The sequence below is a fragment of the Dasypus novemcinctus genome, chromosome 15 (genome assembly GCF_030445035.2).
Source record: "Dasypus novemcinctus isolate mDasNov1 chromosome 15, mDasNov1.1.hap2, whole genome shotgun sequence".
Lineage (NCBI taxonomy): Eukaryota > Metazoa > Chordata > Mammalia > Cingulata > Dasypodidae > Dasypus > Dasypus novemcinctus.
In genome coordinates, this window is record NC_080687.1 from 62,261,659 (window position 1) to 62,550,016 (window position 288,358).

Here is a 288,358-nt window from a genome sequence, read left to right on the forward strand (position 1 = left end):
ACCCCTGATGTGGAGAGAGGTTCCTTGTCAATTGTGCCACTTAATTTCCTGGTTTCTGCTGTGCTTCGTGACTCTCCCCTTGTCTCTCTTTTGATTCGTCATCATCTTGCTATTTGACTTACTTGCACAGGCACTGGCTCACTATGCAGGCACTTGCATGGTCACTGGCTCACCACGTGGGCACTTGTGCTCACCACGTGGGCACTCGCATTGGCACTGGCTCATTGTGTGGGCTCGCTTTCTCTCCTTCTTTTCTCACCAGGAGGCCCCAGGGATCGAACCCAGGTCCTCCCATATGGTAGGCGGAAGTTCTATCACTTAAGCCACATCTGCTTCCTTCCCTCTTAATCTTTATTTTCTGAAGTTCTAATTTTCCATTTATTAATTCAATAAATTCATTCAGTATTTATTAAGTACCTAGTAAGTGTCAAGTACTGTGCTAGCTCCTGGAGGAAAATATAAGATGAAACAAATGATCTCTTCGTTCAAGATACCTTCTTTATGGTGAAAGAGACAATTACCCAAAAATTATAAGGAATGTGATAAGAGCTATCATAGTAAATGTATAAAAACAAGAGTGAAAAACAAAGGTCACTAACTCTCTGGAGAAGTAAGAAATATCTTCAGAGAAATATCTTCACTTTTGAATTGGATCTTGAAGAGGGCACGAGTTCAAGTAGTGAACGGAGAAAATTCATGTTGTGGGGCAGTAGGAAGAGAGGGCAATCCAGGGAGAGTGAGAAGCTTGTGAAACCCCATGAGGTCAAGAGCAGGTGACAAGTTTGAGAATAGAGAGTCATCCTAATTTGAGTAGAGTAAGGCAGAGGGGAGTGGCAGAGATAAGACTAGAAAGATTGGTGTTTTGTGCTTTAGAAAATGTATCATTTTATTTTCATTTATTTTTAACTCATTTTTATTTTATTTTTTAAATTTCTCTCCCCTTCCATCCCCCCAGTTGTCTGTTCTCTGTGTCAATTTGCTGCGTGTTCTTCTTTGTCCGCTTCTGTTGTCAGCGGCACGGGAATCTGTGTTTTCTTTTTATTGCATCATCTTGTTGTGTCAGCTCTCCATGTGTGCGGCGCCATTCCTGGGCAGGCTGCACTTTCTTTTACGCGGGGCAGCTCTCCTTACGGGGTGCACTCCTTGCGCGTGGGGCTCCCCTACACGGGGACACCCCTGCACGGCAGGGCACTCCTTGTGCGCATCAGCACCGTGCATGGGCCAGCTCCACATGGGTCAAGGAGGCCTGGGGTTTGAAATGCGGACCTCCCATGTGGTAAACGGACGCCCCAGCCACTGGGCCAAGTCTACTTCCTGAAAATGTATCATTTTAGAGATTTAAAAAAAGTAAGTGAAAGTTTATCAAAACAAATTTTTGTGCAGCAAAGGACATTATTAAGAAAGTGAAAAGAAAACCTACAGAAATGGGAGAAAATATTTGTATATCTGAAAGTATTAATATCCAGACTATATAACGAACCATTAAAACTCATTAACACAAAGATAAACAGCCCAATGAAGAAATGGGCAAATGAATTAGAATAGATATTTCTCCAAAGAGAATATATGTAAATGGCCAGTAAGCACATGAAAAGATGCCCAACATTATTAGCCTCTAGGAAAATGCAAATCAAAACCACAATGACGCACTACTTCACACCCACTAAAATGGCTACTATTAAAGAAACAGAAAATAGTTAATGCTAGTAAGCATGTGGAGAAATAGGAACCCTCCTGCCTTGTTGGTGGGAATGTGCAGCTGCTGTGGAAAACGATTTGGTGGTTTCTCAGAAAGTTAAATATAGAATTACCATAAGGTCTGGCAAATCCCACTTTTAGGCATATACCCAAAAGAACTGAAGGCAGGGCTTTGGACAGATATGTGTACCTCAATGTATATAACAGCATTATTCACATTAGTGCAATGGTGGAAGCAACCTACGTGTTCATCAACATATGTATGCATAAACAAAATGAGGTATGCATATACGTTGGAATATTATTCAGCCATAAAAAGGAATGAAGCTCTCTAAAATGCTCCAACACGGATGAACCCTGAAGACATCATGTTGACTGAAATAAGCTCCTTTGTCCTGAGCACTGTGCTCTGGTATGGAAGATAGTAGAGCACATGACCCATGTGGTTCTTGACACCATGGAGCTTGTGTTCTACACACCAGCTGCTTTGATTTTTCTAATTTCTTTGGCTAGGGTCAAGTTAAGAAAGTTCTACTGAGTGCCTTATATTTGAAGAGTGAAGCCACGAAGCAGGATCAAAAGACAAATTCCTGTGAACCAAAGAAGTGATCCTTTCCAGTGGAACATGACTATATTCTTTATGATTCACTCCTGCATTTAGGTGAGAGCAGCTTTGCTTGACGATCAAAATAAATTGGGTCTGAGGTCCAGAAAATCAGTAGATGCCAGCTTGCATTTCTCTCTCTCTCCACCACCTGCCCCCCTCTCATTGATCTCTTTTACAATTCTCTCTACTGTTCTTCCTTCATATCAGGCTGTATGCAGCCACCTGTGCTGCGGCATGTTGAGATGTGCTGGTCCTTGTACACTTGGGGGAAAATGGTGGGTGGAGGGGACTGAGGAAATGGGTGGAGGATTAGCGGGTCTCATTTAGAGATTTTTTTAAGCAGGAAAGAAAACAAGCCAGGGGATACAGAATGGGAGAGAGAGCAAGAGCAAGCTTGGGAGCAAGGAAACAAGTTTCAGTGGCTGCAGCAAAACTTCAAGTCATATACCACCATGTAAGTTCCTTATAATTTCTCATGTGGTATAAACTCTTTAACTAGGATTTGATTGGAATTTACAACTTCTAATTAATGTTGACACCATTAATTAAGATCAGGGTATTAGAGGGGCACTTTAAAAAATGTGTTCACTTTTGGATATCACAGGTAGAGGTGTCCAGTACTACTCAGGAGAATTTCTAGCAGGTTGTTGGATATGCTTTTCATGAGCATATTCTTTCCTTGGATTCTTTTTGGGGATGAGTGGGGCTTGGAGTGGAGGGCTTAGGTTCAGAAGTTGATTTATTGCCCCACCATTTAGTAAATAGCATAGACTTGCATATTCTCTGTAATATCTACCAAACATTTTTCAGTTATATCTTGTCCTTTTATCTTTTTTCTAATTTCAAGTGATCAAATATGTAATTGAGTTCTTCTTTGGGTGTATGCAATTATGTAATGCTGTGTAGGTGATACAATGGTGATAAGAAACTAATAACTTACTATCTAGATCCTGCATGTAGTAAGTCAACTGTATAAATAACTATAAAACAAGTTATAAAACATGATATATTATATACTATAACACTTTTATTGGACAGTTAAGTTTCAAACAACCCCATATAATCTCAGTGGTTTAAAAGAAGTAAAGTTTACTTTCACTCATAGAAGGCTGCTGTGTGTCTGGGAGAATCTCCAGGGCAGCTCTCCCATGTGTGTTGGCTCAGCAGTCTGGGCTGCTGTGATCATAAGACACCTCCATATGGACATGTTTTCACAATGACCTCGGGATGGGAAGAATGGACTAGAGTGGACTAGGGTATCATCTACTGGTAATTAAATGTTTCTCCTTAGGGGAGGGGATATAGCTCAAGTGTTTGAGCACCTGAGTCCCCTGTACCAGGTCATGGGTTCAACCCCCAGTACCTCCTAAAAAAAAATCATTAAAAAAAATTTCTACTCAGGCATGACCCAAGCCACTTCTCACTTTTCACTGCCAAAGCAAATCTCACAACAGTGCCTAACTTCAAGGGGACAGGGAAGAACTTTCTTCCCATGTGCCATGATGCCAAGAGGACCAGATACTGATAAAGAGTAATAATACTTATCAATGTAAACTAAGATAAACATCACAGAAACCTTAAGAAGAAAAGGCTTGGAGGGCTCTAGAGAAGGAAGCAGTCACACTTAAGCTGTCATGTAATTAAACATCACTCTCCCATTTCTCTTTCAATAGCGAAAGGTTGCGCTTTGCTGCTTCACTTACTCACGCCCATACGAATTGGTCAATTGAACTCCAAATTCACTCCTGGGTCCCACGATGGCAGATTTGGTAGAACTCACAATATTTTTGTTCTTTCCCCATCTCTTTGTTATTTTCTTTCTTTTTTCAGAGCCATAGTTATGAGGCCTAGGGAGATGGAATCTGTGTAGGAGAGTTCCTGATAAGGTTCTGGACGGTTTCAGTCTTGTTTCAAGAACTTTCATTGCTTCTTTTTTTCCTTTTCTTTCCTTTCAGGTACGGGGGCCAGAGATTGAACCAGAGACCTCGAATGTGCGAAGCCGGCGCTCAGCCACCGAGGCTCCCCTGAGTTGGTTCTTTTGTTTTTAGGAGACACTGGGAACTGGACCCCGGGCCTCCCACGCAGGAAGCAGGTGCTTGCTTCTTGAAGACATGGGTCTATTTTACACAAATATTTGGTGGAGTGTCTAAGCCAAATTACTTAACCTAAGCCAATTAATTATGTCTCCCTCTGGAAACTTAGATGCTTATGTATGAGCCATGAGGAAGGGGTGGTAGTGGTAGGGGAGGGAACCCAGAAATTCAGTTCAGGAATAAATGGCAGTTGACCATATTGATCTTAAATAAATAGGAGAAATTGGTCCCAGGGATTTTTTGAAAGTGTGACAACCAACCAAAAACCATTCAGAAACCCCAGGTTTTCGTTATTCCTCTACCTGGAGAAAGGAGCTTTCATTGCCTTTCCCATTTAAATTGCATTTTCTTTTAATCCAATTAATTTTAATTCAGTAAAAGTGAAAAAAAAAAAAGAGAATGGCTGAGAGTCGTATTTATTAAAATGGGAAAAAGAATTCATCTCTACCTTTCTGTTTTAAGATTAGAATGATCAAATTATTCCTAACATGTTTTATGAGTTCCTTGGAAATAAGCATTTCTCTCTAAAATGCTGAGAATGTCTATGGCACCTCTGAAATGGGTGCTGAGAAATTTAAAGTCAGATTTGTGGACAACCTTTAGAAAATTATGGTATGTATTTTGGGTATTGATATTGTCCCTAACTTCATTTTATTTTTCCTATTCTTTCCCCCCTCCCATTTCTTTCGTATTTTATATTTTCTTATAATGTACGAGTATTCGTTAACAGTTTCAAATACTTTTTGGGAACAGCAAGGGTACTTATCGTAATTAAAGTATGTCCATATTTTACGAAGTTGGTTCTACTAAGGACTGGGAATATTCACGTTTGTCATACAGTGTATTTTAAAGCGAAAGTTGGGATTAAAAACACTTTATCATACTATTCTTTTAAAAACACGAGTAGTTTTTGAGATTATTAAGAGAGGATTTAGAATTTAGCATGCAGGCAATATAGGGGTTGAAGTGGAGCAAGTATTATTAATAATAATAATACTCTAAAAATTCCAGCGCCCACGGGGAACGGCCCGTTCTACAGGGGGCGGCAGAGACGCCCAGGAGAGCGCAGAGAGCTCGGCGAGCCGGGATAGGCCGAGCTGGTCGGGGCAGTGCCCGCGCCGGGCGCAGGGGAGCTGCCCGGGCGCGGGGTGCAGGGGCGGGCGGGGGCTGCAGGAAGAGGGATTTCAGATACGCTTTGGTAGGCGTCGCTCGCCGCCGCCAGACGGGAGGCGGGGTAGAAGCCCGAGCAGAGCCGCCGCCGGGAAGGAAGGAAGGAGCGAGGGAGGGACGGGAACAGTAGGAGGAGGGGCGGCGAGCGGGGCCGCCGCGGCAGGAGGAGGCGCGGCCCCGGGAGGCCACGCTTGTTTTTGTTATTTTTCATCGGAATAGTTTCCGCAGGCCTTTTCTGAGGACTGACCGCGCCGCAGCCCGGCCGCCCCGACCTTCCAGGTGGCAGCCGGTCACTCCGGTAGGAGTCAGCTCCGCCCCAAATCGCCCCCACCTCCCGCCCACACCCCTTTCCCCGCCCAGCCTCCCAGTGAGCGCCCGCGGCGAGAGCGGCGGCCGCGGCGGATCTGCGGCGCGCGGGAGGCGGCGAGCGCCCGCGGCGGGAGGCGGAGGCGCGGGGCCTTCGACGTCGTTCTCCGGCTGACGGGACGCGCGGCGAAGGAAGGGGGAAGTCGGGTCCCGAGGCACGAGCCACCAAAAGGAGGATGCCTGTTTAACCCGCGCTCTCCCCGGAGTAAGGCTGCCCGGCGCCAGCCTTCGTGCCCGCCGTTCCAGCCTCCCAACCCCGCGCCCCGGGAAGTGCCGCATGGGGCAGGATCGCTGAGGCGCGGAGTTCGGGGTCGGGTCGCGCCGAGGCGGGCACGGGAGCCGGTGCGGGAGTTGGCACAGTTTCGGGACCGCCTTCAGTGTGGAGTAGGGGGCGCGGCGCGCCTGGCCCGCCGCCTCGGTTCCCTCTCCTCAGCGCGAGTTATGGAAACCCCTAGCTGCATTCAGGATGAGCCGTTCCCGCACCCCCTGGAGCCCGAGGCGGGCCCGGGGAAGCCCGGCGAGAAGCGGTTCCGCCTTTGGTACGTGGGAGGATCGTGCCTGGACCGCAGGACCACGCTGCCCATGCTGCCCTGGCTCATGGCGGAGATCCGCCGGCGCAGCCAGAAGCCCGAGGCTGGAGGCTGCGGGGCACCGCCGGCCCGCGAGGTGCTGCTGGTGCTGAGCGCGCCCTTTCTGCGTTGCGTCCCCGCGCTTGGCGCTGGGGGCACCGGGGGCACCAGCCCCGCGGCGGCGCAGCCCAACCCCGCCGTGTTCATCTTCGAGCACAAGGCGCAGCACATCTCGCGCTTCATCCACAACAGCCACGACCTCACCTATTTTGCCTACCTGATCAAGGCGCAGCCCGATGACCCCGAGTCTCAGATGGCCTGCCATGTTTTCCGCGCCACAGACCCCAACCAGGCAAGAGCCCCGCTCGCAGGCGCGGATGAGGGCGCGGGGCGGGACTGGCACACGGAGGGGTAGCGGGACCGAAGGGGCTGGGAGCCCACTTTTCTGGTGGACTGTGGTCAGGCTGCTGGCGCGCGCTCTCCACGTGGCGCGGTCCAAGCGCCTCATTCCCACGCCTCCGACAAGGGGTTGGAAAGGGGCATTCGCGGCCTGAGCCGGGGCAGGAATGGATGAGGAGGCGAGAGAGGGAGGGTGCGAGGGAGGGTGGAGCGAGGTCCCACGACACAGAAGGAGCTGGTGCGCGGGAGGACGACGCTGGGAGAGGCGTGCGTTTGGAGAGGACCGCCACATCTGGGTGTGACCCTAGATGGCCTTCACTGTGTGTGTGTGTGTGCGCGTGTGAGCGGCAGGTTAGGGTAGGTTGCTAGAGGCCCTGCTCTTGGTCTCGGTGTAGTCTTGCACCTTAACTGATTTTTGGCCAGTAGCGTGATGGTTATTTGAGTGTCTGGGAGGCGATTTCCGAGCGGAGATTAGGGAAAAGTGGAAAAGTTACTAGACATTGTCAGATTGTCTGCTAAAAAGGGTCTGCGTTTAAATGCTGAGTTGAAAGAAGACTTTTTCTTTTGGTTTTCTTTCTCTCACTTTTGTCCCAAGTTTTTTTTTTTTTTAAACACATTAACAAATTCCGGTGTAGAAAGAATCAATACATAGTTGGGTCATATAAAATTCAACGTATGGAAGAGGTATGTCTATGAAGAGTTCAATATTTTGCTTTTTAATAGTATTTTTCCATAATTTATTAAATCGACGTGTTCTGTTACCACAGTCCACTTTTACCAGCTTAATAAAGGTCCTTAACTAAAAGGCTAAAGGAATCTAAACAAAATCTTACTGCAGTGATTATTACAGGATTTTTTGTTTTATGTATAAAGAGATTTTTTTTTTAACCATAGCAAAAGCTGCTAACATGTTGTTTAAGAAATAATTATTTTATGATTGCAAAGTACTTTGCAGGAATACTGTTGTCTATAAATAAATAAAGTCTCAGATTGCACTGGTGATTCTTTTGGTAGCTGGGAAATTAGTAATAGTCATGTGAGAAAAACCTTCTGCAAGTAAAGCCTTAATTTTTTTCCTTAATTCCTAATTCTAATATCGCTGTTTGAAAGACTTCCTGTTTGTGCAACAGCTTTTCACAAAAGGTCTGTAGCTGAATTGAATAAAATAAATGTTCTCTATCTTAGAATTAAACACTTTGTGAAGTGGTTTAATATCCTAACACTCATAACTCCTGGTGTGAGAAGAGGAACTCTAATTTATGTGACCCTGTTACATTTATGGTGAAAAACTTTAATACAAATTATCTGTAGATACTTACTGTAATCAAAATGAACTTCATTTTATACTTAATTGTTCAAAACTTTTTTTTGCTTTCATATATGTGCAGCATGTTCTTGATTAGTTTCTGAAAATTATTGCAATTTTTATTATGTTAAAATTTCTAGTTTTCTTAGGAGGGAAAATTCTGTTTTCCCAGACCTTTAAGAACAGTTTTATGATTCTTGATGGTTTATGTTAAAGTTATTTATTTCAGATTCGATACACGACATAGCATTACTAATTTCTTTGATAATATAAAATTTGTGGGACATTGAATTCTCAACAGTGTCTGCAGAGTGCCATCCTGACTCATTGGTAGAAGTCAGTTCAACACATCCCCTTTTGTTTTGTGTTTCAAACACCTCCATTAAGTGTTTAGGTGTCAGAGGCTGAATGCACTATTTTAATAATGTGTTTAGGCACATTTCCCCCTTTTAGTCCTGTGGGAGCAGGGGATGCCCCATGACTTTCTGATAAAGAAAGGAAGAAAGATACAGCTTTCCTGCTTATCTGCATTTCCCAGTTGACTCCTTGACCTAAAGATGCGTAATTCCTATTTGCTCAGAACCTATAAAATCCCTAGCGGAAGATCATTAATTTGAGTTCTACATTTGAAGTGGCAAATTATTTACTTGGGTTTAATAAAGTCATTGTAGCAAGAATCTTCTAAGCTTTCAAGATAGCCTGGGGCACTAGGTTTGCAAACGTTCCCAAATAAACTTGCCTCTAGTTTGTCTCCATGCCTCTCCCTTTTCTGAATTGGGCCTATGTGTAGGATGTTCATATAGTTTATTGTTTAATTCGGGACTTTTTTTATTATTGAAAGGGGCACCACTAGTACTTTCACACATTACACATATAAACCTATAAATATAAGCATTACAAATATAAACCTGGACCATTCAGGACGAACTGGGACCTACGGTCACTAAATGGCAAAGTCTGTGTTCCTGCTGAGCCACGGAGTTGGAGGATTGTGGTTTCTGTATATAAAATGATAATGTTTTGCAGAGTATCTATTCACTTACCTTTTTAGGAGTGGATCTAAATATGACCTCAAGGATGGGAGCACACTGCTAAAAGTTTGGGTCTGTTGTGGGGGTATCTCCTTAGTGATGTGCTGTCTCACTCCACATCTTCCTGGCAGGTCAGAGTCAACTTAAGCACTTGTATCCAGAGAAGCTTTTAGCTGGAATGACATAATACAGAACTGTTTCTCCCAGTTGCAAAGATAAGTCGAGGCCAGGAGCTAACAAACCAGTTCCAAGTCAAATATGTGCCAACAGCGATTGGAACCCACTTATTTAAGCCTGTGTATTTTTGCATAGGACGAATGACAGGCCTAGCATACTTCAGACAGATTTGGATATTTGAACTAGGAAAAGCCTACATCTACCTCTGCATGCTCTTTTAGAACCACTGGCATTATTTGTGTTGTGGCTGCATAGCAGTATCTCACTTTCCTTATCAAAAAACAGGAGTTGTTTGGAGTTTCTCAGCCTTCTTAGAGATGAAAGATGTTAATTATCATTTGACATGAGACTCTTAACCGTGTGATTATTGTTCATAATTATAGAACAAGTGATCATTTAAAAAACAAAAAGATGATTGTTATAACATACTTTTCATTCATGTTTCTTATATATATTTCCTGAAGTGTGCACAAATGTACTTTAAAAGAGATTTTACAAATTGTATTTTTTAAAAATTAAAAAATGGGTTTGACACCACTTCCTTCCAGCTCTCTTTTCTGAATCTGTTCTTTATTGTTCTTCTTAACACATCAATTATGTTTTTAGCTTTTTTCAGATGACTACTTTTCAACCTAATTTTTGTCACTATATTTCAAAAAGGTACTTTCTCTGTTCTGTTTCCTAATAATTGATGGTGTGGGACTTTGGGAATAGACTAGTTGGAAAACCAGAGAAATAGAAATCTGTGTTTATATTTCTCTGTACTTTTGGAGTAATTTGTACTGTATTGGACAGGTGAATAACTCGTCTTGTCTTGCTATAGTCATTTCTTTTTATCCCTCCCCTTCTCTCTCTCTTAGGCAGGGTTTAATCTGACCTTGCTCCATGGTAGAAACTAGACTGCAATCTGGGTAGCCAGGATATTTGGGGGAAAGGTGAAAATGTTTGCCCAGAATCTCCTAGCTGTGAGGGAGTTTTATGATAAAGTTTGAGGCTGTATCAGGGCTTGTCTGTCAACACCAGTAGTTCTCAAACTTGATTGTGCATCAGACTCAGCTGGAGGCCTTGTTAAAACAGGTTGCTGTACCCCACCCTCAGAGTTTCTGATTCTGTAGAACCTTTCTAACAGGTTCCCAGTACAATCACTGCCCTAAATTACCTTGTTCATTTAATTTGTTAGATGAGCGCTTCTGTTTCCTTGGTTATTTTTGTATTCATTTCAGACCTGAAAGTTCAAGGTGAGTGTGAGGAGAGATAGTATTTGTCTGGGTTTTTTAAAAAGTTCTTTTATCTTCTAGCTTAATGATTTTACATACCTTTTAACTAGAAAAAGACTTTTTATTCTGCCAGGCAGCATAAAGCCATCCATATGTTAAATAAAAATTTTATGTTTTAGCCAAAAGTTTTAAGTTCTGCAGAAAGAATGAACAATTCACCTTTAGGAAATATCTCCTAATGTTAAATTATGATAGTTTTTGCAAGAATTAAAGCTTTATTTGTTTATACCCTCAGAAGTAAGTTTTCAGTAAGGCATACCCTAGCCAAATGTTGTTTTCTAAATCACCCATAAATTACATTAGTTGTCATTTTCCCACGCATCAGCATATTCTTAACAATTTGTAAAAGAAGAGCATTCATAAGAATATAATTTATACTGTTAACTACAATCTTCATCTACCACCAAAATCACTGTTATACCATTCCCTAGATTGTTCTCTAGCTTCCTTTCAGTTGGCATTTATGTCCATAGACTCCCCCTTTCACCACAATCACATTTGTGAATACAGGGTCCACTGTATTGTCTGAATGAATTTTCTTAAAAAGCCAACATTTTCTTCAAAAGCAGCCACATCTGCTCCCCGCATCAAAGGTCCTGGGTTCAACTCATGCAGCCTCCTGAAAAAACAAAAAACAAAAGCAAACAACAAGCAAAACAAACAAAAAAACCCCCACTGTGGCTCAGTGGTTGAGCACCAGCTTCCCATATATGAGGTCCTGGGTTCAATCTCCAGCCTTGGGTACCTCCAAAAAAAAAAAAGTGAACGTATTTATTGTATTCTATCTGGGTGACACTACTTTCTCAGTGCTTTTCCTAGATTATCACATTTTACCTTTCACAATAACCTTGTAGCATAGGTACCCATATTTTCCCCTTTTACACATGAGAAAACTGAGGTCTGAGGTATAAAAAGGATAAATGATTTTCTCAAGGTTCCAAGGCTTGTAATGATAGAATCAGTTTTCCAGTCCAGGTAGATGGGTTCTAAAGCCTATTCTCTTATCTGCTTCTCTAGAATGCAGTTTTTGAAAAATTCATTTTCGATTGTCAGCATTATAAAGTTTTATGCCATCACCTCTTTTTGCACTCTTACATTAAAAATCCCCACTTTAAATATGCTTATTAAATTTATGAATATAATTAATGCTGCATTCAAGCTTGAATATAGTTATGCTGGTATATACTTTTCTTTTTATGGAAAATAAAAAGTATATAATTTATTAGACTGGTGAAATGGAACTCTGGTTTATGTTTTATTTAGTGTCCTCAGAAATAGCAGTGAAATTAGCATGTGAGCTACTTGTAACCGTTATAACCACTTTTACTTAAGAATAAAAATAATATATGTATTTAAGAACAAGTACACCCATGAAGTTGAATATATTTCATTGAATTTAAAGTAATTTATTAAGCTATGTTTGTTAGAATATGTAAACTATGTTATATATATTGTAAGATGTAGAACTATAAAGTATAAAAATAATGCATTTTACCTTTGTTATAAAACAAATACAGTAAAGCAAGAAACTAGTATTGGCACCAAGTTGTGCTATCTTTAGTTTGAAGAAGAAAGAACATAGATAGACATAATATGTGAATTCTAAATTTAGGTAAAGGCCCAATGATCTGCTTGGTGCTGTACAGTTTTGCAGAAATTCAAGTAAAGTAGTTAGAAAACAAAACAAAACACACAAACATATAGTAGCAGAGGTATTCTGAAGAAACTACTAGCAGTTGGTGCCATATGCATGTCGTTTTGGAAAATAACATCTTTCATGATGCTCCATTTAAACTGTTAATATAAATGATTCTGGTTTTATAGTTGTGTTTGTGGTTATTTTGTAAATTTATTTTGACTTTAGAGATGTTTAAAAGTTAGAGCTATAAGCATAAGGCATTTATACCTAGATTTTTGTGAACATATTTAAATAAAGTTATTATATTAACATTGGGAGAAATTTTTAAATTTACCTTTAAGAGTGTTCTGAACAAGACACAAATTTGGAAACCTCTGGATTTAAACTTTCACATATTATCTAATATGTCTCTGATATCTGTGATCCTATGACAAAAAGGGACAAAATATAAGATGAAAATTTTGGTGGGCTTAATTTCAGGTTATCTTGACACAATTTTGTGTATTCCCACTAAGAGGGTATGGGTGTCATCATTACTATTTTTTAAGTTTTTGAGTTCTTCCAAGTTTCATTTCTTAGAAGCGATTGGGCTTCGAAAGAGGATCTCCAAGTAATGTGATCTTCCTCCTAAAAATAGAAGGCTGAATGTGCCGCTTCCATTCTTTTATTTTGTGGATCTTTTAAATTATTTGAATAGCCTTCATTTTATGAGTTTTGTGAATTTTCATGTGAATTTCCAAAATTTTCAAAGGTAGAGCCATGGAATCTTGCTCTATCAGTATTATATAATTTGTGAGTAGTTTATTATCAATTTCAGATTCTAGGTCAAATAGTGCTTTTTTTTTTTTTTTTAAGGTCTATTTTATTTATTTCTCTCCCCTTCCCACCCATTGTTAACTCTCTGTGTCCATTCGCTGTGTGTTCTTCTGTGTCTGCTTGCATTCTTGTCACGTGGCACCAGAAAACTGTCGCCTTTTTTGTTGTTGTGTCATCTTGCTGCGTCAGCTCTCCGTGTGTGCAGTGCCACTCCTGGGCAGACTGCACTTTTTTCACATGGGGTGGCTCTCCTTGTGGGGCACGCTCCTTCCACGTGGGGCACCCCTTCGAGGGGGACACCCCTGCATGGCAGGGCACTCTTTGTGCTCAGGCAGCACTGCGCGTGGGCCAGCTCACCATACAGGTCAGAAGGCCCTGGGTATAAAACCCTGGACCCTCCATATGGTAGGTGGACGCTCTTTATCAGTTGAGCCAAATCTGCTTCCCCATAGTGCTTCTTGCTGAGCAAATCAAGTAGTCCTTTGAATCTCACAATTGTATCTACATACACATTTTCATAATGTATTATATAATATAGCAGAGGCCTTTCACAAATCAATAAGCAAATCTGTTGCCAGGCACTAGTTGGCTCTAGCCTTTTCAACCCACCTCTTGCCTTGCTTTTAGCCATTTAATTCCCATTGGCAGGGTAGCCTGAGAGAATTTCTTGAATCTACCTGAAATTAAACTAATAGCCTTCCTTCATGCTTTTCTAAATATTTCTTTTTTTTTTTTAAAGATTTCTTTATTTTTATTTTATTTCTCTCCCCTTCCCTCCCCCCTCCACCCCAGTTGTCTGTTCTCTGTGTCTATTTGCTGCGTGTTCTTCTTTGTCTGCTTCTGTTGTTGTCAGCGGCACGGGAATCTGTGTTTCTTTTTGTTGCGTCATCTTGTTGTGTCAGCTCTCCGTGTGTGCTGTGCCATTCCTGGGCAGGCTGAAATTTCTTTTGCGCTGGGCAAAAGGGGTGCACTCCTTGTACGTGGGGCTCCCCTTTGCGGGGGACACCCCTGCGTGGCATGGCATTCCTTGAGCACATCAGCGCTGCGCGTGGGCCAGCTCCACACGGGTCAAGGAGGCCTGGGGTTTGAACCACGGACCTCCCATGTGGTAGACGGATGCCCTAACCACCGGGCCAAGTCCGCTTCCCTCTAAATATTTCTTGCTCCTTGATTTTCACTAGCATGTTCTTTATATCTGTTGAAATACCCTCATTACTCTGTGTTAGATCATCCTCAGTCCTGCTGCTCACTTTCAACTCTACCCAGTGCTAATTGCCTAATGTTTAAAATGCTGTGTGTTTGTCTTTCTGATGGAATTTCTTTCCAGTTATGGAAGCTAGTTTTTTGAGAGAACATCTAGTTTCTGGTCCTTGCCTCTTCCTGTTGGCTACTTCCAAGGCTGTTAACCATTTATATACGAACTTTACTTTGCTTTTTGTATGGGGTCTTGCAAAGGCTTGTTGGCATAAACACAGCTTAGGGGTGGGATGGGTTGTGGGCATGACCCGTCTATATCCATTCTTAATTCTTTTATCTAATATAAGGCAGATTCAAATAGAGAGATCTTTGTCTAGTTTCTGAAAGCAATAGTAATACTGTACGAAAGCTGGTGGTGTTATATTCTGTTTCTGGAGAGTCTTTTATGTTTTATTGTCGTTTCTCCCCCCCCCCCCTTTCCCATCCCTCATTGTCCTAAACTTTTCCAGTGGTCACAGTCTCATTAAAATATTAATGGTGTTTGGTAAATTTGCTCATTATGTGTTCAAGTAAAGTGTGCTAGTTACAGCAATAAGAACTATTAACTGATAGCTAATATGCCAGTAGGGATCTAGAAATTAATTGGAATTAGACCTTTTTTCCTACTGGAAATTGGGTTGAAGTTTATATTTGAAATTGTATGGTTCATTTTAATAAATGAAGAATGAATATGACAACCTATTTTAATTAATAGATGTAGGAGTTCTTTGGAATAAAGAGTATATAAAAATAGTCTGTAATTTATCAAATATTCTCACCTAAACCCACCGTAGAGTTCCCAGAGTTTATTGTCTCTTTTGCTTATCAACTATAGTTACCCAGCACTTGGCTTTACACTTAGGAATTAGATAGTAAATGTCTGTAATTATATTATTTAACATAATAATAATTGATATGTATTAATAGTAGTAGCTAAGTGCTTTTTATTTATTTTCTAGACCAGTGGTGTCAAATTTTAGCTTGCATCACCTGGAAGGTTCATTCTAATAGATTGTTGAGTCACTTTCCCAGAATTTTCTGATTCAGTAGGTCTGGGTTCTGGGATCTGGAGTCTGAGAATTTGCCAAGTTTCCAGGTGATCTATGCTGCTGGCTCTGGGACCACACTTTGATAACTGCTGCTCTAGACCATGGGTTGGCAAACTACAGCCTCTATTTTATTTGAACACAGCCCCATTCATTTGTTTTATGTATGGTCTATGGCTGCTTTCATGGCAAACTTGAGTAGTTGCTACAGAGACTGTAGGTCCACAAGCCTAAAATATTTACTATCTAGACCTTCACAGGAAAAGTTGCTATTTAAAAAGATGGAAATTATACAAAGCATTTTTCTCTCATAAGAGAATAATTCTGGTCAAAAACAGGCAGGAAAATTGAAAAAAATCCTTAAAATGTGGAGATTAAACATCACACTCTTGAATAAGCTATGGGTGAAAGAAGAAATTGTAAGAGAAATCAGTAAATATCTTGAGATGAATTAAAACAAAAACACAACATATCAAAACCTATGGGGGGAAGCAGATGTGGCTCAAGCAATTGGGCTCCCATCTACCATATAGGAGGTTCATTGTTTGATTCCCTGGGCCTCTTGGTGAAGGCAAGCTGGCCCACGTGGAGAGCAGGCCCACACAGAGTGCTGGCCGATGTGGAGAGCTGGCACAGAAAATGACGCAACAAAAAGAGGCAGAGAGGACAGGCAATAAGAGATGCAGCAGACCAGGGAGCTGAGGTGGCACAAGAGATTGAGCACCTCTCTCCCACTCCAGAAGTTCCCAGGATTGGTTCCTGGTGCCACCTAAAGAGAAAACAAGCAGACAAAGAAGAACACACAACCAATTGGGACAGAGAGCAGACAGCGAGCACAAAAACAAGGGAGGGGGGAGAAATAAATAAATAATATATCTTTAAAAAAACAAATAAACCTATGGGATTCAGTGAAGGCAGTGCTGAGAGGAAAAATTATAGCCCTCAATATTTACATTAAAAAATATGAAAGCTAAAATCAAATGATCTAACTTCATGCCTGTAAGAACTAGAAAAAGAATAGCTAGCTCTTAAAAAATCAAGCAGAAGGAACAAAACAACAAAGATCAAAGCAGAATTAAATGAAATTGAGAACAACAACAACAAAAAAACCAATAGCATTAACAAAGCCAGAAGTTGGTTCTTCAAGAAGATCAACAAAATTGACAAACCCTTGGCTAAACTGACAAAAAAAGAGAAAAGATGCAAATAATAAAAAATCAGAAATGAAAGCAGGGACATTACTGACCACACAGAAATAGAAGAGATCATAAGAGTGCACCATGGGGAATTGGACTTGGCCCAATGGATCAGGCACCTGCCTACCACATGGGAGGTCCATGGTTCAAACTCTGGGCCTCCTTGACCCATGTGGAGCTGGCCTATGTGCAGTGCTGATGCGCCCAAGGAGTGCCGTGCCATGCAGGATTGTCCCCTGCATAGGGGAGCCCCAAGTGAAGGAGTGCGCCCCATAAGGAGAGCTGTCCAGTGTGAAGTAAAGTGTAGCCTGCCCAGGAATGGTGCTGCACACACAGAGAGCCAACACAGCAAGATGACGCAACAAAAAGAAACACAGATTCCTGATGCCACTGACAAGGATAGAAGCGGTCACAGAAGAACACACAGCAAATGGACACAAAGAGCAGACAATTGTGGGGGGGGGAGGGGAGAGAAATAAATAAAAAATAAATCTTTAAAACAAAGAGTGTACCATGAACAACTGTATGCTAACTGCCTAGACCATGTAGATGAAATGCACAAATTCCTAGGAGCATGTGAACAGCCTACACTGACCCTAGAGAAAATGGAAGACCTCAACAAACCAATCACAAGTAAAGAGATTGAAACAGTCGTCAAAATCTCCCCCAAATGAAAAGCCCTGGACCAAAGGGCTTCACAGGTGAATTCTACCAAGCCTTTAAGGAAGATTTAATAACAGTCTTACTCATACTTTTCAAAAAAATTGAGCAGAAGGGTACACTATCAGACTCATTGAATGAAGCCAACATTACCCTAATACCAAAGCTAGATAAAGATAAATTATGGAAAAAGAAAATTAAAGGGGATCAAATGTGACAAGTGGTTGAGCTCCTACTTCCCACATGGAAAGTCTTGGGTTTGGTTTCCCGTGCCCCCGGAAGAAGACAAATAGACAATGAACAGACATTGAGCAGAAACAATGAGCAGACAACAAGCAAAAAACAATGAGCAGATAATGAGCAAAAACAACAACAAGCAAGACAATGAGCAAAAACAAGCAAGCAAGGAGTGAATATGGCTGAAGAAGTTGAGTGCCTGCCTCCCACATGGGAGTTCCCAGGTTTGTTTCCCAGGACCTCCTACAAAGAAAAAGACCCTAGACAACAAGCTGATAACAAGCAGATAATGAGCAAAAGCAATGAGCAGAGGAGGGAACCATCTCGGGGGAGGAAAAAAAGAAAATTACAGACCATTCCTCAATGAATACAGATGCAAAAATCCTCAAAAAAAAAGCCACTTGCCAATCAAATCCAACAACACATTAAAATAATTATTCATCATGATCAAATAGGTTTTATCCCAGGCATGCAGGCATGCAAGGGTGGTTCAACAAGGACAGTCAATCAGTGTAATACTGATTGATAACTCAAAGAAGAAAAATCGCATGGTCATCTTGATTGACACAGGAAAAACATTTGACAAAATACAGCATCCTTTCCTGATAAAAATACTCCAAAAGAGAGAAATTGAAGGAAATTTTCTTAACATAATAAAGGGCATATATGAAAATCCCACAGCTAACATTGCACTCAATGGTGAAAGACTGAATGCTTTCCTGTTGAGATTGAGAACAAGACAAGGATTCCCACTGTCACCACTGTTGTTCAATATAGTGCTAGAGGTTCTAGCTAGAGCAAAAGAAATAAAAGGCATCCAAATTGGAAAGGAAGAAATAATACTTTCGCTATTCACAGATGATGTGATCTTATTCTTAGAAAGTCCTGAAAAATCTACAGCAAAGCTACTAGAGCTAATAACCAAGTTCAGCAGTGTGTCGGGATACAAGATTTATATGCAGAAATCATTAGTGTTCCCCCGATGTGGGACATGACTTCCAGGGATGAGCCTCCCTGGCATCAAGGAGTTACTACTAAGCGCCACCTAGCAATGCAGCTGGAAAAAGACCTTGCCCAAATAGAGGAAAAGGTAAGGAAAAATGAGTTTATATGACTAAGAGACTTCAAAGTGAGTCAGGAGGTCATTCCAGAGGTTACGCTTATGCATGTCTCAGCAGAATCTCATTGACTGCCAAATTAGACACTATTCCAAAAAGCAGTACTCCTGAGAGCTCTAGAGACACCCAGTCATGATGGTCAGGGTAGATAGCTCATGAGTTTGGTGCCTTGCCAGTGGGCCTGACTTTGGGGTTTGTGCTCCCCAGTGTGACAGAATTGAACTCAGTTGTGGTTTTACTACACATGACTCTTTGGTCCCTTCTATTTGAACCTATAGTAGGTGCTGGAGTTGGTAGGTATATGTCCAAGAGACTTGAATCTTTGGCTGTGCATGTGCCACCTGGGCCGTGATCCTCAGTGGAGTTGCAACACCTACTCTCCAGTTCATTGGACTCACTCAGGAAAACTAACAAGGAGGTAATGATCAACAACCACCATACCAAGGAACCAAGAGAGCCTACAACTTAACTGCAAGCAAGAGAGTCCCATCCATCAGCCATACGGGACTGAAGCCCCCTCTCAATTAAAAGTGGAGTGGGCATCACCATCACAGAATCCTCAGGGTTGGGGAATGAAGTATGGACTAGAGTGGACTTACTGGTATTCTACTATAGACTTACTGTGATTCTAGCAATGGAAGAAATTATATCATTGATATGGAGGCAGTGGCCACTGAAAGTTCTGAGTTCAGGGAGAGGGACAATAGGTGTAATAGGGGGGCATTTTCAGAACTTGGGAATTGTCCTGAATGACATTTCAATGGTAGATATAAGCCATTATATATCTTGCCATAACCTACAGAATTATGTGAGAGGTAGTATAAACTACAATGTAAACTATAATCCATGCTGTGTGGCAGTGCTCCAAAATGTGTTCCTTAATTGCAGTGAATATACCACACTAATGAAGGATGTTGTTAATGGGGCAAATGTGGGCAGTGTGGGGAGTGGGGTATATGGGAATCCCCTATATTTTTTATGTAACATGTAATCTAAATTTCCTTTAAAAAATTAATGTTTCTGTTCACCAGCAGTAAGCAATCTGAGAAGCAAGTCAGGAAAAATTCCACTTAGAATAGCTACTAAAAAAATGAAATATTTAGGAATAAACTTAAAAGACTTAAAGGGCCTTTATTCGGAAAACTACAATGCATTGCTAAAAGAAATCAAAGCAGACCTTAATAAATGGAAGAACACTCTGTGTTCATGGATTAGAAGACTAAATATTGCTAAGATATCAAATCTACCCAAATCGATACACAGATTCCTGATAAAAATTCCAACAACCAGTTATCTAATTTATTTGAGAATAAATTTAAGAAATAGAAAAACCATTTATCTAATTTATTTGAAAGTGTAAGCGGCCCCGAATAGCCAGAAACATCGTAAAAAGGAAGAAAGAAGTTGGAAGACTCTCACTCTCTAGCTATGGTGGTAAAAACAGCATGGTACAGGTGTAAAGATAGACATATAGAACAGTGGAACCAAATTGATTTTTTAGAAACAGACCCTCAGTGGTATCAGTCGATCGATTTTTGTCAAGGCTGTCAAGCCCATCCTGCTGGGTCAGAACAGTCTATTCAAAAAATGGTGCTGGGAGACCTGGATATCCATGTCCAAAAGAAATAAAGAGGACCTGTGTCTCACACCTTATGTAAAAATTAACTCAAAATGGACCAGAGACCTACACATAAAAGATATAACCTTAAAACTTCTAAAAGAAAGTGTAGATATACACTTCAAGACCTGGTGGTAGGTGGTGGTTTCTTAAACCTTACATCCAAAACACGAGCAATGAAAGAAATCATGGGTAATTGGACTCCCTCAAACTTAAACACTTGCACTTCAAAGAACTTTGTCAAGATTGTGAAAAGGCATCCTACTCCATGGGAGAAAATATGGAAACCACATATCCAGTAAGGGTTTGATTTACATGTTATATAAAGAGACCATACAACTAAGTAAAAGGGAAAGCTATCCAATTAAATGGGCAAAAGACTTAAATAGATGTTTTTCCAAAGAGGAAATACAAATGGTAAAAAAACACATGAACAAATGTTCAATTTCACTAGCCATTAGGAAATGCAAATCAAAACTACAATGAGATATCATCTTATACTTTGTGAAAAGGCCATTATTAAACCATGCACACACACACAGAAAACTTCCAAGAGTTAAAAGAAAGTGGAGAAATAGGAAAACTACTTCACTGTTGGTGGGAATGTAGAATGGTGCAGCCTCTGTGGAAGACAGTTTGGTGGTTCTGAGAAAGCTAAATATAGAACTGCTGTGTGATCCAGCAATCCTTCTACTAGGAATATATCCAGAAGAACTGAAAACAGAGACGTGAACAGACATTTGTACACCATTGTTCATAGCAGCTTTATTCACAATTTGCCACAAGATGGAAACAAGCCAAGTGTCCATCAACCGATGAATGGAAAAACAAAATGTGGTATATAAATATGATATAATACTGTTCTGAAGAAATCAATTTGGGACACATATGACAACATGGATGGACTTTGAAGACATCATGCTGAGTGAAATAAGCCAGACACAAAAGAACAAGAACTATATGATCTCAGTAATATGAACTAAATACAAAGAATAAACACATTGAGTTAAAATCTAGAGCAGTGGTCCTTAAAGAGGAATCCATGGACCCCCAAGGGGTCCATGGAAAGATTTCTGTGGGTCCGTGAGTTTGAATTGAAATTCAAAACAACATTATTCTTGTGGGGACATGTTGGTACATGTTGGTGCAGGTATGATATATTTATTAAATAATATACAGGATAGCGTGGTCTTAGGGGTCTGTGGTTTTCATCTGACTGGCAGAGGGGTCTGTGGAACAAGAAAGGTTAAGAATCCCTGACCTAGCATATAGGTTATTAGGAGTTAGGATGAGGACTGAGAAGGGGTATTGATGCTTAATGCATGTAGAGTTTTTCATTGGCTTGATTGTGAAAGTATGGAAATGGGTAGAATTGATGGTGACACACTGTAGTTAATATAACTAACACTGCTGATTTATAAATATGATTGTGGGCAAGTGGACTTGGCCCAATGGATAGCGCGTCCGCCTACCGCATGGGAGGTCCGCGGTTCAAACCCCGGGCCTCCTTGACCCGTGTGGAGCTGACCCACGTGCAGTGCTGATGTGCGCAAGGAGTGCCGTGCCACGCAGGGGTGTCCCCCATGTAGGGGAGTCCCACATTCAAGGAGTGCACCCCGTAAGGAGAGCCGCCAGTGCAAAAGAAAGTGCGGCCTGCCCAAGAATGGTGCTGCACACACGAAGAGCTGACACAACAAGATGACGCAACAAAAAGAAACACAGATTCCCGTGCCGCTGATAAGGATAGAAGTGGTCACAGAACACACAGCGAATGGACACAGAGAGCGGACAACTGGGGGCGAGGGGGCAGAAAAGGGGAGAAAAAAAAAAACTTAAAAAAAATGTGATTGTGGCTGAAAGGGATCGTCTGTGGATGTAATGTTAATTGAAAGAAAGAGGAAAATCTAGGGACTGAATAACATAGTGAACCCAGTGGTGGATGAGGATTGTGGTTAATGTACACATACAAGAATTTCTATGAACTAAAACAAATGTACATCACTATTACAATGTGTAAGAATATGGTGATGCATGGAAAAATATAATCAATATAATTTATGGACTATAGTTAACACGAATATTGTAATAATCTTACATCAATGTCTAGGAAAGTACTACTAGGGAAGCAGATGTGGCTGAACTGATGGAGCATCCACCTACCATATAGGAGGTCTGGGGTTCAAACCCAGGGCCTCCTGGCCAGTGTGATGAACTGGCCTATGCACAATGCTGCCGCGTGCAAGGAGGGCCCTGCCATGCAGGAGTGTCCCCCCACATAGGGGAGCCCCACACGCAAGGAGTGTGCCCCGCAAGGAGAGCCACCGGGTGCGAAAAAAGCACAGCCCGCCCGGGAGTGGTGCCGCACATGCAGAGAGCTGAAGCAGCAAGATGACGCAACAAAGAGACACAGATTCCCATTGCCACCGAGAATGCAAGCAGACACAGAACACACAGCGAATGGACACGAGAGCAGACAACTGGGGGGGGAGGGGGAAGGGGAGAGAAATAAATAAAAATCAATCTTTAAAAAAAAAAGGAAAAAGGAAGAGGGTACTACTATATCAATGTAAGGGATAATGGGAATTTTCCTTTTGTGCTAAGGAAAACACCCAGAAATTTACTGAGGTGATGACTGCACAATTCTGTGATGAAAGTGAGAGTCACTGAGTGTACACTTTGGATGGATTGTATAAGGCGTGGGACTGTATAATGCAGTGAACTATGTGGTGAATGATGGACCTGGTTAATAGTGCAAATACGAGTGTTCACTCGTGAACTATAACAAATGTACACTACTAATACATGGTATTCATAATAGGGGATGTATGGAAAAAATATAGCAGATGTAAACTGGCATATTTGATGGTGTTTTTTCATAATTTGTAATAAATGTTCCACAACAATGCAAGGTGTTGTTGGAGAGGTGATGTTTGGAAATTTTTCACATTATGCCTGATTGTTTTGTACGCTCACAATTTGTCTAATAAATAATTATATATATATATATTTTAAAGTTTGCTGATCCCTGCTGTACATAATCCTGTTAGAATAGGTATTTTTTAGCCCCACTTTATAGATGAGAAAACTAAGGCTCAAGTTAGGTAACTTTCCTAAGAACACAAGCTAGTAAGCGGCAGATTTGGGATTCCAAACCCCTTGCACTTTCTAAAACCACTTTGTAAATTTTAATTTATGACTTCTCAATTTATTGTTAGCTCTTTTTTCCAGTATTTAAATGCTTATTTGACATCTGCACTTGAAAGTATAGTTGGTGATCCTAGTAACCTAGATGTTATATTTGAGTCCTACTTTTCATGTACTTCCCAATTACAGTGTTTAGGGGAGTTATGTTGATTCCGCTTCCAAAACTTATTTTTAATCTATCCAGGTCTCTCTATCACCATTGCCACCCCGGGGTCACCGTCATATTTTGGCTGGATTGCTGCCCTGCCTCTCATCCTGCTCTTCTCTTGTCCTCCCATAATCCATTTTCCACAGAGCATTAGGAGTGGGTCTTTGTGATCAGGTTACCTTGGTAAAATAATATCCAAATTTCTTAGCTTATGATCCTATATGATATGACCTCTCTTTGTCTCTATAGTCTTAGTAGTCTTAGATTACACTGGTCTTGTGTATTCTCTACATTTCAACCATAGGAAGCTTCTTTTTATGAGTAGGAAAAGAGTCATGTATAGGTCGCATTTTTTACTTCTTCCCAGCCCTTTGTTTTCCCTTTGGCATGTACACATCTAAAATTATTATTATTTTTTATGGATTTGGGAGTTCTGTATCTACTCTAAAATGTAAGCTCCATAGGAGAGAGATCTTGTCTGTTTATGGATACATCCCCAGGACCTGGTTCTATACTAGAGGTTCATGCCAACAAATTGGAATGAAGTCAAATAAGAATTTGGTCCCTGCCCTCAAGGAATCTAAATCTATGGGTAAAGTGTAAAGTCTGTGGGCAAGGATGTACATATGTTCCCATATTTCTTATCATGATCTTCTGTTTGCACAATACTATTTTTTGTTATGGATGTTGATAATTTTAGACATGCTACGCTGCTTATAATATTAAATGGGATTTAAAGCAGGCATATTTTTATAAATAAGTACTGTATTTTTTGAGAGGATTTCACAGACTGTTTTGGAGATGGGCATTTTAATTTTTCCCCTTTGTAACTCAGGCATTTTACTGAAGCCGCCAAGCCCAGCATTGGAGTCTCTGTGGCATCTTTTTGAATGATGTGAATCAAACATTGGGGGATTTGGAAAATGATCAGCAAGTGTGGTGTTATGAATATATCCTTGTGATAATTGGGTTATTTTTCAGTTAAATGGTATTACTATTTAGGTTTCTCAATGGAATCATGATCTCATTTGGAAGGCTGTTTAGTTGCATGGTGCTTGGGTATGGCTTCTGTAACTTTCACTCCCCAAATCTGAAATGGACCATTTTCTTAGGCTCTGACTTTTAAGCCTCATCCTCACAAATAGGTAGGACAGTCCCAAGAGGTGTCTCAAATTCTTTTAATATCAAAATGGAAGATGACTGAATGGGGAGGCACTCACCTAGGTGAGGCTGGGAATGGGGAATGCAAAACAGCTGTAACCAGTGTCCACACTGGGGTGTTGACAAAACGATACAGGATTTGTGTTCCTGGTTTCTGTATTTAATTAAAGCAGTTTGCCCTTGACATGGGAATAATCACTGTCCTTATGTTCATTTTACCTAATATTTATTATAAAAGTGGTTGATAGGTTGATTATAGTTTTCAGTGGCCATTGAGGCATGAACTAAGTTCATGTGAGACTGTACTCATTCTCTGTAATATCACCATGGATGGGGTTTCTCCTTAAAAGAAAAAAAACACGTAGGGAACGATGATTTTATTTTTCTAGGAAAATTAAAAGTGCCACAGTCATATAATTTATAAATATAGGCTTCTGCATTCATCCACATCTTCACCCCCTAAAAAGGCATTTGCTCTTTAGGCAGCTCGTAGTCTTCCTAAGAGCACTACCATCTCCAAGTTTTCTTCAATTTGGTCCTTGCGTGGGGTAGGAGACTTGCTTTCCAGTAACGGGTCCTAAACAGCCTTTGCTTTTGTTCCGTCCATGAAGCAGTCTTGTGTTTTACATGTGAATTTGTCTGCCAAGTCATCGTCCTTTATTTGTGATTGAAACAATCTTTGTAAACCTGCTGTCCATTAGTAAGCTTGCCTAAAGATGCTCCTGTCAGCGGTGATGCATTGTTCAAAAGGGCAAATTTAGCTGCTTATTAATGCAAACGGCAATTACATGAATAGTTACATACCACGTTTGCCTATTTACTAAGGTTTTTTTTTCTTGCCCCTGGAATGGAGGATAAACTCACAAGTGACTCTGTAGAGCAAGGGTTCTTAACATGGGGTTTGAACTTGAATTGAAATTTTTTAAAGACATTATTCTTATGGGACGTGTTAGTGCTATATTTATTAAATAACACAGAGTTTATCGTGGACTTAGTAAGGGTCTGTGGTTTTCACCTGACTGGCAAAGGGGTCGTGAAACAAAAAAGATTAAGAACCCCTGCAGTAGAGGGACAAGCTGTAATGTACATATTGACTATGAGAGTTGAAATTTGTTAGCATGGATTTGAGTCATAATACATTTCCCTATTTACTTAGGAACCAGTTATACCACGTGTGTGCTGCAATTGTATTAATAAATATTTTCTCTGGAAATCCTGTTTGTTATAATTCTTCTTCTGAAAGTAGAATTAATTCTGGACATTGGTAGTGGGAACTGACATATGTAACCCCTATAATTGTTTCTTAGCTACTTATATTTTTCAGATGATTTTTTTTAAAGATTTATTTATTTCTCTCCCCTTTCCCCACCCCCCTCCCCCATTGTCTGCTTACTGTGTCCATTCGCTGTATATTCTTCTGTGTCCACTTGCATTCTTGTCAGCAGCACTGGGAATCTGTGTCTTTTTGTTGCATCATCTTACTGTGTCAGCTCTCCAAGTGTGTGGCGCCACTTCTGGGCATGCTGCGCTTTTTTGTGTGGGGCAGCTCTCCTTGTGGGGCGCACGCCTTGCATGTGGGATACCCCTGCACAGGGGGCATCCCTGCGTGGCATGGCACTCCTTGCACGCAGCAGCATTGCGCATGGGCCAGCTCACCACACAGGCCAGGAGGCCTTGGGTTCCGAACCCTGGACCTCCTATGTGGTAGGCGGATGCTCTATCAGTTGAGCCACATCCACTTCCCAAGATGGTTTATTTTTAATAGACATGCTGCTACCATGTGTCCCTAAAACTCAGGGTGGCGACTTTGTCTTGACTGGTTTGTTAAAAAATTGTTGATTTATAAAAGTGTTTGTTAAATTTCCTCAGTACCTGATACTGCAGAGGTCTTTGTGTATGTTTTCAGTCTTAGTTCCTTCTGCCAGTGAACTTAAAGTGTAATGCAGATAGCATAAATACAGGGAAATCCAATCCTTACTGATAGCATTCTCTGTTTTGAACACATTTCCACATTTCCATATGCTATGTCTCTAAAGAAGGGACCGATTCCTGCTTGAATTTTCATTTGCTGTTAGTGGCCTGGCACAGGGGAAAAGACTGCTAATTATTGATTATGCAAGTGTGACCATGTCTCTTTGGAACAGAGATAATAGACCTTTAGCTAGAGAAGCCAGAGTAGGCACAGGAGATACAAGCTCTGGACTCAATCCCTCCCTTGTTTTGCATGTGAACAAGAGCAATTGGTTCACCTCTCCTGAGCTCCTTATTTATTTATTTCCTCAACCATCCAATCATTTGTGCAGCACTTTAGCAAATTGATGCTTGCCATGTGCCTGGTGCTGTAGTCAACACTGATGTGGAGTGGTATAGAAAACAAACACTTTTCCTGCTCCATGAACCATATGGTTTTGTGGAGGAGTGACACCAATCAAAGTCAGAAACCACCTAGTATAATACCTGAATGCATGGGCTGTGGAGTCTGACCACTAGGACACAAAGTTCCTTTGTAATGGAAATAAGCTCTGTAGCCCTGCCTAAGTTCCCATACCTTTCTGTATCTTCATCTGTAAAATGGGGATGAAAAAATATACTGACTTCATAAATTCTTAAAAAAGATTTTATTTATTTATTTATTTATCCATCCCCCCCCCCTCCATTGTCTGCTTTTTGTGTTCATTTGCTGTGTGTTCTTTTGTGTCTGCTTGTATTCTCATTAGGTGGCTTTGGGAACTGATCCTGGGACCTTCTGGAGTGGGAGAGAGGCGATCATTCTCTTGAGCCACCTCCGCTCCCTGATCTACTGTGTCTCTCTCTTTTTTTTTAAAGATTTATTTTTTATTTATTTCTCTCCCCTTCCTTGCCCGCCCACCCTCCCCCCCAGTTGTCTGCTCTCTGTATCCATTCACAGTGTGTTCTGTGTCTGCTTGGATTCTTGTCAGTGACACCCAGAATCTCTGTCTCTTTTTGTTGTGTCACCTTGCTACGTCAGCTTTCTTTGTGTGCAGCACCATTCCTGGGCAGGCTGTGCTGTTTTCACACTGGGCGGCTCTCCTTACGGGGCGCACTCCTTGTGTGTGGGGCTCCCTTACGCGGGGGACACCCCTGTGTGGCACAGCACTCCTTGTGCACATCAGCTCTGCATGTGGACCAGCTCATCACATGGGTTGGAATGCCCTGGGTTTGAACCTTGGACCTCCCATCTGGTAGGCGAATGTCCTATCCATTGGGCCAAATCAGCTTCCTAATGCTGTGTCTCTTATTATCTCTTCTCTGTGTCTTTTTTTTGTGTGTCATCTTACTGTGCCAGCTCTCTGTATGGGCCAGTACTCCTGCGTGGGACAGCACTCCACAAAGGCCAGCATTCCGTGTGGGTCCGTTTGCCACACGGGCCAGCTTGCCTTCACCAGGAGGCCCTGGGTATTGAACCCTGGACCTCCTATATGGTAGATGGGAGCCCAATTGGTTGAACCACATCCACTTTCCTGACTTCATAAAATTGATATGAGGATTAAGTGAATTAATTCATATAAAGGACTTCGAATGGTACATTATATATGTTAGGTATAAATCCACAAATATATAATTTCAAATGCTAAGGAAAAGAATGTAGTGTTGTGAGAGAATAAAAAGGGGAAACTTACCCTACATTCATTTGTAAGTTACATAGATTCCCCAGTTCTCTATTCCTAATAGGATCTTAAGTTTTTATTCAGTTCTCTCTCCCACTACCACTCAGTCCATGTGCTATAGGAAAGCCAGCCCCTGTCCAGCTCCAAGGTAAGAATTACCATTGAGGAGTTCAAGAACCCAGGCCCAAGCCAGTTTATAAGTTTGTACCTGGAGATCCTATGGTCAGTGTCAGTGTGTCTCACTTCGTGCCAATGAAAGATGAGGGGAAATTTGCTGGGGGATTCTGGGGAAGTTTTCTCTTTGCGAAGCCTGGAACTGCTATCGGTATTTCATTTCCAGAGAGAAGATGAAACTAACACACTAAGGAGGGTACTGTTGTAAGAACTGGATAAACCAAGCCTGAACTCTAATGAAACAAGCTTATTACTATTCTACCTGTCACCTTTTTCAGTTTATGTGGGTTGATTTGCTTTTGTCTGCTACTTATAGCTAAAAGCAAAAGATGACTGGGGCAGGCCTCTTGTGGAGATGACAATTAAGAATGAATTGCAGGGAAGCGGACCTGGCCCAGTGGATAGTGCATCCGCCTACCACATGGGACGTCCGCGGTTCAAACCCCGGGCCTCCTTGACCCGTGTGGAGCTGGCCCAGGCGCAGTACTGATGCGCGCAAGGAGTGCTCTGCCACGCAGGGGTGTCCCCTACATAGGGGAGCCCCAAGTGCAAGGAGTGCGCCCCATAAGGAGAGCTGCCCAGCGTAAGAGAAAGTACAGCCTGCCCAAGAATGGCGCTGCGCACATGGAGAGCTGACACGACAAGATGACGCAACAAAAAGAAACACAGATTTCCGGTGGTGCTGATAAGGATGGAAGTAGTCACAGAAGAACACAGCAAATGGACACAGAGAGCAGACAATGGGGGGGGGGAGGGGAGAGGAAAAGAATGAATTGCAAGTTTGCTGTTTCATTATAAATGGGTAGATTTGGTATCTTATACAGATAGGAGGAAGGCTGGTTAGAGGTGTGGGATTTTAGGCTTAAAACCTTTTGTAAAATGCTGGATGTTAGCAGTGATTCACACTTTTTCTTTTTTGACCTAATATATCTCAGAGGCAAAATATCTTCCCATCAGTGATCGTGATTTCTAAAGCATTGGCAACCATTTTCAGCAAAATTGAGACCAATGAACTCAGAATTGCAGTGGGGAGGATTAGAAGGGTGACAACCCAATTCTAAATAACCTCATGGGGGAATTTATAAAAAGTATACATGCCTATTGGATTCTTGGGTCCCTCCCCATATATACCGAATCAGAATATGGTGGGACCTGGGGATCTCTTAAAGTCAGATAATTGAGATACAGTTAGTGTGGAACTTGAAAGAAGCTTTGATTTTGGGACCCATTGGAATAGGGGATCCACACTCCCTAAGGTTGTAACAAAAAACCAAGGTCTAAGGTTTTTGTTACAACTTCAGGAGCTAGCACCTTTTTCCTAATGACTCTGTTTCCAAAGATCAAGAGGGCATGGATAGCCCATTACATGAATTGGTAATAGAGATATGAAAAATATCACCATTGGATATTTCTACTCTAATACCTGTAAGATGCAAGGTTCTGAGTGAACATGTATTTGATGCCTTAGAACATTTTTGTCAAGCTATTCAGTATACTGATATTGGCTGGTTGTTCCTAAATATCCTGGATAAAGTAGAGAAAGAAAATGATGAGCTCAGGGCTTTACATTCTCAGTTCAGGTGCTATAGAAATGACATGAAAATTTCCTATGTGTGGCATAAAAGAAACTCATCTCCTGTAGTCACAGAGTTGAGATTTATGAAAACCAAGTGCAGTCTCATCATGCAGTATCTGAATTAACACAAAATGGATTCCCAACCCTGCAGGGTACTGTTAAAGGGAGGAAATTGATTGACTGAGAAAGAATGGGGTTTTGAAAGTTGGAATGAGGACATAGGGGCAGATCACAACGAAGCTTGGGACACAGAACTCCTAAATTCTTCTGACTCTTCTTTGCCAGATAAACCTGTAATGGCCTCCTGTGAGGAAACAGCCCTTTTACTTTCTGAGGAAGTTTAACCCTGCTTTGCAAATATCATTTATAACCATGTGACCAGTTGCAGAAATGAGGACTATAATTGTTATGAGTATTTCTTATTTTGTTATAAATTTGTGTGTGGGGACCAACTATCCTTGTTTTCATTCTCTTCTTATCCTTTATAACATAAGTTGTATTAACTTTACACATAGTATTTAAGTTTAGGATGTCAAAGTTAAGAGTGACTATCATGCAAGGACTTGTACTCTCTTCTGGGAAAAGGGTTAGTGCATTTTCAGTTGTGCACATGACAGTTGTACATCATGATAGGCAGAAGTATAACTATATTGTCTTTACTGGGAGATTAAGTATGGTTTAAGGAGATGTGTATGGGTGCTAGTTTGACAAAGGGTGGGTTGTGATGATTAATTTCATATGTGACTTAGCTAGGTTATGATGCCCAGTTTTTTTGTCAAACACTGACCTAGATGTTTCTGTGGAGGTATTCATAGATGGGATTAGCATCTGTAATTGGTTGACTTTAAGTGAAGGAGATTACAGTGTGGATATCATTCATTCAGTTAGAGGTCTTAGAAGGGAGAACTGGGTTTTAAGAAGCAGAAGGAATTCTGCCTCAGCTACACCTTCTAATCCTTCCTGGCCTCCCCTGCAGACTTGGACTAAAGATTTCATTATCACTCTTCCCAGAATTTCCAGCCTCTTTCCTGCCATACAGAATTCAGACTTGCCAGCCCCCACAATTGTACAAGCCAGTTTCCATCCATCCATCCATCTACCTGTCCATCCATCCTTCCAACCATCCATCCATTTGTTTATCCATCTGTTGGTTCTATTTCTGTGGAGAACACTGACTAATACAGATACTTAGGAAGCAGGCAAGAGCCATAAGAAAAACCATGCACGGTCTTGTTAAAATTCCATATTGACATCATTAGTCTACTGCTTCCTGGTCAAATTGTTACGGCATGTTTTCTTTCTAACGTGATAAAAATTTCAAAACACTGCCTCTGACTGCAGGCATATTGACACTATTAAAAGTGTATTAATAGGGAAATGGATGTGGCTCAACCAATTGGGATCCCATCTACCATATAGGAGGTCCAGGGTTCCAGGCCCAGGGCCTCCTGGTGAGGGCAAGCTGGCCCATGCGGCGAGCTGGCCCACACAGAGTGCTGGCCCAGTCAGGAATTTGGCCCCGTGCAGGAGTGCTGCCCTGCATGGGAATGTCTCCCCATGCAGGAAAGCCTCCCAGCGCTGGAAAACCACCCTGCACGGGAAAGCTGCCCCACGCAGGAGTGCTGGCCAACACGAAGAGCTGGCATGGCAAAATGATACAACAAGAGACACAGAGGAGAGAAAATAAGAAGACATAGCAGAGTAGGGGAGCTAAGGTGGCTCAAGAGAGTAATTGCCTCTCTCTCACTCCAGAAGGTCCCAGGATCGGTTCCTGGAGCTGCCTAATGAAATACAAGCAGACATAGAAGAACACACAATAAAAGGACACAGAGAGCAGACAACAGGAGTACAGTGGCGCGGGGGAACTTTAAAAAAAGTGTATTAATAGGAAAGTGGATGTGGCTCTGCAGGTCCCAGATTTGGTTCCCGGTGACTCCTATAGTTTGCACCTGCAAACTGGTGCGTTGGGCAGGCGTGGCAAGCTGGCACAATATGATGCAACATGAGACAGGAGGAAAACATAATGAGAGACACAACAAAGCAGGGAGGAGAGGTGGCTCAAGTGATTGAGTACCTCTTTCCCACAGGGGATGTCCCATGTTTGGTTCCTGGTGCCTCCTAAAGAGCAGACACAGAGAGCAGACAATGAGAGCAAAAAAATGAGGGGGAGAGGGTGGATAAATAAATAAATTATAAATCTTTTTTAAAAAGTTTATTAATAGTTAACAAATGCTTGGGTGTTTGATGGTTATTAGAGTATTTGTCACTTAAACAGCACTTAATCACTTTAAAGTATCAATAACTAGGCAATTCCATGGGGAATTAGGTGTAGCTAAGTTTCTGATCATAAGGTTATGTTCTATTGTCTTCATGGACATCATTACCCATGCTTTGCTGAAACTAGATAATAGATAACATTTGTTTTCAGACGAGCAATCTTGGAGAAGACATGATTCAAGGTTGCATGTTGAATAATAATTAGAAGTACTGATATAAACAGTGGTGAGGTGAGATGATCAGTAATGGGTGAGCCAAGGAGGGTACCAGTGCAGCATTTCCAAATAATGAGATACTCTGCAGGAAGAAATTGTTCTAATTAATGTAATTAAGCTTTATTTATGGTCATTTGGGGCTGCATTGACAGCCAGGCAATTTGACCAAGGATACTTTTGGCATCCTTTATGCTTTGTTCTTCAAAGTGACAGAACCATTTGCTGTTTTTCATTATTTAGATTTATTTATTCATGTGTAGCTGGCGAATGTGCAGTGCTGATGTGCGCAAGGAGTGCCATGCCACGCAGGGGTGTCCCCTACCTAGGGGAGCCCCACACGCAAGGAATGAGCCCCACGCCCAAGGAGTGAGCCCCACGCCCAAGGAATGCACCCCGTAAGGAGAGCTGCCCAGCACGAAAGAAAGTGCAGCCTGCCCAGGAATGGTGCTGCACACACAGAGAGCTGACACAACAAGATGATGCAACAAAAAGAAACACAGATTCCCGGTGCCGCTGATAAGGATAGAAGCGGTCACATAAAAACACACAGTGAATGGACACAGAGAGCAGACAGCTAGGGAGGAAGGGGAGAGAAATAAGTAAAAAAATAAATCTTTAAAAAAAAAGAGTTAATCTGAAAAACACAAAAGTTTTATAATAATGGTATTGTAGGAGTTTAGAAGATAATTTCCCATATCTGACTTGGTAAGGAAGGTCTAAGAACGACAGTGAGAGACATGAGAATCTTAACAGTTGTCAGAGTTTTTTTAATCTTCCTTATCACCAACCGTTGTCATCAGCACTGCCATGGCCATTAGCAAATACTAATTGAGGCTAATCAAATATAAGGCTAGTGAATTAGGAATAGGGAATAAGAGGTTTCAATGATTTCTACAGAAACAGATAAGCAGAGATTGTAGAATAAGTTCATGTTAATTGTGGGGGGAACACTGTTGAGAGAATACACAATTGTTATAGTCCATTGTCCCTGATGGTCTCAAGGAATGTGGAATGTGGAAGTTTCAGGGCCTGGTTTGAGAGTTTAGAGAAAAATGATAATTAACATTTAAGCTTTTTGTAGGTTTTCTTTCCTTAATGAAATTCTACTCTGTTAATCCGAGACTTTTCTGTAGTGGGAAATGAAGACCTCAGTGATGAGGAAATTTTAATGGCAGTGCTTTTTCTGCCATTATTAAATTACTAGACAGAATGTGTGGCATTTATGGGTTTAATCAAGTTTAAAAAATTTAAAAATGGCTTCATTGTGACTTCCTAGTTGCTTAGAAATGCTTTGACAGAACATCTTGGTAGGGCTGGAAAGTTTATAGCACCTAGTAATTTTTTGAAGCTGTAGCATTAAAGAAATTTATAGCTCAATTACATGTGGAAATGGGAGCTGTAGAGCAAATGATAATTGAAATCCACAGATAGTCCTTCACTTGGAGTCCTTTCTGCAATGTTATAAGGAACGAATAAACACAATCGTCTTTAAACCTTTTTTCTTTTAAGCCATTACTTGCATTTCTTTGGAGACATTAGCCCAGAATGCATTTGTAGATAGCTAAAAGGTAAAAAAAAAACAACTTAATTTGAGTTCTTGCTTGCTTTGCTGCATGCCTTCCCTGATACAGACATGCTCATTGGCCCCCAAACGTACCACAGAATTTTCAGATGCGTTATTTTGTAAACTAGTGGCTTAAATGATCATCTTATTGAAGAAGAAGATGAAAAATCATGCTGACCATTCATAGAAAGGCATTATGAATACGTGTAGCTTAATCTCTAATAATGCTAGTGTCTAGTCTTTAGGACTGTGTTCACGGATAGGGTAATTTGGCTCAGCCATTTGCTTCAGTCCTTGTTTCGCTCTTTTCTTAGGCCCAGCCCAGTTACTCATTAGAGAATACGCCCTGCCCCTTCCCACCCCCCATAGTTTCCAGCAGATGAACTTCTTCTCACAGTTCCTTTTGCACACTTGGCCTTTCACATGTCTCACTGTCGAGGCCGGTCTTTCTGTTGGGAATACTCTCTGGTCCACCATTCTGGGATTGTGGACTTCTCATCTTTCAAAACTCCATTCAGAAACCACTTCTTTGCCTATAAATTCTCCTTTGGTATCACCCCACCCTGGGTTAAAGATCTCTTCTTTCTCTGTGCTTCAGTACATCTTATTTATAGCTTTACTGCAGCAGTTGCCTTGTTTTCTTATTGCTGATTTGCAAGCCTCTCTCAACCACTAGTTTGTAAATTAGTGAAAGTGGGTATAGTGCCATTTTTATATCCTTTGCACCTATCAAAATGACTTTTATGTATTAGGCATTCATTATATGTTTCGTTGAAATAATATATTATTCAGCAAAATATCTATTATATTTTTGTTGTACTTTGAGCATTTGCTTTCTGATTAGGACTGTGCTATGTATCCAGAGACATGAGAAGTGTAACATTTGACCTGGGCCTTAAGAGATCTACTGTCCTGTTGGAGGAGACATGCAGTAAAAATCTAAATAATGAATATCAGCAAATGGTTCTGCCAGTTTTGGGAACAAGAATACAGAGAAAGCATATAGGTCGTCAATAGAGAACTGGAAAAAAGATGGGTCATATTCCTGTAGATGAGGAGAGATAAAGGGAGGTGGATTAAAGAGAATATATGTGTTTTGGAGGAGAAGCAAGCTGAACAGTGCCAGAGTACAGAGACTAAATGAGGTTGGGAATAACAGCAAATTACTTAATCTGCCTCTTTTCTTCTCCTATAAAGTAGTGATAATATTAGTACCTATTTCACAGAATTATGAAAAAGAAATGATAAAATTCATGTAAAGCATTTAGCTCAATGCCAGGAACAAAGGAAGTGTCCAAATGAGAAATTTATTATTGCTTTTGATATGGTTATTAGAGTTGTTATCTTTAAATTATAGGGACCAGGTATAAAACTCCACATTTACGAGGGCACCATGGAAAGAGAAGCCAGACAGGTCATCAGAAACACAGTTGGATAAAAGCTAAAATGATAGGTCAGGAATCAGATTAGCCAAGAGGAAATTGGGAATGAAAAAGTGTCAGGTCAGTGTTTTGGGGAGGGGATAAGCCAGGCATTCTGAGAAACAGTTGTGAGCCAAATACAAAGAACTACTAAAGAGAAGACGACCTTGAAGCTAAGGCAATTCCTGCCTTAGGCTGGAAAGAAAATGATCTACTTTCTGCTGAGATTGGAGCCAAGCCCAGAGTGTGTGTCCAGCCCAGTGCCAGCTGGTGGGAACAGGTGTGCCAAATGAGTGAGCTGGTAATTAGGTTAACTTGTTGAAAACTGGTAGTTACCAGAGGGGCAGATCTTAACAAGAGATCGAGTAGCCGTGGAGGTAAGTAGGGAGATTGTTAAGGCAGAAGAATGGCCGAAAGGATTATGGGAAACTGGAGCCCAGTTTAAATTTACAAAGGTTTTCTCTTTCTGATCAGATGTCCTACGTCTGAAGGGCAAGGTTTTTGCCTGTCAGGGATGGCGTTAGTATCATAGGTCTTTCACATGGCCTTCCTTGAAATATTAGACAACTTCTCTGTCCAGTATTTCAGCTTTAGTAGACTTTAAATATTACTATCTTTAAACAAGAGATTAATAAAAAGAATTCCTTGTTTGTTTCGCTTGTGGAAATGTGCAGGATCTTTGGCATGCAGTATGACCAAAAGATTTTTCTCCTTAAGCTCTATATGTTCAATATCGCTGCCTTAGAGTACTGTTCTCAGACTTGCTTGTTCATAAAAACCACTTGAGGTGTTCGTTAGAAAACATAAATTTCTGGACCCCACCCCAGGTCCTGAAAAAGAATGTCTAGGGAAAACACCTAGGGCATCATTTGTTTAAGTATCCCAGGCATTTCTTATGATTGGGCAACTTTATCAAATATTGCCCCAGGGCGATTGAAGGACTTTAAAATTCTGCTGTAGGTCAAAGGTTCTAGGGCTTAATTTCTAAGTTATGGTTTGATTGTAGTCTGGTTCATACTTTATATCATTCAGAAGAAACATTTACTACATTCTTCTTTTTAGACCAGTTTAACCCAGGGGTTCTCAAACAGGATGTTTTCCTCCGAGGGGACATTTGGCAATGTCTGGAGACATTTTTGGTTGTCACAACTTGGAGGATTGGATGCTACTGACATCTACTGGGTAGTGGCCAGGAATACTGCTGGACATTCTACAATGCATAGTACATTCCCCCACAACAAAGACTTATCTACCCCAAAAAATCAGGAATGCTGAGGTTGAGAGCCTGGTTAATCTTAAGATCAATGTGTGTCTCTCTCTGTATCCATCTCTCCAACCACCCATCCATCCATCCATGTATCCTTAAAGAGGTATAATACATGTCACATGTGACTACCTTCTGTGTCAAGACAGAGAACATTCCAGTACCGAGAATGCATTTTTGTGCCCTTTTCCAGTAGATTCCTGTCCCCCTTCCAGAAATCATTATCCTGATTTCTACCGCCATGCATGAGTCTTGTCTAATCTTGAACTTTATATGAATAGAATTATACAGTATGCACTGTTTTGTATCTCGCTCCTTTTACTCAGTGTTATGTCTGGGAGATATATTCCTGTTGCTTTTAGTAGGACTTTGTTTTTCTATATTGCTATGGTAGGTATACCACAGTTTAGCTGTCCATTTTACTACTGGTGGACTTACAGTTTTGTTTCCAGTTTTTGGCTATTATGAATAAAACTATGGATATTTTTGTATATATCTTTTGCTAGTCATAACTAATTATTTCTCTTGTGTATATTCCTAGGAGTAAAATTATTGGGTTTATAGAATTGTGTTTATTTGGCTTTACTACATTCTGCTCATCAAATATCCAGACTACTTGGTCCACTTTACATTCCTTCCAACAAAGTGTGTGACAGTTCTTGTAGCTTTACAATCTCCACAGTATCTGGTATTGTCAGCTTTTACATGTTAGCCATTCTTGTGGGAGTGTAGTTGTATCTCATGAAGATCTGAATTTGCATTCCCAGATGACTAATAATGTGCTCAGCAACTGTTCAGGTACTTTATCAGTCACTTGAATATTCTCTTTTGCAAAGAGCAAGTTCAGGTCTTCTGCCTATTAATAATAATTGGGTTGTCTTTTTATTATTGATTTTAGGCGTTCCTTCTATATTCTGTATATGAGTCCTTTTCAGATACATATATATGTATATATATAGATATCTATGTAATATATAGTGAATATATTCTTCCAGTCTATGCCTTGTCTTTATTTCATTTATTAGAGAATTGTCGGTTTCCAGAAAAATCATGCAGAAAATAGAGTTCCCAAGTAACCCCTCACATAGGGACTTTTCCCTATTATTAACACTTTGCCTTAGTGTAGTACCTTTGTTAACAGTTGATTAAACAATATCATTATAATTATACTTTTAACTATAGGCCATTGTTTACATTAGGGTTCTCAGTTTGTATTGTACAATCTATGACTTTAAAAAAATACTCTAGTAGCATATATATACCATAAAATTTCCCCTTTTACTCACATTTATATATATAACTCATTTGTGTTAATTATATTCACAATATTGTGCTACCATCACCACCATTCATTACTAAACCTTTCCTATCACCTGAATGGGCAACCATCCCTATCATCCCACAACTTTTTTCATCAGCACCAACAGAAATTCTGTACCAGTAAAGCCTTCACTCCCTCTATTAGGCAGGGTTCTCTAGGGAAACAGAACTGACAAGAGATCTGTAAATAGTAGAGATTTTATACAATTCTCTAATTCTCTCACACATCAGTGGGGATGCACAAGTCCAAATTCCTCAGAGCAGGCTACAAATCAGAGTCTCTGATGAAGGTCCTTGATGAGTTCTTAGAAGACACTGGCTGTCTGATGTAGAGTTGGGAATTCTCTTACTCAATGCTGAAATCTCTTCCCCTTTTAAGGCCTTCAACTGATTGAATGGGATGTCACTCATTGCAGACAGCAGTCTTCTTAGTTGATTATAGATGTAATCAACTCACTGATGATTAAAGTCCATGAAATGTCCTTGCATTACAGTTACACCATTACCTGGGTCAGTTGACACATTACCATAACCATCACACTCCCCCCTTCCTTAGTCTTCCCCAGCCCCTGATAACCTCTATTTACTTTCTGACTCTATGAATTTGCTTGTTCTAGTTATTTCATATTACTGAGATCAATAACTATTTGTCCTTTTGTGTTTGGCTCATTTCACTCAACATGATGTCTTTAGGGTTGATCCATGTTGTTGCATGTATCAAGACTTCATTCCTGGTGGCGGACTTGGCCCAGTGGTTAGGGCGTCCGTCTACCACATGGGAGGTCTGCAGTTCAAACCCTGGGCCTCCTTGACCCGTGTAGAGCTGGCCCATGCGCAGTACTGATGTGCACAAGGAGTGCCGTGCCACGCAGGGGTATCCCCTGCGTAGGGGAGCCCCACGTGCAAGGAGTGCGTCCCATAGGGAGAGCCGCCCAGCACTAAAGAAGGTGCAGCCTGCCCAGGAATGGTACGGCACACACGGAGAGGTGACACAACAAGATGACGCATCAAAAAGAAACACAGATTCCCGAACTGCTGACAACAACAGAAGCAGACAAAGAAGATGCAGTAAATAGACACAGAGAACAGACAACCAGGGTGGGGGGGAAGGGGAGAGAAATAAATAAATAAATAAATCTTTAAAAAAAAAAAGACTTCATTCCTTTTTACAGTTGAATAATATTCCATTGTATGTATATATGACATCTTGCTTATCCATTCATTGGTTGGTGGACATTTGGCTACCTTCCATCTTTTGGTATTTGTGAATAATGCATTTTGGTGTTTCATTTGAGTGCTGGTATGAATACTGGTGTGCAAATATACGTTCAAGTGCTTGCTTTCAGTTCTTTTGGGTATATACCAAGAAGTGGGATTGCCAAGTCATACAGTAAATCTGGAACCACCAGTTTTTCAAAGTGGCTGCACTATTTACATTCCCATGAACAATGAACAAGGTTTCCTGTTTTTCCACATCTTCTCCAACACTTGTTATTTTCTGTTTTTAAAAAAGTAGCCATTATAGTGGGTATGAAATAATGGTATCTCATTATTGGTTTTGATTTGCATTTCCCTATTGGCTAATGATGCTGAACAAATTTTCATGTGCTTTTTGGTCATTTATTTATTTTTAGAGAAATGTCTATTCAAGTCTTTTGCCCATTTTTAAATTGTGTTTTTTGTCTTTATGTGCTTGAGGTGTGGAATTTTTAAAAAATATATTCTGGATATATTTGGATATGTGGTTTCCAAGTATTTTATCCCACTCTATGGTTTTTTTTAATGTTCATAATGAAGTCCTTTGATGCACAAATGTTTTTAGTTTTCACAAAGTCCCATTTATCTATTTTTTCTTTTATTGCTCATGCTTTTGGTTTAAGGTCTAAGAAACCATTGCCTAATGCAAGGCTCTGAAGATACTTCCCTGAATTTTCTTCTAGGAATTTTATTGTAGTCTTGGCTCTTATATTTAGGTCTTTAATCCATTTTGAGTCATTTTGTATATGGTATGAGGTAGGGGTCCCCCTTCATTTTTTTTTGCATATGAATGTTCATTTTTCCCAGCTCCATTTGTTGAAGAGACTGTTCTTTCCCCATTGAGTGGACTTGACAGCCTTGCCAAAAATCCATTGGTCATAGAGGTGAGGGTTTTCTGCACTCTTAATTCAATTCCATTTGTTTATCTGATTGTACTTGTGCCAGTACATGCTGTTTTGAATACTGTAGCTTTGTAATAAGTTTAAGATTGGGAAGTGTGAGTCCTTCAGCTCGATTCTTCTTTTTCAAGATGGCTGACTATTTGGGACCCCTTTCCTTTTCCTTTAATTTTGATTGATTAGCTCTTCCATTTCTGCAGAGAGGAGTGTGGAATTTTGACTGAGTTTGTGTTGAACCTGTAAATCACTTTGGATAAAGTTGACTATTAACGCTATTTAATCTTCTAATCCATGGATACAGAATGTTGTTCCATTTATTTAGGTCTTCTTTAATTTCTTTTACCAATGCTTTGTAGTTTGCTGAATATAAGTTCTTTATATCCTTGGTTAGATTCATTTCTAGATATTTGATTCTTTTAGTTGCTATTATAAAAGGAATTTTTTTTTCTTGATTTCTTTTTCCAATTGTTTATTATTAGTGTACAGAAAACCTGCTGATTTTTAGGTGTTGATCTTGGGCCCTGCCACTTTGCTGAATACAGTTCCTAGCTCTAAGAACTTTGTTGTGGCTTTTTCAGGATTTTCTGTATATATGATCATGTCATCTGCACATAGAGACAGTTTTATTTCTTCCTTTCCATTTTGAATGCCTTTTATTTCTTTTTCTTGCTGAATTGCTCTGGCTGAAACTTCCAGTACAGTATTGAAAAACAGTGGTGACAGTGAGCATCCTTTTCTTGTTCCTTACCTTAGGGGAAAAGCTTTCAGTCTTTCACCATTGGGTATGATGTTAGCTGTGGTTTTTTCATATATGCCCCTTATCATGTTGAGGAAGTTTCCTTCTATTCCAAGTTTTCTAATTGGTTTTATTCAGAAGCGGTACTGGATTTTATCAAATGCTGTTTCTGTAGCTGTGGTTTGTCTTTTCTTTCACTTTTATCTTTTAAGAAACAGAAGTTCTTAATTTTAGTGAAATTTACTTTATTACTCTTGTGTTATAGTTAGTATTTTAGTGTTCTTTTATGAAATCATTGCCTATCGCAAATACCTAAGATCTTTTGATTTAGTCTCCATGTTAGCTCTGCCATTTGTAGTCACAAAAATTTTAAACAGTTGTGCCCCTTTTTTTGTTTTGTTTTGTTTAATGCAGTTGATATAAATTGGATAGTATAAAAATGTGACAGCAGGCCAATTATATCTACATACAGCAATCTACATATAAAATATCTTTCCTCTTCCATTCCGTCTTCTTCTCCCTTTCCCTATTTTATATAATCTGTTTTAGATGAGAACCTCTTTTACTTGGTCAGTTAGGATAGGTAGTTTTAACTACCTTAATACATTGGCTAAAGCAGGGTAACAGAAATGATATATTTCTTTAACATTCTAAGTCAAACAATTTGCTAGTTTTTTTGAGGTAAGGTCCAGACCTGTGCATATTGGGTGAGTAATAAGTGGGGAGTCTGTTCTGTTTCTTTTTTTCCCCCTTTAATCACACCCATAACACATTCTCAAAAGTTTAGGTACCTTTAAAGTAAGTGACAGTGTAAAGACTTGTGAATTGGTCTGAGTGTAAAGTCATTGTAAACATTTATTTTACGTTTCCCACTTTCATTTGTGGTTGTTTCTTTACAGCATTTTTTTGGTTTTTGTAGTGACTTGCCTTTATTTAGTCTTTCCAGAGAATTCAGCTTATCCTCTAAGATACAAGTTTGTTTCATTTAGAACTCATATTTTGTCAGCTTATATTATATTTAATTGCATTAATGTAATTACAGTAGATGTATAGTGAGTATACAGGCCTTGGGACAAAGTGTTTACATGTTCAGTTTTGCATTTTTCCTAGAGAGTGCTTAATTTTCTAATTTTGAAATAACAGGGATTAGAGAGAGGAATCTGACGCCTATAAAAGTTATATTTGAAAAGACTTCCAATGTAGTTATGAGAAGTGCTTTACAGATCATATTTCGAATGGAAAAATATGTATATATGTTTAGATTTAAATCGTTATAAACATGGAAAAAAGAACTGGGGACTTGCAGATTCTTGTTCAGTTTTGGCTTGCTTGTATCTAGAGTCATCCTTGTACTAACATGCCAAATTCCACCCCATTAATTCTCTTGAAAAGCAGTCTACTAATTTGAATCTGTCAATTTGAAGCTGCCTATTAAAGTAGCTCCTATTTGTTTTCTTTGGAAACTGAATAAATATAGCAAGATAGGAACTGCATTTAATTTTGGAAATGAGAGCATATTTTAGTTAAAAACTCTATTTTTATACACTATAGGAGAAGCCTTGTAAGAATATTAAATAGAACAGCTATGTTAAAATTTATATCCATCTTTTTTTTTTCAAATCCTGGAAAAAACTCTATTAAAAAATATGAATAGATATTTTGAGCTACATTTTAGAATGATTGACTGTATACACTTAAAAAATAATCACAATGGATATTTATTATAGGACACATTGTTAGAAATGTGTTTCACAAAATGTTGCTTTTATTTTAATTTTTACTTTATTGTTGGACATTTCAGACACTGATATACATATATAATTTTTCGTGTTCAATTATCATATAAGAATAATTTTTAAGTAGAAAATGTTTTTCCTCCCAGTGGAAGTATATGTACTTCTTTACTTAATTATTACTGTTTTAAGAAAATTGAGTAACTGGGTTTAAATAGATCTGAGTAGAACTCAATTATTTGGAAGTGTTTGGAGAGGAAAATATGAATTGGTGAAAAAATCCAAATTTGAGTTTAATTGTGTAATTTATCTAATTGAAGATAAAGTTTATAATATATGAAATGTATTGCTTGTTAGATATCCTTATGGAATTTGGATTTGGATAGTCAAGAATAACTTTCAGCCAGCTTAATTCTTGCTTCTTAGAGCTTACGGAGATTTGAAAACCCAAAACATTCTTCTTAAAAATCTTATTTACATTATACATAAAGCAAAATAATACTGGATTTAATTATTTCAGAAGGTTATTGAATGGGACTTGCGCCAGGTACATTGGTGATACAGAGAATAAAACTCACTCAAATTGATGAGGTTTTAAATGCGTTTAAAAAAAATTTTCCTGAAATTTTGATTGTAATTTTGCCAGGAAAGACTGAAATCTGCTAATGTCAATATTATCCTAAATGCCATTCTTTGAACTTGTTAAGCCTTTATTTGTTGAGCCAATACCCTATAGAAAGGCATAGTGGCTGCCTTCTTCTTTTCTATTATTTCTCTGTTGATGATCTTTATTATAATCTAATGCCAGGAATTCCATCTTTTCTTCTAGTAGTATATTTCATTTATTGTAATAAAAACATTCCTGAAAAGTTGTATCAACTTTTATTTTTACCTGTTCATTTATTTTATAATCTCAAAGATTTTTCAAGCCCTTTAGTGTTAAGCCATTTAATAGCATCTGTAGCAGTCTGATATTATTGATGAATTCCGAAAAAAAATATTGGATTACGTTTTAAACTGATCTTTTCCTCTGGGTGTATTAGATGGTATTGGATTCAGAGGTTTGCTTGGTTAAGTAATCATGTGAACCTCTTGTGCCAGTAGGGCATTGAGTTCCCACCCTTTGGTGGGTGGGGACTCACAGATAAAAGACATGGCAAAGGACAGAGTTGGGGATTCTTAATGTTTGAGTTTTGATGTTGGCGTTTGATGCTGAAGCTGAAGCCCCAGGAAGAGAGGAACCCTGAACCCAGAGAGAAGCAAGCCTCAGGGAAGGGAGGAACCCAGGAAGCCTGAACCCTCACAGACGTCGGCAGCCATCTTGCTCCAACACGTGAAAACAGACTTTGTTCAGGGAAGTAGCTAATGCTTTACAGCCTGGTATCTGTAAGCTCCTACCCCAAATAAATGCCCTTTATAAAAACCAACCAATTTCTGGTATTTTGCATCAGCACCCCTTTGGCTCATTAATATAGCATCTTTGACAATTATTATTATTATTTTTTAAAGATTTAGTTATTTTATTTATTTTCCCCCTTCCCCTCCTCCTGCCCTGCTGTTATTGCTATTTGTGTTGTGTTGTCTTCTCATTTTTTCTCCTCTAGGATTCACCAGGATTTGATGATCCTGGAGACCTGATAGGGAGAGAGGTTCCCTGTCAATTATGCCATTTCAGTTCCTGGTTTTCTGCTGTGCTTCACCTTGACTCTCCCCCGTGTCTCTCTTTTGTTGTGTAACTGGTTCACCACGCAGGCACTCGTGTGGGCACTGGCTCACCACGTGGGCATGCTTTATCCTCTTCTTTTTCACCAGGAGGACCCAGGGATTGAACCCAGGTCCTCCCATTTGGTAGGCAGAAGATCTCTCACTTGAGCCACATCTGCTTCCGTATTTAAGTTTTAAAACACACACACACACACACACACACACACATATGTTACCTGGCTTTTTTTCCAGGAAATTAAAAATGTTAAGGATCAGATTGGTAATTTTGCCCTCTTCTTTCAAGTGTATAACATTGTTTTCAATGCCTTGATTTGCTTTAAGTGCCTAAGCAGCTTCCCTGTTTTCTTTAAATAGACTTTTTTTCCTTCATCCTTTATTAAGTCCAATTACATTTTGCCTGGTTGTACTTGTAATTATGAACACTTTTGTGTTTTTAATCTTTATTTCACATCTAATGTTGAGGTGTGAGCTATTGTCAAACTTAGGGATGTTTAGCAAGTTCACAGATTATTATACATTATTCCTCTATTCTTGCCACCCCCCCCCCCAAATATAGTATATCTTATTTTATTAGTTCCCTGAAGAACTGTAGTATGTGTAATTTTTAAAAACAAGTTTGAATTTCAGTGGGTATCAAGAGGTCTTGATTCAGAACTTGACTCTACCACTAGTTATATGGCTTTGGGAAAATCACTTAACTTGTTTGAGCTTCAGTTTTCTCATCTGTGTAATGGAACTGACAGCAGCCCTGTACTAGAGAAAACTAAAGTGCCCTACAGAATACCTGGCACATAAAAGGTGCTCTGTAAAATAACTATTATTATGTACACATTTGCACTGTAGTCAACTGCTGTATTTAAGAATCAGTAGTTTTTTCTACTATTAATACTTACCTAGGACAGTGTATTTGTGCAGATTAGTTCCTACTTGTAAAATAAATGAATTAAAAAATATATGATAGGATTTAGCCAAGAAACTCATATTATAGACTGTTTTGACATTTGGCCCAGCAAACTAAGTAATAACTAGTGTTTTAAACTATTGAATTTGAATTTGTTTTGTATTTTTGGATAGCATCTATAAATTAATTTGTAAATATAAAATGTAGTTTTAAACAAGTAAATTCCTCTTGGCCTATATTTTAATTAGTTATGTATTGCTTTCCTCTTGATTACTTCCATTATTACACCAGTTACTTGAGTTTTGAAGTTTGGCTGTTCTGTTTAGTTGCTTATATTTGTTATATACATGTTCTTTTTTATCCTGCCAGGTAAACACACGATTTGTTACGGGTCTTTTAAAACCAGCATTTAATGGTCCACATGGTGTTTTCCTCTGGGAATACTCAGTAAATGCTATTGTCTGCCTAGAAACTGGAAATCAGATTAGCTTTTGTCCCCTATAGAAGAACTATATTGGAGATTATGACCCAAGACCTAATTAATTAAGTCTTGCCTTATGTATTCAGAAACTATGAATGTATCTTTATATGAGCATCTTTTTATAAAACTATGAGCACATCTTTAAAAAACTTACCTCATTTGCTGAAAAAGCTGAATTAAAACTTCGGTTAAAAGATGGAGAAAATAAGGGGAGCGGGTGTAATTCACTCGCTGAGCACCTGCTTCCCACGTACAAGGTGTGGGTTCAATCCCTGGTACCTAACCCCTGCAAAAAAGATGGAGGAGGGAAATGGACTTTGGCCCAGTGGTTAGGGCGTCTGTCTACCACGTGGGAGGTCCGCGGTTCAAGCCCCGGGCCTCCTTGACCCGTGTGGAGCTGGCCCATGCGCAGTGCTGATGCACGCAAGGAGTGCCCTGCCACACAGGGGTGTCCCCCGCGTAGGGGAGCCCCACGCGCAAGGAGTGCACCCATAAGGAGAGCCGCCCAGCACGAAGGAGGGAGCAGCCTGCCGAGGAATGGCGCCGCCCACACTCCCGGTGTGGCTGACGACAACAGAAGCGGACAAAGAAACAAGACGCAGCAAAAAGACACAGAAAAACAGACAACCGGGGGAGGGAAGGGGAATTAAATAAAAATAAAAATAAATCTTTAAAAAAAAAAAGATGGAGGAAATATAATTGGAAACCATTATTAACTGTAACAGTGAAAGCAATTATCTGAGTAAGTGGTTAATAGCAATATAGATTTCATAGTTTTCTAAGGACTTTTCAGTTACTTTTTATGATTAATTTTAACTCACATTCCATTGCATAACCGTTCCATAAAAGATACTACAAATTTCCACAAGAAATTTTCACCAGAGCAACTGGTGGAGGTTGTACTCTATTGTGTCTTTAGAGAGACTTTAGTTCCTCATATATGAGTGAAGTGGAGAAGGGAAGCAGTCTGGATAACAGGAGATAGCATTTTAGCTGTGGTTATCTAGAAATGTTAAATGTCAAATATCTAGAAATGTCAGTTTCCAGGCTGGTTTGGAGCCTGTTGTTGTGATGAGGAAACCTGAGGAGGAAGCCAAGGGAGACAGCCTGGAGTTCTTAGGCCTCTCACTCAGCAGCTTCTACCAAAGCAATTGGTTTTATTTGATTTATATACTGGAGTTCTATGAAAGGTATCCTTTGAAACAAAGAATTCTCTGAGACGAGCAACTAGCTGGTTTAGAAACTACTGGCTTCAGAGAATGTTGAAGGGTTTTGTTTAATATAAACTGAGCAGTTGGAAATTATAGTGGAGAGGCATTAGTGTTGGCAGAGATTAATTTCCCCTCCAAACACTACATAAAAACGGGAAGAGTGCTGTGTGATTATTAGAATGCTAACCATATGCTGCTTGCTGGGATTATGCTGTCCTTTATGCATTGTATTTGCTGAATTTATACCATGTTTCTTTCTGAAAAGGGCACAGGTAGCTTCTAGTAAAGGCTCTTAATAAAATAAAAATGGAAGATCAGAACCAAGAAAAGGAGAAGGAAACTAATATGTTATCTATAAGTGTTATCATTTTTGTTCAATGTCAGGCTTGACTTCTAAGCGTCACTGCTACAGAGCATAAAGATAGATTTGATAAAGTTACCAGAAAGCAGAGAACACCAGTTCCTCAGAGGAAACAATGTTTCTTTTTAAAAAATCAATTTTATTATTCATAAAACATACACTCCATCCAAAGTGTATATTACTAGAAGGAAAGCTAAAAAGTGTAACTTGGGACTGTATAGCATAGCGAAACCTCATGTGAGATGTGAGTATGGGTAATATTGCGTATATAATACTGTTTTTCTTTGAAACAGAACAAACATAAATGGTACTATCAAGTACAAATACAACCAAAACAAACTATGGACAGTAATGTATAGTAATATATTAATAATCTTCCATTGAGGGTAAAACAAAGTGAAAGTAACTAGACAAAAGGCAATACATGCCTGACTCCTATATAAAATATAAATACAAATAAATTAGACTGAAATAGAATAGCAGCCGTGTATGGCAGGGGAGTGATAAAGAGATTGGTGGGAGGTAAAAGGGGTAGAATTTTTTGTTTATCTTTTTGTGGTTTATTTTTATTTTTATTATTGTTATTATTGTTATTATTGGAGTAATGAAAATGCAGTAGTATTGATTGATGTGATGAATGCACAACTCTATGGGTATAGCATATATCATTGATTGTACACTTTGGAAACAGTGTTTCTTGACACTAAATTCTAAATGAAATTTCTCATTTGGGACTTGAGGTGATATTGAATGGCAACAATTTTATGATGGATTCCCAAAGCACTTTTAATACGGCTCTTTCTGTATAACCTCCAATAAAAGCTAAGGGCACAATATTATTTTGTGAGGCAATGATAAGGAATTTTAGATATAGCAGAACCACAAATGTTTGGTCTCCATGTGCTCGATGTCAGATTAGTCCTAACTTTTATGTCTAGAAAGAGGCAGGCAGAGCGTGAGGTTGGTTCTTCAGAAGGCCAATGTCAGCAGAGCTGAGGTGGGCGGGGCAGAGGCTTTAGCTGGACCTGAGCTTGATGAGAATGAGGTTGGGCCTGTGGTATGTTTTTCAGTTAAAAATGGAATATTACAGTTGGGCAGTTATGAAGTCTAAACTCTTTTTTATGTGTTTATGAAAAGTGGTGTAAAAGTTACAAAGTATAAGCCTGGCTGGGATCCAAGATATCCCTAGTGCATGTGGTTACAGAAGTTATTTGTGTTAGTCAGTGGACAGTGTGCCCGGCAAACTTAAAAATAGTTGGGTTGTAGGAATAGGTAGAAATTTACTTATTAGAAGGAGACCACTAACAGTGAAGGTTTGGAAGGACTAAGGTGTTTTATTGGCTCTATATACCTACTTTCAATTTTCCTCAAGTTTTTGTTAATTTGCATTACAGGTCGCACCTTATGGGAGAACCAGTGTCACTGTATACTTGTGAGCACTAGTCGTGCTCATTAACATTTTCTTCTTAATATAATGCCAAAAAGGGACTCCTATTGTTATTTTATTTTCTAGATGAGGAAACTGAAGGCCATGATGACACAGATAGTGACATCAGATTGTAAGCTCCCGGAGGGCAGGGTCTATACCTTTTTTAACCCAAACATTTTATGTCAAAAAATTTCAGGCCTGGAAAGTCTGGAAAATTGTACTATGCACATTGTATTCACTTAACATAGATTCACCAATTGTTAACATTTTAGGACACTTGCATTATCTCATTGCTTAAATGTTGAAAGTAAGTTATAGACATAATATTTCAGCAGGGCTGTTACAAAAATAAGGACACATTCTTTAATCACATAACAGCAGTATTGTTATCATCACTAAGACATTTTAACATTGATGTAGTAAAACTATCTCATATACAGTTCATATTCAGAATTTTCCAGGTGTCCCAGAAATGCCCTTTGGAGCAGTTTGTATTCCCTCAACTCAAGATTTGATCATAGAACATGCCTTACGTTTGGTTGTCATGCCTCTTTGCTCTCCCTTAATCTAAAAAAGCACCCCCCCCCCCGCCTTTTCTTTCATAATATTGAAATTTTTGACAAGGTTAGGCCATTTTTTTTAAAAAAGAATACCCATAATTTGTTTTTTTTGAGTGTATTCTCTGTTAGATTCAGGTTAAACATTTTAGTATGAATGTTACATCCCCGTGGTAGTGTTTTCCACTCCTTCACACCAAGAGGCACGTAAGTCATTTGTTCTGTTTTTAGAGATACTGCTTTTAATAACTTGGTTGCGCTTGGATCTGCCAGATCTTTCCATGTAGAGGTATCTTTCTCCCCTGTTAATGGGATGGTATTTTGAGACCACGTGACTGCCTTCTGCAGGGACTGTGCTTTAATCATTGTTGGATTCCTGCTGCCTGGTAGGGCCTGGCATGGAGTCAATGCAGAGTAAACGTTTTCTGAGTGGCTGACTCAGGGAGATGGAATACAAGTCTCTTTCTTTCCAGTCAGATGCAATACTAAATTGCATTTATTTCCCACTTTTTAAAAAGCACTTTATGCTCTATAGTGGCTGAATTGTTGAAGTGCTAAAATGTAAGCCATAAGGCATGTGAAATGAGTAAGCTTTTTGCAAAAGTAACAAAATATATTGGTAATGAGAAAATAAATTAATATAAACAAATAACAGTTTTCCCCAGTGGATCTCAAACACTTGGCCAGGTCCTGTTTTGTTAGCAATAAAGACTAGTATCTCTCCCTCCCCCAACTTAAAAATGAAACCAGTCTTTGAAAAATAGTAGAGATGTGAAGTTTTAAACAAGGCACTTCTTTTATCGACTCTTGAAATGTGAAAATAACATTTGTAGCATAGCTTGTGAAATTCTCATCTTTTTGTTTGTGAATACGCACCCATATACACACAAAGGTAAGCATTATACATATGTATTCACACATCTGAACTGCATATAATTATACATTATATGATTATAATTGTATCATTATTATATTAGTATTACATAATACTGATACACAACTTAATATAATAAATAATTTATAGTTTTAACATTACACACTCCTTTAAGACAAGGTGGTTGTGATGTAGTGGTGTCCTGGCATTTTGGTGATTCCAAATAAACCAACTTTGCCAAATTTCATGTTGTTTTTTTGAATATGTAAACAGTGTAAATTGAATATTATGTTAGTTAGGGATCAGTGCAGGAAACAGATACCATTCCGGTTTTTTCAAGTAGAACAGATTTACTGTAGAGAATTACAAAATTGTTGGAGGGGCTAGGATTATTAGATGTTTGCATTTGTTGTCTCACCACCAAGGTTGTGATCACAAGTTCTCATACCACTGGTGACACTGGAACCACCTCTGCAGCTACTGTACAGCTGCCCCCTACCCTGATGCTGGTGGGAAGACAGAGGGCTGCACAGACACTTGCATCTGCAGGAGCTTGCTCCTAAGCTGACCTCTGTTGAAAGAAGAATGGCTTCTATTTCTTCTGTGCTTTCCAGATATTGTGCTAACTACTCTGAAGTGCATCTGGAACCCTGGCTGCAAAGGAGTCTGGGAAAAGTAGTGTTTATGTCCTTCAACCTCTATGATACAGTAGGGAAACATAACTGCAGGTGGAAAGGGATGCTAAGTGAAGTGTATAATATGTAGTACAAATGTCCTCTAGGTGCAAAAATCTGAATAGCATTATGCCCAGTAACAAGTTCTCTGGGAGCAAAGCTATGCTAAAACAAGCGTGATCATGTTCAAGCAAACAAATAAGAGCTTCTCATCATTTATGAAGCAAGGAGACTTGGAAGAGACCTGGTGTATTAGTCAGGATTCTCCAGGGAAACAGAACCAACAGGATATATTTATTTTGTATGTAAATATCATGGGATTTATTATAAAATTGGCTTGCATAACCATGAGGATTGGCAAGTCCAAATTCTTTTGGCAGAGGCAGCAGTTTGAGAACGCCAGTGAAGGTGAATGCTGAAATCATCAGTTCTTCCTTTAAGATTGTTAACTGATTGGATGAGATATCTCTCGTTGCTGAAGGCGGTTTCCTTTGTTCATTGTTGATGTAGTCAACCATAGATGCAATCAGCTGACTAATGACTTAAATCCATGAAATAGCCTCACAGTAGCATCAGGCCAGTGTTTCCTTGACCAAACAACTGGACACTATTAACTATCCACGTTGACACATCAACTTAACCATCATACCTGGTAAGTAGGTGAAGGGAGGACGTGCTTAGATAGTGGCTATAATTGAGAGGAGGAGTGCAGAGTTCTGCGTCCTGGGTGGGTGGTGGGGAGGGTCTAGGTGGAGTTGGGAGGTGGAAGGAGCATGTATCTCTACGCCTCCAGAGGAGAGGAGCCCAGGTGGAAGGACAGGTCCTTTGAAAAGGAAAGGGTAGTGCTGGCCAAGTAGAGACTGAGCCCCTGGGATTGCCCAGGCACTTCCGTGTGTCGTGTGCATGTGTGTGCGCATATATATACCCTACAGAAAGTTACTGGCAGTCAGTTAGGAGGCAAAAGGACTGCATGTAAGAAGCAATTTAAAAACATTGACATGAAAATGGAATTTTAAACCTAGAAGGAACTTTAGAAATAATTTATCCTAATTTCCTCTCCTCACAAATGAAGAACCAGTCACAGAGGTGATGATTTTCCCTTATTAGAGGCCTGGGTCAGAGGACATTTGAGAATAGAGAATCTTTCAGAGCCTAACCAACTGGCCTTGATATTACAAACGACCGCGTACTTTGACACTAATTATAATTAGTGTATTATAGTGTGTTTCTACAAAAATAATAGTTACAATATACTGATCCAATAATAAAAATGCAAACAAAACAAGTTTGTTTCTGAATTTTTGAAAAACTGTATTGTCCAAAGGTGATTTTACAAGTACAGCCACAGTACTACTAAATTGAGCGCCCTCTAGTGGTCCACATTTTCCTAAAATAAAACCTAGAGTCTGTAATTTCACTACTTTTTTTCTTTTAAAGATTTATTTATTTATCTGCGCCTCCCGCCCCTTGTCTCCTTTCTGTGTCCATTCGCTGTGTGTTCTGTGTCTGCCTGTCTTCTCTTTAGGCAGTACCGGGAACCGATCCTGGGACCTACTGGAGGGAGAGAGGCACTCAGTCTCTTAGGCCACTTCAGCTTCCTGGTCTGCTGTGTGTCTTATTGTATCTCCTCTGTGTCTCTTTTTGTTGCATCACCTTGCTGCTCCAGCTTTCTGCATAGGTCAGCACTCTGTGCAGGCCAGCTAGTCTTCACCAGGAGGCCCTGGGTTTCAAACCTTGGACCTCCTATATGGTAGATGGGAGCCCAGTTCCTTGAGCTACATTTGCTTCCCCTTTACTACTTCTAAGTTGCACATTTTCTTCCCATATTTAAATATCTTAGAAATCAGGATGTGTCTTACAGTTTTTGGCATCTTGGATTTGATTAAGGAGAATAATTACATGAAGGAAAGGCTACTGAAGTGGTGCCCAAAGCAGTTGTCACATAGAATTACCCAAAAGAAATTTTTTAAAAGAAAGATTTTGAGGCCTATTCAATCAGGAATCAGAGAACTAAATTATGAATGTGATGATAAAATAGCAGCAATATTTCATAACTTTCTGTTCCCATTTTCTGGGAAATCGTGCTTAATTCCATTTAGGCTTGTAAAGATTTCTATCATTAATCAACAGGGTATGTTATATGTTGGTAAATTGTAAGTTTATTAATTGACTTTGTTTTGCTTTCATAACAATAAAATATAACAAACTTGATGAAATGAATTTTATCCCCAACAAATGTTTCTCAGAGTGAGTGACTATTATGAGATTGCTGGTTTTAGTGCTCAAGTACCTTACATTTAGAGAGAGTTTTGCAGTTTACAAAGCACTTTTGCTTACATCATGTCATCGGATACTTATGTCTTATGAGGAAAATACAATAGCCATTATCCTTCTGGTACAAATGAGGAAATATGTTCATATTCAGTTCTCTACGTAGTCAGGTACGTCATGTAGGCAAGGGAGTGCTATTCTGCAATTCTTTTTGAGATGAAATTTGCGTGATACAAAACTGTTTTAAAGTGAACAGTTTAGTGACATTTTACATTCACTATCTTGTGCAATCACCACTCTATCTAAACTCCAAACATTTCCATCATTCCAAAATAAAACCCTATGCCCATTAGCAGTCATTCCCATTCCTACCCCCCCAGCCCCTGGCAACCACAAATCTGTTTTCTGTTTCTATGGATTTACTTATTCTGGATGTTTCATACAAATGATATATGGCCTTTTGTATCTGACTTCTTTTACTTTGTATGTTTTTGAGGTTCATCCACATTGTAGCATGTATCAGTACCTCATTCCTTTTTATGGCTGAATAACCTTCCATTTTATGGATTGACCATGTTCTACACATTTTAAGATATTATTTAAATAGCTGCTGCTTGAGCATTTTCAAGAGCACTGCCATGCATTGTCCTGTATGCTGTATGGAACACAGAGATGGACAGGTACGTCTAGTTCATAGATTAGATCAAATTCTACAAAGATGTAATACTGAGATGACAGTTTATGGGGGTGATATAATCTCTGATGCCTGCATAATATTCTTAGAAGATACCAGTTTTAATCTAGGGTGAGGTGAAAGTATGGGCTTTGGGGTTCAGATAGGTCTGGGCCAACACTGAGCTCCTCCTTTGGGTGTGTGTGAACTTAGGCAAGTGACTATTTTTTAAATGTTATTTGGAAAATAGAGATTGTATCTACTCACAAAGATGTTTGGATTAAATGAAATAATGTGCACATAATGACACTAGAAAACTGCCTGGCTCATGGTAACCAATCAGTAAACGGTAGCCATTATTATCGTTTCCTTTCAACTCTGAAAAAAAGTAGTAGAGATTATGAAAACCCATAGCCATAATTAATTTATACTGTAATGTGTCAGTATACTTTCAACACAAAAGTGGAGATGTAGATTTATAAACAAATATTCAGACTGCAGTGGTAAATGATCCCTGCATAGCCAAAAGTAGGTTATCCTTTCTTTCTTCTCCCAGAGTTGCTTTATAAGTCTTAAGGTGAATTACAGAAAAACTGGAGAATGTCCCATAATTTTTAAAAATCCAGGATTCCAGGTCTTATGAGGGTGTTTCATAAAATAAATGGAGCATCAACAAAATTGAATTCTTATTTACAATATGAAATCATTAAACTTTTTAAAAAAAAAATTTATTTCTCTCTCCTTCCCCGTGCCCTCCCCGTGTCTGCTGTGTCCATTTGCTATGTGGTCCTCTGGGTTCGCTTGGATTCTTGTCAGTGGCACCTGGAATCTATGTCTCTTTTTGTTGTGTCATCTTGCTACATCAGCTCTCTGTGTGGCGGCGCCATTCCTGGGCAGGCTACACTTTCTTTCGCGCTGGGCGGCTCTCCTTACGGGGCGCACTCCTTGCGCGTGGGGCTCCCCTACGCGGGGGACACCCCTGCGTGGCAGGGCACTCCTTGCGTGCATCAGCACTGCACATGGGCCAGCTCCACACGGGTCAAGGAGGCCCGGTATTTGAACCGGGGATCTCCCATGTGGTAGATGGATGCTCTTACTGCTGGGCCAAATCCGCTTCCTGAAATCATTAAACTTTTGACCCCATTCCTCTTTTTCCAGTATCTGCAGGTTATTATCCTCTTATCTATGTTGATAATCACAGTATTTAATTTTATACAAAATTGTATCATTTGATTTATGTATCTGTGTTGTTCTACCTATCACCCAACAGCTAAACCTATTTTCCAGTATCAGTGGTTACTTTGCTATCACTCTAGCTGCTGTTTTTTAAAATTGCTTTTTAAAAAAATTTATCTGCTTAAAAATGGCTTTAAGAGAACTATGAAGGTTACCCATTTGCCCTTCCTTTATGTCCTTTAATTCCCTCTTCCTGCATTTCAAAGTGGTTGGTAGTCGGAAATGCTCAGCGAGGGCAGTGGATATGAGAAAACTAAGTGGAATATGGGCCAGATCTTCAACCTCATTTTCCCTGCCTCTGCCAGTTGCTGATGGCGATGGGACTGGGAGTGGTGGCAAATACAGAGCAGTGTGGTCCTCAGCTTGGGGAGGAGTGGGGAATATGTTGTCTCTTCATGATGAAAGGAAAGCAATTTTGGGGGGAAAAAAGCCTCCTCGGTGATTCTGACTAAGGCTTCTTTTTCCTCTTGGGATTGACCACTGACATAGGGAAATGGGAGGGTAGTTCGAGACCTCAGTCTGCTGCTTCAGCTGTAGCCTGGGCTTTGGAGTAGCCTGGGCTTTGGAACCTTGGCTGGCAGGCAGTGTTGGCTGTTTCCTTTTTTACTGATAGGGAAACCCAGCTAGGTGCCCTGTACTCTAGGTAAGTCGCAGTGAGGACTTAGATTCTGATAGTTTATCTGCTCTTACCCACACTTAGCAGTGTGTTTTGACTTCTATATATTTTTAATTTAATGTTACATTTTGTACTTTGGGATGATTATAACCAAAATACTGTGACATTTTATAAATTCAGATGGAAAGCTCAAATACTGTTTCAAAACCAGGTTTCTGGCAAATCCAGCTACCTTTGTGTCTAGAGTTCTTTTTTCAATGCACTGTTAGTAAACTTTAGAAACTCTGCCACAAAGCTTGCCTCTTAATTTCTTGATGTCAGAGGGGAGTGGGGTGGGAGCAGCTCTGCAGTTGTCAGTGATGTTCCCTAGTTACTGTTTACGTTCACTTTTGCATCTGCCCACACCCAACAAGGCTCCTATACAGGGAAGTAACAAATTACTTCCCTAAGCCCAGGGGAACTGTGATAAACTTCGGGATGTAAACAGAACAGTGATACATGTACAGTGTATGTGCACTGGTGCTTTTCATCAGGCTAAGTGGTGATACTATTTTTAGCATGAACTAGCATGCAGAGAAGAGTTCTCAGTGGGGGCAGTACTGGAGTCTGAATTATTTTCTGTGTTTTTTTTTTCCTGTCATTTGTCACCCTCTTTTCTTCAGATTCCTTCCCCTTTCCTTAAATCTGTTACAGTTCAATTTAAATGTCAGTTTTAGATTACATTCCAGAACCTAATTTAAGTGATTTTGATTTGTCTTCTATTTTGGGATATCCATAGCTTTGCTTTTATTTTATTATCATTGGTCCTTAGGATTTAATAATAATATGAGTAATAACTCCAAAGACTAGCATTTATTGATCACTGATTACGTGGGAAGACTATACTTAGATTATATTTAGTTATAAGATGATCCTGTGTGTAGTTTTTGCTACTAGTCCTATTTCACAGATGAAGAAAATGAGGTTTTGAGAGGCTAAATTTAAAAGAGCATTTATTTGTCAAGAACGAATGAAATACTACTTTTTCCTCTTTGTGACCTGACTTTGTTTTGAGGTTGCACTGTATGACTGAGGAAGTACAATAAATGTATTTACATAGTTTATATTATGATGTTCACAAATTGCCCAAGTATTTTTTGAAACTATTTCCAAAAATGGAAATTGTGATTAATCCTTATTAATTAAGCATTATTTAGCTCAGTTTACTTCAACACACTGATTGAACATAAACATTGAGTATGGATACACCATATGGTTAGATACAAAGTTGTGTAAGAGAGTCTAGTTTGTCATCTTCTGGATGAGACAGACATGTACAATTAAACTGTAATACAGATCAGATTGTGATGGCTGTCATAACCCGGAAAAAATGGGAGCAGAGAGAATAAGATTACTTTTTACTGGTGAAATTCAGGAAGACTGTATAGTTGTCATTCTGATTCTGGATTTAACCACTCCCGTTATAGCTTGCAATTTAAAAATAGTTCAAATTGTCATGACTACATAATTTTCCAATAAAGTAAGTGTAGAATATCATCTACACAAGTGGCACATAGATCTTTCTAGGTTATGGGATATAAGAAATCATTTTTAAACTTCTTAAAGATACTAAAAATACAATGCTTGTAAGGAACCCATAACGGGCGGGAGGGGAGGGGAGAATCTTTTTTAATCTTTTCTATTTTGAAAACGTAATTTCTCAATTTTATATATGTAAGTATGTATATTTATTTTAGGAGGTATCAGGGTTTGAACCCAGGACTTCATGTGTGGGAAGTAGGTGCTCAACCACTGAGCTACATTTACTTACCAATGAGAGTTTTTTTCATTTGTTCTGTTTTGTTTTAGGAGGTACAGGGGATTGAACCCTGGACCTCATACATGGGAAGCAGGTGCTCAACTACTTGAGCTACATCTGCCCCCCCCCCTCAATTTTATTTTTGAAATTGATTAGATTGCATTTTTGGGTAGTAGACACATAAGAATTATGATAATTTATAATAATTTATAGTAATTTGTGGTTTCTTCTGGCCTGAATTTGATGCCTACTCATGAAAATAGGAACACCCTAAAAATAGAGAGAGCTGCTATGCATTTTGAATATTGTAGAGACAAAGCTATTATTTAATATATACGAAAGGCATGAATCATATCTTCTTTTTTTATTATCTTCTGCCACTGCATGTAGTGCCTGCCTGATGCAACGTAAATGTTCAATGAATGCTTGTGAATTAATATTAAAATGTGGTGACACAAACATAGGACGCTTGATAATGGGTTTGCGCTTCTATTTTTGTTCCTTTGCTCTCAGTTCTTACCTTTTTAGTACAGTCTTCACATCCTTCACATTACAGGCAGTGTGTTATTCTAAAATTTAATGATGACAGTAACTCCACAATTCAAAACCTTTCTCTAGTTTCTCATTGCTTGAAGGATGAAGTCTCATTTTGTGCATGGCTTCCTGCCTACTTCACCACATGACCTGGGCCAGCCTCGGACTTAGCAAAGCCTCGGACTTAGCTTCATACTTTTCAGGTGACCTGTCCCCACTTTGAAGAGTCAGCCATTTCATTTGTGTATCCTCCACCCCTAATTGAAATACCATTCTCTTTGTTCTCTTTGTTTATACAGTTATAGCACCTAACACTTTATTGCAACTGTTTATTCAATTGTGTATCTCTTTAAAATTATTTGGAGATAGGGATTTCTTCCTTGATATGTTTATATTATTCATCTTTTTATCACCCAGGTCTGACATGGAGTAGATCAAAAAAGGATTGTCTAATGAATGCATGTATATCATCATCAGAGTTGCGCATAATTACTAGCTCAATACATATACAAGAATCCTTTAACAAAAGATACAGGTTACCATCAGAAGTTAATTTTAATATTTAGTATACTCTTCACAAATAGCTTTAAATGTATACAAACAAGTTTGCTTTCCTTAAGAAGTACTCTACCTGAGATGACTTCTACTTGTAATTAATAAAAATGACTGTCTTATTTTCTATTACAAATTACCACAAACATAGTGCCTTAAAACAACACGTTTATTATCTTACAGATCTGGAATTCAGAAGTCCAAAATTAGTCTTATGGGGCTAAAGTCACAATGTCAGAAGGTTGCCTTCCTTCTGGAGGCTCTAAGGGAGGACCCATTCCTTGCCTTTTCCAGCTTCTGGGGTTGCTCCAGTTGCTCCCCTTGTGGTTCCTTTCCCACAGTGGCATCACTTGGACCCCTGTTTCCTTTAAAAGGGCTCTTTGTGATTGATTGCATTGGACCCACCCACATGGCCCTTATCTCAACATCCTTATCTTAATCACATCTGCAAAATTCCTTTTGTCATGTAAAGTAACATTCACAGGTTTTGGGGCTTAGGATGTGGATATCTGGGGGGAGGGGGGCGTTATTCTATCTGCCACACATTATTAAATCTTATAAAAACTTATTTTTTTCCCCTAAAACAGTGAGCAAAGCAAAAATAGTTATTAATAGAAAGAAGCATAAATTGATGGATGTGTTTTAAGCAAATAGAAGTGAAATAATTATCTGGTTATACCAAGATCTGGAAATAACAGTTTGAAGTTTCTGTTAAATACCATCCATACCAGACAATCTTATTATTTTATGTAATTAATATAATTATACAAAATAATTATATTATTATTATTATTTTTTTGAGCAACATGATTTGTATAAGAGAAATAACACAAGGTTAAAAGATCTAGTATATTAGGTTTATGGAGTTGTAAGTAGCATGGAGACAGTATATTTAGGCTGATGAGAAAGTATTAAAATATGGTATGGTGAAAAGTAAAAACTTTGAATTTTATTACAATACTTAGTCTTAAATGAACAGAAACCAGCAAAAATGCTGCAAGAACTTTACATATAAATTTACATATAAAATTTTGTTTGAAGATTAGGTGTTGTGAAGATTTTGCTTAAAAATAGTCTCCATCAAGAAGCTAAAATTACCTTTGGAATGAAAAGGCAGTTCTTGGGACTCTCCCTCTGGCAAACATATATAGATATAACTTTCAAAGAGAAGCATCAATAGTTTTGTTGCTTGAGCTCCTCTTCAGCTATAGCAGCTTGGCTCTTTGCTCTCAAAATATGTAGTTCACTTAATAACATATAACAGCATGCTGCACATTTTGTACTAAAAAAGTGTAGCTCTCCACTTAAATTACCTTCACCAATAACTACTTTTTCATACACCCATTTTTATCACACAGATAAATAACTGTAGGAAACGATTTCTATATTTTCTGTACTGTCATTCTAAGGGACATGGGCTGCTTATCTTCAGAACATGAAGTTGCTATTAAACTGCTGCAAAGAATAAATGAAGAGACATGCCGTATTTCTAGATGAAAGGTCCTAATATTGTAGGAAATTTTCCATAATGTTTTGCTATTTATAACATGAATTTTCAGTGCTTTGTGGTCTTGCGTATTCTTTCCTTTTGATCTACCATTGATACAGAATTCAATAAATTTGTGTTGATTATACTTCTAAAACTTCAGGTGCTTTGAAGGGCATTGGATTTGCCCCTCTTTGCATATCTGGAATGAGACTCTTTTTAAGAAACTAGATTTTTGTTAAGGTGGTATTTCAGAAGTGCCTAATATTCAAAGGCATAAAATGTTTACAAAGAAAATTGACTATAAGCATTATTCATAAGAATAATTTGTTACTGTATTTAAACTTTTTATTGTAGTAACATATGTGTAACTTATAATTTCCCATTTTAACCATTTTCAAGTATATAATTCATTAGTATTAATTACACTGTGGATATATTTTTAACATGGTCATACTGGCAGAGATACCATTAAATGGCCATTTAAGCCATTTTTAAGTGTATCGTTCAGTAATATCAAGTACATTCACAATGATGTGCTACCATTACCACCATCCATTACCAAAACTTTTCCATTACCTCAAACAGAAACTCTGTATCCATTAAATAATAGCTATTTCCCCCTCCCTTCAGTTCCTGGTAAACTCTAACCTACTTACTGTATCTATGAATTTGTTTATTCTAGATATTTCACATAAGTGAAATCATACATTTTTCCTTTTGTGTCTGACTTATTTCACATAGCATAATGTTTTAAGTTCATCCAAGCTATAGCATGTATTAGAACTTCACTCCTTTTTGGCTGAATAATATTCCACAGTATATACACATACTACATTTTGCTTATCAGTTCATCCGTTGACAGGCATTTGGGTTATTTCCATGTTTTGGCTATTGTGAATAATGTTGCTATAAACATTGGTGAACAAGTATATCTTTTGAGTCTCTGTTTTCTCTTCTTTTAGGAATGTATTTAGGGGTGGGATTACTGGGTGAAATGGTAGTTCAATCTTTAACATTTTGAGTAATTGCCTACCTTTTCCAGATTTTACGCTCCCACCAGCCAAGCACAGGGATTTGAATTTCTCTACCTCCCCACCAACACTTCCTTTCCCTTTTTTTTTCCAATAGCCATCCTAATAGCTGTGAAGTGTTATCTCACTGTGGTTTTGATTTGCATTTCCCTAATGACTAATAATGATGAGTATCTTTTCATGTGCTCTTATTAGCATTATCATTTATAAGGTTCTAGTAGTTATTAGGAAAATCTAATTAGTAGAATCTGTACTACTTCAAGAGGGAAGCTTGACTGAGAATTCAAAAGATGCAACTTTTACCTTGAAAGATCAATTCACCATCATTTTAATGATTGGATATACCAGAGTGATGAAAAGTACATGGCACAACAGTAGATTGTAATGTGAAGGCAGAATCTGCAGAATTCCTTTGTTTGCCCTATTTGTTTTGCTTTTTTGAGTTATCTTGCACGCTAGGAACATTTTCCTTAAATTGTAATAATTGCAAATATATTTTCAATAAATTTCTTTAGAAAGGATTTTAAAAATAGGTTTATTAATAATTTCAACCACAATTCTACTATTTTAGGCAACCTTTTAATAGCAATCCAAAAGAGTTAATGTGTCTTTAGGTAGTTCACAGCGAGTAGCAATAACTTTTCAATGGGGAGAACAGGTCAATTGGAAGAATTAGTTAGCTATTCTCTGATAATTTATCTTTTGGAGAATTGATTACCTTTTAAACATAGCAGCTACTTTTTAGTGTATCAAATCTAAAAAGTTAAATATTGGTGTTTTGGGGGGGGAGCTAGAAATAATGCCACATTCTTTATTGTCTATATGAGAATATCACTTCAGGGGATTTATACCAAGGGAAATAATTTACCTACTAGCTGGACCCAGGTAATATCTGTACTATAGTCAGGATTTTGAAAACTGTTTTGATATAATTTCAGTTTACAGAAACATAGAACAGTACAAAAACTCTCATACTCCTCTGGTCAGATTTCCTATTTGTTAACGTTTTTGTCAAATTTACCTTCTAATTCTATCTCTCTCTACACTTCTACATATTATTGTAACTTTTTTGAACTATTTGAGTGTAAGTTGCAGAATTCATGCCCAACTATACCCTTAATATTTTTATGTGTTCTGCCTAAAAACAAGGATACTACTGTGTGTGTGTGTGTGTGTGTATGTATGTGTATATATATAGATATATCTCACAATTCAAGTGGTTAGTAGGAAATCAGGAAATTAATATTGATCCATTATTGCCATCTAATCCATAGATCCTATTTGAATTTCACCAGTGATCACTAGTAGCCTTTATAAGTCCAGGATATGCATCCAATCTGTTTGTTATGTCTCTCTAGTCTCTTTCAAACAGAAGTAGTTCATTAGTCTTTTCTTCTCTTTCAAGACCTTACATTTTTCAAGAGCATGAGGTACTTTTTGAAGAGGTCAGGTATTTTGTTGAATGCCCCTTAATTTGGGGCTTACTGATATTTCTTCATGATAAGATTCAGGTTACATATTTTTGGGCAGAACATCACAGAAATATGTTCTTCTTAGCTCATTATACCTGGAAGCACAAGATGTTGATTTGTCCCAGAAATGATGATGCTAACTTTTATCTATTGGTGAAGATGGTGTCTGCTAGGTTTCTCCACTGTAAAGGGCTTGTCAATAATAATAATTACATATAATATGTAAATATCCTGTTTCTCATCAAATTTTTACCCACTAGCATCCCGCTAGATAATTCTTGTCTAAATTCATTATTACTGTTATGGTTGAGAAATGGTAACTTTCTAATACCAACATTCCTTCTTTTTTTTAAATGATCTTTTTTTAAAGATACATAGATCACATGAAATATTATATTAAAAAATGTAAGAGGTTTCCATATATCCCACTCCCCACATCCCCACACTTCTCCCACATTGACAACTTCTTTCATTAGTGTGGTACATTCATTGCATTTGATGAGTTCATTTTGGGGCACTGCTACACAGCATGGAATATAGTTTATGTTGTAGTTTACACTCTCTCCCAGTCTATTCAGTGGGTTATGGCAGGGAATATAATGTCCCACATCTGTCCCTTCAGTATCATTGAGGACAACTCCAAGTCCTGAAAATGCCCTCATATCACACCTCTTTTTCCCTCTCCCTGCCCTCAGCAACTCCCATATAGCCATTGTCTCCACATCAATGATATAATTTCTTCTATTGCTAGAGTCACAATAATTCTATAGTAGAATACCAGTAAGTCCACTCTAATCCATATTTTATTCCTCCATCCTGAGGATCCTGGGATGGTGATGTCCCCTTCATCTCTAAATCAAGAAGGGGCTTAGATTCCACATGGCTGATGGATGGAATTCTCTTGCTTGCAGCTGTAGGTTCTCTTGGTTCGCCGGTGTGGTGGTTGACCATCCTCACCTCCCTGTTAGCTGACCTGGGTAAGTCCAACGAACCAGAAAGTAGGTGTTGCAACTTTGCTGAGGCTCAGGGCCCAGCTGGCACATAGGCAGTGCAGAGATTCAAGTCTCCTGAGCATACACCAACCCCAGCCAACATTCCTTCTTCATGCATTAATTGGCATTCTGTATAATGTAATGATCTTTTTTTATTTATTTACTTATTCATTTATCCATTTATGTATGTCAGTGTGCAATCATCAATTCCTGTTTTGGTCCATGGGCTATTATAATCTGTTACTGCCTTTATTATTTTTGAAGGTCAAATTGTCCCAGATTTGGCCAGTGGAAGCTTCTTTACACTGAATCCTCTGTCTTTTTGACATCCTCACATCGTTCTTATAGCAATTCCTTATTTTCTGGCATAGAAACATATTTTAGACACATTTTATCCTGTCCTGCCACAGCCTGGGAATCTAGGCATTTCTCCAAGGAGGCCCAGATTCTTCCATTGCAGAATGGTATTTGGAAACTAAAATCTGAGCACACTCTGTACTCACTGTTGCTGGAGTGTCCTAGGATCTAGGATCTGTCTGCAGACAGACTTATGGCAAATGTATGTTTGTACATAAACATTAATCTACATCTGTTTCTCTTCCTATATATTTCTCTTACTTTTATCTTAAAAACCATGAGCTTTTAATATGTTAAACTTATCTATTTGTACTAGAAACTACACATCACATCAGACTTCCAATTCCAGTCCAACAACACAGTTTATTCTGGACTCCTCATTTTAATTTGTTACTCCCTGTTCCATCAGTAAGAACCCTGGCTTACATCATCCTAACGCATTTACTCATTTGCTAAACCTTCCGGTAGGTAACAAATCTCCTGATCAAGCAGGCTGCCTTCTTAGCCTCTACCATGTGGTCCTTGATCACTTACAGTGTCTCCTTGGTCTCAGCCAGACCAGCCAAACTATAGTCCCAGCTCCACCAGACATGCTAGTTATTCCAGCCAAATAGAGGGTCATCCTGGCAACTTCATTTAGATGTACAAATGCATGTAGAATGATTAATTATAACTATTTTCTCTGGCATGTTCAAACTGTATTGTGATAGATTATTTAATCTCACATTTTAAAAGTAAGCAAGAACAACAACAGGACGTCCTTGTGATTGAGATTATTACTTGTCTTAGCATTTAATGTCATGTAAAGCTTATAAAGGTCAAATTAGAAACGTATGGAGTTAATTTTTAATAGAAATCTTCTTTTGAGTTATTGTGAAGGAATCTCATTATCTTCCTTTTCAAAAATGTTCTGAATATGTCATTGATATCAGTGTATTTTTTTTAATTGATATAATACTGTATTTTTAAAAAAATATTTTTTTATTCCCCCCACCGCCCATCGTTGTCTGCTCTCTGTTTCCATTCGCTGTGCATTCTTCTGTGTCTGCTTGTCTTCTCTTTAGGCAGCACTGGGAACTGATCCTGGAACCTTCCAGAGTGGGAGCGAGGTGCTCAATCTCTTGCACCACGTAAGTTCCCTGGTCTGCTGTGCCTGTTACTGTTTCTCCTCTGTGTCTCTTTTTGTTGTGTCATCTTGCTGTGCCAGCTCTCTACTCGGGCCAGCTTGCTGTGCTGGCCAGCACTCTGCATGGGCCAGCTCTGTGTGTGGGCTAACACTCTTGTGTGGGCCAGCTTGCCTTCACCAGGAGGTCCTGGGAATTAAACCTTGGAACTCCCATATGGTAGATGGGAGCCCAATCACTTGAGCCATATCTGTTTCCCAATAATATATGTTTTAATTGAAAATTTTCTCCCTACCTTCTCAAAATTGGCAAATATACCTAGAAATAAATGAAAACAGCATTTTTTTAGATGTGTGGAATTCTCTAAAATTTTTATTTAAAAATAAAAAATATGCAGCTCATATTCTTTGTTAGGTTGAGTCTACGCTGTTAAAATTGTTAAGTATCTTACATATGAAATATTTTTTAGTTTTTTGTTTGAAGCTTATCAATTTGCTATTAATCTCTTTTATCTTATAACATTAGTTAAGTATGTTAGGAAAGATCTGTTTCTCCTGCAGATCATTTATTTAATGGATGAAAGAACACTCATTGCCTTTTCTCTTATACTCATATACCTCAACATTTGTGGTAGGGAAAAGTCGCTGAATCTTAATTCCCTGGAGGAGGACAACGGATTGTTTTAAGGTCATGATGTATGCTGTCTGTGTGCTGATACTTCGGGTAGAAATCCTAGGGTAGGAGGGGGAAAGATTGTGCAAAGAATTCATAAGCCGCTTAAAAACCTCTGCTTTCTCACATACTTAGAGAGTACCACTTAATAAGATAGTCTGGTTCAGGTTACGTTTTGGAAAAGGGGACAGGAGTAGCTTCCTGTGCTTTTCACAGTGTGTGAATAAGGCTAAGGAATGTCACTGGCACCTGAGAAGATCTAGTGAATCGCTGGCAGTACGCAGGTACTCAGTATTTATTGAATGGCTTGGATGGTGAGTGAGAATTGAGGCAATAAGTGTAAGGAGGCTCTTTTATGCTTAATTTGTTCATTTTCTTTTGTTCTCTTATGAGCAGCTGCAATGCAAAGAACTTTTGAATGAACTATTGTAATAAAGGCATGATTTTTAGCTAAAGCCGACACCACTTCTTGCTAGGTATATGTCCTTTGCAGGAGGTTTAAATCCTCAATCTTATTTTATTCATCTGTAAAATGAAGATGCTGGTATGATTATGAGAGGTAGAAAGTATATCAGGTCCCCCAAAATATTAATTTCCCTCTTCTGCTTCTTTTCTTGTAAATAGTTAATTTGTTTAATTATTAACTATACATTCTGAATTGCTTGCTTTGTGCCATTTTCATTTTTATCCAAAAGAGGTTAGAGTTTCCCGTTTCTCCCCAGCCCAAATTTACTTCCCTTAGAGTGCAAGCAGAATGCTGGTGACATCACCTACTTTATGGTCCCAACACTCCTCTCAGCCCCACCGTGATGTTTCATCCCCTGGGCAGTTGGTGATGATTCGCACTGTGTCTGCTGAGGGCTTTAGAGGGTTTTAGAACCTGCCACCTCAGAATGTGTGGTGTTAGTCAAGTTTCAGTGACGGTCCACCTCGGGCCCTGGGGCACAGAATGTCATCTGGTCAGTTAGTGCACTTACCCCTTGACCACACGCTTGCGCCAAGGGTGGTGAGTCCAGATGGAGCTCTTCTTGGATATCTCACACTTGAGCCGGTCCTCTTCAGTCACAGAGTTGGACAGGTGCTTCTGCAGCCAAGAGGGAATGTTGCCAAACCATGGGGAGCTGTGAGACAGAGGAGAGTCCCTGGTTGTTTGTGAAACCACTCCACACTGGCCCTTTCTGGTTATACAAGGAAAATGAATTCTCTTTATTTGCTTAAGCTGGTTTGTGTTGGGTTTCTGTCACTTTTCATCAGAGTCCAGACTTTGCTAGGTATCCTTCTTCTCTTTCCCGTTACAGTTGGCTAAGTGTTATTCATTCTTCCAGGCTTAGTTTAAGCAACCGCATTTCTTCTAAAGAATCCATTCTTAACCCTTAGACTGAGATGCCTCTCTCTTTTCTTAGTTCTTCTCAGTACTTCTATCTTAGTACTTAACACATTATGTTGAATTATTGTGCATAAATCTATATCTTCTGCTAGGAGATATTTTCTTCTCCTAGGTCTGAATCCTCAGTACAAGCCCACATTCAGTAGAAGCTCAATAAATGTTTATTTCATTGACTAACAAGGCAAGGGTTTGCCTACTTCTGAAGTACATGCAAATAAAGTGTTCCTTAATAAAGGTTTTTGGTGACAAGTATGCAACATAAAATCCCTTTTATTTATTTTTAGCATTACAGGAGTTGCCTAATTCTGGTCATTAGACTGATGAAGGATCATTTTAGAAAATTTCACAAACAAAGGAAAAAAGTTTCCTATAATCCTACCACTCTTATGCTTAATAGACTTAAGACTTCGGTTTCCTCAGAGTTCTCAAGAATGAAAAGGTGCATGGAAACAAAGCTACAACTCAGATTGCTCATAATAATAGTTTGTATATTTATTACTAGTTTCTTCAAATAACTAGAAAATATGTTACAAATTTTTAGATGATATTCTGGTAATTGATTATTTGAAGTTATTTAGTAAAGCTGTTGTCAAGTCTGTTGGCAGCTTTGTCTCCCTATTATTCTCTCAGGGACACCTCTAGAAATAGCTTAGCCTAAGCTTGCCACATTTGTTCATTTGCCAGGTCCCCTTCCCGGGAACAGGGTTTGAATCCAGCTCATTTTAAACTACATGGATCTGGTTCACCTTGTCTTTGGGAATCTGCAATGATTTTCTTGGTTACAGTGGAGGGACTGTGTGTGCAGCAGTGTGGGAAGGCAAGTGTGAGCACGCACACTTGGTGACAGAGGCACCGTGACCAGTCATATTAAAGGAAGGGGAGGGTGGAGACAGAGTGAGGTACTGTGTATGCCAAAGGAGCCCTAATTGCACCTGCAAAAGGCTTAGGGAGCAAGTGTTTATATCTAGAGAAATCAAATGGGGAGTAAAAGAATGGGAGATTCAAAACAGAAACAGCCATCTGCATGTATGATAAACATTTGGTAAGTTGTGATTTCTCCATCTGTTCTCTGATTAGCCTGGTGTAAAGCAACAACACTTGAAAAGAGAAGCCCTTGTAATGTCCTCTTTCCCAATTATGTCATTTTCTCATTCTGCTTTACAAAAACAAGCAGTGACCCTTTGATTATGTTTGGAAAGAAGATGGAGGCTGTTAAGAAAGAAAAGAGATTTTGGAGTCCATGCTTTGATGGGTGAGGGGGCAATGTGAACAGTTTTGAAATATGGCCTATTAATTTAGAATTCACATAAATGCCACTTGTTTCATTTTCAAGAAATGAGACATTGCTCACTAAACTTTATTTCTCAGAATATGAAATTGCCAACCTTTAAAAAGTGTGTTTCACAGTGAGAAAGGATTGTCTTCTAAATTAAAGCATGCAATTTTTATCATCTCTCTATCCAGGAGTGATTACATGGTAAAAGTATGGTGATATATAGCTTCAGATATTGTTAGAATATATGTTTTTAAAGATTATTTTATTTATTTATGTTTCCCCACCTCTAAGTTGTTTGCACTTGCTGTGTCTGTTTGTCTTCCTTATTTTTTAAGGAGGCACTGGGAACTGAACCCGAACCTCCCATATGGAAGGGAGGTGTCTGATTGCTTAATTAGGTGCCTAATCGCCTAATCCGTTCCCTGCTTTGTTGTGCCTCTCATTATGTTTTTCTTCTTGTGCCTCTTATTGTGTCATGTCTGCTCACTGTCTTCTTTAGGAGGCACTGGGAACCCAACCAGGAACCTCCCATGTGGTAGGCGGACGCCCAATTGTTTGAGCACATCCGCTTCCCTAGAGAAAATGTAGTAGAAAAATAAATTTTCCTTCTTAACCCTTCTCTGGAGATTTAGAGCGAAGTTTCTTTATTTTGCTTCTTTTATTCTAGAAGGATATTTTTTGGAATACTTATTAATAGAGTATAGAATTAATCTAAAAACCTACTCATTCTGTTCAAGTTCTTCAGGACTACTATGCTCTGAAAGTAGAATGAATTCTCAGACAGATTTTCTATCTCTTTGTCCTAAAGGTTTTTTTTTTGTTGTTGTTGATTAGTAATGGGTAATTTGAGATTTTTTCAATTTTTGTATTTTTCCTCCTAAAACATATAACTTGCCGTAGTTACATGTCTGTTCTTCCATTTTCCCTCCCTCGCTTCCCTTTCCTTCCTTCCTTTTCTTTCTTTTCTCCCTCTTCTCTTCCTCCCTTCCTCTTTTTTAGTAGTTTTACATACATAATTTTAGAACTATTTTGGGACCATTTAAATTAAATGCCTTTTATTTCACCAAGAATTTGTTTTTTGAGGAAAAATTATATAGATGGTTTTATCTGACAAAAAACCTAATGCCCTGACATGAAAGTCCTGGTGGACAGCAGCCCATCTGTCAAGCCCTGAAGCCTTAGATGTGGAAAATCAGATGGGAAGGTCTGGAAAGCTCTGGGTCAAACTTGTATCCCTTTGTTTTAAGGCCACTCCAGAAGTTTTACTCATATTAGGACTTCAGATTTACTAGTTGAACTGTGGAACTGGGCTCTTCCTTGAGATTAGATCAAACTGAGGTCTATTTTCAGGGATGGGGATTATGATTAAGTTTGCTTTGCCTTCTCTATACTCTTGGTTTCTATATTTACTTACTTTTATAGTCATTCATAAACATTTAACTTTCTTTGCTGTTTTCTGAAAGGGAAAATGATCAAGCATAAGGATGTTACAGATATGAAATATTAATGATAAAGAACTTGTAGACATCAAATGTAAAAATGGCAAAAATATTATTTTTGATCGTGCTACTTTACTTATCCATGAATCCTTTTTGTGATGCAGTGTTCCTGAATATCTCTGCACTTGTCTTCTGTTTGAGCACTCCTCCTTATAATTTTCTATAGAGATGGGCATGGGATAACAATTTAGTACTTAAGCAGTCATCATTAAAACTGGAGGATTTCTATTTGAAAGTCTTTCTTAATTTTGTTTTAAAGTTAGAAGAAAATCGCAGTAGTAGCAAATATATTTGGATGTTGTTTTTAAATCACTTTCATATGAATCATCTCATTTGAATGTTACAACGTTCTGTTACATAGTCAGTAGAAATGTCTTTATCTCAACTTTACTGATGTGAAAGTAAGCTTTCGTCCAATAGTTAAGTTTCTTGCTGAAGATCACTGTCTTAGTCAGCCAAAGGGGTGCTGATGCAAACTACCAGAAATCTGTTGGCTTTTATAAAGGGCATTTATTTGGGGTAGGAGCTTACAGTTACCAGGCCAGAAAGCATAAGTTACTTCCCTCATCAAGGTCTGTTTCCCTGTGTTGGAGCAAGATGGCTGCCAGTGTCTGTGAGGGTTCAGGCTTCCTGGGTTCCTCTGGGCTCAGCTCCTTTGTTTTCTCCATGAGGTCAACTGTAGACTATGAGCCTCTCTAGATTTTGTCTCTCTCCACAAGGGCAGCTGTAGACTATCAGGTGAACAACTCTGTCTCTCACCCTGGGGTTTCTGCTGCGTTGAAGGAGCTGTATCTATTCCTCTGTGTTCTTTTGGTTCAGGTCCTCTCTTCCTGGGGCTTGCTTCTCTTTCCTCTGTGAGCTTACTTCCTGGGGCTCCAGCTTAAGACTTTAGCATCAAACTCCAACATCAAAACTCCAACATCAAAACCCCTCAATTCTGTCCTTTGCCATGCCTTTTATCTTTGAGTCCCCATGCACCAAGGGGTGGGGACTCAATGTCCTAATGACATGGCCCAATCAAACCCTAATCATAACTTAATCATGCCCAGCTACAGACCAGATTACAAACATAATCCAATATCTATATTTGGAATTCTTAACCATATCAAACTGTTAGATTCATCAAGATGCAGAACTGAGATTTGAACACAGGATTCTTGGCTTTATAATTTTTTCCAATAAATGATGTCCCCTCTACAATAGAGACTGTTAATTTTACAAAAGGATTTTGAACTGTACAATAAATTTCAACATAGGCTTTTTTAGGACCAGTTTCCATAGACATTGATAATTTGACTTGATTTACCAATGTTTGATTAAAAGGAAGCTGTAAGCATGTTTATGTTGAAGCTGTAGAAGACATTATTGCTTGAATCATCACTTTTCTGCCCCACTCAAGGGGCTTGTAGTGAAGATGTGTTCACTTTGCAATGTAACATCTTCCCACTAAGTCAGGCTTTTGAGATTGTTGCCTAATCAAAGTGTCAAACAAGAGAGAATGGCGAAAGTTGGTGATACTGGGTGGTAGAGTTCTTGTGTGGTAGCGTAATTTCCTTGTATATTTAGGATTTCATTGTTCTTCTTTAAAAGGGATGTCCCTAAAATCTGTCCCTTGACCACTTGACACATTCAATTATTGATACCTTTAAAAAGCTTTTGAATTTTTATTTGAGAATTCTTCCCATCTATTTGATAATATCTCTTAGGGTTGCTGGTAAGAAACTTGACTTTCTCAGGTTTTTTTGTTTTTTTTTAATGTGATATCTTCTCTAGAGGCCATCGTTTCCAGTAACCAAATAGTTCCCTTTCAGAATATGTTAAGAAAATAATTAATATATTTTGTTACTCAAAATACTCTTAGATTTCTTTTAATTAAAACTTGTAACTATGAATATCACATATGTTTAGTAGAGTCTTCTTGAAAAGTCAGATGACGTCTCAGTTTTGGGAGATGAATTTTTAAATCATCAGACAGATAATTTATACAAAAGTAGTACTTAGGAATATGTATTAAAATTTGGTTGTCCCCAAACTTTTTATTTGCTTTATTTTTGCATTATTATAGCTGATATGTTTTGCATGATATACTCTTGATTAAAATGAAAAACAGATTTGGAAAATGAACATTGGCTATTAAACAGAGTAGGGAATATTAAATATTATTATGTTTTATGCAGTTTTTTTGTAGAGATAACTCTAAATTCTAGGGCATGGTAAAGTAGAACTGATTCTTTATTAGTCATATGGTGAGAAATTCAACAAAACAGGAACTTTGTAGCTTAACCTTAGAAGGGGGGTCTTTTTTTCAGAATCTATAGTAAAAGTGTCCCTTGTTTTCTAAATATATTTTATCCAAACTCAGAGTTGGTTAAGGATACTTGTATTTCAACCTGTGTGACGGTATTGGGAAATAATAAACCTATGAAAAGATACACAAGTTCATGTATTATATCTCTGCTCTAATGAATAAATGTTATGTGTATATTTATATTGTTTTCCTCTGTGTTTATGAATGCATTTAACAATAAGCCTATATCTAAGCATGTGTCCATACACATGCAGACATAAAATGCTGTTTGAGCAAATTGCTATTGATATTTTTTAATATTCATGAAATATGAGTAGAGGCCTATGTCTGTTACAGGCTTCAATCTTTTCTCTAGCATGTGATGTGAGAATATAAAACATAATATTGAGGGGAGCAGATGTGACTCAAGCAGTTGAGCAACAGGTTCCCACATGGGAGATCCCGGGTTCAGTTTCTGGTACCTCCTAAAAACAAAAAAAACGAGCAAACAAATGAAAAAAACAACTCAAGGAAGGCATTGTGGCTCAGTGGTTGACCAATGTGTCTCAGTGATTGAGCGCTGGCTTCCCACACACGAGGTCCTGGGTTCAATTCCTGACCCCATACCTCAAAAACAAACAAGCAAACAAACAAGCAACAACAACAAAACCCAAAACACTCCACAAAAAACATAATGTCATTTTTAAAATTTCTCATTGACACTTCCAAAACAAAGACGTTGCTTATACAAAACTGGGATTGCTATCACTTGTGGCTCTGTGTAATGGTAATACAAGTATTGGGTATGAGAGGGTTTTGATAACTGGCTCATTCAACAGTGGCGGTTTCCACAATTAATTTATTTTTATCTCCAGGATTTTAAGCAGTGAGGCTGCTCTCGTAGTTAATGCTCTGAAAGTTGACCCTGTTCCACTAAAGACCGAAGCTGTATGGTTGAAAATATGGGAGCCACCGAAAATGCATTATAAAGGACCCTGCCAGTGTTAATGGCCAGCTTCTGGCCAAGAAGGCAAAGACTTCTGCAGTGTTGGCCCAGATGCAGCTGTGCTTCCATTTCAAAATAGACAGGATGAGCTAATCCAGGGAACTGTTTTGCCAAAATCCATTTTAGAAGAATGTTGTTCTTCATTGTCTGTTATTTTAATTTTAATTTTTGTTGGATTCAGTCACCTTGCTCTATACATAGAGTGATTTAACTTACAGGGGAAAATATTACTTTTGTTTATAAGAGCAAAAGAAAACTATTATACGTTAATTCCTGACTTGTTTGTTTTTCTAGAAAAATCTAGTATATTTTAGATCAGCAAACACCATACTTGTTTTCCAATACTTATGGTTATCTATATGATTTAAAAATTGAGAGTGGAGGTAGAAGTGTGCTGGAGGAGTATGCAAAAAATATGAAATTTTCCAAGGTAAATTTTCAATTTTCTTTCTTTAAAAGCCTGATTTGGTAGTTTACACCAGATCTTAGCATAGAATGGTAAAAATGCAGACATATGTTTAAGACATGTCTCATGAAATGAAACGTTTATACTGTAATATGTGAACTTTTCTTGCTTTACTCCATTGCCTCCCTCTCTAAAAAACAGCTCCCCAAACCAACCAACCAACCGACCAACCAACCAACCAGCCAACCATCAACCCTACAGTACTGAAGCAGTCTGTGAGTGCCGGCTGCATTTCATATCCCCTGTAAGTTTCAATACCTGTAGAGAATACCAGGTATTAAATACATCTTGGCTTTATTTTTCTGGTTTATAGTCTTACATTTTATTTATTTCTGTCCTTCTTCATGTTGAAAGAGCTGTTTTTGGGAAGTTTTTTCCTAAGTACATCAGAAACCAATGAATAGTTCACAAAGTTAATTACCAGGCATTAATGAAAAAAGTAATTTGGAAATATTTTTGTTCTTCCAAGCCACACATAATGAAAGAGAATAGAATTGAATGTTTTAAAGATTTTTCCTTCAATACTGCATAAAGCACTTGTGTATATGCTGTGATGGAGGCAAAGATGAGTAAGATCAGTGGTCCCAGTATTTACAGGATCTAATAAGTCTAGTGAAGTAGAGAGATATTTGTGAATAATTTGAGAGAGTGATTGTAGGACATCAGTCTCCTTGTAGGATTGTAGAATGTTTCCAGTGACATATAGATACAGAAGGAACCACTCTGAAGCTTGAAGCTGGGGCTTTGGTAGTGGTGGGACTGATGAGCTGCTCTAAAAGTTCTTTTTTTAATCACATGTATTAAAAGTGAGTGTTCCACAGATACTCACTCTTTCTTCTTTTGTTAAGGATTTTGGTTTGGGGTATTTTCCTTTTCATTTATTGGTGAGAAAATCAATAGCCTTTTGTGGTTGTTAACAGACATTGGGTTGTACAATATGCTTTCCCAAACCTATGTGTGTGTTTGCCCCATCAAGTAAGAAGTTGATCCGGTGGCTGAATAGTTCCTAGAATCTTAGATCCATTTTACCAGGTAAATAAATTTCAATTTGAGGTGAATAAGAACAAGCATTATTGGTTTATATGTGTTTACCCTACTATGTCTAGAATCAAAGGGTTAGCTTGAACCAATCATAGTAGAAAGGGAACCCCTCCCATTTATTAGCTGAAAGCACATTTCCTGTGAAATCACTCAGTAATGTGAATCACTAATCACTGTTAGTTTGGAAAGAATGAGGAAACTTGATACATGACATAAGCATTATCTAAAATGATGAACAAAAAAGTTACCCCTAAATTCAATATTATTAAAAGCTTTCACATTTATAAAGTGGTTTTCTTGGAGCAATTCCCCACCCATAATTTTTTTGAAGTTACTTTATTTTAAGAGAAAATAAAATTTATGATATTAAAATAAAGCAAGAACTTCAAAAGAAACTGTAATTGGAAGGCCTTAAAATCGACACTAAACAGAAAAAGAAGATGTGAAGTTAATGTATAATGGTAGTTTTTATTTATAATCTCATTCAGAAGTCTTCCTCCTCCACCCTACATACTTAGTAGAGGAATTAAAATTCCTGGAATTGATTGATTTCCTTACTTGCTTTGGTTTGTTCTCCCTCCAGCTTACTTTGTTATTCAATTTCTTTCTTCCCTCCTACTGAGTTGTCGTCGTCCCCCCCCCCCCCCCCGTTTTAAAGTAAAACTTTATCTTAAAAAAAAATTACAACTTTGGTAGTAAGGTAGTAAGCTTTAACAAACCACTTCTTGTTTGAATAGGCCTCCCTGTATTTTTACTGAGTATGTTATTATTATGCCACTTTCTTTTGGAAAGTAATTTACTGAGGTAGTTTTCTGAAAATTACAAATTAGCTTTAAACAAAGAAGGAAGGGAAGTGGATGTGGCTCAAGTGATAGAGCTTCTGCCTACCATATGGGAAGACCTGGATTTGATCCCTGGGACCCCCTGGTGAAAAAGAAGAGAAAGCGTGCCTGTATGGTGAGCCAGTGCCCACACAAGTGAGTCACGCAACAAGATGATGGCACATCAAAAGAGATGAAGGGGAGAGTCAAGGTGAAGCGCCGCAGAGAGCAGGAACTGAGATGGCGCAATTGACAGGGAACCTCTCTCCACATCAGAGGTCCCCAGGATTGAATCCTGGTGAATCCTAGAGGAGAGAAAATGCGAAGACAACACAGACAGCAAAAACAGCAGGGCAGGAGGAGGGGAAGGGGGAAAAATCTTAAAAAAACAAAAACAAAGAAGGAAAACATAAATATATAGATACCTATATCTATGTAAATTAAAATTAATGTAGATATATTACAATAAAACTGTAGCAACTTTCTGTTGACTTAGACAAATGCCAGCATTCTATTTAGACCCAGTTTGTGACTACTTTGTGCTAATATTTACAGTTTCCAATTTATAGTGCTGTTGCTTTTTGAAGCTTTTTGCCTCCGAGATTAACTCTAGTAAATGTCATTGCAATATATGTTTTCTGTATTCATTGAGTCATTCAGCCTAACTAGTAGAGAATGTAGCTTTAAAATTGGCCTGATTTTTTGAAATTAATTTGATAAAACCTATAAGGAAAATTGATGGTGAGACATTCAAAAAAAAAAAAAAAAAGGAAAGATAAAGAATTCAATAAAAAATCCAAACATAGCTGAATACTTGATTGAATTCCCTAGTTTATTTTGCTTTTGTAGAGAGATAGCCTGACTATTTTATTTCATTTAGGAATGTATTGAAAAAGTTTTTTCTTTCTTTCTCAGACCCCATTTTTAGTAGGATAAAGTAAATTCCTCCCCCAGAGAAGATCCTTTTCATGGTCTTTGTGGCACAGTTTGAATGGTAATCTAATAAGCATGTAACAGAAATCAAGCAATTTTTAAAAAGGTGGATTTAAACATTGTAGAGGATTGAATTTCTTGAAGGAGTTTTAAAATGTAAGATTTTTATATCTCCATTTTTTTAGTATGAAGATTCCTAAATTAATTAAATTTCACTTGTTTGATTAATGAATCTTTGCCTGACACCAAAGCTGTGGGCTTAGCAAAGACTTTTAAGGTGGATATAAGTGAAGTAGTACCTGGGAATTATGTATTTACAGCTTCTCGGTTATGAGAAAGGATACCGATTTCATTTTGCAGCTGTCATAGAGGCAGTGGCTTCTCAAGTTCAAACCTGAATTACTTTGACTTTTTCTTCAAAGCCAGTTTCTTAATGCTGTATTTTATTGGTTAGCACATCAAAAAACTCCATGAGGTCAGGGGCCAGATGGACTCATCACCTAGGCTCATTATTTTAGAATGTGAATCAACAATGCTGACCCTTTGGAATCAGGTCTGTTTTTATTACAATAGGTGGCAAAAATATTTAATACACTAAACCAGCATTTGAGGGCACAATCTTTGTACACCATGTACCTATTTGGGTCAGGCACAGAAATGGCTTTGGAGAATGTGTGATGAAATGGAAGCACAACAAACAAGTGATTGATTCATTCCAGTGCTAGCGATTAAGCTGTCACATAATTAGCTTTGGAGCAAACACATATCTTTTATAGATTTAGAATATGGCTGTCTTTTTAAAAGAAAATCATAACTTTTTAATGATTTCTTTTTTTAATATTAAGGAAATGAGGCAAGTATTTTTTTAAACCTAAAATTGTTTTATTGAAAGCATGATGTTCTGTTGGATCAGTTGTAATATACTGATTCATATCGTGTTTTTTTTTTTTTCCTTTGAAGACTATACACACAACCAATAGAGGACCACTGGCGCTCCTTTGAAGGGTAATTGTCCTTAGCAAAAACAATTATTCTAGAGTTCTTGTTATAGAACATTTTGTAACAGGAAAGCATGTATAAATATACTCCAAAGGAAAATTTAGCAACAGAGTTTCGAATCCAACAAGAAATTACTGAAGATTCTCTGTACCAGGTGCCCAGGGGATTCAGAGATGAGTGTGACTCAACTCCTACCCGCAGGACTTCTATGAACTTAATTAGGGAGACTGGAAATGGAACCAGAGAGACTGAAGCCACGGACAGCCATGTCTCCAAGGACGGAGAATCGTATTTGGATGAGATGGTTCGAGAAAGGCTTTGTCAAGACAGAAGAAAGTGTTTTGTTTGTTGTATAGTCACTCTTGTGAGTCATCTGTACCCGCATGAGATCTGCAGCATTAGCACCAATGACCAGTGCTGGGTGGAGCCACCCATTTGTCCCCCCAGTTTATCACTTTTCTGAAAGAAACTTGGAACGCAAACGTGGCAGAAGCTGTGGAGATTTTACTAGAGTTTCATTGTGGGTATGGGAGCAGGGTTTCCGTTGATCATCCACGCTTTAAAGGAAGAGAGAGGTTCCTATTTGCTGAATGTCTGAATATCCAAGTTTGAAGTCTTGATAACCAGGTGAAAATCAGCTTCCCACTTTTAATAACTGCATTGTCTTTCGTATTCCTTTAAGGCCAGTTTTCTAAAGGCCTCATTTGACACTCATATATCCAATATTTCTTCTTTACAGTGTGCTCACTCTTTTCCTCTGAACAATTTCCTGCTTTAATGTTTTCTTGGAGTGTTTTAGAATGAGGAATCTGCATACCCCAATATATTAGGTGTAACGTGCTAAATTATGGTTGTGCTGAATTTACAAGGACTTCATTGTGCATAACTGCATGCAGTTATTGAAAATCTGTTACTTCTGATTATGTTCTAGGAAATTTTTAAAAAGATGGGATTATGACTCCTGCTTGTCTTCTTGAAAATAGAAGTATCTGTATTTCATGTTGCATTAAGCTCTTCTAAATTTCTTGCTTATTTACCTCACCCAAACCTAACTTGAGACCCTTGTAGTTTAGAACTACAGAAGGAAGGCTATGCATGTAGATTTTGTAGATGATCCACTAATGTATTATGGCACCCGGAATTCAGATCCTTTAAAGACTAAAAATTATGATGACCCTAGACTTGTGATTTACATGTGGTAAATTAACCCATATGCTTGACTACTTCCACTACCCTCTGAATCACAAAGGCCATGCAGTTAGAGGGCTGGTACAGCTGCTGAGGGGTGGCAGTCTTCCTTCATTGATTGGCTCTTGTCTGGGGCTAAGGTCTCTTGGGTAAGAGTTGTCTCTTTTCTGTTCCTACTTCCACTGTTCTGCTCAGCGCTCACCCCAACCCCTTCTGGAAGCTTTTAGCAACTAACTTCTAACTGGGGACTTTCCCATATCCAGGTTCTCCTGCCTTTTCTGCCAAAGTGTGTTACTTACCATTCTTCAACTACATTCTTCCCTTTCCTCTTTGTGTTTGTTTATGCTGTGTTCTTTCCCCCATTTCTGCCCAGTGAAATCATGCTCCTCCTTCAAAGTCTAGTTGAAATGCCACTTCCTGGCTCTCTGTGATCCTTCCAGAAACTGTAATCTCTACTAGTCACATAATGTTCTTTTAGTGCTTATTTTTTGGTATTCTACTGGGGTTATTTGTGCATGTGTCTTGTCTTATCACCCCTAACAAGAGACAACCTATCTAATCATTTGTTTTTGTATTCTGCATAGCATTCTGTAAAAGGATTTTTTGATTTAATGAAATTTGTTAGTCTCCAATCTACCACCATATGTGAGGCACAATGACAGAAATGTATGATAACCCCTTCAGTCTCACCCCTTAGGGAAATATCAGTTGTTATAAACCCTTTCCCTACTTTGTGCTTCTCAATCATTTTTATTGTAGTTTAAAAAGTAAACATTGGAATATTTAAAAGAATATTTCCCCCATTTTAATATTATTTTTCAAAAGCTTTTCCCTTATAACTTTGTGACATGACCAGCTAGAACTAAGAGACAGTTACCTTCTTTTGGTCTATATTTTCTTTTCTTTTTTTTTTTTTTTAAGATTTATTTATTTCTCTCCCCTTCCCCCCTCCTCCCCCATTGTCTGCTCTCTGTGTTCATTCACTGTGTGTTCTTCTGTGTCTGCTTTGCATTCTTGTCAGCAGCACTGGGAATCTGTATTTCTTTTTGTTGTGTCATCTTGCTGTGTCAGCTCTCCGTGTGTGCGGCACCACTCCTGGGCAGGCTACGCTTTTTTCGTGTGGGGCAGCTCTCCTTGCGGGGGCGCGCTCCTTGTGTATGGGGCTTCTCTATGCAGGGGACACCCCTGTGCAGCCGAGCACTCCTTGCACACATCAGCACTGTGCATGGACCAGTTCTACACGGGTCAGGAGGCCCTGGGTTTGAACCCTGGGCCTCCTATATGGTAGGTGGACGCCCTATCAGTTGAGCCAAATCTGCTTCCCTTGGTTGTATTTTCTTAAAGCTTAGACTACTAAGACTGAAAAGTTGGCAAAATCTGTTTGGAGTGCCTCTCTTTGGAGTATGAGATGGGTGGGCAACTAGGGCCTCAGCTAAAACTGATTCCCATTTTTATCTGCCTGTTAAACTATAACAAAAGATAGGAAATAAGAGTCATAAATAATAGCACTGCGTGGTTTCAGAACAGGATGTTGCGTCTAGCACAGGGGACTGGAAAAGGATCAGCCACATGCCTGGCTTTGGGGCCAGGCCTAAAATATGTGGTGAACAGGGCAGGTAGAGATGGAGCAGAGGAAGAGGGCATGTCCACTGAAGGATATGGTCTCCTTCAGGGGTTCAATTTGTTTTTGTTTTCCCAGATAGGTAACAATTGATATGTGGGAACTTATTTTAGCTGCTGGCATTTCTTCTTATTCCAGTAATTCATGTGTTAGCAATCCCTATTTTGAAAAATTCCTCAGATGACTGCCTGGCTTTCTCGCCTAGTCGTTCCAGTTCTGCTGACTGACAGATAAGATCAGACAGACCGAAGTTCAAATCTTGCCAATTGCTTGTTAAGTGATCTAAAACAAGTCACTTTATCTCTTTTACACCTGTCAGTATGATACTGATACTAATAACACATAGCTGTTATTAAAATTAAATGTGAAGTGAGTATATATGAAATATAATAAATTCCTGGGAAATGTTGGTTATTTTATTTTTTATTATTACTTTTATCATCATCATTATTAAAGACACTAAAAATTTAACATTTCTGCTGGAATCATAAAACGTAGACCCGGCAATGACTGACTTAAACATCTGGTGGGATGCATTTGTTAGAATTAAAGTGAATCTGATTTCTAGGCTTTAAAAAAAAATTCAGCTGATGTTTGAATGCTTGCATTTTACTGCTGTCATTACTACACCCTAGAGAAGGAATACTGAAAATGTTTACAGTCTATTGGGAAGTCAGAGTTTTAAGAAAAATCTTAAAAACTTCCTGTGTGTGTGTAAAACCTGTGATTATAATTAGATACATGCATTTTAAGGCAGCAATACAAGGAATAGGGTGTGGGAAGCTTGCATAAACTTCAACAGCTATTTTCTCCGGCACTGGAATGGGAGAAGGGCAGAACTGTGAAGAGGCCAGATGATTGCTTAAGACCACCTCTTAGATTGCAACAGCCCTTGACCAGCCAAGTGAGCTTCAGCAAAACTTTCTTTAGAAATTATCTGAGGGAATTGTAAAATTAGTTACATAGTAAAGGGACTCCTTAAGTAAAGGTCATAGTCAAACTTGAATTACTGTAAAAGTACCTTGAATTGTATAGTATCTATTTGTGTGAGAGTGTGTGTGCACATGTCTGTATATGTGTTTGGGGGGGGGGAGGAAGAGGGGAGGAGGTGGGGGGCGGAGAGAGAGGGAGAGAGGGGTAGAGGGAGGGGAGGAGGTGGGGAGCAATGGGGAGAGGGAGAGAGGAAATAGTTTAAGGAAACAAATTCACAGATCAGTGACCCCTACCCTTCTGGAGCTGTGACACAAAGTGACCCCACATGTAAGTTCTAGATTTATGGAAAAGTTGTAAAAATAGCAGAGAAGGACCACATATCCCACACAGTTTCCCCTTTTGGTAACATCTTACTTTACTGTGATATATTTTTACAACTCATGAACCAGTGATTACCTTTTATCCATACAAATGCTACATCTTAGTGTGTAAGATAATGAAGTAATGCTACAGTGTTTACTTCAAAGAGTAGTTATTTTAATTTCTGGATCAAGGTTTTTATACTGCTTGTTTAACTTTCTGAAGTGTTTGCTTTCTATAAGCAGTGTGCTTTCTTGTTTTAGTTATAAATTAAAATATATTACACAATTTCTAGTGAGTCATATAGCCAAATCCCTTGACCCTTAAATTTCATGGTCGTTAAACATGTCTTTAAAATGGTTAAGGAGAATCTTTCATGTTTATGTGGACTGTTATTTCCTTTATTTCGTGATAGAATACTTCAAGTTGTTTCCAGAAATAATATGATTTAACAGCTAGTATTATTTTTTGTTCAGATGATTTAGTAAAAATCCATAAAATATCAGGAGTTGATAAAAAATCGTTTTATTCAAAGAAACTTAAAAAAATACAACCAAGCCTTTATATGCCTGATACAAATAAATTATGTGACTTTTATCAGAATAATTGCAAAGGAGAAGCCAGTTAATATAAGAATGCACTTGAAAAGCCAAAAGCCCTAACCAAATTCAAGCAACTGATTCAACTTTATTATTAATGTGATGCATACATTACCACTATTTGCTAGAACCACATTTGTGGTCTCTTATTTTATATTTATGTATTCACAAGCACAGTTTAAAGCATTAAAGTAAACAATGAGAAGATTAGAAGTACTCTAAAATGGCATTCCTATGTAAAAATTACTTGATAAACTTGTTTTTGCAGGTAACTGATCACTTGTAATGGAAATTTCATTAATTCAATACCTTTCCTAGTGTCACCCATTCTCAGCAGGACCACAGTTAACAGCTTACCAGCCCCAGCGCTGGCGAATGTCTACAATTGGGTGTCTTGTGCCACTCCAAATTTGGCATGTCCAAAACCCATTCATTTTATTTCAAGTCTTGAGCATTTCTTCTGAAATCTCCACATCAATCTATAGTAATGATTCAGTGACCTGTCCTCAAAGCTCAAACTTTACCTTTGATTTTCTAGCTTTCTTTGTATTTTATATTCAGACAATCTTCACACTTTTGACTTCATGGCCATTCATGGCTGTTATATGCATTTCTTCCTTCTTCCCCATCCTTGTCCAGTGACGGATCACCGTCTGGAGTATTGACATGGCATCCTAATTGGTCTATCTGCTTTAATTTTCTCTTCCCCTAACACACACAGAGACACACACAGATAACACACACGTGCATGAACACACATACATTCACATGCTACATTATATGTTCCCACACACATCATACCTGTCACACAGACCTAAATGGCACCGATGCAGGTGCCCACACCCTCCCCAACACCCCCCATCCTACACTCCCCCCGTGACCCTCCACCCTCCACCACACACACAACACATACGACATGTACTGCACCCATGGTCCCACACAAGACACACTTCTGCACGCCCCTCATATTCCCCACTCGTCCCCCATTCCTTATAACCTCACACACCACACACTACACACACATACTGCATACAGTTGCTCACTCTTCAGCTGACCCAGCTCATGCTGAGATTAATATTCTTAAAACCCTCCCTCCCTCCTCCCTCCCTCCTCCTCCTCCCTCCCTTCCCCTCCCTCCTCCCTCCCCCTTTTCTCCCTGTGCTCCCAACTGCTGGCTTAAGCTCTGTGTCACATTTTTGGAATAGGGTTGTGAACAGGACTGATATGGGCCTTTTCCGTTGACTAACTAGATAAGAAGACTCAAATTGTGCTGTGAATTTTATACAGAAAAGTGTAAGCTATTTTTTTTATTGATACATATTAATGAAGCATATACTCCATCCAAAGTATACAATCAATGGTATTTGGTATAATCACATAGATTAATATTCCTAAAGTGCTTGCATTCTTTCAGCTTACTAAAAGCTTACAGTGGATGGCTTCTCATGCTTACAGGATGTGGTCTGAATTTCTCAGTCTGACTTTGTAGACAACTCACCTTTCAACTCACTTTGTTGAGAACTGCTATGGTCTGCTTGCCCCTGGATTTCAGTGTGTAGAAGAGATTTATGTGCCCTTTCCCTAGGTTGGCACGCAATTAAAAAAATATTCTAGAGGGAGCTGGGCTAGTCTTTGTTGAATAAAGTCAGCTTTTTTTTTTTTTGAGAACAAATAAGCCTTTTATTTAAAGAACAAAACATTTGACTTAACTAATGAAGGCTTGAGTATAATTGTGCAGTCATTCGTTTAGATCTTCAATACTTGGTGATTTTGAGTTGGTGATGAAAAGACTATTTTTAAGTGAAGGGCAAAAGGGTATTGAGAAACAAGCATAATACTGAAGTATTCACAGGTGATTTCTAAAATTTTGACGTTGTAATGGATACCCATGTTTTCTCTAGCCTCCATGTCTATAGCTGCAAACAGAACAAACTAATAGCATTTGTTTCTTGCAGAATTTATATTTCTAACCTTATTACAAAACAGGATTTGAAGCTCATGTTTTTCCTACTCACTCCTGAAGAACTTCTAAGCAGAACTGAAAATGCCTTTTCTCCTCTAGTAGGGGGTGTGTCTTATTTCCGGCTCGATATTTTCCTTGCTAGTGACTGAAGGTAGAATGCCACTATTCTTCAGGTTTGTGTGAATGGTGGAGTAGGCTTAAGCAAGCAGAGAACTCAGGTAAATAAGCTTGAGGGAGGCTTTAAGAAGTCATGACCATACTGTTGTTTATAACTGTTGCAAAACAGTCACTCATGGAGGAATGTGCTTCAGGGGGACATTTAACACATGGCATGGCTCGTTCAGTTTATATGAGGCTCATATAAATTGAAGTAAAAGTGCAGTTTGATTACTCCATATTTTATTTCATTCTCATTTTTTAAATTAAAATGGGAGACATGTTAGACTTTGTTAAAGTCACGCATATTTTTTAAATACTTTAAATTTGATCATGAACTCAAACCTTTCTTAGATGTGCAAGATGATAAATTAGAATGTAGATCTTTTTGTCTGTAATTTTTTTTTTTTTGCTGTGAAGATTTTTTTTTTATGATAGAGATAAATCCACTTTAACGGTGGATATGCTCCCCCCTTATTTTTGTTCATCCCTCAGTCTTGAGGGATTTAGGACATTGTCCGCTCTGACTGCTTCGGGCTGAGAAGGGATGTAGATATTATAGGGAAGAGGAATAGGATTATTTTGCTTGCAGTTGAAGCCACTCCTTCCTTTTGGGATGGGACTGGTCTACCCTCATCGCCTTGTTAGCTGTCCAGAGCAGGCCTGAAGAACTGGAGAGTGGGAGTGGCCTGCGTCCCTGCTGGCTCTCAGGGCTCACCGGCATGGGAAACATCTGGAGGCTTTATGGCTCCGAGAAATAAACTTAACAAGTAAATTGAAAATGATAGGTTCAAGTCAAATAAGTAGAAGAATCATGATTAGGGGATTTATAAATGAGTATAACTGTGCTATATTGGGGAAATGGTTTTTCTATAATTTTCCCAGATAGAGCTGGCTATAGGGATGTTGGTTTCGTGTATCATCTCTTTTTCTGGCCTCATTCAGAACTTGGTTGGAATTGTTCAAGCTAGAATCCTCCCTCTGTTCCGTTGAAAACTGAGAATGAACTCAAACAAATGAACATGGTCATAATGGATACGATGTGGGACCGAAAGTCTTCTAAAGAAATTACTAGTGAGTTTACTTAGTCTCTGTCCACCAGTGTGACTCAGACATCATAGGGGCATGTGAAGTTCAATAAATAATGTTTTTTTGTTCTAAGCATAGTCTCTTGTGGAACTCCTACTGGCATCTCATGTGACCCCAAAATGAGGAACTCTATTCTAAGAAAACTCAAATGGAAAGGTTATGTTTACATTTAAATACAAGCCTTTCTATCTGGAACCAATTACTTTTACCCCCAGCTAAAAATACCACCATTTTTTAGATCCTGTAGGATCTGTAGATCCAATCTAACCATTGGAGCTCACAAACATGAGCCTCTGTAGAGTACAGGCCTCAGGGACTCTGAATCAATCTTCATTCACTGATGAGAAGATGAGTCATGTAACTAAAATTCTAACAGGGTAATAAAAAGTGTTTATACTATTTTCCCTAGTGGCAGAAGGAGCTCCGTCCTTTTAAAACTAACAGTCTAGTCTTTTGTTCTTAAAATACTATACCTACTCATGTGATCAAAGAAATAATACAGACACTGACAGAGATGGAATAAAGAATGTTTGAGGCTTGAAAAATGGGATTTTTGATCTATTTTCTGCATAATGAATATTAACATTTGATCAATTTTAGGTATTTAGTAAGATTTCTTGTCCTCAATAAGGAGTTTGTTTGTTTTGCTGGCAAACTGTCCTTGAGCTGAGATCAACTTGTTCATTTACGAATGGAAATGTTGTGCATGGTCCTTGTAATCATCCAAATTAGTCAGCCACACCACCTCTCCCAATACTGGAGCTCCCTTTCCTGGGCACAGGGGCATGCCAGTTCTATCTATGGATATTGTTTACCTTCCCTAAGTATGACAGCATCTGTATCCTTGACATCATTGTCTATGAAAAATACAATGGACTCTATTTAGAGTCAATTACTTTTTTTTTTTACGTTTATTTATTTTTATTTTATTTTATTTTTTTATTGATTTTGTAAAAATATTACATTAAAAAAAAATATGAGGTCCCATTCAACCCCACCACCCCCATCCTACCACTCCCCCCCCAGAAACACTCTCTCCCATCATCATGACACATCCATTGCATTTGGTAAGTACATCTCTGGGCATCTCTGCACCTCATGGTCACTGGTCCACGTCATGGCCCATACTCTCCCACATTCCATCCAGTGGGCCCTGGGAGGATTTACAATGTCCGGTGATTGCCCCTGCAGTACCATCCAGGGCAACTCTAAGTCCCAAAGGGTCCTCCACATCTCATCTCTTCCTGCCATTCCCCATACCCATCAGCCACCATGTCCACTTTTCCCACTCCAATGCCACCTTTTCTCTGTGGACCTTGGATTGGTTGTGTCCGTTGCACCTCTATGTCAAGAGGAGGCTCAGATTCCACATGGATACTGGATGCAATCCTCCTGCTTTCAGTTGTAGGCACTCTAGGCTCCATGGTGTGGTGGTTGTCCTTCTTCAACTCCATCTTAGCTGAGTGAGGTGAGTCCAATAAATCAGATTGTAGGAGCTGAAGTCTGTTGAGGCTCAGGGCCTGGCTATCATATTGTCAGTCCAGAGATTCAAATCCTCTAAATATATCTTAAACCCCAACACCAACTACAATTCCAGTAAAGTAGCATGAAAGTCTTATGAAAAGAGATCCTATCTGAGTCCAGTTTCATCACGCAGAAACACCAGCTCCAAAGAAGGGCCATCTGACATGGCAGTGAACCCCATCTGCCATGACCATAGAGCCCGTGGGTCTCTTTAGCCCGCAAAGGAACCAATACCTGGGCTTGTATCTACTTTATCTGTCTCTTAGACTCTGCTCAGTTGTGCATAAGGGCAATCCTTCTGACAGCCTCCAGACTCTTTTTTAGAGACTTGTAGCCATATAAACTCATTTCTCCTTTCCATTTCCCCCTTACATTAGGTCAAACAGCATTTTAAAGTCATGTTATTATATGTAGGCAGGGATATTCTGCTGATCCGCATTGAACCTTCAGTTCAAGGTCATTTTCCAGTTGCATCATCAGTTGGTAGTTGATAGTGATCCCTCAGTGCCAGGGAGGCTCATCCTGGGGTGTCATGTCCCATGCTGGGGGGAAGGCATTGCATTTACATGCTGAGTTTGGCTTCGAGACTGGCCACATTTGAGTAACATGAAGGCTGTCAGGAGGAAATTCCCAGTCAATTACTTTTATCCCCAGCTAGTACCACAGGTTTTGGCTGGTCATCCTTTCTGGGTAGTCACCCCTGTTACCTTCTCTGACCCTCCTATGTGCTCACATAGCACCTCACACTAACCCCATTGTACTTGGCACATTGTATTGTAATTGACTGCTTTCCTGTCTGTGTCCTCTACTCCAGATTGCAAGTTCAGTGATGGCAGGGGACCATGCCCGTCAGTTCATCATTCTGTCACCTAGCACAGTGCCTCTAGTAGGGCACAGAATAAATATTTGTTGAGGGAATGAAACTTTGTAAATACGTCTCTTATTCATGAGTTCTAATGTCACGTAAAAAAGTGGAATATGAAGACGAACTTCTCTGTAGCAAGAAGTAGTTGGAAATTGGGTTTGGTAATAGATTGGGAATTAATCCTAAAATGATTTCATTAGCCTATAATGACTATTGCTGTAAACTTTCTAATGTGAACTTTCCAAATTGGTGACCTGGCAGGCCTAATGACTATATTCCTCTTTTGAGATTACTGAATCAAATGAGAGTTTACTTTGCCACTTGGGTTAATACAAGGGATGACAGTAAAAGGTCTTTTATGTCACATGTTTATATAGAAGCCATAAAAAGGTTGCTTACCTAACCCATACTTGATTTTGAAAACCAGCTGTGTGTGAAGTGGTAAACTGTATTATTATCTAGATATATGTTTCATGTGAAGGGAAGCAAGATCAGGGTGAATTGAGAGGTTATAAACCAAATTTCCACAAACTCGAAAAATTCAGATCTTTTTATTTACTTTTTGTAATTTATGAACTTTTCTTTTTCTCCCATAAAGGCCACTCGATTTCTACTATATTCCCAGCCCTGTCTGTTATTTTTAGTAGACTAGTGCCTGCTCAGTAAGTGAATCTTGGCAAACTCATTGATTAATCCTCAGGTTTAGGGAAATATATAGGATTACCTAAACGTGGTATTGCAAATGAAGGTAACGCTTTTTTATTTCTAAGGAACTTAAAAGACTGTAAGCAACCTGTGGTTGCTTGACTCGATAAGTAGAGGCTATTTCTTTAGCTTTATTCAAAAATTTCAGTATTTATTCTTTTGAAACACTTTGGTTAAATGGTCCTTGCCACTGAAGCAGTTTGGGAAAAGTCTTTTATTTTTTCCCCCCAAATATTTGTGGGTTTGAGAGGAACCCTAAAGGCTGAATGGTAATATTAACTAAGCTTTAGGTAAGTCTTCCTGTTCAGTGCTAACTGGCAACTAGTTCCATTTCATTATATTACATTGTGAGGGCTATTGTCTATTCTACTCCATTCTTTTTCTGCATTAGAATTTGAATTATTACTATATTTCCCATTTGCTTGCATTTTAGGCTTAGTAAAGCAAAGAAACAGTCACAGAGAAGAGTGTCATTCACTGTAAAATATATAGTACTATGTTAAGATATTCTTGGCTTCTTTATCTCTGTGGCCTGATACAGCCTTTGCCACTTGGATTCCTGGTGTATTAATTAGCCAAAGGGGTGCTGATGCAAAATACCAGAAATTGGTTGGTTTTTAAAAAGGGTATTTATTTGGGGTAGGAGCTTACAGATACCAGGCCATAAGCATAAATTACTTCCCTCACCAAGTCTGTTTTCATGTGTTGGAGCAAAACTGCTGCCGAAGTCTGCCAGGGTTCAGGTTTCCAGGGTTCCTCTCTTCCTGGCTGGCTTCTCCTTTCTTTGTGTGCCTACTTCCTGGGGCTCCAGCTTAAGTCTTCAGCATCCATCTCCAACATCAAAACTCCAACATCAAAAACCCTTAACTCTGTCCTTTGCCATGCCTTTTATCTGTGAGTTCCCACACACCAAAGAATGGGAACTCAATTTCCTACTGGCACAAGAGGTTTACCTGATTACTTAATCAAGTAAACCTATGAATCCAATATAATTTAATATGCCCAGAGGAAAAGTTCAGTTTACAAACATAATGCAATATTTCTTTTTGGAATTCATCAATAATATCAAACTGCTATACCTGGTCTGTATAAAGTGTCTAGCATTTGAGATTGGTTGAAATATTTTGTAATATATCTATATATGATTTCCCCCACCCCTCCCAATATTTCCAAGGTAGTTATTTTAAATTTTAATTTCCATATGGTGTCTCTCTCTAAAAAATAAAGGCAGGCTTTTAAGTTTTTGTTAACCAATTATACATCACATCACTTTGTGGTGTTATTCTGTGCAGGAGTGCATGACCCATCTTCTTAAGCAAATATAGCATGTGCAGAGTTTATTTATAGTTTTGACCTCTAGTCTACATTGGCTACTACTTTATTTGGACCATAGTTCATTAGGGTAATGTGCTGTAATATTTAAGGGTCAGCTGAGGAGAAGGAGACAGAAAGAAACATTGCCTTATTATTTGCATATACTCAGATGTATCCACACTTGGACTACTGTTTGCTTTGTGGTGGTTGTAGTTTAGGCAGACCATATTGGAGCATAGACTGAAGTGCACGAACTTTCATGTGAACAGGTGGGACAGGCATAATATATAAAAACTGAAATGGCACATGATAGAAATACATTAAATATTACTGATTGGGGTTACAATTTATTGAATGGTTATTATCAGTATCTATTGTCCTAAGAGCTTTTGATTCATTAGCTCATTCAAACCTCAACACAATATTCTGAGAAGGCTAATTCCTTTGAGTTGTTATCTCATTTGTAAATCAGCATAAGATAAATGAGCATGAATTTGGTGAACAAATTAAAAAATCCCAAAGCTAGGGAAAACCTTTATAATTTCTGTGAAGTGGGTGAGAACACTTAAAAGGAGTTTTGTATTCACATTCATTTCCTCCACAGGTGATATAGCAGGGCAAGTCTAAATTGATACTATTAATAGTATCTAATCCTAATATTAGATGGAATTTTTATAGCTATCTAGAAAAGTGTTTGCTAAATTTATTAAATTAAGTTACATAAACGTCTTAAGAGCTGTGCTTTCAGAGAATGTTCATTACCTCCTAGAAGGTATTTGTAGGCAACAGAGTATTAATTCATTAAGGAAATAAGTGTTCTTTAAAATTATATTTGCTTTTTTTCACCAAGAACCAGTCTGAATCAAACTGTGTACTTCAAACTGAAATGAACTAAATTAATTAGCCAAATACTTTAAATTATCTAACAACACGAGTACTTTGAAGGAAAACAAAACACCAAAAAGATCTAACGAGTCTTTTAAAATAAATCCACACTGAAAAGGAATTAAACGTTTGCTAAGACTACTGAGGGGAACAACAAGAGAGTCATGAACCCAGTCATTATTTCCATATTATTAGACTGAGGCACGTGATGGCTTTCCTGGGCAGAAATGAGAACAGGATGTTCAAAAGGAAGTACAAATTGAAAACTGGAAAAATTGTGCATGCTTATTGTAGAAAATGTAAAAACTAATTTTAAATAAGAGTTCATAACAGGCCATTACTGTGACATGACCACTGTTAAGAACATAATATATACATTTATATCCTTAAAAATATATACATATATATGATTGTATGCACATATATTGAATGTAACTTTCAATACATTTTCTTGAGCATAAGACTGATAATTGATCAATAGTCCCTTCTGGAAAACTTGATGTTTTAATATACTTAGATGTATAGTTTGTGGAGTTTATGCTCAGATGATTAAGAGCTGAAATTTCCATCTGGTACTTTCCACTTTCAGTAATCATGTCAGCCTCTTCCTTCTTATATACAGTTTATTACCCTTATAGATTGGAAAGGAAAAAGTAAAACTATCTCTATTCTCAGAAGACATGATCTTGTATGTAGTAAATCCAAAGGAATCAACTAAAAAATTATTAGAACTAATAAACAAGTTCAGTAAGTTTTCAGGATAAAAGACCAACATATGAAAATCAATTATATTTCTAGACATTAGCAATAAACAAGTCCAAAACGATATTCAGGAAACAATTCCATTTATAGTAGCATTGGAAAAAATTAGATACTTAGGAATAAATTTAGCCAAGAAGTGTAAGACTTGTACACTGAAAATCACAAAACATTATTGAAAGACATTAAAAATGTAAATGACTGGAAGGACATCCTGTGTTCATGAACCTGAAGAATTTATATCATTAAAATGGCGGTATTCCTTAAATTGATCTGCAGAGTCATCATAATCTCTATCGAAATCCATGCTGACTTTTGAAAAGGCAAGGGACACAGAATAATCAAAACAATCTTGAAAAACTCAAACAAATTTGGAGGACTCACTCTTCCCCATTCCAGAATTTACTCTGATGTGACAACAATCAAGACAGTGTAGTACTCACAAAAGGATAGATTTGTAGGTCAGTGGAATAGAATTGAGAGTCCAGAAATAAATCTTAATATTTATGGTCAGCTGATTGTTTGAGTAGGGTGCTAAGGCAGTTTAATGGGGAAAGAATTGTTTTTTTCAACAAATGACGTTGGGACAACTGGATATCCAGTTGTAAAAGAATGAATTTGGGCCCCTACTTCACACCATATACAAAAATTAACTCAAAATGTATGAAAGATCTAAATGTGAGAGCTAAATTGATAAAATTCTTAGAAGAAAGCCTAAGAGTAAATTTTTATGACCTTGGATTGGGCTCTGGGTTTTGGATATGACCCCAAAAGCGCAAGAGACAGAAGAGATGATTGATATGCTGGACTCCATCAAAATGAAAAGTTTTGCTTTCATCATCAAGTAAGTGAAAAGACAACACACAAAATGAGAAAATATTTGCAAATTATATACCTGAAGGGACTTATAACAGATTATATAAAGAATTCTTATAATTCAGTAATAAAGAAAAATAATCCAGTTTGAAAACAGGCCAAGTATTTGAATGGATATTTTTCAAAGAAGACATGCAAATAATAAATAACACTTAAGAGGTGCTCAGCATCACTAGTCACTAGGGAAATGCAAATCAAAACCATAATGTGATGGCACTTCACATCTACCAGAAGAGATCTAATCAAAAGCACAGAGGATAACAAGTAGTGGTAAGGATGTGGAGAAATTAGAACCCTTTTACATGGCAGGTGGGATTGTAGAATGGTGCAGCCACTTTGGAAAGCAGTTTAGCAATTCCTAAAAATGTTACATAGAGTTACCAAAGGACCCAGCAGTTCCACGCCTAGATTTCTATCCAAGAGAAAGAAAACATGTCCACACAAAAACTTGCATGTGATTGTTCATAGCAGCATTATTCATAAAAGCCAAAAAGTGGAAACCACTCAAATGTACATCACCTGATGAACAGAATGTGCTATGTCTATACAGTGGAATATTATTTGATAATAAAAAAATGAAATACTGATACACCCTACAAAGTGGATGAACCTTGAAAACATTATGGTAAGTGAAAGAAGCCAGTCACAAAAGACCACAATTTATTGGATTCCATTTATATAAAATATCCAGAATAGTCAAATCTATAGACAGAAGTTAGATTAGTGGTTGCCAGGACTGGAGGAAGTGGGAAAGGGAAGGAGATAGAGGTGTGACTGTTTAAAGGTACAAAGTTGCCTTTTGGGAAGATGAAAATGTTCTAAAATTGAGTAATGGTAGTGGTTGTACAACTCTGTAAATATACTAAAAATCAAGCAAATTGTCCATTTTATTTTATTTTATTTTTTAAGATTTATTTTTATTTATTTAATGTCCCACCCCTCCCCTGGTTGTCTGTTCTTGGTGTCTATTTGCTGCGTCTTGTTTCTTTGTCCGCTTCTGTTGTCGTCAGCGGCACGGGAAGTGTGGGCGGCGCCATTCCTGGGCAGGCTGCTCTTTCTTTTCATGCTGGGCGGCTTTCCTCACGGGCACACTCCTTGCCCCACGCGGGGGACACCCTTGCGTGGCACGGCACTCCTTGCGCGCATCAGCACTGCGCATGGCCAGCTCCACACGAGTCAAGGAGGCCCGGGGTTTGAACCACGGACCTCCCATATGGTAGACGGACGCCCTAACCACTGGGCCAAAGTCCGTTTCCCAAATTGTCCATTTTAAATGGGTGGACTTTATGGTAGCTAAATTATATATTCATAAAATTGTTAAAAATACAGTGGCTTGTTTTCTGAGATTTCCTAGCTTGTTCCTCTTTTTACCTTTTATCTGGATCTTCTTTTTTCTCTATTTTTCTGTCCTGCTTATTTGATTCCATGCCTAACAGTTTCTGGTCAGTGTGAGTTTCTGTGTTAGAACATCAGTTTCCACAATTTTCTGGAGGTTAGCCCTTTAGAGTTTGTCATGGGTCCCTCTCACCCACATGTTTTTGTAGCAGACAATTTGCCTTCCAGTTTCAACTGCTGATCTCAGATTGGCTGAGCAGGCTGTCCACTGAGTACCGTTAGCTGTTTGGGGACTCTCCTGTCCTCAGACCCTGCTTGTTTGCACTGTTGCTTTTTTCCTCAGAGTTGCTGAGCCTGAGTGGGTCTTACAGGTATATGTGGTTTGTCCCAAACCATTTATATTTTGGGATTGGAGGGGATACTTTCTTTTATTGTCTGTTTAAAAAATATAACCTACTTTTAAATTTTAGAATGTAGGCCCAACATTTTCTGTGTCATTATCATCCTTCAACTATATCATTTTCATGACTTACGTACCACTGTTTTAGTTTCCTAGGCTGCTCAAAGCAAATCCCATGAAATGGTTGGTTTTAACAGTGGGAATTAATTAGCTAACAAGCGTACAGATTTGAGGATGAGAAAGATGTCCAAATCAAGGTATCATCAAGGCAGCGCTTTCTTCCTGAAGACCATTTGCTAGTGATCCATGACTTCTTTTCAACATGGCAAGCTTGTGGCTCTCCCTTCTCTACTGGGTTTTGTGGATTTCAGCTTCTTGCTTCTATGGCTTTCTCTCTCTTTGTCTGAATTTCATTCTCTTGTAAAGGACTCTAGTAATAGGATTAAGACCCATCCTGGGCCATGCCTTAATTGAAATAACCTTATCAAAAGGTCCTACTTACAATAGGTTTACACCCAAAGGGATGGATTGGCTTTAAGAACATGATTTTCTGGGGTACGTAGAATTCCAAACCACCACAACCATATTTCATTTAACCCATTCCTTCCTTCAGGGTTTTCCATCAATAAATATTTCTCCTTAACCCACAACAGGCAAATTTGTTAGGATTGTTATTCAAACATGCACACTATATACAAGCCTGCCTGCAGCAGGATTACACTTTCTTGCTCCCAGGAAGTTTGTCCAACAGTTTTTGGTTTTTATATCAGTTATTCTGTTTATCTTTTCTTTATTTATTTCTCCCTGCCTACTTGTTGTTTGCACTTGCTGTGTCTGTTCATCTTCCTTGTTTCCTTAGGAGGCACTGGGAACTAAACAGAGACCTCCAATGTGGGAGGGAGGCACATAATTGCTTAAGCCACCTCAGCTCCCTGCTTTGTTGTGTCTCTCATTATGTTTTCCTCATGTCTCTTGTTGCATCTACTCACTACACCCGCCAATTTTCTGTCATCTTTAGGATGCACTGGGAACCATACCAAGGACCTCCCATGTGGTAGGCGGGAGCCCAGTTGCTTGAGCCACATACACTTTTCAGTTGTTCTGTTTTTTTTTTGTGAAGATTTGGGACAACCTAAAACTATGTTTCCTGTACTGCTGCCATCTTCCTAAAATCCAGAAATTTGTGGAAGAGACTTGGAAGGAATTGTCTCAGGAGATTGGAGGATATCTTCCTGGAGACTTGTATGTCCTTTAGGCTGTGGTTTATTAATCTTTCTAAATCCAGCATCTAGCACAAGTCCTGGCATTAGCAAACACTGACATCAACGTTTGTTAATTGAATAGATGCACAGAGAAATGAATGAATGCTTGAAGCAAAGTGAGCTAGAACTCACTGGCCAGGGTTGACAGCCAAGGCATGGATAGTAGTTATCCCTCCTTACATATGCAGATTAGAAACACGTCTGAAGCTTTGGTCAGCATTCTGCCTTACATGCTTCGGTTGATCAAGAACTTCCAAAATGATACATAATTATCATGTTGGGTTTCAGGTTTCACTGGGATATTGATGATCTCGATGGCTGGAATTCTTCATACACTTGAGCAAGGGTGATAGATCCTATTGCCCGTCTGCTTTTAGACTAGTGTTCCAGATGTCCAGGGCCCTGAAGTCCATCTTCCTACCTTAAGCAACCCTAAGCTCTGCTTGTATGTATTAGCTGATCACATACATGAGATAGCGAATTGTCATGCAGGGCCTTTCCAGTCTGACATGGGGGGAACACTTTCTGGAGCTCTTTGTCTAATAAATAACTACTGCTTATTCTATTCTCCCATAAATCTTAAAAAACAGTTAGTAAATAGGACTCTCACACACACAAAAATTGAATTCTCCAAAAATGCTGTAGGCTGAAACGGCTTCTGGGTTGTCTCAGGGTAGCCATTGTGATGTGCTAAATCTTTCCCTCTTTATCCTCTTGTCCTTGTCAACACTTATTTTACAGTTTTCCCAAGGTAAAAATGGAGGCCAAAGGCATAAAATGTGCTGTGTGTTGAAAACAGCGTATCACTGTGTGCTTAAACCAGGGCCTACAATGCCTTCACTCAAGTAAGTCCAGTTACGAGGGAAATTGGAATTCCTTTGCCATTTTTCAAATCCAGGTGATGCCCAGTCATCTTGGCAATAAGTACGGAGTGTAAATAATACAACTGTAAGGAACACAGTGTTCCTTCTCTGAGTGGCTGTGAAGATATTTAGTGTTACATGTCCGAGTTGGACTCCTGGATGGGTTTCTCAGGGTCTCTTGAGATAAGTGTATCAAATCACTTGCTACAAAGCAAAGAAACATGAAGGCATATTGCCCTCACAGTTGGCTTCTTCAGATACTGCAGCTGTTTGCAAGGCCTGAGTGAACTAATTCAATTATAGGCGAGAAATCTCTCCTGTCAGTGTTAGTGCTTGTCATGAACATTCTTTTAAAAATAATGTTAGTTTTGGGGGAGGAAAGGGAGAGATGTGCCAGAGATGTGCTACATTTAATTTCAATTAAAAAAAAAAAAAAAAGACCAAAATGAAAAATAAAATATCTACAGTTTTGGAAGATAAATGAAGAATTGTAGTTTTGGTGTGTCATACTGTTACATTTATTAAAATTTCCTTTCATTTGTTGTGCTCTTTGGAACAATGCCTTATTTCAAATACAGTATTTAATGTAATTCTTTAAACAAAAGAGTTTTTGGCTTAAAGCTTTTCTGTGTTATCCCTTACAATCTGTTTTTGTAATAATAAAAGAAGAGAATGGTAAAGTTTATACAATATAAAAGTGTAAAAAGTAAAAAAACCAAAAGTAACTTCCCTTTCAGTTCTCCTTCCCTTCTAGGAACTGTATACTGATGCAGACTCTTCTAGACTTTTCAAAATATACGCATCTATGATTCATTGGAGATGCATAGATTGGACCTTTTTGTAAAAGTGGTATAATATTTGTAGTGTCCTGCCATTTGATTTTTTCACTTAGTATGTCATGGTCTTCTCTCCGTATAGATGATAATTTAATGAGCTGAATTCTCTCTTATTGTCTATGTAAGGATATTAGATACGTGATGTGTCATATGTAAGAAAGATGTCAGGAGGTACAGCAACCCTCCCCAGACAGTTTGCCTCTCTCAGCCCCTACCCTCAATGGCTATGTAAGTACGTAGGAGTCATTCGAGAGCTGTCAAATCAGTTGCACGGCTGCTGGTGACATGGAGGAGCGGCAGCAGCTGGGGGACAAGTGCGGCCACCCCCATTTCTGAGCATGGGAGGAGGGGCAGCATATGGACATATTCTATCATTTTTTTCCAAATGTTAACTACACAATTTCTCTTTAGGTATTTCCTGTTCAAATAGTAAAGATTTTAGTGAAATATTTTTTAATGATTTAGAAAAAATGTAGAGTAGAAAAATATCAGTAGTCTCTCATTACTCAAATATAATTAATGTTGACATTTTGTTATGCTTCTTTTTTCCTGCTTTCTATTAAAAGTATCATGAAAATGGCAGTCTGTTGTCCTCCTCCCAAACACTAATACTCTTATTCTAATCCTGAGAATAACATCAGACAAATCCCAATTGAAAGAGATTCTATAAAATGCCTGTTCAGTTTTCAAAACTGGTAAGGTCATCAAAAACAAGGAAAGGGCGGCCCAGTGGTTAGGGCATCCGTCTACACCTGGGAGGTCCACAGTTCAAATCCCAGGCCTCCTTGACCCGTGTGGAGCTGGCCCATGCGCAGTGCTGATGCGCGCAAGGAGTGCCCTGCCACGCAGGGGTGTCCCCCACATAGGGGAGCCCCACGCGCAAGGAGTGCACCCGTAAGGAGAGCCACCCAGCACTAAAGAAAGTGCAGCCTGCCCAGGAATGGCGCCGACCACACAGGGAGCTGACACAACAAGATGACGCAACAAGAAGAAACACGGATTCCCGTGCCGCTGACAACAACAGGAGCGGACAAAGAAGAACACAATGGACACAGAGAACAGCAATTGGACACAGCAAATGGACACAGAGAACAGACAACCTGGGTGGGGGGGGGAAGGGGGGAGGGGAGAGAAATAAATAAATAAATAAATCTTTAAAAAAAAAAACAAAAAACAAGGAAAGTCTGAGAAACTGCCACTGTCAAGAGGTTCCGAAGGAGACATGGTGATGAAATGTTATATGGTATCCTGGAGGGGTCCTGGAATAGAAAAGGGGTATTAGGCGCAAATTAAGGTATGGACTTTAGTTAATAATAACGTAGGGAATGTATATCAGTGATTTTGGCGGTAGATGAGGATTGTGGTTAATAACATAAATACAAGAATGTTTTTCTACTACAAGGTGTTAAGAATATAGTGATACACGGGAAAATATAACTAACTTACAGACCATAGTTAACAGCAATATTGCCATATTTTCATAGAAATAGCAAAGATGGAACTATATTAATGTTAAAGGTAAAAAAATAATACGGGGTTTGGTTTTGTGAGCTATGAATATGATTAAGCATTTTTTCTCTTCATTTTCTTCATTAACAAGGAGACCTTGATTATATCATTTAACAAATGTGTGTTCATCTGTGTATCTTTCTGAAAACTAGAGAAACAATTGAGTTGGTTTTAGGGATTAGATGAAATAAAAAGTGCCTGGACAGAACTTTTTAGGAGTAATGTTTCCATAACTTGTTGAGCTGCCTGTTACCGTTTTATTTTTTGAATTTGAAATAAAATTTGAATTAAAAAAATAATGTATCAATATTGTTACATTTGTTGTGACTAATGTTCCATGCTAGTGTAAGATGTTAACAATAGGAGAAACAGGGCTTGGTTTATATGGAATTGCTCTATATTGTCTTTGTAACTTTTCTGTAAATCTGAAACTATTCTAAAATTAAAAGTTTATTTAAAAAGTTGTAATAATACTACATGTATCATTTTATATTCTTTTTCTTCTTTTGTCATCTTTTTAAAAAATTTGTGGTTACATGCTAGTGTCAGACTGAGTATACGCTATAGTTCATATAACTATTTCTTTCTGAACATGTATACCATGCATGTTGATAATACTATCAATAGTAATAATGTTCTGATGAACAACTGTGTAATTTATTATTATCATTAATTAAAAAATAATGTAGTAATTTACTCATGTGTTTCTGTATTTATGATTAGTTTTTTGGGAATAGACTCCTAAAAGTGTAAATACTGGATCAAGTTATATGAAAATTGTGAGCATTTTGCCAAGTTGTTTTACCAAAATCCTATTCTAAATTACAGTATTGCCGCTTGTAGATAGGGTGCTTGGTTTCACTGAACCCTCTCCAATGTTACTATTTTATAATATTTTCTAAACTCAGCATCTTCTTAATTTATATATATATTTTTAATTTAAACATCTTTATATTACTACTTCTCCTAAGAATTATCTTTGTCCTATTTGAGTCTGTTTTTGTTGTCAGTTTGCTTGAGTTTTTAAAAAAATAATCAACAAAGCCTTTTATAGTATACAAAAAAATAAATGGGAAATTGGAGTTAATAAGCATTCTTTTATACTGGTATGTAGCGTTCAATCAGAATGAGAGAAATATGATTATTATGATGAAACTAATGTAATTGGAGTTTGTTTCAAGAAAATACAGAAGTAATAGAGATTAACAAATCCTTTCTTTGACATGAATATGTGTCAGTTATTATTTTTTAAAAGATTTATTTTTTATTTATTTCTCTCTTCTTCCCCCCCATTGTCTGCTCTCTGTGTCCATTTGCCATGTGTTCTTCTGCGTCTGCTTATATTATCCGACGGCTCTCGGAACTGCTTCTCTTTTTTGTTGTGTCATCTTGCTGCATCAGCTCTCCGTGTATACAGCGCCACTCCTGGGTGGGCTGTGCTTTTTTCACGCGGGGCAGTTCTCCTTGTGGGGCGCACTCCTTGCACACGGGGCTTCCCTATGCAGGGGTGCCCTGTCATGGCATGGCACTCCTTGCGTGCTGCAGCACTGTGCATGGGCCAGCTTACCACATGGGTCAGGAGACCCTGGGGATCGAACCCTGGATAGACACTCTACCAGTTGAGCCACATCCGCTTCCCAGTGTGTAAAGCAGTCTGTGAATTTTGGAAATGTTGGAGTTGTTTAATAAAAGTATTTATACTTCCTGTTTTTGTTCTAAAAGATATTTATCAGGTCAAAAACAGTAAGTTTTGTAATCGTAAGGAAATGTACACACTAAAATAATGCTCATTTAAAGTGTATTTAGAATGCAAGAGTTAAAGAAATATGAATAATATTTATTTAAGAACTCTGAGTAATAGAGCTTATAATAGATATTTTGTTGAGTAATGATAAAAAATTAGCTTTTAGCAAATAATTTTATTCTAGCTATGAAATTAGAACCCAAAATTGTCTTAATTCCCTTACCAGCCAAACCAAAAACAGAAACAAAAACAAAACACACACACAGAAAAACAAAAAAATCCACAAACTTTTCTTGTGAAAATAAAATGAACAAGGATGAGAAGTTGAGGATCAGGTGGAACATGAGGAATTCAAAATGCATTTACCCTGGTATCTGGCCATATACAGGAATAGGTCGTCACACCTGGGTGATAAGCAATTCGGTCCCCTGATTTGGTTACTTTTTGGCTTGCATGCCTGGAATAGTCCTTGAGAGAGGGTCACTGGAACACAGGGGCTGAGTGTTCTTTCCCCTTGACTGCAAATGCCAGACATACTGTGACACTGGCCTGGGAAGCCAATTAACCTGGGCCTGCTGTCCAGCCTGCTTCACAGCTTCCTCTGGTTTTGGCAGGGGACAGATGTTCAGATGCCTTTTTTACTTCTCTGGAGCTCCATTTCCCCCTTTAGTGCTTAGGCAGTTACGTGTTTTTAGATCTAAAGCATCTCCTGTACCTCTCACTTGTACCTTCTTTGTAAGTTTTACCCTTTATTCTGTGCTAGCTTGATTAAAGTGCACATATAGAATAATTTATTAGAAATATTTTCATCACAGGTTGTGTTACATTTTCTTTTGTTCACTAAGAGTAGACGAGCACATGGAAAATGGTATTTAAAATAAAAGTTTTTTTTTTGTCTTCTCTTTTTTTTTTATTGATTTTGTAAAAATATTACATTAAAAAAATATGAGGTCCCATTCAATCCTACCACCCCCACCCCACCACTCCCCCCCCAGCAACCCTCACTCCCATCATCATGACTCATCCATTGCACCTGGTAAATACATCTCTGGGCACCTCTGCACCCCATGGTCAGTCGTCTACATCATAGCCCATACTCTTCCACATTCCATCCAGTGGGCCCTGGGAGGATTTACAATGTCCGGTGATTGCCCCTGAAGCACCATCCAGGGCAACTCTAAGTCCCAAGGCGCCTCCACCTCTCATCTCTTCCTGCCATTCCCCATACCCATATGCCAAATAAAATATATAAAGTGAGATGGCGGGCCAGTGATCTTTTAAATGGAGATGTGATAAAAATGTTCAAGTATTTTATTCTTTTCTTAGAAGCTGTTACCTAAGAATGGAAGTATTTATTATATTACCATCATTATTATATGAATGGTTCTTGTTTTGAAAGAATGGCAAGATGTTCTGTTCAGTCTTTTCAATTTTTCAGCCAAAGCTTTCAAGGTCAGGAAAGAGCAAAGGTATGTATCTTGGGAGTCTGGGGATGAGGCCCTACAGCCTGCTACCAATGCTAAATTACTTTGATGCCTTGCTGTATATTAGGAATTAATCGGGAAGCTGATTTGGCTTAACTGATAGAGTGTCTGCCTACCATATGGGAGGTCTAGGGCTCAAACCCAGGGCCTCCTGACCCGTGTGATGAGCTGGCCCACGCGCAGTGCTGATGCATGCAAGGTGTGCCCTACCAAGCAGTGGTGTCCCCCGTGTAGGGGAGCCCCACACGCAAGGAGTGCTCTCTGTAGGAAGAGCCACCCCATGCAAAAAAAGCGTAACCTGCCCAGGAGTGGTGCCACACACATGGAGAGCTGATACAGCAAGATGACGCAACAAAAAAAGAAACACAGATTCCCTGTACCACTAATAAGAATGCAAGCAGACACAGAAGAACTCACAGTGAATGGACACAGAGAGCAGACAATGGGGCGGGAGGGGAGAGGAGAGAAATTAAAAAAAAAAAAACCTAAAAAAAAAAAAAGATTTAATGTACATTTTAGTCTAGTGTATAATACATCTTGTGTATCTTAATATAAAAGTGTTTTAAATTACTTAATAAAATTACTTAAACCCCTCCCCTCTAATCAATAAGTAAGAATGATTATACTGGAATGTGTGTCATTTTATCCTTGGTTTTAGGACATCCCTTGGCAGAAAGTTAGATATCTTTTAGAGTACACATAGCTTAATTAATTAATTAAGTAATTAATTAATTATTTTTTGGAAAGATTTATTTATTTATTTAATTCCCCGTTCCGCCCCCCCTCCCCCCCCCCGTTGTCTGTTCTCTGTGTCTATTTGCTGCATCTTGTTTCTTTGTCCGCTTCTGTTGTTGTCAGCTGCATGGGAAGTGTGGGCGGCGCCATTCCTGGGCAGGCTGCACTTTCTTTTGCGCTGGGCGGCTCTCCTTACGGGGTACACTCCTTGCGCGTTGGGCTCCCTTACGCGGGGGACACCCCTGCATGGCAGGGCACTCCTTGCGCGCATCAGCACTGCGCATGGGCCAGCTCCACACGGGTCAAGGAGGACCGGAGTTTGAACCACGGACCTCCCATGTGGTAGACGGATGCCCTAACCACTGGGCCAAGTCCGTTTCCCAACATATAGCTTAATTTAAATAGTTTCCTAGTAGAAGGAGGAGAAATAGATCAAGAGCCATGTATTAGGAGATGTTAAGCAGAACTTTTATTTGAAGTGGTCATTTGAGCAATGGTTTGGTAATTCCTCACTCATTAATGTTCACTTTTTTTCATGATTCTTTTCATTTATTGAAGTATATCACTTGTACATAAATATATATGATCAGTAAGTATATAGTAATAGTTGTGAACTTATAAAACAAATGTGTATAACCTCACACAAGGCTCTCAGACTTCACCCTACCAACAATACCTTGCATTATTATGAAACAGTTTTAACCAATGATTAAAGAGTATCCTCAAAATATTACTATTAAGCAAAGTATTTTACATTTGATATATTTTCCCCCAACCCTATTATTATTATCATTCATATGTGAACATACATAAACAATAAGTGTCTAGTAAAAGTTGTGAACTAACAAAGCAAACATGCATCAACCCACCACCAATATCTTGCATTGTTGTGTGACACTTGTTACAAATTATGAAACATATCATCAAAGTCTTGCTACTAAGTATAGTCCTTATCTTATACTTGGTATATTTCCCCCCCCAACCTACTCTATATTTTTTTAAATATATTTTTATGATGGAAGTTGTAAACTTATAAAACAATCATGCACATGTGCAGAATTCCCATACAACATCCCTCCATCAACACACCACACCGTGGTGGAACATTTGTTACCAATGATGAGATAATATTATCATATTATTACCAGGTCCATAGTGTACATTTGGCAAACTTTTTCCATACTTCCCTATTATCAGTACAGTATATCTTTAACATAGTTGCATGATTATTACAGTATTGCTGTTAACCACAGTCCATAGGTCACTCCAGTCATATTTTTCTCATACTTCTTCACATTCCCACCATCTGCAATAGTGCAATAGTACATCTGCTTTAGCTCACAAAGGACACTCTTGCATCTGGACCACAGGCTTGCCAAAAATCACTTGACCCTGATGTGAGGGTCTGTTTCTGAACCATCAATTTGGTTCCATTGGTCTATGTGTCTGTCATTATGCCAGTACCATGCTGTTTTTACCACTGTAACTAAGTAATATGATTTAAAGTCCAGAAATGAGAGTCTTCCAATTTTGTTTTTCCTTTTTAAGATGTTTCTGGCTATTCGAGACCTCTAACCCTTCCAAATAAATTTGGTAATTGTTTTTTCCATTTATTTAAAAAATGCTGGTGGAGTTTTTATTGTGATTGCATTGAATCTGTTTATCAATTTGAATAGAATTTACATCTTAATAATATTTAGTCTTCCAATATGTGAGCATGGAATATTCTTTCAGTTATTTAGGTTGTCTTTGATTTTTTTTAACAGTGAGATGTAGTTTTCTAAATACAAGTGCTTTACATCATTGGCTAAGTTTATTCCTAAATATTTGCGTTTTATCTGTTACATTTTATGTTCACTATTCTTTTGACACTTTTAGTTACTTTTACTGATATAATCTTCATTTCTAGACTCTCTTCTAAACCTTTCTCTCCTGTCTTTTCTTTTTAGGCTGTAGCACACCCTTTAGTATATCCTGCAAAGCTGGTCTTTTGGTTACATACTCTTAGTTTCTGTTTATCTGTGAATATTCTAAACTCAGCCTTGTTTTTGAAAGACAACATTGCCAGATATAAGATTCTTGGTTGGAAGGTTTTCTCTTGCAATATCTTAAATATATCATACCACTGTCTTCTTTCCTCCATGGATTCTAATATGAAATTGGTACTTAATCTTATAGGGTATCCCTTATAGGTTATGCATTCCTTTTCTCTTGCTGCTCTCAGAATTCTCTTTGTCTTTGGCATTTGACATTCTGATTAGTATGTGTCTCAGAGTTGGTCTATTCAGATTTATTCAGATAGGAGTACGTTGTGCTTCTTGGACATGTCCTCTAATAGGGTTGGGAGATTTTCTATCATTATTTCTTCAAATATTCCTTCTTCCCCTTTTCCCTTCTCTTGTCCTTCTGGGACACCCATGATGCATATGTCTGCATGTCTCTTGCTGTTGTTCAGTTCCCAGAGACCTTGTTAAATTTTTTCTGTTGTTTTCTCCATCTGCTCTTCTGTATGTTCACTTTCAGAGGCCATTTCTTCAAGCTCACCATGCATCCTCAAATCTGCTATTATATGATTCCAGTGTTTTTAAAATTTCATTTATTCCACCTTTCTTTCCTTCTATTTAGCCATCTCATTGAATTTATGTCATCTGGAGGCTTAACTTGTTCCTTTAACTGAGCCATATCTTCCTGTTTCTTGGTGTGGATTGTAATTTTTTGTTGGTGTCTTGGCATCTGGCTTACTAGATATATTAATATTTATTCTGGGTGCAGTTTCTCTGTTTAGGGCTTTCTTGCCCTTTCCCCCTTGCTGCTTGTATAGTAGGAGCCAAGGGTATAGCTGGTGCTATAAGCTGTGGAGGCTCAAGCTGCCCTTATTTCCCCAGGGACTGATGAAGCGTCTTCCAGCTTCCTCCTTTGCCAGGGATAGGGACAGAGCCACATCTGTGGGTAATAATCCAAGCCATGTAGGCCTATTACTGTAGTTGCTCAGAGAGACTGATGAAGCTTCAAGCCCTTTTTGCCCCTGCCTAGGGCAAGTCCAAAATGACTGCAGTTGCCCCAGTACGGTTCTGACTTGTCAGTCTGTGCCTGCCTAATATACCTGCAGTTACCTGGAGAGGATAGTGCAGGGCCTGCCAGCTTCTTCTCTGCTAGATGTGGGACTGAGGCCTGGCGAGGGCTGTAGGCCTATCTGGGTGAAAGAAACCAGTCCCTACCGTCACTGTGGTTTTACAGTCAGCTCGCCAGGTCCCCCCAGCTTTCTCCCTGCTGGAGGTGGTGGGGCTGGGGTTATGCTAAAGCTGCAATCTGTTCTGGATGGAAAGAGGCCAGGCCCTACCAACACTGTGATTTTCAGTCTGTCCCATTTCCCGTCGTTCCAGGGCAGAGTTAAAATGGCGTTACCAGCCTTTTTCTGACTTGGACAGTTTTATATTTTAGCTGTTCTTAGGATTATACTTTAGCCTGCTGAATTTACTAATCAGTAGCTTAAGTTGGTGCCCAATCATATATTCCTCCCCTGTTTTGGGGGAAATGGCGCTTCCATTTCCAGCCACGGAATAGCTCCCTATTTGGCTTGTCCTGCCAGTGGAGGATGGGCACTGGCCTCCGGGGCATGGAGTGCTTTACTTACGAATCTTCTGTGCAGTTGGGCTATCTCCTCCTTCCATTCCTTCAAGGATGTTACAGGATGATATTCTGATCTCCTGGAGCCCCCAAACAGGTGCTTCAGCTAGCTCTGCATGATTACTAACTGCCCTGTAGCAGGAGCTGACTCAAGGAGCATCTTACTCTGCCACTGTCTTCCTGGTTGTTCCCAATGTTCACTTCTTATGAATTCAAACATACATTCATTAATTTGACAAATGTTCCTAGTATCCAAGACCGAAATAAGTCTTGGTCATGTGAAGTTTACATTGTAGTTCTTCCTATAATTTTTTATTTGATTGACACATTTAAAAACATGTTAACTTGGTGTTTTTATACTCAAGTAGCTAAAAAAGAAATCCAAATAAAAAACATCTTCGTTATCTGAAAAATAAACCTGCTGTATTTTGTGGTAGAGAAAATGTCTATTAATCTGTATACCCTGCTAATCATTTCTAGAAAGAGACTATCTCAGTGTCAGAGTATTGAATTCTTTATTTTATATATTTCTTGATAGAAAATAATTGATTGTGCCTCTATAAAGTACTTTGTTCTTACTGATTGTAGTTTACTTTCAGCTATTGAAAAACTGCCTAATGTCAAGATCATTTAGTATTATGTAATACTTGCTGAAAATAGTTATAGCGGTAGTCCTTGACTGCTTGGCTTATAAACAGCTCATGCATGCATATGACAGCAGGTGTCCTCACTCTGTTTGCTCTCACCATCATGGGAGTCTTTCTGGGAAGGAAGCTTGGGTTTGTGAAGCTATTCTGACTTTAGAGAAAGAAAGGCAGGAATTTAAGAACTGAGAAGGGGATCTGTTCCTAGAAACAATCTCTCAAGCACATTTGAAGGTACAGCTGGGACAGGGTGAGATGGTGTATGTGACTTTCCCCTTGAAATAATTTTCCTTCTCTTCACACTGAATTTTAAAAGGGTTTTAAGAATTATAGGATGTTAGAGATGGTTGAAAGAGCAAGAGATTGTCTAGTTCTTGTCCAACAATAATGTTATAATATAAAGGACACTGAAGCCTGCATGAAGTGACTTGCCCAAGGTCACATGGTTAATTAGTGGCAGCTTATTTCTGTGTCTAGATTTAGAGCCTAGTCCTAAATTTTTCATTCTAGACCTTATTCTTTTTATAGGATGCTCTGTGCCTGTAAGATATAATGGAACATGAAGCTGGAGAGGTAGTTTGAGACCAAATCATGCAAGGCCTTAATGCTATGCGAAGGAAACTGGACTTACTGTGTGTGATGGAGAACTTTGGTGGATTTTAAGAATAGGTATGTCATCAGATTAGCATTTAGAAAAAACGCTTTGATTGTAATGTGGAACAATGGAGTGTGTCAGGGAGTGAATGGGTGAAAGAATATTATTATGAAACCGCTGAAGTAGACCATGCAAAATATGATGAGACTGAATATAAATATTGGGAGTTGAGAGAAATGGGGCTGGTTAGAGCAATATTAAGAACAGAAAGACAGGTTTTAATGATTGCTTGGATATTGGTGGGAGGGGATGAAAGGAGATTGAGAAAATTATGAATATTAATTATTTAGGGTACCTATCAAAGCATCCCATAAATTAAAGGTTTAAACCAACAGCAGTTATGTTTTTAATTAATTAATTAATTTTTTATTTATTTTTATTTATTTCTCTCCCCTTCCCCCCCCCGATTGTCTGTTCTCTGTGTCTTTTTGCTGTGTCTTCTTTGTCCGCTTCTGTTGTTGTCAGCGGCACGGGAATCTGTGTGTCTTTTTGTTGTGGTCATCTGTTGTGTCAGCTCTCTGTGTGGGCGGCACCATTCTTAGGCAGGCTGCACTTTCTGTCATGCTGGGCGGCTCTCCTTATGGGGCGTACTCCTTGCGCGTGGGGCTTCCCTACGTGGGGGACACCCCTGCATGGCACGGCACTCCTTACACGCATCAGCACTGCTAATGGGCCAGCTCCACACGGGTCAAGGAGGCCCGGGCTTTGAACCATGGACCTCCCATGTGGTAGACAGATGCCCTAACCACTGGGCCAAGTCCACTTCCCTAGAGCAGTTATTTATTTGCTCAGTATTCTGCAATTTGGGCATGACTTGGTGAAGGGAGCTTATCTCTGCTCTGAGTGGCATCTGCTGGAGCTGGAATTTTCAAGACAGCATCTTCATTAGTGGTTCCTTAGCTCAGTTTGCTGTGTCAGGACAAAGCTGGCTGGAGATCTCTCTTCAGGTAGTCTCTTACATGGTTAGCTTTAGCCTCTTCATAGCATAGTGGTTACATGAAAGTCTGAATTCTTACACGGTGGCTGGCTTTCCCCAGATTGCAAAAGTAGAAGCTGAAGGCCTTCATAATGCCTGGGTCCAGAAGTCCCAGAGCATTACTGCATTCTATTGGTCAGAGCAGTCAAAGGGCCAATGCAGTTTCAAGAGGAGAAAGTAGCCCCCATCAAAGAAGTTGTGGATATATTCAATCAATTATTACCTTCCATCTACAGGCAAAGTACACTTACTACTCCCAAGATGCTCATTAGGCTCATCCAATTACAGCATCATGCTCAGATACAAAGTACAGAATTTTACCCATTAAATCATGCCTAGTTACAGATAAAGTATGATGGGGATGAACTTAAAAGACAAATTATCTGCCCCCCCCCCCAATATAAAATGGGAAAATAGAAGATAAACACTAACACAGTGGACACCTCTGTTAAGAATGTGTGCGCAGGAGTGGGGTTGGAGTCATAAAATAGTTACTGGTCCAAAGCAGTTCTGAAATCCAGCCAATTCTCCCTGTTCAAGGTGTAGGGAATGCACCTTGATTAGGTCCAGTTCACACTGGGAATGGTTTTCTGTGGTTATTGGCTTCTGCCTCAGTGTCATCCTTCCCTCTCAATAAGAAATGGCTAGTGTTTGTAGCTGAGTAGCCTTTTCAGTCTGCTTTCTGCCCATAGGAATTTGAGGGCCCAGAGGCTTCTTTTGAGTTTGGAATTTCTCATTTCATTTTAGTCCAAGCTGGTATAGCTAACAGAATTTTTGAGGACTTCCTCTTTATTAATTGCAGTCAACTCTATTTGGCTAAAGCTACAACCAAAATATCTTTGAGAATTTCTTCTTTGTACTTTAGTCTGAATGTCAGGTTGCTGTAGAATATAACCCTTAACATTCTTAGAAGCCCCCTATCTAGTTGAAAGATTCTAGGATACAGTGTCTTAGATCTTTGAGGCCTTAAAATGAACTATTACTTGATATTTACCCTGAGGTTATTTTTTACTAGCAGAACTCTAGATTTGATCTTTGTTCTGAAACTACCTTTTTTTCTTTTCTTTATTTATTTCCTCTCCCACCCTGTTTGCGCTCACTGTCTGTTTACAGCCTTGACTCTGCTGTCATCATGGCAGCCACACCCACCTTGTCTTTGGTGGTTAAGTGCTGCCATTGGTTTCTGTCCATCCATTATCTTATCATTTGTACTGTGTTAATGATCCAAGGATAAATGACAGCAGTCCCTACCTCCCTGGTCCTTTCTGCTTATGCATCTTGTCTTGATCATGCACATGTAGCCCCAGGAATTCCCCTATTTACATGGATACAATGTCCCCTCTTCCTTAGGAAACACTTTCCTCAAGGTCTTGGGCAGTGCACTGTATGTCGTACAGCCAGCACTGCCTTGCCCTAGGCAGTCAGCACTTGACAGCTTTCCTACAGATTTGGTAGTAGAGCTCTGTGAGCTACTTCTATATACAGGCAAGTTCTGGGAAGGGGTGCCTGAGATGAGTGACCTGGTTCAGTCTTTCAGGTCACCACTAGACAGTTTGGGCTAGACACAGATGTCCCCACTACGTGAGCAAGGATTTCTCTGCTCCCTCTTGAACTAGACTCAGTGACCTCCACTGGGAGCCCAGGCCACTCCATACCGAGGGGCCAACCAGGGCACCAGGAGATCCAAAAATTTTAAGTTGCCTTTTTCTTGATTGATTGTTCACCCTGTGACTGTTTTCTGGAGCTTTGAGAAAGATGCTTTTGCCAGTTTTTACTGGTTGTTAAAAGCGTCTGTTGGTGGAATGAATCCCTGAAGCTTCTCACTCTGCCATCTTGGTCAGATTACCCGAATCTGTTCTTTACTTTTGCTGAGAGAGATTGCAGATGAGTAGCAGCTTTACTTTTCTACCCATAAAGTCTTGGTTTCTTTATATTTCCTCTAATTTCTGCTTGAAAATGGAAATATTTCTTCTTAGTTTATCTTGCTTCTCCCATACTTTATCATATGCAGCTGATTAAAGCCAATTGTGCTTTCAACATTCTGCTTGGAAATCTCCTTAGCCTGATGCACTTGTTGCCTTCTTTCTTTTGTGCATATTACTGTAAACAGTGGTTTCACTAATTGTTTTGCCGTGTGTACCTTGCATCCCCTTTTGTCCACACTTCAATAGCAATTTCCTCACTGCTCTTCCAGCTTCCACTAGGGTTTCTCTAGTTCCTTCAGGCCTCTACCTGCTGCCCACTCCTCAAGTCAATGTCCCATGTTTTAGGTTTTCATTATGCCAGTAGCACACTTCTAGATGCTGACTTGTGCATTATTTATTGCATAATAAATAATGCCCTAAAGCCCTAAATAATGCCCTAAAGCCCTAAACTTAGTGGCTTAAAATGACAACAGCATTTATTTACTCACTACCCTGCAATTTGCACATAGCTTGGTGAGAACAGCCTATTTCTTCTCTATATGACATCTGCTGGGACTGAAATGTCCACCGGGGCTTCTCATTCACATGTGTGGAGCCTTGCCTGGAATGAATGAAACACCTGGGTGCTGACTATGCATCTCTTTATCTTAACATGTCCTATTCACATGGCTAGCTTAGGCTCACAGAATGATGTTCTTGGAAGCAGACTTGGCCCACTGGATAGGGCTCCGTCTACCACATGGGAGGTCCGCAGTTCAAACCCCGGGGCCTCCTTGACCCATGTGGAGCTGGCCCATGTGCAGTGCTGATGCGCGCAAGGAGTGTCCTGCCACGCAGGAGTGTCCCCCGCGTAGGGGAGCCCCACGCGCAAGGAGTGTGCCCTGTAAGGAGAGCCGCCCAGTGCAAAAGAAAGTTCAGCCTGCCCAGGAATGGCACCACACACACAGAGAGCTGACACAAGATGATGCAACAAAAGAAACACAGGTTCCCGTGCCACTGACAACAACAGAAGAGGACAAAGAACACGCAGCAAATGGACACAGAGAACAGACAAATGGGGAGAGGGTGTAGGCAAGGGGAGAGAAATAAATAAAATAAATCTTTAAAAAAAAAAAAAGAGTGATGTTCTTGTGGTAGTCTGACTTCTCACATAGTTCTTTTCAGAGTGTGAAAATGGAAGCAGCCAAGCTTTCTTAGAGCCGGGGCTTGGAGACCACAGAATGCTTTTTTGACTGTTGCTCGGAGCAATCCCGAAGTAAGCATGGATTCAAAGGGAGAGAATTAGCCTCCACCTCTCTATGGGAGGGTTATGAAGAATTTTTGGCTCTTATCTGATCCACTACTCAAGGATAACTCTAGATTTTTCTGGCTTGGCTAACATAATCTGGTAGATTATGATAACTACTCACTTAGACTCAGTTTTCTGGGAAAACTAATGATTCGTGTACAGATATATTTCAAAGAAACCAAATCTTGGCAGAGAGGTAAACCAATTTTACTCCATCTTTCCTTGTCCTCTCCTCACAATATTATTATGTTATTCTTGTCATATCTTCTATCAGTGGTCTATGTTTCTTCCTCTACCAACTATAACAGTTTCTTTTAAATTTCTATGCTAACTCTACCAGCTTATCTTTTGATCTCTTTTCCTCCATGTCCACTTTCAAGTCTCTGTCATCTGTACTTTTATTTTTATGTTAAAATTGATGTAATTATATTGTGATTCATGTGTGTAATTGATTTCATACTTTGTAGGTTGATTTTATGGTGATTGATTATGATTAATGATTAATAGATTTTATTTGTGACTGTAAATAATTATGGAGTCAGTGGTACCATGATTATACTTCTTGTATTTTTATAGCTTTTGTTCTTCCCGGAATCACTATTTACCTTTTTTGTTGCTACCTTCTCTACTTAGTCACATACTTAAAATTCTTCTAACATCTCAAGCATATTATATAATCTATGAAATGCTTTCTTTTCCTAGATTCTCTTTCACCTAGAGCCTTCTGTACACTATTTCATTTTTGATTGATTGCACTGTAGTCTGTTTTACAGATTTCAAGGTTGGATCTATTGTTTTGTAGATTCTGTGTCTTTCTGTTTCTTATTTTATTACTGTGCTTTGTTGGAATTTATCTTCAAATAACTTCTCCAAAATGAATGTTTGGGTAAACTTTCTGAATACTTTTGTGACTGAAAATGTCTTATTCTGAGATTACGATTGTTTTTCAACATTGTATGAAAATAAATACCCTTGTACTCAGGACATGACCTCCTCATTATGTTATAAATAAATGTAGGGAAGCAGATTTGGCTCAAATGATAGAGCATTGGCCTACCATATGGGAAGTCCAGGGTTTAAACCCAGGGCCTCCTGACCCATGTGTTGATGGCCCACGTGCAGTGCTGATTTATGCAAGGAGTGCCGTGCAGGGATGTCCCCCGCGTAGGGGAGCCCCACACACAAGAAGTACGCCCCTCAAGGAGAGCCACTCCACGTGAAAAAGTGCAGCCTGCCCAGGAGTGGCACTGCACACACGGAGAGCTGACGCAGCAAAATGACGCAACAAGAGAGACAGATTCCTGGTGCTGTTGACAAGAATGCAAGCAGACAAAAAGGAACACACAGTGAGTGCACACAGAGAGTAGACAACTGGTGGGAGGAGAGGAGGGAAGGGGAGAGAAATTGAAAAAATCTTAAAAAAAAAATATAAGGGATATGGTGACTTGTTTTGTTTACCCCCCCCCCAAATCTACTTTATAAACTTGTATATGTCTTCTTCATCATTATTGTTTTCTTTTTGATATTTGTCGTTTTGGATTTTAGAAATTGTAGGCATTATTTGGTTTAATTTATTGGTATTTAGTTATACTAGATGGCAAACCTGTGAAATTCTTCTTAAATGACTTTACTGGGAAATCATTATTGTGAAACAAATAGGCTTCTTTTATAGACAACTGCAAAATATTTGAGTATTTCCCTCGTAGTCCTTAATTTAAGTATCTCTCTGATATTTCACTCTTATTTCAGGAAGGCTTGTCACTGTAGGTAAGCTTAAGCTTTAACAAAATCTTGAAAGGTTTTAGACCTTTGGGCAGTTTTTGGTGTTTGGATCAATTCTTTTATCCTTTCTTGAAACAGCCATTGAGAGAGAAAAGGTTGAGATATAAATTCCATTAGCTTCATTCATGTTGAAGAAAAGTTCTTTTTTGTTTTAGTATAATGAATAGAATTGTCTGGGAGGGTTTACTGTTTGTTTTTTTTTCCTACACCTGTGGAGGTGTGAACTTTGCAGCTTGTGATTTTTAATTAAGAAACTGAATTCAACACTCACCTTTGCATAAATTATAAGCAGGCAAAACAACTCTGTGGAAAATATTGCTTCAAAGTAGGAACTGCTTGAATAGCAGGTCGTAAGACAAAGGAGGTGCTGCAGGGAAGTCTAAGGGCCAGGGGGTTGCAAAAACCACCTGATCCTGTGTATAAATAATGAAGCTTAAACAAGCCACCAATTAAAATGGAAGAGATGCAAAAAATAAACTAGGTCTGGAGCCATGATTCATAGTAAGGTATTGCTTTTTTCACTAGTGGATTGTGAACTTCATAAACTGTTTATGGGTTTGCTATTTCTAGCAACTCATAAGAATAGTACAAGGAATATTTAGAAATAGGCTTTGTGAGTTTATAGTTATTCCAGTGATCATGGAATGTACTTCATATTATGACCTTTGCATTTCACAATTCACTTAAAAATAAAGTTTTTGTGAAGGGGTCTTCTAGTTTGAACAGCCTTTTACATGTTAATCTGTTTTGGATACCTCTGCAAAGTTGAGTCACAACCTCTTTAATGAGGGAGGAAGTAGCAGTGTGGTCCCTTTCGAGGACGAGCCCTACCCACTGCTGAGTAGACAGAAGCCAGTACATGTACCAGTCTCTGATCTCTTTGGATTTCAGGGAACCTTTGTCCTTTAACTTCTGACTACTTTAATACTTAAAGGAATAGCTATATTCTTTTTAGAAAATACATTAAAACTTTGAAAAAACCCATTTTATTTCTAACACATCTGATTGTAAATTTTATATTATTAATACTCTTAATTGTCAATGGTTGCTGTGTGCCTGACAACTTCTCTACTGGATGCATTGTTTTTGAGAGGAATGATTCCCCAACCTCCCCACCCCCTGATTCTCTGGAGAACCTAGCAAGAGTTTTGTACATATTAGTTGCTCAGTAAAGTTTTGTTGAAAGAACTTAGAGTTTTCTTCCTATATGTTTCCCTTTAAATGAACATCTGCTCTGTGTTAGAGCATTGAGAGTAAGTAACATTCACAAGGGCTATGGCCAGATCTGAAATTTTGTGGACACTAACTTGTGATTCTACTAAACCTGGGTTATTCCCTGGTAATGAATTTGAGCTCAGAATAAATGGGTCTGAAATGCCAGTAAACTTGTGTTTAAAATATCAGTGTTTGAGTTCAATGAGATCAACAAACCTTTAGCTAGACTGACAGAGAGAGGACACAACTAAAATAGGAAATGCAAAGGGGCCTTACTCCCAGCCCACAGAAATAAAAAGGGTAATAAGAAGATGCTCTGAATAATTGTACATCTAGAACCTAGATGAAATGGACAAATTCCTAGAAACACACAAACTCCCTACACTGACTCAGGAAGAAATAGAAGAATAACAAGTAAAGAGATCAAGTCAGTAATAAAAAACACCCACAAAGAAAAGCCCAGGATCAGCTGCTTCACAGGCAAATTTTACCTAAGATTCCGAGAAGAATTAACACTAATCCTGCTTAAACTCTTCCAAAATATTGAAGAGGAGGGAACGCAGATATTATTGGCATTATTCACATTTGCCAAAAAACGGAAGCAACACGTTTCCATCAAAAGATGAATTGATACATCTTTAGAAACAAATTAACCAACAGCATCCTCTTCCTTGCCAGAGTCTGTTCTCCTTAGGAGCTATTAGCCTGGCACTACTTTAGGAAAAAGGTCACCATATTGTTTCGATAAAATGCTTGCTGGTAAAACAGGGACCTTTTGACTTGTCTTCCTTTCCAGTCACTGATCATCACAGTGAATTTTATGGTTGAAACAGCATGGCTATATGTCTATCTCTGTCTTTCAATACTTACATATAAACAAAGCTTTTTCCCTGAAAATTTCCTTTGGGACAAAATGTTCAACTGCAAAGTGAGAAAGAAGGTTATTTTAACACCGTGCCTATCTTACATTCAAAGTATCATTCTATGTATGATCTGTTTAAAATGAACCCAACCCAATGAAAACAGCTCTTCAACCTAGATACCCACATTTTTTTTTGAAATTGAAGAAATCTGAGTAATCTTAGTCTTCTAAATTTTGCTTCCTATGAAACACATATATCAATAAACGATTTACTAAAAAAGAAAAAAAGATGAATATGATAGACAAAATACAGTATATACATATAATAGAATATTATTCAGCCATTAAAAGACTTAAGTTCCAATACATGCAACAACATAAATAAACCTTGAAGACATTATACTGAATGAAATAAGCTAGGCACAAATAGAGAGATATTGTATAATCTCATTGATATAAAATAATTAGAATTAGAGTACAGGTGATCAGAGGCAAGTATGGAGGCTGAGAATGGGTGTTAATGCTTAATTGGTACAGAGTTTTTGTTTGGGCTAATGAAAATATTTTGGTAATTGATGGTGGTGATGGTAGCACAACATTGTGAATGTAATTTATACAACTGAACTGTATATTTGAATGTGATTAAAGAAGAAAATTTTAGGTTGACATGTTGCTTGAATAAAAATTTTAAGAAAACATAGAACTGTATTATATAAACAGTGAATCCTAATGTAAATTGTGGACTATGGTTAATAGTATAATAATAGTAATATTGTTTCATGAATATAACAAGGGGATCACACTAATGCAAAGTGTTCCTTATAGGCAAAACTGTGTGTGTGAGGGGGTTTTAATGACAATTCTGTATTTTCTGTATGATTCTTCTGTAAACCTGACACTTGTCTAATTAAAAAAGAAAACTTTGTCTAATATTGTGGAACTTACAGATTTCATTGTTGATTTATTCTCAGTGTTTATTCATCCCCTTGAGTCAACAAGTTCTTTCAAATATCTGACCTAACAGTGTCCAGACATTTTTCAGATTTAAAATTTATTAAAAACAACCAAATCAACAAAACCCACCAAACCAGCAATAAAATCACAACTTGGCAATTTTTCCATAACACTTACAGATAATTTTTGGAGTAAGGAATGAGGCGATTCTGGGCAACCCCTGATTGCTGTGTTGCAGGGGAAACTCTATTCTTTGTAACCTTGACCTGGGCAGAGCCAGCCAAGAGGCTAGTGGTGGGTAGTATTTTATCTGGTGGATCTAGTATAACTAAGGATATCAATCCATTAATATTTGTAAAATGTTGAGAAATAGGGCCTGGTAGATATTAAGCTCTACATAATTTTTATTATATGAATAATTTCTAAAATGAGAAAAGATAAATTTTTCTAGTGAAAGGGTGTTTAAGCAAAAAATTCCAGTGACAAGTTTAGTAGAATGCAAGAATCAGAAGTGAGAAGGCAAGTCCTTCAGAAATGTCTAAAAAATGATTCTCAATTTCATGTACAGAGGGTTTAGCAGCAAAGGGAAGGAAAAACAAAAGTAGGTAGACTGGTAATTTCAAACAAAAGCTCTGTGTATATGTATGTATTTTAATTTAAATTTAAAGTTTTGTGCACGTCAGATTTTAAACGGTCTGGAGCCTACAGAGAAGAAATAATAGGTGGTCTAAAGAAGATGGCTTGTTATAGAATTTGAAGTTCCAGTGAAGGTGAGATGGATTTGGGGTTCAGTAAAGATGTAGGAATTTAGTCTAGAGGAGGGAAGAGAAATATCTTCAGTGGTTACAAGAAATTATGAAAAGACAGATGTAGTGACAGCAAGATATAGAAATGGATTAGAAGCTCGTGCAAGAACTTAACCTGGGTCATCTCACAAGTGCCAATAATTTAAAAGTGGATTGTCTGCTGTCTTTGGATTAATATGGTTAGAGAAAGTATAGGAGATGGTCATCTGCAGTACATAATGGATAATGAACTTTGGTAATGAGGTAGAAATAGTGTGTGAAGGAGGATATTGGGATATTTATGATAATATCTGGAACATTGAATTTTAAAATATGGTCATTTTTATTTATTCAACAAATATTTATTTGTTGAAAATCTTTGGTTCAAGTAGGCAATCAAGAAGATAATTGATACATGTGCTTGGAGTTCAGGGGATCAGTCGATGCTGGAGGTGATGGAATTATTGCAAATCATTAGCACTCTGATATTATTTAAGGTGATTAAGGCTATGAGACTGGATGAAATTTCTGAGTGAGTGTAAATAGAAGAGAAGAGGACTAGTCACTGAGCCCTGGGTAGCTCCAAGGCTTAGAGTTCTGAGACATGAGAAGGAGACTGGAAAAGGGGAACCAGAGAAATGGAGAAAAACTAGGGGGACAGTGTGACATTTTGAACTTGGTGAATCCCGAAAAGAGGTAGTTTTTGAAATAATCCATTCCTGTGGGTGTGAGAACTTTTTGATTGAACTATGTCAGTGAGGCATGACTCAGGCTGAGTCTCTGCTTCTCTTGTAGGATCTTACATAAACGAATACACAGAGAGACACACAGGAAGAGAGGGGCCTCTGCCATTTTTGATCCTGCCATGTGAGAGAGAACTCGAGGATTGCTAGCAACCAAAGCTTAAGCATGAAGCTCCTCAGAGGCTGGGCCCATGGAGCAGCTCAAGGCTGAAGAGACAGGCTGTATGCCTGGTTGCCCTCAGCTATGCTCTGGGAGATGGTAGATTCTGAAAGGGAGGGCAGGGATCTTGGGAGAGATTGATGACCATCTTGCTTTGCCACATGGCAGGATCCCAGAATCACCAGGAGCTGACTTTGGTGAGGAAACATCTCTGCTGATGCCTTGACTTGGACATTTCACAGGCTCAGAACTGTAAGCTTTTATCCTAAATAAAATTCCCTTTATAAAAGCCAGCCCATTTCTGGAACTTTGCATTGGCTGCCCTGTGGCAAACTAAGACAGACAGTGTGGTGTCTTGGAAGCCAAGTGAAGGAAGTATTTTAAAGGAGAAGAAATGAAAAAAGGGAGAATTGAAATTGGAGATACCAAGTATAGGCATCTCTTTAAAGGAGTTTAATTGCAACTATGAGGAGAGAATTGGGTAGTAGCTAAAGAAGGAAGTGGGATAGAGAGACGTTTTTTAGGAAGGGAGATAAAAACAGTATGTTTGTAAACTTGTGGGGAAGATAAAGTAAAGAAGGAAGAAATGATCACGTAGGAGAGAAAGGAGAATTGCTAGAGCAGTGTCCTTAAGTTTCCAAGAGATGCTGCATCTGTTACACGTGTGTGGATGCATGGAGTGGGATAGGGGGAGGGTGGCCTTAGGTAGAAACATGTTCATTCAGAGTACCAAGAGACAAGGCAGAGTGTAAGGGCACAGATGTAAATAGGTGGTTAGATGTGGAGGTGGGAACTTGAGAAAACTCTCTTTGGATTTTTAGTAAAAGATAATATATAATGTGTATTACATAATATAGTGTGTGTGTGTATATATACATAATATACTATATGTTAGACATAAACCAAATAGAATTTGAGAAAGATGAGTTTTGTTTTTGCATATTATTTATCTGTTCAGATATCCTCATATTTACAGTAATAGCTGACCATGGTAGACTTATATACCTTGACATCTGCTGTAGTTTTCTGGTCTTTAAAGTTCATATACAGGGAAGCGGACTTGGTCCAGTGGTTAGGGCATCCGTCTAGCACATGGGAGGTCCGCGGTTCAGAAGCCTGGGCCTCCTTGACCCATGTGGAGCTGCCCGTGCACAGTGCTGACGCATGCAAGGAGTGCCATGCCACGGAGGGTTGTCCCCCGCATAGGGGAGCCCCATGCGTAAGGAGTACGCCCCATAAGGAGAGCCGCCCAGCACGAAAGAAAGTGCAGCCTCCCTAAGAATGGTGCTGCGCACACGGAGAGCTGACACAACAAGATGACACAACAAAAAGAAACACAGATTCCCATGCCCACTGACAACAACAGAAGCAAACAAAGAAGAAGACACAGCAAATAGACACAGAGAACAGACAACGGGGCGGGGGCGGGGGTGGGGGCGGGTGGGGAAGGGGAGAGAAATAAATAAATCTAAAAAAAAATTTTTTTTAAATTGGGAAAAGCTTAATTTAAATAAATAAATAAAGTTCATATACAGCATCCTTAAGCTTTTACTCCAAGCCTTGAGGAATTACTGCTAGAAAGGCAGACTGTTGGAGTTAGATTCCTGTTAACTTTTCACTGATTGCTTTTTAACTCCAGAACTGCCATTTTATGTTAGTAAATTAGAGTGGGAATCCAAAAGACAAACGAAGATTGCTGAAGGTGGCAGTGAAAGACTCCCCTGGTGTAAAAGCCGTATTGCTGGGTTTGTGAGAGAAAGCCTTTACCTAAACTGATTGTACATCCTGGTCATCTGGACATAAACTTGTTCTACTTTATCTCCTGATCTTTTAACCATTTTATCTTTGTTTCGATCTTTTCATTTCTAAGTTTTTGGTTTTATCACCTGTCTTTTGGACTTATGCTTTCTTTGACTCTGGGAGCCCAGACTTCTGATTTGCTGAAAATGGGTCATAATTGTCTGTGTTTTACCTTTTTAATTTTCAGACCTTTCCTGCTTTCATTCTTCTGGTCCTTGTCCCTCTCTGACTCATATGTACCTATAATTGGTATAGAGTAGCCAATCAGACTATAACATAATTTCTTAGGTTTTTTTTTTTTTTATTACTGGGTTATAAATTGTGAGAATTGCTATGCATGAGTTGATGAATATTTTCCTAAATTCTGGAATTATTTAGTCAGTCAAAATAAGATACATTTATTCTGTAGACATTTATTAATATTTAGCCAGTTTGTCTCTCAAAGTCTAGGTATTTAAAAAAAACTGAAAATTTAACAGTGGGAAAAAGCTAAGCTTTTCTACAAACTAGACTGTTTCATGTAAAGTTCTTTCCTGAAGAAAGAGGAAAAAAAGCTACTACTTGCCTCTGGAAAAGAAAAGAGGAAGTAGTTGTGACTAACTTCAACATGAAACATAAATTGCATGACTGATGATCGTGTGTTTTTGTTAAGTTTCCTTTCAAGGTCGTTTGCAGTTTATTTTGGCTACAGGTAGATAACCGACAGAAGCAGATCAGTCTGTAGAGTAGGTACTCCTGCCATGCAGCATATGATTCTAGCTGTCACAAAGATAGGATTCAGGTGAGCGTGTTGCTGTCCTGTTTTAAATGTGAGAAGTTAGAAGTCTGAAATACTGCAGTCCATCTCTAATTACCTCCCTCCCCTCTCCCTCCACACAGGCCAGAATATTGGGATGAACACTAGATGATAAGCAGAACTGGTCTAGTGAGCATTTACTATCTGCTAAGCATGTGCTCTCCTTTAATCCTTGCAATAATCCTTTGATATAGCTATCAATCCATTTTATACATTAAAAACCTAAAGCTTAGTTAAATTAATAGTAAATTTGTATAAGTCCACACACCCCATAAATTGTAGAGCTGGGATTAGAACTTAATTTGTCTGAACAATTTTGGAAGGTGTTAACTTTTTTCTTTATTAGAGGATTTGTGAGTTTACTGAACAATCATGCACAAAATACAGGATTCCTATATACCACCCTATTATTAGCACCTTGCACTGGTGTGGAACATTTGTTACAAATAATGATAGCACATTTTTGTAATTGAACTATTGACTTTAGTCCATGGTTTATTTTAGGGTTCACTGGGGGGTGTAGTTCCATGGATTTAAAAATTTTTTTTATTCTGCTACCATATATGCAATTTAACATTTCCCTTTTAATCATCTTCCGATATAATCAGTTAATTGAATTCATAATGTGCTACCATCACCACCATCCAAAACGTTTACCAAAATGTTTCCATTATTCAAAATAGGAACCCTATACGTTTTAAGTCTTAACTTCCCATTCCCTACTGTTGTGGGAAACTGGCTTACCTGTTCCTTACTGTAAATGTTACACCTGTTCTATTGTAGATGTTGCAGTTGTTCCTTATTTTAAATGTTGAGTTGTTCTCTATTATTGTAGAGTATGTTGTAGTTCTGATAGCAAACAGCTACACAGTAGTTTGCAATAAATATGATGTGGAAACTAGGGTCAAGGCTTTCAGTTTCTGAAGCTGTGAGTCCCCTGGTCCCATCTTTATCTCCTTTCTTGTGTGTCTCTCCCCGTCCTTTTTTTAAAAATTTTTTAAAAATGTATTTATTTTTCTCCCCTTCCCCCACCAGCCTCCCACCCCCTCTCGCCACCCCACCCCACCCCACCCCACCCCAGTTGTCTGTTCTCTGTGTCTATTTGCTGTGTCTTCTTTGTCCACTTTTGTTGTTGTCAGCGGCACAGGAATCTGTGTTTCTTTTTGTTGAGTCATCTTGTTGTATCAGCTCTCCGTGTGTGTGGCACCATTCCTGGGCAGGCTGCACTTTCTTTCACGCTGGGCGGCCCTCCTTACGGGGTGCACTCCTTGCGCGTGGGAGCCTCCCCTACGTGGGGAACACCCCTACGTGGGGAACACCCCTGCGTGATATGGCACTCCTCGCGCGCATCAGCACTGCACGTGGGCCAGCTCCACACGGGTCACGGAGGCCCGGGGTTTGAACCATGGACCTCCCGTGTGGTAGACGGATGCCCTAACCACTGGGCCAAGCCCACCGCCTCTCCCCTGTCCTTTTATTTTGTAAAATTCTGCATTACCTTCCATTCGAGCCATTCTAGCCATCCTATCACTGAGCTAATCTCAGTATTCTGTCTCCACCTTGTCTCCTTGGTAATCCATATTCTAGATTCTGATTCTATGAGTTTTCCTATTCTAATTGCTTCATATCAGTGAGATCATGCAATACTTGTCCTTTTGTGTCTGGCTTATTTCACTCTACATTATATCTTGAAGGTTAGTACATGTTGTCTTATGTATCAGGACTTCATTCTGGAAGGCATTATGTTTTAACATAACCTATATGTCCATAAGTTTAGCAGATAATTGAATTCAGTGGATGTAACTAGGTCAGTGTTACCATACATCATTACAGTGGGCATGGTGGTATATACTAGAACCATAGTTCTCAAAGTGTAGTTTGCAGAACTCTGAGGTTCCCTGAGATGCTTTAAGGGGGCCAGTAAGTCAAAACTATTTTCATAATAACACTAAGATAGTATGTGCTTTTTGGGCTATGTTGACATCTGCACTGATGGTGCAAAAGCAGTGGGAGCTGAAATGGCTGGCACGTTACCATTAATCAAGAGAGTGGCACCAAATTTACTAATGGTCATGGTATTTCTATTAAGAAGTCATAATAAAAAATAAGAAGAAAAAGAAAGGCAGTTCCACTTAAATGATGAAACAGTAAAAATTATTTACTTCATTGAATCTTGAACTTGGAGAGCACATCTTTTTAATATAATGTGTGACAAAATTAGATCTGCATACCCAATATGATGGTTGTCTAGAGGAAAGGCATTTGTGTAATTGTTTAAGTTCTGTGGTAGGCAAAATAATGGCCTCCTAAATATGTCATCACCCTAATCCTAAGAAACTGTATATATATATATATATATATTACCTTACATGGCAAAAATGACCTTGCAGATGTGATTAAGGTTAATAAGGACCTTTGGAATGGGAGATTAATACATGAGTTTTTAAAAGTAGAAGAGAAAGTAAAAGAGAAGGTCAGAAAGATGAGACATGAGAAGGACTTGACCTGCCATTGCTGATTGTCTTAGTTAAAGCTGCTGAAAGCAATGTATCAGAAATAGGTTGGCTTTTTCTTTTTAAGTTTAAACAAATTTTTTTGTTTAAAAAAGCCTTTAGAGTACATAAATATTACATAAAAAATATAGTGGGTTCCCAAATACCCACCCCCACCCCCACTATCCCACATTAACAACCTCCTTCATTGTTATGGTACATTTGTTAAAATTGATAAACACATATTGAAGCATTGCTACTAACTGTGGACTGTAGTTTACACTATAGTTTACACTCTTTCTTGCACTATTTTGTAGGTTATGACAAAATATATAATGACCTGTGTCTAACATTGCAGTGCCATGCAGGACAATTCCAATGTCCCCCCAAATGCCCCCATATTACACCTATTGTTCCCTCTCCCTCCCCTCAGAACCTCTGGTGGCCACACCCTTTGTATCAATGGTAAAAGTTCTCCCATTAGCAGAATAATAAGTCTATTATAGAATGATATTAAGTCTACTTTAGTCCATTGTTCATTCCCCAATCTTGAGGATTTGGGGATGGTGATGCCCATTCTATTTCTAATTGAGAGGGGACTTAGGTCCCATGGGGCAGATGGATGGAACTAATTTGCTTGCAGTTGCAGACACTTTCTGTTCTTTGGGATGGGCATTGTCCATCATCATCTTGTTGGTTGTCCTTGGTGAGTCCAATGAACTGGAGAGTAGGTGTTGTAATTCTGCTGAGATTCAGGGCTCTACTGGCACATTGATGGACCAAAGATTTTAGTCTCTGGGACATATATTTAACAATTTAATAATTGAACCTATAATTTGAACCTAATTATAGGTTCAGATAAAAGGGGCAGAAGAGTCATGGTTGGCTTTTACAATGGGGATTTATTAGGTTTCAAGCTTACAGATCTGAGGCTGTGAAAAGGTCCAAACCAAGGCATCAGGTGACTCTCTCCCTGAAGACCAATGCTGATGATACTGGACGACTCTGTCAAATGGAAGGCACATGGTGGTGTCTCCCTTTTTTCTGGGTCTCTTTCAGCTTCTTGGTTTCTGTGGCTTCCTCTCTGCTTCACTGGGTTTCTCTCTATCTGCTTCTGGGGGTTTCTCTCTGTATATCTTCATCCCATTTATAAAGGACCACAGTAAGAGGATTGAGACCCACCCTGAATCAGGCCCCAAAGTAGCGTAATCAAAAAGGTGCCACCTACAATAGGTTCAGACCCGCCAGAATGGATTAGCTCTAAGGACATGATTTTCTGGGGTCCATCCTGCATCAAACTATCATACTGGCTTTGAAGATGGAGGAAGGAGCCCAAAAGCCAAGGATTCGAGGGCACATTCTAAAATCTGGAAACGGCCCTCTGCTGACTGCCAGCAAGAAAATGGGAACCTTAGTCTTAGAACCACAAGAAATGGTTTCTCCTCTAGAGCCTGGTTAAGGCATGCAGTCTGTCAATACCTTGATTTTAATGTGGTGAGACATGTACTGGACTTCGGATCTACAGACTTGCAAGATAATAACTTTGTGGTAATTTGTTAGGGCAGCAACAGAAAACCAATACAAGTTGTGTGCTGAACTAGCCAATTTTCATGGAACACCATTTTAACTTGAAAGAAAGATAGACAACACACTAGGGTCATTCAGTTTTGGATCTTGGGCATACATTTTCTTGAAAACGAACTGAGCTTGACACTTCAAGTAAAACAACTGACAATGTTTATAATTTTGGGAAAACTTCTGTTGGACGCTGTGTTTCAAATTTGCCAATACAGAAAACTTTTCTGATGAAATTTATGGTGATGTTATTAACAAATGTGATATTTTGATATTAGTGAATAAAAATAATCAACATTTGAAATATCTGCCTAATTTAATGAACGAGAACTCTCCAAAGTCATACATTGGTAAGAGATCCATTTGAAGTGCAAAATAAAAAGTAGATTTTGATGCAGCAGAGTTAAGAAGTTTCACTAATTTTCTATTCTACTTTGCAACTAACCTTTTAAGAAGTTCTAACTTGGATTTGGGTATAGTGTCAAAAGAAGAATATCTATAATTTTCTGAAAAGTCTTTTGAAATAGTTGCTCCTTTCCAGTATATATTTATGTGAGGCCAAACTTTCTTCATATACTTCAACCAGAGTAACATATCTGAGCAGATTGAATGAAGAACCAGTTATGAGAATTTAGCTAGCTATCTTCTAAGATAGACATTTAAGAGGTTTGCAGAAGTATAAACAGTGCCACTCTTCTCACAAAATCTCTTTGCTTTGAAAATTTAGTTGTTTCTCATAAAATATATTATTTATTTAAATATATAATGGATTTATTATCATTATTCTTTCAAATGAATTTGTAAATATCATTTGTAATTTCTGAAAGGGTAACTACCAGTAGATGTACCACACACACACAAAGTTCTTTGGGGTCCTTCAGCAATTTTAAGGAGTGAGAATTGCTGTTCTAGAAAGCACTTTAAAAATGATAAAAAAAATTTTTGTTCTTACCGACATGGAAAAATGCCTAAGTCATGATTTTAAGCACAAAGGAAGTCACAGAACTTAGTGTTTAGAGTGATCCTATTTATTCAAGATTTTATACCTATATTAGATACATGTGCAAAAGAACTGGGAGGTTATTCACTTAAATTTCAGTTGTGGTGATCTCTGGAAGAGTATTTTCTTATCTGTACTTGGCTTTATGGTTTCATTATTTTACAATGATCATGTACCATTAAAAGGACAACAAAGCTATATATAACCATTTTTATTTCACAGCATGTCATTTTTACAAAAATTATGAAGAATAATGTGTTCCTAAAAACCATTCCTATTGTGCACTTTTTTCCAGAGATGTTAAATGATAGTTATGGTTTTTGACCCAAACTTCTTGCCCAACACTTTCATGTGGTAGTTTGAATTTACTATATTTTAAGATGGTATTATCAGCAGCTTGACCCAGTAGATATTGATTTTGATAGAGATATTTGATATTGCCCAGTACATTTCATGATTTATTAATCCTTTTGTTTTTTCTTTAGTATTGTTAGGATAGGCCTGATTGGATAGCATTAGACTATTATGTTTATTAAAAAAACATTACATTGTTCAAGATCATATGGGGACTTTATGGTACACATAGTAAGCAGACACTCTCATTGAAACCTGGTATTTCATGCCATCTTTTTAGTATTAACCACATAGTCTTTGATCTCATCCTTCTCTAAATATCAGAAAATGTCATATTGATTCTTCACATTTCAGTTAACATGATTTTATGAGTGAGTGAAATCTGTAGAATCTAGGATAGTCTCTTACCAGTGAAATGGGGATAATAGAATTATCTCAGAGGTTGGTTATGAGGATTAAAAGAGAAAAAAACATATAAAGCATTTAGAACAGTACCTGGCACATAGTAGGTACTCAGTAAATGATATCTATTGTTCTTTTGAAAGTGCTCACGGTAAGTCCACAGCAAAGTTAGAGTTAACTTTCCCAAATATTCACTTACAAATTTTCTTTATGTGTTTACAGTAACAATAGTTTTGCAAAGGCTGTTAGAAGCTCCTTTTTTTTTTAGAGGAGGCACCTGCTTTTCACTGGTGACATTCTTAATTTGATTAATACTGTTTTCCTGAAAGGAAACACTGTGGGCTGAGGCAAGACCGGTCTGGTATTCTGTCTAGGGAGGTAAGCAGAGCCACGGTTTTCTTCTTTGGGTATTTGTGTGCTTATTCATTTGTACATTCATTTGCAAATGTATATCGAATGTGTGCCCTGTGCTAGGCTTTGTGTCTGGGGTTGATAAAGAGACATGAAGCAATTCTAGAGTCCGTGGGAGAGTCAGGTACTGTGGACCTAAATCTAGAGCAAGTGCTCTGTGGGGGAGCACTGCTGCTGTGGGTGATTGAGAGGAGCTTGTTGCTGATCTTGGCCACTGGGCTAGAGCACCAGTTGGAAAGGGCTATGGAGGAAAGTTTCTCTGAGGAGGGGACACTGAAGGGAATTATGTTAGCCAGTGGAAAACGTGTGCTAAGGGGCCTCCCAGGCTGAAGACTTTGTTCTTCTGGCTTGTTCCTTCGAGGATGTTCCTCTGCAAACAGCTGATCTTCAGCTGAGGTGCCCTAGAGGCAGTTTGCATGGAAGATTTATTAGTGACCATTTTATGTTTTTCATATTCTATTCACCAGGCTAAAAGAGAGCATATGAGTTTATTCAATATTTATAATTTTTAGGAATATGTAATAGAGGTAAGGAGGTTTCTGAAAGATTTTTCCTCAGGTTCTTTTTAACCACACCTGGAGTTACTAAAAACATTTTTTTGTTTGTTGATTTCACACATGTTGAAGGAATAATCCTTCTTAAGTTCTTTTTTCTGAATCAGCCCACAAACTTTTAATTTTAAGAAAACCTTTTAGTTTGGTATCTGTGTAGAGAATTATTTCTTTGTAACTGAATTTCCAAATCTTTGGGCTTATATTCATGTTTTATGCTGTAACTTTCTTCCTTTTTATATTCTTTTTTCCCCTTCATTTTTGAAATACTTCAAATTTAAGTGAAATTTTTGAGACACAGCAAAGTAACCATTAGGTTGATTTGATGCAGTGCTGCAGGGGTGTCCAGAAAGGAGAATTTTAGCTCGTTGGAGATAAGTTTAGAAATGGCTTAAGGGATGTAGAGCAGGAGATGGGAAAAAATAGTTCAGGGGAGCTTACGGGCTGTGTGCCCAGGAAATATATAATGAGATAAAAAAAGAGTACAAAGCAAGGAATTTAGAATCTTCTAGGAGACACAAGGCAAGAAGATAAATTATATACAGGTCAGGATATAATAAGCACCATGAAGATAAAAACAAAGTGTTTTAGCAATTTATTCAATAAATATTTGTTGAATGTCTAATGTAGATAAACAGTAGGAGCAGGAATGAGATAATTTTTAGTTAAGGAATTCAGGGTAGGCATTTAATGGTGTTCATGACATTTAATTTGACCTTGTAGGGTAAATAGAGGATAGAATTATAAAACAGTGCTGTCTGATAGAAATGTAATGTGAGCTGCATGGGTAATTTAAAACTTTCTAGTAACCATAGTAAAAAAGTTAAAAGAAACAGCTGAAATTAATTTTAATAGCATATTTTATTTAATCCAGCATATCCAAAGTATTGTCATCTCAACATATAATCATTATAAAATTATTCATGAAATATTTTACATTTTTCCATAACAAATCTTCAAAATTTGCCGTGTAGTTTACACATCCAGTATATCTCAAATCAGAAGCTAAAATTTCATTGGAAATACTTGATTCATTTAGAGTTTATAAAACTTAGAGTTGAAAAAGTAGATACACATACCCAAATTGTTCCAATCATACTTTAAAGGTATTCCGTACTTGAATTGTGTATTCATTTTAAAATTTAAATGCAAATTGATTAAAACTAAAAAAAAAAAAACCATTTCCCCAGTCATAGTAGGCTCATTTCAAGTGCTCAATAGCCAGTCATGGCTAGAGGCCAAGGTACACTTTTAAAAGAGATTGTAGAGAAAGCTTTTGTAGGTAGAAAGATGAGCATATGCAGAGGTGTAGAGGGCCATGTGGAAGAAACAGCAGGCAGCCCAGGATCAATATTTGGGAGCTCTGGATACTACAAAGCCTCCAAATTGGAACTTCATTTAATAGATATTGGTAATCACCAAATGAACTTACTGGGAAAAGATTTAGGGGGAGAATGATAGGCTCCAAACTTTGATTTAGGCAGACTGATCTGGTTGCATAGTTAAGGATGGATTTGAGAGTGAGGGGGAGGAGAGAGATTGCAGGTGAGGTACTAACAGAGTTGGTCCTACGTTGAAAGAATAGAGCCTACAAAATGCTCGCAAGTACCCCATCCTAAAAAGACTCCCTCCCACTGACTCAACTTCTCTCTCCAGACTGGTTTCTCTGCACCCCCATCTCCCCCCACTTCTCTCTCTGTTTCTCTTGCTCTCTGTCTGCATCACCACCTATTTTTTTGCAAGAGTTATATTACAACTCTGCTCAGTTCTAACCTCTGCTTCTTCACTTCCACTTACTCATCAAACAACTGATTTCTGATAGCGTGGCTGAAAATTGCTTTTATTGGGATAACCACTATTTTCAAGTCCTGCTTCTTGATACTGTACTTGATACTGTTGTATTCATCATTGTATTGTTTATCTCTTGATGCTCCTCTTATTTTATTGACTGATCATTTTCTTCTCTGGCTCTTTTTCTTCTCATTTTAGTGTTCTTCAACTCAAGAATCACAGTTCTTTCCCCAGTCTCTCCTCACTTTTCTACATATTTTGCCTTTCTTCACTGATTGAAAAAATTGATATTTGGTAATGCAAAATATCTGTCAGTAGAAATGATATTTGAAAATGCAAAGCTAATCACATGGCTCAACTGTCTTAAAACTTCTGTTTTAGTAATGTTTAATTGAATGACCAACTAAGACTAATGGAAATTTATTGTAAGAAGTATCTTGCCATCTGTAGGAAGCCAAGTTGGGCCTCATTTTTGAGAAAGTAGTTATTAAGCTGCAGTTTTTTCTCTTTCTCCTTTTCCCTGGCATTCTTTGGTTTCTCTTCTCTGTTTGATCTTCAGAAAGGCTGTTAGTCTCTCTATTCCTTCCATAATTCAGATTACTCATGACTTTGGGTTTTCATGATACTGACTCTGCCCCAGTTCTACATGGCCTTAAAGCCTGTTCCCCACTCAATCTGTTTGTCTCAATGCCAAAATCAAGGAAGAAAATATTGGGTCAGGTTATTTCTTCTGATTCATTTATCATTTTCTAAGGTTGGGTAGACTTTTTAATGAGAGAATTTTGGCTGGAAGAAATTGTTGATCTCATCTTGAGCTTCTCATAGCCTATAAAGATTCTTGTATTAACAGAACACTATTCTCACTCAGCCCCAAGTTACTTTTAAAATATTAGCTTGAACATTATAAATTCTGAATGAACTGCTGTGTCCCCTAGGTTTTCTCCCCAAGGACTTTATTTTGTGAATTTTAATGAGTTCTTTGTCCAATTTTCTGCCGAATTATTTGTGTTTTCCTTATGGATTGATAATATTTTCTTTATATATTAAAGGTCTTAATTCTTTACCTGATAGATAGATATATATAGTGGTATGATGTGTGACTATGTAAAATCGGGAAAAGGATTAAGATATATATATATATAGATAGATAGATATGCTTTCACATGTCATACTGTCACCAGATTTTGTCTAGGTTCTTGACTATGCTGTTGAAATGAATATCAAGAGCACGTCAGGTGAGTTAGGCCAGTAATTTATTCAGTCAGGGAGGAATGAGAAATGGGAGAAAATGACAGACCCTGGTCCCAGGTAGAGAGAAAGGGGCTGAAAAGTGATAAAGCGAGCTGATTTACAGGCTACAATTCCTAATTATAAATTATAAATGTGAGGTTTTCAGAGGAAAAATGGGTGAGAGCAGGGCACAGAGGGCAGGAACAGGGGCCCAAAGGTGAGAGAGTGCTCAGGCCTTGATCCTGCTTTTTCAGCCATTAATTATTCCACCGCTTTGCTAATGGCAGTGGAGGAGTTCCAGCTGTTTGCTGTTTTGACTGATTACCTCCACCCTCCTATCAATCCCCATGAAGGCCAATGATAAAGTCCCTGGGGAATATCCGGGGCTTATCCTGGCTTCTGGAGGAATCTTGGGGAGGGTCTTCCCAGCAGCAATCTTGGGGGTTATTGATGTCCACGTGGACTTCTTGCCAAGTTCCAGATCCGTCTGTTGATTCCCTATCTTACTAGCCTGCTTCAATACCACTATTTATTTCCATACATCTGTTAATATTTTTCTTAATATTAAGCTTTTACTTTTGTTTGGTATTTTTGACTTACACAGCTTTAAACTTTTTATATTGCTGGATGTATCAATCTTTCCCTTCCATTGCTTTTTTATTTTGATTTATTCTTCCCTTGGGTTTTTTGATTGTTTTATGCTTCTATTAATTTTTCTAGTTGTTTTTATATCTTCACTTACCTCTGTAATGTATAGGGAATATTTTTATGTTATAGAGAATTTAACTTTAAATACACAAATAGTTAATGATCCAAACAGTATTTGCTGAATAATTCCATTGGACTTGACTGATATGAAGATTTCTCATATTTCAGTTTGGCCTTTACTAGCTGTGGGACTTTAGACAAGTTGCTTAATGTTGCTGTGCCTCAGTCTCCTCATCTTTAAAACGAGATACTAATTTTTATCCCTTAGGTTAATGGTGTTTTTTCTTCTAGTTATTAATTTTTATGTGAACTTTTGCAACATCTCCCTAAGTAATCTAGCTACTTATGGTAAATCTTTTAGAAACATAGAAATCCTTGAAAGATTTCTCAGGCTCTCTGCAGTCTGGTCCATCCAGGATGCTCCAGCTTCAGCTGTGAATTTTTATATTTATTTTCCAAGTTTCCCATGGAAGTTTCCTTCCAACCACTGTGGTTGCTGCATCCCCCCAATTTTGACTGATCTCTTTCATTTTTATTCTAAGTCAACTTTAGAATCATTTTGTCAAGAAATTTCTGTTGTATTTTCTTGCAGATTATATTGCCTCAATATATTTACTTAAGAATTAAAATAAAGAATCTTTATATTAAAATTCATGGATAGCTTTCTAATTATTCAAATCTTTTCTTATGCTCCTTGGTAGAATTTTTTAGCACCCTTGCATGAGCTCTACACATTTTTAAAAGGAAATTTCCAGCTCTTTTGCCTGCTTTTGCTATAGTAAATGAAATTTTCACTTCTTTTATATTTTGGAACTACTTTATTTTTATAGTGGAAATTTTAATTACTATATGTTTATTGCATACTTTGGCACCTTATTAGTTTTAATAGTTTTCTTGATAATTTTGGGGGAAGTCTCTAGATATATTAATATAATCATATCAATTGCAAATAATGGTAATTTTTATCTAATTTCTGATTGTATCTTTTGTATTTATTTCTTACGCTGCAGTATGTACAACTTTACAAACAATGTGAAATTAGGAGTGATAATAGATGCACTTGTTCTACTCACTTTAATGGAAATATGTCTACTGTTTCAACATTTACAGACTTATCATTTAAGGAGGCATCCTTTTACTCCTTGTTACTGAGTTTTGTTAAACAGGAGTGAATATAGACTTTTACCTTCTCAGTATCTGTCAAGATACTGTGACATTTCTTCATTGACTTATTCATGTGATGTCAATAGATTTCTTAAAACTCAGCTATCTTTGTATTCTGTTACAGATATTATGTGCTGTCTCATTCTTTTAGTATGCTATTATATTGTTTGCTAGTATCTTATTTATTAGTTTCACTTCCATATTCATAGATTGGCACTATAAACATGCACCTGTACAGCACTTATTTCCTAGTATTATTTTATTGTATTTTTTTGTGTGTGTTTGTGTTTATATTTGTTTTAGAGTTTGTGCTGTCAGAGGAGAAGAGCCATTTAGCTTTTATTGTTTATAAGAATAACACCTACCACCTGGTGTCTCTGCTCGGCTTGTTGCACTGAAAAGGAAGTTGATAATTTTTTAAAAATTTGAATGAGGCCAGTGTGATGGCATTTTGTAGAGAAGGCATGTATTTGAGCATAGACTTAACTGGTATTTGAGCAACAAAGAAACACCTCATGACAGGGTTTATTTCAGGGTGGAATTCAAGAAGTTTTTGCTTATATGTTGGAACAAAATATGAGATAGTTACTGATACTCATGTTATAAAGAATGTAGAGGAAATTGAAATCATTAGCAATATCCTACAACTTGAAATAATCAACACTTACTACCCCTTGAATTATTTCTGAAACAAAGATTCCTGAGACTAAAAGTACAAAACCAGGTCCAATCAGTTAAACATTAAAATGAGAAATAGTTGTAGCACCTTCAACCACTGGACTGTAAGGACCATGAAGATGAACCTAGTGTTTGTAGGAAGGTGACAGTCTCCTCACACTGAATTGGAGGCTTTACTTCTTGTCGTTGGATGATGATGATGATTAGAATAGTTACTGTTTATTGAGAACTTACTATCTCAGACACAATGTTAAGTTCTTTACAAACATTTTATTTTCACATTTTTTATGGGTTGTGGGTATCATCCCTGTTTTATAGATGCTGCTGCTGAAGCTAAGAGGTGTTAAATGGTATGCCTAAAAATGATGTAACTAGTAAGTGACAGAGCTGGGAATAGAACCCAGGTCTTTCTTACTGTAATGTTTGTGGCCCAATCACAATTGTGCAGAGTAGATATTATGAAGGGGGCATTTTCTTTTTCTGTTCAGTTCCAGCCTCTTTACCATGAGGTCTTTTCACAAATCCAGTCAACCATCAATGGCAGCCATTGATGGCATCTATGTGTACGTGTTCATGGAAAATGTTCATTCATCATTTTCCATGCTAAAGTTTGAGGGTGAGGGTATTCTAATAAAGAAGCAAGCTTTCCTCAGATTTTCCTTCAAAGAAACTATGCAATCTGTCTTTTACTTTTTAGATTACAAAGGAATGATTCAGATGCCACCTATCATGTCCTCCAACTATGGGAAAAACATATTAGCTCTCCATTCATGTTCTGAAGAGAACATTCTTGAGTAAAAGAAAGAGGAAAGGCAAGGAAATCTTTCTAGAACAGAAACTCACTTCTATTCTAGTGGATGTTGACAATGAAAACTCTTCCAGTGGTGGAACAACAAAATTTGGAGGCTACATTTGTTTACTTTGAAAACTGTGGTATATTATAAGAAGGTTTGAGTTTACTTGCTTTTTTCTTTCTTTATAAAGAGTAGATAAAGTTAAGTTTAGGAACACAAAATAATGGGAGGTAGAGAGAAGAAAATGGGAGGTTGATTGTTTTTAAATTCAGTGTTATACCCCTTAAAGACTTTAAAATATTTTAATCTTACTTACCTGGTTCATTATCATTTTATAGAGAGATATCTCAGATTTGAAATTGTCTGCTGTTTAACAGAAGAGTCACATTAACAAAAATGATTCATTTAAACACTAACTTTCATTTAGATATCTTGATTGTATCAATAATGAGAAATGCCTATTTAGTTAATAGATCTGTTGCCCAGGAGTTTTAACTGACTCAGTAAGCTGGTGAATCATTTTCTGCAATGGGGCTCTGTGAGGCCCAGTGGTTTCTGAAATCAATTAACCATCAAATATCTTTAATGCTTACTCTTTGTGCAGAATTTAGTAGTATGTGTTTGTAACAGACGTACATCAAATAGGTATTTTCGTAATGAGATTCCATATTACACAAGAGGTCATTGAATTCCTAAAGCAATTCATTCAATAAATAAACTTATTTATTGAGTACAAACCTCATTTTAGGCACTGTGCCAGACATGGAGTGTAGCATGATGAACACCTCCCTGTTGTCGTACTCCTCAAAATTAAGGGAGGCTGGCAAGCAAACTTAAACATTTACATAAATTAATACATACTCATTCATTGTGATAATATTTGGCCTTGAAGATGTTGATTTCAGTTGAACATGGGATATCTAAGTTCTTTAAATAGATGTATCCTGAAAAGCTGTGTTTGTGTGTGTAATTCATAATTCTTTGTATATAGATATAATTCCCATATATGTAAACAAAATAATTTAGCTCTTTGACTTTAAGTAAGTCATTTTTCTTTTCCAGGTTTTCATTTTCTTATTTACTTTTAGTGTAAAAAAAAATTTTTTTTTGAGGTACCAGGGACTGGGAATTGAACCTGGGACCTTGTATGTTGGAAGCACGGGCTTAACCATGTAAGCCACATCCGCTCCCTTCAGAGTAATTTATAGAGGATATTTGTGAAAATTTCTGCTCTTAAATTTAGTCATGGTTTTATCTTTATAGGTTGAGATGTTTATGTTCTTTTTTTAAGGTGTTCTACTTCATTAGTTCATTTTGTCCTTAAAGTAGAAGCTAAGATTATCAGTTAGTAAATTTACCCAATCCGCATTCCCAATTCTGGAAAATTTTTTCTTTCTTGCATTACTGGGGCCAGGTATTGAACCCGGGAACCTCGTATGTGGGAAGCTGGCGCTCAAACACTGAGCCACAGCAGCTCCCCTGTGCTGGCTTCCTCCTCTTGCTTGTTGTTTTTGTTTTTTTCAGGAGGCACCGGGGAGAAACCCGGGATCTTCCATGTGAGAAACAGGTATTACCTCCTTGAACCACATCTACTCCCCTGGAAGTTTTATGGAAGCATAGATAGGAAGCTTTGGAAGGTACTATAGAAATTCGCTTCATAAATATTGATCTAGAGTGTATTAGAGACCTTATTCTCTTGAACTATGTATCCATTATTATCTGAACCTTCTAAACTTGAGCCAATTAACCACCTATGGTCTCTCTGATCATTTTCCCAACTTATTGTTTTTAATACACTTTAATTTTTAGAGCATGTTTAGATTTACAGAAAATGCCTAGCCCTGTACCTGTCGCTGGACCAGCTGGGATTACATGCCCTTTAAAGTGGCTGACTTAGTGGGGGCTGGGAGTATTGGGAGGAGGGTGCAAGGACTGACAGTGTCCACTACAGCAATTTGATTTAAATTAAGGTAGTTGCTATTCAGACAAAGCAGTGACTATCACAGCTGATTATTTTTTCATCAGTAATTTATTAGAATCACCTTATTCTGTTCTTTGGCTGCTAATTTGCTTCAAATTGGTTTTTGACTTGAAAGTTGTGAATTTTGGCAAGATACAGCTCAGACAGGACCTTTGTTTTGGAATTTTAATGAAATTGAATTTTGGCTGCATTATCACACTGTGCAGGTTAATTATTAATAACCACTGAACAGATTGCCTTAATTTCTTTTGTCTTTGGTCATGTTAGTTGTAATGCTAGCATTGAAACATGATGTAATTATTAATTCTTATAATATAGATATGAGGAAGTGTTTCGAGTATAAGAAAATTAAGGCTATTGTATTACATCCTGAAAAGAATACCATTTTTTCATGGTATTGTACCATTAATTCCACTTAAAATTCTAAAGTGAGTACTTCTTTTAAGAAGTTAAAACTTGACAGTTATATGTTTGACACATAAAATTGAGTAGGTAAAAAATATTTTTTTGTCACTGTTGTTCTTTGGTATACTGAATTACCAAAGTTTACAGGAAATAACAGCATCATGAAAGAGCAGTTAATTGAAAGGTGTGATTGAGTTCTGTTGAAGGGCAGGGGAGCTCTCCTTAACGCACAGGCATGGGTGCTTAAAGCCCCTGTGGGCAGATAATGCATGGCACAGTATACTCTTTTACTTTCAGACAAAATGGTGACATTTCAGAGTCTTCAATGGTAGGAGTTTCTTCTTTCTGAAAGTACTATATTTATTAATCTGATTTCAGCCACAAATCTGTGAGGCACATATACCAAGAGTACCTTCTTCCTACAGGGTTCTAAAGGCTCAAACTTTGCATGGTGTTCTTGGAATCAAAGAGGACAGGAAAGCCAGTTTTCTCGAGTTGCCTAAATGGTTACACACTTTCTCTTCGTGTCTTTTAGCCAGATCATACCAACAGAAAAGGGGAAAAGGAGTCTTAAAGAAAAAGTGTATCTTTAAATAGCCAGTAGTAGTTATGGAAATTATTTTTTTCTTTTCAGAACCTTTTCTCATTGATACTCACTTGTAGTCCCAAATAGGTGAAAGGAACGGGGGCCAGAAAGGCAAGTCTTGCTGCAAAAGTTCATAGTATTAATTTTTATTTTTTCTGGGAGCATCTGTATCAGGCAGGCACTTTCAGTTATGCCTCAGGTTGTTTCATGGAGCTCTGTATTACTGTGAGATTGGAGATAGTGCAGTAGGTAGTGCTCCAGTGTAAACAGTTAATATGGAGACCAGCACCTTTCCTTCAAGCATGGAAAGTGCAAGACTGGGTCAGAGATGAGGCATCTGCTTGCTAGCTCTTGGCCCTACCTCCTGCCTAAGTTTGGAGTGAGGTGACTATACATTTTCCTTTTTTATCCTTATGTTGCATGCAGTTAGGAATTTTCTTTGAAAGAGAGATATAAGCACATTCAGTAATTAAGGATAATGTTTACAATAACCAGTATCACAGAATAAAAGTTCAAAAATGTCATATTGTTTTCATTTGCAAGGTGACACATCTGTTGTGATGGTATAAATATCTGAAGTAATGTGGACGGCCAGGGCAAAAATAGGTTTCTGAGAAGTCCTTGGCGTTTTTTGTTTACTGATAATATTACAGCTTTATCTACTCTACTGATCTTGGTTGGAGCTTGTCATGTCCAGGTCCCTCTGGACTTACCCTTTGCTCCCTTGTGCCTTTTCCCAAGGCCTTATTCTGTTGCATAATTAAGCCTTACTCAAAAAGTTTCTTTTTTTTTTTTTTTTAAATACACCACCCTTTCTTTTTTTTTTTTTAAATTTATTTATTATTTATTTATTTCTCTCTCCTTTTCCCTACCCCCTATTGTCTGCTCTCTGTGTCCATTCACTGTGTGTTCTTTTGTGTCCACTTGCATTCTTGTCAGCGGCACCAGAAATCTGTTTCTTTTTTGTTGCATCAGCTCTCCGTGTGTGTGGCACCACTCCTGGGCAGGCTGCGCTTTTTTTGTGCAGGGCGGCTCTCCTTGCAGGGCACACTCCTTGCGTGTGGGGCTCCCCTGTGCAGGAGACACCCCTGCGTGGGCTGGCACTCATTGAATGCGTCAGCACTGTTTGTGCGCCAGCTGCACACGGGTCAGGAGGCCCTGGGTTTAAACCCTGGACTTCCCATGTGGTAGGCAGATGCTCTATCAGTTGAGCCAATTCTCTTTCCCCCAAAAATCTCTTTCTTACAAATTCAGACATAGATATGTTAAAACTACATACTAAGTATCTAATTTAGCGATTTGTTTAGATAACTTTATACTTTTATGTGTCATGACAAAGGATCAGAACGTATTTTTGTTTTTATGTTAATTATATCTTATGTGAAAATATAATAGATTAGTGCCATCAAATGTTCATTTTGTTATACCTTATTTTTTCAGTCTTTTCATTGACTTATTAATTTTATTGCCAAACTTGTCTAACCAGAAAAAACCAACAATTTACTTGGAAGTATTTAATTTTATGAATCTAAAATGAAAGCATTAGTAATAATATTTATAAGCAGTGGCATTTTTTTCAGTATTGTAAGAAACTTCTTGAAGTTTTTGCTTAGATGAAATGGTCCATGTGGGAACACTCCCTCTAGTGTTTGTTGGAGTATATATAAATCATATTGAACTGTATACTTGTAAAGAAATGAGCATTAAGCAAATACTGGGGCTAATCTGGTGAAAAGAAAGTGCCCTAGTAGATTGATCTCACATTGAAAGAACTTTGTGCTTGGATAAGGGCATATGTTATATTCCAAACTGAGGGTCTCTCATGCTGCCAGCATAAAAAAATAAATAAAATTAATTAATGCAACTTCTTAGGGTATTTCTCAGATGTCCCTATTCCATGTTATTGTTATAATTGTAAAATGGAAGAACTTCCCTGAGTATACATTTCTAAGAAGTTTGATTTTTTGCTTTGTTGACTTTGTTTTTTATTTTTACCTTTTGATCCTATCTAATATTAAAAGAACTACAGGATTCTCACTATTTTATAATCAAGTTGCATGTTAATTATGTTATTGTATTTTGCTAGGTACAGAACAACATTTTTTTGGCCTAACTATATTCAAAATTTCGCTAAAATTTATTCCTTATATAAGTATGACTTATATAGGATAGTCCCCAATCTTATTCTTAGGAGGAGAAATGAGTTTACCTCCATGGTTTTATTGTAGGGTACAAAACCTCTCTTCTAATTATTGGCTAATTCCTTAGTTGCACCTAAGCTGCTTTGAGTTCTCCAGTTAAATCTTAGATTAAAAATGCAAATGCTCCCATGCAGAGGTTGTTGGAGTCACATTTTGCCATTATCAGAGCACAGAAAGGGTAACTGAGGGCTTTTCTCACAATTTTGCCTGCAGTCAGCTTCAAATTAAGCTAAATGTTCAATACTTTGCTAGATCTCTGTTCCCATCCTCATCTCAGCTGGTGACTATGCTTTTCCTTTTACTGAGCAAATTAAATGAATCTGAGTAGAAATGCTGCAAGCTTCCACCACCTTTTACCTGTATCTGTGCCTTTATATTCTGCCTTTTCCTCAGTAAATGAACTCTCCATGCCCCTAGCTCAGTTCAACCTTTTCCTTTGTGCCCTTGATTCTGTCCCCTCTGTCTTAAGGACATTGCTCCAGAAGTTTTACCCTCTTTCCCTAGATCAGTTTTCCCTTCACTCTTTTAGAGATTCATTATTAGAAACTGTCATCTGTTCCATCTCTGAAAGAACCCTCTCTTGACTCGCTTGTACTGCAGACACTGCCCCTAATGGGATTGTCTGTAGCTCTTGCTTTGGATTTCATTCCTGCAGTTCTCTTTTTGAACCTACTACAATAAGGCTTTTGTGCTCAGCACTCCACCAAAACTTTTCTTGTCAAAGTCACCTGTGCTCTCATATTGATCACTGCCTCTTTCTTGGCAACATTTCTTATTTGGCTTATTTGGATACTGTTCTTACCTGGTTTTACTCCAGCACTTGCTGTATTTTACTTTGCTCACCCCTTTCCATCTCCAAAACTGTAAGCATTGTGTAACTTGGAGTTAAGGCTCTGGAGCTATTTCTCTATCTCTCTTCATCTCTGCATCTTTTTCTCTCTGTCTCTCTCTACACAGCAGCCAAAGGGATCCATTCAAAACAGAACTTAGGTGACTTTTGGGAAGATGGCAGACTAGAAAGACATGGGACTCTTCTCTCTCTCAGAAAAATAGCTAAAGGACAGGCATAAACTGTCTGGGAAAAAATTTTTTTAGGGTTTAGGACACAAGCAGAAGACTAGGAACTGCCCAGAGAGGGGCAAAGAAAAAGAATCATGACAGCAAAACTGTGAGTTAAAAGCTGCAACAATAATACAACTGCTGGCACCCTTCCCCACACTAGAGACACTTTGAATGCTCAGGCCTTGGAGCCAGTGGCTGCAGAAAAAGAGATCCCCAGGGATCTACCTCTCCCGGAAAGCTGAAAGAGAGGGACACTGCCTAAGGCTGACTCATCTTTTGACCCACAAATTTGGTCTGCTGTGTCCCAAGAGCTGTTCCAGGCCAGGGGGGTGGGGCATGGCATTGTTTGCCCCAGGAGACAGCAAGGAACTAAAGATATCCAACCCTCTCAGTCTCCCTCTCTACTGACTAGGACTGGTTGTTGAACAGGCAGAGAGGAGTGGAATTATTTCCCACCCAGGAAAAGGGAGGGGGCTGCCAGCAAAGGCTGGAGAACTGCCTCTGAGAAAGTTTGAATTACAAGGTTCTTAGCCTCTAGGCAGGATCCTTCATCACACTGATCCAGTGTGTGTTGGCAGCACATACCCCAAACAGGAATTGAAATGAGAGGGCTTCCAAAGACCATCATCTGCTGACAGAGCAAGGAAGTACTTGTGAGGAAATTAAAATTTAAAATTAAAAAAAAAAAAGAGGCATTTTTCTAGCCTTTACAATGTCCTTTCCCAAGGCCCTAGGAAATGGATTTGCAACCCATTACTGGGTCTAGGGCCCAGATTTGAACAACTAACAGGGACAGTCCTAAAGACCCAGAACAGTTTGAACCAAGAATAATAATAATAATAAAAACAGCAGTAACAGCCTCCCAACACCAAATTTCTATGACAGAGAGAAATTGAGCATGTGAGTAATCTCACTATACTTATCAGATGCCTAGACATCAGCAAAAATTATAAGCCCTACTAAGAAAATGGAAAAAATGGTCCAAGAAAATGAATATATCAAAACCCTAGAAGAGACACAGGATTTTAGACAGCTAATCAGCAAGATTCACATAAATTTCCAAAATCAAATTAATAAGTTGAAAGACAATATGCTGAAAGACAAAAAGGACCTCAAGAAAACACTGAGTGAGCACAAAGAAGAATTTGAAAACATGAATGGAAAAGTAACAGCTCATGGGAATGAAAGACACAATAGGTGTGATAAAAAACATATTAGAGACATACAACAGCAAACTTGAAATGATAGAAGAAAGAATAAGTGTTACAGAAGACAGAACAGCTAACATAGAAGAGAAAAGAACACAGAGCGAAAAAAATGGAAAAAATTGAGCAGAAGTTCAGGGAGTTGAATTATAACATGAAACACAAAAACATATGTACAATGGGAGTCCCAGAAGTAAAAGAGAAGGGGAATGGGGCAGAAAGAGTATTTGAGGAATTAATGCCTGCAAATTTCCCAACTCTCATGAAAGAAATGAACTTTCGTGTCCAAGAAGGACAGTGTAGCCCAATCAGAATAAATGTGAATAGACCTACTCCATGACACATACTACTCAGAATGTCAAACCTTAAAGATAAAGAGGAAATTCTGAGAGCAACAAGAGAGAAGCAAACTGTTACATACAAGGGACACCCAGTAAAATTTAGGGTAAATTTTTCATTAGAAACCATGCAGGCAAGAAGCAGTGGCATGATACAATTAGGATACTCAAAGAGAAAAAGTGCCAGCCAAGAAATCTTTAGCCAGTAAAATTGTCCTTAAATAGGAAAGTGAGTTTAAAATACTCAAAAACAAACAGAAACTAAGGGCATTCATAAAAAAGAATCCATACCTCTGCAGGAAATATTAAAGGAAAGCTTACAGCCTGAAAGAAAAAGATAGGAGAGAGAGGCTTGGAGGAGAGTATAGAAGAAAGAACAGCAGAAAGGATAACCAAAAAAGTGAAAAGACAGATGAAAGTAAGATATGACATATGAAAAGTAAAGAAGAAATTGAAGAATAAATTGGTGGAAATAAATAATGCATTTACAGAAATATCATAGAATGTGAATGGATTAAATTCCCCAATCAAAAGATATAGGCTGAGAGGTGGATAAAAAAACATGAGCCATCCATATGCTACCTGCAAGAGACTGACCTTAGACCCAGGATACAAACCAGCTGAAAGTGAAATGTTGGAAAAAAAATACTCCATGCAAACAGTAATCAAAAAAAGAGCAGTGGTAGCTATACTAATATCAGATAAAACAGACTTTAAATGCAAAAAAGTTATAAGGGATACAGAAGGCCATTTATATGTATATATATATTTTTAAAATTTAATTTAATTTTATCTTTTTACTCTTCTTTTTCTTATCTGGTTGCTTCATCGTCTTTTTGATGCATTGCTTTGCCATGCAGGAGCCTGCGCCTCTCTGTGTTGCGCTGGGGCCTGCGCCTGACCGTGCAGGTCTGGGGCACATTTTTTCTTGTTTTACCAGGAGGTCCCAGGAATCAAACTCAGGTCCACCATATGGTAAACAGGAGCTCAATTGCTTGCACCATGGCTGCTTCCCTATATATTAATAAATGTGACAATCCACCAGGAAGAAATAACAGTCATAAGCATATATGCATCTAATCAGGGTGCCCCAAAATATATTAGGCAAAACTCTGGCAAAACTGAAGGGAGAAATAGACATAGCTACAATAATAGTTGGAGACTTCAACATACTGCTCATATCATTAGATAGAAGAACTAGAAAAAACAGTAACAAGAAAACAGAGAACTTGAACAATATGATAAATGAGCTAGATCTAACAGATATATATACAGAACATTCCACCCAAACTCAGCAGGTTAAACATTCTTCTCAAGTGCTCATGTATCTTTCTCCAGGATAGACCACATATTAGGTCACAATGCTGGTGTCGATAAATATAAAAGCACCTTCTGAGATCATAATGGAATGAAACTGGAAATCAATAATAGACAGCAAAGAGGTAAATTCATAAATGTGTAGAGGCTGAAAAAACACTCCTAAATGATCTGTGGGTCAAAGAAGAAATTGTAAGTAGAATTAGTAAATATGTTGAGATGAATGAAAGCAAGAACACAACTTATGAAAACTTATGGGATACTTATGAGAAAACTTATGGGAAAACTTATGAGAGGGAAATTTATAGCCCTAAATGCCTATATTAAAAAAGAAGAAAGAGCTAAAGTCAAAGATCTAACTGAAAAACTGGAGAAACTAGAAAAAGAACAGCAAACCAATCCCAAAGCAAGCAGAAGTAAAGAAATAATAAAGATTAGAGCAGAAATAAATGAAATTGAGAGAAAAATAAAACAATAGAAAAAATCCACAAAATCAAAACCTGGTTCTTTGAGAAGATCAATAAAATTGACAAACCTAGACTAATAAAGAAAAAAGGACAGAAGATGCAAATAAATACAATCAGAAATGAAAGGGGAAATGTTAAGACTGACCCCACAGACATAAAAAGGATCATAAGAGGATATTATGAGAAACTTTATGCCAACAAACTAGAAAACCTAGATGAAATGGACAAATTCCTAGAAATGCATAGCCTACACCGACACTACAAGTAATACAAGAATTTAACAAACCAATCACATTTACAGAGATTGAATCCGTCATCAAAAATCTCCCGCCACCCCCCCCCCCCCCCGAATTCTAGTATCAGATGGCTTCACAGGTGAATTTCACCAAGCATTTCAAGAAGAATTAACACTAACCCTGTTTAAACTCTTCCAAAAAATTGAAGAGGAGGGAAAATTACCCAACATGTTTATGAAGCCAACATCACCCTAATGCTAAAGCCAGATAAAGACCCTAAAAGAAAAGAAAATTTTAGCCCGATCTCTATAATGAATATAGATGTAAAAATTCTTGCAAATAGAACCCAACAGCATATCAAAAGACTTACACATCATGACCAAGTGGGATTTATTCCTGGTATGCAAGGGTGGTTCAACATAAGAAAATCAATGGACACAATACACCACATTAGGAAACAGAAGGAGAGAAAACCACATGATCATCTCAATGAATACAGAAAAGGTATTGGACAAAATCCAGCATCCTTTCTTGATAAAAACACTTCAAAAGATAGGAGTAGAAGGAGAATTCCTCAGTATGATAAAAGGCATATGTGAGAAAACCCACAGCCAGGTTTCCCTCTAAGATTGGGAGCAAGACAGGGATGCCCACTGTCGCCTTGTTATTCAACATTGTGCTGAAAGTTCTAGCTGAAATAGTTACACAAGAAAAAAATAAAGTAAAAGGCACCCAAATAGGAAAGGAGGAAGTAAAATGCTCAGTATTTGCGAATGACATGATCCTATATTTTAAAAATTGTGAAATGTTTATAACAAAGCTACTTGACCTAATAAACAAGTTCAGCAAATAGTAAGGATATAAGACCAACATGCAAAAATCAGTACACTAGTACTGAAAAATCTGAGGAGGAAATCAGGGAAAAAATTCCATTTACAATAGCAACAAGAAGACTCAAATACCTAGCAATACAAAACAATGCTGAAAGAAATCAGTGAAGACCTAAACAAATGAAAAGCCACTCCATGTTCATAGATTGGAAGACTAAATATTATGAAGATGTCGATCCTACCCAAACTGATTTATAGATTCAATGCGATACCAATAAAAAGTCCAGCAGCCTACTTTACAGAAATAGAAAAGGCAATTACCAAATTCATTTAGAAAGTGTACCCAAATAGTCAAAAGCATTCCAAAAAAGAAGAGTGACGTGGGAGGAATTTCACTGCCTGACCCTGAAACACATTACAAAGCTACAGTGGTCAAAACAGCATGGTACTGGCATAAAGATAGACATATCCATCAGTGGAATAGAATTGAGAATCCAGAAATAAACCCTCATCTGTATGGCCAACTGGTTTTTGACAAACCTACCAAAGTCATGTTTATGGACAAAAGTCTCTTCAACAGATGGTGCTGGGAGAATGGAATATCCATAACCAAAAGAATGAAGGAGGACCCTTATCTCAATCCTATACAAGAATCAACTCAAAATGGATCAAAGACCTAAATATAAAAGCCGGTCCATAAAACTACTAGAAAAAATGTAGGGAAACATGTTCAGGACCTTGTGGCAGGTCGTAGTTTCTTGGACTTTATACCCAAGGCACATTGCAACAACAACAAAAATTAGATAAATAGAACCTCCTCAAAATTAAACACTTGCACCTCACAGGACTTTGTCAAAAGGGTGAAAAGGCAGCCAGCTCAATGGGAGAAAATATTTGGAAATCACATATCCAATAAGGGCTTAGTATTCATGATAAAGAAATTAAAAATAAAAAGGACAAATGATTAAAAAATGGGCAAAGCTTGAATAGGCATTTGTCTGAAGAAGAAATACAAATGGCAAAAAAATAAATCACATGAAAAAATGTTCAGCTTCACTAGCAATTACGGAAATGCAAATCAAAGCTACAAGATATAATTTCACACCTATCAGAATAACTACTATTAAATAGAGAACTACAGTGTTGGAGAGGATGTGGAGAGATAGGAACACTTATTCACTGTTGGCCCGAATGTAGAACGGTACAGCCACTGTGGAGGACTGTTTGGCAGTTCTTAAAGAAGTTAAATATAGATTTGCCACGTGACCTGGCAATACCATTCCTGGATATATACCCAGAAGAACTGAGAGCAGTGACAAGAACAGACATTGGCACACTGATGTTCATAGTGGCGTTATTCATGATTGCCAACCCAGTGTCCATCAACCAATGAATGGATTAAAAAACTGTGGTATGTTCACATGGTGGAATATTATGCAATGGTAAGAAGATATGAAGTCATAAAGCATGTGACAACATGGATGAACTTGGAAGACATTAAGTGAGTGAAACAAGCCAGACACAAAAGGACAAATACTGTATGATTGTGCTACTATGAACTAAATATATTTTGTAGTCTTATGGAGTTAATAACTTGAATATGGGTCACCAGAAAATAGATTGAGGTTAGAGAATAGAAAGCAATGGCTAACTTGTGCAGAATTGGTAAAAAAGATGTGTGTTAATCTTTGGAAATGAATGGAAAAGCATAATGTTTTTAATGAGCAGTACTGTTTGATGGTTATGAAAATGGTTTAAAGGGAAAGTCTAAAGTCATGTATGTTACTAAGAAGAAAAGCTAAAAAATGTAGCATGGGACTGTGTGGCATACTAAAACTGAATGTGAAATGTGTTGATGGGTAAAATTGTATATATAAGACTTTCTTTCTTTGAAACTGAACAAATGTGTTTTAATACCTCAAGATGTTAATATCAGACAAAAAATCCCCACATTATGCTAAGTGAAAGAAACCAGACACAAAGAACTACATATTCTATGATTCCATTTATATAAAATGTAAATATAAATCAATTTATAAAGATGAAATTAGATTAGTGGTTATGTAGGGCTGGGGAAGGAATGCTAAGGGATATGGAGTTTTTCTTTTTGGAGTAATGAAATTGTTCTAATATTCTTCATGCACAACATTGTGATTATACTAAAAACCATTCATTATTATACACTTTTGATGGATTGCATGGTATGTGAATATATCTCAACAAAACTGCTCAATGAATAAATAAATAAGTATGCAAGAATAGCCAGAAATAGCAGCATTATACAGCAGGGCAAGCATAGAGAGATTGAGAGGTGAAGAATTTTCTTGTTTGTTTGTCTTTTTTTTAAATTATTATCATTGAAATAATGAAAATGCTCTAATAATGATTGAAGTGATGAATGTACAACTATGTGATTATAACATACCATTGATTGTACACTTTGTATGAATTGTACATTTTATTAATATGTTTCAATAAAATTTTGCTTAAAAAAAACAAAACAGAACTTAGATCTTGGCATTTTGCCCTGCCAGTGGCTTTCTTTTTCATGGAGTGTAATGGCAGAATTCCTTTCAGGGCCCTGCACAAGGCCACTGCTCCTCCACAACTGCCTCTTCAATAATCTCCTCCTTCCTCTCCTGCTCGCTCACTTGCTCAAGCCCCACTGACTGCTGACAGTTCATTGAACCTGCGAGGCAAATTTCTGCTTCAGGACCTTTGTACTTAGTGTTCTGTCTGCCTGTAATGTTCTTTCCCCTGATATCAGTTCTTTACTCAATAGCATCTTATCAGTGAGGCCTTCCCCTAAAATTGCAACTGCTTAGCCACCCCCTCCAAATTTTATGTCCCCTTTTCCTGCATTATTGTTCTTCTTGGCAATTTTTATTTTTTAAATTAATTAATTTTTATTTTTATCTCTATTTCTTTTAAATGTTACATTCCAAAAAATATAAGAGGTCCCCCTATACCCCCACCCCCCTCACCCCACTCCTCCCACATTGATTTATAAAGATGGAAAAAAAAGTTTACAAAACCGCAATGACATACCATTTCATACCCATTTGGATGACTATACCTGAAAAGATAGACAATAACAGGTGTTGTCATTGGCAAGGTTGTGGAAAAATTGGAACCCTCATATATGCTGGTGGAAATGCAAAATGGTACAACAACTGTGGAAAAGTTGCTCAAAAAGTTAAAGACATGTGACCTGACAATGCCAATCTTAGGCATATATCCAAGAGAAAAAAAAGTGTATGTCCACACAAAAACTTGTACATGAATGTTCCTTGCAGCACTACACACAACAGCCATAAAGTGTCAACAACCCAAAGGTCCACCATTTGATGAATGGACAAACATTATCAGTATATATGTACAATGGAATCAGCTATAAAAGGAATGAAATATTGATACCTGCTACAATATGGATGAAACTTGAAAGCACCATGCCAAGTGAAAGAAGCACAAAAAGTCATAAATTGTCTGATTCCATTTGTATTAAATGAGTAGAATAGGCAAATCCACAGATTCAGAAAGTAGGTTAATGGTTGCCAGGAGCTTGGGGGAGGAGGGAATGCGGAGTGACTCTTCAGGAGCATGGAGTTTCTTTTTGGAGTGATTAAAATGTTCTAGTTACACAGCTTTGTGAGTATAATAAAATCCACTGAGGGAAGTGGATGTGGCTCAAGTGATTGGGCTCCCCTCTACCATATGGAGGGGTCCCGGGCTTGGTTACCCGGGCCTCCTGGTGAAGGCAAAGCTGGCCTGTGCTGCGGAGAGCTGACCTGCACTGCAAATTGATGCAACAAAGTGGAACAACAAAAAAGAGACACAGAGGAAAGACAGAGACACAACAAACCAGAAAGCTGAGGTGGCTCAAGCGATTGGGTGCCTCTCTCCCGTGTCGGAAGATCCCAGGATTGGTTCCTGGTGCCTCCCAAAGAGAAGACAAGAGGAGAAGACAAGCAGACATAGAATAACATTCATTGGCAGTTTTTAAAACCTAAGATCCTTTATATTTTATTAACCTTGTTTATTATTTTTCTCTCCCACTACGCTGTAGATTCCATGAAGGCAGGAATTTTTTTAAGCAGCAGCTTCTCACTTTTTCCATCTCTTCTTATGTAGTGAGTGTCAGACTTAGATTTTAGATATAACCAAAGCTTATTGAATGCTTTCACTATCCCCTCACTGTGCTAGACACATTTGTACGTTTAATTTTTCAAGCTTTCCTCTTAGATAAGCATTATGATTGCTCTTTTGCAATTGAAAAACCTGAGGCTGAGAGGGTTTTGTATTTTTTCTATAGATAATAGTAGGAATTGGAGTGGGCACATTTAGCTGATTTTTGAATATGCTATGCTGTGGACTGCTTCCCCCTGTAAAATACTGATTTTGCTTTTAAAAGGGAATTTGGAAAGGACTGTCTTGCCTGCTTCTTTTTCATCCAACTTCTTAACCACCCACCCAGTCTTCTGTCTTATTCCATCTTTCTAGCACTAAACTCAGTCACTTCTAAGAGGATTCCATTCTGTTAATCAAATTGCATGATTTCTAGATTTTTTTTCCCTGAGTTGTCCTCGTATCTTATATTTGGTCATTTTTGCAAACTTTCAGTGATTGTAGGGTAAGAAAAGCACAAGTTACACCTTCATGGAAGGAATTCAATGATATGAGTTGTGAGACAGAATCAGAGGTGAGAAAAGTCTAAGGAATTTATCTCTGACGTTAGTGGTAATTGAGGCCAAGAAACCAGGGGTTGGAGAAGAGCTGAACTATAAATGGCTCTGGAGCAAAGCAGCTGAGAGTATCTAAGAACTGCAAATTTCTAAAGCCTGGACTGGAGAGGAAACTGTCTTGGCTCATAGCCCAAGTTTCAAAAACAAAGCTACTTGTATGACCCTGGTTTAACTCAGAGATTTTGCTTTCTTTGGCCCCAAATAGTCTGGTCTCTTGTAATCTCATTTTCCTCTTTATTAGTTCAAAATTTAGATGTAAACCGTTTGTTTCCACATCTGTGAAAAAAGATAGTTGGAACCAGTGATATCTAAAGGGTGACCTTGGTTTTAAAATTTTGTGATTTTAAAATCACTTTGTGTCTAGTTTATTCTGAATTTAGACCTAGTGAAAATGAGACTTCATTTTGCTGTGGAAAATGTTCCTTAAAACGATAATTTAGATTTTAACGAATAAAAGTATCTTTCTGAAGAGGTTAAGGATAAAAGTAAAATAATTTAAAAGTATTTCTTGTTGAGCTTGTCAGACAGCCTGACCTTAAAACAGCAACCTAGACTGGGTTGGCTTCCAAGGTAGCTGGGGCTGGAAAAACCTTACCAGGCCTTAGGAATGCTTGGTTTTTCCTTAATATAAAAGAACTATTTCATGGCTTAAATATACCTCCTGATCATTTCCATTAGTAGAAGATTAGATTTTAAAATGTTAAATAAAAATGTTAAACATTGAATGACCAAATAAGTCATTTGCCAAAATGCTTTCTTTATACTTTCTACATCTTCCCCATGTTGCCTGGACAGTCTGTGAGCTAATCTCAGTAGTTTCTTAAGCAAAACAAAATTAGAAAGGACATCTACTTTTTCCTTAAAGGTATGTATTACTTCCAAAACAAATATGTGCCTTTTCTATACAGTCTGTCTCGATGTGGGTGCGACCGGCTTAAATTGTAAGTCAAATCCCCTAGGCATTTTTTTCAGTTTACTTGTAATGTTTTCTAATGTTTTTTCTTAGCTTTTCTTTTTTAAAAATACTTATCCAAATCTCCCTCTGCCTACTATAATTATTATTAAAAGGTTAATAATAAGTCAAGTATTTGTAGCTCATATCAATTGTGGAAAAGAATTGCCCGAGTCATATATTTTTTTTGCTCGAAGCTTATTCTCGCATTCATATTTGTAACCATTTTTAAAAGTTTACTGAAATTCTTTCTGTTTATCAGTGAACTCTGTGTGGAAATAAGACATTGTACTATAGATTAATCTTTTATCTTCATAGTTAATAATTCTCAGACATTTGCACTTAAACGGCATAAGAAAGACAATGATTATCAAAATTAAAGTGTTTCTTTTTTTAAAAATCTAAAACTTCTGCTCATTAGTTCTGGACAATCCCTGTATTTCCTGACTACAGAGTCAGGAAATACTTTACTTTTGAAGCAATAACGGTTACTTGTGGGACGTTTTATAATTGGCTGCATAGTGTTAACAAATACAGGGATATTACGGCTGACACTTTTAGAAAGAAAGATAATTTAGTAAGTGTGACAAGAGGCTAAGACTGAGAACACTATCAATTGTTTGGCATATCTGATGCTCCTGAAGAACAACTCTGATTTTGAACTGGCTTCCTGACCAAAAGGTATCTTTTCCTAGTACATTTTACTATCCAGATTTTTCTCTGATGCTTTTCTGGCCTTTAAATATTAGTGTGTTGTAATTTGGTAGTTATGGAACTTGGGTGTTTTTTTTTTTAAGTTAGAAGACATGTAACTTTTAAAATAACATTGGAATTTCTTGGAATGTGATAATTATGAAAACTAATTAATGAGAAAATACAGACAGCATGACATAAAGGACTATAATGACAATTTTTTTCTCTAGATCGAGAAATTGCTTTAATGTCTGAATCTTGATACCTGAATCTAAATTCTTTGAGGTTAGGGTACTGAAAGTGTAAAACAAAATACTAGCTAAAGGGGGCACTGTGCTTTTTCCAAATATGAGGCATTTGCAGAAAGCCCTGTCATCTTTTGTTTGTTGAATAGATATTATGAGTTAACAGAAATGATGTCAATAACCTACAATATTTCTGGCTTAATAATATAGGTGATACTCCATCTCCTGTAAATGTATTTTATCTTGCTTCTGTATTCACACTGGTGCAAAAGTAAACTCACAGATATTTGGAACTAGATGAGACCTTATTAACCATCTTTTAGTCTCCTTTCATTTTGCTGGTGAGAAAACCTTTGCTGCAGAGGTGATATAAGTCTTCCCAAATGTATAAAGCAAATTACTAGCCGAGCTGGGGATGGCTTATAAACTTCTCCATCCCTAGTTTGATGGAGTCTTTCCATAGCTTTTGTTTTGCATTGCAACAGAATAAAGACATCACCTTGCATTGGCTCTAAATCCTCATTAGGCTACATAGGTGGTAGACAGGCTTTGAACAGTGGAGTTCATTGATAGCTAGAGTATGAATCACTAGCATACCTCACTAGCTAAGTCCTACAGAACTTTTACTAGGGTCGTAGGTAGTGGTTCACTGCTATTTCTATGCCTCTGTTTGCTAATAGCATTTGCTCAGTTGCTTCAGAGCACAGACTACTTTCCCAGTGGTCACAGGGAAAAGACCGAAAATGACCCCAACTCAGCATTTCACCTAAAAACTTACAGTGTAATGGTAAAGGAAAATAGATGTCTGAACGATGCAATACATACAAGGAGGATTTAAATTGATTTAAAAATATTCATGAATGTACATATAAATATATATCAGTTAACAGTGAACTGTAGGAGACTGCTAGTATCCCAAAATACTGTGTGTACATGTTAAGTACTGGATAGTGATTTTATCTTTCTTGCACTGCTTATAACTGATCCCTTAAATAAATGCCTCAATGAAAGTTTTTTTCTGGTTCCCTCATAACTCATTTCCTCACTATGAATATTTTACTATCCTTTCTTTATGAATGTGTCCCTTTTGGTATAGGTTCTGAGTTATATATAGGCAGGGAATGTGCAATGCTAAATTCTACATTGTATCTTCCATGTAATGAAAGGGAAAACAGAGCTGAATGTTGTTAGTTTCTCAGTTAATGAATCTCTGCAGCCAAGGTCATTGAAAATTGTGGTTAGTCAACCTTAGAGAGGGTATTAGAGGCAACTAGGATCTGTATCTAAGTTTTAAGGTGTAAAGCCTTATGTTCTGTGGTTAACAGTGCAAATTATTAGAATTCCAAAATATTGGAATTATTGGAAGTTTACATTGTCTACTCAGTTCAGAATTGAAGATGATAATCTTTGCTTATAGATTGGGTCATTCTCTGAATTACATTAGCTGTTGAATCTTTACCTGTGGTCACTGGGCAAAGTCCTGTGAGACTACAGAAATTCAGGCACTAATCAGTTCTTCACCGAAGTGCTCTCAATGTACTGGTAGAGAAAAAATGACAAACATAATATAGATGCCTTGACGGAACTAAGGTTGAATTGATTTTATTTCTGGTCTCTATAGTAGAATATAACTCTCAAGCAACTCCAAAAACTTCAGGAGCACTTGGGTTGCAAATCAGATGAAAAGTATTTATTGAAATACAATTAGTGAGGAAGAAGGGATCATTCTATCTTGGGACTTTGCCCAGCCCACTGAAATCATTTTATTTTTCGTAGGGTTGAATGTCAACTCTCTCATTCTCCATAGCTTTGGCTCTTGTCAGGTAGGGTAAATCCCATAGAAAGCTAAGGTTGTTGGTCAAGTGTTAGAACAAAACACATGACTTCATCCCTGAACCGTGTCAGGTGTTCAGGGTGAGTCCTCTGAAAGTAGAACATTTGGACTTGACTCTTTCATTGGAAATACTCTTATCGGCCAGCTGAATTCCTTGTGATTTAAACAATGAATGCTCCGGCAGTGTATCCCAAATAATTATGTGGAAGAGAAGAAATTCTGATTTCAGATTTGGTGCTTGAAGATTTGAAGATATACTATATATGACGGCACATAAAGCAATTCTGAATATAAAATGATCTTCCCTTTCTTCCAAAGATAAAAATCACCATAAATGTGTTTTGGGGCAACACATATATTGGGAATGTACTCAAATTATTCTAAGCCCTTGGGATGTGAAAATGAGAAAATAAAAATCAGGAAATCACCATTCTCCTAGACCTTACATTTTAGCTTACATAATAAATAAATTATACAAAATATTAAAGGTAGCGAGCACTATGGAGAAAAAGCAGGTTAAAATCCAGGGGAATGTGGAGGTAGGGGGTGCTGCCTCACAAGGTGACATCTGAGCATGGATTTTAGTGAGGTGAGCAGTGCAGATGTTTAGGAAAGGAGCAGAGAGCCCTTGAGGGAAGAGGGTACCTGGCGTGTTAAAGGAATAATAAGGAGGCCGTTGTAGCTGGAGTAGAGTAGAAGGAGCATCGTAGGAGATATGGTCAGAGGAATTGAGGTGAGGAGGGAAAGATTAAAATCTAGGTCTATCTAAGGGTCCTTTGGAGAACGTGAAGCCACAGTGCACATAGAGTCTATGGATGTTATATGCACATGCTTAGGGCCCTGGAAGGAAGGTAAGGGCATTGCAAGGCTCTTTGTATTTTATTCTTGAATAAATGAGGAGCTACTAGAGGGTTTGCAGGTGAATAACATGACTCTAAAAAGGATCATTTTTAAAAGATCATTTTAGCTTTGAGAGTAGATTGAAGGGGGCAAGGGGAAACCAGTTGAAAGGCTATTGCCTTAATCCAGGAGAGAAATGAGTAGTATTCCACCAAATGGATGTGCCATATTTTATCTGTTTGTTTGTTGAGGGACATTTGGATTGTTTTCAGTTTTGGGTTATGTGACGGAAGCTCCTGTGAACATTTCGTGTACAAGCCTTTGTGTGGATGTATGTTTTCAGGTCTTTTAGATAATTAGGTAGGAGTGGAATGGCAAGGTCATGAGTTAGGTCTAATATTTAACTTTCTGAGAAACTGCCCAACAGTTTTGTAAACTGGCTTGCCATTTTACGTTTCTCCCTGCAGTGTACGAGAGTCCTAGTTGCTCCACATCCTTGTTCACACGTGTTATTTTTAATGCTTGCCATTTTTAATAGGTGTGTAGTGGTATCTCACTGGGGTTTTGATTTATATTTTCTTGATGGCTAATGCTGATGAGGGGTGCCTGGGTTTAATCTCTTCACTCAGAAGTATATTTTATCATCATTGTTGGAGCAATCACCCCTTTCAGCTGAGTCTCATAACTTTAAAAGTTATCATAATAAATTTATGATTGTATTAGTCAACCAAAGGGGCACTGATGCAAAGTACCCAAAACCTGCTGGCTTTTATAAAGGGTAATTTATGTGAGGTGGAAGCTTATAGTTACTAGGGGATAGAAACTTGCAGTTACCAGGTCGTGAAGCATAAGTTACTTCCCTCACCAAAATCTTGGAGCAAGATGGCTGCCGACGTCTGCCAGGGTTCAGGCTTCCTGGGTTCCTCTCTTTCTGGGGCTCATTTCTCTCCAGGCTCAGCTCCTCTGGTTTCTCCACAGGGTTAGCTGTGGACTGTGAGGCTCTCTAGGCTTTGCCTTTCTCCGCAAGGCCAGCTATCTGGCAACTGACTTTTCTCCCTGGGGCTTCATTTTCTCCAGATTCAGCGCTCTGTTCATCTGTATGCTTACTTTCCAGGCTCCAGCTCAAAACTACAATCTCTCTTCTCTGCTGTAAGGTTTCTCTGTGAGTCCCTGCCTACCAAGGGCAGGGACTCAACTTCCTACTGACATGGCCCAATCAAAGCCTTAATCATTATTTAATCAAGTAAAAGTAAAACCTCTGAACCCAGTACCCTCTAACAGTTTACAAACATAATCCAATATTTCTTTTTGGATTCATCAATAATATCAAACTGCTACATGATTTATTAAAGATTGGCAATGGCCCATCTAGTCTCATGGTTTTGTGTTTGGGAAACTAATATATTTAAAATAGGAAAGGATACTACTGCTATCACTTAATTTCTATTTTACCTTTTAATCTTTTATGTGAGATAGTATAATTTAAGTTTTATGCTTTATTTTGTACAGCGTCTATTAGTTTTAAATTTTAATATTTAGGTAGAGAATACATTCTGTGTGATAATAGCAAGTCTAGGTAAACAGAAATATTTTCTCAATATTCAACTCAAATGAGGAGTTTTAATTTTTTCCAGGTTCCTGATGTTATCAGCAGCATAAGGCAGTTATCTAAAGCCGCTATGAAAGAGGATGCCAAGCCCAACAAAGATAATGAGGACGCCTTTTACAACTCTCAGAAGTTTGAAGTCTTGTATTGTGGAAAGGTAACGGTGTCCCACAAGAAGGCGCCTTCGAGCCTCATTGACGACTGCATTAAAAAGTTCAGCCTGCACGAGCAGCTGCGCCTGAAGATCCAGGGCGAGCAGTGCCGCCCGGCGCCTGACGACGACCTCCTGGTTTTTGAGGCCGAGGGGCCCGCTTCACCTGGAGACAGTCCAGTGGAGGAAATGGACGGCATCACCAGCCCCCACTCTGTCCTGCCAGCCGTGGCCAGCCATCCTGGCCCGCCCAGCTCTCGAGTTTGCTTCCCCGAGCGGATTCTGGAAGATTATGGCTTAGATGAGCAGCAGGAGTTTCGGTCTCGATGCAGCAGCGTCACGGGAGTCATGCAAAGGAAAGTTCATGAGAGCAGCCAAAAAACACAGCCACGGAGGAGACACGCGAGTGCACCCAGTCACGTACAGCCCTCAGACTCAGAGAAGAACAGAACAATGCTCTTTCAGGTACTTGTTGGCAGAGTCCTATCGGGGTATTTCATCATTAATTGCTGGCTAGGAGCAGCGGGGTGCCCTGCCCCTCCCAGTTCCTCATTTTGCTTACCCCCCGGGGCCATCGCTAGATAACTCGTAATCCAACTTTCATTTCTTTCACTCTCAGAAGCAGATTAAGTTCAGGTGCAGAAAGAGAGCAAAGGAAAGTAGAGAAGGAATTTGAGGCAGACATGGATTGGACTGTAAGAAATAAGGGACCAGAGAAGGGAGAGGAGGAGACAGAAGCAGTTAAAGGAACGTCATGGAACCATGGTGCAAAGAATAGGAATAGAAGGTGACTCTTAGTATCAGTAGCATTTTTCCTTATATTGATTCTTAAATAAATGCAGTATTTTATAACAGCAGTAAGCCAATCTTATAGAGGATTTAAAGGTGATAATCTAGGACAGTATGATTAGGCATGGAAGAGAAAGAGGGGGTTTTCTAGTGAGAAAGAAGAGTCGAGGCACTCATAAGGGTATTTCAGATGTGAATACACTGATTTACTCTATCAGACAAAAGCAAATGTTAAAGATATGCTATTTACTGGATCAGTTATTAAAATAGTTTGGTATAAGTTCTATTATAGGTATAAAAGATAATTCCTAATTCTAAAAGGTAATTTTTTAAAAATGTTACACAAGATATAGAAAATGTCAAGTTCCACTTGAAAGAACTTCCAAGGTTCTTTCCAATTAAACCTCAGTTTGTAAGACTTGAGTTTTCTCAAATTTGTTTCTGTCCTTTCATCGTACTTTAAGAACCTGAGAAGGAAATTCCATAGCATATTATGGTAAACAGTTTCAGTGTGTAATATTTGCTTTATTAGAAGTTCATGCTTAATATTTTTTAAAACTCTAAGCATGTAATAAAAGAGTCTGTGTTCTTAAGTTATATGTTAAGTGAAATTTCCCTCTTTTTTGGGTTGTCAGATTTGTCCTTTTTCTTAGCTAGTCATAATCTTTGCTATTAATTTTTAGGAATGATTTTTTATTTTTAAAAATAGCCCAATTGTATAGTATATATTTGGTTGACCATTTGGGACATGTATGATTATGAATTATAACTAAATAATTGGCTCTTTGGAAATCATTAAGTGAAGAAAATTTACGTATTTTTTGAAAAGACAGTCTTCTAATCTGAAAAAAAATCAGTTTCTTCTATCTTGTAAATTAAGATTAACTTAATTTTCAATAATTTTAGTCATAAGGGAAGACATGTTTTGAGGCAGTTGATGTTTGGGGTTGAAATATTGGCTGATTGGATGTTGGATCATCTGTGATTAGATATATATGGGCTATAACGTTGAGTCTATATTATTAGTTAACCATTCAAGTGTAAAGTCTAATGTTAGACCTTTAGGAATTGAAATTAATTGGAATGTTTTTATTTTTAAGGTTGGGCGATTTGAGATTAATCTTATCAGTCCAGACACTAAATCGGTTGTACTTGAAAAGAATTTTAAAGATATTTCCTCATGTTCTCAGGTATGTATTTCAAGTGTATCATAGTGTTTGAACAAAACACTAAAATCTTATTTGTAACCTAACTACAGTATAGCTGAGTTAAAACCTCAGCAAAGTTTGTTGTAAAGAGATTTTGTTTTAAACTGAGGACTCCCGTTTTTGTGTCCATGCTAGTATCTTTGATTTGCAGCTCCTAAAACAAATACCATACAATGGGTTGACTCAATAACAAGAATTTATTGGCCCACAGTTTCAGAGGCTAGAAGGCTTGCTTCCTCCAGAGTTGTTATCACCTGGCTGGCAGCAATGTTTGAGGTTCTTCTACTTTTTCATCACATGGCAATGCATCTGATCCTTTCTTTTCTGAGCTCTATTGACTTCCAGCTTCTTTTTTTTCCCAAAGATTTATTTATTTCTCTCCCCTTCCCCGCCCCTGTTGTCTGTTCTCTGTGTCTACTTGCTGCATGTTCTTCTTTGTCCGCTTCTGTTGTTGTCAGTGGCACAGGAATCTGTGTTTCTTTTTGTTGCGTCATCTTGTTGTGTCAGCTCTCCGTGTGTGTGGCGCCATTCCTGGGCAGGCTGCACTTTCTTTCTTGCTGGGCAGCTCTCTTTTATGGGGCGCACTCCTTGTGCGTGGGGCTTCCCTACGTGGGGATACCCCTGTGTGGCAGGGCACTCCTTGTGCATATCAGCACTGTGCATAGGCCAGCTCCACACGGGTCAAGGAGGCCCGGGGTTTGAACCGCGGACCTCCCATATGGTAGATGGACACCCTAACCACGGAGCCAAGTCCGCTTCCCGACTTCCAGCTTTTTGCTGCACTCTGTAGCATCTCTTTCTGTGTCCAATTCCGCTACTTGTAAGGACTTCAGCCATATTGGATTTAGGTCCCTCCTCATTCACTATGAGCACACCTTAACTAATCACATCTTCAAAAGCCCTGTTTACATATGGCTTCATCCTATGGGACCAGGGATTGGGACCTGGACATGCCTTTCGTGGGGGGTGTAATTCAGTCCCCAACAACCAGTAACAAAACTCTTGTCCAGGCCCACAGTTTGTCTTCATTTCACCACCTCTTTCTCTTTGTAGCATCAATTCATCAAGATTCTTCCAATGATAGAATTTTTGTGGTTGTGAGTTCTTTTGAAAATGCCTTCAGTTAGTGTTCTGCAGAGTCTTGGGCAGTGGGACCTGTGGATGTAACTGAGTCATGTTTGCTCATTCTACCACAGCATGGAGTAAAAAGGAGAACTAATATTTTCAATTTATGTCAATGTAAATGTTAAATTTTTAAAAGAATGTTTTGCAGTGCCTGTTTTTTTGGGTATATTTTTATTCTTTTATTCATAAACATTGTATCAGAATGCTTAATTGCTACAGCTAAATGTGTATAAGATTATAATATTAGGCATAAGCTAGTGTCCTAAGGACCATAGTAATAATTTAGAAAATCAATGTAAAAGTTAAAACTACATAAATATATTATAAATATATAAATGAATTTTTGAAGAACTTGGAATAGAAGGAGTATCTAAACTTGAATGTGGGAAGGTTAAAAAAAATGCAAGAATACCTTTGAGGATTTTTCTGGAATTTAAAAGGATTGATTTCTTTCCTACAGGGACTTAAATATACCTTCAAGGAGCTTAATCTTGCCAAGGCCTCTTCCTCATTCTAATGTTAAGAAAACATGAGTAGGCATATTTTCTTTCTTTCTTTTTTTAAAGTTTGGAGTCAGCATTGCCATAGATATGGTATTCATACATTCTTCCCTTTGAAAATGACTAGAGAGTTTTTGTATATCTTTTAAATGGTTTTCCCCAGCCTTAGCTAATGCAATTCCATTTACAATATTTTGTCTTAATATTTTTTCTATTACATGGAGACATGAAATTGTATAGATAAAAATCTACTCTAATAACTATAGAGAGTGACAATAGCTGAATATAGGAGGAATATATGGCGATTTTGTAAAGAATAGGAAACATCATATTTGAAAGAAGTCTGGTAGAAAGATTATTCATTTTAGTTGAAAAAATGTTTACTAAGCATTCTAGTAAATTAACTTTTGACTCTTGGCCTCTGTAAGGATTGTAAGCTCTGTGAGGGCAGAGTCTGTGTGGTCTCTGGGGCCTTATTTGGCCCAATGGATAGGGTGTCTGCCTACCACATGGGAGGTCCAGGGTTCAAACCCAGGGCCTCCTGACCCATGTGATGAGCTGGCCCTCGCTTGGTGCTGATGTGCACAAGGAGTGCTGTGCCACGCAGGGGTGTCCCCTACATAGGGGAGCCCCACATGCAAGGAGTGCGCCCCATAAGGAGAGCCACCTAGGGCGGAAAAAGTGCAGCCTGCCCAGGGTGGCGCCGCACACACAGAGAGCTGATGCAGCAAGATGACGCAGCAAAACGAGACACAGAGTCTGGGTGCTGCTGACAAGAATACAAGCGGACACAGAAGAACACACAGCAAATGGATACAGAAAGCAGACAACTGGGGAGAGGGGTGAGAAATTTAAAAAAAACTTAAAAGAATAAAATATAAGACATAGTTTAGCACATAGGTGAATACATGTTGAATGAACAAGCAATTTCTGCGTATCAGACCCTGTGCCAGGTACTAGGGAAAGAGTGATATATAAACCAAATGTAATTTCTCCCTCCCCCAAGAATGCCAAGAGTTATTCTAAAAGACTGTGCCTTCCACGTTTTTTTTTTGGAAGGCAAGCTGTGCGTTCTGATACTCTGGTTCAGAAAAAGAACTAAACGAAAGCATGAGGAAAACTTGTGGGAAGGCCTTTGATGAGAATAACTGTCAGTACAGTTAACACTCACTTCTCACTGAGTGGTCCCTGCTCTTACTACTTCTTTCTGCAGGTCTGAACTGATATGTGGCTGCATCCAGGAACAGGCATGCTTTTTTTTTAACATAAGCACTCCTACAAATGTTTCTTCATAATCTGTAAGACTGTTCTCCTGGCAAACATGGGGCATAAGGGAGTCGTTTTCTTTACTGAAAACATTGCCACTGCTGGAAGACTTGCCGAGCTAATGAGGGCCCATGATGTTTTCCCATTTAGTGCTAAGCTAGTGAAAGATATTCTTCAGTCACTAATGACTTGGACCTGATTAAGATGAGGTATCATTACTTTTATGATAAGAAATGAAGGCTCAGTAATAATTATTAGCAGCCTCTAGTACATTATCTCACCTAGCAGATTGGTTGAACAGATTTAAGCACAGATCTGTCTGATTCCAAAGTCTGTTTTCTTTTCATTGGGGTTAAGTGATTTCAGGACAACTTTAAATTTTCTGTCTGCTGGCTTTTCAAAGCACTGTGCTTGCTAATAAAATAACAAGATGCTTTCAAAAAATTGGTATGTATGTACTCAGGCTGAATGGAAGTCACAGAGATTCAGAATTTTTTTTTGTTGAGTATAATTCAGATTATTTAGCCTGTTCAGGAAGTACAGCGATTTATTTATGAATTTGGATTAACTTACAACAGCAATAATTTCTTTAACATATTAGTCTCCCAACAGGTGCAGCTCCTTCAGTATCTAAATTTGTTTTCATACATACTTTAGAGAATTGCATGCCCTTTAATTAGAGCATTGGCAGTTTAGGCTCATGTGGACAAGAACAGGACTTATGAGGAATCATCACAGTGCCCATTCTAAGAACACCAGTAAATCGGAAACTTCATTACTTCCAAAGACTGAGTAGAGGTTTTATTCCAAGACACAGTGGATTATGCCCTCCATGTTTTTCCTTCTGTGGCCCTGAGTCACCGAGTAATTGTCAGAAACAAAACAGTTTGAGTTGGTCTCTCCCTTTATTTTATGTATCAGAAGGCCACCCTATAAATTCGTTATGACATTATATCCCCTGCCGGTGTTGAGGAGAGATTTGTGGAACTGTGAATGCATAGCACAGATGTTGATTTCCATATTGCAGATTAAAAGGACATATTCCCATGAATACTTCCTTCTTTCCCCCCTCTAGGGTATAAAGCATATTGATCACTTTGGATTTATCTGTCGGGAATCTCCAGAGGCTGGGCTGAGCCAGTATACTTGTTACGTGTTCCAGTGTGCAAGCGAATCCCTGGTAAGTGGTGTTATTGCTCACAGCTTCCTGCCATCACATCTGTCTACAGAAGACTCTTCTCTTAGGAGCCTAATCCTTGTCAAACAGCTGTCAGTGGGAAGAGAAGAGGGCATCTAAAAATATGCATTTGCCCTTCAAAGCAGCACAGCTGTAGAAAAACAAAAATAAATGGTAATAGTAATTTTTAAAGTCTAGATAGTTTATAAAATCTAGTCATGTTACTACGAGTTTTTAAAAGGTAGGAAAAGACTAATAGGAGAAAAGCTGTTCCTTTTTCTGTTGCTCATGTAAGAAATAGGAGGGCCATTGGCCTTTTATTCTCTTAGTCCCTATACATTTCAGGGTAGATAATGCTCATATCAGCAGAGAAGAAAAGTATTTTGTTATTTTCCTGTATTGCATTCTACCATTCCTCAGATTTTTAAAATGATTTATTCCTTAGGGTCTTTTTATAAGCCTTATTTTCTTTCTTTGGAATTTAAAAGTCAATTCCAGCACTTCTTCTACCTTCCACTCACTCTGTTTTTTGGGGCAATTGGAATTTGAGAGGAAATAGGTAAAGCAGATTTGGAAATACATTTAAATTACAAAAAATATGTTGATTTTTTTCCTTCAAAGTTTTACTTATTCTTCCATAACCATTTTCACACACACCTTTAGATGTATGCATCATGATTCTTTGAAGAGATTTATATAAAAATATTTCCTTAGACATGTAATCTTCCTACAGGTATCTCCCAGGGAAATTTAGATGTATACAAATAAGCCAGGCAGTTACCCTTCTCATTTCCTCAGTGCATAATCCAGTTAGCCCTCCTTAACTGCTGCCAACTGGGGAGGGGGGTGGGGTGTGGGCAGTGTGAGGTGAAGAATAATGAAGCAGGGGTGAATTGGTACAAATGCATTTTTGACTAGTTCCCAACCTTTTTTCTCTAGGAAATACACCTGTCTGATCATTTGAGTTTTTCACCCTAACTCCATATGCGTTAGTTAACCATACCTGTGGAATATCCACATAGTAATATCCAAGTGACTGCTGCATATTCAGTTCAGTACAGGAGATAGGCATTTGAGAGTTTTGTGTAAATGATAGTTGGAGGAATGGAGGTAGATGAGCACCCAGGGGGAAGACAGAGAAGGAAAGCCAAAAACCAGTGACATAACACTGGAGTACTCAACAGTTAAAGGTTAGTGGAAAGGATAATCTAGGATAATCTACCACTCATGCCGCATCCCCTCGTCTGCTCAAACACTCCTCTCGCTTTCCCCCCTCCTAATTAAGGCCTGATTTGTCTACCGTGTTCTTGGTCCCTTTCTCTCCTTCCTTTCCAAAACCTATTCTATAATCCATGTTTTAAACATTTGTCAGCACCCTCTACCCAGCTTCCCGATTTAGAAAACATACACTCTTTCACCTCCCATATCCAGTATTCCCCAAGTCCTCTTGACACAATGTTAGAGATGGCTCTCATACCCCACTCTCCTCCTCTTCCTCTTCATCTCTCTGATTCTGGACATTCATCTTCTTTACTTGTCCTATTGTATTAGTATCCTGACCAGTCTCCCTGCCACTGGCTTAATCTCTTATCTCTTCTTTTTTCTACATTATGCTAGTTTTGTTTCTGTTTCCTGACCAGAAACTAGTTTATGCCTCATTATTTGAAGGACAAATTCCAGACTGCCTAGGATGGCAGGACGAGGCTCTTGTCCATTCTTTTCCAGTCCTACCTCGGCCTGAATGCCGTGTCCTTTTCTGACGGCCTGAATGCCGTGCCCTTTTCTGACGGTGCACATACTGTTCCGCCTCAAGGCCGCTCTCTAAGCCAGCCCTCAGAGGCTGGTTTGACAATGGTTGCGGCTTACTACTGACCCAGCGAATGCTTAGTGCATAGGACACACACGAGATCAGGAATGTAAGTGAGCGGCCACAGCTCTCCGAAGGCCCCTTAGGGGTCACGGAAGTGCAGCTGAAATTCGAAGGCCACTGTTTTCTGCGTGGAGTGAGGAGTCTGCCTCATCAGAGGAGGCCAGGAGCAGGGGTCTACTGCCTTTTATTCGGTCAGGCAGGGGCAGTAGGCCAGGCCAGGCCCACCCATCCACCCTGTCACTGAACAAGACTGTGGTGCAATGCTTTAGTTACTAGGTTCACATTCTACTTCCTACTGCTTCACTGGTGGTAAAGCAGGCCTGGCCTTATGCTATTGTAACCTGGAATACTTTTCTCCTTCTGTGGGAGACTGGATTATGGACCTCAAAAAAGACATGTTCTTAATCTTAATCTGTGTTCCTGTGGACATGGGCTCGAGTGTAAATAGGATCTATGAAGAATGTTAACTGTAGTTAAGGTGTGGCCAACTGAAACAAGGTGGGTCTGGATCCCCATTACTGGAGGCCTTAGAAGGGGAAGAGAAGCCAGAAGTCAGAGAAGGCCACACAGGAGCGGGAAGCTGAACTCTAGGGAAACCAGAAGAGCAGACAAAAGGAGTAAGAGATCACCATGGGAATAGGAGAGATGCGAGACAAGGAACCTTAAGAATCATAGCAAGCCAGCACAAGGAGGCTCCAGACACTGGGGAGAAGCATGACCTTGCCAATGCCTTGATTTTGGACTTGTGGCCTCTGACACTGTGAGACAACAAATGCTTGTTGTTTAAGCTGACCCACTGTATGACACCTTCTTTTCTTCTACGTATCTTTCAGGACCCAGCCTAAATATGACATCCTACTAAAGCCTCCTGACTCCTTTGGTGCAGGAGTTATGTCTTGTTCATAGGTCTCCAGCAGTGCCTGCCAACCATCACACTAACTTATATATATACAAACCATCTACGTAACTAGACTGGGAATTTCCCAAGGTTAGGACCTTGTGAAAGGTTCATGTTGTACTGCACAGTGTTTGTAGAATAGCAGGTGCTTGATTAATGTATTTTGAATGATTAAATGAGTGCATGGCTCTTATCAGGCAATAATTTTCTAGGTGCTAGTTAACTTCTAACTGGATAATCTGCCCTAAAGGGAAGACCGTGTAAACCATTTTTAATTTCCAGTCTTGTTTGCAGGTTTCATTTTGGTTTGGTTTTTGCTTTTAGCTTTGTTTAACCCTCAGGCGTGTAGAATGAGTTTTGGAAGCAGGGAATCCCAGTAGAACGTCTGGGAACATGCTCATTTTTCTCTCTTAAGAAGCTCTGTGACTAAGGCAACCGACTAGACTGGCTGCGAATGTCTTCCTGTTATACTGGGCCTGTATCAGAATCTCCGTGTTAGTGTCGTGATTCTTCAGAACAGTTCTGTGCTAGAATCTTTGAAAGCTTGTTTACTCTAATTTTACCAGTTTGCCTCTTCACTGAATAGGGAAGCATGAGAACTACAAGCTAGGAGAAAGATTAAATGTAAATTTCCTACATAATACAAGCTGACACAAGCAGCTAACATACAGAAAAAAAATAGTTAAGTATTCTAGGTCTAAGCAGTGTTATGCTTGATATGGCCTTGGCAGTTATGTAAGACAAGGTATTGCAAAACCACATATAGTGGCTTATCTTCTCTGGATGCAAAAAAGAATACATAATTTAGCATTTTCTTTTGCTTCTTTGTAGTGTGTGATAAAATGCAATTGCTATAGCTTTATAAACAGAATAGTGTCCTGATGGGCCCTGATGGTTACATGGGAGTTTAGATGCTCAGTTTTTCTCTCCTTTTCTCTCTCCTTCTCCCTTCCTTCCTTCCTTTCTTACTGCCACAGCTGTAGGAGGTGCATCTTGTTTAACCAACACTTGAGATTTGTAGGAACTATCATTTTTTAAAAAACACTTTCTCAAGAATTGGTTTAAAGGGTGTGTAAAAAGTGTAAGTTACTACTAATTATGGACAAATAAAAATTTAAGTGGGTAAATGAGAGATGTTTAGGTTTGGGGTTGGTAGTTTAAGAGATGAGAAAAGTTGTAGCAGTTTCAAAGAATTAATAATCTGAAAAGTTTTTTATTTGAAGAAAAATAGAAGTAATTGGGATCATTTAACCTAGGAATAAGAAGTTTAGGACACATGGTAAATGGGCTTAAAATCTGACAAATATAGAGAACATTTCAATGTGTAGGTGATTAACCACTAAAAGAGATGATTGCCTCCTTTTAACAGTTGTTAAAAATAGGACTGGTGCCATTCTTTCTTGGATGATTTGAAGACTTAAGTTTTCCCAGAGAACTAGGCTGAATAAACTTTGAGGTTATTACACAATTTTTGGTTCTTAGACAACTCAAATATGCAATCAGAGATCTATATTTGGTGTATAAACGTGTATGTGTGACAGTTTAACGCTTTTTGTGAATCCCAGAAAAAAGTCATGTTCTTGGAGTTAATCCATTCCTGTGGGTGTGGGACCCTTTGATTGGACTGAATTCAGTTGAGGCCTTCAGAGTACTTTAGTGAGGTATGACCCGAGGTGGAGCTCGGCCCTCTTGCTGGAGTTCTATACAAATGGGAGAAATGGGCAGATGCACCCAGAGAAAGAGAACTGCCATTTTACCCTGCCGTGTGAGAGGGGACTCCAGGATTGCCTGCGGCTGCAGGAAGAGAAATTCCGAGAGGCTGAGAGAGAGGCTGGAGGCTGGAATTAGCTCAAAGCTGAAGCACCGAGGCCAGAAAGAGAGAGGGGGAGAGACCGGTGAGCCATACTCCTGACCGCCCGCAGCTGAACTTGGGGAGAAGGCAGACAGGAGCACAGGCAGTTATTTTGCCTTGGCATGTGGCAGGAGTCCAGGATCACCCACACCGACCTTTGGCGAGACAGCATCTCTGATGATGCCTTGATGTGGACATTTTCACAGCTTTGGAACTGTAAGCTTTTACTCTAGTAGTTTCCCGTTATAAAAGCCATTCTATTTATGGTATTTTGCCTTGGCAGCCTTCAGCGAACTAAGACAATGGACATTATCTTAGTTAAGGATTTTCCCTTTAGCATCATAAGTTGACCTTATTTGGTCCAATTGATGCTTTTTTGGGAATTCAGTTTTGTCTGATGGTAACATCAAGAATACTTATTTCTTTCTATTTTTTTCTGTGTTCATATGATTGTTTTAACTTTGCTCATTCCTTTGCTTTTAACCTCTTGACCTATAAGGTTTTCCCTTTGACTCTAGACTAAAATAATTTATTTATAGTGTGTCATTTTGAACTTCCAGTTGCTTTGATCCCATGATAGAATTTATAGACCATCTGAAAAAGTGGTGGATATCAGAAAATAGAATATTTAAAATTTTAGAAGTCGAAGTTTATAGTGATATTTGTGGCTGGGAAGAGTTGGTATTCATATTTCAGACACCATTAAAATGGCTTTTTCTTTCATTTATATTAACAAAGAGATAAGAAAACCCAAGAGTTCAGTATTTCCTCTGGGGACCTTTTATAAAGTTATTGTTAAGTAACAAATAATAAACCTGTATGAAAGCTATTTGTATTACTAAACAGATGATTAACCCATTTGGTGTCTTAAATGAGAAACAAGAAAATATAAACAAGAAAATATAAAATGATCATCTGCCTAAGTAATTAAAATTGCTTTTGAATATATAATAAGTGTGTTAGTCTGCCAAATGGCTGCTGATGCAAAGTACCAGAAATCTCTTGACTTTTATAAAGGGTGTTTTTTGGGGGTTAAAGCTTACAAGGCTGTAAAAAAGTCCAATTCGAGGTTGCTTTCTCACCAGTTAGTTGTCACATGTTGAAGCAAGATGGTCAATGATCTCTGGCTGGTCTCTGCCTTCCCCTCAGGGCTTCCTCTTCCTCTTGAGGCTTCATGCTTAAGTGATCCTGTAGTCCTCTCTCTCCTGGCACAGGGCTTGTTTCTTTCAGGGCTTCCTGTATCAGTCTCTGTGGTTCTGCTTTCTTACCACATCTCAGCTGTAAGTTATCAGGCAAAATGTGCCATCGCTCCCCAGGGCCTCAGGTGTTTGAGCCTTCTCCCTTCTGTCACATGGCAGGATCAAAAATAACAGAGCTAGGGAAGTGGCTGTGGCTCAGTCAGCTGAGTTCCCGTCTACCAAATGCGAGGCTCTCGGTTGGTGTCCCCGGGCCGCCTTGTGACACACCCACAAGCACCGTGAAGCCCCGCCCAACCTGCAGATGCCACGGAGCACGCCACCGGGCCCACAAGTGCCATGGAGAGCCGACTCAGCAAGGTGATGCAACGAAAAGGGGAGACTAGCAAAGACACAGTAGAGCATGCAACGAATGGACACAGAGAACAGACAGCAAACAAGCCACAAGGGGGAGGGGAAATAAATAAATACAGACACAGAAGAACGCACAGCGAATGGACACAGAGCAGACAGCACACAAAAAGCCACAAGGGGTGGGGATAAAAAAAATGACAGAGCTCTCTCTCTCTTTCTGTCTGTGAGTGTCCATTTATCAGATCCAGTAAGGGGGCAGAGACTCAGCCTGAGTCATGCCTACTGACATAGTCAAATCAAAACCCTAATCTTAACAGGTAATCTAATAAAAAACATCTTAGCAGAATTTAATGCAATCAAAAGGTATAATACCCAGAGGAATAGATTAGTTAACAAATGTAATTTTTCCCTTTTTGGAATTCACAAATTAATCTCAAACTGCAGCACAAGGTAAATGAAATAAAACTGCAAAAGATTATACACGTAGTGCTTTTATTCTCAAGGTTTAGAAATCTTTATTTTTAATTATAACACAAAGTAACATTTTATGAATAATTCATTAAACAGAGAATGATGTGAAATTATTCATAAACCCTTTTTTAAGGTTGGTAATAGAGTATAATTTAACTGAATAATGCCTGACTGCTCAGTGTCTGTTATCTTCTTTCACTAATATGAGAACAATAAAGTTTCTTTTTATTCCAGGTTCCTCATGTACTCAAATCAGTAGTAGATTAAATACTTTAAATAACAAGTTATTCTTAAGCCAGGCCAAAGGGGAAGAGGAAAAAAAGCCTAAAAAATTGTTTACCAAGCATGGAAAATGCTGTTGAATATCAAGGTACATTTGGATGCAATCCTTAGTATTCCAGAGCTGTGCCATCCAGGTTTTAGAATCAGATCTGATTTCCTACAGAGTGTGGGAAAACCACACCCTTATGTTGGTGATTGTGTCACAGAGAAGACAGGGGCACAGCCTGGAAGTTAACAGTGTGTGAGGAGGAGGAGCTGTTGGCTTCAAGGAAACACTAGGAAACTGGAAGGCTAGATGCAAACTTCTTAACTGAGTTAGTAGAAAAGCAAAAAACAAAAACTAACTGGCAGTTTTCAAGCTACTGGCCACCCAGCTATTAGAGAATGCCATGTCAGAGCTTATTGGTGCCACAAATCAGAAGTGGAATGATAATGACTTAGAAGACAACAACCTTGATGTATTTTCCACACTCATTTTTTTTCCCCTATAACATAACTTAAACACATTTGTTTTCACGCTAGATATAAAATTCATCCAGAAATATGAAATAAGTGGTATACCTGTTAATGTAAATGAATGTCAAACTAATTTTGTTGTTTCCTAACTATTGCAGACAAAATTTCCTCAGAGATCTTTATCTGACAAAACACTTAACTAAGCAAAGAACTGATAGACTAATTAAACTGTCTTTGGTAGCAGAGCACTCAGTGAGATTCGAAAGTAGCATTCAAGTAACAGATCAGTATTATATTATACACATTAAAATGGCCTTATGTCAAATTTAAAATATTAAAATCATACACAGTATTTTTTCAGATAACAATGGAAAGAAGTGAGAAATTAGTAACAGAAAGAAAACTGGGAAAATTACAAATATGTGCAAAATAAACAATATACTCATAAACAACCAATATGTGAAAGAAGAGATCACAAGGGGAAATAAAAAATATCTTGAGATGAAAGAAAACAAAAACTCAACATGCCAAACTTATGGGATGCAGTGAAGCCAGTGCTTAGAAGGAAATTATAGCTCTAAATGCCTACATTAAAAAGAAGGAAGATCACAAATCAATGACCTAACTTAATACCTAAAAAAAGAAGAGCAAAGTAAACCAAGTTAGTACAAGACAGGAAGTAGTAAAGATTAGAGCAGAGATAAATGACAGAGAATAGAAAGACAATAGAATCAAAAAGTTAGTGTTCTGAAAAGATAAAAAAATTGACAAACTTTTAGCCAGACTAACAAAGAAAAACGGAGAGAGGACACTAATAACTAAAATCAAGAATGAAAGTGGGGACATTACTACCAAGCTTACAGAAATGAAAAGTATTATAAGAGGGTACTATGAACAATTATATGCCAAAAAATTAGAAAACCTGGGTGAAATGGATAGATTGCTAGAAACATACAAATTACATAATCTAATGCAAGCAGTAGAAAATCTCAATAGAGCTATAACAAGTAAAGAGATTGAATCAGAAATCCCGAAGCTCCAAAAAGAGAAGTCCAGGACTGACATCTTCACTGCTGAATTCTACAAAACATTTAAAGAATATTTAACACCAATCCTTCTCAAAAAAATAGCAGAGGTGGGAATACTTCTTAACTCATTCTATGAGGCCAGCTTTACCCTGATAGGAAGGACAGATTAAGACAGCACAAGAAAAGAAAATTACAGGCCAATATCCCTTAAAAATATATGTGTAAACATCCTCAACAAAATACTGACAAACTGAATCCAACAGTATATTAAAGGGATTATACTCCACAACCAAGTGGGATTTATTCTAAGACTGCAAGGATGATTCAACATAAGCATATTAATCACTGTAATACACCACATTAATAGCATGAAGGGAAAAAACCGACATGATCATCTCAATTGATGCAGGAAAGGAGTTTGACAAAAATCAGCATCTTTTAATAACAGCACTCAGAAAAGGAGAAATAGAAGGGAACTTTCTCAACATAATATAGGGCATTTAGGGAAAAGCCACAGCAAATATACTTAAAAACAAAGTTTTCACCCTAAGATCAGGAAAAAGACAAGGATACCATCTGTCCTCACTTTTATTCCACATTGTACTGGAAGTTCTAGCCAGAGCAGTCCAGCAAGGAGAAGAAATAAAAGGCATCCAAATTGGAAAGGAAGAAGTAAAACCATCCCTTTTAGCAGATGACATGATCCTATTTATAGGAAATCCCAAAGAATGCACAAGAAAGGTAATAGAACTAATAAATTCAGCAAAGTTGCAGTATACAAGATGAACATGCAGACATCATTTGGGTTTCTATACACTGATAATGGAGAATCTGAAAGGGAAATCAAGACAATTCCATATACATAGCATCTAAAAGAATAAAATACTAGGTATAATTTTAACCAAGGAAGTGAAAGATGTACACTGAAAACTACAACATATTTCTGAATGAAATTAAAGAAGACCTGAATAAGTGGAAAGACATCCCGTGCTCATGGATTGGAAGACTTAATATTAATCAAAGGTCAATACTGCCAAAGTGATTTACAAATTCAATACAATTCCTCTAAAAATTCTAGCAGCTGTTTTTTGCAGAAATGTACAAACCAATCCTCAAATTTATATGGATATATCCTGCCATAACCCACTGGATGGACTGGTAAACTACAACATAAACTGTGGTCCATGTGGTGTGGCAGTGCTCCAGGGTGTATTCAACAAAAGCAACGAATGTGCCTCAGATGGAAGGGGATGTTAATGTGGGAGGAGCAGGGGTAGGGTGGGGAGTGTGGTATATGGGAACCTTTTACATTTTTTAATGTTACGTTTTCTGTGATCTATTTATCTTTAAAAAAAAAAAAAAGACAAGAAAACAAAAAAGCAACAAAAAATTATATGGAATCACAAGGGACTCTGAATAGCCAAAACAATCTTATAAAAGAAGAACAAAATGGGAGACTCATAAAACTCCTGATTTCAAAACTTATTAAAAAGCTACACTTATTAAAACAGAATGATACTGTCATAAGAAGAGACATACAGACCAAAGGAATACAATTGGGAGTCCAGAGATAAATCCGTGCATCTGTGGTGAGCTGATTTTCATCAAGGGTACCAAGTCCATTCAATGGAGAGAGAATAGTCTCTTTAATAAATGAGATTAACAAATACATGGGACAACTGGATATCCACATTCAAAAGAATGAATTTAGACTTGTACCTCTCAACATCTACAAAAATTAATTAAAAAATAGATTATCTAAATATAAAAGATTATAATATAAAATTCATATAAGAAAACACAAGGAAATATCTTCAGGACCTTGTATTAGGCAGTAGATTTTTAGATTTTAACCAAAAGCACAAATGAGAAAAAAAAATGATAAAATGGAATTCATTAAAATCTCATGCCCAGTGGGTTGGCTTAAAAGAACAGAAAGTAACTAATGTTGGCCAGGATATGGAGATATAGGAAGGTTAGTACATTGTTGGTGGGAATGTGCAATGGTGTAGCCTTTGTAGGAAACAGTTTGGCAGTTCCTAAAAAAGTTAAATATGTAATTACCATATAACTCAGCAACTTTGGTCCTCGGTATACACCCCAAAGAATGGAAAGCAGAGACTCAAAGATATTTGTACACCAATATTCAGTGCCTCATTATTCACAATTGCCAAAAGGTAGAAGCAATCCAAGTAGTCCATCAACAGATGAGTTAAGATTGCATCCAGCATCCATGTGGAATCTGAGCCTCCTCTTGACATAGAGGTGCAATGGACACAACCAATCCAATGTCCACATAGAAGAGGTGGCATTGGATTGGGAAAAGTGGACATGGTGGACGATGGGTATGGGGAAAGGCAGGAAGAGATGAGAGGTGGAGGCGTCTTTGGGACATGGAGCTGCCCTGGATGGTGCTTCAGAGGTAATCACCGGACATTGTAAATCCTCACAGGGCCCACTGGATGGAATGGAGGAGAGTATGGGCCATGATGTGGACCATTGTCTATGAGGTGCAGAGGTGCCCAAAGATGTACTTACCAAATCCAATGGATGTGTCATGATGATGGGAACGAGTGTTGTTGGAGGGGGGGAGAGAGGGGGTGGGGGGGTGGGGTTGAATGGGACCTCACATATATATTTTTAATGTAATATTATTACAAAGTCAATAAAAAAAATAATAAAAAAAACCAGATGAGTTAATAAACAATATGTGGTTTATTCATGTAATAGAATATTATTAAGCCATAAAAAAAGAAATGAAGTGCTGGTACATGCTACAACAGCGATGAACCTTGAGGACATCATGTTGAATAAAATAAGCCAGACACAAAAGGACAAATATTCTGTTGATTTCTCTCATATGAAATACTTAGAATAAGCAAATTCATAAAGACAGAAAGCAGAATAGTGGTAAAGAGGATTAGAGGAGGGTCTGGGAATGGGGATTTTTATTACTTAATGGGAATGAGTTTTGGTTTGGAATGATGAAAATAGTCTGGAAATAGTGGTGAAAGTTACACAATATTGTCATTGTACTTAATGTCACAGAATTGTCCTCTTTAAAAGGTAAATTTAATTTTTATGTTAGGTATATTTTATCACAATTAAAAATAAGTGAAATTTTTTAAAAATGAGCTTATTTCATTCAGCTTTCAGTGATGTATATAAAAGGTCTCCCTTCAAATCTTAACATAGTCTTTCTGCCAACTTCATAATCATAAAAATTCTATTATTTCAGCAGTGTCAACAAAGTCTTGCATTGCTGTTGGGTTTTTAATGTGTTACCATGAAAGCAGCCTTTTCTAGACCTGAGCTTTGTTTCTTCTTGTAGGTTGATGAGGTAATGCTGACTCTGAAGCAGGCTTTCAGCACGGCTGCCGCCCTGCAGAGTGCCAAGACGCAGATTAAGCTGTGTGAGGCCTGCCCCATGCACTCTTTGCATAAGCTCTGTGAAAGGATTGAAGGTACAGTGTAACTTAGCCTTGGCAAGATGGGAGTTTGTTTTGGCATTTGGGAAATGAGAAAGTCCCTACTGTCATTAAATGGTGCTTTGTTTTTGGTGGAAAAAAGAGAGCTCAGGAACCCAAAGAATCGTTCATTTCTCATGTCTAGTCAAATTCGAGCTGCCAGGCCCTTCTAGGTGCTTGGCTTTTTTTTTTTTTTTTTTTTTTTTAGTACTTTGCTTCCCCTTTTTTCCCCCCTACATTCTGTAGGCAATGGGACTTGTCTTCCCACAGTCCTTAAAATCTACTGTGTACATAGTGAGAACTGATCAAATACTTGTGGAATGAATGAAGAGGCAAAACCATCACAGAATGTCAACTGTCACTTTTCTTTCCCCCACTTGATGTGTTCCTTTTCCCTAAAGGTTTAAAACTGTATTGAAATTTACTTGGCTTTTGAGTAGCATTTGTTAATGACAGAGAAATGACAGAGGTGATACTATAAAGCAGTGTTTTTTTAAACTGGGTTCTGAAGAGGAGGGAGGGTCATAAGGGAAAGGTGGAAAGTGACCCTGTGACTTACCTTCTCTGTCTTTTTGTCATCCTTATTAACAGAAAAGGTTGAAAACTACTGCATAAGAATCACAATTTAAGCGGCCCATGTTAAGCCTTCATTTATGCGCCAGGCAGTGTGCTGGGCAGCACCGGGGATGCAGGCACGATAGTACCATGGACCGTGCCTTTAGAAAGATTGTGGTCTAGAGAGGGAGATGGTCACGTGAACAGCTAAATGCAGTTCTCTATGCAGGTGTTATAATAGATGGGGGAGAGGATCAGTTCCCGAATAAAGCAGAGCATGGTCAAGGCATTGTAAATGCATTTTGTGATTTCTGTTCAGTAGGCTGCAGACTCATCAGCACATGGCAGAATCAGTGATAAATTCTTATGGAATATCCACTAAAAAGTGTGAATGAGGACTATTTAAATATTCAGATTTTTAGAATTCATAATTACAATTTTATCAATTTCACATTATTTTCAACCACATAAAACATTTACAAATATGAAACATTCCTTGATATGATAAAGGGAACATTATAAATCTATGGGGATATATTAAATTACTCAGGATATGGTGTTAGATCAGTTAGCTGTCCAAAGGGAGAAAGATCCCCATCACTTTCCCTACTCGAAATCATTCTAGATAGGCCAAAGTCCTCAGTATGGACAAACAAAATATTAAAATCATTGAAAGAAAATGATTTTATGCCCTTGAAGAAGGGAGGCTTTATAGTAAGGCACAAAAAGAAAGAGCAAAAACCATTAAAAGAAGATACTGAAAGATTTAACTAAAAGAAAATTTCAAGCTTTTACATAACAAAACTTGTTTATTTGGAAGTTAATGATAAACAACTGATGAGGAGATAGTAGATTAGTATCTAGCGTTTGTAAGAAATTCTATAATCCATAGAAAAGATAAAAATACCCAAAAGGAAATCATAAAAATTATATATTAAAAAACACTTCTCAGGAAAGGAAATTAAATATCGAATAATGAAAATGAGAACACGTTTGACCTTAGAGAAATGAAAATAAAAACAAGATCATCAGATTAACTGCTGATGAAATTGTAGAGAAATTGGTACATTTATGTAATGTTGATCTGTTACAAATTAATGTATCCATTTTAGAAAACAATAGCAACTCATTAACTTAAAATTGCACATACCCTGTTACCCAGCAGTTCCATGGCTTGATAAGAGAGACTCTTATAAAGGTACAGAAGGTGACCTTGTTAAGATTGTATTGTTTATAAGTAATGGAAAATTGGAAACAATGTAAATGTCCATCAGTAAGAGAATTGGAGCATGTTCATATAATTGAACAATTAATGGGAATAAATTTGAGTTGTACGTCAACTTGGATACATCTTACAAATATACTGGTGAGTGAAAAAGTATTTTGCTGAATAATTCATATACTTTAATGCTATATCTGGAAAAATGCATATCCTAATGCCATATATTTTTAATAGTTTGATCTTTCAGACTTATAAAAAATTGCAGAGAATTTCCAAATATCTCTCCCTTAGTTTCCCCCATTGTTACTATCTTATATAACCATGGCACAATCATCAGAACAGGAAATTAACATTGGTGCAGTGCTCTTAACCAAAACTAACACGTCATTTGACCTTTATCAGTTTATCTATTAATGTCCTTTTTTTGGTTGTTGTTCGGGGCGCCAATCAGGATCCCACATAGTGTTAATTGTTAATTCTCCCCGACTCCTGCAGTGTGCCACCATTCCTGTCTTTCTTTGTCTCTCATGACCTTGACATTCTCAAAGAGCATGGCTCAGTTATTTTGCTGAATGTCCCTCTGTTCAGCCTGCCTGGTGTCTTCTCATGATTGTGCTGAGGTCGGCACCTCTGGCAAGCTGTGGTCTGTGGAGCGCTGTAGAAATGGTACTGTGTCCTTGGAGTATCGTAACATGGAGTTCAGGATGATGGTAGGTTTTATTTCTAGTGATGTTGTCCTTGATCACCTGGTCAGGATATTCCTGTCTGGGATTTTCTACTCTAAAGTTATTGTATTCTCCCCTATAATCAACAAATGTTTTAGAAAAGTAGTGTGAATCCACACAATGTCTTTTCATGCAAACCTTTGCCCACTGATTCTAGCATTGATCAGTGGATCTTGTCTGCAACGATTACCAATACTGCATATTTTCTATCGATATATTTAAATGTGGGTGAAAGAATATAAAATGGACTAAAAGGATACGGACATAACAGAATGTTTAAATCTAAACGAATGTTTTCTCCTCAGAGTCGTTATGTAGCTAGTTCCAACAAAGCTACCATTGTTGGAGCCATTATTTGGAACTCCTCTCTGAGAAAAGACTTTCAGTGGCAGTTTATGAACTACATTAAAAAATATCTTTCCAAATACTAGGCTGTTTCAAAACACAAAATCCACGCTCAAAGGATGACAGTGAGTGAAAAAAAAAGAAGTGCTGCAGCTCTCAGGGAGGCTCTCTGAAGACATCTAGCAAGGTCTGAACAACATCAACAGTGCAGAAACATGTGGTCTCCTAGGACAGCTGCTTTCAGTGGGATGGCATTCATTTGGATAGAAAAGTTGTGCTGACTTAAAAAAAAAAAATCAGCCACACTTCTTTATAGTCACACTTTCATCTGATTAAAAAAAGACAACACTTACACGTGCTTCTTTTATGAATTCCAAGTTAAGAGACATTACATTCAAGAAATATAGTATTCATCGTGACAATTTTTAGAGGACTCTAATACTGTTAGCCCTAAAGAAAGAGGGAGGCAACCAGAATTAGAGATAGTAGACAGGGCAAATTAGCTTTATAATGTTCTAATATTTTAGACTATATTGTTTTCTTTGTGTAAAGATTGAGCCAGAAAAGTATTTATAGAAAAAAAGCTGGTAGCAAATATACCCTGAACATTAATAAAAGAGTTATTACATTTTGGGTTTTATTTTTCAAACCTCACAGTATAGAAATGTTATTTCTGTGTAAACAGAGCTACAAACTTTGCAATAAATAAACAATTGTGTTTCTGTTTTTAAGATTAGTGTGTTTTAAAATATATTTTCTATTACCAAAAAAAAAGTTTTAAACGCTCAAGCAAGTAGGCCGTCTCTCAGAAACTGGCTTTAGTCCCATAGGGCAGCCATAGCAGATGGGAAGAGCTCTGTTTCTATGTATATAGGGCTGGATCTCAGTTTTGTGGGGCCTCAAGTTTTTACACTTTTAAAGACCTTTTTAAGAAAACAGAACACAAAGTAATGAGTATAGCCTTACTACATTACTCCCTAGATCTTGAAAGCCTCCGAACTTGAGCTTCACTAGCCTCGGTATGTCTATGTATCTGAAGAGGGGAAAAAGAAAGGCCTGTATATCTTGTTGACTGGAAAAAGGCTTCCTAACTATCACAGGGTTGTTGTAGTTTTTCTAAAGCTTTGGGCGACACTCTCTGATACGAATTTTTTCCCCTGCCTTTGATAGCAGGCCAAGAAAGTGGAAGATAAGGCGATGCTCAAATAGTAAGAATAAAAGTGGTAACAATAAAGCATACGGCTCTGTAGGATTCACTGGCACTAGGCACTGTTGTGCATTGCATGTATTAGCTCATTTAATCCTTACAAAAACCCCAAAAGGTAGATACTGTTTTTAACTCCTTTTATATACAAGGATTTGGAGACACTGGCACTCATAGCTGGTATGTTACATGCCACACTTCCATTGCAGAGACAAGGTTTGAAGTTTCCAAAGAACTTGATACCATCTCCAAGAGAAGGCAGCGAATTCCAGGGTCAAGCTGCCCTGGAGACTCTTGGCATTTGTGTGTTTCCCAAAGAGATTTTTCTCATCTGAGTGAGATCTTAGGGTGACTGTGAAGTTTGTTTTATACTTAGGCACAAAGTATAAAGCTGAAAGGAAAGCCGCATGTAGATTAAACCCAAAATAATAAGAATCGAAAGCTAGTGAAAAAGATATTTAAAAGTACCAACGTGTTAGTATTTCATTTCATTTCCTCAAAACAGTAGAATTTCTGCCAGTATGCTTGGTTGCACTCATAAGGAGTTCTACTGTGTTGAAAAAATGGGGAGAATAGATGAGTGTGTTGACCTGGAACCCTTATCAACTATACCTCTGCAAAGCCAGACATCTCTGGGGAACAACAGGAACTGAGGATGCAGTGTCTAAGAGGAACTTCATCTCCCAAGTACCAAGCCTTAGAATCTGAAACTGAATGAGATTCTCAGTATCATGGAGATGGAACAATTATCCTCCATCTTTTTTTCCTACACTAACATGAATGAAGGATAGTGTAAATGCCTCTCAATATCAGTAATTCACTGGTCAGTGATTCCGAATTGGAGGTGAGGGGGAAGTCATCTTAGAGTCATGATGGAAGGGACATGTATAGTTTGAAAAGAAGTCCAGCTGTTTTCCATTCCTCTACTGAAATTGAGAACTAAAGAAAATTGCTGGACTATGAATTTATATACATGTTTGAAATAACTACTCTCTTTTCCTTCTTTTAATCTCTTACCCTCTAAGGCACGTTATACAGTCACTAGAATAGTAAACAAAGTAAAACAAAACAAAAACAATCATGTGAATCACTATCTTAGAACATTGTCCGGAGAAGCCTCTTAGGAGACTCTGCCAGCAAAGAATACACTGCAGTAGGGAGTGACGTCACATCATCAAAAAGAATTTAATGCTTGACATTTTCTATATATGATGACAGATTTTCATGGCATTTTGCTGTGCTTTACACAAGGAAAGGCAGAACTTGGAAATTTTCAGAAGTTTTTTCTTCATTCTGATTCCGGTTCTGTACTGCGCAGTGGTTTATAATGGGGCCTAGGGTAGCATGACCACATTATGCCAGTACTGTATGCATTCTGGCAACCATGAACGGAAGTCTACTTCTTTTAAAACAATGCGTAATTTGACGTGATTCTCTCTCATACTATCCACATAGGTCTTTAGATAGTTCTTCAATTTTAAAAAAAACTAGCTCAAATGTGATCAAATTAGTTCATTTCAATTAGCTTTCACCTCATATTTTCTTAGAAAAATGTACAATTCGAAAACTGCATAATGTGCATAGATTGTCATATTGTTTATTTTTAAATTCTGTGATGCCACTTAGCAAATTAAATTGTAAATAAGTATTTAAATGAATTACTTTGTCTTATTCTATATATATAATATATTATGATACAGGAAAGGAGCACAAATTATGACTTAAAATCATGTAATGTAAGTATTTTAATTATAACCTGAGAAAGTTATCCTTAAAATTACAAGTGGTTTTAACATGCCAGTCTACCTGCAAAAAGTTTATTAAATATGATATATAGCTAAATGTCCTCTTCTAATCAAAGTATAATAGCAGTGCCATATTAGCAACTAATTAGGACAAGTGGATCTATTCCTTAAAAATGGATGGCCACTTGAATCATTGTAAATATAAATTGTTTTCTCTTTTTTTTTATTAAAAAAAGGAATGTTCTCATAGAAAAAAATGATTTGCCTAAAGACCTAATATAAATTATGTTTAAGAATGCAGTAGATAGATATTGTGATTTAAAGAAGTAAACAATTTTTTTTGCAAAATAATAACACTAAATTGTTACTAAATACCAACTAAAGCTATCCTTGAAGATTTATTCCCATAGAACAGTAGCTGTTTGAGGGGAAGAGAATCTTGTCTAAGCTGAAGCTCTGTCTTATATTATAAGCTATTCTTTCTTCTTTAACCATCATGTTTTTAGGATCTTGACAATGGCTTGTAGTTAGCTTTTATTTTCATGTCATTAACTAGGATATTGTTAATTCAACTGTGGATTTCTACTGTGGCTATGTGTGTTAGTGTATTAAATGGTATGTGACTGGGCTGTTGACTTGGTGTCACATGGAAATTCTTTGTTAGTAGTTCTGACAGTAGGACAACTGTTAGAGAGCTGCTTACTTTGCTGAGGAGGTTTTCCACCTAGTTTTAATCACTTCAATGTAGTGGTCCAAGGTTTCTTACATACAGGAACACATCTCTGAGAATTTTAACAAGAAGATAGAAATTCAGAGCCTGCTGGTTAAGGGGAGAATTGCAATTTATCATGTGCATTTAGACCTCTTCTGTTAGATTGTTTAGTATTTCCACCTGCCTCCCCCATTTTCCTTAGGTCTCTACCCACCAAGAGCCAAGCTGGTAATACAGAGGCATCTTTCCTCATTGACAGATAATGAACAAGCAGACATCTTTGAACGAGTTCAGGTAACATTATTTATGGTTCTCATAAATAAGATATAAGGAATGAGAATTGGACCCTGTTTTTGTGAGTTCCCTTTTTTCATCCTTTCCTTTTAACTTCCACCTGAAGTTAAAGATATCGTTTCCTGCTATTTAATAGTAACTAGGATGCCATTGTTGCTTTTGCTGCTGTTACCAGATGGCTCTGGATTCTGGGTTTCTAAGTTCTTGGCTTATGTTGCATAAAAGAATTTAAGGACACACCATAGGGTAGGCAAGGGAGTAAAGAGTTTATTAAGAAACAGGAAAATGAGAAAAGTACATGGCCTGAGGCATGGATCACAGGCTAATGCAGGTGAGTTGTGTGGGCGGGACCTTAGGTCAGGGCTCTTTAAAGTCTGTTTACTGTTCTCATTGGTTGCCCCCTCTGTCATTTCCCCAGGGGGCCGAATGGTGAGGCCCCTTGAGGGTATCTGGGGCTTTCCTTTGACCCCGAAAGAGATCTTGTTCCAAATAGGGTTCTTATGGCTAGGATCTCTCAGTTTCTTTCTGGCATCCTTTTTCTCAGGAGGTTTCCCAGCAGGGTCTCATGGCCATGTTGTCTGCTAGGCCAGCCACCTTCTGCCTTTCACTATACTAATCTGCCTCACTGCTAAGAGCAGTTAAAATCATGCTTTATGTTTATCTGCCAGACAGATAAAACCAAGTGAACATAAAATAAAACAAGAAAAGCTATGGTTCCGTAGTACACTCTTGGTTTGTCTGTTCAACAGAAAATGAAGCCAGTCAATGACCAGGAAGAAAACGAACTTGTGATTTTACATCTGAGGCAACTGTGCGAAGCCAAGCAGAGGACACACATTCACACTGGGGAAGGCCCATCGGTGAGAAGAGATTTTCTCCTTGACCGACTATTTTGTATTTATATGTTTAGTGAAAATATCACAGGACATGTGGAAGGAGTGTCCTTGCGTTCTCATCTTCCTTTAGGTTAAACTCCTATGAGTCATTTTCCCCAGCATTTTAGACATTTTATAGGGAATTTTAGCAGGTAAATTAAAATAAAATAAGGATAGCTTTAAAATGTAAAAACAGCTGTTGGTTTTGGTACAAAAGCAGTAATAACAAATGTTCATGATTTAGAATGAACAAACTTTTTTATGTTAATCTATTATTTTTTATCGTTTTTTAATGAACATTTTATTTCCTCAAAAGTTTAGACAGCCTGAATGGTAAAGAATGAGGGCCCAAAGCAGCAGCAGTGGCACATTAGCAGCAGCCCTAGCTGCACACTGAAGGATAGTATTTTTGTGCATGTGTTCTCAACAGAGAAGGTAAAGCAAGTCTATCAGCCACAGCATCTAAGAGGATTATGATGTATTTACCTCTTAATAACACTAATTCAGGGTATATTTTTATTTCGCTGTATACAGAACAAATCACACATAATTAGTACACATTCCTTCATGTGCTCATGTAAAAAGCACTTAAGAACTTTTTATGAGCAAAGCTCTGCTAGTGGTGACAAAATGAAATGAACAAGCAATGTTCCCTACTAAGAAGAGCTCAGGCATCCTAAAGGGGAAGACAGACAGATAAATAGAAACATACACTAGAGGCAGTTAGTGACTTTTATAAGTAATGTGCAAGGAATACAAAATTAGCTACATTTGTCTTTGCTTTGGAGCAAAGGGTAGGGGCAGTATTAAAAAATTCATGATGAAGAGATTTTGGGGAGGGCAAGAGTTTAGAGGAGATAAGTGTGCTAATTAGAAAAGCTGGGGAAATATGTTTTCAGAAAGGAACATTGAGCACAAAGGCATGTAGTGATGTGACCAGATATGCTCCATTCAGGCCCTGTGGGGACTGGTGGGAAATAAGGCTGGAAAGATAGGCAAGCAGTGAGATGACGAAGAGATTTAAGTGCTAGACCAGGCTATGTTATTAAAGGAGTTTGGTGAGGGAGTGAGGAGATTGGATTTGTACTTTAAAAAGCTAATTTTGCTGTCACTATAATGACAGATTTGTGTGTGTGGAGGGGGGGGATTGTTATGGGAGGGGTTTTGGAGGATTAAGACTGAAGTCCCACTCTCTAATTGGGAGAATTTTTTCATAGAATATATGAGAAGTGGTTCATTTAATTATGGTATATACCTTTATTGAGTGCATTCTATGCACCAGGCAGTGGTGATAAATAAAAACAGCCCTTTTCCTCCATCTGATGGTTTGGGAGAAGAAACCAGTATGTAATCAAATAAATTAAAATATGGTGTGATTAGCACAATGCTGTAAGTAGGCCCAGGACACAGCGGTAGTAGCATGGGCACATAAACAGATTGAGTGAGTCTGTCCTAAAAAATTTATTTTGTCTCAGGAGAGAGACCTGCACTAGAGCACTGGAGATGTGAGAAAGAGACTGAGTCAAGAGCTATTTAATATTTATAATCATTAGGAGTTAGTGACTGACTGGATGATAGGTAAAGGAAGGGAGAGGGAAGAGCTGGGAAAGAGGCTAAGTATAGCAGACACTTAGTAGATTCTCATACAGTTCAGTATTATAAGTGAATCCTTGTTGATGTCAAAGATAAATGACCTACTCTCAAATGAAAATGAAATGACAACAGTCATTGAAGACTTATTCTTTGTTACTTATTTCCTGTGTTTGTCTTGATAATTAGGTTGTAGAATATGCAAATTGGTATGGGATGGTTGTAGCTCTTAATCAGAATAACAGTGACTTGCCACCTCAAGTTTAATTTTTGTTCCATGCTGCAGGAGTGTATTAGTAGAAGAGAAAGGCATAAAGGAAAGATCTCATTTGTCTTTCTTTACTTACCATATTAAAAATTAAATCCTTTTCTATGTTTGCAATGTGGAACCTAAATTATTACTTCTTAATAGAGCTACTGAAGAACTCTTATGTTTTTTTAATGACTTAGTTTTAAGCCTGTATTTAAAATCTCATGTAACCATGAAAATTACAAACTAAAATTTATCTGTTTTTCTCTCTGTAGACTATCTCAAATAGTACAATCCCTGAAAATGCAACAAGCAGTGGAAGATTCAAACTTGACATTCTGAAAAATAAAGCTAAGAGATCCTTAACCAGCTCCCTGGAAAATATCTTCTCAAGGGTAAGATTAAACTGAGGATCTTTTTGATATTAAATTTCTGTGTTTTCTAATTGCTTTGTTTCATTCTCATGGTTCACAGAAAAATTTCTTAAACAAAGATGACTGATTTACTCACACTTATTTAAAATAATCTTTAAAAATAAGTTTCATTCTCAGATCTGGATTTTGTCTCTTGCCTCTGGTATCTGAATTTGAGCAACAGAGATTCAGTTTGTAGAGATGTATGTGTGGAAAGGGGAAGTGTCATATTGATGTCCAATACTAAAAGAAATTTTTTATCATTTGCCATATAAAGTTATAAAGAGCCCTCTCTCCCCATTTTACCCATTCTTAGGACTGATAGGAAATGCTGAAAATAGTATAATTTAATGGAAATTTATATATTCCATTTAGTAAATTTATTTATCTCACTTTAAAAATAAGCAGAACGATGCCCCTTTCCTTCCCTTTCCCTTGCCCTGAACTATTCAGTCCTAAAGCCAATAGTTGAGGCCAAGTCAGGTAGTTATCTTGGGGCTGAGGGGCAAGAGGAGCCTTGGGGCTTGTCTGGGGTATGGAGTGTGGGGTGGCCCAGTGCAGCATGTAGGAACCAGAGGGGGAGAGGGGCACCTGCCCAGAGAGTATCCTGTGGGCAGTGGGAGTCTGAGAGAGCGAGGAAAGTATTCCCGAGGCAGAGTGGCCCAGTGCACACGGTCCGAGCCAGAGTGGAGTGTGGAAGGCAGTGGTCTAGCAGGGTGCCCAGCGTGTGGAGTTGAGTCTGAGCAGGGAGGACAACACCCATGCCCCCTGGCCGTGGGGAGTTAGAGCCAGGTGGGGTGAGGACAGTGTCTGTGGGAAGACAACAGTGGAGATTGGTTGCATACAAGGGGACAGATCACATAAGTATAAATTAAGGATGATGGGATCCAGGGAGAAGGGAATTACAAATATGAAAAGAGAAGACTTCAGAATGAACCTAGTGTTGTTGATTCACCTTGGAAGTATCAGTATGTACTCATGGTTTTATATATATATATATATATATATATATATATATATATATAAAATAATAAATATAAATGTAAATATAGGAATACAGATATTCCCTAACTATACACTGAGAGGACCTGGAAGCAGCTTTTCTCTACATACCAGATAATAAACCTGGTGGGACAGCACCTTGAGCACTTAGATTTTGGCTTCTCCCACTAAAAGAGCTATCACTTCTAAGAGAACAGGCTGATTCTAGTGCTACAGGAAAAGTACAAGATGCTTGGTGTTCTGGATAGTAAGAAAGTGCCCAAAGAAAGATGGGCTATGTCATAAAACATTAAGGCTTGAAAGAGCTCCCACTGGCTATGATTGGGACAACAGGAACATCAAAACAATTGATAGAAACAGATTATAATTGGTTGAATAAAATAGAAATCATGAGTCTATTCTATTAAAAATAGATGAATAATTGAAAGGATGATGAGTTTGATGATGATGAACTGGATGTAATTACTACTTATTAATTACAAAGGGGAAAATAGTAACTTTACAATGGAGGAGGCTGACAGACACCACCTTAATCAGTGGTCAAATTGAACATCATCAGCAATGGGACAGGCTGAAATCCTGCCCCAGCCGAATGCAGTGACAAGAGCACAGCACCACTTTTGTGGTATTCCCGCCAAAGAGGCATTACCTGAATCTAATTATGAGGAAACATCAGCAAACCCAAATATACCTTGCCTGTAATCTTCAAAAATGTCAAGGTCAGGAAAATCAAGAAAAGACTGAAGAACTGTTTCATATTGAAGGAGACTAAAGAGCTATGAAAAATCAGTATAAGGTGTAATTCTGAATGGGATTCTTTGCTGTGAAGGACATTGCTGGATTAATTAGCGAAACTGAATGAGGTTTGAGGATTAAATAGTATTAATGTATCAATGTTAGTTTCCTGGTTTGAAAAGTTGGATTTTAGTTACATGGGAGAGAGTCTTCATTTGTAAGAAATACACATTAATATTTGGGGATTGTTGAGCTTATATTGGCAACTTATTCTCAAATGGTTTTGGAAAAAAAATTTTTTTTTTTTTTTGCACTATACTTATAAGTTTTCCTCCATTTGAGATTGTTTCAAAATCTAAAAGAGGAACAGAGATTATTGTATGCTTGCTTATCACATACAGCTCAAAAGCCCACTTGGGGCATTCTTTTTTACACATTAATAAATAGACTTTAGTAAGTTAGAAATATTGCCATTGCAATACTGTCAATAAGGTATTTTTCTATACCCAGCATATTTCATGTGAATACCAGATAGTAAGACTACTTGGATGGCAGGTGTTTTCACACTTTGACATGCTTTTAGGTGGCATATTTGTTGGGCTGCACTAGCATGAGGCTATACAGTTATAAGGTTTATTTGTCGTAACTCTATTTTGCTGAATTATGCAACTGAGCAATAAATAGGCAGCAATATACTAAAATTTTGTATTGCGCTCCTCCTAGGTTATGTAAAAATGTAGAATTACAACTTTTAATAATATGAAACTCTTCTTGATTTTTACATCAGGAAAAAGATTATAGGAGAGTCCTAAGTTCACAAAGCAAAAATAGTTATCAGTAGAAACAAAGGCAATAGCCCAAAAAATTCTTAAAGATATTATTTTAAAATCATCCTGTCATGAGGAAAATATATTTAAAAGGTACAAAATCAATTGGTATAGGTCTTTTGAGAAAATAGTTGTAAGTACCCAAAATTTAAAACAAAAAAATTGTTGTAGGTGGGCTAAGGATTTGAAAGATAGGCCTCTGTATTTCAAAAAGAGAGAATAAGAGGAGCTGTAAGTGAGCTATAATACTGTCAGAGAAATCCGTATTTGTATTTAAAGGTAAAGTATCCTACAAATTGATATCTTCTTATTCTTGCAAGAGAAAGAGATTAGTTTTTTTTTTTTTTTTTTTTTTTTTTTAACTTTTTAACTGAGGAAAGAACAGATGGCTGTCTAAAGCAGCTGGCTCTCAGGTTTATCAGCTAGGTTCAGAGTTTGTCTCTACATCCCCTTCATGGAGACCCAGGTGTTACCCTAAGTATCCCAACACTCAGAAAAATGCAGAGGGTAGGTCTGGGGAAACTGAGAGCTAAGTTTTAGAGAAATTCCTGCAAATCAATATGTTTCTGTTCATTTTATCCTTGGTTTTTAGTTTATTTGAAGTGAATTTTATAGGTAAATGGTAGTAATTAGTAAGTTAAATATTTCTCATCTTGTTTTAACATCTTATTTACTAGAAATAAGTACTTGAATGAGTCTGTAACTGAGGGTTAAAAAGTAGCAAATGGTTATGATTACTGAATGATTATATAGATGCCTTTTTACTTTCCAGCCACAGGTTAATCTCTGATATTACTGAAACTGGTCAGACCAGCCTCACCTTTTGTATATGGCCATTTCTAACTAAAATCTGCTATTGTGATGATTATTCCAGATGGCTGTTACCCTTGAATATGAACATTTCTGTTGAAATGGTAGGCACTCCACCCTCCGCTGGTTGAACTCCATAAAAATCCTTGTACCCATCCCTCATCCTGTTCAGCCCTTAATATTTATTAATGAAGGAACCTGAGCCAGCCCCACCTCAATTACTCATTCGCCTAAACCTGCCTGTCTTTTGCTGCCATAAAACTATCAGAATTATTGCAGTTCAAGGAGGCAGATTTTTGGGCCTTTAGGCCACTTACCTCTTTTGCTATGTGTTAGCAAATAAAGTCTCTCTTTGAAACTCGGATGTTTAATGAAGTATATCGGGCAGAAGAACCCACATTTTGCTTGGTACCAAGTCTAATCTCTCTATCCACTCCCCTCAGTTTTGACAGTACAATAGCATCACCTATGGAACTTGGCAAAAATACACATCTCTGGGCCCAACTTTAAATGTACTATATCAAAATATCTTGGCTGTAGAGTTGAGTTATTTGTATGATTTAGAAGCTCCACAGGTGACTCTGATACAGGCATACCTCATTTTATTGCACTTCACTTTATTGCACTAAACAGATGCTATCTTCTTTATTTTTTTACAGAGTGAAGGTTTGTGGCAGCCCTGCATTGAGCAGGACTACTGGGTCATTTTTCCAACAGCATGTATTTACTGTGGCACATTTTGATAATTCTTGCAATATTTCAAACTTTTGCATTATTATTATGTCTGTTGTGGTGATCTGTGATCTTTGATGTAATTGTTTTTTGGGGCACCATGACCCATGCCCATATAAGATGGTGAACTTAATTGATAAATGTGTGTGTTCTGACTGTTCCACTGACCGGCTGTTCCCTCATCCCTCTTCTTCTCAGACTCCCTAATTCCCTGAGACACAACAATATTTATATTAGGCCACTTAGTAACTCTACAGTGGCCTCTGAGTGTTCAGATGAAAGAAATAGTCTCATGTCTCTTACTTTAAGTCAAAAGCTAGAAATGATTAATCTTAGTGAGGAAGGCATGTCAAAAGCCAAGACAACTGAAAGCGAGTCCTCTTGTTCCAGTTAGCCAAACGGAATGCAAAGGAAACGTTTTTGAAGGAAATTAAAAGTGCTTCTCCAGGGAATACTTGAATGATAAGAAAGATAAGATAAAAGTACAAGGTGAAGCAGCAAGTGCTGATGTAGAAGCTGTAGCAAGTAATCCAGAAGATCTTGCTAAGATAATTGTTGAAGGTGGCTACACTAAACAACAGATTTTCCATGTAGAAAATGTATTGGAAGAAGAAGACTTTTAGGACTTTCATAGCTGAAGAGGAGAAGTCAATGACTGGCTTCAAAACTTCATAGGACTGGCTTACTCTCTTGTTAAGGGCTAATACAGCTGATAACGTTGTTAAGTTGAAGCCAGTGCTCATTCTCATTCTGAAAATCCTGGGGCCCTTAAGAATTATGCCACATCTACTTTGCTGTGTAAATGGAACAACCAAGCCTGGATGACAGCACATCTGTTTACCACATGGTTTACTAAATATTTTAAGCCTATTGTTGAGACCTGCTGCTCAGAAAGCAAGATTCTTCTCAAAATACTACCACTCATTAAAAATACAACTGGTCACCCAAATGTTGTTTTCATGCCTGCTAACAGCATTCATTCTGCAGCCTGTGGATCAAGGAGTCATTTCAGCTTCCAAAAGTCTTATTATTGAAGGAATCCATTTTGCTAGGCAATAGGTGCCATAGACAATGATTTCTATGATGGGTATAGGCAAAGTCAGTTGAAAAGCTTCTGGCAAGTATTTTCCATTCTAGATGCTATTATGAATATTTGTGATTCATGGGAGAGGTTGAAATAACATTCACAGGAGTTTGGAAGAAGTTGGCTCTAACTCTTATGGTTGACTTTGGGAGTTTAAGATTTCAGTGAAGGAAGTAACTGCAGGTTTGGAAATAGCAAGAGAACTAGAATTGGAAGTGGAGCCTGAAGATGTGATTGAATTGCTGCAATCTCATGATAAAACTTGAATGAATGAGGAGTTGCTTTTTATGGATGAGCAAGGAAAGTGGTTTGTTGAGATGGAATCTCCTCCTGGTGAGCATTGTTGAAAAAACCACAAAGGATTTAAAATATTACATCAACTTAGTTGGTAAAGCAGTGGCAAGGTTTGAGAGGATTGACTCCAATTTTGAAGGAAGTTTTGTTATAGGTAAAATGTTATCAAACAGCATATTATATAGAGGAATCTTTTATGAAAGAAGAGCCAATCCATGTGGCAAACTTCATTGTCATCTTATCTCAAGAAATTGCCGCAGCCACCCCAACCTTCAGCAACCACTGCCCTGATCAGTCAGCAGTCAATCAAAATCAGGTAAGACCCTCCACCTGCAAAAAGATGACGCCTTGCTGAAGGCTCTGATTTTAGCATTTTTTAGCAATGAAGTATTTTAATTAAGGCGTGTACATTATTTTTTAGACACTTAATAGATTACAGTGTAGTAGAAACATAACTTTTGTATGCACTGGGAAACGAAAAAATTTGTGTGACTTGCTTCATTGTGATATTTGCTTTATTGCTATGGTCTGGAACGCAACCCCAGTATCTCCAAGTTATGCCTGTACAAAGCCTTGATTTTGCATCTTAATTCATTATTTGTGATTATTCCTGCTCAATAATGGCCCTTTCTTCTTTAAGATGGTCCTGGACCACCAGCATCAGCATCACCTGAGAACTTGTTAGGTATACAAATTCTCAGGCCCCACCCCAGGTCCACTGAATCAGAAACTCTGGGTGGGATCCAGCAATTTAGGTTTTAACAAGCTCTACAGGTGATTCTGATGCGTGCGAAGTTTGAGAGCTACTACTCTAGGGAAGTCTAATTTTAACAGGTGCTATCATCATAAACAGGTATCACATTGTGCACCAAAGTGAGCTACCTGAACAGAACATGTATTATTTAGTGAGAATTTTAGTAGAAAGACCATTTTAGGTAGATAGTGAGTGGACCTGAATTCAAGACCTGACCCTAGCAGATATTATATTTACGATCTTGGACAAATTGTTTGCCTTCTTTAAACCACAGTCCCCCGTTTGTGAAATGTACATGCTAATACCTGTTTTTTTCACATTTTCATGAGGATTTAATGTCAGTTACTTGGGAAAATCTCATACTCTGTCTACAAGGAGGCTTCTACAGTGGTAAGCTCTGAATCCTCTATCAAATTAAATCTCTTGACAAAAGGGTTTATAAGAGTGTTACTCTCTTTAGCTTTAGCCCTTTTAGCACCTTGGCATTCTACATGATACTTGTGCGGTTGACTTTGAAGTGTCTCTTAAGCATGCCTTGAATTGCTGTAATGAGTCTTCCAGCAAGGATATAGCCAGTCTGTTTTGGTCAAAGTGGGTACTGTAGCTTTTCTGTTCCAAAGAGCTGCCAAGTGGTATAAATTATGTGACCTAACAAGGTTTAGCTTTTATCATGTGTAGCAGAATGGACTTGGGAAGGTTGGCAATTACCTATGTTATATTAAAGGTTACATGGCAAAAGGTGTTTTGTGTACTTCTAAAACTTGCCTTTTTTTTTCTTTGAGTTTTATAGTAGAAAATTGACACTCCAGTCATAGAGTTTGGACCATAATTAATGCCGTTTTTAAATGTCAGGTTTTTTTCCCCCCCCCAGCTAATTATAGTTGTTTATGAAATAGGATCCCTTTTAAAAATACTTAGAAGCTCAGCTCATTAACAATTAGAAGTGGGTCCAAGGGAAAGCACTGATACATATTATTACCAAATCGTAATATAGTAAAACTGAAAAGCTGTCTATTTAAAGGTCAAAAGATAATCTTGTGTTGTTTGTTGCTTTTAACTAAGTTGAAGTTTCCCGAAGGAGAAGTGCTAATATAAAGTGTGAATCATTTTGAAATCAGTCTTCATTTCACACTTTTTTTCATAATAATACCTATTGTTCTTACTTATTGAAATTGTCTTCTTGGCCACACACACAAATAACTTATTAGCCATATATATAGTTGTTTATTTATGTCATATTATAGTATAGAACTGAAGAATGACAGAGCCTTGATGAGTTTATAAGAGGTTTGCAAAATTACACTTAAACTGTGTAGGCTAACCAGTTTCATTTGTAATTCCACTTTTCACAAAGCTACACATTAGGGAGGTAGTAGAGTAAGAGCTCAGGAGCTTCACTCTTAAATTTTACTTTCTGTGTTCAGTTCACTATTCTGTCACTTAGCTAGTTGTGGAATCTTGGACAAGACAATCTCTCAGAGCTTTTACTATCTACCTACCTCATAGAATTAGGAGGATAAAATGAGATAATACAGTGTAAAATGCTTAATATCATACTTGGCACATGATAAGCATCCAATAATTTTTAGATGCAGCTATTTTATTGATATGATTAGTGTTATTATTAATATCGGAAGTAATAGAGACATGGATAGTGTCTTAGTTTGCCACTGCTATGAAAAATACCACAGATTGATTGGCTTAAGCAACTGGAATTATTGTTTCACAGTTTGGAAGCTACAAGTTCAAAGTCAAGGTATTGACAGGTCATGCCGTTTCTGAAGTCTGTAGTGTTTGGAGACAACTTCTTGGCAGTCAATCTCTGCCTTCACCACATGGTGATGTGTCTTTTCTGTCTTCTCTTGAGGCTTATACTTCCCTGTCCAAACTTTCTTTGTTTTTGAGGACTTCAGTCATATCAGATTAAGGCCTATCCTGATTCAGTTTGGTCTCACCTTAATAGGTTCTTCCAAGAATCTGTTTATAAATGAGTTCACACCCATAGGAAGGAGCTTAGGACTTGAACATGTCTTTGAGGGATTCACTCTACCACAGATAGTAAAAATTCTTCATTCTGTAGCATTGGCATATACCTCCTACTTCTGTTTCAATAAACAACCAAATAGTTTATCTCCATTTTGTGACTAAAAGCTCTTAAGATCCTTTGACTGTTTACATTAGGGTCACCGTACTTCTCTAGCAAAATTATCTGGGTTCCTTTAACTCTTTGTCTAAGTCATGTTTCTACCTGTTCCATCTATTTTTTTTTTTTAAAGTCTTTCTTGATATATAATTTATATACCGTAAAGTTCATCCATTTATACATTCAACACAATAGTTTTTAGTATATACAGAGTTGGGCAACCATCATCACAGTCAATTTTGCAATATTGTAATCACCCCCAAAAGAAACCCAGCCTCCATTAGCAGTCACTCTCCATTTAGCCCCAGCCTCCTAGCTCTAGACAGTCACCAGTCTATCTTTTCTATCTATGGATTTGTCTATTCTGGACATTTTATATAAATGGAATCAAGGATTATGTGGTCCTTTGTGACTAGATTCTTTCACTTAGCACAGTATTTTGAAGGTTCATCCATATTGTAGCGTGCATCAATACTTAATAGCTTTTTGCTGTTGAAAAATATTCCAATGTATGGATATACCACAGTGTATTTCTTCATTCATCAGGTGTTGAACCTTTGGGTTGTTTCTACTTTGGGGCTATTATAACAATATTGCTATAAACATTGGTGTACATATTTTTGTGTGGATATATATTTTCATTTCTCTTGGGTAAATACCAAGGAGTAGGAGTGCTGGGTCATGTGGTAACTCTTTGTACATCCTCTTGAGGAACAAGCAACTATACCATTTTACATTCCCACCATCAGTTGGGTTCTAATTTCTCCACATCCTCACCAACACTTATTATCTGACCCCTTGATTGAAGCCATTTTAGTGCATGGGAATTGATATCTCACTGTGAGTTTGATTTGCCTTCTCCTGATGGCTAAAGATATTTAGCCTGTGGTCTTGTGCTTTTTGGCCATTTGTAATCTTCTTTGTTGAAGTATATTTTGAAGACCTCTGCCCAGTTTTTAAATTGGTTTGTACTTCCATTATTGAATTGTAGGAGTTCTTTATATATATTCCTTATTAGGTATATGATATACAGAAGTTTTCTTCTAGTCTGTGGGATATCTTTTCATTTTCTTGATGATGTCCTTTGAAAAATAAAAGTTTTGAAATTTGATGATATTCACTTTATGTTTTTCTTTTGTTGCTGCTTTTGGTATCTTATCTAAGAAACTCCATCTTTTTTTGAAAAATATCTCTTCTAGTTGTAAAGCTCTGAAACTGTCAGATTTAGAATAATTATAACCTGCTACTCTGGATAATCTTTATTTGCCCTTAGGCTACTTACAATGGAAACATTGCTTCATGTCCATGTTACCTAACTTCCATTTATGCACTTCAGTATTATCTTGGCTTTTTATCTTAGCATAGAATTGCTGACTTATTTTCTGTTAAGAGATAAGAGGGATCTTGTTATTTTATAAATTGTTATTTTTATAAGTAACTTATTTACCAATAGATGGCATGTAGGTATGAGACAACTGACTCTCTCAATCTTCATTAATGTATAACATTTTCATGTCAGTTTTTGAGGTCTTCTCTGCCATTACCTTTGTAAATTTGGGCAAATCATTTCAACTTTTTGAGCCTTCCTGTCCTTTTAAGTAAAGTAGAAATAATAATCAGTTGGTTGTGAGAACTAAATGATAGCATAGGCATTGGCAAATAGGCTGTAGGCCACATCCATCCCCCAGCCTGTTTTTGTGCTAGCAGCAAATTAAATATGGTTTTTACATTTTTAAAGGATTGTTAAACAATGCTCAGAAGAATATGTAGCAGAGACTATACATAGCTCACAAAATTTTTAGCCGGCCCTTTATAGAAAAAGTTTGCAACATGGTGAGTTGAATATATCCATTTTTCTCTACTTTTCCTTAAAATACTCCTGAAATTAATAAAGAATTAATATATATATATATATAAACCCACAGGGAAATAGAGCACAGAAGAGAAAATCACAGCAGGTGGGAGGAAGAGTGATAACTGTCTTGGCAGAGTGGAGAAGTTCCCTGTGGTAGCATATGCCATTCGAAACAAGCTGATTTGTTATAGAGCCTCCAAAGGCTCAATAGTTTAAGGGCCTTGTACCTCAGAAGACAGGACTGAGTGGGTAGAACTGAAGCCTGGAAGACTGCTAGAAAACAGGTAGAGATGCAGTTAGACCACCAGCTCCTCCCCCCCAATCTGGGCAGTCAGGTGACTCCACCTTCCTGACTATGGAAGGAAATTGGAGGATTATGCTTCATACAGATGGAACCAGAGAGGCTTTGACTCAGGGACACCAAGGACAGAGGAAGGCAAGTGTGACACACCAAACTGAAAGATAAAGCAAATCTGTCCCAAACATGGAGACTACTCAAGTAGTCCTCTTAACCGACTCAGTTTCCAGAGTTCACCCCTTCCCCCACCTGCCCCAGCTCCCCACTACCAACCTTCCACCCCTTATGCAGGAGATTGGAGGGCTCTTCTCTGGAGAAATTGATCCACTCCAGAGAAAACATCTATACATAATGGCATTTTAGGTTTCCACAACAAAATTGCTTGTCACTCTAGAGGAAAATGCACTTGTCAGAGCCAGCCTTTCTTTACCATATGACACTTGAAGATGAAGGCATTTGAGGAAATCCTCTAAATATGTAAGATAGAGGAAAATAAACAGAAACTCAAGGAACTTGTAGGAAACAGAGAAAATGTAAGGAGCCTGGGAAGACAGAAAACTATCATTAATATATACAGTGCTGTGGATTTACTTGTGCACTCCAGTTTGGATATGTTTTTAGTCTTGGTTCACATTCTGGGGTGTGTGGACCCATTGTAAATAAGAGCTCTTTAGGATGTTACTTCAGTTACGGTATGGTCCAACTAAATCAAGTAATTTGGATTACTAGAGTCCTTTATAAACACAGTGAAAGTCAGACACACAGAGAGAAGCCACCAGGAGTAGTCAGTAGCTGAAAGTCAAGGACCTGGAAGAGAAAGGAGAAGATATCACCATGTGCCTAAAAACCATAAGCCAGTAAACTCCTGTCGTATTTGTTTTTAGCAGCTGAGAAACTAAGGCACACTGATAAGAATAAATCTTGCTTTTATGAAACAAGTACAGGAAACCATAAATATAGAACAGTCAAATGAGAACAAGAAATAACTCTTAATATTTCCTGAATGTAGACTAAAAAATTGTAATAGAAGGTTAGGAAGGTAGAGTTGAAGAAAAATTCAGAAAATTGACAAATAAATGGAAACTTGGAGAGAACAAGATAATAGGTTAAAGGGATCAGTCTGGGGAGCGTGTGTAGCTCAGTGGTTGAGCACCTGCTTTGCATGTACAAGGTCCTGGGTTCAATTCCTGGTACCTCTTTAAAAAAAGAAAGTATAAGTCTGGAAATACAAAAGCTATAAATGGTAGGAGTTCCAGAAAGAGAAGATGTATTCAGGAAATTTTCAAAGAAATAATAAAAATAAATTCTCAGAGCTAGTGGATGTGAGTTTCCAGATTGTTAATGGGCTCAGTAAGTTCACAATATATTGAATATATTCACAATATATTGAATAAAAGTACATCATTGTGAAAGTTCAGAATACCCCTGGTAAACTAAGAATCTGATCCAGAGCTAAATAGAAAGTTACACACAAATGATTAAGAATCACATGGTGTTATACTTCAGTACCAAAAGATACTCAAGCAGTGCTTCCATATTCTGAAGGAAAGTTTCCAACCAGAATTTTATATTCAGCCAAACTATTTATGAAGTATAAAGAGAGATTACAACATTTAAAAAATGTAAATTAAAAAAAAATGTTTCTTCCCTATCACCCTTTCTCAGAAAGTACCTGGAGAATGTGTCCCACCAAGCTGAGGAAGTAAGCTAAGAAAGAGGAAGACACAGGGTCAAGGAACAGAAATTCCATCATACAAGAGGGTCAAAGAAAATTTCCAAGCTAATAGTGAAGGAAAATATTTAGAAGATACGTACAATAAACCTAAGTTGCAACCTGGATTGGGACAAGAAGAAAGAGGCTCTGTAATAGGAAGCTCAGAGAAAAAGAAAAAATTATATTTGAGTTATGTGCTGTTAAGCATATTGAGATCTGTTGGAGAATATGGCAATAAATTAGTGATTGCTGAGACAGTTTACTCCATGAAAAACAAACAAAAAAATTGTACTAGATATGGATGTCATCATAATAAAATATGTGGCTCAGTTTCAAACAGTATTTACAGTCATAATAATATAAGCACACAATACTGACTTTTTTCTTTTTTTTTTTACTATATTGATTTTACCAAAACTTGTGATACAAGGATTTATTAGTGTGTTTGTTACTTACACAAATATTTATAAATGTTGCTGTAAAATAAATATTGCTGTAGAAGGATAGTTTTTGTCATCAGAAAAATATACAATTGTTTATTCCCAAAAAAGAGTGTGCTTGGAAATAAAGGGTATCTTTAGTTTGTGGGGAAAAAAGAAGGAAGTATGTATAACGGTGTATTAGTCAGCCAAAGGGGTGCTGATGTAAAATACCAGAAATTAGTTGGTTTTTATAAAGGGTATTTATTTGGGTAGGAGCTTACAGATACTAGGCCATAAAGCATCAGTTACTTCCCTCTCCAAAGTTTATTTTTATGTGTTGGAGCAAGATGGCTGCTGACGTCTGTGAGGGTTCAGGCTTCCTGGGTTCTTCCCTTCTTGGGGCTTGCTTCTCTTTGGATTCCTCCCTTCCAGGGTCTTGCTTCTCTTTGGGTTCAAGGTTCCTTTCTTCCTGGTGCTGGCTTCTCTTTCCTCTGTGGGCTTACTTCCCTGGGCTCCAGCTTTAGACTTCAGCTTCAAACTCCAAGATCAGTACGCCAACCTCAAAAACCCTCAGCTCTGTCCTTTGCCATGCCTTTTATCTGTGAGTCCCCACCCACCAAGGGGTGGAGACTCAACACCCTCATCATAACTCAATCATGCCCAGGTACAGATCAGATTACAGACATAATCCAATATTTATTTTTGGAATTCATAACCATATCAAACTGCTACAAATAGTCTTGAGTAGTAAAATAAGAAGACTAAGGTCTCACTTTCCAGAATAGAGAAATCAATAGATAGTGTCTAAAATCAAAAGATTAGGGAATAGCAATACAAACTAAATACCAGAAGCATCAATATAAGTAATTCAGGTAGGAGTGTGATGCAGGGTGTGAGAGAGAGGGTGTTGGTGAGTGATGCTTTTCATTAGAAAGTTGGTAGCACAGCGTGACTTTCAAAACTTTGTCACAGTAATACTTTGATTAAAAATTAAGTTCAATCTGCCCTCCCCAAACAAACAAACAAGAATGTATGAAGACAAACTTAAAAAATATAAAGTACTATTCAAATACTGAACATTATGTTATTTTGCGGGGTCACAGTCATATTGATCTGACACATATTCCTGGGTCATTCCTTTTAGAATTCTTTCATGCATTCCACAGTTTGTAGAGCTCCTCGTTCTGTGTTTTGTCTCATAAGACCTTGTCTATGTTGGGGCCCTCAACTTGCTCTTCTAGTTCCTTCAATATTTAGCCTCATTTTCCTCCTGTGTAAGATGAAGGGAGTATACATATATGAAATCCATAACAAAAGACCAAGTGCCAAAAAAAATACCATGAAACAATTCACCAGTATCGAAGCAAGACCGACTGATACCTAGACTTCTAGAGTGAAATGATTTATTGAGGTGGTTTTGAATTATGGCTGAATGAAGCAAAACTCAAAGTTTAGAATGCAGCTCTCTTTTCTTTTTGCTTTGTTTTCTTTTTGACCCTGTGTTTATTTAATCCCATAATGTGATTTATGTACAGAGAAAATTTTAAATCATTTTCTTTGCAAACTTCTTTGGTTTGTTTTGTTGGATTTTCCACATTTGCATTTTCTGTATGAAACAAGGAGTTAATGGGACTATCACTAAGTATTCAGTTAACCTTGTAACCAAAATAACTTCAAATGGCTTAATCTGAAAATGTAGTTATCTAATGATTGATTGAGAAATAATGGAAATAGATCGTGACTAGTTCTGTTTGCCATGCTGCCATTGGCTGTTACTACTGCCAACAAATTTGAGTGAATCCCAAAAGGATAAATTTACTGCTTGCATAAAGATGCATTGTGAAACTGCCTTTTGTAGTTTTGAAGTAAAAATGATTTAAAAGAAGGATTTAAATTTATTTTCTTTATCCAGGGAGCTAACAGAATGAGAGGTCGGCTTGGAAGTGTGGACAGCTTTGAACGGTCCAACAGTCTTGCTTCAGAGAAGGTATCTAGTGAGAGCTTCCCTTTTTATAGTACTAATTGAAAGTTAGCAAAACCGATGCTGATATAGTAACATGCGTGCTTATTTATTTTATTGTGAGTCCATGATAGCTATTTAAAAAATAAATTTTTGAGGCTTTCTTATTTTAAGTAAATGTTGTTGAAGATTCTGGATATTAAGATGTTGCTCATTATTCATCTGAAGCTTTCTCATGTTGGTACAGAACATACCACACACAGGCTAATTATGCTTTATCAATCAGGCTCTTTACTATTTGGAGTTATACTTTGAAGGACAGTATTTAAGCAAATTTTCATTCAAAACAATAGAAAAATTAGCCGTGTAATTACTATACTTGTAGAGTGCTCTGTTTTTCCTTTTGTTTTCTTTCCCCTATTTTTTTCTTTTCATTTTTTACCTTTATAATTATAATCTTGAGCTCTTTGTTTTTATCTCAGACATTTCCCAGTAGTTTGGTTTCCTGTTTCTTTGTTCTGATAGAAAGCATCTAACCTGAGGCATATTTTTAAAATTAAGAAACATTGAAAAAACTCTTATTAAAATTTCTGTTGATGGAATTGAGGTTTTCAGCCTAGCTCTGATTCTTATTAGTCCTAACCCCTGTTTATCAAGCTAAAAATTTCTAAAATAGTTCTTGTTCTGGAAAGTATAAATAGCACACCTGTCTAAATGGAAAGATTTATTATGCCCACCTATGTAATCTGAGATGCAATCCAGCATAGCTCACTTTTCATTCATTTCCTGTTTTTTTTGTCTCTTAAAAAATTTACCTCAGTCAACAAGGAGTTGGATAGGAACATCCACAGCATAGGCAGATACTTAACAGGCTTTATTTTATTTTCCTGAAGGCTTTGCCACTGAGACCTGGATGCTCAGTCAGTGGAATATTGTTTTGACAGTACAGGAAGCATGTAACTGATATGTCACGGAAATTAGTAGATACATAAATGCAGGCTCCACCCTCTTTTGGTCATGATCTCTTTTCATCTTTCAGCCTTCAGTGAGAGGTATGGTATTTAGAGCGTTTACCACTAAGTGTCGGGGAAAGAGTACCTTTTCTTATCACCCCTTTCTCTTTCTGACCAATCTTCACAGATGCTGCCTTTCAAGCTGCTTATCAGAAGAAATGGGTTGTGGTGAAACTGATTAGCCTTCAGCATGGATTGAGTAAAAAAAAAAGAGAAAACAGTTTTGTCATGACTCACTCTTTTTTTTTTTTTTTTTTTTTGTCTCTTTTGGACTGTGTTTAAGCAGGTCTGACATGGTCCTTGTAGGAAAGGAAGCCCTCACTTCTGCTTGCTTTTCAGGACTGCTCCCCAGGAGACACTCCACCAGGGACGCCACCAGCCTCCCCACTGTCCCCAGCTTGGCAAACGTTCCCTGAAGAGGATTCGGACTCCCTGCAGTTCCGAAGGCGGGCACACACGTTCAGCCACCCACCTTCAAGTTCAAAGAGAAAGCTGAATTTACAGGATGGGAGGGCGCCCGGTGTTCGCTCCCCTCTTCTGAGGCAGAGCTCCAGCGAACAGTGCAGGTGAGTCTGAACCTCTCTAGAATGGGAAATAAAATTCTCATGCCACTCTGTTTTGATCACTGTGATGTAAAGATCTATTGTGACTTTGTGCCATAGCCAACATTTAGAATTTACAAAGACCACGAAAATAAAGTAAGTTATAAAAACCTCAGTTACTAAGGGAAACAAGGCAAGATTTAGGGCACACGTGGAGAGACAAGTTAAAGCATTTGACTAGAACCTTTTCTCTTTCAGAAAACAGGAGAAAACAAGATAACATGTGATTGTTTTGACTGAAAAACTGCTGACAGCACAAGTTAGCATCTTCTCTGTGATGACTAAAAAGAAACAAAGTCAGCAAGTTCTGAAATAACATAGCAATAGGACTTCCTGTTAAATGTACAAAAGATATTCCAATAAAATTTACTTCATACATGAGATAATATTTGTCTCTGTTGTTTTACATAATAAATTAAAACAAAACATGAGAACCATTAAATATTTTTCTAAAGTAAAATGATAGCAATAAATAAAAATATGCCTACCATAATTGATAGGAAATGTGCATTAGAATTTTCTTATATGCTGTAATTTAACAGAACTTATTGACATCTGGTAAGAAATAGTAAAAGGGGTAAACCTGGAATCGTAGAATGATTCTGCTTCTTACTGTGGTAGCTGAAATCAAAATTTATATCCTGGATTTAATTTAGTTTCTCCTCTTTACCTATGAGTTTGACATGGGAAACACTGAGAGAGAGATGCCAGGTATAGGGGAAAATGGAACTCTACTTAAAAAGAGAAAGCTAATTTTTACATCATTTGTTAGGAAATTTACGAGCATTTCCTTTAAGGATACATTTTAATCTGTATTATTGCTTTTTGAATGATTTGAGATGAAAAAATAAAATTTTAAGATATATGAAAAGAAAAAAAATCAACAGAATTAAGTATTCCTTAGATTTTAGATGAAAGAGATGAAGTATTTATAGCAAGATTTTTAAATGACCACTGCATTCATATTTATCCAAGGCAATTATTCTCTTCTTTCCCATGAAGAAATATTTTCAAGAACTTAAAAATATATATTCTTTTAGGCTATATATGATATCCATATTCTTCCCTATATTTTTCTTGCCACAGGTACATTTTATTACATATCAGTTCAAACAATGTCTACATAATGTGAAAGGATACTATGTGTTTCATTGTAAAAACCTGATAGAGAAAGAGTCTTCTAAAAAAGCTAGGTAGAAGACTTAGGGCTGTGGATAAAATTATAGTGGTACAATTTCACAGGCTTCAGGAAAAAACACAGATGTGTTTGTTAATCTAAAGGTGTTATGATGACTTCAAAAACAAAACATGTTGTTCTTGAATTTCAACTACCTTTAAAGTAGTTAAGTCTTTGAACCACTGATAACCAGTTTTTCCTTCTGGAACTTGTTTCCTATAATTATTTGTGCTTTTCTACCTTTTTTTTTCCCCCCTTGAAGTGATTTTTGCATGTAAAACAAACAACTTGTTATCGTAAAATTGTTAAGAATTCTTTGGAGACAAACACATGTGGCTAGAAATGCTGCACAGATGAGGAGTTTAATTTTTGAAAAGTGAAACTAGGCTATAGTCATCTAAGTAGAGAAGTACATGCTCTTTTTTCCATATGAGATCCAGCCCCAAGCATTTATAGGAGAAATTAAATTAACAGCAAGAACCTTTTATATGCTTATTCATAGTGAATGAAAATTTTGCTGAAATATGACTTAAGACAAATTTGCTGTGTTTTCTGTACTCAGCATTCTTCCAACAGTTCGACGCATGCACAAGGAGAGTAATTCTTCCTCCAGTCTTCCAAGTCTTCATACTTCCTTCTCTGCCCCTTCCTTCACTGCCCCCTCTTTCCTGAAAAGCTTTTACCAGAATTCAGGTAGACTGTCCCCACAGTATGAAAATGAAATCAGGTGAGATCAGCGTCCTCTGCTTTGCAAAGAAAAATTTTGCAGTGATATACTAATATGTTATTAAAAAGTGGCTAATTAATTTTGGAGTGACTTTATGCATCTTTACATTGTGCTTGTTCTAATCTGTTTCTAATATTAGTTTCAATTCCAAATCATTTTATTGAGTAATGTTAAACCAGTAGTTTGAAGATTTTTTTATGATAATCTTACTTTTTGAATTATATTTTTTTGCACTCTGTTCCTTTGCCTTGGACCTTAAAATCTAAGTTTTGTATTGTTTGAAACAAGATCCAGTACTAACACATCCTGTGCAAATCTGCCTTTTTCTTAGCCTCCCTGTACATAACACAGAATTCAAAAGCTACTGATTTAAACAACTATTCTAAAGTGATGGGTATATTTTTATATTTAACTATATAAAACATTACTTAGGCATTTCTTTGATTTTTCAGAGATATAGATTTACTTTTATGACTCTCAATGTGTGTCACATAATGGGTACAATATCATGTTGAAAGCAACTCTTTTAGCTAGTATGAGGGATCTCTTGATACTTACAGGCATTCTGTTTTATTTTTGTCCTCTGTATTGCCAATAGCTAGCCTATTAAATCTTGTTCTTTGCTCATTTAGCTAAGCAAAGTTAGATGTGGTGAGGTTTTTTGTTGTTGTTGTTGTTTTTTCCTTGAGAATTGCCTCTTTTTCATGTGCAGTAATAGATGAAATCTTATCAAGCATTCAAATTCTTATGGTGTTGGCACCCTTTGAAAAATGGTACACTAATTTGGGAACTTTTGTAAAGGGGTTGTCGGTAGTTTAGAAGTTTGTGAGTGTTCATTCCTGTTTTTATGTGTAGCTTTAGTTTACTCATTTTTATTTTGATGTAGTATTCCATTTAATAGACTGTATTTTACCCATTCTCTTGCTCATTTTCCATTCTTAGGCATTTGGGTTGTTCTAATGGCTCACTTAGCAAATTGGCAACTTTTTTAGTCAAAGGGAGGAATATGTGCTGCCATCCAGCCTGTGTGCACCAAAATAGTCCTGGGTATTCTTTAGGCTTCCTTTATTCTAGAGTTAGGAAATACTAAAAGTTAACATATAACTTGGTAACACTCAGTAGTTAAATTTGACTGGCCCTTGAATTATATCTTAGTATCTTTTATCTATGTGTGCTAAATTTTTTTCACTCCAAGAAAGATAATATTGGGTTGATATAATTTTGAATCTGAACTTTCCTCTAAATTAGTACAAAGTCATGTTCAAACACTGAATTTGATTTCGAGTGAAGGAAGGTGGTGAAGAATCCATTCCTGTTTTTATGTGTTGGTTTAGGTTTTTTTTGGCTATATAGATTTCAATTTAATAAATCATAATTTCTCTTACTGATGGACATGTGGGTTGTTTCTAGTTTTTTGGCTATTAAAACTATACTGTGTTGAATATTATTGTTCATGTATTTAGTTATATGTTCATGAGCATTTTTTTATGAGTATCTACACAGTAGTAAAATTGCTGGGCAAAAGATACTCTTGATAGGCTTATTTCAATTAGTTAATCACCAAGACTTAAATATATTTGTTACAACCTTGGGAGAATGTTTTCTTCTCTGTATTTTAAAATAATTTCAAGTTTAAGGAAAAATTGTAAAAATATTACAGAGAATTTCTATTAATCCTTTACCAGATGCACCAATTTTTAACATTTTTCTTCATTTGATTTATCTGTCTCTTGTCCATTTACATGCATGCAAACACACACACACGTTTATTTCTTTTTGCATGCATAATGACCCCTTACTCTTAATACTTTAGTGTTTATTTCCTAGGAACAAGGATATGCAAGAGTGTGATTTTAATTCAGTGCTTTTACAACTCTATATCTCTATCACTTGTTTCAGAGAGAGCCTCATGCATACATGATTACTGTGATATCTGGAACTATCCAGAATAATGAGAGGAAAAGGTCACAATAATATGAATTATAATTTTATTTTCACAATCTATGAATTATAATTATTCTTTTTTCCTAATATCTTATTAGTTGCTAATGAGATAGTTGATCTGTCTTATTAGCATTATTATTTAGTTGGTCTCTAAATATGCATAATCAAATAAGATAGAGGGGAGGATAAGGGTATAGACTAACAAATACTACTTGTTTCAAAGGCAGATCAATTTGAAATTTAAAATTCAGATTAGGCATCCTTTTCTAAGACAACTGTTCTTAATTATTAAAAACGTGTCAGTGGAGGATGTGTAATTTAGTAGTTGAGTGCATGCTTCACATGTGCGAGGTCCCTGGTTAAATCCTTGTTGGCGCCAAAAAGGTAAATAAATAAAAACATGTCAGGTTTCTGTTTTTAAGCAGGCTGTAAAAAGGAGTCAAGATCTTTTTAATACTATGGTTTGCTGATTAGTGGGCTCTTGGCATATCATTGAAATGATAAAGGAAAGGGACTAAGCATGTATTTTGTTTTATCTTCAAATTAACTTTAAAAGATTTAATGCTATTTTATTTTTTAGTAACTGCATCTATAATTGTGTATGATATGGTATAATTTTATAACATGCATTTATAAAATTATAATCCTTTCTATCAACAGGCATCTTTATTATTCCTTGAAATTGCTTATGTTTTACATCTATATTTGAAAAATTATTTGTATTGAAGTTCATTAAACGAAAGTAAATGATAATATTACTTTTCTGTTCTTAAAAATCTTTACAATGTGAAAATAAGATTTCACTGATAAATTACTTTGTGGTACAGTTTCACGTCTATACTTTTCTTATATTCACTGATAAAAATAGTATAATGGTTAATAGCATTATGATTCATAATTAAATTAACCTTCTCAATGAATAATTGATGACTTATGGAAATGCCTTTTTAATCCTGATTTTGGACCTGTATCTCTCTGTGTGTGCTAATGGCATTCCTTGTTTTCCTGTTGTACTAGACAGGACACTGCTTCAGAATCAAGGTGATTAGAGGTCTCTAAATATTTTCATTAAAAGAAACATATGCTTCTAACTGAGTATCATCATTTGTTAAAAAGGATTTTTGGTTGTCTCCTGAATGCATGACATAGTTTGGGATACTACGAGTAATAGGAAAAAATGTGCTTGTGGTGTAATCAAATATCAGGAATGACCATAAATATGTTGATTGCAAGCAGAAATCCTGTTTCTACTCTATTCTGTGACATTTCCTCAGATCTATGTTGTGACCTTCAATCAAAACCTAATTTTAATTTCAATAGTTTGCTAGGTTGGAAAGTACTTAGGTACATATGATGAGTTTATTCCAAATTATAAGATGATGCAGAAATGAGCATCCTAAAAGAAACATACTCATAAAATCTAATTTGGTTTTCTCCTGGAGAGGATTATTAATATATTTCTGTTCATCTTAATTCCTATCAAATTGGTCCCTTTGGGACACTGCTAAGGCCTTTCAGCCCTCCCAGTGGCCTAGACCCAGGGAAACACCTAGCTCCTTATTCTGGAATTCTGACCACATGTGTGATGACATCTCTCCCTCTTGAGCCCCATGCTTTTTGTGGTCAACATGCAGAAGCACTGCTGAATTACCTAACTGCAAATGACTCTTCTCTGCTTTGTTCCAGTTTCTACCCTTTCCTTATACCCAGAGGAATGCTTACTCTTCATCCAGTTTGCAGCCAAAAACATTTAGATTTCTTTCGAGCTGGAGTGAAAACATAGTGTTAAATATTGGACTAGAATGAGATATTCCAAGGAGATAAAATATTCTCAAAAATTACTTTGCCACATTGATATTACAGAAAGTAACTTTTTGAAAGTTGTAATTGTTCCATACTTTTGTGTGTGTGTGTATGATTGAGTTTAAGGCCATTTAAATAATACTTCTTAGCAGGAGCATTAAATGTTAAATTAACATTCTGGAAATGTTAATTTTGTCTTGTACCCTTTTAGCTACTATAGGCAGAGAATTAGGTCTGTTTGTTACCTTAGAAATCATCTGATTTACTGTTTCTTTATTTTATACATTTTCCTTATTTTATAAGAGAGACTTAGATCTTTTCCTTGATATAATAATTTTCTTTATCTTAAGTTATAAGGATGTGAATAAGCAAATGAGCTACTCATGGACATTTTAAATTTTGATATACAGTACCTAAATTAAAAAAAAAAAACCTGCATTGACTGTGGAGTTTAGGAAATAAAACTCTTTGTTCTCCACATTCTTATTCTTTTAACCATTGTTCCACTGACTCATCTTCCTCTTTTGACTCATAGATCAGACTCTATATATTAATTTCCACCAGAATAGGTTAATCTAAGTTTTCTTTAACTAGTAAAAATTTTCCATAGGATGATGGTTGAAAGCTAGAACTTACGTAAACTACTAGTGAACCTCATATGATTACAAGTTAAATTGTACTGTGGATTCTGTAGAAAAAAAGTCCGAGTTTTGTTACTATTTTATTGCATGCAGCTTTTCTTGAGGCATTTAAATTGAGAAAGCGTTTTCAGCCTTCTGTGAAATAATTACCACTTTTATGAAGTCTTCTTATCTATCTTCCCATTGTAATTCATTATGGTTAATTGTAGATTTAACCAAAATCTGTGTAAGTTTATTTGGTTTCATTTATTTGGACTTAAAAGGATGGGTGCTGGAGGATCAGGGTGCGGCTCAGCAGGAAACACCTTTGCGAAGCCAGTTCTGGTGGTAGAGGTTACGTTTGTGAAAATAGTAACTATGCTGTCCAAAAGGGAATTAAACAAGATTGCATCCTTTTTAAAGTTGAATCTCTCTAAGTGGTCACTGAAACACCTTCTTCTGTACAATTTCCAACAAAGTAATCCTTATTAAATCAGATCAGTATGCATTAAACATTCTCTTAAGAAATATGTTATTTTAATATTGATGTGGTGAAGCCTGTAATTTTTGTTAAAAAATATATTAAAAAGTTATTTAGAAGATTTGGAGGGTTCACATCCTACCTGTAGCTTGCTTTCTTCATTAGAGAAGTTGTGCGTTTTTAGAACAATCATGCATAAAATAAAGTATTCCCACATATCATCCTATTATTAACACCTTGCATTGGTGTGGAACACTTGTTACAATCGTGATAGCACGTTTTTATGATTGTGCTATTAACCACAGGCCATGGTTTAACTTAGGGTTCGCTGTGTAGTGTAGTTGCATGGATCTTTCATTTTATTTTTTATTCTGTTATATTCCCCCTTTTAATCACATACAGATATATATTCAGTGATATTAATTATGTTCACAATGTTATCTTACCATCACCACCACCCATTAACAAAACATTTCCATCATTCCAAATAGGAACCCTTTACATATTATGTCTTAGTATCCCACTCCCTAGCTCCACCCTGTCCCCTGGTAAACTATATTCTGGATTTTGACTCTAAAGTTTGCTTATTCTAATTGTTTCAAATCATTGAGCTCATACAATATTTGTCCTTTTGTGTCTGGCTTATTTCACTCAACATGATACTTTCAAGTTCATCCATATTGTTGCATGTATCAGGATTTCATTCCTTTTTATGGCTGGATTATTTTGCACTCAATGTATGTACCACATTTGATTTATCCAATCATTGGTTGATTGGATTACTTCCATTTTTTGGCAATTGTGAATAATGCCGCTGTGTACATTAGTGTGCAAACATCCGCTCGAGTCCCTGCTTTCCATTCTTTTGGGTGTTTACCTAATAGTGGAATCGCCAGGTCATATGGTAATTCTATACTTAGCTTTCTGAGGACCTGCCAAACTCTCTTCCACAGCACTTGCACCATTTTATATTGCCACCAGCAATGAAGGAGTGTTCCTATTTCTCCACATCCTCTTCAACACTTGTTAATTTCTGTTTTGTTTTCTTTTTCCTAATAGTAGCCATTCTAGTTGGTATGAAATTGTGTCCCAATGCAGTTTTGATTTGCATTACTCTAATGGCTAATGATGTTGAGCAACTTTTCATGTGTTTTTTGATAATATGTATATCATCTTCAGAGAAATGTTCATTCAAGTCTTTTGCCCATTTTTCAACTGGGTTGTTTTTTTGTTGTTGAGTATAGGATTTTAAAAGTATATTCCTGATACTGAACCCTTATCAGCTATGTGGTATCCAAATATTTTCTTCCATTCTGTAGGTTGTCTTTTTACTTTCATACTGAAGTCCTTTGATGCACAAAAGCTTTAAATTTGATGAAATCCCATTTACCTACTTTTTCGTTTATGTTCAGGTATAAAATTCTAGGTTGGCAATTGTTTCATTTCAGCACTTTAAATATTTTACCTCTTTGCCTTCCTGCCTCCAAGGTTCTGATAAGGAATTCTCAATCTTATTCTTTCATCCAGTTTTATCCAGGATACATAACATATTAAGATATGTGCATAAGCTACTTTCTGAAGTATCTTATTGACACTTGCTGTTTGTGTTAGTAGGTCAGGGCTCTGTATCTTTTTTTTTTTTTTTTTCACTTTAATTTAGCTAAACAGAGGTAATATTTCCAGGAATATGAATAAGGATTTCAAGTAACTGAATTACCTAATAACTGTGGGATGGATACATAAAATAAATAAAACCAGTCTGACAGGCAGGTTTACAAAATGAACAAATACATGACAGGCAGGTATTTACAGAATTAATAAAAACAAGACAAGCAGATATTTACTGTCTTGGTCTACTCACTGTTGGGTGCCTCAGCACTTCTGTTTTCTATTTTGAGTATCTGAGAATGATTAGGACTTTTCTAGTTGAGTTTCTTTTCTGACTTAAGTGTTTAATGTTCTGATTCTATTAAGAGTCTTTGACCTTCATTTGTTGGAATATTACCATCTGTAAATATTGGTATCCCCATTATTCTCTTAAGAAAGCTCAGAGACTTTGGAACTTAAAAATGTGAAATATTTCCTCAACAAGTATTGCTTGGGCTTCAGTTCCTAGCATAGTTGACAACAAAAATATTTTCATGGCATGACTTTTACTGCAAACAGACCAAGCATTACTTAGAGTGGCCTTTCTTAGGAAATGAAATTCTTAGAGCAGACCAGTATTTCCTCATGTCAGTTTCATAAAACACAAATCTAGAAAAGCATGACACTCCATCCCCCAGAAAAGTGGGGGAGGTGATTCTTGGGTCAAATAAGTTAAATTAGTTAGGGGATTTCTATATACTGTTCCCATCTTAGAAAGTCACAGTGTCTACTGGCATATTATAGTCTCCAAGAAGTCCTGCTATAAAGAATCTGTTTAATATTTTTAAAGTTGATCTGTCCAATCTTATTTGACCACATTTTTTTCTTAATAATCACCTAACAGTGATCCTAAAGTTGAACATTCTGCCTTTATTCAGGCTTCTTTTTGCCATGGTCTGGCTCTTGGCAGCTAATAATTTGGAGACAAATCTTAACAGTCACTGGAAATTAGAAGTGTTTCTGTCAGCTTATCTTATAAGAGCTAGAAGAAGAGCTCATTAGTGAGCCTTGTCTGGAATATTTACATTGATCAGAGTAAACATATTTTAGTTCTTCAGCAATGCAGAAGTTCATTACTTCAGCCAACTGTCCTGTTCCACATCAGTACTTTTGTTCCTCAGATTGTAACTCAGAATGGAATGAGTAGAAACAGGTGAGCTTGTCCTGACCGGCTGTGGCCTCCGGATGTGGCCCCCTGGGCGGAGGGAGGCACCCGGCGCTCACTGCCCCGCGTTGCTCATGGCTCACGCTTGCCCGCGGCAGATCTTGTGAATGGCTTCGGCTCCATGTTGTTGAAAATCACGACGTAATGCAGTTCCCTACCGAGTTACGTATTTATGTGTTTTCTACAGTGATGGAGAGGGGAGGAAAAGAACCTCATCCACCTGCAGCAATGAGTCCCTGAACGTCGGAGGAACCCCCGTCACGCCTCGCCGCGTCTCCTGGCGGCAGCGCATTTTCCTCAGGGTGGCTTCTCCCATGAACAAGTCTCCCTCAGCGATGCAGCCGCAAGGTCGGTGCAGTGCGCGCGGAAGAACATCCCGTCTGCGTGTCCCCGACGAGGGAACGGGACGCAAGCGCGTGGTGGAGGCGGCAGTGGGAGGGATGGCAGTGGAGAAATAGCTTCAAGGACCGGGTCTGAGAGAGCCGTTAACGGCCCATCTCCCATCAGAGCACAAAACATTCAGGAAATACTGTTGATGAATGAGTGAACGCCTGAAATGCATTATGGGCCTACCCCATGATGAATAGGGAACCATGATAGCGATAGAAAGGAAGTCTGAGATCTTTTTATCATTAGAAATGCGACATATTCTTTTACCAGACTCGTACATAAACGAACTGACAGAGAAATGCTGAGCAATAAAGAAAGGGATAATGATCCACTAGGCAAATGTAAACCAAAATAGAGCAGAGACAGCTCTCTTTGAAATATTAGACTCACTAGAAATTGAAGCAAAAACATTAAAAGGGGAGGAAGATTTAAGTCATAAAAATACACAAAATTATATAGCTTTGTGGACTAGAAAATATCACAACAGAATTTTAGAAATAAATAACAAATAGCTCTAGTGGGAGATTTAACATATTCCTCTCAGAAAATTAATTGTAGGGAAGCAGAAGACGTGGCTCAACTGATAGAGGGTCTGCCTACCATATGGAGAGCCCAGGGTTCCATACCCAGGACCTCCTGACCCACGGGGTGAGCTGGCCCAGGCAGTGCTGCCGCGCGCAAGGAGTGCAGTGCCATGCATGAGCGCCCCGTGTAGGGAAGCCCTGCAAGGAGTGCTCCCCGCAAGGAGAGCTGCCCTGTGTGAAAGAAGTGCGGCCTGCCCAGGCATGGCACTGCATACACGGAGAGGTGACTCAGCACGATGGCACAACAGAAAGAGACGCAGTTTCCCAGTGCCCCCTGGTAATACAAGCAGATGCAGAGGAACACGTGGTGAATGGACACAGATGGCAGACAAGGGGGGGGGGTGAAGTAAATAAAATCTTTAAAAAAAAATTAGTTGTAGAGAAATTAAATACAGTTACTTGAGCAACATAGTTAATGAGCTTGTACTTCATAGAGAACGTTGCCCTTTACAGAGAATATTGATTCATTTTTAGCATACATGGCAGAGTCACAAATATTAATTTTATACTTAACCACAAAGATGTTCAAATAAATTTCAGAAAATCATTATTTATACTACATGCCATGATTATTTATACTATGTGCCATGCCACGCATGGGTGTCCCTCGCGTAGGGGAGACCCATGCACAAAGAGTTTGCCCCACAAGGAGAGCCACATTGTGTGAGACAAGCACAGCCTGCCCGGGAGTGGCGCCACACACACAGAGAGCTGACGCAGCAATGATGCAACAAAAAGAGACACAGGTTTCCAGTGCCACCGAGAATGCAAGCGGACACAGAAGAACACACAGCAAGTGGACACGAGAGCAGACAATGAGGCAGGGGGGAGAGAAATAAATAAATCTTAAAAAAAAAAAAAGAATTAGAGGACAACTAAAAATGTAATGTGTTTGGAAATAAAAAAATGGTACTCCTAAAACTAGAAGGAAGAAAATATTATAATCAGGGTCCTACATACCAAGTTGAATGGCATGTAGAGGGCAATCCATAGCCTTGAATGCTTTCGTTAAAAACAAGAATGCCCAAAATTAAGCTGAGTGTTTAACTCAAGAAACTAGGAAAGGAACCATAGAGTAAAGTTAAAAGAAAACAAAAGGAAGTAAATAATAAGGGTAAGGACAGATGTCAATTAATAAAGCAAAAAGGAAAAGAAAACTTGTAACTTGTATTACCAAAGGTGAAATTGACTCTGCCAAGGGTTATCAGAGAAAGTGTCACAGAATATTTAGTTGTTTGTTTAAACTCACTGCTGGGAGAAGAGTGATTTGGAAAGAGGGAATAGCAAAGCTCTAGAGTCACCTGAAAGAATTTTGCAGGTCTGAATAATGAGAAGTTGTGCATGATGGGAGCATAAGATAGAAGATTGAGACCTTGGACCAGAGTAGGATGGAATTTATATGTCATTCCCAGTAGTCTGGACCTTGTTCTTTGGGATATAAGTAACCATTGAAATGTTTTAAGAGATATGGTTATGCTTGTTAATAGGAACTTATTTGGCAGCAGTGCAAAGGCTGGCCTGGCATGGAAGAGTGAGAAAATTTTGCAGGAGTAAAGGGCATTGGGTCATGCTATGCTGGACATGCTATCCTTGCTCAGCTGCTTGGCTTTTGCTGCATTCTGGTGGTAGATTTAGACCTTAGGATGTGACTAATACCTACGCTCTTAATCTTTTGTTTTGCACAGTCATAGAATATATATATAGATAAATTGCAGAAGTATTAGATTCCGGGGAAAGGCCAGGTCATTCTGAAGCACCTGTTTTATAGGTCTTTTTGTCTTGAAAGAAGAAGTGGTGAAATGACGTATACTTACATTTCACTGTGAGAGGGAAATCTGGAAGGGGAATTCAGTCTAGTCAATTCGCTTAAATCATGGGTTCCAGAAACTAACAGTTTCTGGGCAAGGGCTTTGTGAAAACCTTTAAATGTGCAAATGTAGGATGAACGAGCATCAGTTCTAGAGAAAACTTCTGTAGCCTGGGTTACTCTTAAGGAATGCCTCTCACTGTTTTCTGTTATGCAGACGGACTGGACAGGAATGAGTTGCTGCCTCTGTCCCCTCTTGCTCCAAACAAAGAGGAGGAACCGCTTGTTATATTCTTGTCTGGTGACGATGACCCGGAAAGGGTTGAAGAAAGAAAAAAATCAGAAGAACTGAGGAGTTTGTGGAGAAAAGCGATACACCAACAGATCTTGTTGCTTCGAATGGAAAAAGAAAACCAGAAACTTGAAGGTTAGCTATTCATACATAACTAAATGAAACAATGTTAAGATTTAAATCCCCCACATTTATTCCCACTCTCTCAGACTGTACACAGAATTTGGCTAGACTGTCTAACAATTGCAATTGTTTATTTCTGTTTTGTGAAGTAGTTAAAACAGGTGATAGGTCAACTCAAGATATTTTTGTTTTATAAATTTAAAATATCAGAAGCCCTTAGAGTATTTGGGGGTAATATAGAATGTAGATATATTAGAATTAATGTATTTGATATGACTGAAAGTTTAATATCATTGTGCATTACTTTAAAAACACACCTTAAATATGAAAAGGAAATAATCCTTTTGAACATGATTCTCAATTTTTAGGTTCACTATGTGCATAGTAGGAGAAAAACGCCTATTTCAAATAAATTCTTTCATAGATCCAATACAAATATCTAACTATCTGTTATCAAATCAAAGTTCCTGTCTTTTGTTACTTGTTATAAATTGTCTATTTAAAAAGCCAATATAATCACTGCATTCATAACAGGATAATTTATAATGAATATTATGCTATTGGTGATATTATATTGCTAAGTTTCTGAATACCAAATGCTTTAGAATGTATTTTTCAGACTTGGAAAGAATGATGTTATTTACCCTACAACTGATAGAACAAGGAGATGCCAAAATCATACCAAGCTCTTAAAAAATGTACCAACACAAAGACCTTGGGCAAATTGCCTAAACTAAAATGGCCTTCTTTTTTACTAATCTGTAATGTGAAAGATCTAGGTTAAGCATCTAGGTTTGATCTTCACAATTATTGACAAATGTACAGTCTAGATTTTCCTCTCACTTGCTTTTATTGTGAAATCTGCTAAAATGCTTTCTAAGTTCACATTCCTGTGTTTATCATCTATCTTAATATTTCTTCTATGATACCTATTACTATTTTTTTATTTTAGCAATGTTTATTATATATTTATTGTGTAAGGGCACAATTTATTTTTATTACAGTTTTCTTAGGAGAATGAAAGTATATAAGATTTTAAATATACCTAGGAAATAAATACATCTTCTTGCCTTTAAAATGATCTCAAATGCAATTATCTGTTATTGGCTTAGCTTTTAAAAGATCTGTATGATATTTGGTATGGCCCACACAAGATTTCATAGATTTTGGAAGGATTGTATTCAGATTTTTAAGCAATTCATTACTTTGTGAATTAACTCATATACAGAAAAGAGGATGGAAAAAAAGATGGCTAGGATTCTTAAAAAACTTTAAAGCATGAAATTATATTTCTTTGCTAGTTGGGAGTATGTTCAAATAAAACAGTTAGAATTTCAGTATCAAAAGGTAGTTTTAGCATCATAGACTATTTGAACTAGAAATGGAGATAGAGGTATTTATCCCAATTTTCAGTCCATTTCTATGGCTAAGTGAGTGACTGGCTTGGGAGGTCAAACAGTGATGTATTGGCAGAACAAGTACTAAAACTCAGGTTTTTTCATCTTGGTACTTGAACTTTTCCCAGTATGTCATAGTATTACTCAACTATGTGTACTAATAGAAGGAAAAAGAATGGTTTAATACAATTGACTGCGTGTGAGGTCAGTTATACTGTATAACTAGGCAGATTAAAAATATATACTTAAAAAAAAATATATATGCATATATACTTAAAATATATTCTCAGAAAAATTTTATCAGCTCTATTTATTTCTCCGTTTATATAATGAAGAGAAAATAGTCTCACCCATTAAAATTTTAGCCAATGGACAAGTCATTTCTTGGTGGCTCTTTATTCTTACCTACTTACTCAGTTGAAGTCAAGTATTAACGTCTCTCACTTCTATTACATCCTCTGGGCCTGAGGGTGGTCCTTAGTAAGTGCTTGTTATTTTTTGAGTGAATAATGATCTAGAGGAAGTTGGAGAGATGAAAAAAAAATTGAGGAAATGTGTTTTGTCTATCATGAAGGAAATCATTAGTAAAGCTATATATAGGATTTCATTTATTATTATCTTTCATAAGCAATCTCTTCTAAAATTTAGTTATTATAGAGAAGTTTAAAGCAAATATTGATAATCAAAGCTTAAACTGTGTTAGATCGCCATCTAGTGGCATCCTGGAGGAATATTTTTGTAATGCAATTGATTTTTTTTTTACATGCTATGAGTTGAGCTTCTTCCTCCCCCCCCCTTTTTTTTTTTTTTGCGTCTGTGTCCATTCCTGTGTGATCTGCTTGACTAATAGTCTGTTATAAGATATTTTAATTGTTTTGAAATGGTTTCAGACATACTGAGTAAAAAGTAACAGTCTATTCTGCTATTGTTTTATGCTGTCGAGGACTTTTGGATGTGTGACAAATTTTGTTTTGCAGAAGGTAAGGCGGTTGATTACTGTGAGCTTGAACAAATACACATTACTCTGAGAGATTCCTGTCTATGAAAAGTAACTATTTCCAGTGTGCTCCTAAAGAAAGTAAATAAATAAACTCATTTCTTTGTCCTTGCTTCTCCCCACTTAAAATTAATTTAAGATAAAGAAAGGCAGGCTAGTCGTTCATAGGCATTTCTTTTCATGAGCTTTGCGCCTATAATTTAGGGCCTTAAATGAAAGAATTCTATATTATTTTAAAAATGGAAAAACCTTGATTTAGGTAAAATGAGGTTTTCTCTTTAAGGTTAAGAAATTGAACATGAGAACACATTCCTAGTGTTGTCAAGGGCAGCTTGACAACTCTGAAAATAGTTACGAAAGTACCAGATTATCGTGTTCAAACCACAGTTAACCTGAGGCATTGTTTTCTCCCATGGTATATATAAAATATTAACATGTTAATGGTGTTTAAAGCTGCATAGGCTCTCTATCACATTAGCAAAATTTTGAAATTTTTAATATAGCATCTATGGTTTGCTTTTTATGCTTAGCAGAGTTACCATCTGTAAGATACAGAGAAAAACCCTCTTAAGAAGTTCTTTCTGATATTTTCTCACATGCCTTGAGTTTGAGAATCTTTCATGAATCCTCAACTCTCTTTTCTAAGAAGTTTTCTTTTTAAGAAAGTTTTAGTGGTTGATTCCTAAATGTCATTTGGTATGGTTCTCCAAATATAATAAAACGCTTTGAAATACTGTTGTAAAAACACATTGTTCTTACATAAATTTTCTGATTTTCTTAGCAAGCAGAGATGAACTCCAGTCCAGGAAAGTTAAGTTGGACTATGAAGAAGTTGGTGTATGTCAGAAAGAGGTCTTAATAACGTGGGATAAGAAGTTGTTAAACTGCAGAGCTAAAATCAGATGTGATATGGAAGATGTTTATGCTTCACTTAAAGAAGGTATTCTGAATCATCCTAGGGGTTTTGTTTGTTTGTTTTTGTCTTTGGACAAAGGCTTCAGAGCTTTTTGATTTGTACAGCTCAGAAATAATTTTGTCTTTGTAATTTGTTTCAACCTGTAGTTAGTGACTCAATTGGTAAGAAAATGGTACTAATGGGGATATTGTCCCTAAGGAGGTAACAGGTAACTGTGCTAGACTGGCCTCTTACTTCACCCAGCTGCTTTCCGCTGTGTTGTTGACCAAGGAGAGAGTAATGGATACAGATCTTTGATCATGTACATGCCAATAATTCAGTTACACACTTGACACATTTCCAAATTTTGTCAAAAGTGTTTATGACATGTATGTGCATATTTATATGCATGTGCCTATGCATATATGTGTGTAAATATATACAGATTTATATTCTAATTAATTAACTCATCAGTTTTACTTCCACTCATTTTAATTTGGAGAAATTGCTTTTATTTAGCCATTATATTGCACTTTTGTTTCACTGCTGTTATACCATGTAAAATGCCTGATATTTAAACAGTTTAAACTTAAAATGGAAACTAATATATGTATATTTTGGGTGCACTTTCAGTGACCCAAATTAAACATATTAAAATGAGAATCTCCTTGGCCTAAATAAACTGGCTGTAAATTAAAAACCCCAAAATAGCCAAAGAAATCTGATAATGAATCTTGGTCTTAAAAACCAGCGAATATATATGGAATTCTTGCATAGTTAAGTACTAATTAATTCTATAAGATGCCACACTGACAAGCCCAACATACTGGTAGTTTTCCTTGAAGATTTGGGAGTCCTAAAGCTTTTCCTTGAATGCATTATTTAGAAGACAAAACAGTGGTTAATAATTGTATGTGGGAAGTAGATCACACCACTCCTTGGTGTGACTTGTAAAGATGTCTTAGTGCCGTTCACCTTCGCTTTTCTTGCAATCTAAATTTCTTAGCACTGTGCTCCTGCCTCTCCACACTCTCTCCTTCCTCCAACGTCTGGTCTCACTTTCTCCTTCTCCCCACCTGGTATCATGTGCTCCAGAGTTACTGAACTACTTCGGGTCCCAGTATGTCCCAGGCTATTTCTTGCATCAGTGCTCCAGCCCCCACCATACCCTCTTACCTCCCTACCATCTCCCTATTTTCACCCCCTTTCTTTCTGTCCCATCTTCTTCTCACTCCTCTTTTCTCTCTCCTTTCCCCCATCCCTCCCAGGTCTTTCCCACAGTCCCATCCTGAAACAGTTGCTTTATCCTCGTAGCCTGGATAATTTTATTATCCCTCAGGTCTCAACTCAAATATCAGTTCTTCACAGTTCCACCCACCCTAAACTAAATTAGTTTCCCTGTGTTATCCTGTCCCTTGGTTCTTTTCTTTTAACTGTACTTTTCACAATTGGCAATGTGTATATGGTTGTATTTGTTTAATTTCTCCCTCCACCACTGCACAGCCAGCACCTACAACAGCACTTTGCTCAAGTTATTTACTGAATGAATGAGACTAGTGTTCCTGAGAGTGGAAACTGCTTCCTTCATCTCTCAAAGATGATACATCCTCAGTGCCCTGCTGTATACACCAGTAGTTACTGTGTGCTCAGGAAATGTTTGTTTAACTAAAGCAAATTAATTATGTAATTAGTGTTATATAGATTAAAGCAGCCCATTCATGATATTATTGGTTCATTTAATGGGTTAAGGAAAGTTACTCTCTAAATGGTCATTTGGTATGTTGTCTTTTATTCATTCAACAAATGTTTGTTAAGAAGGTTTAGGGTGTTGGATGTGGGGGACATGTGGGACAGGGCGCACCTGGGGCAGGTCTCTAGGAAGAGTGTGAGTGTTCATCTTGTCATAGTGGGTTGCATCAGTGGGTGGAGACCCACATAATGAGTGGGAAGGTGTTGGACTTCCATCCTGGGGAGTCCTGCTATGTTCTCAGATAGTGGAGTGGGAGTCTCCTGAGAGCATAGGCAGTACCTAATAGGGGAGAACAGGCCAGTATCTCAAGCTCTCAGTGTTGTTGCAAGTAACTAAGAGTCTTGTTCTTCAAGGAATGAAGCCTGGTGGTTGCGTGGGTCCTGAGGGGAGGAAGAGGGAAGAATAGAATAGATGGAACATGGGGCATTTTGGGGGGCAATGGAATTGTATTACATGATCTTGCAATGATGGATACAGGCCATTTTAAATTTCATCAACATGTATAAACATGTATGGTTCAAAATGTAACCATAATGTGAATCATTGACCAAGGTTAGTAACAGTGTTTCAATATCTGTATATCAATTGTAACAAGTGTATCATCCACATGTAAAATTTTATTAATAGGGGAAATGGGAAAAGGGGGGAGGATCTTGGGTATATGGGAATCCCCTATATTCTGTATGTGACTTTTCTGTAACCTAAAGCTTCTTTGAAAACAAAATGAAAAAAATAAGACACTGGGGAAATAAAAGGAAGAAATGCCACTGTACATAAAAGACAACAGATCTTACAGTGATAAAAGACATGATGTCAACAATTTTCTTAAAATATTTCATTATTTTTTATTATCCCAATGTTAAAATTTTGTATTTTATTTATTTTTAAAACTATCGTTATAATTTCATTTCATATTAATTGTATTGGTTATTTTGTTGGCTCCATTTTTAAAAAAGTTTTGGATCACAGGTTACAACTATGACAGGGGAGGATCATTGGTGTGGGGTGTCAGTAATGGGGGATGCGTGGGGGGAAGTTTACCTGAGGCATTCATGTAGGGCATATAAATGTGTTCAAGTGTTTATGGGGCATTGTCATGGAGGGTGGAGATTCATACAATAAGCGAAAGAATATTGAATTCACATCCTGGGGAGCTCTGCCACATTCTCTAATGGAACAGCAAGAATCTCCCAAGTACAGGGGCAAAGACTAGTGAGGGACAAGGAGGGTGGTCCATTGGCAGGCTCTTGATATTGATGACTGTATGTAGGAACCTTTACTTTTGAAATTGAAACTTAGCATAGTATTATGGGGTGCCTAAGAGATACCTCCTGAGAGCCTCCTTGTTGCTGAAATGTGGCTTCTTTCTAAGCCAAAGTCAGGATATAAATGCATTACCTTCCCCCCAGCATGGGACATGATTCCTGGGGATGAACCTCCCTGGCACTGAGGGATTATTACCAAGCACCAACTAGCAATGCAACTGGAAAAAGACCTTGGCTGAAAGGGGATAAAGGCAAAGACAAATGAGTTTATATGGCTAAGAGACTTCAAAGTAAGTGGGTAGGCCATTCCAGAGGTTATGATTATGTACTTCTCAGCAGGATCTATCTCATTGACTGCCAAAGTAAATGCTACCTCAAATAGTGGGGCTCCTGAGGGCTCTGGAGAAATCAAGACATTATAGGCAGGGCAGGCAGCTCAGGTGTTTGGTGCCCTGCCAGTGGGCCCTACTTAGGAATTTATGCTCCTCAGTGTGACAGAGTTGGACTCAGTTGTGGTTTCCCTACACGTGGCTCTTCTGCCCCTTTTATTTGAACCCATGGTTAGTCCTAGAGTTGATAGGTGTCCAAGAAACTTAAATCAATGGGCAGTCCATATGCCAGCTGGGCCCTGAATCTCAACAGGGTTGCCTCACTTACTATCCAGTTCACTGGACTCACCCAGGACAAATAACAAGGAGATGATGATGGACAGTGCTCATCCCAAGGAACTGAGAGAGTCTGCAACCGCAAGCAAGATAGCCCCATCCATCTGCCATGGGATCTAAGCCTCCTCTCAATTAGAGGTGTTGTGGGCATCACCATCACAGAATCCTCAGTATTGGAGAATGAATGATGGGCTAGTTTAGACCTCCTGTTATTCTACTATAAATTTATTGTGATTCTAGCAATGGAAGAACTTTTATCATTGATGTGAAAGTAGTGGCCAGGCAGTGGAGGTTCTGAGGGCAGGGACAGGAAAAAGAGGTGTAATATGGGGGCATTTTCGGGACTTAGGAATTGTCCTGAATGACATTGCAATGACTGATAAAAGACACTATATACGTTGCCATAACTTACAGTATTGGGTGTGAGAGAGTGTAAACAACAATGCAAATGATAATCCACGCTTAGTGACAATGCTTCAAAATGTGTTCCTCAATTGTAGCAAATGTACCATGCTAATGACGGATGTTGTTAATGTGGGAAAACGTGGGAGGGTGGGGGGTGAGGCATATGGGAATCTCCTATATTTTTTATGTATTAGTTATATAATCTAAGTATCTTAAAAAAAGTTTAAGTATATTTTAAAAAAAGAAGTAAGATATTATACTAGAGTTTCATCATATGGAAAGTTATGGTCACTATTCTTTAGCTCACCATCTAAGTGTACATTATAAAGCAAAGTGTATCAATATGTAATCAAATGAATCAAATAGTGTGAATAGAGATGTTGGGGAGAGCTTCAAAGGAAGAAGTGACATTTGATTTCATCCAGAAAGGATAAATAGAAACACCCTGGGCAATCATGGGGCAGGGAAGCTTGGAGGTGAGAAAAAAATCTTAAGTTTTTGGTAAATGGTAGGGAATAGTAGGGAATAAAGCTAAAAATGATAAATTTGAAAATATATTGTAGAAGGTCTTATAAATAATGTCAGAGAACTCAAGTTTTACCTTTTGGACAATAATACTTCCATTTTATGTATACTGTGGCATTACAGTCCAGAGGGATTACTGCTATTAACGTTTCCTTTAACTAGTTGGAGTTCAGGAACCTATTACAGATTTAGACTATCTGAACAGAAAATATTTAGTGAAATAAAATTGCATGCACTGTACAGAATTGTATTCCATCTTTCCCGATATTAGTTCATGTCCCTTGGCATAAAATCATACTTTAAAATACTTTGAGCTGCTTATGATATCTTTGGTTTTCAAGTATAATAGAGTTAAGATTTCATTATATATGCTAAGTATTTTCTTTTCAAAGGCTGAATGATGTTTGGTAGCATTCCAGTTGTACCTTCAAATTTTATTTACCATTTTTATTATTTCATTCTTTTGTGACCATATAAGAATGTTACTTAATTATCTTTTTAAAAGTTAGTTATTGATTACAAATATTTAGAAATTTTATTACAAAGACTAATACTTGTTACTAGTTTCAAACCAAATAAAAGATGAAAATAGGTCATAATATGTTTTGGAGTTTTGAGATTTGGCCTCTGAAACTAGACTGCCTGAGCTCCTATCATAGACTAACACTTTCTAGCTGTGTGACCTTGGGCAAGGTACTTATTAATCTGTTTGTGTCCCTGGCTTTGCCCTCTGTAACATGGGTATAATAGTACTTCCTTTCCTCATAGGGTTATTAACTAAGTGCGTGTACAATGCTCACATTCTAGGAACCCTCAATAAATGTCTTAGGTACTCAATAAAGTTAGCCGCCGTTGTTAATATTGCCATTATCATCATGGCTGTCTTTCATGGGTTTTCTTTGGAAAGATGTCAGCAGCTACAGGATTAAACTTGTTACCTTACAATTCCATCAATGTGTCCTACTGTGTGATCTTGGGATGGTATGTGGTACAGTACAGCTGGGTACTGTCAAGTTCACTCATTTAATCAACTATGATTTAGCAACTTAATTGCAGATTCAACATCTTGTTTATTTCTCTTTGGGTGCAGGAGTTCCCAAGAGTCGACGAGGAGAAATTTGGCAGTTCCTAGCTTTACAATATCGTCTAAGGCACAGATTGCCTAATAAACAACAACCTCCAGACACATCATATAAAGAACTTTTAAAGCAGCTCACTGCACAGCAGCATTCTATTCTCGTGGATTTAGGTATTTGTCATTTGATTATAATTTACTAAAGTAAATAGTAGATCCTTATGTTAAGTTTTTTTGGTGTTGATAAAGAGGATATGTTGCATACACAGGACTGCTGACCTTTTCTTTTTTGGAGGGCAGTTTGACTTTGGGTCTGATTAAAGACCCCATAATTGCGAGTATATTAAATGAAGTTTTCACCCCAAAATTCTCCTTCTGAAAAGGGAGACATCTTATATTTGAACCATTACCATTACATAAACCATTACTTTATGTAATGGTAAAGTAAAACCATTACATATTATGGGATGCTTGCAGTTACTGTATTTTGAACAAATGGTTTTACTTGGGATAAACATTAATTATTATCTAAATCATTGCTGGTTTTGAAAGCTTTTATAGGTCTTCTGATAGAATATATTAAACGGAGGGCTAAAACATTTAACAAAGGTACACTTATTTTTCTGGACACATGACCTCACTGTGAGGATATTGCTGGAAATAGGCCTTTACATACATATCACTTTAAAAAACAGTGCCAGAATTAGTGATTCAAAGACAGAATATCTGAAATGGAAAAGAGAGGAGAACAAAAAGAGAAGAGAATGGGAAAAATGGAACAGGGTCTCAGGGAATTGTATGACAGTTCAAAACCCATACACATACGAATTATTTGTGTCCTAGAAAGAGAAGAGAATGGGAAAGGAGCAAAAAGAATATTGAAGAAATAATGACTGAAAATTTCCCAACCCTTATGAAGTACATAAATATCAATATCCAAGAAGGACAAAGCACCCCAAACACAATACATCCAAATAGATCTACTATGAACACCTACTATATTCAGAATGACAAATATCAGAGATAAAAAGCAAGGAAAGATGAAAAAAGCAAGGAAAAAGCAAAGATTCACATAAAAGAGAATCTCGAGTAGATTAAGTGCCGACCTCTCATCAGAAACCATGGAGGCAAGAAGACAGTTGTATGATGTATTTAAGACACTGAAATAGAAAAACTTCCAGCCAAGAATGCTGTATCTGGTAAAGCTGTCCTTAAAAAATGAGGGTGAGTTCAAACAAAAACTGTAGAATATGTTACCAAAAGATCAGACTTACAAGAGATGCTAAAGGGAGTGCTACAGCCTGAAAGGAAAAAACAAGGGTGAAAGACTTGGAGAAGAATATAGAAATGAAGATTATTAGGAAGGGTAAGTTAAAGGGTAAAAATACAAACGGGTACAATATGACAACACCAAAGGACAAAATGGATGAAGTAAGTAATGCCTTTACAGTAATAACATTGAATGTTAATGGATTGAACTCCCCAAAAGACACAGACTGATAGAATGGATTAAAAAATATGAGCCATCTACTTGTTGTCTACAGACACAACCAGAGAAAAAATTTTCCATGCAAATAGTAACCAAAAAAGTGATGGAGTCATGATACTAATGTCAGAAAAAAATAGATTTTAAATACAAAACTGTCATAAGGGATGAAGAAGGTCATTACATATTAATAAAAGGGGCAATTCACCAAGAAGAAATAACTATACTATATATTTATGCACCTAACCTGAGTGCCCCAAGGTACATGAGGCACACGCTGGCAAAGCTGAAGGCAAAAGTAATAGATGTCTCTATTAGATGTCTCTACAATATAAGTTGGAGACTTCAATATACCACTCTCACTATTGAACAGAACATCTAGACAAGAGGATATTATTCAGGGAACTTGAATAATAAGATAAATAAACTAGTCCTAGCACACATCTCTAGAGCATTACACCCCAGAACATCAGGATATACATTCTTTTCAAGTGCTCATGGATCCGTATCCTAGATAGTCTATATGTTGGGTCATGAGACAAGTCTAAATAATTTTTAAAAGATTGAAATTACACAAACATTTTTTCTGATCATAACAAAATGAATCTGAAAATCAATAATGGACAGAAAAAGGAAAATTCATAAATAAAGGGAGATTAAATAATATGCTTTTAAATAGCAGTGGGTCAAAGAAGAAATTGCAAGAGAATTCAGCAAACATCTTAAGATTAAAGAAAATGAGAACATGATATATCAGAACTTATGGGACAGCACAAAGGCAGTGCTGAGAGGGAAATTTAAAGCCCTCAATGCTTACATTAAACAAAAGAGCTAAAATTGAAGATCTAAATTGTACACCTGGAGGAACTAGAAAAAGAACAGAAAACTAATCCCAAAACAAGCCAAAAGAAAGAATAGTAAAGATCAGAACAGAAATAAATGAATTTGAGAAGAAAAAAATTTAGAATCAGAAAAACCAAAAGTTGATTCTTAGAGAAGATCAACAAAATCAACAAACCCTTAACTAGACTGACAAAAAAGAGAGAAGATACAAATAAATAAAATCAGAAATTAGAGGGGGGGACATTATCAGTAACCCTACAGAAACAAGAGAGATCATATGATGATACTATGAATAATTGTATGCCAAAAAGCTAGACAATATAGACAAGATGGACAAATTCCTAGAAACACATGAACAACTTACCCTGACCCTAGGAGAAATAGAAGACTTCAACAAACCAATTACAAGTAAAGAGATTGAAACAGTCATCAAAAACATCCCAAAGATGAAAAGCCCAGAACCAGATGGCTTCACAGGTGAATTCTACCAGTCATTCAAAGACGACCTAATACAAATCTTGCTCAAGTTCTTCCAAAAAATTGAACAGGAAAGAACAATATGAAACTCATTCTATAAAGCCAACATGACCCTAATACCAAAACCAGATGAAGACAGCACACACAAAAAAGAAAATTACAGGCCAATTTCTCTAACGAATATAGGGGCAAAAATCCTCAACAAAATACTTGTAAACAGAACCCAAAAGCACATTAAAAGAATTATATACCACAATCAAGTGGGTTTTATCCCAGGTATGCAAGGGTGGTTCAACACAAGGAAATCAATTAGTGTAATAAGCCACATTAATAAATTGAAGAGAAAAATCACATGATCTTTCAATTGATACAGAAAAGGCATTTGACAAAATATGGCACCCTTTCTTGATAAAAAAACACTCCAAAAGATAGGAATAGAAGGAAACTTTCTCAATTTGGTAAACTGCATACTTGAAAAACCTGCAGCTAGGATTGAACTCAATAGTGAAACTCTGAAAGATTTCCCACTAAGATCAGGAGCAAGACAAGGATGCCCACTATCACCATTATTATTTAATATTGTGCTAGAAGGTCTAGCTAGAGCAGTTTCGCTAGATAAAAAAATAAAAGGCACCCAAATAGGAAAGGAAGAAATAAAACTCTGTTTGCTGATGATATGATCCTATATCTAGAAAATCCTGAAAATTCACAACAAAGCTACTAGAATAAACTTAACCAAGGACATAAAGGACTTGTATTCAGAAAACTACAAAACATTATTGCTAAAAGAAACCAAGGAAAATTTAAGTAAATGAAAGGACATTCTGTGTTCATGGGTAGGAAGACTAAATATCATTAAGATGTCAGTTCTACCAAAAGTGATTTATAGATTCAACACAACCCCAATAAAAATCCCAAGCCTTTTTTGCAGAAATCAAAAAGCCAATGATCAAATTTATTTGGAAAGGTAAGGGGCCTTGAATAGCAAAAAAAGTCTAAAAAAAAACAAAGTTGGAGGAGTCTTACTTCCTGACTTTGAAGCATATTACTTAGCTACAATGGTAAAAACAGCATGGTCCTGGCATAAAGATAGACAGATTGACCAACGGAACAGATTCAAGAGTTCAGAAATAGACCCTCACATCTACTGTCAAGTGATTTTTGATAAGGCTGTTAAGCCCACCTGGCTGGGCCAGAGTAGTCTAATCAATATGTGGTGCTAAGAGAACAGGATAGCCGTATCCAAAAGAAAGACAAAGGACTCCTATATCATACCTTATTCAAAAATTAACTCGGAATGGATCAAGGACCTAAATATTAAAGCAACAGCCATAAAACGCCTAGAAGAAAATGTTTGAAAACGTCTTTAAGTTCTATGGTAGGTGGTAGTTTTTAAACTTTATGCCCAAAGCATGAGCAACAAAAGATAAAATAGATAAATGGCATCTCCTCAAAATTCAACACTTTTGTACCTCACAGGTCTTTGTCAAAAGGGTGAAAAGGCAGCTGACTCAATGAGAGAAAATATTTGGCAATAACATATCCAATAAGGGTATACATAAATTCAAAGTATCTTCCCACAAATTACTTAATAATTACAAAGAAAAAGTAGAGGAAGCTTAAATGATCAAAGTTAACAAATTTAGGAGAAATTTAATCCTGTGCCACCTGACATGATGCACTGAGAACAACACAGTATGCTCCTGTGATAAACCTGCAAAAAAGCCTAACCCAAATTGAGGGACCTTAAGTCTTCCAGATTAAAGGACTCTAAGGAAAGTAGAGAAACATGATAACTATAAACAATAGAGGATCTTTGGACAAGTAAGGACCAGTTTAGATGGTTATGAATTCCAAAAATAGATATTGGATTATGCTTGTAATCTGATCTGTACCTGGGCATGATTGAGTTATGATTAGGGCATGGTGACTCACAGATAAAAGGCATGGCAAAGAACAGAGTTGGGGGGTTTTGATGTTGGAGTTTGAGGCTGAAGACTTAAGCTGGAGCCCCGGGAAGTCAGCACGCAGAGGAAAGAGAAGCCAGCCCCCAGAAGAAAGGAACCTTGAACCCAGAGAAAAACAAGCCCCAGGAACTTAGGAACCCAGGAAGCCTGAACCATCAAAGACGTCGGCAGCCATCTTTCTCCAAATAGACTTTGGTGAGGGAAGTAGCTAATGCTTTATGACCTGGTATCTATAAGCTCCTACCCCAAATAAATACCCTTTATAAAAACCAACCAGTTTCTGGTATTTTGCATCAGCACCCCTTTGGCTGACTAATACAACCAGCTATAAGAGGACATTATTGAGACAAATGATTACATGTGGGGATGATACTGAGCTATCAATATTACATTGTACTGTGGTTATGTCAGAGACTGTTCTTGTTCTGTGGATATATACCTGAAGAAAATATTTTTCTCAAAAAAATAGCAAAACATGAAAAAAAAAAAGCAATGGCAAAAAATTAATTAAAAAAATGACAACAACAATGCTAGAAGTGGTTTTGTAGAAATTATGACTACCTCCCATTTGGATGACTGGATAATTAACTGTTCTAATGTTATATGAATAGGTACTTGCAACTTGGGGCAGAATTTCCAGTGACAATGTCCCAGAACAATTTTTTTTTAAATGCTGAATTTCAGATAACGTGGAAAGCAAAAATGGTATCATTAAACAGTACTGTCTCTAATTTTTCTCTAAGTTAAGATAATATATTTTATTATTTTAAAGTATCTAAATTATTGAATTAAATAGTTTTCATTGACATTTGACTATTTCTCTGTAGTCCTGAAAGTTGATACATATAAGGTGGGCAGATATCTTATTTAAGCCTATTTGGGAAAAAGAAATTTCCTTATATTCAGGTCCACCTTATACAAGGGCATTAAAAAATCATTGGCAAAACCTAGTTTGTACTTCTGTTGCTTTCGAATGACAAATAGCTTTTGTTGGAAAAAGGCCAACTTTTAAAAAGAAATAAAATGTGTATTTTACAGAGGTACAGATAACTTGAGTACTTGTCATGATTCTACCACTAACTGTGGTCTTAGATAAATTACTTTGCTTCTGGGTGTCAGCCCTCTCTGTTCAATAAGGGCTCTCAACTATACATGGCTCCTTGCAGATCTCTGGTTCTTTGAATGTGAAATGGTGATGCAAATATGATTTGGAGCCTTGCAATCAGGGATAGTACAGGTACATGTCCTTAAAGAGAGGGAGATGATGACATCAAATTTCAGGAAAAAAAGAAAAGAACCTGGAAGAAACTTCTTGGATAGACAGATAAAAAGTTCTAAGAGAGAAAGTAAAATTGAAATTTAAAAATTGCTTATTTGACTCTACCTGTAGCCATCTGTTTCCTCAGAGTTCTTATTTTCTCCTTATCTTCCCCTTACCTACTCTGGAGAATTAATCTTATCAGTTCCTGGTAGCATATGTGGTAGGAAACATTTTAAAATTAGGCATTTTTGTAAGTTCTAATTCACATGAGCAATCATTTTACAATGAAGTCTAACATCCCACTTCATTTTCTTGACACAAGGAAATCAACTTGCCAGCGATTTACAGCTTTGGTGGTGAAGATGGGTTTGTTTCAGTATTCAGTACCAGCTCTTTAGTGATCCAGGACTGACTTTGTTTGCTAGCTGAAGTGTCTCCATGGTAATTTTATACCCAAAGGTGAATTTTGGATGGGAGTTTATTTGAATTCAGCTTGAGCCTGTAATTTCCTTGTCCTTTTTAGAGATTGAAAAAGGAATAGGTTTCAATGTGGCTCACGGAAGTAGTTTCAAGCAAAGGATGTTTGGAAGAAAAAAAGTATTTCCTGTAGAATAGACTGAATGTAAAACAAAACAACCCAAAGAAGTCCCTGTAGTGTCATAATACAAGAAAAGCAGGAATGAATCTGTGGACTTCTAGATTTCCTTTTAGGTAATATGATAATTCTTATAGAAGTCTGCTTTTGATTATAGGATGGCCTTTACGTGAATTTAGCATTTGCCTTGCTTTTAGTGAGAATAAATTTTTATTCTCCTGAATATGACCTTGTTTTGCTGGTAGATTTTTGTTTTGTTTTGGTTAGAAATGAGTGATATTAGCATAGAATGTTTGCTCCCATATCATATATGTGAGATGGGGACTTCCGGGGGACTTGAGACTTGCTATAGAGACAGTTTTAATTAGTTGGAGTAACTCTCCTTGGTTGTAAAAGAGTGTTAGTTTATTCGTAGAAGTCACTGAATTGCAATTTCCTTCTGGTCTCCACAGAATCTGGACTTCTTAGAAATATTTCTTTTCTTTTCCTCTGCAGGAAGGACATTTCCTACTCACCCTTACTTTTCAGTGCAGCTGGGGGCAGGGCAGCTGTCACTCTTCAACCTCCTGAAAGCCTATTCTTTGCTGGACAAGGAAGTGGGATACTGTCAGGGGATCAGCTTCGTGGCTGGAGTCCTGCTTCTGCACATGAGTGAGGAGCAAGCTTTTGAGATGCTGAAGTTCCTCATGTACGACCTGGGCTTCCGCAAGCAGTACAGGCCCGACATGATGCCACTGCAGGTGAGGCACCTGCTCACGAGGAGCACGTGGGACTATTAAACCGGGTCTCTCAGCAGCAGCCCTTTTCTAAATCACAATCCATATTTAAAGACGATGGTACCCAATGCTTTAGATCTTGGCTAAATGTAGGGGTATGTTTTAGTTTATTGTTTTACCATGGGATTTTGAGTTATGATAAGCCTTTAAATGTGTGAAATCCATCTTCAGAATAACTTTTCCATGAAATTCCTGGAGAGAATAAATCAGCAATTTAACAAAGTTGGTGGGGGCACAAGTCTCTATCCCCTAAATCTGTGGGTTTTGTGGACAAAGTATCAAATCATCTTTGTTAACTTTTTCTTCCCTTGTTGATTGAAAAGGATCTGTTGTTTAAAATCTGAAAATATTATTTTTATTCTTTCACTTTGGATGCTTAAATGCAGATATCTATACCATGGTTCTTAAACTTACTACACCGGCCCTCCTTTATCTTAATGCAAGATGGACCCTTTGGGTGTAAAAGTGTTGAAAGCCTGGCATGCTTTCCCAGTCTGCTTTTCTTGGCCAGCTCTGAAGAAGCATCATTTTGAGTGTTCAGTTACTTCAAGTGGAGGTACTCCCTGCCACTGCTATCCCAACTGTATTTTCAACTCCCTGTTGACACATTTCTCCCCTCTAGTTTAAATTTCACTTTCTTAAGTGTATTGATTTCTAACTGACCATTATAGAGGTGACATCTCAAACCACCTCTACCTTTCAGTTTTAAAGCTTGTAGTTGTAAAGATATAAACGAAGATTGTATAGAGAGGAATGTTAAGGTGCTATTGCTTTGAAAATTAGGTACACATGACCCCAATTAGTCATAACATTATGCTTTAGATAATAAATGAAATACTTTAAAAATGTTTTAAAGATACCTTTCCCTGGTTCCTAATGATTAGTTTTGGCATTTAATCCTGTAATGACTGACCTATAGGCAAGAATGGGACTGGGACTGTTTTCCCTATTTTATTATAGTAGATGGTATTTTCTTGAGGGAAGGAGTGGAAAAGTGCTCCATTTTTCATTACTTCCTTCAATAAAATTCTCTCCATTGGGTTTTCTGGTCTGAGTTCATATGGAGGGTGGTCATCAGGATATGTAATTACAGTGATTTGATTTCCTGCTGATCACTATTCATATATCTGTTAGCCGCTACTAGTCAAGTCAGCGACTATGGAAGTTTTTATCTTTTTACTTTATTGCTCAACAGTTTTTCTTATGCCACTTAGGAAGCATTGTCACTCTTGTAAGGAATTTCTGACTTCCAGAAATAACAGTTTGGTCTAGCTAATATTAGAATTTCAAAGAAGAGAAAATACCTGTGCGTAGTATTTGGTTTTGGTGCATAAATAGAAAGATAGTGATACTAAAAATGCAATAATTTTTCTATTTAAAAATTCCTCATCAATTTGACATAAAAATTCATTTAAATAGAGTTTTACCTTAACATGATTTGCAATTACCAAGAAATATTTTATGTCCACAATTATGGAAATGAAGTTGTTTTAAAATCTCTTATGGCAGCATTCTAATAGGCCACAAGATTTGGGGGATCGTATTCTAGGAGAGTGGATCTTTTTGCTCTATAAAGTAGGATGCAGCGCTTTTCCACTATCTAGAGCAGAAAATTGCCCAATCAATATGATTTTCAGAAGTAGACCAAGATGCCTGTGGCAGCGGAAGCAGCAGGAGCTTGGAACCCGTCGATGGGAGATCTGATTCCCTGCTTTGCTGTTTGTGAATGTGGTTATCCAGGTTCTCCCCGTCAGTTACTTTAGCTGGAAAATGGGGGTTCATGGTGGGGGTTGGGAGTGGGGGGTGGGGTGGAGAACTCTTTGAGCTTTAAATACCTGTGTTCCATCCTGTTTTGTGTCTGCTGTTTTCAGTGTTAAATGTAAAAGCATTATATTGTTTTCTCTGAAGTCTTTATCTCCATTTTCTTTCACCATCTCTCTCCACCCTTCTCATTTCTTTACAACTTTTTCTCTCCTCCAGTTCTACCTCTTCCATCTGAATATTTGCCATGTTATTTATATAAGAGAGAATGGAAGAATTGTTTAGTCTTAGCCAATGGAATTTTATTATTAAAGCTTCTTTCTTTCTTTAAAGATTTATTTATTTCCCCACCCCGACCCCGGTTGTCTGCTCTCTGCTCTTCTTCTTTGTCTGCTTCTTTGCTGTCAGCGGCAGGGAATCTGTGTCTCTCTCTGTTGCATCATCCTGCCCTGTCAGCTCTCCGCGTGGGCGGCGCCATTTCTGGGCAGGTCACACCTTTCCCTCGTGCCTTGCGGCTCTCCTCATGGGGCACACTATGCGCGTGGGGCTCCCCCACGCGAGGGACATCCCTGCGTGGCACAGCAATCCCTGCGCACATCAGCACCGTGCATGGCCAGCTTCACACGGGTCCAGGCGGCCCAGGGCTTGAACCGCGGACCTCCCATGCAGTAGATGGACACCCTAACCACTGGGTCAAGTCCACTTCCCTATTAAAGCTTCTTTAAAAATAAGGCTGAATTGTGTTCTTACCTTTTAAAATCTAAATGTAAGTATACATTGATAGAAGAAAGGTTCTCAACCTTTAGAATGTTGAAAGAAAAAGTCAGGCCCTGTTTTTTTTCATTAACTGTTGAATTATTGCTTCTTTGTTGTTATAATCACAACTGAATAAGAACAGAATGCTTTTGATGACATGCTTTCTTTTAACTCTGCTACTTAGATTTCTTTGATTTTTATGTTTGCCAAAGTGTTAATTCTTCTATTGATAGAAGCTCATTATGTCTGATTTCTAAACTGTAAATGAGTGTTTTAGAACCTTTATGTTTGACTCCAGTTGAACTTCTTATTTTATAACTGCGACTTCATGTGGCTCCTTAATTCCTTCCTTTTATAGCTTGTGTGGAACCTCAGTTTCTAAAGACATATATTTTAGCTTAATAAGGGTCAAAGAAATCACTTGCTGCGTTTCTTCATGATTTTTAATTTTGTGCTCTAAAAATAATAATCATTGAATTCATAATATATACTGGTTATTTTATATATTTTTATAGAGCTAACTAAGGTGATATTTTGACTATTTTTATGTGAAACAATTTGTGCAAGATTTAATAAAATATCATATATTTTTTTCCCGTTTTTTTTAAAATTTATTTTTAAGTATATTTTTTTGAATATACATTGATCACAAAAAAGTTACATTAAAAAATATAAGAGGTTCCCATATATCCCACACCCCACTGCCCCACTCTTCCCATATTGTGGCACATTCACTGCATTGGTAGTTGCTGAGGGCAAGGAGAGGGAAGAAGAGATGTGATGTGGGAACATTTTGGGGACTTGGAGTTGTCCTAAATGATATTAGGACAGATGCTGGACATTATATATCCTCCCATAACCCACTGAATGTATTAGGGGAGAGTGTAAACTACAATGTAAACTATTATCCATGTGGTGCAGCAGTGCTCCAAACTGTATTCACCAGATATCATATACATTTCACACCAAAATGTCAAGTTGATATATCCAGTCAAGGAACCACCACTCATGTTTGAACTATGTAGATAGAAATCTAAATTATCGCATAATTCACGAATTTGTTTATTATTTACCACAGCTTTGTTTTTAGCTATCACAGACATGAGACTTTAAAGGTCACTTTTGCTGTCTTTATAATTTTTATTTTTAAATGCTGGGTAATCAACTCAATAGCCAAACTAAATAAATTCTTCTTTTAATCCAAGTAATATTCAGGAAAGACTAGACTTTTTGCTTTGATCCTTTTCGTCATGAAAAAAACCATGTGCTGCTGAATGTCTTGGATATTAATAACGAATATCTCAAGCTTTGTGCCCATAGCATTCTAAGTTTACATTTTGTCATAACAGTGCAGATTTTTTGGTGAGTCTAAGTGATAGGTCCATCATATATGAGATGCTGGACCCAGCGGAGACAAACATTCCTTGTGCACTGAATATGGTAGATTTTACAGAATAGAGTTTTCTGGGATTTGCCTGAAATTAGAATGGATATTCTATGAGCATCCTGAGCCGGACAGTTCCGATATTCCAAAAGCAATGCCTTCCTACAACAGGCATTTTCGCATATATACATGCCTTCCGTGTATGTTTGTGAAACAAAAACATATATGATAGAGAAACTCACTCAGTAGTCTTAGAGATGGACTTCCTGTACTTGCTTTAGTGATCTCAGTTAACTGAAACTGGAATTTACTATCAGCTTAAAAGTAATAAAATAAAGTAATAATACTTCTATTATTTATCTAATATGTGTGAATTTGTTACTAAATATTAGAGTACTAAAATGAAAGCTAGTTTATATTATGCACACTCAAGTATATATATATTTCATTTTTCTTCTCCAAATTAATTTTAGATTCAAATATACCAGCTCTCAAGGCTCCTTCATGACTACCACAGAGATCTCTACAATCATCTTGAAGAGAATGAAATCAGCCCCAGTCTTTATGCTGCCCCCTGGTTCCTCACATTGTTTGCCTCTCAATTTCCATTAGGATTTGTAGCCAGGGTTTTTGGTAAGAGAAGCCTATGATCAAATGGAACAGTGTTATTTATTCCAAGGAATGTATTTCGTAGCCGTATGGTTTTATCATGTGTTATACATGTGTATACATGTATACATGCGTTGTCATGTGTTATACAGAATAGCAAATTGCTAGTGGAATTTAATAAATGTACCTGGCTCTATCTGATAGTATTTAAAGCCTTATTGGTTTGAACTAAAATTCAAAGTAAAAGAGAAAGAGAAGAGGAAGAATTGGACTTTCATTTGTGTCTAAAGAGAGGACTTTTTTAAAAAAAATTCAGAACCAAGGACTCATTTTGCATAATTTTCCAGATATTTATATACAACTTCCCTACCTCTGCTTTTTTCCTTCCCCATTGTCCTCTTCAACTTGAATACAAAACAAAAAGGAACATCTCTCTCTGGTGTCAACAGAAGTAGCTATATTAATGTGATTCGAATGGCATGTCTTGATCTGACTTTTTGTGGTTTACAGTGCAACTTTAATTGCTATTTCATTGCTTAAATGACTCTTTTCATGCCAATGCGGTGATGGTAGCCAGTCTCTATGTCTGTGTGGCTCAGGGAAAAGTGCTAAGCTCAGGCAGTATAGCCTGGGGCAAGTTATTGAGTACCTGTTATGCTCCAACTGCAGTGCTAGCAGTAGGAATAAAAAGAGAGCCACTGGGGACCCTCAAAGCTGTCCACAAGTTTGTAAGGTTTGTTCAAGCCAGTTATTTAAGAAGCAAAACAACAACAGCCAAAAAAGAAAAACACACCCATGTATTTACTGGAGGTTTATTCTAATCATGTGGTTTATGACCTCAATGCTCTCAAAAAAGTTTCCCACAATTTTGTGTTTTGCTCAACTATCTGGTAACCACGGTCAAAGTAGTCAGTATTCACAGCTGCACTTCTGTTGAATTAAGGCTGTCTTGAAATTGTGAGAATTGACCCAATTGTAGGTCATTGCCAGCATTAAAAAAAGGAAATAGAATAGTATACAGTGAAAATATCAAGAGTATTACAAATAGTAAGGAAAAATGTTGTTTAGAGAAACTTCAATTTTGAGAATATATATTCTGAGAATATATAATAGGTGTATACAGTGTCTTTCTTATTGGAAGCTGTGGTTAGCAAAATTTGAAAATACTACCTTAGCAGTAATAAAATCTGTAAAGTACAAAGTGCAAAGAATAAAACCGACGATGCAGTAAATCAAACATTCGCCAAATTCCTTTTTTTTAATTGAATATACATGATTGCTTTGGAACTTGGGTTCCTTTTAATGGAGCTTCTGTAAATCCTTCAATTTATATATTTTTCTCTTTTCAAAGAACAGTTTATTTCAAAGCAAAATGATGTTTCAGGGCGTTTCCCTTTAACTTACCCTTGGAAGCATGATATCAGAGATCAAAAAACAAATCTCCCCAGTCATCTAGTTCCTCCTATGAGACTATGAAAGATGCTGTTAACTGTGCAATAGCTGCTCAATCCTTTTCTTTGAATTTAGTAAAGAATAGAGACTGTCAGGAAAGAAAAGATGCATGAGGAAGAAGAATGACCATATTTGAAGTACTTTTTTTGCAATTTCTTTTTTTTTTTTTTGAGTCCCTTTTTTTAATATTTTTTTAAATATTATTGATTAAAAATGACATAGATTGAGAGAAACTTTGAACATTTCAAAATGATTGCATGTTTGTATTTGTTAAGAAGCAGATTCAAAGTTCAGGTACCTTTTCCCTTCGTTTTCCATTTCTGATACAGGTCATTTATTTGTTCTGATTTTTCTTTTAAAATCTTTTTTTAAAATGTCTTGCTCTACAGTAGGTTTAGTTGCATATTAACAGGAATATTTACATTTTTATTAGAGCAATCAGAGTTATATAGCATTAACTGGTTCTGTTGATTTGTTTCTTATTCCTGTTGTGAAGAAAATCTAAGCAGCAGTTGAATACATATCTCTGAGGTTTACCTTATGAATTACATCATCTCTATTAAATTTGCCTTAAAATTACAAATACACAGACAAACATATATGTAATTTGTCTTTTTTTTTCCACCTTGGCCTTATCTGAGATTTCTAAATGCATGAAACAATTATGAAAATAATTAAACCTTTGTTTATTCAGTCATATTAATTTTTTTAAGAAAATCAGGTAGTTTTGACCAATTTTATTGCCAAATGTTTTCTGATCTAGCTGTAGCAATTAAGAAAAAAAAACTTTATTACAAAGAGCACCTTTTTTACAGTAGTGGATGCATAATTTTGATCATGAAAATCTCTTTTTTTAGATATTATTTTTCTTCAAGGAACTGAAGTTATATTTAAGGTTGCACTTAGCCTCCTAAGCAGCCAAGAGACACTTATAATGGAATGTGAAAACTTTGAAAATATTGTCGAATTTCTTAAAAGCACACTACCAGATATGAACACTTCTGAAATGGAAAAAATTATCACACAGGTATGATTTAAATGATAACACTAAGATATAAGATTATATGGCAGTCCTACTGATTACATGTTAAACTTGTCAGCATAGAAATGCAGTTTTGCTTGACAGGTAGTAATTTTCCAGCTTTTTTGGTTTGGTCATTTTATATAGAAATGAGACTATTATGAAACTTCTGCACTGTGATAATGTGTACCTGGCTATGCCCAGGAGAAGTGAGTGAGTGCTGTAGTGAGTTTTTCAGGAATCCTTTCAATTTAAGCTAATAGTAAGACTGATGATAGAACTCCTAGAGATAGGGAGACCTGAGGAGAAAATGAGACCCACTTACATCTTGTAATATTGTAAATTTTGTTTAAAATTACACAATGGAGTACATACGGCAAAAGCGTAAGCGTTGGAATTATAATAGGAAGCACTGGTTTGCATCCTTCTCCAGCTTAGCGGTTGTCGGCTTGCACGTGTCACCTTCATTTTTTGAACCCTGTTTTGTGAGCTCAGAAATAAACAATATCTATCCAAGAGGTTTTGTAGGCTTGAATGAGGAGAGTCTATGTATCAGTTGGGGTCCTTAACACAAAACAGTCTACCTCAATGAATCACATGAAGGTACCTTTTAAGGAGGTGTGGGTGGGGTGAAAGAAACCAAAGATGGATATCACGGTGCCCAGGAACTACAGCAGAAGGAGGATGCTCCCCCTGATGCTGAGGGGGGAGGGAGGGGTATAAGAGTGCTATCGGGCCAGTGAGAGCTGGCACTGTGGAGAAGCGGGTCTCTGCTTGTTGTTGTCCTATTGGAGTCAGTAAGGAAGGGCGGGAAGAAATACCACAACCTCTCTGGGTCCTTTATGATCTCCTGCTGGTACTTCCCATGGGCCATACCCACCCAGAAGCCAAGTGCAAAGCAAGTGTGGGGACAGTTCACAGGGGTCTGCCTCTCAGGACATAGAAGAGTAGATGAGGGCAGAGAATGGAGAGTACCCATCACCCCATAAATCTCTTGGTAGGGACAAGGTAAAAAAAATAAGTGGTAGTTTTCTATTGATGTTCAGATGTCATGAACAAGCTTAGAAGAAGATTTGTTGATAAGACGGCATGCTTTAAGAGCATTGAACAGTTAACCAGTTTCCTGGAGGCACTTGGGATAACAGAGGATCAAATTTTGATCAAGTAAAGGGGGATTTGAAATCCTGTTCTGATGCCCTGCTACTTACTACCTGTTTGACCTTGGGCAAGTCACAATCTCTCTGAGTATCAGCTCCCTCCCTTACAAAATGGGAATCAAAAGAATTGATCCATTACATTTTCATGTTATTTTTAGCAAATGTAACCAATGATATAAATTTCTACACTGTAATTCACACTGAAAGTAGAGTTATTATTTTATCACAAATAAAATTTTGTTTTCTTTGGAAGCTAAATCATGTTTATTCCATAAGTATTTATGAAGAGTTTTTTTAATTAAAAAAATTTTTTTTGAAATAATTTCAAATTTATGGGACAGTAACAAGATCTGAACAGTTTTTATATGTTAAAATGCTTTGTAAGCTGGAGAATACAGTTTTATGTGCCTATTTATTGGTTTATTAATTCTTTGGCAAAACCATTTTGATTGGCAAGCAGTCTGAGATTGTGCTTTTAGAAGAGAGGTGATATCTGATTTGAAATCAGATCACATCTCTTCTAAAATTAGTGAGGAAATTACTTGGCTTTCGAGATCATTACTAGGATTAATGGCTAAAATTTATAGGCAGGCAGATTTGGACTCAATTTTAGAGAGAACTTTATAACAATTAGAGTTGATTAACTATGGAATGAACTGCTGTTGAAGGACACCTTGATTAAGTTTACTTTTGGTCTTTGTAAAAAATGCAACTAATCTAAGAAATCACAGAGAAGAAACTTAAAAGTAACTACAAATATCAACATCTAGAGATGATAACCTTTTAAATTTCCTTTCACACATCCCTCTTTGTTTATATACATATAGAGATATTTATACATTTTTACATAAGTAGAATCATGCTGTACAGGATATTATATAACCTTTTAAATTAAAATATATGTAAAGTCTTAGAAATTTTTCCATGCCAATAAATAGAGATCCATAACAACATTTTAAGTGATTGTATAATATTCCATTGTAGGGCTTATTTTAGAAATGATGCTTGTTTGAAAGGACTGACCAGGTAGCCTGGAAGTTCCCTTATTTAAATTCTAAGATTGGAATATCTCTGATAGCACTATGGGAAGTCAGATTTGACATAATGAATCAGAGCAATCATAAATAATGCAGTTTTTATGGTTTCTTTTCTCTCCATAGTGTTAGTGTAGACATCATTGATTAAATGGCTGCTACCACCTCACCTTCACCCTCGCAAGTTTAGGTTAAGGAAGTTTACCTGCCCTCTAACTTTTAAGTTTACTGTCTTCCTCTAGGGCAGTAATATAGGATTGCTGAAGTAGCCCTAATGAAACCTTATAGCTAGGTATAGTGCTCAAGGTATGCATTTTGAAGATTCTCTGTGTGGTAGACTATGTATCTCTTAAGATATTCACTTGGAATAGCAAATGGATTTTTTTTTTAATGTTACGGGGCCCGGGGAATGAGTCTAGGACTTCATATGTGGGAAGTGGGTTGCTCAACCACTGAGTCACAGCAGCTCCCCTGAGTTGGGTTTTTCATTTGTTTGCTTGTTGTTTGTTTTAGGAGGGGACTGAATCTGGGATCTCCCATGTGGGAAGCAAGTGCTCAACCTCTTGAGCCGCTCCCTGCAAATGCAAAATATAAGGCATTTCTGCTCCATTGACAAATAAATTATTATAGAAATACCCTATGCAATTTTGTTACTAATCAGCAAAGATGTTCTCTAACATAGGTAATAATTACTTTTCTAATGTTGTTTACCTGGTATACTACATTTTAGGTTATGAATATTTTGGTTGAACATTAACTTTTGCTAGTGACTTAGTCTCATTATGAGACTGTTTCAGTTGCTTAGAAATAATTTACTTTTACTTATATTGACAATCAAACTTCTTTCTTTTGGCATATCTTTATATTCCTCATTAATAAGCATTTGCAAATATATATATGAAATATACCAAGTTACACAGATTGTGTACAAACTGAAGAGCAGACTAACCTGTGATGTTTCCATGGCAGGTTTTCGAGATGGATATTTCTAAACAGTTACATGCCTATGAGGTAGAATATCACGTGCTGAAAGATGAACTTCAGGAATCTTCATATGCCTATGAAGATAGCGAACCTGTGGAGAAACTGGAGAGGGCCAATAGCCAGCTGAAAAGACAAAACATGGACCTCCTAGAAAAATTACAGGTAAAGAGATACAAATTTAACCAAAAAGTTCTTGACTGCCTCCTGCATGCACACAACTACACTGGCAGTGAGAGGGAGGTAGAAGTGAATGGAACCATTGCTGACCAAGGGCCTATGTATGAGACTGTGTCCAGGTGCTTTGGGGACTACAAAAGCATGTTAAATCTAATTATCACTGGGGAGATACAATGGACACTCACAAAACAGTTAAATGGCAATTCAAAGTGGAATATGGTTAAGTACATGGGATGTAGTGCATATTTGGCTGAGTTCAAGGCAGGAAGAATTGACTATGGAAGATAAGGAAAATCATGAGGGAGTTGGGCTTGAGCTGGCCTCTGGAAGGTTGATGGAGGAAATGGGTGAGGAGGGTCTATAAGGTGAGTGGGGCGTGAAGGGAGGCTAGGAGGATTGGTAGGCAAGGAGAGTGTGGCAGTGCCACATGGTTAGCTTAGCATCAGTTTAAGATTTATATTGGGGAGAGGTGGAATAAATACGATAATTGGAGATAATTTTCAGCATAAAGCAGAAGGACGTGGCTTTAACCCTGTAGATAAAGGGAAATCTCTCAACCCTTTTGAGCAGTGCTTTAGAAAGATCAATCCAGAAACCCTGATGAGAATTGGCTGGGGGTAGGATGACCAGCTAGAAGACATCAGTAGAAATCTGACAAAGGACGATAAGAATTGCCTGGAGTGAAATTCACAGAAATGGAAAGAGAAAGGGCTATTTCTGAGATAACGGAATGAAAATATTTAACACGTAGTTCCTGCCATCAGAGTTTACAATTATTGGGAATATAAAATACTATATATGTACTTATATGCTCTCACAAATACAATAAGCAATTTATTACAAAGCATTATTGAGCATCTGTAACTGAGTATGTTGTGTACAGTGTAGGCAGGTGCTGAGGGGGGGCAATGGGTTAGCACTAAAGTACTTGGTTTCTTCTTAGCCCCCACTTCTTTCCTAATATTGCGCTTGACCCAAACCAGAAAACAGGAAATCTCTTCGCTTCTATGTCATGAGTTCCTTGGCAAGACCAGCTAGGAGAGAAGTAGGTTAGAAAGGAGAGAACTCTGGTGTAGTTGCCCCTTAAGAGTAGGGGCGCTACCTTCCATCACTTCATTCTACATTAGCTCTGCTCTTGGAAAATTCCTCCTCTCTCATTTGAAAAATGCTGCCTGTTTTCAAAAAGAAAAATAAACATCTGATGTACGGTCCCTTAATACCTTGATTTTTCATTTGTGAGTAATTGAGCATTTTTTAGTAGGGAACATGGGTTTGTACCTGTGTTTCATAATATAATGATTTTTATGAACTGTTGCAAAGTTTGTCGTTGGCAGTTCTATATAGCCATCATGTCTGGGTTCCTAAGTTATGTGGACACTCCTAATATCCTTAAAAACTGGTAGAATCCCAAGTAGGTGTCTAAGAAACCCTATATTTTCCATTAGAGAGTGAAGCCTATTTAGTCTGCAAAGTAACTGTCAAGTGTTTCCTGTTTCCCCCTCAATTACTCCAGATCCCATCTATTCCAGGGGATTACCAGTATGTGTAGAATAATATTTCATATTGCATTATTGTTGTATTCAGTAAGATGAGACAAAATCGTATTAGTACCATTGTTATATTTTTGAGAAACCTAAATATCTCATTTGATGGAGGTTTTCAGAGTATTTGTGCCACATATTTTATTACATAGTTTGATGTAATTGTTATGTGTGTATATCTATATACATACATACATACGTATATATATATAAAGAGAGAAAGAGTTTGTATGTGTCTGGCTACTGCTACAGTGAAGAACCAGAATCTTCAAAATTTTGATTGGGAATATTTTTGTTTTTGTCAAACAGGTTGCTCATGCTAAAATCCAGACTTTGGAATCAAACCTCGAAAATCTTTTGACCAGAGAGACCAAAATGAAATCTTTAATCCGGACCCTAGAACAAGAGAAAATGGCTTATCAAAAGACAGTGGAGCAAATCCGAAAGTTGCTACCAGCAGATGCTCTAGCCAGCTGTGAAGTGCTGCTGAGAGACCTCAACTGCAATCCTAATAACAAAGCCAAGACAGGAAATAAGCCATAATTTAAGAAGTGCCATCTCAGCAGAAAGTGTGATTTAGAAGACTGCAGAGAGGAAGAGTGTGCATGCTGCTGGCTGAAAGTTGGACACCGGAGCTGGTGAGCGCCACCTGCTGCTGGTGCTGAGCTCCAAGGCAGAGCAGGTGCACTGCCCTCTCCTTAGAGTGTGTGGATCCTAAGCCATTGTACATATGTAGACTGTGTGGTAGTGGTGGTGGGGGTTGACTGTGTACATATATATAAACTAGACATAGAGGATTCATGCCTTCAGATAAAATCAGTAGATGTACATTTAGAGCAATATTTTTTTTAGTCAAAACTTCGTGAAATCCACATGAAAGGGAAGTTATAAAGTGAAATTCCCCTTGGACATGTGAAATCTTTTCATCTTTGTAGTTGAACAAAGCTAGAGCATCTTTGTATATTGAAAAATACTTGAAAAAAAAATGAATGTATATTTTTATCCAAAGAATGGCATGTTTCACTCAGTGGTGGAGGGGGCGGGGTCGGAGCAGTCGTTGAACTTTATGTGTATCTGTCTTAAAATCTGCTGACATTGTGTATATGAGGAAAGTGCCTAACTGGCAGTCACACTCCCATGGGTTTTACAGGAAGATGGATGGGACTTTCCTTGCTTCCTGCCTTGTGCCAACTAGCATGTTGTCTCGACCTGCATTTTGAGTCTGGTTAGGTATTACTTTAGACAAAAGTAAGGAGAAGCCAAGGCCCAGTGGCTGAGTCTACCCAGCCTAAGGTAAAGGAGAACGTTGCTAATTTTCTAGCAAATTAGGCCAGCGCTGTTATTCAGACTAATAAAAGCAGGCCTCAACTATTTAATATAGAGCCCAAATCTAGATTACTTTTCTCCCTCATTACCCCCTACCATTGTGAAATGACTCCCCTTTACCATCACTGGCAAGGATTTGCTATTTTCCCACCAAAAGCTGAGATCTCTTAATTTAGGAAGGGAAGAATAAGGAAACACAATTACGATCCGTTTTCTAAAGATGACTTGCTATGTTCAGATCCTTCCTTCCTTCTTTCCTTCCTCCCTCCCTCCCTTCCTTTCTTCCCTATTTTTTTGCCAATTGACAGGACCTAATAAACTCTTAGTCATATTTTCCTTTCATTTGAAAATGTATGCGAACTGTGAAATATTTAACAATAAACTTTGTTGAAATCCATTGGAAAGGAGGGGGAAAATGAAAATGGTACCACCCCATCTAAAACCTAGGATTCTGCATTTGGACTTCAACCTCCTCAGCCTACAAATAGCTTATTAAAGGATGTTCACACATGGTGGGGGCAGGGAAAGAAAGTAATTTCGAAGTACACACACAATTCTCTGTTTCAGAGATGATTCTACAATAGTGCCTCTGAAAGCTAATGCAGTGTTTTTGCCTTTCAAAACAATATTAATCACCACTGCTTTTTGCAGTACTTGTATTATTGCAGGTGGAGTATCTGGGTTAGTTTTCTTTGAAGGGAGTTTCTTATATACCAAGTTGAAATTTATTGCAGAGGAATGGAGTAAAGCACTAAAGTTTCAGAAAACCTTGATAAGCTGATGACAAGCACCTGAAAACCACCTTTAAACTATTACTCAGTGTCAATATCATGAATCTTGTTATAGATAAGCATGTCCTCTAATCCAGTTAGTTTTTTAAAAAATCCAATAAAGTCTTATTAGTAAAGTTAATGTATTAATAACGTCTGGGTTTCAGTAGACATTTAGTCGGGATCTCCAATTGATTTCTTCCTAGAATTTCCTGAAAATTTCTTTATTTGTTGGAGGGTTTTTCCCCTACCAGGAACATAACACATATCTTGTTATGGTCTGGTGATGAAAATTACCAATTTATGTGGTTGATACACAGGTGGTAGCCAAGGAATCTTCAAGTTAGAAAATAAACTTTTTTTTTTCCTGTTGTCATTTAAGTAAATTTTATTCTTGATGTTTAGAGTCAACATTATGAGTTGAATCATTGTGTTCAGAGATTAAGGTGACTTGCATACAATATTTTCTTTTGAAAACAAATTTTCATTTGTGATTTTTAAAAAATGTTGCATCAGTTATGTTCCATGCATTGTTACATCTTCATCAGGTTAATATAATGTCTTGTTCATTTCCAATAAATATATTGCTGCAGTTTCCTTGGTTTATTGGTATTACATTTGTATTTAGTAGGAGAGAAACAGCTTGTGATTAGAGTCCTTTATAAGATCTGCATGGGCTGGATTGTTACTACTTACCATTATAAAGACAATTTTAAGAGAACAGTTATGAAAGCACATTATTGGTTACCAATTTCAACTCCTTTCATAATGGATATCTATAAAAATAGAATTTGTATTCTGCCCTTTTATTTTCTAGACCTCCTTGTAGATAGCAAAGGAGAGAAAGAGGATAAGAAAATATAAAATTTTCAAATTGGCTTAGATCTCAAATAATTAAGAATTAAGTTCCCTTACTGATGGATATATGAATGTGTTTACATTATGTATATCTTTAAGAATATTCTTAGATATCATTGCATTCCAATAAATGGATACTGCTTCTTTTGCTAACTTTAGGACTAAAACTTTAACTGTTAGTACTGCATATAGTAGTTAAACATTTTGAGAAGGAATCAGTGTAGGTTTAAGTGGTATAGTCTCTTAATATCCATGTTGACTTATGACTTTTCTGACAGTTTTCTGACAGTTTCACTATTTTTTTTCCTCACAGTGCTAGATTAGGAATAGGAAATCTATCATATATGACATGAAATATTTAATTCTCTGCTATGATGTGCCACTCTTATTAACTGTGACATATTAAGAAAAGCACTGGATTTAAGGTAGGATGTCTTAAATCTGTTGGTTCCACTATTTTTCTTTATTCATTCAACAAATACTTTGTGTGTGCCTATTCAAGCTAGGTGGTAAGTATTCAGGGAGAGAAAAGATACATTCCTCATCTTTAAGGAGCTTGCAGTCTATGAAAGAATAATTAGACAACATGAGAGGTTATGCTGTAACTAAAGTATGAGAGTTATTGAACTTAGCCTGGACAGGTGGACTGGGTAGCAACTGGAATGGGTATCAGAGTGTTCCTGAGGTAGGAATGTGTATTAGTCAGCCAAAGGGGTGCCAAAGTACCAGAACTCTGCTAGCTTTTATATTTGGGGTAGAAGCTTGCAGTCACAAGGCCCTAAAAAGTCCAACTTAAGGTACCATAAGAGGCACTTTCTCACCAAACTCTTTTGCCACTTGTTAAGCAAGATGGCAGGCAATCTCTGCTGCCCACAGAAGGCAGGGTTCAACCTGCCACCTTCTTAAGGCTCTGTGATCCAAGCTTCTTTCAAGCTCAGCCGTAGGCTATCATAAGGCTAGTCACTCTTCCTGGGGCTTGTTTCTTTCTGGGCTCAGCTGCTCTGGTCTCTTCATAAGGTCAGCTGTAGACTATCAGGCTCATCACTCTTCCTGGGGCCTCTGCCACATCTGGTGAGCTGTCTCTATTCCTTTGTGTTCTTCTCCTATATGTCTACTTGTGTGTGAGAGTCTATTTTATCAGCCCAAGGGGGCTAGGACTCAATGTTGAGTTACATTCTAATGATGTGGTTGGATCAAAGCCCTGATCGTAACATAATTTTATCGACAGCTCAGCTGAATCTAATACATTCAAAGGGTATCATGTCCAGAAAAACAGACCAGTTAAAAAACATAATATCTCTTTTTGGAATTCATAAATAATACCAAAATGCTTGGTCAGAGTCTTGAAGAACTAGTAGATCTTGAACAGGTTGTGTAAAGCAATGTATGGAAGAGAAGGGGTGGTATATTTCAGAAATAACTCATTCCTTAATCATTAAGTGTAGTTAGTTGTTCCTATGGGGGTGGGAGATGAGTCTCCTAACAAACAAGGACTCTATAGTAAAGGTCTTTGTAGCTCACGTGAAGGAGTCTAAACTCTACCAACAGGGTAATGCGAGGCAGTAAAGGCCAGTAAAAAAGGAGAGGCATGATCAGATTTGCCTTTTCAACCTAGTGTTTAAAGACAAAACAGCAGAGTAAGCATTTTCGTTATTTTTAAAGAAAAAGCCTTTTCCAAGGGCCACAAAGTAAACTGAAGGTCAGAAGGAAGCTGGGTGTGAGCTTCTCGTAAGCTCTTGCTCCAAACTCCAAAGCAATCAGAAAGATGGGCCTCTATGAAGGATTCCTTTAGTGGGGTTGGCAGAGTTTCCAGGACACCCTTGGCCACTAGTGGGGCAAGTGGACTCTAAGGCAATGTCCACCCACTGGTTGGCTGGGCATGATTAACACTATTATTCTTGGGGGGCATTATGTTAAGGAATATTTCAGGAATCCAAGAGAGTGGCTTATTCGGTTGAATTTTGAAGCACAATCAGGAAATAGTCTTTGTCTGGAGCAACCATAATTTCATTTTTCTTGGAGCAAATGTGAAGGAAGGTGAGATCATTCTGGGAGTCAATTTCACACACGGTGCTCCATGTCTTCAAGATGAAGTCGTGCATGACATTGGCTCACTGGGTTGTGGTGGACTTACCCATGGTGGTTTTGATGGGAATGCCTTCTGTGTGCACCATGATGATTCCCTGCACTCCCTTCTGGCTCTGAAGTCGCTTTAGGTTCTCCTCCACCTCTGCCTCATAGGCCTGGGGTCAGAATCAAACACGAGATAACTAACAGCGCTTAGCAGTGCCTGACATATATTAAGCTTCCATGGAACATTATCTTTACTGTTTATGGTGCAACAAGTCCCAGGACACCGGGATGCTGGCACCCAGAAGCTCTCCTCCCCCTCTCAGAAGAATGTTGTTGTTTTTTATTTCGATTCAAGTTCATGGACCCCTTGTTAAGAACCCCTGCCTTAAGCCTTAGGTATGAGCTACTTGGTTTTTGTTATGCTGAGTGAGATATGCATGCAGAAAGAGGATGGGGCTAAATCCCTCCGGTTATACTGATTCCTTCTCCAATGTACCTTTGACATTCAGGACAACATCAGTTTCTTGGTCCTCCATGTTGTGAAGCCAGATTCTCGTTGATCCAAGTCCCACTTCAATACATTGAGTGCAGTGCCAGAGGAGGCTAACTGAAGGGAGTCCAGGCAAATACAGGCTATCATCTCCTATCTGATTTACTCCCTGCCTTCAGTGTGCCTCACCTCAGGCAGAGGGATCTTCCTAAAAAGTAGATCTCATCAATTTTTTTTTACCTTAAAAGCCTTCAAAGTCTCTCTTTTCCTCCTGGGATCAAATCCAAACTCTAAGAATACACATTGAGCCATTCATGAGTGTATTCCTAGATAACCTGTCCAACTTCATCTCCTGCCTCAGGCCCCCTCATGTCCTTTGATCTAGTGAAATGGTTAAATTTCTTCTGAATTCCTGAATTTGCCATCCTTCTTCTTTGCCCTCCTCAGAGTTTCAATTTATATCAATTTATATCATATTCAGTTTATTCGATCATATTCAATTTATATCATATACAGGATACAACACTATATTATACTCTGTATTAAATATATATTACATAAAGAAATATATATATTTATTACAGTACATGTTACATATAAGAGGGTGACTCCATTTTCCATAATTCCACGAAATGTCTACCATAATGTGGATGGTGCCCCCTGGAGTTCTGTAATGTAGCAGCTAATATATATATTATGGTATAATTATAATTATAAATATATAGTATATGCAGGGTAAATATGAAAAACACTACATTGGCATATAATATTCAAACTGCAGAAAAACTAAGACAAAAAGAAAATCTTGAGAGAAGACAGAGGGAGAAAATATCTTGTCTATAGAGGAACAAGAATAGTTATCACAGTGAACTTCTCAGCTGATACCATACAGGCAAGAAAAGAGTGAAATGGAATATTTAATGTGTTGTGAGAAAAAAATATCAACCTAGAATTCTATATCCAGTGAAATTATTCTTCAGAAATGAAAGAAATAAAAGCATTCTTAGACAAGTAAAACTGAGGGAATGACAGCAATGCAATAAGAGATGGGAGGAAGAAATTGGCAATACTCTGTTATGTTACTTGCACTACATGTGAAGCAATATAGCTTTGCTTGAATATGGACTTAGATTAGTTAAAAATTTATATTGGAAGCTTTAGGCAATGAATAAAACTTTTAAAAAGAAGTAAAATTGATATGAAAAGAGGGGAGAGAAATTAGAACCATATAAAATGCTCAATTAAAACCAGAGAAGGCAGAAAAAGAGGGAGGGAAGAAATAAAGAATAAATTCAACAAATAAAAAACAGTTATAAACATGACCTAAATTAATCCAGTTGTATAAATCATCACTTTAAATGTAAATGGCCTAAATACACCCATTAAAAGACAAGAGATTGTGAGAGTGGATGAAAATATAAGACCCAACTATGTGATGCCTATAAAAAATCCACTTTAAATAATAAGACTAGGATAGGTTAAAAGTAAAGGATAGAGAAAGATATACCTCTCTAATGCTAACAAATAGACAGCTAATGTAGCTTATATTAGTTTCAGAAGACATAGCAATCCTAAATGTGTATGCACCTAATAAAAGAGTGTCAAAATACAAGCAGCAAAACTGATAGAACTGAAAGGAGAAATAGACTCATTATTATAGTTGGAGACTTTAACACTCCACTTAAAGTAACTGAAAGAGCAAACAGACAAAGTAGGTAAGGATACAGTTGACTAACAACACTTTCAATCGACTTGCCCTAATTGACATTTATAGAACATTACATCCCAAAACAGCAGAATATACATTCTTCACAAGCTCTCATGAACCATTCACCAAGAAATACTACATTCAGGGCCAAAAAACATACCTTAAAATCTTCAAAGAATATAAATCATAAGAAGTTTGTTTTCAGTCACAGTGCAATTAAACTAGATATGAATAACAGAAAAATAGCTGGGAAATCCCCAAATATTTGGAAATTAAACAGCATAGTCTAAATAACCCATAGGCCAAAGAAGAGTCCTCAAGAGAAATTTTTAAAATTTGAATTAAATGAACAAAAAAATGCAACTTATCTGATTTTGTGGGATGTGGTGAAAAGAAAGCAGTGCTTAGAGAGAAATGTATAGAATTAAGTTCATATATTAGAAAAGAAGAAATTTCTAAAATCAAAAACAAAACTTCTGCCCTATGAAAAACTTTTTAAAAGAGAGAGAATTGAAAGACAAGCTGCAGACTGGGATCAAATATTTGCAAAACAGCTATTTTATAAAAGGACTCATATCCAAAATACATAAAGAAAGCTTAGACTCAACCATAAGAAAACAAAAAACCGAATTTTTTAAATGGGCAAAAAGTCTGAACAGAAACCTCATTGTCTTAGTTTGCCAAAGGCCTGCCAACACAAAGTACCAGAAATAGGTTGGCTTTTATAGAGGGAGTTTATTTGGGGTAAAAGCTCCACGGCCATGAAAAGTCCAAATCAAGGCATTAGCAGAGATGCTTTCTCAGAGGTCCTGCCACATGGTGGAGCAAGATGGCCACCAAGCTCTACTGAGGTTTTTGCCTTCCCTCCAAAATCTACAATCTCCTGAAGCTCAGCTGTGAGCAACCAGGCATAGCGCTTGTCCTTTTCTGGCCTCCTCTCAGTCTCTTGGGGCTTCTCTGCTTTTCTGCAACTGTAGATGACAGAGTCATCTCTTACATGGCAGGATCAAAAATGATGACTTCCTTTTTATGTCTGTCTGTCTGTCTCTCTCTGTGTCTCCATTTACATGAGACCCAGCAAGAGGGTGGAGATACAACCTGAGTCACACCTTACTAACGTAGTTCAATCAAAAGAATCACATACCCACAGGAATAGATTATCTCAGAAACATAATCTTTCTCTTTTTGGGGTTCATAAAAGAACTTCAAACTGTCACACTCACCAAAGAAGGTACATGAATGGCAAGTAAGAAAAGATGCTCAACATCATGTCATTAGGAAATCACCAATTACTGCTACATGCCTATTAGTATGACTACAGCTCAAAAGACTGTCAGTAACACATGTGCCAGTGATGCAATGTAACAGGAACGCTTATTCAGTGCTAGTGGGAATGTGAAATGGTACAGCCCCTTTGGAAGACAATTTGGCAGTTTCTTACGAAGCTAACCAGTCTTATCATATGCTCAGCAATTACTCTCCTAGGTATTTACTTAACTGATTTGAAAACATGCCCACATAAAAACCTGCACATATGTATGTGTGTGTATAAAGTCTCCAAACTGGAAGCAACCAAGGTGTCTTTCAATAGATGAATGGATACTCTGTGGTGCATCTATACAATGGAATATTATTCCACCATAAAAGAAATAAGCCATGAAAAGACAAGAATGAATGTTAAATGCATATTGCTAACTGAAAGAACTCTGAAAAGGCTTAATACTGTATGCCTTCAATTATTTAACATTTTGGAACAGGCAAACGATAGTTGTGGTTCTGTTGCTAAGAATTGGTGGAGTGGGGGGCAGAGGGCTGAATATGTGAAGCATGGGATTTTTTGGGGTGTTAAAACTATCTGTATGATACTATAATGGTGGATTCATGGCATTATACATTTGTCAACACTTATAGAAGCTTATCACAAAAAAATGTTCATTCTTTTTAAAAATCATTTAGAAGCTTGGGAGATCTCAGGATGGAATGCAGAATGTGACAATCTGTGTTACAAATATGTGAAAAAGTGTCACTGAAGAAGATGAGGGAAAATGATCGTGGTGCATCAAATGTACACAGCAGCAAACTGAGAGAGCTCCCAATGGCCAAAACTGGAACATTTTGAGCAACAAAGTAAATAAGGTAGTGCTAGATTATAACGCAATGAATAAAATAAATACCCATGAGTCCATACTGATATAAATACATGATGGAATAAATAAATACATGTGGGAGAAGAGACAGATCTCCAATGAAGAAGAATTCAAAATAATTTATGTAGCTACTGTGCCTTCAAAGAGGTAGAGCATAATGCTACACGTTCCTTAAGTGTGGGCAGCAGATAGTGACTTCCTTCTGAAGACTACAGTATGGGAAGGGAGAGAAAAAGAGCAACTTTACAGTAGAAAAACCTGACAAACACTACCTCAGCCAGTGATCAGGTATTGTGTTGAGTTTACATCTTTGGCCTTCCTTCCAAGAACACTTAACTCCAGTCTAATCATTAGAAAAACCTCAGACAAATCCCAATTGAGGGACATTTGATAATTACCTGACCAGCTCCTCAGAACTGTTGAGTTCATTGAAAACAAGGAGGGAAACGGACTTTGGCCCAGTGGTTAGGGCGTCCGTCTACCACATGGGAGGTCCGCGGTTCAAGCCCGGGGCCTCCTTGACCCGTGTGGAGCTGGCCCGTGCGCAGTGCTGATGCACGGCAAGGAGTGCCGTGCTACACAGGGGTGTCCCCCGCGTAGGGGAGCCCCACGCGCAAGGAGTGCGCCCATAAGGAGAGCCGCCCAGCGCGAAGGAGGGAGCAGCCTGCTGAGGAATGGCGCCGCCCACACTTCCCCGTGCCGCTGACGACAACAGAAGCGGACAAAGAAACAGAAACAAGACGCAGCAAAAAGACACAGAAAACAGACAACCGGGGGAGGGGAGGGGAATTAAATAAATAAAAATAAATCTTTAAAAAAAAAAAAAAAGAAAACAAGGAAAATCTGAGAAATAGTCACAAGAGGATGGTAAAGAGACACGATGATGAGATGCAATGTATCCTGGAAGGGATCTTAGAACAGTAAAAGGACATTAGGTAAAAGTTAGGCAAATCTGGATAAATTGTGGGTGTTGGTTAATCATACTGTACCAGGATTCCCTCATTAACCGTCACAAACATACCATACCAATGCCAGTGGTTAAAGACTGGGGATGAATGTGATGGATCTCTCTGTACTATCTTTGCAATTTTTCTGTTAATCTAAAACCAATATGAAGTTAAAAGTTTATTTTAACTTTTTCCTGGCCTCTAGAAGTTAAGGGTTCTGGTCCCTTAGACATGTCTGTCCCCGCTGTGAGCTCGCTGTACCTCCTGTGTTGCATGCCCCTCAACACCCAGCTCATTGTCTTTCCCTTGCTGGACACTGTGTTCTCAATGCAGCCCCCAATTTAGATTTAGCTTTTTGTCATAGAGAGAGGCGAGCCTGGTTATAAAAGCTCAAGTATTCAAGACCTTGGGATGTTCTGACTTTCTGTATAAATTAAAGATCAAGTCTGATTTTAAACATCAGTCTTAGGAGCCCCCCATGAGAATGGATCTGTGGTTAGTGTGCTGACAAAATCAAATCTCTGAACCTTCAAGGTGCCGGACTAGAGCAAATTTGCCAAGGTAAATGATATCTTTTGGGTGATTTTTAAAAATTATTGGAAACAATAAAGATCTGTCATTGGACATACTGATTTTCTTAATCATAATGTTGCTTTTGCAAACACAGGAAAGGAATATTTTTTCTAAGAGCTATGCAAATGCTGCTAATAAAGTTTTCTTTTGTGAAGTAAAATTCTTATGTGGTCTGATGTTTCTCTTCTCAAACTGAGTTGATTTGCAAATTCACGAATGTTACTTTCAATAGAACATGATATTATTCAGAAATAACCACTTCAGTTAAACACACTTATTACTCTCTGTGTGCAGGGACGTCTCAGAGGACTTTACAAGTTGAAATGGGGGCATTTCCCATGCTGACTTTCACTTGCATGTATTCAATTTTCTTTACACTTTTATGTTCTATTTCTGTCTAGCAAACAATTACTATGTCCTCTCTGCTCCCTGATTTAGCCTTTCCATAGTTAATTGGGTACTTATAGGGAGAAATTACTGTTCACTGTTTACTAATTCTATGAAAGGTAACATAATTGGAGTACTCATTAGTACTGTAATAGTATTTACACTTAAAGTCACAGGCAAGTCAGCAAGTGATGTACCAGTGACCTGAGTCAGATATTGTGCCTGCTTTTCTTTCCATTTCTCCTGAAACTTGTCAGTTATATATGTCCTTGGACAAATTGTTCTAGGTATTCAATGTATCAGAAAATGCCATTGACATATAGTTTTAATGAAAGGGTTACATAACATTATAAAAGTGCTAATTTTGAAAATGCACTTGCTTACAATTGTGTTTTTCTGTAGCTCTGAGCTTCCTAATCCTGGAGGAAATGGGGAAAAGAGTTATCAACAGCAGAATTCTATGTCTTAAAGGATCTGTTGCAAACAACACCACTTCCCGTGAGACAGTAACAATCCTTAGACTTGTTTGAAGGGATGACAGCTGTGTGCTGTTTTACTGTGCCGGTTAACTTGTCCCATGAGAGGCAAAGTCAGATATCAAAAGCAAATTCTGATGCTTTTGTAGACTTTTTATTGCGCTGGTTTCTCTTCTGTCCAAGCCGATTCATGTGTATATCAAATTGCCCAGAACTGGTTTCACCCATGGTGTTTTTAGTTTAACAACCATATGAATTGATCTGTGAGATCTAATTCCCATGGCTCTGTAGTAGGGAAACTTGTGCTACCCAGGGAGTACCCAGAATTTGTTCCTGTAGAATGTTTATAGATGTTAAAGGGTAAAGAAGTTTCATGGCCAAATACATTTGGGAGACAATGAAATAAACAACACTACACAGAATTATTCTCTGTAGTACTTTGCAGAGCCTTTAACCTGCTGTGAGTCCCCAGAGGGCATTGGGGCGGGGGGGGGGGGCACCAGGAAGCCAAATCGTCCGGCATTTGTCTATTACAGATCAGATCAGGTGAATTCTGACTCCCCCTTACTGGTTGTTAACAACAGGCAAGTGCCTTAAGTTCTTAAAAGCTGGGCTTTCTTGCCTGTAAAGTGAAGGACTTAAACTAGACCACTAAGGGTCCATTCAGCTGTTTGATACTAGTGGCAACTGATTTTCCAAAAGTCCACAATAATTAAGTAAGGCATGTGGGAAGAGAATTCTGGTTTTCTTTTAAGTCTGACAATAATAATACATTTTCATCTGATAGTTCACTTCACTTTTAAAAAAATGCCATACAACTAATTGAATGAATTAATATTTTTGGCCAGCCTTTTTTTTTCTCTAAGTAGTCTGAGCTGGAACTCTAAGGTTAGCCTTTTCTTTTTAAAGGATGAATTAGTCATTTTTCCCCTTCATTCCTTTTTTTTGTTTTTTTGTTTTTGGCTATTTTTTTAAAAATTTAAAAAAATTTTAAGTAAAATTTTATTGAAGTATATCATTCATATATGAACATACATAAACAATAAATGTATAGTAAAATTTGTGAATTTACAAAACAAACAGGTATATCATCATATAAGTTCCCAAACATCATCCCACCGCCGACACCTTTCACTGTAGCAATACATTTGTTACGAACTATGAAAGAGAATCATCAAAATATTACTACTAACTATAGCCAATGTCTTAAAAATAGTGTACTTTCCCCAACCCACTTGATTTTTAGCACCCTATATTAGTATTATAAATGTGTTATCGTGCAAGAGAAAACATCCTCATATTTGTCCTATTAGCCACAGTCCATCATCCGCCACTGTTTTCCTGGGATATAGTCTCATGGTTTGTACAATTCACTCAAAGTGTACACTCAGTGGTTCTCATTTTCATCACAGAGTTGTGCTGTCCTCAACTCAGTCAATTTTAGAAAGTTTTCATTACTTCAAAAGGAAAAATCCCATACCCCCATATACCCTTCTATGTACTGAAAAAATTTCTTCTTGCCATTGCTGCAAAATATTACAATATTACTCTTAACTATTGTCCATAAGTTACATTAGTTGTAATTTTCTCATGTATTACCGTATTCTTAGCACTTTATAAAGGAAGAGCATTCCTATATACTATTAACCACAATCTTCATCCACCACTAAAATCACTGTTATACATTTCCTAGATTATTCTCTAGTTTCCTTTCAATTGACAGTTACTTCCACATACTACCCCTTTCAGTCACAATCACATTTATAAATCAGCATGCTAGTTATACTCATTCATTTCCACACTTTTGCAATCAACCTTATTAATAATGCTACATACATTAAGCATCATCACCATTCTTGAGTTTACTCATAGTATTTGGTTTATACTCTGAGACCATATAATATTTGTCCTTTGGTGTCTGGCTTATTTCACTCAGCATAATATCCTCCAGATTTATCCATGTTGTCATATGCATCTTGATTTCCTTTCATCTTAAAGCTGAATAGTATTTCATTGTGTGTATATACCACATTTTTTTATCCATTCACTGTTTGATGGACACATGAGCCAGTTCCATATTTTAGCAATTGTGAATAATGCTGCTATGAACATCAGTGTGCAAATTGTTTGCGACCTTGCTTTCACTTCTTCTGAATATATTCCTAATACCTGGATTGCTAGATGATACAGCAGTTCTACATTCAGTTTCTTGAGGAACATCCAAACTGTCTTCAGTCTACATTCCCAGCAACAGTGAAGGAGTATTCCTATTTCTTCACACCATTTCCAGCACTTGTAGGTTTTTTCTTTTAGTTTAAAAAAAAAATAATGTCCATTCTAGAAGGTGTGAAATGGTATCTCATAGTTTTGATCTGCATTTCTCTAACAGCTAGTGATGTTGAGCATTTTTTCATGTGCTTTGTGCCATTTATTTGTATTTCTTCTTTGGAAAAATGTCTTTTCAAGTCTTTCGCCCATTTTTAAATGGGGTTACTTGTCTTTATTTTGTTGAGTTGTATGATCTCTTTATATAACATGAATATCAAACTCTTATTGGATATGTGATTAACAGATATTTCTTCCCATTGAGGAAGCTGCCTTTTTACTTGACAAAATCTTTTGAAGAGGCCCCATTTATCTATTTTTTTGTCTTTTGTTGCTCATGTTTCAGGTGTAAGGTTTAAGAAACTACCACCTACCATAAGATCTTAAAGATGTTTTCCTACATTTCCTTCTAGGAGTTTTATGGTCGTAGTTTTCATATTTAGGTCCTTGATCCACTTTGAGTGAATTTTTGTATAAGGTGTAAGAGAGGGGTTCTCTTTTTTCCTTTTGGATATGTATGTCCAATTCTCCCAGTACCATTTGACCTCCCAGTACCATTTGACCTCCCAGTACCATAAGACCTCCCAGCTTGGAGGTCTTAACAGCCTTGTCTAAAATCACTTGACTGTAGATGTGACGGTCTATTTTTTGTTCTATATTTGATTTCATTGTTCAATCTGCCTGTCTTTATGCCAGTACCATGGTGTTTTTACCACTGTAGCTAAGTAATATGCCTTAAAAAGCAGGGGTTCTTAACTAGGGGTCTGTGAACTTGAATTGAAATTCAAAACATTATCTTGTGGGGATGTGTAGGTAAAGGTGGATATATTTATTAAATAATACACAGTATAGTGTGGACTTAGTAAGGGGTCCATGGAAACCTGATTGGCAAAGCAGTCCATGGAACACAAAAGGTTAAGAATCCCTGCTTTAAAATCAGGAAGTGAGAGTCCTCCAGCTTCATTCGTTTGTTTTTTTTTTTTTTAAGACATTTTTCACTGCACAGGGCCCCTTACCCTTCCAAATAAATTTGATAATTCACTTTTCCATTTCTGCACAAAAGTCTGTTGGGATTTTTATTGGGACTGCATTGAATCTGTAAATCAGTTTGAGTAGAATTGATATTTTAATGATATCTAGTCTTCCAGTCCATGACAGAAACTGTCATTCCATTTATTTAAGTCTTCTACAGTTCTTTTTAGCAGTGTTTGTAGTTTTCTAACACAAGTCCTTTATTACCTGAGTTAAGTTTATTCCTAAATATTTGATTCTTTTAGTTGCTATTATAAATGGATTTTTTTCTGATTCCCTTCTTAGTTTGTTCACTAGTAGTGTACAGAAATACTTCTGATTTTTGCATATTGATCTCATATCACACTACTTTGCTGAACTTCTCTATTAGTTGTTGTAGCTTTAGTGTGGATTTTTCAGGAGATTCTAGATATAGGATCATAACAGCATAGAGCAAAAGTTTTACTTCTTCCTTTCCTATGTTGGTGCCTTTTGTTTCTTTATGTAGTCTAACTGTTCTAGTTAGAACTAACTTCTAACACAATGTTGAATAGTAGTGGTGTCAGTGGGCATCCTTGTCTGGTTCCTGATCTCAGCAGAAAAGCTTTCAGAGTTTCACTTTTGAGTACAATGCTAGCTGTAGATTTGTCATAAATGCACTTTACCATAGTGAGAAAGCTTCCTTCTATTCTTATCTTTTGGAGTGTTTTTATCAAGAAATGAAACTAATTTTCTTGTTTCATTTTCAGTAAATAAATCTTTTAAAAAAGATAACTGGAGGGGGAAGGGGAGAGAAATAAATAAAAAATAAATCTTAAAAAAAAAGGATGCTGTCTTTTGTCAAATGTCTTTTGTGCTTCAATGGAGATGACCATGTGATTTTTCTCCTTCAATTTATTAAGTGGTTTATTATACTAATTGATTTTCTTGTATTGAAAAACCCTCACATACCTAGGATAAAACCCACTTGGTTGTGGTGTATAATTCTTTTAATGTGCTTTTGGATTTGGTTTGTAAGTATTTTGTTGAGGATTTTTTAATCTATTAGAGTTGTTTGTCTATAATTTTCTTTTTCCGTAGTATCTTTATCTTATTTTGTATTAGGGTGATATTAGCTTCATATAATGAGTTTGTTAACATTCTACCCTGTTTAATTATTTGGAAGAGCTTGAGCAAGACTGGTATGAGATTGTCTTTGAATTTTTTGGTAGAACTCACCTATGAAGCCATCTGGTCCTAAGCTTCTCATCTTTGCAAAGTATTTTATTTTTTATTTTTAACTTAAAAAAATTAGATTACATAAATGTTACATAAAAAATATAGGGGATTCCCATATGCCCTGCTCCCCACACTGCCCGCATTTACCTCCATTAACAACATCCTTCATTAGTGTGGTACGTTCATTGCAATTGATGAACACATTTTGGAGCATTGCCACTAAGCATGGATTATAGTTTACATTCTCTCCCACACAATTCTGTAGGTTAAGGCAAGAAATATAATGACCTGTATCTGTCATTGCAGGGTCATCCAGGACAATTCCCTGCAAGGTTTTTGATGACTGTTTCAATCTCTTTATTTGTATTTGGTTTGTTGAGGTCTTCTATTTCTTCTATGGCCATTGTAGTTGGTTTTTGTGTTTCTAGGAATTTATCCATCTCATCTACATCATCTAGTTTTTTGGCATACAGTTGTTTATAGTATTCTCTTTTCTTTTTTTAAGATTTATTTTATTTATTTTTTCCCACCACCTCATCGTTTGTACTTTCTTGTGTCTGTGTCTTTAGGAGGCACAGGGAACTGAACCTGGGACCTCCAAAGTGGGAGAGAGGCATCTAATCACTTGACCCACCTCCATTCCCTGCTTTTTTTGTGTCTCTCATTGTTTTTTCTTCTTGTGTCTCTTGTTGCGTCATCTTGTTCGGAGGCACAAGAACCTTTGTTCTCTGCTTTGTTGTGTTTCTCATTAAGTTTTTCTTCTTGTGTCTCTTGTTATGTCAGCTTGTGGCAACTGCCCGCCAGTTTGCTATCTTCCTTAGGAGGCACTGGGAACTGAACCATAGACCTCCATATGGTAGGCAGGAGCTAAATCATCTGAGCCACATCTGCTTCCCCATAGTATTCTCCTATGATCTCTCCTTATTTCTGTGGGGTTAGTGGTAATGTCTCCACTCTCATTTCTGATTTTATTTACTTGCATCATCTCTCATTTTTACTTTTTTAGGTCTAGCTACATGTTTGTCAATTTTGTTATCTCAAAGTAAAAACTTTTGGTTTTGTTGATTCTCTATTGTTTTTGTGTTCTCAATTTCATTTATTTCTCCTCTCATTTTTATTATTTCTTTCCTTAGGCTAAGTTTGGGATTTGTTTGTTGTTCTTTTTCAAGTCCTCCAGGTGTGCAGTTAGGTCTTTGATATTAGCTCTTTATTCTTTTTTAATGTAAGCATTGAGGTTATAAATTTCCCTCTTAGCACTGCCATTTTGTGTCCCATAGGTTCTTATATGTTGTGTTCTCATTTTCATTTGTCTCAAGATATTTACTGAATTCTCCTGCAATTTCTTTGTTGACCCACTGATAGTGTGTGTTGTTTAATCTCCATATATCTATGAATTTTCCCTTTTTCCAACCATTATTGATTTCTAGCTTCATTCCGTTGTGATCAGAGAAAGTGTTTTGTTAAATTTCAGTCTTTTTAAATATGTTGAGACCAGTCTTGTGAGCCAACATATGGTCTATTGTGGAAAATGATCCATGATCGCTTGAAAAGAACCTATATCCTGCTGTTTTGTGGTGTAATGCTCTATAAATGTCTGTTAAGTCTAGTTCATTTATCATATTATTTGAGCTCTTTGTTTTCTTAATTACTCTCTGTCCAAATGTTCTGTCCAATGCTGAGAGTGGTGTATTCAAGTCCCCAACTATTATTGTAAATAAATCTATTTCTCCCTTCAGTTTTGCCAGCATTTGCTTCATGTACCTTGGGGCACCCAGGTTAGGTGCATAAATATTTATTATATTTATTTTTTCTTGGTAATTACTCCTTTTATTAATATATAATGACTTTCTTCATCCCTTATAACAGTTTTACATTTAAAATCTATTTTGTTCAATATTAGTATTGTTACTCTAGCTCATTTTTTTATTACTATTTTCATGGGATATAATTTTCCAACCTTTCACTTTCAGTCTGGTTGTTGTGTCCTTACATGTGAGGTGAGTCTCTTGTAGCATATAGACGGCTCATCATTTTTTATCCATTTTATCAGTCTATGTCTTTTTTTAAAAACATTGATTTTATTGAATTTCTTTTCACAAATTAATTTTATTGATACATATTAATAAGGTATAAATCCATACAAAATGTACAATTAATGGTATTCAGTATAATCACATATTTGTGCATTCATCACTTCAATCATTCTGAGAACACTTTCATTATTCCAGTAATAATAATAATCAACAAAAACCAAACTTATCACCTCTCAATCTTTCGATGCTTCCCCTGATGTATGTAGTTGCTATTCTTTTTCCTTCTCTCTAGTATATTTGTATTTATATTTTGTAAGTCTTATGTATGCAATATTACCCATATTTGTGTTTTACATGAGGTTTTACAATGTTATACAGTCCCATGTTACAGTTTTTAGCTTTCCTTCTAGAAATATACATGACCATAGACTTTCCCTTTCAACCACTATCATACACATACAATAGCACTGCTAGTTACAATCACCGTGATAGCTTTAATCATTACTATTCATTTCCAAAGATTTACAAAAAACCTTTTTTTGTTAATTCTGAACAGATTCACCCTCAGCTTTCCATTATCTACCCTCCTATTTTGTGGTGACCTATATTCTAATTATTTACTTCATGAGTTTACACAGTATATTTAGTTCACATTAGCACAATCATACAATATTTGTTCTTTTGTGTCTGACTTGTGTCACTCAGCATAATGTCCTCCAAGTTCATCCATTTGTCATATGCATTATGACTTCATTTCTTCTTACTGCTGCATAACATTCCATTATATATACACCACAATTTGTTTATCCATTCATCAGTTGATGGACACCTTGATTGTTTCCAACTTTTGGCAGTCATGAACACCACCGTGAACATCGGTGTGCAGATGTCTGTTCATGTCTCTGCTTTCAATCCTTCTGGGTGTATACCTACCAGTGGTATTGCTGGGTCACATGGCAAGTCTGCATTTAACTTCCTTAGAAAATGCCAAACAGCCGTCCACAGTAGCTGTACCATTCTACATTCGCACCAATAGTGAATTAGTGTTCTTATCTCACCACATCTTCTCCAATATTTACAGTTTTCTGACTTTTTAATAGCGGCCAGTCTAATAGGTGTGAAATAATATCTCGTAGCTTTGATTTGCATTTCCTAATTTCTAGTGATATTGAACATTTTTTCATGTGTTTCTTCACCATTTGTATTTCTTCTTTGGACAATTGTCTTTTTAAGTCTTTTGCCCATTTTTTAACCAGGTAGTTTGTCTTTTTATTGTTGAGTTGTATGATCTCTTTGTATATCATGGATATTAAACCCTTATCAGATATTTTCTCCCATTGGATTGGCTGCCTTTTCACCCTTTTAATAAAGTCCTTTGAGGAGCAAAAGTGGTGAATTGAGGAGGTCCCATTAATCTATTTTTTCTTTTGGTGCTAGTGCATTGGGTGTACGGTTTAAGGAACAACAGTCTACCAGAAGATCTTAAAGATGTTTTCCTACATTTTCTTCTAGCATTTTCATGGTTGTTGCTTTAATATTTAGATCCTTGATCCATTTTGAGTTAATTTTTATATTAGGTGTGAATTACAGGTTTTCTATCTCTTTTTGAATATGGATATCCCATTCTCCAAGGACCATTTATTGAGTAGACTGTTCTGGCCCAACTGGGAGGGCTTGACTGCCTTGTCAAAAATCACTTGACTGTAGGTGTGAGGGTCTATTTTCTAAGTTATTGATTTGGTTCCACTGGTCAATCTGTCTGTCCTTATGCCAGTAGCATGCTATTTGCCACTGTAGCTAAGTAATATGCTTTAAAGTCAGGAATTAGGAGTCTTCCAGCTTCATTCTTCTTTAATAAGAAATTTTGACTATTTGAGTCCCTTACCCTTCCAAATAAATTGGATAATTGGTTTTTCCCTTCTGCAAAGAAGGCTTTTGGGATTTTTATTGGGATTGCATTGAATCTGTAAATCAGTTTGGGTAGAATAGACATCTTAATGATATTTAGTGTTCTAACCCATGAGCAGGAAATGTTCTTCCATTTTTTAAACTCTTCTTCTGTTTCTTTTAGCAATGTTTTGAAATTTTCTGAATACAGTTCCTTTATGGCCTTGGTTAAATTCATTCCTAAATATTTTATCATTTTCGTTGCTATTATAAGTGGAATTTTTTTCTGATTTACTCCTCAGATTGCACATCAGTAGTGTATAGAAATGTTGTTGATTTTTGCATATTAATCTTGTATCCCACCACTTTGCTGAATTTGTCTATTTGTTTCTAGTGGTTTTCTTGTGGATTTTTCAGGAGATTCTAGATATAGGATCATATCATCAGCAAATAGTGAAAGTTTTGCTTTTTCCTTTCCTATTTGGGTGACTTTTATTTCTTTGTCTAGCTTAATTGCTCTAGCTAGAACCTCTAGCACAATATTGAATAACAATAGTGACAGTGGACATCCTTGTCTTGTTCTTGATCTCACCAAAAAAGCTTTCAGTCATTCACCATTGAGTACAATGCTAGCTGTAAGTTTTTCATATATGCACTTGACCATATTGGGAAAACTTCCTTCTATTCCTATCTCTTGGAGTGTTTCTATCAAGAAAGTTTGCTGTATTTTGTCAAATGCCTTTTCTACATCAATCAGGAGGATCATGTGATTTTTCTTCTTCAATTTATCAATGTATTTAATACACTAATTAATTTTCTTGTGTTGAACTACTCTTGCATAACTAGGAGAAAACCCACTTGATCATGGTGTGTATTTCATTTACTGTCCTTTTGGATTCTATTTGCAAGCATTTTATTGAGTATTTTTGCATCTATCTTCCTTAGAGATATTGATCTGTAGTTTTCTTTTTTCATAGTATCTTTATCCAGTTTTTTTTTAATTTTTTTATTTTTTATTGACTTTGTAATAATATTACATTAAAAATATATATGTGAGGTCCCATTCAACCCCATCCCCCCACTCCCCCTCTCCCCCCCCCAACAACACTCGTTCCCATCATCATGACACATCCATTGGATTTGGTAAGTACATCTTTGGGCACCTCTGCACCTCATAGACAATGGTCCACATCATGGCCCATACTCTCCTCCATTCCATCCAGTGGGCCCTGTGAGGATTTACAATGTCCGGTGATTACCTCTGAGGCACCATCCAGGGCAGCTCCATGTCCCAAAGACGCCTCCACCTCTCATCTCTTCCTGCCTTTCCCCATACCCTTCGTCCACTATGTCCACTTTTCCCATTCCAATGCCACCTCTTCTATGTGGACATTGGATTGGTTGTGTCCATTGCACCTCGATGTCAAGAGGAGGGTCAGATTCCACCTGGATGTTGGATGCAATCCTCCCATTTTCAGTTGTAATCACTCTAGGCTCCATGGTGTGGTGGTTGTCCTTCTTCAACTCCATCTTAGCTGAGTATGGTAAGTCCAATAAATCAGATTGTAGGTGCTGGAGTCTGTTGAGGCTCAGGATCTGGCTATCACATTGTCAGTCCAGAGATTCAAATCCCCTAAATATATCTTAAACCCCAACATTAACTGCACCTCCAGCACATTGGCATGAAAGTCTTATGAAGGGAGATCCCATCTGAGTCCAGATTCATCACACATAAACACCATTTCCAAAGAGGGGCCATCTGCCCTGGTAGTTAACCCCATCGGCCATGACCATAACTCCCGATGGTCTCTTTAGCCCTCAAAGGAACCAATATCTTGGGGTTGTATCTGCTTTATCTGTCTCTCTGACTCTGCTCAGTTGTGCATGAGGGCAAACCTTCTGCCAGCCTCCAGACTCTTTTTTAGAAACTCGTAGCCATATAAACTCATTTCTCCTTTCCATTTCCCCCTTACTTTAGGTCAAACAGCATTTTAAAGTCATGGTATTTTATGTAGACATGGATATTCTGCTGATCCGCATTGAACCTTCCGTATAAGGTCATTTTCCAGTTGCATCATCAGTTGGTAGTTGATAGTGGTCCCTCGTTGCCAGGGAGGCTCATCCCCGGGTGTCATGTCCCACGCTGGGGGGAAGGCATTGCATTTACATGCTGAGTTTGGCTTCGAGACTGGCCACATTTGAGTAACATGAAGGCTGACAGGAGGAAATTCCCAGGCACAAAGTTGTTCTAGGCCTTGTTCTTATTTTGGGTTTATCAGCTCACAAGCATAGTCATTAGCATCAGGGGCTCACTGTTGAACCCTCACTCCCTCCCGGTCCCCGCCACTGTACCTGGGAGACTGTCGCTGCTCCCCTAGGGACCACGACAGAGCACCACTGGCCAGGAACCCAGTATCCCCCCTACTGTGGTTTTTAATTGTTGCCACTATGAGTATATCCAAACATTACCATGCACCCTGGACATATGTTCTGTACAGCTCCCTGTCAGCCATATATCACCTGTCATTGGTACCCCATACCAGTATCCCTCCATTGCCATTGTTGAAACACTCTGTGATCCAGAACTCCCCGAAATTTGAAGCCCAATATAATTTCATGGTCCCTTGCTAGGGAATGGCATATAGCGATGAGCTTAAAGGATAGATAAAGAACTTGGATAAAGTTAGATAAAGAACTTAGATAAAGAATGTTGGCTTGAAAAAATTCCACATCCTATCTTTTTCTTTTTTTTTTTTTTCCCCCCCCCCCCCCCCCCAATTATTCAGCTTTTCTTCACAGGAGTCCTAGACCACAGCAATGTATATATATAATATACAGCACTCCCACACATCCACCAGAAAACCTTTTCCCTTCCACAGTGATACTCTTACGCCCTATTCATATCATATTTACTTAAAGTGGTATACAGAGTCTGAGACATTAGCTTTCTAACAAGGTGACATCTGTGCTTACATTGTGGTGCATACTTTAGGATACACAGTTCTTTACATTTTTAGTTATCCTATGTTTTACATTATGGTTTACATTATCAGTCTGTCATCTCCTATATGTTATAGTGTAATATTACATGTTTTATATCCATCCTTGTGTACTCTCAAGAAACTCCTCTCTTACCCCCCATTTACTTTGGTTCCACACATTTAACGTCCATTTTCCCTTCCACCTTGGTGTCCTCAGTGATAGCCAACCTCCGTTTCCTGAGGAGCCACTTCCAGAGATAGATGGAATAGTGTTCAGGTCCTAACTTACTCAACTGCCCCAATGCCCTGGGAGCCACCCTTTCTCTCGAGGGATACAGTTCCCTCTATTTGATGGCATTAGTCCTCCCCAGGATGTGGGTCCACCCCCACTCTCACTACTTGGGTTTCTACCCCATGGTGTCACCCACTCTGGCAGAATGAGCATTTAGGCATTCCCCAGGAGCCCGTCCTGCATCAGACCCTCCCCTCCGAGCATTCTAAACTGGTAGCCCTCTTTATTATATTTTGATATGATTTTCTCGGCATTTTACTCTCCACCAACACCTGACCCTCTCCTGGTTCGTATGCTACCCCTCCCTCCCCCCACTTTTGGGCAACGTTACCCATCCGTCCCTCCCCAGCCACCCTCAAACCCGCAAAGCCCCAAGCAAAGGCAACCCCTTGCCCCCCTTTTATCTCTTCTTTGTGTTCATACTTACCACCATCTCGTCTTAAATTCGACCCCTGCAGACATCGGCTCATATCCTTCCTCCACCCTCCGATTTCCTGTAAGCCTATCGTTCAGTCTCTTGCTATCTAGGGCAGCTTGTTTATTTCATATCATTGAGGTCATGTAGTATTTGTCCTTCAATGTCTGGGTTGCTTCACTCAACATAAGGTTCTCAAGATTCATCCATGTTATCACATGTGTTTGTAGTGTGTTTGTTCTTACAGCCGAGTAGAATTCCATTGTGTGTATATACCACATTTTATTGATCCACTCATCAGTTGATGGGCATTTGGGTTGATTCCAACTTTTGGCAATAGTGAACAATGCTGCTATGAACATTGGTGTACATATATCGGTTTGTGTCCTTGTTTTCAGTTCTGCTGGGTATATACCCAGCAGTGGTATTGCTGGGTCATATGGCAAATCTATGGCTAGTTTTTTGAGAAACCGCCATACTGTCCTCCAGAATGGTTGGATCCTTCTGCATTCCCACCAGCAGTGGATGAGTGTTCCCCTTCCTTCACATCCTCTCCAGCACTTGTATTCTTCTGTTTTTTTCATAGCTGCCAATCTTATGGGTGTAAGATGGTATCTCATTGTAGTTTTGATTTGCATTTCCCTGATAGCTAGAGATTTGGAACATTTTTTCATGTGCTTTCTTGCCATTTGTATTTCTTCTTCGGAGAAGTGTCTGTTTAAGTCTTTTTCCCATTTTTTAAATGGGTTGTTTATCTTTTTATTTTCAAGATATAGGAGTTCTTTATATATGCAAGTTATAAGTTTCTTATCAGATATATGGTTGCCAAATATTTTCTCCCACTGTGTGGGCTCCCTTTTTACTTTCTTGACAAACTTCTTTGAGGTGCAGAAGGCTTTAATTTTGAGGAAGTCCCATTTATCTATTAGTTCTTTTGCTGCTCGTGCTTTTGGTGAGATATTCATAAATCCATTTCCTATTACAAGGTCCTGTAGATGTTTCCCTACACTGCTTTCTAAGGTTTTTATGGTCTTGGCTCTTATATTTAGGTCTTTGATCCATCTTGAGTTGATCTTTGTATAAGGTGTGAGATGGTAATCCTCTTTCATTCTTCTACATATGGCTATCCAGTTCTCCAGACACCATTTGTTGAATAGGCCACTCTCTCCCAGTTGAGAGGGTTTGGTGGCTTTATCGAATATTATGTGGTTGTATATGTGAGGTTCTATATCAGAGCTTTCAATTCGATTCCATTGGTCTATGTGTCTCTCCTTATGCCAATACCATGCTGTTTTCACCACCGTGGCTTTATAGTATGTTTTGAAGTCAGGTAGTGTGGTTCCTCCAATTTCGTTTTTCTTTTTCAGTATGTCTTTGGCTATTCGGGGTCTCTTTCCTTTCCAAATAAATTTCATAGTTAGTTTTTCTAGTTCCTTAAAGAAGGCTGCATTGATTTTTATTGGGATTGCATTGAATGTGTAGATCAGTTTTGGTAGGATAGACATCTTAATAATGTTCAGTCTTCCTATCCATGAACAAGGAATAGTCTTCCATTTATTTAGGTCTTCTTTGATTTCCTTGAACAATCTTGTATAGTTCTCGGTGTATAAGTTCTTTACCTCTTTAGTTAAATTTATTCCTAAGTATTTGATTTTTTTATTTACTATTGTGAATGGTATTTGTTTCTTGATTTCCTCCTGATCTTGCTCATTATTGGTGTACAGAAATGCTACTGATTTTTGCGCATTGATCTTATAACCTGCGACTTTACTAAACTCATTTATGAGTTCTAGAATCTTCGTTGTAGATCTCTCAGGGTTTTCTATGTATAGGATCATGTCATCTGCAAATAATGAAATTTTGACTTCTTCCTTTCCAATTTGAATGCCTTTTATTTCTGGTTCTTGCCTCAGTGCTCGAGCAAGTACTTCTAAGACAATGTTAAATAGGAGCGGAGACAGTGGGCATCCTTGTCTTGTTCCTGAGTTTAGAGGGAAGGAGTCTAGGATTTCTCCATTGTAAACAATATTGGCTTTAGGTTTTTCATATATACTCTTTATCATGTTCAAAAAATTCCCTTGTATTCCAACCTTTTGGAGTGTTTTTATCAAGAAAGGGTGCTGTATTTTGTCAAATGCTTTTTCTGCATCAATAGATATAATCATGTGATTTTTTTCCTTCAGTCTGTTTATATGGTGTATTACGTTGATTGATTTTCTTATGTTGAACCATCCTTGCATACCTGGGATGAATCCCACTTGGTCGTGGTGTATAATACGTTTAATGTGTTGTTGAATACGATTAGCAAGTATTTTGTTAAGTATTTTTGTGTCTAGGTTCATTAGAGAAATTGGTCTGTAATTTTCCTTTCTTGTGATGTCTTTGTTTGGCTTTGGTACTAGGGTAATGTTGGCATCATAGAAGGAGTTGGGTAACGTTCTTTCTGTTTCGATGTTTTGGAATAGTTTCAGCAGGATTGGTGTCAGTTCTTTCCAGAATGTTTTGTAGAATTCACCTGTGAAGCCATCTGGCCCTGGGCTCTTCTTAGTTGGGAGATTTTTAATAACTGATTCTATCTCTCTGCTTGTGATTGGTTTGTTAAGATCATCAATTTCTTCTTTTGTCAATATGGGCTGTTTATGTGTTTCTAGGAATTTGTCCATTTCCTCTAGATTGTCATTTTTGTTGGAATATAGTTTTTCAAAATATCCTCTTATGATAGTCTTTATTTCTGTGGGGTCAGTGGTGATATCGCCTTTCTCATTTCTTATTTTGTGTATTTGCATCTTCTCTCTTTTTTTCTTTGTTAGTGTTGCTAAAGGTTTGTCAATTTTGTTAATCTTCTCAAAAAACCAGCTCTTGGTCTTGTTTATCTGTTCAAGTGCTTTCTTATTTTCTATTTCATTTAGTTCTGCTCTTATCTTTGTTATTTCCTTCCTTCTTCTTCCTGTTGGGTTGCTTTGTTGTTGTTTTTCTAATTCCTTCAAATGTGCTGTTAGTTCTTCACTTTTTGCTCTTTCTTCTTTTTTGATATATGAATTTATGGCTATAAACTTCCCTCTCAGTACTGCTTTTGCTGCATCCCATAGATTTTGGTATGTTGTGTTATCATTATCATTTGTTTCAAGGTAGTCATTGATTTCTTTTGAGATTTCCTCTTTGACCCACTGTTTTTCTAAGAGTGTGCTGTTTAATTTCCAAATCGTGGTGTGAAATCTGGGCTTCTGTCCCTTGCAAATCTCCAGCTTGACTCCACTGTGGTCAGAGATAATGTTTTGTATGATTTCAATCTTTCTGAATTCGTTCAGCCTTTCTTTGTGGCCTAGCATATGATCTATCTTGGAGAATGATCCATGTGCACTTGAGAAAAATGTATATCCTGCTGTGTTTGGGTGTAGCGATCTATATATGTCTATTAGATCGAGCTCCTCTAATATACTATTCAGATGTTTTGTTTCTTTGGTGATTCTCTTTTGAGATGTTCTGTCCAGAGTTGATAGTGGTGTATTAAAATCCCCCACTATAATTGTAGATGTATCTATTCTTTCACTTAGTTTTTCCAGCGTTTGCCTGACGTATTTAGAGGCACCCTTGTTGGGGGCATAGATATTATGATTGTTCGATCTTCTTGACAGATTTTCCCTTGGACTAAAATGTAGTATCCTTCTTTGTCTCTCACAATTGTTTCACATTTAAAGTCTATTTTGTCTGATATTAATATAGCTACTCCTGCCTTTTTTTGGTTATTGTTAGCTTGTATGATTGTTTTCCAGCCTTTCACTTTCAATCTCCATGCGTCTCTGGGTCTAAGATGTGTCTCTTGTAGACAGCATATGGATGGGTCATATTTCCTTATCCAATGTCCCAGTCTGAATCTTTTGATAGGTGAGTTTAATCCATTGACATTCAGTGTTATTACTATCAAGGAATTATTTGTGTTAGCCATACTTTGATTGGATTTGTGTTTGTCATATTTTGTTTGTATATTTTTTTTTGTCTTTTTTGTTGTTGTTGTTGGTCTTATACTCTCCTCCAACTTTGCCTTTCCTGTTTTTTCCTTTCTTCCTGCAGCACTCCCTTTAGAATTTCTTGAAGGGGAGGTTTCTTGTTGGTATACTCTTTCAGTTTCTGTTTGTCTGCGAATATTTTGAACTCTCCATCATATTTGAATGCTAGTTTAGCTGGATAAAGTATTCTTGGTTGGAAATTTCTTTCCTTTAGTACCTTGACTATATCATACCACTGTCTTCTTGCCTCCATGGTTTCAAAAGAGAAATCAGCACTTAATCTAATTGAGCTTCCCTTGTATGTGATGGTTTTCTTTTCTCTTGCTGCTTTTAGGATTTTCTCTTTGTCTTGAGCATTGGATAATTTGACAAGTATATGCCTTGGGGTGGGCCTGTTGGGGTTTATGACTTGTGGAGTGCGCTGTGCTTCTTGGATATGTACATCTGTCTCTTTCAGTATATTTGGGAAGTTTTCAGCCATTATTTCCTGCAACACTCTTTCTGACCCCTTTCCCTTCTCTTCACCTTCTGGAATGCCTATAATACGTATGTTTGAGCGTTTTGCATTGTCATTCAGGTCCCTAAATCCTAATTGGATTTTTTCTATCTTCTTATTGACCCCTTCTATTATCTGTTTGATTTCTGATGTACTGTCTTCCACATCACTAATTCTCTGCTCTGTCTCTTCTAGTCTGCTGATATTTGCTGCAAGTGTATTTTTGATTTCTTGAACTGTGGTGTTCATTCCCATCATATCTGTTATGTTTTCGCGTATGTCTGCAATTTCCCCTCCAAGTGATATCTTCATGTTGTTAACCTCTTTCATTACTGCATCAAATTTGTCGGTGATAAATGTTCTAAGATCTTTCATTGCTTGTGCCAAGTTTTGCTCCCCTTCGTGATTATTGGTTTGTTGATTGGATTCAGCCATGTTTTCCTGATTATTGGTTTGGTTTGTAGATTTTTGTTGCTTTCTGGTCATCTCTTTATTTTGACGAATTTAATCAGTTCCTTAGCTTCTTTATCTGCTCTTGGAGGTTAATTAGTTGTTATTTTTGCATAGGTGTTATATCTTCTTTTTGTCAGATTTTTCTTCTTATTCTAGTTACTTGTTGTTGGTTAAGTTCACTTTAGAGGAAAGTATTAGTGTTGGGGAAAGGCAATTGTGTAAGCAAGGGAAAAGTGTAAAGTTGTATTGGTGATGTATGTTAACAAAGCAAGAATATGAGATCTGGAAGGATGGAGGTTAGATTCATGTAGATTGTATAGAGTTATAGCTGTAGGTAGAGTACCTTTTATGAAGTAGATGACTGAATTTGGGAGGAATATGGTATGAACTACAAAGCTATTGTTTTCATGAGAGAGGGAGAAAGAAAGGAGAGGTAATAGTTTCAAGAGTGGATAATAGACAGAAAACAGAACAAAGGTATTAGAAATTAAGAGTTAGACACTTTGTGGATCAAAGAACGGGAGGTTGGGGGTGGAATATAGGAGAGACAGTAGATGATAGTGGATATCAAGATGCAGGGGAAGGGGGATAGTGTAGGTAGCCTAAATCAGTTCACACAGAAATGAGGCAGTGGAGGATCGGAAAACCCAGCAAATGTGAGGTGTTCCCTGTAGCACCTATTGTATACTTGAATTAAAATAAAAATAAGTGGAAGATGAGGGACAAGAGGGAAAGAGAAAACCGAAAAAAAAAAAACTAATTATAATAAAGAAAAAAGAAAGACAAGAAGAAAGGAAGAAAGAAAAAGAGGATGGGCAAACGGTGGGGAACGGATAGGGAGAAGAGAGATACAGGTATACACGTGTCACAATTGCAACACTATCTAAAACAACAACTTCCCCCCGCTTTGCCCTAAAACCCCCCGTCTGTCTGCCCAAATGGGTCTGCAAGCACCTCCCTTCCCACAAACCCCCAGTAGGCCGCCCAGGGCCCATGAACTCCCCAGTACTGCAGATGCTCCAAAAAAAATAAATAAATAAAATAAAATAAAGTAAAATAAATTAAAAAAAAAAAAAAAAAAAGAACAGAAACCCCTCCGCAGGCCCGGCTCCGCCCGCCGCGGAGGCTTGGACCGGCTCTGCCCGGCTCCTTACGCCGCCTCGGCCTGGCCTGGCTCCGCCCGGCTCCGCTCTCTACAGCGGCCCAGCCGGCTCCCACGTCCACCTCCCGCCACCGCGGCCTTGACCGGCCCCGCCCGGCTCCGTACCCGCCGCGGCCTGACCCGGCTCCACCTGGCTCCGCTGGCTACAGCGGCCCGGCCCAGCTCCGGCGTCCGCCTCTCGCCACCGCGGCCTGCACCGGCCCCGCCTGGCTCCGTATCATATCCAGTTTTGGTATTAAGGTGATGTTGGCTTCATAGATGAGTTTTGTCACATTCATTCCTGTTCAATTTTTTGGAAGAGTTTGAGAAAGATCAGTATTAGGGCATATTTGAATGATTGCTAGAATTCACCTATGACACCATCTGATCCTGGGCTTTTCATCTTTGAGAGGTTTTTGATAACTATTTCAGTCTCTTCACTTGTGATTTGTTTGTTGAGGTCTTCTATTTTTTCTAAAGTCATGTAAGTGGTTCATGTGCTTCTAGGAATTTGTCCATCTCATGTACATTATCTAGTTTTTTGGCATTCAGTTGTTTGTAGTATCCTCTTATGATCTCTTATTTCCACAGGATCAGTAGTAAAGTCTCTCCTCTCATTTCTGACTTTATTTATTTGTGTATTCTCTCTCTTTTTTGTTCTTATTCTAGCTAACGGTTTGTTGATTTTGTTGATCTCCTCAAAGAACCAACGTTTCATTTTGTTGATTCTATTTTATTTTGTTTCTTATTTCTGTGGGGTTAGAGGTAATATCTCCACTCTCATTCCTGATTTTATTTACTTGCATCCTCTCTCTCTCTTTTTTTATTTTTATTTTTATTTGTTAGGTCTAGCTATGGGCTCGCCAATTTTGTTGATTTCAAAGAAACAACTTTTAGTTTTGTTGATTCTCTATTGTTTCTGTGTTCTCAATTTCATTTATTTCTGCTGTCATCTTTACTATTTCTTTCCTTTGGCTTGGTTTGGGATTTGTTTGCTGTTATTTTTCTAGTTTCTACAGGTGTGCAGTTAAGTTTTCAATTTTAGCTCTTTCTTCTTTTTTAATGTAATCATTGAGGGCTATAAATTTCTCTTTCAGCACGGCCTTTACAGTGTCCTACAGGTTCTGATATGTTGTGTTTTCATTTTCATTTGTCTCAAGGTATTTGCTGAATTTTCTTGCAATTTCTTCATCCCACTGACTGTTCAAGAGTGTCTTGTTTAATCTCCATATATTTATGATTTTTCCCTTTTTCCAACTATTATTGATATCAAGCTTCATTCCATTATGATCTGAGAAAGTGTTCTGTATAATTTCATTCTTTTTAAATTAATTGAGATTTCTCTTATAACCCAACATATGGCCTATCTTGGAGAAGGATCCATGAACACTTGAAAAGAATGTCTATCCTCCTGTTTTGGGCTGCAATGCACTATAGACGTCTGTTATGTCTAGCTCATTTATCATATTCAAGTTCTCTGTTCCTCTGTCCAGATGGTCTATCCAATACTGAGAGTGGTATATGGAAGTCTCCAATTATTATTGTAGACACATCTATTTCTCACTTCAGTTTTGCCAGTGTGTACCCCAGGTATCTTGGGGCACTCAGGTTCGGTGCATAAATATTTAGTGTAGTTATTTCTTCTTGATGAATATATATATTATTAATATATAATGATCTTCTCATCTCTCTTAATAATTTTGCATATTGAAATCCATTTTGCCTGCTATTAGTATTGCTACTCCAGCTATTTTTTGTTTGTTTTTTCTTCTTCTTTTTTGTCTTTATTTATTTTTTAAATATTACATTAAAAAAAATGAGGTCCCCATATATCTCCCACCCCCCTCACCCCACTCCTCCCCCCATAGCAACAGTCTCCTCCATCATCATGAGACATTCATTGCATTTGGTGAATACATCTCTGAGCACTGCTGCACCTCATGGTCAAGGGTCCACATCATAGCCCACACTCTCCCACGTTCCATCCAGTGGGCCATGAGAGGACATACAATGTCAAGGAACTGTCCCTGCAGCATCACCCAGGACAACTCCAAGTCCCGAAAACGCCTCCACATCTCATCTCTTCCTCCCATTCCCCACACCCAGCAGCCACCATGGCCACTTTCTCCACACCAATGCCACATTTTCTTTGATTACTAATCACAATAGTTCATGAATAGAATATCAGTAAATCCTCTCTAATCTGTATTCTATTCCTCCACCCTTGGACCTTGGAATGGTTGTGTCCACTCCACATCTATATCAAGAGGGAGCTTAGATTCCACATGGATGCTGGATACAATCCTCCTGCTTTCAGCTGTAGGCACTCTTGGCTCCATGGTGTGGTGGTTGACCTTCTTCAACTCCATGTTAGCTGAGTGTGGTAAGTCCAATAAACCAGAGTGTAGGAGCTGACGTCTGTTGAGGCTCAGGGCCTGGCTATCATATGATCAGTCCAGAGATTCAGATCCCCTGGGTATATATTAAACCTCAGCACCAACTACAGTTCTGGTAAAAGTAACAGGAGAGGCTTGCGAAAAAAGATGACATCTAAGTCCAGCTCCATCACACAGAAACACCAGCTCCAAAGAAGGGCCAACTGACATGGCACTGAACTCCATCTGCCATGACCATAGAACCTGTGGGTCTCTGTAGCCCTTAGAAGAACCAATACCGAGGGTTGTATCTACTTTACCTGTCTCTGGGACTCTGCTGAGGTGTGCATAAGGGCAACCCTTCTGATAAGCTCCCAGCTCTTTTTTGGAGGCTCATACCAGCTACTTTTTGGTCACTATTTGCATGGAATACCTTTTTCCAAACTCTCACTTTTTTTTTTAAGATTTATTTTATTATTTATTTTTCTACCCTTCTCCGCCTCCCCACCATTGTCTGCTCTCTGTGTCCATTCACTATGTGTTCTTCTGTGTCTGCTAAAATTCCTGGTGGCACCAGGAATCTGTATCACTTTGTTGCATCAGCTCTCCGTGTGTGTGGTCTCACTCCTGGGTGGTCTGTGCTTTTTTCGCATGGGGCGGCTCAATGCGGGGTGCACTCCTTGCATGTGAGGCTCCCCTACTCGGGGGACACCCCTGTGTGGCATGGCACTCTGCGCATAGCAGTGCCGTGCATGGGCTAACTCACCACATGGGCCAGGAGGCCCTGGGTTTGAACCCTGGACCTCCCATATGGTAGGCAGACGCTCTATCAGTTAAGCCACGTTTGCTTCCCCAACCTTTCACTTTTAACCTGGTTGTGTCCTTACATCTGAGGTGGGTCTCTTGTTGACAACGTATGGACTGCTCATAATTTTTTAATCCATTATGTCAGTGTGTGTCTTTTCATTGAGAAGTTCAATCCATTAACATTCAATGTTATTACTATAAAGGCATTACTTGTTTCATCCATTTTGTCCTTTGGTTCTCTGTTGTCACATTGTTCTATTGTCTGTCTTCTTATCCTTTAGTTTACCTTTCCTAATAATTTTCCTTCCTAAACTCTTCTCCAAATCTCTAACTATTGTTTTTTCCTTTCAGTCTACTGCACCCCCTTTAGTATCTCTTGTAAATCTGGTAAATCTATCAGTTTTTGTTTGTCTGTCAACACTTTGAATTCACCCTCATTTTTTTTGTCTTTTTTTTTTCCACGTTACATTAAAAAAATACAAGGTCCCATATAGCCCCCAACCCCCTCACCCCACTCCTCCCACATCAACAACCTCTTTCACCCTTGTGGCACATTCATTGCACCTGTCACCCTGTTTTTGAAGGACAGCTTTGCTGGATACAGAATTCTTGGTTGGCAGTTTTTCTTTCAGTACCTTAAATACATTATACCACTCTTTTTCTCTCCTCCATGGTTTCTGATGAGAGGTCTGCACTTAACTTTATGTGATGATTTACTTTTCTCTTCTGCTTTCAGAATCCTCTCTTATCTCTGGTACTTGTCATTCTGCATAGCAGTTGTCTTTGGATTTATTCTGTTTGGGGAATGTCATCCTTCTTGGATATTGATATTTATGTCCTTAATAAGGGTTGGGAAGTTTTTCAGTCATTATTTCCTCAGATATTCTTTCTGTCCTTTTTCCATTCTCTTCTCCTTCTGGGACACCAATAATACAAATGTTTTTGCATTTTGCATTGTCATTCCATTCTCTGAGATTCTGTTCCATTTTTTCCATTCTCTTCTCTTTCTGTTCTCCTGTCCTTTCCAGTTCAGATCTTCAGCCTTTGAAGTCATTAATCTGTCTTCAAGCAATTCAAATCTGCTCTGATGTGCCTCTAATGTATGTTTAATCTCATTCCCATAAGTTCTGTTACTTTTCTTTGCAGAAAGTCTTGTAATGTGGTTTCTTTTGCATTTGTTCAAATTGTGTGCTTTTCATATTGGTTTCATTGAGATCAGCAATTTAGGAATGAGCCAGAATGGGAAGAATGTTTAAAGATTGGGGGATTAGAAGGGGGGTGTTGAATGAAGAGAGAGGAAAGCCAAGTTTGACTAGAATTCTTATGGTATTTTATGTGCAAAATTTATGATGAAGAGAACTTTAACTAAAGCCAGAGTATGACTCCTGGTGATTTCTGTTGGATTTCTAACTTGTAGCCCTTAGCATTTTTCTTTCTTTCTTGGAGTCTGCACACAATGAATTAGGGAAATGTCCATTTCCAGTTCACTGGATTTTTATTAAAGGCTAGGAAATCCCTGGCTAGGAATCCCTAATCTATATCCACCAATTGCCTCCCCCATCCAAAAGTCAACATGGTGGTTTTTGAAGAAGTAAAAGAGAAGAAATGTTTTAATATTTTCCCATTCTGCTCTTGATCTCTTTCTCTAGACATATGTTCTAGCTCTTACCGGAAATAATGATCATTCTAGAAAAGGAGACAGAGAGAATATTTTGTTCTAATGGGCTTATAGAGGGGTGTAGTAGCTTGAGATTATTTTAAGAATCCCCAAAAGAGATTACATTTGTAAACTAATCTATTTGTCTGGGTGCGATAGCCTTTGATTGCATTAAATTCAGCTGAGGTATCTTTGATTATGTAACCTGTTAAGATCAGGGCCTTTGATTTGACTACATCAGTAGACGTGACTCATGTTGAGTCTCCAACCTCTTGCTTGGTCTGATATAAACAGACACTCACACAGACAGGCACACAGGAAGAGAGAAATCTGTCATTTTTGATCCTGCCATGTGACAGAAAGGAAAAGGCTGGGGCCCCGGGGAGAGATGAGCCAATTGCCTGATAGTTTGCAGCTGACCTTGGGAGGAGTGCAAAAACAGTTGAGACTGATTTAGAAGGTCTGGAGAAGAAATGAGCCCTGTGCCAGCAGAGAGAGGACAACAGAATCAACTGAGCATGAAATCTCAAGATGCTGGTTTCACAGAGCTTAGGAGGAAGAGGAAGTCCAGAAGGTAAGGAGAGACCAAGCAGAGATCTCCTGTCATCTTGCTTCAACATGTGGCAGGTGACTGTGGTGAGAGGGCACCTCTTATGGTGCCTTGAGTTGGACTTTTTACAGCCTTGGAACTGTAAATTTTTACCCCAAATAAATGCTCTGTATAAAAGCCAACAGATTTCTGGTACTTTGCATCAGTACCACTTTGGCAGACTAATACAAGGAGAAATGAAATTGAGGAACTATTCTGAACACATTTACTCCAGATGGACCATAAATCAGGTTTATTTGCCATTATTTCAGATGTTTTTGGGTGTCTGAAAGAAATCTGTGTAATTCAACTAAGTCTGAACCTCTTTAGGGGTTTCTAGGAACCAAGACAGTGATGTAGGGTATATGATAAGAAAGAAGTTTGGCTTTATTTTGAGAAACACAGTGGAGAAAGAAAGGTTCAACTGATTAGAATGAGGGATTTCTGAGATTAGACTTGTGCTTAGTATTGTATTATGTTGTATAGATGGAATGATAACTTGATGAGTAGATGGAAGAATTGTCAACATTTTGGAACATTGGTGTTTGATAAAGTAATTAAGCAGCATCACTAGAAAATATTGGGCTATTTACCATTGAAAAAATAATCCAGATTTTCTAGGAAATGGGCTTCCTTTTTATTAGGAGAATAAAATATGGAAAATAATTCATTGTGAATGTAAGTGTTATGTTAACATCATTTAAATGAAATCCACTTCAAAACATTTTGCAGATGTGCTTGGCTCTCTGTGGTGGCTTGGATTTCTGTATCTTAGAAAAACATGTTCTTAATTTTAGCCCATTTCTGTGGGTGCAAACTCATTCTAAATAGGACCCTTGGATGCTGAATTGACCCTTAACTGAGGTCAATTCAGTTAAGGTGTGGTCAGCTAGATAAGGAAGGATCTTAATCCTATTACTGGAGACCTTACAGGGAAGGTCACCGGGAGAAGAGCCACCAGGAGCAGCCAGACTATAAAAGGAGAAGATGCTGCTTGTACATTGCCATGTGACAGAAAAGCCAAGGACCAAGGGTCACTAGCAGCGAGCCCTAGAACGCCACAGTCTTTGGGGAGAAAGCACAACCTTGCAGGTGCCTCATTTACGGACTTCTACTCTCAAAACCCTGAGCCAATAAATATCCATTGTTTAAGCCATCCCACTGTATGGTATTTGTTTTAGCAGATAGGAAATGAAAATATCAAGTTTATCTTTAACTCAGAATTGCATAACCTCTTTTGATTTTGGGTGATTTATTTTATTGGATTTACACATGCATTATAGAATTAGTGTCTATGGAACTCAAATTGGGACACTATACCTAATTTTGTATTAATTATTTCATTTTCAGAGGCTAGAATAGGAGGAATAATCAATCGCCCACAAAGTGTGACCTGAAGGACACTGAATAATCTGAGGCCATGTTTGAAATTTGCATCATTTAATTCAATTTCATGCATACAACATTTACTGAATATCTTATGTGTGCCCAGTCCTAGAGGAGAGAGACCCAGATAAACATCTACATTTCAGCTTGGTGAATAATACAATAAGATATGTTTGACATTTTTTATGTACATAAGTGAGGAAACAATTAGTTGTGCCTTGGAGAGCAGGGAGGGAACAAATGGGAAGGAAATACCATTTTAGCCTTGAAGAGTCAGAAGAGGATCAGCAGGGAGACAAAGTCCCGATGTGTGTTTTGAGAGCAGGTGCATGTGAAAGGACACAAAAACAGAGACTTTTAGCCAGGCCTTGATATTCCTGGAGAAGCTATTCCTCAAAACATTCTACTTCTCTGATGACTAATTCTGCTTCCCAAATTCCAAGGTCTCAAGGAAAATGGTCCTGCCATATGAGACACATATATTCAAGACACTTCACCTAACTGCTATCAGTGGTAGATTTAATGTGAAGTCAATGCTTCCAGACCCCTCATTTGTATGAGCTCCTTCTATGATTCCGTACCTAATTTTGTATTAATAACTTCATTTTTTTTTTAAGGAGCCTCCAAATTATGCAGACTTAAGAGCCCATAAAATTCAATTTTCCCATATTTACCATTTATTGTATGGTGTGTCAATCAAGGTCCAATCAGGAGACATAAACCACAAAGTAATTTGAACAGGAAGCATTTAATGTAAAGATTTGTTAATGGTATCAGGGGATTGGAGTTACAGAGATTGACAAGTGAGGTGTAAAGAAAACTTTAAAGAATGCAGGACTTGCAGATACAGGGAGCAGCCACACAGGGCTGAGAGAGGGCACACAAGGAAGGAACAGATCTGGAAAAGCTAGGAGCCCGGCGTAATTGGAGAAGGCATGGGTATGTCTCCCTCCATGGCACAGAAGTTTGCTGAGACCGATGTCCCCCAAGGGGGTGCCAGAGAAGCCATTCACAGGAAAGGGCCGGTGCAGGGCACTCCACTGAGAAGCTGTGCACGGGGGTGTGGAGGAAAGCTATTCAGGGGAGGTGCCGTGTGCTGCTGGCTAACTAATGCTGCAGGAGCCAGGCACTGTGGAAGCCGTGCCCACCACAGGAGCCCTCCTTCACGGGCACACCAGAACCAGGGGGAGAAACCCCTACCTCCTTCAGGGGCCTCCAGCAGCTTCTACTGACAATGCCCAAATTCATTATCATGTGAGCCACAAAGGAGAAATAGTTAAAGGGTCCAGCTTCATAGTGCAGAATTAGGGGTAGATTTGGACCTGAGAGGCAGGACACTGATAGCTGGCACCTCTGGTTTTTACATGTAAGTCATATGCATTATCTCATTCAATTCTCACAAGAACCCTGGTCAGTCCTGAATAATTATTTCTGGCCATACTGGTGAAGCTGGGTTCCTGGATCTATGGAGAGGAAGACCGCCTAAAATAATGTGATGCTTCCCATAAGACCATGTCTGAGAAGTGTCACCTAGAAGGGACTGGAAGGAAGCAGCCAAAGGGGCATGCCAGTCTTTTTAACTTTCTGATGACTACTAATCAGCAATCACCCTTTACTCAGCAACTAGGATTTGTACTTGGTTTCCAATCTGGGAAACCCAGGATATGCATTAGGAGTATGGTTGTTAGGAATTTAATTAAAACATTGCCACTTCTCTTGGGTTTAGCCTTTAAACTGTGACTGTTGCAGTTCTTACAATCAGCCTGTTCCCTCTGGAGGGTTCAGTGATAAGGCAGCCTGATGATTTGGGGTTTGTTTTCTTGTGTATGTGTGTGTGTGTTTGTGTGTGTGTGTATGAGAGAGAGAGAGAGGCATGAATGGGAAAGTATCATCTTGAAGCTGGTTTGCATCTTGGTTTAAAAAAATTAAATAGTTTTAACATTTTAATGTAGGTAGGAATTTATTCAATCATAAATTGGCTATACTGAGTGTTATCACTGAGCTTTCCACTAGATGACACTGTTGTTTCAATTTATTTGCATCGATCTCCCCTTTGGAATGACTTCATAGCATAGCACGTCACTTGAAGAAATTATGTAGCTCACCATTCTGCTTCCAGGTAAATTATCTCTGATATAGAGAAATCTAGCCTATTTTGAAATGCCCTCAGGGAAACTATTTAAGTCTCCCTTTGTATCATCACTAAAACTTAACTCTCTTTATTGTCAAGAAATTGTTTTATATCAAATCTATATTTTTAATACTGCTGTTTAAACATATTTCTTCTTCCTCTGTTCTCAGTGGAGATGAAGGAAAGCAGGTCATCTTATCTATAAAAGTCTTTTAAATACAGAAGGCCAATATAAAATTGCTCTTCATCTTTCTTTCCTTAAGGCAAAAATAATATAATTTCTTTTAACTTTTCATCACATTTCTTCTCCATTCTTCATTCTGCCTAGTATTTGATGACTTTTGATGAGATCTGGAATCCAAATAGAATCCAAAACACTCCAAGGACTTTAGATTTTGTTCGTGGCCCAAGGATTTTAGATTTTGTTCACAGATCATTCACTTTTTTGTTTCCCAGAACTTTAGTAATATGACCTAACAACAGTTTCTTGGGTTCTCAGACAAGCACAGAGTAAAAAGCTAAGATTGATTTAAGTTGCCACACTTTATTCTGATGTTGGTAATAGAGAAGAGAGTGGACAGAGACTCATCCACTCTGGCTAGTCCTGGACAAACTATCTTTGAGAGCTCTGTGCTCTTTTCTACCTCTGGGCCTTTGCGTTTGTTACTGCCTCAGCCTGGCATGTTCACAACAGACTCATCCTTGGCTCTTCCCTCCTGTCTAGCCTCTACACATCTTCAGCCCCATGTTAAACATCATTTCCTCAGGAGTCATTGCCGAGCCCTCCCCTGTCTGCTGCCCTGGCAGACCAGTGCTCATTTTGCTCTCCTAAAGTATGTTGTATTCTCTTTCATAGAATTTTGCACACATGCAGCAATTTAATTAGTTGTGAGCATTGGTTTAATGATGTGTAAGTTGGGGATCATGTCTATTAGGTTAAGGGTAAGGTCTGTTTTATTCATCCACATAGCCCCAGCACTTTGCTAGTGACATAGTAGGCATGGACCATGAGCTCAGTAGGTCTGTTTTGAATAGCAGACGGAAAATTCCTGACTTGTTTTGCATCCTTTTCTCTTTCAGAGAGGTAATGATTCTTTTTATTTCTCACCCCCCACCCCCCAACCCCATGGCTACTTTCTCTGTCCATTCGCTGTGTGTTCTTTCTGTGACCGCTCTATCCTTATCAGTGGCTCTGGGAATCTGTGTTTCTTTTTGTTGCGTCATCTTGCTGTGTCAGCTCTCTGTGTGTGCAGAGCCATATTTGGGCAGGGTGCACTTTCTTTCGTGCTGGGCGGCTCTCCTTATGGGGTGCACTGCTTGTGTGTGGAGCTCCCCTACGTGGGGACACCCATGCATGGCAGAGCACTCTGTGCGCATCAGCACTGTACGTGTGCCAGCTCCACACGGGTCAAGGAGGCCTGGGGTTTGAACCACGGACCTCCCATGTGGTGGGCGGATGCCCTATCCATTAGGCCAAGTCCACTTCCTGGTAATGATTCTTAATAGAGCAATTCTCAGGAATCAGGAGGTAGACAGGAGCATGACCCATTAAAAAAATCTGGAAAAAAGCCAGGGATCTAGAAGGGAGAGTTATAAACCTGAAGCTGGTGAGGAACGAAGGGCCAAATTTAAGACTCTGTACTGCGGGCAATCAAAACCTATTGATTGGTGTTTTGATTGCCAGTCAAAATTGTGACTGGTCAGATGGTCACAATTCACCACGAATCCAGGAATGTTGACTGGTTCCTGAGGACAAGACGATTTGTGCTGATAATTGCTTTTCCTGCCTGGTTGCAATTTCTTTTCCAGCTGTGATTTTTCGAGTTTATTTTAAAATGTCTTGGAAAGCTTTCGAAGAATGTATGATGACAGTGTTGTTGATAATAAAAATTTCTTACCTTTTAGAGCACTTATGGTGTACCAGGCAGTTGGCTAACCACTTATGAAGCATTTAATAAGTGATCAAACTTTAGTTTCCTTACCCCTCACCTGGGGGGGCTTGTTCAGTACTGCTAGGCAGGTCTCAGACTTTCTCATTCAACAGGTCTGGGTGGGGCCTGATGATCTTTGTGTTTCTAACAATATCCTAGGTGATGCTGATGAGACTCCTCCAGGGACCACTTTTTGAGAACTGATGAATTAAATCAATCCTCAAGACAACTGTTAAAGATAAGTACTCTTTCCCCCTCTTTATAGTTGAGGAAACAAATTTAAGTCACTTGTCTTGACTGACATAGCTAGTAAATGACAGAGCTGTCAAGTCCAGATCCATCTAACTCAAAGGATGATTTTCTTAATCCCTAAAGGAATGTCCCTCAAACTTTGTGTGCATCAGAATCACTGGGGAAGCCTGTTTAAAATTCAGGGACCCAAGTTCTACCCTTATCTAATGAATCAAATATTCCAGGGTAGGATGGGACATCTGTTGTTCGACAAGCTTCTCAGGGAATTCTAATGCCTAGCAATTTTGGGACAACAGTGCACTTGGCTGCTCATTGTAATCTTTTGGGAGTTAAGAAAAAATTCTGACATCTGGTCCCACTCCTAGATATTCTGATTTATTTGAACTGGGGTGTGGCTTGGGAATCAGGAATTTTTAAAGCTCCCCAGGTAATTCTAATGTGCAGTGAAGTGTGAAAACCAAGGCACTAAGATTCTGTCTCTTGAACAATGACTGCTCATCTTTTTGAAACACTTGAAAATGAATTCATTATGCAAACAAGAGGTTAAAGAGAGAGAAGACACAGCCGACTTTAGCAGGAGGAGCTGTGAAGAAAAAGACCTACGCTTATGCTGTTCTATTATTTACTAACTCTTGTAACCTTGGGTGAGTCACCAAAATTTTTCTGAGCTTCACTTTCTGCAAACGTAAAATGAGAATAATGATGAGGCTGCCTACTCTACCAACGCATAGAATTATTGTGAAGCTCAAATGAAATAGTCTCTTTTATTAACTCTGGAAAACTAAACAAATGTGAGGAATTATTTTCACACTGATTCAAAGAGAGACATATGACCAAGGATCTATCATAGCTGGACAATAAGTGAGGCTAATTTATTTTATCTGAAGAAGCTGTAATGCCCAACTCATATTCTTGCAGTTGTGTCAAAAATATTTCTTTAGAGGTTTTACTGGGGGGGGGGGGGGGGGAGGGTAGGCATAAATAGAGAAAATCTTTTTATATTATCAGTATGTTTTCCTCAAAGCACCAAATTATGGGCAGGACTAATGGGTTGCTTAGAGCCAGTTTATAGTGGCTTGCTTATGACATATCACCATCTGAAAGGCCATCATAGAGAAAAAAATCATTCATAGTCTAATTTAAATAATGGCTGCATCTTTGCAATAATGACAGACTGCGACAGTTTATAGGTTTTAGATGGCGATTCCTGCAGTTTGTAAAAACAGATGGGCTGCCAGTGGACCTACAATTATTGCCACATACATTTGTGAATTTTTAAAGGGAAATTGAGTGGGCAGCTGCCATTACAACCACGTAAATTGAGATGAGTGAACATATTCATCAAGTGACTTTTCTGTTTGTTATATCATCTGTTTGTAAAGCTCTAAGTCCTAAAGCCCATTTCACACTTTTAAGTTCCTACAATGTCTCACTGGAAAAGAGATAGAAAATAATAGGACTATGTCTCTGTGAGGATGAAAGTGGAGAAGTGGAAATCATTTTCTCTGCCTCATCCTCAGGACACAAGCATCATGCTGACCCTGAGAAGCCAGAGATGCACATTCCAGAGGATTGGCTGACAGGGAGAGGAGTGGTTACAGGTGAATTAAAGATATTTTTTTCCTTTTTCAAGGATGAGCTCTCCTAATGCCTTGCCTTCATAGACAGAGCCTTCTTCACACACACACACAAAATAAATATGTAAACCAGGGCGGAGATGCCAGTACATACTTTGTCTAGTCACTCCCCACAGTGTAGGGCAAGGCCATTCCTCCCTTGGTCCTAGGAAACAAAGGAGGCAGAAGGCAGGGTATTCTCTTCACTTTCAAATTGGAGTGAAGGTGGCAGAGATCTGGAGCTGAGAGAATAGCAACTGTTATTTGTATAATACCCTTAAAAGGGAGCACATTTGCTTTGTTCAATTCTACAAAAAGGGTACCTTCATTCTGGATCCCAATTCACTGAAATGCAAAGACTGCAGTATTAGCAAAATAGTTTTTGAGTGCTTCACTGGTGACGACCTTAGTTCTGAACCCCATGACCTTAGATTTTCATCTGATGTGACCTTTTGTCTTTGCTGAGCTTCCCGCTTGACCTTCTCTTCTGTGACTCCCTTGCCTATGGTTAAAGCTGAAGAGAAGGGACTGTGAAAGGGATTGGTTAGTGGTCAAAGAAACAGGAAATAAAACTTCTATGAAACACTGATCTGGGCTTCCCAATGCTTTGTTCATTTCCCAGTGATAGTTTTACTTAGGCGTGTTGTAATTTATTGCTCTCCACTATTAAAATATGAAACTCCTGAGGGCTTGGCAGCATATTACTCATATTCATATCCTAGCACCTGGAACATAAAAGGTATTTGATAAATGTTTATTGAGTGAATAAATAAATATTTAGTCAACATATAATGAACATAAGTGAAAAGCAGCAGTTTATAAGAGTTTATGTTAGTATGAGATTCTATTACAAAATATGTATCTATTCATTAATGCTACTGATATATTTGCTTCACCAGCTTGGTCTACAAATACAGTCACAGTCCTTTCATTTTCTCATATCTCTTAGGATCCCAGAATTCTATTTTAGGAGAAAATCTGCTTTCCTTTTTCTTTCTTTTTTTTTTAAGTATTTTTAATTTATTTTTAAAAGATACATAGATCACACAAAATGTTAGATTGAAAATATAGGAGGTTCCTATATGCCCCACTCCCCACATCCCCCATTTTTCCCACATCAGCAACTTCTTTCATCAGTGGGGTACATTCATTGCATTTGATGAATACATTTTGGAGCACTGCTACACAGCATGGATTATAGTTTACATTGTATTTTACACTTTCTCCCAGTCCATTCAGTGGGTTATGGCAGGATATATTATGTCCAGCATCTGTCCCTGCAATATCATTCAGGCCAACTCCAAGTCCCGAAAATGCCCCCCTATCACACCTCCTTTTCTCTCTCCCAGCCTTCAGCAACTCCAGTGGCTACTGTCTCAGTATCAGTGATATAATTTCTTCCATTGCTAGAGTCAAAATAATTCTATAGTAGAATACCAGTAAGTCCACTCTAGTCCATATTTTATTCCCCAATCCCAAGGACCTTGGGAAGGCAATGCCCATTTCACCTCTCAGTTGAGAGGGGGCTTTGATCCCACATAGCTGATGGATGGGAATCTCCTGCCTGCAGCTGTAGACTCAATTCCTTGGTATGGTAGTTGTTCATCCTCACCTCCCTGTCTGCTGTCCTGGGTAAGTCCAACAAACTGAAGAGTAGGTGCTGCAACTCTGCTGAGGCATAGGGCCCAGCTTGCACATGGCAGTCCAGAGATTCAAGTCTCCTGGGCATCCACCTACCCTAGCACCAACCACAGGTTCAATAAAAGGGACAGAAGAGGCATGCATAGAGAGGTCACATCTGAGTCTAACTCCATCACACTCAGGAGCATAAATACCAAAGTAGGGTCCACTGGCAAGGCACTAAACTCTGGAGCCATCTGCCATGAATGTAGGACTTGTGTGTCTCTGTATCCCTCAGGAGCACCACTACCTGGGGTTGTATCTACTTTGGCTGTCTATGAGATCCTACTGAGACATGCATAAGCACAATCCCTCTGATGACCTCCTGACTCATTTTGAAGTCTCTTAGCCATATAAACTCATTTGTCTTTACCATTTTCCCCTTTTATTCAAGATCTTTTTTCCAGTTGCATCATCAGATAGTGCTTGGTAGTAATCCCTTGGCACCAGAGAGGCTTATCCCCAGGAGTCATGTCCCGTGCCAGGGGGAAGGTAATGAATTTCTATGCTGAGTTTGGCTTAGAGAGCAGCCACATTTGAGCAACATGGAGGTTCTCAGGAGGTAACTCTTAGGCACCCTGCAACACTAGGCCAAGTTGAAATTTCAAGTGCAATAGGCTCATAAGCATAGTCATCAGTATCAAGGGCCCATCACTAGACTATCCTTCTTCACTGGTCATTTCCCCTGCACTCAGGGGATTGTTGCTGTTCCATTGGGGAATTCCCAGGATGGGAAACCAGCACTCCCTCAGTTGTTGTGTGAATCTCTACCCACTGTGTCAATCAATACTCAATGAACATCTGAACATATCTATATATACACTATATGTATGCCCAGGTTAACTCCCTCCCATGCACCCCCCATCAATGACACCCCATACCAATGCTCTTCCCTGCTGTGACTGATCTCTGTGGTCCAAAACTTCTTAAAAAATGAAGCCCAATATATTGCCAAATTCAATTAATAGGAAAATGAAATAGTAATGATAGATTTAAACATTAGGAATAAAATACATAATTATTTTGAAAAACTAAAATAAAGTAAAAAAAATTTTTTTGATGTTTTGCCTTTCATCACTGTATTAGGTATTATCCTGTATGTACAGTGGCAATCTCTTCCATTTCTTTCTCAGTGTCTTACCTTTTTTTTTTTCATTTGTCTTCAAAGAAGTTTTAGGTCACAGTAAAGTCACATACAGAATATAGGAGACTCCCATATACCCAACATCCTCCCCCTTTTCCCCCTTCTCCACCAATGATCTTTTTACATGTGGATGTTACATTTGCTGCAACTGATGTACAAATATTGAAACATAGCTACTAACCATGGTCAATAGTTTATATTATGGTTTATATATTTTAGACTGTACACTTTTATACATTTTTGGTGAAATTTAACATGACCTGTATCTATCATTACACAATCATGCAGAACACTTCCATTGCCCCCAATTACCCCCTCTTCCATCTATCCTATTCCTCCCTCCCCACCCCCCTCAGAACCCACAGTGACAACCAAGCCTCACTGCTTGAAGGACAAGATTCACTGCTATCTTTCTTGAGGCCTCTTCTCCCCTGAATTGTTTAAGACTCCTAGGGGTTCATTCAGTCTAAAAGGGTCAGTTCATGACATGACTGGTTCAATAGTGGTCTTGTTTTAACCTGGTATTGCTTAGGGTGATTGCCTGCCTCACTCCCTTTAATCTTTATTGAATTCCTTCTCCAGGCAAGACACTTTTCTAGGGGTACTGTCTCAATAGTCTTTGTCTCTTGCTGCAGTGAGACAGAATTCTTGGGTGCTTTTCATCTCTAACTAGGCCATGGTGGGGCTCCATGCTCAGAATCCCAGGATACCTCTTTTGTGTTTGTTTAGTTGGATTCACATAACAGGGTGGTCTAGAGGATCTTCTAGGTGCAGCCATATGCTCTGCTGCGACAAGCCCTTTTCTAGCCTCAGGTTATCACTTTGAGGGAATGGATGGATTACCAAGCAGACACCCCTTTCTTCATGGAGAGGTCCACCGTGGCCCTTGGGGGTCCTTTTGTACCATCACACAACTGTCAGATTCATTCCCAATGTTCTAATAATTTTGAACTTCAAAAAGGAAAGATGTTAGACTTATCTTCCTTTCTTCCAAGGCGGCTCCTAGACCCTTATGCAAGTTTGTCTACTTTCTCTACAAAAGCAGACTTTGCATATCAAGAGATATGAGGAGGGTAAGTCTTTTCCAGGTTCTAGAAGTTTCTGTTATATTCTTCCCCTTTGAGGCAATTGGTGTGGACTAGGCTTGCTTTTGTGTAAATAAGAGTAACTCAATTGACCTTGAAAAAGGAAAATCTGTTACAGAATTACTTGTTCTGTCCATCTATAGATACAGAAGTTATTGGAATAAATGCTTATTTAAATTTTTTCTCACCATACACATACTGTTGCATCCTGTTGAATCAGCAGCAGGACTCTCCCTAAAAGAAGAAATAGGGGGAGACCCAGCTGGAGCTGCCCCAAAGTGCCCCACAATGGGGCCTGTTGACATTTCAAAAACAGAAGCACTAAATGCCAGGGTGAGCAGTTCTTAGGCATTTATGAAGGGAACTAAAAGAGAGTTGCAGCTCTCTCAATTCTCAGGCATTTCTCAGCAATCAGGAGGATGAGATGGCAAGAAGTTCACTTGAGTATGTCCACACCTATGGCAACTACTGTTTATTTTAGATTATATAGGGCTGGTGGACAAAGGTGGCTGAATGCCAGAGACTTGCACGCAAGTTTTGGGAAAACGTCTGGCTATGAACTCTTTCCTCAAAACAAGATGTGCTTGGGGTGGGTAGCATTCAAGATTATAGCAGCTGAAGCTTGGCATGCTTTCAAGGGAAGGGATGTCTAGGGGATGGAGCAGGGGCAAGGTCAGTCCTTGGTTATTTGGGAGATGCTGTATGTATCATATGCATACACACACTCAAAGTCCACAGAGAACCTTCACAGTGATCATCTCTGAATAATAAGATTGTAAATTCTTACTTTACTTTTTCTTATTATCTGCAATAAGTACATGTAACTTGAATAATAAGATACTGTTACTGCCTTCCTTCACCCCTCCTCCTAGCCCCTGTTATCTCCCTTTTCCAGCCGTTGCTATCCCTCCCGCCAGTCCCA

General features: G+C 37.8%; 1 protein-coding gene and 1 long non-coding RNA gene across 5 annotated transcripts; both read left to right on the forward strand.

Annotated features, from left to right (window-relative positions):
• The first annotated feature begins 2,215 nt into the window (after positions 1 to 2,215).
• On the forward strand, positions 2,216 to 5,154 carry LOC111760837 (uncharacterized). The gene is made up of 3 exons (XR_002794420.2): positions 2,216 to 2,359; positions 2,649 to 2,759; positions 4,261 to 5,154. It is a non-coding gene; the product is annotated as an uncharacterized lncRNA (long non-coding RNA).
• A 557-nt stretch (positions 5,155 to 5,711) lies between these two features.
• On the forward strand, positions 5,712 to 243,462 carry TBC1D4 (TBC1 domain family member 4). 4 transcript variants are annotated; one of them, XM_012520059.3, is made up of 20 exons: positions 5,944 to 6,855; positions 155,518 to 156,105; positions 157,530 to 157,619; positions 161,604 to 161,708; positions 173,444 to 173,576; positions 180,290 to 180,381; positions 181,131 to 181,241; positions 183,372 to 183,491; positions 198,092 to 198,166; positions 199,492 to 199,718; positions 201,494 to 201,658; positions 209,506 to 209,666; positions 212,317 to 212,526; positions 215,690 to 215,848; positions 221,504 to 221,662; positions 228,613 to 228,857; positions 233,268 to 233,427; positions 235,713 to 235,882; positions 239,037 to 239,213; positions 241,079 to 243,462. In XM_012520059.3, exons 1-20 carry the CDS (start codon positions 6,376 to 6,378, stop codon positions 241,310 to 241,312), a joined length of 3,861 nt encoding a protein of 1,286 aa, XP_012375513.2. In that variant the 5' UTR covers positions 5,944 to 6,375; the 3' UTR covers positions 241,313 to 243,462. The 4 variants fall into 4 exon arrangements, with proteins under 4 accessions (XP_012375516.2, XP_012375513.2, XP_071064360.1 ...); XM_071208258.1 differs by lacking the exon at positions 5,944 to 6,855 and adding an exon at positions 150,777 to 150,952; XM_012520062.4 differs by lacking the exon at positions 201,494 to 201,658 and having other exon boundaries at positions 5,712 to 6,855.
• The last annotated feature ends 44,896 nt before the right edge of the window (positions 243,463 to 288,358 follow it).

Excerpts from the sequence above, each read along its gene's own strand:
- TBC1D4 (XM_012520059.3), top strand. The coding sequence starts at position 6,376 with ATGGAAACCCCTAGCTGCATTCAGGATGAGCCGTTCCCGCACCCCCTG. Across the intron at positions 181,242-183,371 it reads ACACTGGGGAAGGCCCATCG|ACTATCTCAAATAGTACAAT; the intron begins GTGAGAAGAGAT and ends TTCTCTCTGTAG. Across the intron at positions 235,883-239,036 it reads TGGAAAAAATTATCACACAG|GTTTTCGAGATGGATATTTC; the intron begins GTATGATTTAAA and ends TTTCCATGGCAG.